Source organism: Indicator indicator, chromosome 2 (assembly GCF_027791375.1).
Source record: "Indicator indicator isolate 239-I01 chromosome 2, UM_Iind_1.1, whole genome shotgun sequence".
Taxonomy (NCBI): Eukaryota; Metazoa; Chordata; class Aves; order Piciformes; family Indicatoridae; genus Indicator; species Indicator indicator.
Window position 1 is genome coordinate 45462627 of NC_072011.1, and position 288358 is coordinate 45750984.

Below are 288358 nucleotides of genomic sequence, written 5' to 3' on the forward strand. Positions count from 1 at the left end.
AAGTGTATTGCAGGAATTGTCTTTTTTGATGGTAGTGAGACTGCTGTTGGAGGAAAGATGACACACAGTCATAGAATGAGGTTGGAGAAGACCCCAGACATCATCGGGTCCAACCATTAACCCTACTCTACAAGTTTGCCACTAAATGTATTGCTAAACCCCACATCTAAATGACCTTTAAACACATCCAGGGATGGTGACTCAACTACCTCCCTGGGCAGCCTGTTCCAATGCTTCACTACTCTTTCAGTGAAAAAATTTTTCCTAATGTCTAGCCTAAACCTACCCTGGTGCACCTTGAGGCAGTTCCCTCTTCTTCTATCACTGTGAGAAGAGACCCAAACCTAACTCTGTAAATTGTCCTTTCAGGTAATAGTAGAGAGCAATAAGGTCCCAGTTCCCACAGCTGCTCTTCGTAAGACTCATTCTCTAGGCCCTTCACCAGCTCCACCCCCTCAATGTCATTCGTGTATTGAGGTGCTCAAAACTCAACACAGTACTCAAGGTGTGGCCTCATCAAGTGTACAGGAAGACAATAATTTCCTTAATCCTGGCCACACTGTTTCTCATACAAGCCAGAATGCCATTGGCTTTCTTTGTCACCTGGGCACACTGCTTGCTTATATTCAGTTGCTTGTCCGTTAGAACCCCTCGATGCCTTTCTGCTGAACAACTTCCCCAGTCCTGTAGCGTTGTACGAGGTTGTTGTGACCCACATGTGCGATCCAGTACTTGGCCTTGTTGAAGCACATTCCATTGACCTTAGCCCATTGATCCAACCTGAGTCTCTCTGTAGAGCCTCCCTACCCTCAAAGAGATCAACACTTCCATCTAACTTGGTGTCATCTGCAAATTTACTAATGATGCACTCTAACTCCTCATCAAGGTCATTGATAAAGATGTTAAACAGAAGTGGTCCTAATACTGAGCCCTGAGGAACACCACTTGTGACTGTCAGCTCATATTTATGGGGCAAAAATGTCTTCAGAATGCAACCAAAACACCTCAGTTTTCTTTTTCTGACTGATCTTGAAGGTTCTTTACGGTGTACACAGTGAAAAGCAATATGTGCTCTTTCTAATGTTACCTATCCTCTAAAAAACCCAACCTTTTTCTTTTTTAGTTCCCTTTTAAGGGTTTGAAAGAAGGAAATGTGTTCTGGCTGCAAATGCACCAAAGTATGACTATTTCTGCAGCTGAAAACAGGCGCAAGTGGATTGGATGCATATCATGTTTATGTAGCTGAACAATTGTTTGTAAAATCCCTTTCTTGCTTAAATTACAATTCTGTAATATTTAAAATGCCTTCAGCCCTTTCAGTGTTGAGGCTGATCTTAATCTCTTCAGCAGTAGCATGATTTCTCTGGCCTCTGTAATACAATTCCTGATTTACTGCAAGAGATCAAGCTCAAGGCCACCACAGCTCCATTTTACTACTTTGCTCAAAATATCCTGTATGTTGTTTATTAAATTGCTGGCTATCCCTGCACAGGCCTTACCAACCTGTGTAACCCTGAGCTAGCTATGCTTCCCAGCTACGAATTCTTTACCCCACTAGACAGCCCTCTAGTTACAGAACTTCCATTAAAAGGAGTTGCTGTATTCTCACTGAAGAGCACTCAAGTTACTTTACCATTGGGTCATTGCAGAAGGGCCAATTGCTTCAAAGAGTCACTCAGATTAAAAAGCTGCTGTCTCAAATTTACCTGACTGAATTTGCTAAACTACAAGTGGAGGTTATTACTGCAGTCTTCTCTTTTTCCAGCAGAGCTGTACAATGGGCCATGGCCAAGCCGCTGGAAACTGGTAAAGTCTGCAGTCTGTACTGTGCTTTGTAAAATTAATTTCTGTCGTAGCCCAGGTTAGACACCTAAGGGAATGTCTACATGATCTTCTGCAGGAAGGCTTAGGCTTTCTCTGCCCACATCCTAAGCAGGTGCAGGCTCAGACTGGAGAGAAGCAAAATGACTAGAGTGTCTAAACTCTAGTTTAGAGTGGGACAGATTGCTCTATTGCTCCAAAAGGGGCAAAAGAATAACGCTCACACAAATGGATTGGATAGTAATGGAAAGTTTAAATGGAAAAGCAATTCATATACTACAAAAACTACAAGGCATAGTGGTGAGCATAGCAAAGCATATAAAGTTCAAAGAAATCCCCAGTCTAATCTTAACACACAAGTTCCTTTGCACCAGATCAAAACCCCAACATTCCCCTTCTCCCCACCTGGGGTTCACCAAAAAAACCCAGGGCTCTTTCTTTACTCCTCCTTTCCTCCCTCTATTGCTAGGCTGGTTTCAGGCTGGCTGGGCCTGAACTGCCCCCCACTTTTTACCCTGGCATTAGGCCTAAACAAGCTAACATTGTGCAGGGGGGAAAAAAAAAAATCACTCAGGCCAAAGAGGCCTGTGATACTCTCCCATGGTTACCAGATAAGAGAGCGCTTCTCTCCCACTGGAGCAGACAGGGATGGAAGAAGTCTCAGCTCTGTGTCTTTTTTTTTTTTTTTTTCAGAAGCACCCAGCCCAAACAGCCACACCAGGTTAGAGTGGCAATGAGCTTGAGTTAATACTCCCAGCAGGATTACCAGTTCAGGTTTGGAACTCTGCTGATGAGGACTACACTCCAAGTTCAGTGGCTCATGTCCAGGAAACACAGCTCAGCAGATCCAATGTGCAATAAAGGCAAAATCTTTGAAACAGGCAACATATTGCCTGACCTAAGCATTTCACCTCCTATGCCCCAGCATGCTGTAGTCTGTAAATCTGACTCCCAGGGGCTTAATTCCCCTCATTCATTTCACAGAGGTGATAGGCACTTAACTCAGCATTTCATTCTACTTTTAGGGACGGCATTTTTAGGTGTTAAAACATCCAAGCACCTCTTTGGTCGTGGCACTAAACACCTGTGTGTTATTTTGGATCTTTCCAGAATTTGGATTTTTTTTTTAATCCTGTTTTATAAGGAAGCATGTGTTTAGGGGTCTATTAATCTCCCTACAGCTGCTACTCAAGCCCGTCTGTTCAGCAATTTGTTACAAGGCCACTAAACCTGGCACTTGAATTATGGGTGGCTAGCTCTTGCTTCTCTGTTGTGAACATAGAGTCATCACTGGTTTCTATTTTAGCATGGAAATGATTCACAATGTAGAATGTACTCTACTACAAAAGGGATGGAAGAAAATAGTTCCATGATACATGTTGGGAGACAGAAGCAGTGGCTTGCTGCTGTGATTCACGCATGTACTGCCCAGGCATTCCAAAAATGGACTTCTTCACAATTAGCCACAAAATATGTAAACCATATAAGGAAACCCATCACTAACAGCAAGTGATTCTGGCTGGCTGCTTGAAATAAAGGAAGGTTATAATTCATGGAGTGGGTGAAATGTCAAAACTTACTGGACATCTTGTGATTAACTTTGTAATCGGGCAGCCCAATCTGGCAGTCTTTGCTTGAAATAGATTTACTGTGCTTCAAAAATAAGTATGGTCCAATGAAAACCAATCACTGATATTTATTAATAGTTTGACTATGTCATCAGAGCACTGTGTGCAGCCACTTGTTGAAGACAGAGGCATAGGGTATGGCTGAACTGCAGCCCAGCTCCTCTGAGGAGCTGAGGGGCTGCTGCCCACGTATTCCTCATGGAACAGGCTTGGCAGAAAGAAGGCAGTGAGTAGGCTGAACCCTGGCAGATTGCTCTTCCCCCAGCACAACTGAAAAGTGAAAACAACACTGCTGAGAGCGCTCAGCTGGCTGTCAGTTTAAACATGAAAATGTAGGTGTTGCTTCCTTCAACACATCTGCATTTTTGGGACCCCATCAAGCTTGGCATAACTAGGTGTGTGTCAAGGACAACATGCTCTTTCCAAGGCCTTATATGAGGTTCAAGGATCTGTTATTTTTGATTAGAAGCTTGCATGGGCTGAAGATGGGGTGAACTCAAACTACAGCTGGTTAACACCCTTCTCACAATTTATAAGAATATTTATTAATGCATGCCTCCTGAAAGCCTTTGACATACACTTGGGAATGACTATGGGGAAATATATAAGAAAATGTTAGTATAGAAGCTCCTACTGGAGATGGCAATTCATAGCAGTTGCTAATTAACTTCTTTAGAATCTGCAGTGATAGTGCTTGTGTACATGTTGTCCTTTTTTCTGTCAGGAATTCATGCCTAACACAGCTATGGTCCTGGCTGGTTTTGTTGCAGCAGAAAGTCCCTTTTCCTTTTTGGTGCTGAATCTATTTGCTGTCTCAAGGTAACAGTAGTTTGATGGAAAATAAGTTATTCTACCCTGTAGAACAAATTACTGATGTTCTGTCTGTCACGTTTACAGTTCTAGAAGGAAAGCTATCTTTAAATAATAAAATAAACAGCAGTACAGTTCCTCAGTGTTTATTTGAAAGTAGAGCAAAGGATTGTATTAATATAAATTGCCATGGGACAGACTTTCTCAGTCAAATAAATGCTAACCTTTTATTTAAAAATCCTTTAGGATCTCATCAACTGTTCCATGCCAGGTGGCCTGTTGTGCTAGGACAGCCATTCTGAGTAAACAGCAACTTCTTAAATGAGTTATAGATACTGCTATTATATAATAATTTGCAGCAAATGATCTGTAATATCCTTTAAAATTGCATTTCCAGCCTTGGAATTTCAGCCCAAATCTGGTGTGTGTAATGGACAGAGTAAATCTACTTGGCTGCTGATTTTGAGCACAGCTTTATATTTCTGTTTATTTTGCAGTGTAACTGTTCTGCTCTAGAAACCTTCTCATCTGACCTCAAGCTAACAGTTAGATATAAATGGCATCCATGCTGAGGTTTTTGGTTGTATACCCTGGGTAATCTCATAAGAAACTGCTCCTCATCTAAATCCCATCATAATAACAATGACACAAACTGATGCACTACTGCAGTGCCCCTATCTGTGGGGGCTAGCTTTTCAATTTCATAAATGCATACCAACATCCCGGGAATGGCTTAAAATACAGTTACAGTCAGGAAAAGGATTTTGTAAAAAGTAATGTCTCTGTGTTCTATATTAATTCTGAATTATAAACATAGCAGAATATACACAAGTCCTACTTTCCAGATGATTTTTTTATCCTGGTATTAACTGTCAGGAGAAAGCACTGTGCTATTAACAGTCTCATGTCTATTGCTAAATGTCATCTTCTCTACATATAAGAATGTATTTTTGTCACTTCCATGTTTTATATTTCCAACATTCACTGAATTTAAAGAAAAGTTAAAAAATCTTTTAATAATCATGACCTGGAGGGTCTGTGACTGTCAGAATTAAAAGCTTTTTTCTTCTGAAGTCCTGACCATGCTAGGAAATGCCTTTTGCATTAGTCACCTTTACTTAACCTGTCACCCCCAAGTCAAATTTGTTGAGCTTGTAAATTAAGGACCCAATCTTTTGTTAGCTGTTACTCAAGGAAGTCCAAGCAATTTTTGGTTTAGTTCAGTGAATCACAGACCTCCAAAACCAGTTTAATTGTACTTTCCCCCTTCCCTGCTGTTAACTGCTCAAAAGTTAACCAGGTTTCTGAAGCTGCCTTTTTAGTTTCAGGACTATCCTGCAGTTGCTGAAGAAGGTCAGAATCAGCAGGGATGCAGGCTGTCACCATCCAGCAAGCCTTGGTGTCCCATGTTCAGTACCCTCTTCCCTTCTCTAGTCCAGTTATGACAGTCATACTTGGGAGGCTTCTGCCTCAAGCACTCTAGTCCGCTTCTGCAAAACCTTGAAGCTTGTTTTTTGTAGTGCTCAATCACTGCAGTGCTTGTTTTACCACTTCAGTGGTATACTGGTTTGCTGTGGATTATGTCCATGGCTGTCTTCCCTCAGTAGCTGTGCTCCTTGCTTTCCTCAGCACACCAAACCTTGCATTTAGCAGGCAATCTTACTCTTCCTTGTTCCAAAAGCAAAAAGTAATTTCTCTTCCCCTTGGCCTTGCCTGACCAATTGGTCTTTTCTTTAATGAAAGAGAAAATATAAATTCCCATGTGGCCTAACGACATCTATCCAAATGGATTTGTTCATATCTACCTCTGAACAGGATTATTTAGATCTGCCCAATGTATGCAGGACTGTTTGCAAGCACAGGAGAACCATAGCAAGCCTTGCCAATTCTCTGTGAGGCTGCTGCAAGCCTGTGACTTGGGAGTGGTGGCTGTTGGGAGTGGTGTTATGGTGCTTGTATTTTATTTCTAATTTATCTTTTGAAGGATGGATAATATGTGTTATTAATCACTACCAATTGAATCCTTGTTCTAGGAAAATAACCTGATAATGTAGTGGTTGTAGAATGAGAACGGCAATATTTGTAATGACAGGGTGCAGCATATGCTGGCTAGCTTGTAGGTTGGCACATACTCTACCTACTGCCAGAGCCATTTGTGGTCAAAATACTGCAAGAACAAAAAGAAATCTATTAAAGTAACTCCAAGTAGTGTGGCTAAGAGCCAGGTAAGGAGTGCCTCAGGAAGGTATCTTTAGAAGTATCGTTCTATATTAGGTCTTGCTGACAATGTGGCACTGAGCTTACTACTCTTTCCAAAATATCAACTTTGATCTACCTGATCTTTCATTCAAGATGATTGATCTGTGAGAAATTGTGACATGAAAACTAGGGAAAATGCTGCTGAAGTTTAAGAAAGAAATCCAGTAGGCTCCCTTCTTTTGAAGTTATTCATTGCATTTTGTATTTATTATTTGTCAGAAGGTTTTGGATATGTAAGTCTAAGCTTCCCATCCCAGATGATAGGAGTATTTGATAGTACAGTCAGATACTCGAGCTGATGAAGGCTAACCATTTGTTAGACTGATAAGAAATTACCTAATGCAATTTTTTTTTTTTTTACTGTGCCTCTTGTGACGTTTTAGATTTAAACAGGACTTATGTGGTTCATGAATTGGCCTTAAATCTTCTACATGCTGTCACTGAGCATTTTCTTAAGTGCTGTTTTTTCCTTCAGTTAATTACTTATCGCATGTCAAGATGTGATGGCTGAATGCAATGTCCCATTACCTGACCAAACCCTAACTTTGCAGTTGTTTTCTGTAGACAAACAAAATGAAATGCTACATGAAAAGTCATAAGATGTGAGGCCAGAACCTGTCATATATCCAAAAGTACTTTAGCTCAACAGGATGAGTTATTTTATACCTATCTGTGAATAAACAGCAAGGCTCAGAGTACCTCAAGAACTAAATATGTTTGTAGCTCTGCTCTCTAAAGTATAGATCTCATTTGTGCATTTGTGCCCAATGGTTAAAAAGCTCTAAAAAAAAAAAAAAGCAGAAGAACCTTGCTGAGCCCTGCAGCAACACTAAGGACAGGGTTGTTGTTCTGTTGTTTGGTTTTGTTTAGGGTTTTTTTTTGGGTTGGTTGGTTGGTTTCCTTAAAAAAACCCACACTTTAGCTGCCTAGAGATGCTAATGATGTTCTCAGGCATTTTTTAAAAATCTTGGCATACAGTAAGCAACTATGATTCTTCAAAACACCCACTTATTCTGAAACCAGTGTTTGTAAGAAGTTTCTTCTTTGTGCAGCGGTTTCTTTAAAAGTGCTTGCATCAATAGAAGTACTATAAGTAGTATGGAAGGCTCAAAAATTAAGATGTGCTGTTAAAGAGCTACTTTGAAATTAGAGATGGCCAAATAGCTTTTGCTGTTGATAGGCAACATAAGGTCTGTAAGTCACCCACACACTCAATCGCTGTAGCTAATAATTGGAGAAAAGGAGCTCCCCATGGAAGGGGTTGTGTAATGTTGATTTCAATAGATCCTTACCCAATCCTACCCTTTTCCTTGATGTGAGGGCTATCTCATAGTATCTCTGCCTTATGAATAACCCTGGTGACTTCATTGTGAATGAAAGATGGAATATTGTGAAAGCCTGACTCCACCAAAGACAGTGGTAAAACAGGTATTGTGTGTGGTGAGGACAAGATTTCACTTGCAAGGTCTTGCTCTGGCCAGCTTTGGCAACTGAGAGTTGATATCGTAAGGCCAGTGTCCTCTTATGTCCTCACTAAGTAAATGAATATGCTTAAGGTGAAATGCTTACCAGCCAAGCTGACACCACTTTCCACCACAGAGGGAGTTCTTTATGTCTTTGAGTCTCAGGTGCTCTGTATTGGCTTGTGCAATCTGTCCTTTTTATACCTCAGGCTAAATCCTACTTTCAACCAAGTATTTCCACAAAGTCAGTGGGAGATAGAATCTCTAATTCAAATCCATCAGGATGGGGTTATGAAAGCAAATCTTGCAACTATTGCACTAAGACATGCAGAAGAATTGCCAGGCTTTGCCTAGCTGAGTGTATAGTAAGTGAGGCTGTGTATGCTAAGGGCTCTGGTGGGGGCTTACATTAGTTTGGTGGAGCAATACCCACCGCAGGGCTCCTGCTTCATCTCACTTGTAAGATAGGCCTCACAGTGTTGGTACTCAGGTGGTTTTATTTGTGGCAGAAATGTAAATGTCTGGGCTACAAGGCAGGAGCTACACAAGAATCTTTGAGTTCATCAGGCTTAGGAAACCCAAGCTGCCACCATGTTTGGGCACTTAAGTCCCTGAGTAAATTTAATTCAGCTTTTACTCCTAGCTGAAGTTGTTCATCTTCTCTGTAAATGAAGCCACCTTATTTGGGCAGCCAATATGGTTTTAGAAGTCTGATATTAGATCCCCAGGTCAAAAAACTTTGACCTCAAGTTTTATTACAGATGCAGGACCCTTATGCAAATGCAGCACAGAATGTGGGGAAAATGCAACATCTGGTCTGTTTTTATAGCTTCTACTCTAATGCATGGTGGCAAATCCATTTAACTAAGCTGCACAAAACCATCATCACTTCTGCTTAATTATAAATCTGTTGCATATCATTTTGGGTTTTGAAAATGAATATGGATAAACAGGCTTAGCTCTAATCTTTATTGATCTCTATCAAGAGATGAGCAGATGATGAACTTAAACCACACAGTTCTATTCCAGTGCATTTCCCATCTGTACAGAAATGGAAAAATGTTTATTGTAATTAAGACGAAATACTTCAACTAAATGATAATGGTAGTAATAATTAAAAAAAAAAAAAGACAGAGCAAAATCATGTGTGAGAAAATGCTGTCCCACACTGCAAAGGTCAGTTGACATCAGAATAGAGAGGGCAGGAAACATGCTCATCAGTTTGAGTTAATGGGTTGTATTCTTCCTCTTGGAAAATTGCATAAAGGTGAGCACATTGCTTAAGGTCTTTGTGCTTCATTTTTATTGCCTCCTAAATGGGGATTACAGCTATCAAAAATGGATCTGGAACACTTTAAAGGCATCTCCTTTGTTTTTATCCTGATGCTGTATTAATTGGAAGAAACAATCACTCATCTTCTAGGTCTATCACTAAATTGGGAGAGACACATGAGAGTGCTGGAGAATTGATAAAATTCAAACATATGGCATGCTATTATGAGACAAAATGGCAAAGGGTACCTATGATAAACTGCAAAGGCAAAGAGGGCATCAACCTCTGTTCCTTGTGAGCAGATCCTCACTAGCTTAGATTTATAAATAACACAACATTTTGGAATGGTACCTTGAAATTTCCATCTGCTAGGAAAGCATTTAGTGGATGAAGAATCCCCCACTAGTATGATGAAATTTCAGTTACAGAGCAGTATGTGACCCAGTTGGCATTTGTGAGTCCTGTAATCTGTCACTCCCATCTGTCTGGATTTAGATAAAAAAGATCTCTATTTATTTCGTCTATTTTCTACTCACTTGTTTTATGTAACTTCTACATAAACTATCTGAACAGCAAACACCATGATTAACATGATAACCACAGGGATGTGCATCCAGAGGTGATAAACCTTGTGACAATGGGCTTAGGTCTACTTAGCCAATTGTGAGAAGGAAACATGAAGAAGGATGGGACTGTTTTCAGTTTACCCAAGTACAAGCATAATGAAGACTTATCGGCTGTGACTTGAATTCCCACAGGTGCCTGGATATTCAAGCTAGACCGGGGGCCAGTTAGCACATGCTGTACTCTGAGTAGCCTTTCATTTGAAGAAGGTTATTTAGGAACCCACAAAATGCAGCACAATGATTCTTTCTCCAGAGACATGAATCATCACTGTACTTTTTTTTTTTTTTTCCTTGGAGAAGGAAATATATACACAGCTCTGGGGTTTTTTTCTCAATTTCTGAAGCTGCAGGAAATGGTTAGCTTATTTCAATGTCCTATTCCAATTACATTCTGCTTTACAATCCTATAAAATTGAAAATAACATGGAAAAAATGTATATACCAACAGAGATATGGAAGTGCTATATATATGACTCTGCACATTTAAAGCCAAACAGTTCAAAAAGAAACCCAGTGTCATTGATTTGTGCTTGCTTACTTACATTACTTTTCAGCTTGGATAATAACAATTAGGTGGTTTATGAGTATTTCAGTTTGAATTTCACTCCAGACTCCCTCTGCACCAGCATAGCTTTTCAGTGGTTGAGTGGTTGCAGATTTTATGGGGAGAAAGTTTATTTCTTTGTCGGAAGATAGAATTTCATTTGGAATTTAAGCTGCCTGCTGCCTGGTGATTGATCCTGGGCTTTACACAGACTCATTAACGTGGAGGCCCTGGAACTCTAATAGGTGTGTTGGCAAACCTCTGGTCAGGCTTGGAAATTCTTACAATGCCAAAGAATTAAATCACATCCCCACTGAGTGCCAGGAGTGGGGAATGGATAAAAGAAAAGAAGTTTAAAAACAAGACTGAAATAAGAGTTTGGCCTTCCAGAGTTAGCCAAGACCCCAGGAATCCCAAGCTGGCAAATGCCTCATGTACAGGGAGTGACTTGCTGTGTACCCTCAGCACACAACGTGGCATGATCTGCTCTGTAGCTCTGCAACAGCGGTGACAGGACCGACTTTCTAAAATTAGTACACTTTCATTCTGTGTCCCATTCTTAGCCATTTCACAGAGACTTGTGTCTGTGCTTCCCTCTAAGTTCATGAGTCAAGGCACTGAAAATTGGATCACATATGTCTGTAAATCAGTAAAATCTCGTGATCTTCCTGGATATTTTTTGAAGACTCTCTATTACTGGGGGAAGCCTGGTTCAGTGGTGCATTAAGCAGGGAGTGAAGAGCTGTAGTGACCCTGTGTTTTGACTTCCCTGCCTAGCTATAGAGATTATGACACTCTCACCCTCTGTAGACTGCTTTGGAGATCTCAGGGTGAAAGTAGCTATTCAAAGGCATACATTTTTGATGAACAGTATGTGGTACAAAAAAGGCTTGGCTCCTGTTTGCAGCTTTCGGACCCTTCTGCAACGTAATATTCCTAAAGGAATTCCTTTTCTAACAGTGATGGGAGCTTACAGCTTCTTCCTGCCTCCTTTATCTGATATTTCTTGTTTTCCATTTGTGTGGGCAATATCAGGGTCACTAGAAGCTTTACACCCAAGAGGTGGTTTCCCAAGCAGCCATGAACTATTGCTGGCTTGGGTTAGTAGCACGGCACCTTCTGCAAATTCCAAACTTAGTGTCAGGACTACAAGGCGGAAAGGCAGACAAGATGTCACACCTGGGAGAAATGGGGAGGTGGTTTGGATGTAACTGCAGAAGAGGGAGTCACAGGCCATGAAGCTCAGGGGAAATATTTGGGGCAATGTGGGGAAGATGATTAAATGTTTTCTAAAAATCCTGAACAGCTCTCTGGGAGGAAGCTTGATAACAAGAAACCATAATTGGGTAACTGTTAATCAAAAAGAAAAGGTTCTAAACATATGAGAATGTCTTTTTATTTTCTAGCCCAATTTTGTACTTAGGTTGATGCATAATTTACAGTATTGACTTCAGTGAGAGTACTTGAGGTCCATGTGGCTTATGTATCTGTCAGCGCCAGGGGCTCTGGTGGCAGCAATGTTCTTTGTCCTGGTTAGGGTTGCTAAAGTGTTTTAAATTCTATTCATACTCCTTCTCCAGCACTTATAATTGCTTATAACTTTCTGAAACTTCATGTACCAAGCAGAACTCATCTAGATGTTTTACTTTTGAATTTGGTTTCATGCATATGGGCTTGAGGGAAACCAGTTCATCCACTTTAAATCAGGAAGGGCCTTTGGTTTTGTGTGCTAGCTTTAAATATTGCAGAAATGCTTTCTAACCCCTGCAGCTGTTTTCAGTTACAGGTCAGCCTTGCAAGGTGCAAGGACCCTCTCTCCTGAGACTTTTAAGACTGAACTCTTCATAGAGATGTAAGTTTTACACTTTTTTGTTTTACCTTTTTTTTTGTTTTAGTAATTTTCTTGAAGTAGTGTAAAGAATATGAATGGCTTGTTTTTAAGATGATAGTGTGTGCCAGCACGAGTGAAATTTCAGGTCTCTACTTCAAGTGAAGTGAGACCTGGACAGGGAAAACTGTAGAATAAGCTTTCTAAACTGGAGTATATAAATTCACAGGGTGTTGAATTAATCACTGTTGCTCTTGCTGAAACTGAAAAATGTTACATTTATGGATTCTTTCTCTGTGCAAGGCTGAGCAAAGTCTTGGAGAACCTTACACTAATAGAAAGGGATTCATAGGACAAAGTAGGTCTTTGCTGATGACAAAACAGCAAGACCCTCCTGGAGGTGTTTTATTCCTGTGTCTCCTAGTGTTTTGCAGGCAGAAAAAGCTTTCCATGGAGTTTTGTGGCTAAGACTCACTTGGGAAACATTGAACTGCTTTTGAAAGACAGAAAAAAACACTCTGAATTTGACGGTCGAATTTCTATGGTGGCTTTAGAGTCCTGTGTGCAACTGTCTCATCTGCTGCCTGCTGTCAGTAATGCATGTCTCTACTGATGTAGTTGTATTGGTGTACTATGCCAGGAAGTCGTCCACCTGCTGAGAGAGGGAAATCCCTTCATTCCTTCTCGTATCAGCAGTTGCTTTACACCTTTCACTGGTGACATAGTTTCCTTAGCAGTGGTGAAAAAGGGCCTGTATCAGGCCTGATATTCTAGGTGAAATGGAAAGAAAAGAAACACAGGGTCTGTGGTGTGCCATGTCCTCAGGCCATCATCTGGAAGGTGGTGAGCTGCAACTAGGAGTAGAAAGGTGAGTGTGGCCATGTGTTGTCACCCTGCCCAGGAAAACACTGTGAACACAGCATAGCATGACAGAAATGCCTTGCTCCCATTTCAGTTGTCTTTCACAGCTTCCCTAAATCTTATTTTCTGAGAAGTTCCTGTTGGCTGGTGTGGTGCTCTCTATACAGCCAGGAGTGGAAGTGGGTCCTCCTGATACACTCAAGGGAAAACATTTGTTATTGTGTGTAATTTCTTTTCCTTATGGAAAGACACAGGAGAGTGAGAGTGGAGCAGATGGGTGTACCTGCCTCAAACAGAGAAACATAGGGGGTGGGAGAGCCACCCTTATCAGATGTCATAAATCTCTCTTTGATTGAGACACATCAAAGCAAAAGCTATAACATCTGGTATTTCTTGCTACAGGAAGACTTCAGGAGAGCTGAGGCAACCCAAAGTGGACTTATCCCCAGTATCAGGTGGGACTAATAAATGTTCCTGACACAGGGATGAATTGTGTCTTTGCAGCCTGGGAAGTACTTATAGTGATGTTATTGGCTCTGATAATCAGTATCTAGATAAGGAACCAAGGTAAAACAGAATGGTTTATTGCACTTAGTACATGGGAGTCATTTTACATGCTGGCAATAGTGTGTTCTAGAACCTATCAACCAGTTCTGCCTGTGCCTGACTTGCCAATTTTGCATCAGTGTTCCTAAAGGGGCAGGGGGGAGTCTGACTGGTTCCTGCCTTGCTCGCAGTTCTGTGTCCATATTAAGGAAACACAACTTAAATTTCAGCCCCACCCCATGCCATGGTGTTTCTCCATGGTCAAACTGCATTCTCATTCTCTGTCAGCAAGCCCAGGCATTATCTGCTTAGGCTGTAAATACTGGGAGAAAGGCCCCTGTGGTTTTACAGTGCCTAGTTCAGAGGGGATTTGATCTCGGATCAGACTTTGGACTTTCTTGAAATTTGAGTAATTCTGAAGGTTGCAGTGCCTGAGAAAGTTGGGAGAAGCTTGCAAGGTAATGAAGGGGAGAGTTTAGGCAGTTCGTAAACTTCTATATTGTGAGTATTCATAACATGCAGATTTCACAAACCACATTTTTTGTCATTCCCTCTAAGTAATAGATTGCTTTGTGCTTGTTCTAAATGACTGAGTCAAACTATAAGTAGAAGAGTCTGATCATACCTACATGGCCTTCAGCACAGATGAACCATATGCTTCTTAGTCTTTGGAAGCACAAAGATTTCTTCACTTGTCTTACTGGACTGTGTCAGATCTGCCAACTGAGCTGTTGATAGGACAGGTCTGTCCAGGAGACATTTTGCTCTTCTGGAATGTAAGGGACCTGAGAGCACTTTTGGAAAGGCTGGTCTGGGAAACAAAATTAAGTCTGAACTCTGTAGCCAGCCTGATCTTTTCCTTGCCTGCAGCAGTGTTACTTGAGTGTGGCTTCACTATGGTCAGCAGAGTGTTATCACTATAGTGTAAGAGTCCCAGGCACGCGCTCCCTGTCTACTGCTTCTTGGGACAGTCAACAGCCCAGTAAGCTGCTGTCCTTCATTCTAAGTGTCCTTGGGCTTCACTTAGTTTTCTAGAAAACTTTGTAAGTAAGATCCCAATTCTGAAGCCCTCCTGCTGCCCCACTTGCCCCAGCGTGGAGAATTCAGTCACTTACATGCTTGTGCCTTAACACCAACACTGGCTATTGTCCACCAATGGCAGCTCTTGACTTGTGCTTGGTTAAGCACTGGCCTTTGCTCTCAGGTTACTTTTAGTGTGAAGGGATCTGTGGTGCCAGGTTTAATGAGTCCCTGTGAGAAGCAGTTACACTGTCCTTTCTTTCCCTGAATGGAAGGAAAAGACTGATAAATAACTCAACCCTGCAACCTGATCTGTAGGAGGGTTTGCCAACAATTGTTTCTGCAGGTGTAACCCTGGGGTTCCCCTTGAAGTAGGTGAGGTGGTTCTGCTGTGCCCTTGTGGCCCTTTGAAAACAAACCTCATGCTCTCTGATACTGGTATTCCCACCATGTAGTGAAAATACATCCTCTGGCAGGTTTAAAATAATCAGGAATCTGTATAAAATAGTAGCCCAGCAGAAATTTATAGAGATCAGCACCTGTGAACTTGGTACATTCAACCTCTTTGTGTTGCTCTTTGTCTGGACATGACTCCCATTGTACTGACGTGGCTGCCTGGTAGGTAGCAGGGGACGCATGGCTGAATTTCCTTTATAGTTGCTTTCAAATATTCATCTGCAGGACAATAATGGGAGAGCTGTGATTCCTCTTCTCATCAGAATTTCAGACAGGACTTTAATTCCCTGTGCTCCCTCTGCTCACAAAGCCCTGACAAAAAATTCTTGATACTGCTGGCACAGAACCAGCTCTCCTTCTTCCCCTCTGCCCCAAGCAAGCATGTACTCAGCCTTCCCAGCCTGAGAGCATAACAGGAAAGCATCTTTTGGAAACTCAGCTGAATCTGCTTTTTTTTGGGCGTTAGGATACAGTCTGTGATATCTAACAGGGGCTCCTGCTCTTTCCCCTCTTTTTCTTTCCTCTGTTGCTCTATTCCCCCTTTTAAATGGTGAGAAAGTGAGTAAAGCTGGAGGATGTATAGAATTCTGACTCAGAAATGTAGGTGTCCAACACATCCCAGAACTGAGCACTGATTTAATTCTTGTCAACATAGCCATTAATATGAACAACTCTTAAGATGACACAGACCTGATTGTAGCTTCTCTTCAAAGTGCTTATAGCTTCTGAAGGGTCTTGAATTAATTGTTTTAAACCTGGATTAAAACCTTAAAAGCTGCTGCAAGTCTGGTATACTCAGTTTTAAGTCAGTGCTGGGATGATGTCATTTAAATAGAGCTGTCCACAAGTACTAACGTAACATGCTGTGCACTCATTATTGTTCAGTGCTTCGCATTTCATTCAGACTGAAAGTCTTCCCTTTGCTGTACCTCTAAACAGGCATTAAGAGTTTTATTGTGTCTTTGGAAGTACCCAACATCAGCGTGCCTGGCTTTTGCATTAATGACAGTGTCACAAGCTATGTGCTAACAAAGATAAGGATTGTGTAGGGTTGCGTCTGCCTCCCCAAGTCCTCCAAGTGACAATGTAAACTCTTATAACATTATAAAGTATAGTTCAAGGGGAGAACCCTACACTGAGTAATCTACCTCTCTGCTTCTTGAACTCTACCCCTTCTGCAAGGTGCACACACTGCTGTGATGCATGGGAGACAGCATACACGAAGACAAGCAGAGCAAAGCTCATATTGTTATGTGCTGATATATCACATGTGCACCCATGTTTTCTTAGAGTATGTGAGAGAGGAGGGGCTGCAGCCTCCTTACCTGCCTCCCTGCACAACAAAACTTTATTCAATCCATCTCTCCCTTGTTCTAGGCAGGAAAGTGGCTCTTCTGCCCTGAGCTCTGAGATGAAGTGAAGATCATTTCCCTGCATCATAAAAGAAACTCTGCAAAGTAAAGGATCCTTTGGCTTCAGAAAGCCACATTAATCTCTCCACAGGACTCTGCTTGCAAAGCACAGTCACCAGATGCTGTGGCTCAAGGGTAACAGGAGGTGAGAAGGGTGTGTGCACTCACCTGTCTTCCCAGGCCCAGTTACCACAGAGATGTGTGTTGCATTTACATTGTGGCTTATTGCAGTAGAGTCCAGCCTGGTGACTGGAAGAAAAAAAATTTCACCTGTAGTGTAACTGAGAAGTATAACCTTGGACTGTCAGCTGCAATCCAGTTCAAGGTACAGTGCTGGTGTTAAGCTTTGCCCTGTTAACTGCTTGATAAAATAGCTGGGTTGATAGACACCAAGATGGTATCTGAAGTCATGTTTAAGACAGTGTGCTGTTTTTTTTTCCAAAACAGAGCTCTTCATTAGTATGCACACACACAGCAGTGTGCCAGGGGAACACCTCATGCTCACCAGATAAACATGTACATCACTTCCCTCCACGCGGGAGGAGCAGCCACGGAACTGCATCACACTGAATCCTGTTGAGTGCTCCTCCCTGTGCAACCTACTTGGTATGCAAAGATACCTTCTCTGCAGTCAAACGGCTTTGATTTGCCAAGCTTGAGACCACCTTATTAACACTGCAAAAATGCTGAGAGCTTATAGGGCTGATAACCTTCTGGTCAGCTTGATGATCTGCTACATATGTGATCCTAGCAGAGATAATTTGGATAGGTGTGTTTATTGCTTTGCACTTAGCAGATATAGATATGCCTGGCAGTTTCACAAACATATCCTTGGTTAAAGTCTGTTGCTAAGCAATAGTTTGAGATAAGAAATATATACAAATCTCCAAATGCTCAATTTTTAGGACTTGAGGCACAGACAGCAGAGAGGTATAGCAACATCCTGCTTAAAACCATCACACCAGAGCACCCCAAAGAAACTTTAATCTTTGTAGACTGGGAACATTATTAAATTACAAGGATCTGCAATATGTTACCCCTTCTGCAGCCAGCTGCAGCACACAGTAGAGTAAGCAGGTCAGAGGAGCAACCAGCTATACTCCTGGTATGAACTGACAAGTTACAGAAAAAGGAAAACTGTGCCTTTATTTATGGCACACTTTTGCACAGGGAGATGATGAGAAGGGAGCCAGACCTTTCACTTTTTATGCCCTTTTCTGCTTCTGCACATGCCATCAATGTGGCCCTTGTAGCTAGAGGACACCTCTGCAGCATGTCTGTCACCTATATTACCATCAGGCAAGTGAGTCACTTCACAAGCAAAGGGGAACCCTCTGACATCAGTTTTTTTGCTACTCTTGTCTCATGGACTGCCTCAAAGACTTGAACTGATTTCATCTAGCATAGAACTACTTCTGCATTCTCCACATGCCCCATAGCTTTAAGTCACCCAGTTTCCACTTGTGCCCCCTCAGCAGCTTTCTCTTCTTTACAGCCTGCTTCTTGTGGATCCAAGAAATGCTGTGGGGGCAGGAGCTGAGCCCCATCGCTGCATCTTAGCAGAGGCCTCATGAAAAACCTTCTTCTCTCCTGCTCTCTGTTTCCTCAGTGCACGTGAGGAAAAGGCCAGTACTGCAGCAGCTTGGCAGCAGCAGTGGACTTGAGCTGAGCTGACACATAGGTTGCAAATAGAGTCATAAAGTATATGTGGTAGCATGATGCATATTAAAGCGATTTGCAGGGTAATGTTTCCCTGACTATATTCTTAGTAACAGAGAGAAGTGATCTTCCCACCTTAGCTGTAGACATGTAACAACACCCACTGAGGAGGCTGTTAGAAGCTGGATGTACTGCTAGCTCCCAAAGACCTCAAAGCCTGGGTTTGCAAGGGCATCATCCCTTCTCTGCGTGGCAAGCCTGAGCTCTGAGACTCAGCTTCGTGGGGAGACCCCACGCTGTGAACCCATGAGTGAGCACATGATGTCTCCTGTTCCTGGCCCTGAGTGAGACATGTGAAAACATGCCCAAGAAATGACTGTGTTCCCCTAGGGATAAGGAAGGACTAGCCTGGCTAAATGAGAGGAGAAAGTTTTATATCTGTGTAGTTACTAATTCTTTATTTGGAAAAACAGAACTGTTTGTCTAGTGCTTCTTGGACCTTTGGCTTAATATTAAAATGACCTTCACACAAACCTTCTCCAGCTTCTTCCCAGAGGAGAAGACAGAAATCACAGTTTTCTTTCCATCAGCTTCAGAGCAGAGGCTTAAAAGCTAGGCTACAGCTGCCCTCTCTAGTGAGGGCTCAGATGTTAACCCCTTAGTCTGCAGGGTAGGTCACTAAAAATGCCAGCTGGCAAGAGGTCTAGTGAGCTTCCTTGCAGTTTATCCTAAAGCTGGTGAGAGGTCTTTTTTCTCAGCTGCTCTTTCCAGGTCCAAGAGCAATGATTCTCTGGCCATGGGATTGCCTTCTCCTCTCCTCCTTCCCTACATGCTGATGTAGATTGTGTGTGTTGGGTTGGGAGGGACGGGAAAGAAGGAAGATACTTTCCTTTCCTTTGCTTTAGCTACATGGTTCCTCCAATGTCTGCCAGACAAACCAGCAATATAATTTTCTGCCTGCGGCCTTGATTTGCAAGCTTCCCTTTCACAGAACTATACCGTGAGGACTGAAGGCATCTCTGGAAACCACCCAGTCCAATCCCATTCTCCCATCAGGGTCAATCAGAGCAGGTTGCTGATCTGATGAGATTGTGCCTGTTTCAAAAGGTGTTTGCCCCACAGTCCCTCCAGGGAACACATTCCTGATTGACCACTCTCACTAAAAGAAGTTTGGTTTTGTGTTCAATGGAATTTCTGGTATTTCACTGCCACCACCACCATACCTTCATCTGAGCTGGACCAGGAGTCCCCTGCCTTGAGGTATCTGCTCAGAGGAGGAAGGATTGCTTTCCTTCCTGTGCTGTTTCTGGGATTCACAGATTGCACTGGGTTTGGAGTGACCCTCAAAGATCATCTAGTCCAAATCTCCTGCAGTGAGCAAAGATACCTTGAACTAGATCAGGCTGCCCAGGGCCACATCAAGACTACTACATCTGATTCCGTGTCAGCTAGCCATTCTCATCTCTTCCAAGCAGAAGGAAGTGGCAATATCTCTTCTTGGTTTCTAATAGATTTAAAAGTCTACTTACATGTTTCTTATAGATGTGTGAAGCTGTATGTGCCAAACCTAAGTTGAAACACAGGCTCATCTAGTTAGTATGTACTTCATGGTCTCTGTTGACAGTGTTCTGGACTACATTTCCACTTTGCTGTCAATGTGAATGAAGGCACCTTGAGATTGTGCCATAGCTTTTCTGCAAGTTACTTCTAACCTGGTAAGCATATTATTGTCAAACAGCCCCCAAGCCCAGGAACACAAATGCCTGGGCTGCTAATAAACATGGCAAGAGTTTTCCTGTGTATTCTCCTGGGAGGGCTTGATCATGGAAGCCACTTTTGTTATACCAAATTCCACTAAATATATTTCTGATTTTCCTGTCTTTACATCAGACTTTGGATGTTAAGGAGCCTAGAGTAACAGCTGCTGCCACTCATGTTAACTGAGAGGAGCACAAGACACTGAAGTGTCTAGTTTCTCATCACTTACGAGATGGATAAAAGTATCTGTTTTACTGACTAGTCCATCAAATATGAATGATGCAGATAGAGTGGCTGTTTACACACAATGATCTATTTTAGTTAAATTGAAAACACTCACAGGGGAGTATTTCAGCTTTGAGGATAGAAAACACTGGAAACATGGGTTGTTGTTTGGGGTTTTGTGGGTTTTGTTTGGGTTTTTTGTTTGTTTGTTGGTTTGGTTTGTTTTTTTTTTTTTTTTTTTTTTTTTTTCTTTTCCATTTGCTGGTGACAATTAGCTCTCAGGGGTGCCCAGTCTGCAGCTGGGAGAGGATGAGCTCCCTTTTTCAAGGACACAGATCCAAATATCATTAGTTATCCAACCAAATCTCATGAAATTGAGGACGAGGTGCTTGCCTCCCTTTATCATTCTAATTTTACCCAAATACTCAACTCCTTTCTACAATGTTAACAGAAGCATTTATAAAGCTGGTCCCTCTGGAGGATGACAGCAATTGTTTTGCTTAATGTTTAATGGCTTCCTCTCCCTCTGGACTCCTTGCCAGTGATATTGTAACGAACAAGCTCTGGAAGATTATTATAGCCTCAGTTCATCTACTAGGACACTACATAGAAATTTATTTTGTACTACCGTGAATTATATAAACACAAATTAAGGATACATACGAAATAACTACTTGCAGAGAGCATTGTGTGCAGCAAACTCATTAGGAAAATGAATTACTCTGTAGAAAATCACTTAACCTTTGTGGATTTCCTGGTACTGTGTTTATTAATGCCCTTGCTTTGTCTCTGTTATCTGACAGTGTGCTCCAGATTTGAAAATTAATGTGCAGTATTAAGATTTCCTCTGAAAAAGGAACTGATCATATAGAAAGCAAAGAGTGAGGTCTTGTTCTGCTCTTGTGCATCTCATGTATAAAAGAGTACAGATGTGTCCCTCCGTGCAAAGACTTTTGAAACCAGAACCGAAAATACAAGGCTAAACTCCTTTGGAGAAGGAAAAGGGAAAAAAAGGGAAAAAAAAAAAAAAAAGAAGGGGCTTTGGTTTCCATGTTTCCATGCTGATTACAGGCAGAAAGCTTCACTGAATAGCCTTTATCAGGATTTCTTCACAGGGCTCAGTGGCTAACACCTTGCTGTGGAAAATATTTCTCCAACAGCAAATGGAGATGAGGGAAAACAGCAGACTAACTGTTTGGCAAAAAGTCTACTTCAGTTAGAAAAACAATGCTCAGCACACACATGTTTCTGTCAGGAAGACTGCTAGCAGGAATACAGTAGCTCTAGTAACTTTGCAAGCAGTAAAAACAGGATGCATCAGGAATAGCATGCTTAGTACAGAGTAACCCACACAGAAATGCACTGCTGCAGGAAGCTCTGTGTGTGTGGAGGCCTGCTCCAGTAGATCTTTTCAGTGGCAAGGCATTGCTGAAGCTTTATATAGTATTTTTGTGATAATAAAAGTTTGTGATTAGTCACTGAACATTTCAAGTGACCTTGGTAACCTAACATCTGACTCATTCTGTGGCAAGACTGTGGCCTATCCTGTTTATTGTGACCTGGGTAACTGAGGAGAAATTGCTGCAAGTGCATATCAGGGTGACTCACTTGCCATCATGCTGCTGGCTGCATGGACATATGGCACTGTGCAATGCAGGCAATGGACAAATTTGGTTCAGTAGGTTTTAAGCCTGTAGCCTTATTTCAGGGACACACTAATAGAAATGAAAGCAGGCAGTGACTCTGATGCATATTGGAGCAGATTGACATTCCTTGAATCCATTGTATTTGGGATTTGTGAGGTTTGATACTGCTTCTGCAGCACAGAGCTGCTTCTGCCTTTGCTGGATAAATGGTCTTCATTGAATGCATGCTACATCATGCTTGTGTCTTACATAGCTGTAGTTATAACTCTTCAGAGTAAGTCAGAGGAGGGCAAAGGTTATTGACTTCCTCTGATATGTTGCAGGAAACATTAACACAGATAGAGTAAAACTTTGGCCTTAGGGGGAAAGCTTCAGATAAAGACTACTTGGAATAATTAAACCTATTGTACAAGCCAGGTCATTCTGAAATGAATAGACAAGCAATATTAACCTGACTGAAACTCTGACATTCTTATAGTTCTGAAGCCCTGGCACTGTTTGAAAAAGCTTGCAACAGGGAGGTGGAGTGGGCAGTGGTGTCATCCTGAGTATGAGCATGCTCTAACTGGCAGCATATCTAAGTCTTGTCATTACTTAACTGTAGAATAAGAAATAAAACAAACAAATAAATAAATAAAGCCATTTGCTGCTGCTTCTGCATATCAACATCATCTACTGCTTTATCTTTTCCCTTTCCATGGTCTGAATTCATTATGGAATATTTGCCAGCAAGGGGAGGAGGTTGGTGTATGGATTATGTTGTAGATAGTACCTGTAAATTAGGTACATGATCTGGAATGGGGCAGGGGGAATGAACACAATGGAGAGAGGAAGATGTGAACTGCAGCCTCTGAGTTCAATTCCACCTTCAAGAGGAGGCAGCTTGTAAGAAACTGCTAATTTAGACAGATTATAGATCATCAGACTTCAGTCTCCTATGAATTATGTGATCAGTCTTATTTATTGCTAGATGTTCTAACAGGTTAACCCTGTGTATCTGAATTGTAAGATTTCTCCAAAGCAACACAAAGTGTTTCACAACTGGACTGAACAGCTGAAATGTCTAGTCTGCAAAAGTGTCTGATTCAAACACTGGAGTTTGCAAAGACAAGTAAAGCAAGGTTGTTTATTTCTGGTGGAGGTTTACAAGAATGTACCTTGTAACTATTTTGATTTTTCTCCTATGTCAGGAAAGGGGAAATAAGGTGATAGTGAAGCAGATTAGTAGTATGTCATCCTTTTCTGTAAGAAGAAATAACAAATTTTAGAACCATTCCTGTGAAACCGAAACATCTCTGATTTTGAAACCAGCTGCGCTGTCCTGGAGCTAGAGTACAAAGGTTTGTAAGTTGAAACTAAGACATAACTTCATATATCTTATCAGCATTATCTGATTTAAAATATTTTCTAACTATAATAGTGGAATTCAACTCTTGAACAAAAAAATGTTTCCTGGATACTGAGCATCTCTTTATATTTCAGGTTTTGCATAATTAAGTTATGGGATCTACTCTATGTGGATGAACATTTCTACTTTTCTAGTCGGTTGGTAGCACCTTTTTTTTGTGTGGGATGATTGGAAGCACAGCTGCTTAGTTAACACTTTGGTTTCCCTAATATAGTTATCAACATGATAACTATGACAGCAGGATCTGGACAGGTTAGACCAATGGGCCAAGCCTAATTGTATGAAGTTTAACAAGGCCAAGTGCCAGGTCCTGTGCTTAGGCCACAATGACCCCATGGTAAGCTACAGAGTTGAGGATGTGTGGTTGGAAAGCTGCAACTTGGAGAAGAACCTGAGGGTACTGGTTGATAGTCAACTGAACACCAGTCAGCAGTGTGCCCAGGTGGCCAAGAAAGCCAATGGCATCCTGGCTTGTATTAGAAACACTGTGGCCAGCAGGAACAGGGAGGTGATCCTCTCCCTGTACTCAGCACTGGTGAGGCCACACGTCAAGTATTGTGTTCAGTTCTGGGCCTCTCTCTACAGGAAGTACATTGAGGTGCTGAAGCATGTTCAGAGAAGGGCAATGAGGCTCACGAATGGCCTGGAGCACACATCCTGTGAGGAGCCTCTGAGGAAGCTGGGGTTGTTCAGTCTGGAGCAAAGGAAGCTGAAAGCAGATGTTGCTCTCTAAAACTATCTGAAGGGAGGTTGGAGTGAGGAGGGGCCCAGCCTCTTTGATGGCAAGCAACAGGACTAGAGCAAACAGTATCAAGCTGTGCCAGGGAAAGTTTAGGATGGGTATTAGGAAATCTTCACCAAAAGGGTTCTGAAACATTGGAATGGTCTGTCTGGGGCAGTGGTGGAGTCACTATTGCTGGGGGTGTTCAAGTGGCATGTGGACCTGGCCTGCAGGGAAAGGATTTAGTGTTGACCCTTCAATGCTGGGTTGAAGACTGGACTGGATGATCTTGGAGGTCTCTTCCAAGCAGATATATTCTGTGATCCTATGAGTGAAAATGTGCATACAGAGATTTGAGAAAGTGGACTGACTCTCAAATCAAATAAATGTTCAGAAGGATAAGAGTTGAAGACATTTTTCAGTTCTGTAAGACAGCTGTTAGTCTCAATTCAATAGTGAGTGGTGAGCCCTACAGGATGCTCTTTTGCAAAACATTCATGCTTCTTGTTTTCACAGATGTTTGGGGTGGGGGCTGATTTTTTCCTTAAAATTCTTCAACATGCACACATTCTCATCTTCCACTCTCCCAGAAGCAATCATCTCTATGCATTACTGACCTAAGTGATCACTGTGGTTTCCAATTCAATTCAGCTCCCCAAAGAGATCTTTTAATTAAGAAGTGATAATAGAATCTTGGAGAAAACTTTTAAGTACCCAGTCTTCAGGCTGTGATCTACAGCTCCCGGGGGTGTCTATGGGCACCTACTATGGGACCCTGAACACACCCATTTTAGAAAGGTCAGAAATTTGTGTAAGTGAATCTTACAGATGTAAACTGAAAATACCTGGTGATCAGAAGAAGTTGAAAAGCCCTTTAAGCAGGCTGCTATTGAGCAGTGGGTAGTGACAAAGAGAGCAGTGATTTGGAAGCAGTGTGCACAGAATTGCCCACATGAAGCTCTAACTATGGTTTGTGTAAGCTACTCAGTCCAGCTCACAGCCAGCTCAATCACTGTTGCAGCACAAGCCAGAGTTCTGCTGGTGGGTGCTGTGACAACAGGACTTAGTGCTTTGCAATATGTAGAAGTGCACCTGTTTTGGTAGCAGAACTCATTTTTACCCAGAGTGTTTTGGAGTGCAGCACAGACTTTAATCATCATCACCTGAATTGCAAATGTGTATGTGAATGGTATTACCATAAGTACTTGGGACTGATGTGTAATTATTTCAGAGGGGACAATCCCACCTTGTGTGTGTGCATGTGTGTGCAGGGCGGTGTATGCTGATATTTACTCAGAAGTTGGTACTATCTCCAGGAAAGAACTTGTGCCTGCTGGAACTGTGGATGTGATGCTTGGTAATGTGCTGAAGCACCTGAGGATGCTCTCACACCAGCAACTCCAACATTAGCCATATACAATGACAAAAAGTGGAACTGGAAAACACTTCTAAATTCTTTCAAGGATGTTTTTTTGCTGAAAAGCAAAGTTCCAGAAAACTGGAGCTACATATAAACTTGAGATACTGGTGGATAGTTCTTGGTTGGGATACGGAAAGGAAAATGTAAATGTTCTGTGTATATTGGGGATTAAATGCCTTGAATTTTTGTTTCAAAATGCTCTCCCTTCTGGCAAGTCTCTCAAAACTTCTAATAACAGAAATCTGAGTTATTGAAGATACTTTTTGAGGATTCCTGTCAGAACAATATTTTTTTTTATTTGGAAGGCTTTGTAACCTCTTAATTTAGTTGAAAAATCTCTTAAGTTTTCTTTGGAATGTAGCTTGGAACAATTTAAATTTTTCTCAGCTTATTACTTCTTGGTTAGCTGGCTGAACAGCAAGCACTTTTACAAGAACCCAAGAGCAGAAAATGGGAAATCAGAAGGAATTAATAAATAAAAGCTTTGGTTGTGATTAAGTCATCACGCCCTTGACACAGCAGCACTCCAAGGCCAGACCTGGACCATTTGTACAGAGATTTTTGTACCTTTTTGTACCTTGTACCTTTTTGTACCTTCAGTTGCACCACACATCTAACGTGGGCCACTCTGCTGATTTGTAGAAGGTGTATATATGGCTGGCATTAATAAAACAGGTGGAAACTTACTTTAGTGACCCCCTCCACAGAAAAGACCTGAAAAGAAAAGGGTGGGGGGGGGGTGTTTGAATGAGGACTATGCCATGCTGTCACTAGGGCATGGTAGTCACAGGTGGGAGGCAGGCTGCAGAAAGGAACAAAACCCGAGTCATAATAATTTAACCAGTTCTGCATGGAATAACACCCTTCTCTCAACTCAAGTCTTGGCAGATTTGCTTTTCCATCCAGTGAAAAATGAGGATGAAACATCTCCCTTGTTAACCTTTGAAAAACACCTCGGTATTCTCCAAGGAGATATAAGAGCAGCATCATTATAACTGGGAAATGAATTGCTCGCTTGCTGGATTTAGCAGCTTCCTGTTTTGGAAACCTGAGATACCATCTCAAATTTCTGTTTGTTGTCAGCCTAGAAGAAGAGACTCCAAGGCTGCAAAGCCTCTGGTGAGGCAGCACTTCATTTGCTAATTGTCTCTGCCAGACAATGCCGTTTACACTGAGCACAAAATCACCTTTAACCCCCACTGACCAGAAAATCGTTATATCTTTGAATTCCCATCCTTCTGAAACAGTACCTGACACTGCAAACTCGGGCTGCCTGTGTCAGCTGCTCTCCCACGGCAACAAAATTACTCCCTGGTGGTTGATTTAAAAACATCCCCATTCCCAGACCTAATTATGATATTGTAAGCAACTGCATTATAAAATGTGATGAATCTTTTGCTTTGAGGATCACACTCTCCTCTGAGAGGCAATGAGAGCTGGACACAGCACTGGCTTCTGCAGCAAGTATGACGTGGAAGGGTCTGGGCTCTGTGCTCTCAGGCTGGATTGGGATCTCTGGCTGTGGCAGAGGGTAGAGGCAGAATTATGTTCAGAGAGCCTGCTGAGGGGCTGCTTTAAACTCTGTTACGCTCACAGACTGGGTTATTTGCATGTTTTTCTCAGAAAACCCAGTGAAATTGGGCGTTGCTTATGTGAGAGCTTTTCAGTAAGGAAAATGTCTCCTATTTTACAGTTTTCATTGCTCTTTTGCTTTTTCATAGGATATGCTACAATGCTTGCCATGTTGCTGTATAAAATTCAGATGTTCTGTCTACCAACTCCTTCATCAGCCAGATGATCACAGCAGCTACATCAGTTCTGAATGAGATCAGATCTGAAAATGGAAGCTCTGCACATTCAGGGGAATAACCTGTCAGGATTTTTTCCTCCATAATTCAACACTTGCTTAACTTGGAGCACTGAGAAAAAAAAACCTTTGGATCCTGCTCTTCAGTTGGTGGATCTGTAGGAATGTTTCTGGCTGTGAGATACTGCTCCTTGTTTTGGAGACAACACAGCAGAGGAAACTGCCTTGACAGCCAAAGCTCAATTATATGCTATAGTGACTGCTAATGTCCACAGAGTAAGCAGATCTGGTTTCTCTAACACTAGTCTTTAAAGATCAGTAGGTTATATGTAAATTTTTCCTTTGTTCCAAAGACTAGTTCAGGTACATCTGAGTGGGATGCGACATCTATGGAGGGATGCGGTTAAACATAGCATGTGTGGTCAATGCTGCTGCTTTGGTGATGCCACAAAAAACCTTACAGTCAGAGACTGTCATGGAAGTGAGTATCTGGGCAGCAGCAACGTTCCTATTCACTTGCTGTTTATAGGACTGCTAAATATCTGCGCTTAACATGGGGCAGGAATATACTATATATGTCTGATTTGCTTTTAGCCATTCTGAAGCAGACAGAAGCAGAGGTAGGGATTAATTATTTTAAAAATATACAACATACATTAAATTATTTTAAAATATTGAATTACAAGTATCATGTCAAAATTACCACTGAAATATAATTTAGTTCTCTGCAAGGGAAGGAGAGATTCTGAATTAAAGGTAGGGAGTACTTAAAGCATGTGGAGTTCCTCTCAACAAAAATGAGGGGTAAATAGTCTTATTTTCTTCCCACTTAAACAGACAGGCAATATTAAACCTCTGTGTGACGCAGATAGGATAACAGGCAACGTTCTGGCCTTAGGATGGAATCAAAGATGAGTAGTCTTCCTGAGAGAGGCTGAACAATGTTGGGGTTCACTTGTATGCTTCTGTTTGGAGAGTCCATGGCAGCCTTCTCTGTCCCTCCATCCCCACAGGAACCCCACACCACCCTTTTGCTTCCTGTCTGTATCATGGGAAAGAGAGATAAAAGGTATTTTGTTCACTTCAACTTCCAGTTTTTAAGACTTTGTACTAACAGCTGAAGGACTTAATTCTGTTACTGCTACAGAGGGACCTCATTCAGCTTGAGTTATACTTAATGCACTTGTAAACCAAAGCAGCCATAGCTATGAAGAAATACTCTTCAAAAACTCTGTCCTTAATCTCATTTGAATATGAAACTTGGGCTGTTTTTTTAAGAAGCCCTTTCTGAAGCTCGGCAGAAGATTAATGTGTAAATGTGAAGAATGCTCTGGAAGCTTTTGAATGGGGACATTTTATTTGCAAAAAAACAGGAGTAACTGTTTGCAGCAAAAAGATGATTAATGGCATTGTGGGCAAAATAAAGTGGGTCCCTAAACCTGACAGCATAGTAGCTGCCTATTACCTCCATATTAGAGTTTCTCACACTACCTTTGTTTATTTTTACTGGAAGGAGCACAAGAAAAGCAAGATGCTTGCTTAAATCTCCATAAATCCAAACATCTGAAGCTACATTACTCCTTTTTCCTGGCTCTGTTCCTCCCTGAAAACACGCTGCTAGCATGCTCACTCTCCTTTTTCCCATGAACTACAGAGTGTAGGCCAAAATACCCTTTGCAATTGGTAACTTGCTAGGCACTCTAGGTTCCAGTTAATACAACAAATGGTTGTTTCGTAATGCTCAAAGTATCTGTGGCATGAATACATGAAAAGATCTGAAATTGGCAGGAAACACGAGGAGCACTTTTTGTTTTCCACAGGGTTGATTTTATTCATCTGGTGAAAATATCTTACAATGACCAAGAAAAAGATGTTACATGGAAACCCAATTCCAACAACTGTTACCTAACAGTAGTCAAGTGGTGAGTAGGAATCACTTGTATGTGTGAAAGCTAAGGACCTGCGTGCACTGGCTCGGGCTGGTTCTTGTCTGTATCATCATCGGCTGCTCTACAACAGTGCAGTGTCACATATCTCTCAGTGACTTTTAGCTACGGACAGGAATGTGTTTCTGTGGGGAAATGAACTGGATCTTTTAGCATCCAGTTACTTGAGAACATGCCTTGGTTTGCTGGAGCTGAAGGTGTGAGCCAGTACCTTAAAGGCAAAGTCAGAGGAATCATCTTGGCAACTGCTGGGTCAGTTTTTTTACTTTCCCTCCTGCCAACATCACTGAACTGAGGTAGTTTTCAGTTTTTCATTTCTAAGAAAATAACTCATTATCTGACCACACTCTGGTATCCCACTGTTCTGAAAACAACCTAACAGTTAGGGAGACCATCACCTGGAGCCAGGTTAAGAGAACTGCCTGAGGGTTGGTTAAACCAGCATAAGTCAGGGGGTGCTGGCCAACAAGACTGTGCACCTTGCAGGTGAGGGCAGGCACCATGGTAGTGATGAGCACCCAGATGGCAACTGCAGTTGTCTCTTTGGGCATGAAGCAAATCTCCTTAGCCAAATGTGCTGGGGAAGGGAGAGATGGTCTGAGTTACACATGTGTGTTGCACAGTTATCAAATATGTCTGTAATACAATTCTGTCAGAGGCAATTATTGCTGTGGCATGGCTGTTCTGGGAAGCCTTCCTCTCCTAGGCCGAATTGCAGCTATCAAGTTCCTGTTGGTTTGGCTGGAAAAATATCATGGCTGTGATGTCTTTTCACTATAAAGGATTGTTTCCCACTCTGCTGTCATTAAAACAAAATAAAATAGCCAAGCCCTCTCTTCACCAAGAATCCAAACACTGAACATTTTTTTGGATACAATAACTCTAATTCAAACTGCAACAGTCAGTGCTATTCCTACTTTGGTACTCAGCCAGTGAATTTTAAAGTAAACACCCTCCAGGACTGTTCTCCATTTGGATTTATTAGTCATGACCAAGAAAAGATAATTAGCACTTCTGAAACATTGTGATAATCAGTAGCATGAACTGTTACCAATAGAAACGAACTGGGGTACTTGAGCAGCACAGGAACATGGCAGCTCTGTTGTACTCCCTGTACAGAACCAGTACAGCAGTGGGCAGATCCTTAGCTGGAGGAAATGCTCAGAACTACCAACAACTCCAGTGGAGCTAATGACAGTTTACACAGGGTAATGCAGGGAGGGGAGTTGTTCCCTGGCCTCTTGGGCCTCTCCCTCTATCTTTGTTACAATATAGAAAGTTTCTGGTTGGTCAAAAGCAACAGAAAATACTACTCCTTTACTGCACAACAGAAAAAATGGGATCTAATTTTTCCTTTGTATGCATCCTGCCAACACAAAGGAAAATCACCTTGTAGTGTAACAAGAGGAACCAGGTATATACCTGGATCCTTTGGGCAATGATACCTTTTTTCCCTTCCTCTTTCTAAACTACCGAGAAAACTCTGTTAGACTCAGGTCAGTGCTAAAACTCAAGAGAACTGATATTCCACTTACTGTTCCCCAAACTTCTATTAATTATTATCACCTGTAAAAATTATATGAGGGAGAGGATGTAAATCTTACATTCTTAGTCTCAAACCCTAAGCATTAAACATGCCAGGCTCCCTGCTATACAAAGAATTAATACTTACTGAGCTCAGGGAAGGAGGTCTCTCAGATTTATCAATGTTGCTATCTAAATACATACTACAATACACAGGCTTCTCTGAAGTAGTTGCCTTTGTTTTTCTGTACCTGGAAGTATGAGCAAAATCCATGATGAAGTACAGAGGTAGAGCCTAAGTGTGGGAAGGCTTCTGTTTTGGGAAGCACTAGTAACAAATGTAGCTAAGAGGATCTACCCCCAAAACACTTGCAAGTCTGCAACAACCCTGCTCTTTCTTGCACTATACAGAGCATTTCAGGTCAATATACCACCCCTCCAGCCAACAGGTGTTTCTTATCCTCTGGGATAAGTCCAGCATGCATTCAAAAGCACTGATGCAGGGCAGTGGTGTGCTGCACTGGTAGGGGGTACCTTACCCATGTAATTCCTATTGATGCTGACGACATTTATTTGTGTATGTCTTTCTTGCCACACCAGGAGCAGAGGCTCTTTGGACCGCAGTTCCAATGCCAGTAACACTCATTTATGCATACAACAAATACAGGACCACCCTGGCAATATTTGACTGGTTGATGCACTCAAAGTACTCCTGCATGTCTGCACCTCTTCTAGGATGACGACTGCTCTGGGAAGTCTGATTATTGCCAAGATGAGGTTTGTCTGATGGTAATAAATGTGATGGGCTGGTGGCTGTTTACAAGCTATGCATGCAGAAGTAAATGGATCTGTAAGTGTTTGCTTTTCAGCTGCTGCTGGGAAACAGGCACCCTCCTGCCAGGTCACAGACCAGCTATGTTACAGACCTCTTACTGCAGTTCCTCAGTGGCCAAGGCGGTTGCGTAGCTTGCAGTCAAATAGCTGTCTGGAACGCAGGAGTAGCTATGGCAGCGCTTTACAGATACAATGTTGCACAAGAAAACACTGATGCTCAGCCACACTGACTCCTTTTTGTGTCTTAAACAGAAGGCTCTTCCCCACCTTGGGAACTGTGGAGCAGAACAAATACTGGAATATTATACATATATATATATATATGTACTTAAGTCTATTGTCAGATTGTATCTGACTGTGGAACTGGATTTAAAACACTTGGGTAAGAATTTACATATTATGTCAATAACATCTCTTCCCCCTTGCCTTCCCCCTTTCCCACCTGCAGTGCAGAGCAAGCTGACTTCATAGCATCCTTCACAATAAAATGGGTCTCTGCTGTGTCTTTTTGTCTTCATGAAACTAATTTAATTCTGGTACTTTAACACCTACTCCTTCCTCTGCTGCTGCTGCTATTGCAAATGAGAAATGTGTCCGGATAACAATGTCTCCTTGGAAACCTGCCTCTGGCCTAAAAAGCCCAATTTGGTGACTCTGTAGCACTGGAAAGCCAGAGACCTCATGGGCTAAGCACCTTTCACGGCTGGGCTCCTTTCACTCCATGTCCTTTGGTGAAGAGATGAATAAGCTAGGCTACTGCACTAGCAAAATTCAAAGGGAGAAAACAGAAATATTGGTTTGGAAGTGCTGAGAGAAACCTGAAGGCAATGTATTTCTCTTGGCACAGGCATCTCAGGGGAGGCTGGGGGTAGGAGCTCTGCAATGGTGTGGTCTGGGGGCCTGCAGATGTCCAAATCATTGTAAACAATGCTGACTTCAAGTCTGCTACCAGATCTTCAGGCTCTTTAAGAAAAAGCCCCTAGTCATTCGTTGCCTGAGGATATTATTATTTCTGGAATGAACTAGTTGCAGATCATGATACTCGGCAGAATTATAGTACAAAGTGTGTCTGAGTGCAAACCTACTTATGAAACAGTCACATATCTTCTCTGGACAGAAATTGACACAGAGCCCCAACCTTTTGTGCAGAAAAGCACCCACAGCTCATCTCTGCATCATCTTCATCTTGGGACTGGTCTGGATGAGGCTAGCTCTTGTGTGTCATGTGATGGCAGGGTACAGCTCTGCCTTACTGCCAGGAGGTCAAGAACAGCTAAGGAGCAGCTTAGCAGGGGACATGCCAGCTGTGTTTCCCTGCCCAGCCATGTTAGCCATAGGGAGGCTGCATGGATTAGGAGCTCTTCATTCTGACATCTGATATGATATGCAAAATGATCCTGCTCCACTGAAGGCTCAACTTGGTACCGCTAATATGAAATCTCTACAGATAATGCCAAGCATTGATTTTAAGAAGTAAGTAATTCATATATACACATACTGCCTTCAGCATACCTTCCCTTAAAAGACTGCTACCACCTTTTATATAATGAAAATATGGATATGAAAATGTTTTGTGCCAGGAATGGTTTCACAGAATCACAGGAACGTTCAGGTTGGAAAAGACTCTCAGGATCACCAAGTCCAACCAATAACCCTACTCTGCACAGTTCACTCCTAAACCATATTCACTCCTAAACCAAGCACCACATCCAAACAACCTTTAAACACATCCAGGGTTGGTGACTCAACCACCTTCCTGGGCAGCCCATTCCAATGCCTGACCACTCTCTGTGAATTTTTTTTTTCCTTATGTCCAGTCTAAAGCTACCCAGATGCAGCCTGATTCTGTTCCCTCTTTACCCTAATTACCTGTGAGAATAGACCAGCACCAGCCTCTCTACAATGTCCTTTCAAGTAGTTGTAGAGAGTGATGGTAATGCAGTAAAGCACAGAGTTCAGCCATTATATACTGGTAATCACTGTATTCTTCACCAGAAGTGATGCAGCAGCTGATTAATAAGAATGAAGCTCGGAGTTTATAAATAGCTACTTCATGTAAGGCCTTTCAATAAATATGTAATTTGAGATACAACTATGTTTTTAATACTAGTCCAAGTGTGAACTGATTTGGTCTTGAGTCTTTCTGCTCTTGTGCATCGTACTATAACAGTGGCTTTAAAATTAAAAAATAAGAAATTCAAATCGGTCTAGGCAAGTGCCAGACTAAATATAATAAGCAAGGATATAAAAGCAAAGCAGGAAGAAGGATTATCCAATTAGCTGAAATAATTTTGTAAATGGCATATACTGCATGTCTATATGGTTTAACTGTCACTCCTATTCTGTCAGGTCTGTGTGGAGGGAGCCACATGCTCAAGTAAAACTTGGTCAAGTTAGATGGGGCATTTACCTCTGTTTAGAGCAAATCTGAACATTAATTCATGGCTTGGGGTTTTTAAGGAAAATTGGAATGTGCAAGTGCTTTGAACAGCTGTGCTCTAGCATGATCTTTCTATAGACAGTCACTTTGAACAACCACTTTGAAATAGCCCTTACTATTAACTAGAACAGGAGGCTAGCCAGGCACCTGTGGAAAAAAAAAGTCATTCTCTCTTTCTGCCTGCTGCAAATTCTTCTACAGTTAGGCTTGTCTCAGGTAAGTGTGTGGACCTGAGCCCCATCCTGGGATTATTTTGTCCAGCTCCAGGTTACAATGGCACTTTTCTATTGGGTTTTTTCTTTGTTTATTTGTCTGGTTTTGGTGTCTGTCCACAGAATGAAGGTGCTTAGCTTCAGAGCAAAGCTTCAGAGCTCCCTGGGTATGACAGTGAATGGGATGACAGGACTGCTGGATTCAAGATCCAGAGCAGTGAGGAAGCATTCAGTGGCTGCTTCGTTTTTCCCCTGAGCTTGCAAGACCTCTCCAAGGCTGTTCCAGGCCCTGTGACTGGTGGTCTGGATCCGGATGGCATCTCTGAGGACTTTCTGGGCCAGGCCCCTCCGTCCAAGTCTGTTCAGCACGAGACCCTGTCAATAAACAAGTGATAAGCAGTTAACAACAGCATAAGACTGAAGAAGAAATGGGGTGCCCTGAGCTCCTGAGCAAGCTGGGCAGATGTGTAAGTGCCAGCTCAGGAATGACAGAATCATAGAAACATTTTTAGGTTGGAAAAGACAATTAAGGTCATCAAGTCCAAGCGTAAACCTAATACTGCCATGTCCGCCACTAAATGATGTCACCAGTCACCACATCCATACACCTTTTAAATACCTCTAGGAAAGGGTAGGGATCTCCACCTCTTCCTGGAGAAGAGAAGCAATCAATCAGCTGTTAAGCTCTGCTTTTTTTGACTGTCATGTGTAATTTAAAAGAACAATTATGAAAACATTTTTTAAAGAAGGGAGTGATCCAGCTCTGCAAATGCTCCTGCTACATGCGACTGGGAGACCACATACTGGTGCTTCATAGAGGAGAGGCTACAGGCCCTTTAAACGTCCCTCTCTCCTTGAGTAGGTTACAGGAAATCCCCAGGAAAATACACATAGTTTTAATAGCACATCTGGAATAGGCTGAAGTAAAGTCTCTCAGTTCCTGCATCCCAATCACATAGAAAGATCTTTCTCCTCAGCAAATGGGGCGAGAGTGAGGTAGCCCCTGCTTCCAGACCTCTAGGAGCAGGCTGTATGTAACAGCTTGGGGCCCTCTGTCCTCCTGCACTCAATGTAGATCCTAAAGCAGTGTGGGGGAGGAGAAGGATGGAGAAACCTTGTTTTAAAAGCTGTCCTTAGGGTAAGAAAAGACACAAGTGGGTGTAACCATCTGGAAGGAACAGGAGGGGGAGGATGAAAGAAGTGGTAGGAAGAATGTGTTTTCCTATAAGGCTTGCATGGATGTGCCTGAACACACAAAGCATCTAATGAGCCAGGCTCCCTTTTAATTACACCTCAGTCAACCACACTGAGACTAGATGGTCACATGGGCTTTGCAGGACACAACATATCAGCGGCATTTTTCTGCTTCCTCCTAAGGGTGCACACACCAGGATGAACTTCCTATCAGTTTCATCTAGGTGTAGCCTGTGGAAGAAGCAACCAGCATTTCGGGTTGCCTGCCTAGCTTTGCATGGCCTCAGCCTGAACTCACCCACAGAAATGCTGGAAAGTGAGATGCTTTATCTGGGACTACACAGTATGTGGATGCATATATATAAAGAAAAGGATTAATCTTTCATGTGTCTCATTTCCTTTGGTTGATATGGAAAGACATAAAAAATTGAAATTGGAATTGGAAAGTAAATTTCTGATGAAAGAATTGTGATGCTTTTGGAAGTAGTGAAGATTTACCTTTGTCTTGTTTTGTTTGCTTTTCCAAAAGTGCCATAAGACACAAGGAACATCAGCATGACTAAGATCCTAGAGCCAGTGACAATACTAATACCCATGGAAACACATCACTTTCCTTGAAAGAAAAATTAAGAAACATCCATTTATTCAAGTATTGAGGGTACTGCAAAAAGTTTCACTGGCTCTTTCTTACCCATAGCATTGACCTGAATAATCAACTTGGTATCGTATCTGATCATTCAGAAATGCAGTAGGGATGTTTTATCTTCAGGTTCCTCTCTCCATTGGAAAAAGACAGGCAATGGGGACTAATCTTACCAGCCTCTTGTGAGCAGGAACAGGTGACACAGAGGTATCCTGATGGGAGAGGCTAGTTCCTCTGGAGGTAGCTGCCTGGAGATGACCACAGGCATGTAGTAACAGACTGGAAGGAATTTGTGCAATTATAATTTGAGTCACTCACTTGACAGGGATAATGAGGCATAGAAAGGGCAAGTAGTGTGACCATAGCAAATCTGCTTCAGAGCCAAGAATAGATGGGACCTACTCAGTTCAAGTTTGTCTTCAACCACAAAACCACTCTTCCTCAAAACTCTTCCTGTTGCACTGACCAAGCAGAGCTGATTGTGTTCTCTGGTGGCTAAGGACCCATTGCTGTCCTCATTCTGATCCTAAGCAGCATCAAGCCTCTTGAAGCTCCGGAGGGCCACTGGCCTGGGAGGCACAAGGGCCAATGAGTCCATGCAGCTGCTGCCTGTCATACCTCTTCAACAAGGAGAAGAATTCTCTCCATGGCTGACATCTCATGCCTCTCAGAAATGCTGCAGTGAAAACCATCTCATTGTAAACCACTTGTGCAGCACAGCTCCCTTTTCTGCCCCGGCACCCCTGTTGGTCAAGCACCAGAGGCTGGCATGACTTCATCCCCTATGACTCTCCAGTGTGGAGCCACTGCATTTATTTTGCCTGTGCTTGAGGTCCCGTGCAGCTGTTTTGCTGCATCAGGAGGAGGCTGTACACAAACTCCAGGTTTCACCTGTGGGCGATACTGAAGGTGATGTCCACCAGTAAGCACAGCATAGATGAACATTTGCTCATTGGTATTCAGTACTTTCAAGCATGCCATTTCAGCTGAATAAACATCTGTGAACCCCCAGAAAGGGTGATTCCCAAATCCAGGGTGAATTCTCCTGTTGATGCTGCAGTACACTGCATGAGTGAAAGACTGTTAGCATGATTTTGGGGAGGAGCACAGGACTAAAGTTTTGCTAAAGGAGGTAAAGATTTTCTGCCTCTTCCTTGCTTACATACACAACTGTTAGTGACAAAGGCTTGCTTGGGTCTGTGGCCCTTCCCAGGTGTGCCTATCTTCCTGCTTCCCTGTTCATAGAATCATAGAATCAACAAGGTTGGAAAAGACCTCAGAGATCATCAAGTCCAACCTATCACCCAGCACCTCATGACTAACTAAACCATTGCTTCAAGTGCCACGTCCAATCTTTTTTTCAACACCTCCAGGGATGGTGACTCCACCACTTCCCTGGGCAGCACATTCCAATGGCAAATTACTCTTTCTGTGAAGAACTTTCTCCTCACCTCGAGTCCGAACTTCCCCTGGTGCAGCTTGAGACTGTGTCCTCTTGTTGTGCCACTGGTTGCCTGGGAGAAGAGACCAACCTGGCTACAACCTCCCTTCAGGTAGTTGTAGACAGCAATGAGGTCACCCCTGAGCCTCCTCTTCTCCAGGCTAAAAAACCCCAGCTCCTTCAGTAGGGTTCGTGTTCGAGGCCTCTCCTCAGCCTCATTGCCCTTCTCTGAACACGTTCAAGTATCTCAATATCCTTCTTAAATTGAGGAGCCCAGAACTGGACACAATACTCAAGGTGTGGCCTAACCAGTGCTGAGTACAGGGGCACAATGACTTCCCTGTTCCTGCTGGCCACACTGTTCCTGATGCAGGCCAGGATGCCATTGGCTCTCTTGGCCACCTGGGCACACTGCTGGCTCATGTTCAGGCAGCTGTCAGCAGTACCCCCAGGTCCCTTTCTGCCTGGCTGCTCTCCAGCCACTCTGACCCCAGCCTGTAGCTCTGCATGGGGTTATTGTGGCCAAAATGCAGCACCTGGCACTTGGACTTGTTAAATGCCATCCTGTTGGACTCTGCCCATCTGTCCAGCCTGTCAAGGTCCCTCTGCAGAGCCCTTCTACCTTCTAACAGATCAACACCTGCTCCCACCTTGGTGTCATCTGCAAACTTACTGATGATGGACTCAATCCCCTCATCCAGACCATCAATAAAGATATTGAACAGGATGGGGTCCAGCACTGACCCCTAGGGGACACCACTAGTGACTGGCCTCCAGCTGGATGTGGCACCATTCACCACCACTCTCTGGGCTCGGCCCTCCAGCCAGTTCCTAACCCAGCACAGAGTGCTCCTGTCCAAGCCACAGGCTGACAGCTTGGCCAGGAGTTTGCTGTGGGGAATGGGGTCAAAGGCCTTGCTGAAGTCCAGGTAGACTACATCAACAACCTTTCCTACGTCCACCAGGCAGATCCCCTGATCATAGAAGGAGATCAGGTTGGTGAGGCAGGACCTGCCCTTCCTAAATCCATGTTGGCTGGGCCTGATCCCTTGATCATCCTGCAGGTGTGCTGTGATTGCCCTCAAGATGATCTGCTCCATAACCTTGCCTGGCACTGAGGTCAGGCTGACAGGTCTGTAGTTTCCAGGATCCTCCATCTGGCCCTTCTTGTGGATGGGCATCACATTGGCCAGCTTCCAGTCCGGGACCTCTCCGGTGAGCCACGACTGGTGGTAAATGATGGGCAGTGGCTTGGCCAGCTCATCTGCCAGCTCTCTCAGTACCCTATGATGGATCCCATCCGGTCCCATGGACTTGTGAGTATCCAAGTGGCTCAGCAAGTCCCTAACTACTTCCTCCTGGATTTCAGGGGGATTATACTGATCCCTGACCCCATCTACCAGTTCAGGAGGCCAGTTATCCTGAAGTCCTCCTGCCTTGCTGTTGAAAATGGAGGCAAAAAAGATATTTAGTACCTCAGCCCTTTCCTCATCTTTAGTTACAGTATTCCCCTCTAAGTCCAATAAAGAGTGAAGGTTCTTCTTGCCCCTCTTTTTGGCATTAATATATTTATAAAAATGGTTTTTATTGTCCTTCACAGAAGTGGACAGTTTAACTTCTAACTGGGCTTTTGCCTCTCTAATTTTTCTCCTACATGATCTAACAACATCCTTAAACGTATCTCGAGTTGCCTCCCCCCCTTTCCAAAGGTGATACATGCTCTTTTTTTCCCTTAATTCCTTCAAGAGATGCTTCCCCACCAGCTTATCTTTTGGCACATTGCACAGCTTGGTCCTGTGCCTTCAAGAGTTTGTTTGAAGTAGGTCCAACTGTCCTGGACCCCTTTGTTCTTAAGGGCTGCTACCCAGGGTACTTTCCAAATTAGTTGCTTAAATAAGGTGAAGTTTGCCCTCCAGTAGTCCAAAGTAAGATTTCTGTTATTGCTCCTCCTTATTTCCCTGCATATTGAAAACTCCACTTGTTGTTCTGACAAGGAACAGCTCTATGTCCCCTTCTTGCCCATAGACTTGGATATCCATGTGGTGTGGGCAAAAGCTGTGGAGCTTCAGGCCTCAGCCCAAGTGGAGGGCAGAATGTGGCCAACCCTCTCTCCACCCGAGGCCCTGTCAACGTTCTCAAACCCCAGTGCAGAGAACTACTCCTTTGCCCAGTGAGCTGTGACAGAAGCTTTCCAGTGAGGCTTAACTGAGCCGGCAGAAATATGCTGCTGGATGTTTAAAGGACAGGTTGAACATCATGAATTCTGTGTGCAGGAGTTTCTTGCTTTAGGTTTCCTCTCTCGCCCCCTCCCCAACCTGCTCCTTGCAAATCACAAGCATTTTCTGACAGTTGGAGGCTGCACAATCTCCAAGCTTCACAAAGACACAGCACTGAGCACTTCAGTTTTCTGCTTCCCTGAGGTATTTGCACTTGAGAGCTTCTCCTTGCTACTGATTTTCTTATTTCCCCATAGAGTCTGGCTTGCTATAAACAATGCCTGCATGTTGTTGCTATGTAGGTCCAGCTGGAATCTGCCTACAGTGCAAAAGAAAAAAAATTATATATAGATTGAGAAAACCACCCACTGACAGGCAATTTGCATTTATATCTGGAAGAATTTTTTTTTTTAAAGATTTTTCTAATGAAAGTTCAGTTCCTGAGTTTCTATGGAAACTCCTCTGCTTGGTGTGCATGCATAATTTCCTAAAGTCAGACCTCAGGAAGATGAGCTATTAGTATAAATACAAGCAGGAATGTGATTAAGGGTTTCATCTTCTTATTCTAGAAGATGGAGGGTGGGGCTGGGTTTTGTTGTCTTTTCTTGGCTTGCATTTGTGTGTTTGTCAAACTGAGGCAGAAACCAGTGTACAAGGTGGCCTCTCTCCTCTGCCACCTCCTGGCTAGCCCTGGCACTTCTGGTTTTGCCTGGTTATTTTCCTCCCAAAGATGGGTGAGTCCCTGTAAGTAACGTCTTTGTCGATGCTGGAACCGAGTCAGACCCCAAGGAGCAATGAGGACAGGCTTCTTTTTAAACTTAAACTTATCATAAATAGTAAAACATCCAAAACCAACCCAAAAGGTGTGTGGGAATCATTTTGCTTTAGAGCTGCTGTGGGCAGCACATCACAAGGGCTCACAGCAGGCCTGTGCTAGCCACGCGCAGGCATTTCATGTGCTGCTTGTGTTAATACAGATGTACAGTGCTTGGATGCTGACTCATTCACTCAGCAAGGTCTGAGGGTAACTTTTGCAGATTAATTTAATTTTCTTCTTTAGGTCTGAAGACATACTTCAGATCATGTAAACAGAGGCAGAGTACTGAAGGCTGTGCTTTCAAGCCAGACTGTGAAAAGACAGTGCTGAAAGCACTGTAAGAAACTCATTCGCAGTGAAGGACTGTGGCACAGCAGAGCTGGTGCATGAGGGGAGATAGCCAGATTGGTTTGCTGATCTAGGGTGCCGGCAGCTGGCCTCTTGAATTTATTGTCTTTAATTTCAGGGAACAGGGGTTGCATATGGGAAGCTTTTTAAAAGGTATTTTTGACCTTCTCCACATACAAAACAAAACCTAAACCACTTCTATGGTAACACTGGGTTAGGCTTCCTTGCCTTCAGTGATGTGATACCTAGTAATTAATACTTGAGTGAGGCTATTTTTGTTTTTAAATGGGAGAGGCACAATTCAATTTAAGTGAGATGAGCAAAAAAAAGTGACTTGTCTTCAATTTCCACTAATAAAGAAAGCGAGCACAAGCCCCACTTGAAGTCCCATTTCAGAAGGTCATGAAATTTCTGATCTGTGCCTTTATTCCCTCAGAGTATTGACAAAACATCCTTAACGGTTGTTAGCTCATAAAACTCCCAGAAAATAGTGCAGAAAATACATTATGGAACACTACAAAATAAACCTCAAATACAAGTTGGAGTCAAAACTTCCTTTACAAATGTTTAGTTCAAACATCTGATGAACCACAGGGAGTTATCCTGAGTCTTGGCATCCTTGCTTCCTTCCACTAAGGTGGCACAGATTTACTTGCTCTTTCCTTTGTCCAGAAAAACCCTTCTATTTCATTCCTGGATGATTGCTTTTTGTTTTGTTTGCATGGTTGTCTCATTCTTGGAGAATCTGTATAAGTGGACTAGACTTTTCATAATTACTTTAAATACAAGTTCTCTCTTTTTTTTTGCATGAGACTCAAATTCCAAAGTGAGGTTGTCTATGATACCTTTATCAACTGAGTAGAGCATTTTCACCCTAAGAAGTTTCCAGAATAAGTAAGACTGCAGATGTTGCTGTTGGGCTTCTGCTAGTGCATTATCTAATTAATCTTAATGTAAATCAGGTATCCTTACTGCCTACTCTAATCTGTAATGTGGACATGTCACTAATAGTAAGAGGGTAATCAGCAGTGGCAAGACCAGGGCATACTGCAGGAAAGTGCTTGTTCAAAAGTGTGCTTATTCAGCAGAACCCTAAGAAAGCCTTTCAAGATGCTTTTGGCACTTGGTGATAATAGTCTCATGTACCAGAAAAATCCACACTGCTACAGGGCAACATGCACTTCTGTAATTATTTAGCAATGAGAATAAGCTGTAAGCAAAATCTGCTGCATGCACCATGAAATATCAGAGTTATTTTGGAAAATGTCAAAGATTAACCCTGCAAATTCTAGGTCTCCTAGAATAAAGACAGACATGTTAACTAGCCAGTTGCTCTGTTTTTTCCCCCTGCATTCATGACCTTTGGAGCCAGGAATTTTTCTTTTAAGCAGTGAGCAGTGAAGTGAGTTTTTGTGCTAGTACTTAGCCACAGAGCAGCTGGCAGTGGGTGGGGTAGCTAATCACCCATTTTGCTGATTCAGTCCAGGTTATGGTGAACAAGAGCTATACCTCTGAGCTCTGTTCTCTGAAAATACATCGTTTATAGGAATACATGGAGCAGCCAAGGTCAGCTCACCAAATAAACTGAATTAGAGACTGTATCCATATTTTCTGCTCTAAATGGGTGGCTGGGATCCAGTTCTGGAGGAAAGATCATCTTTCAGTGTTTCTGCTGCCTCTTTTGTCAGAGCAGCTTTTCCTTCTTTTCCTCCCCCCGTCTCCATCAGCTGAAGCTGCTGCATTCCCTGTCAGTCAGCAACACTGAAATGCTGCATTTGATAAAGCAGAGGAGGGGAAGGAGAGAGGAAGACAGTGAAGACAGGCAGGGCCACTGCAAAATGCAGCATGTGGAAAGGAAAACCAAAATAACAGCACAGGAGGGGGGGAATTGGAAGGTGGCTGAAAAAGCAAAAACCTGAATTTGCATCATGATTTATATCACTTGTACACTGCTTGTGAGTTTCAACTCAGTGTGTTCAACCTGAAGATTTCAGCTCTGGTGCTGCAGGCACCAAAGGCAGCCTGACAGAAGATTGCTGCTTAAACTTCACTGCAGCAGTTTCATGTGCTAGAGATGAATGTGAGGCAAGAAAAGAGATCAGACTGCAAGGAGGTACAAGGAGAGGCAGACTATCTGAGCATGAAGACAGAGATGTCTTAAGTCCACCACAGACCTGAGCACATGGATATGTTTTACCAATCATACTGATGTAGCTTTGGCAGGGAGGGAAGATAAAGCAAAACAAGGAAAAGATTAAAAGTGGTGAAGACCGAAAGAGAGAAATATCCCCCCTCCCACTGCAGAAAGGAGGCACTGTGCCGAGCTGCACACTGCCCTCTGCCCAGACTGGCTGTCCCTATTTGAGTTCATCAAATGTTACCAGGGATGTTTGCACCATGTTGAAGCTTATATGTGATAAAACATTTATTGACATAAAAAGCAAACCCTAAGGCAGCATTTCAAACCCGGAGGCTCTGATCTCTTCACAGAGAGACTGATACAAGCCTAGGGAAAATGAAGAGTTTTTCTGCCTTGTTGGATTGTCGTCACTTAAGCTTCATTCAAAGCAGAATTGTTTGCTGCACTCTGAATATTCTCTAGACAGTTCTTCCTTTGCTGAGACCTATATAGAGAAGAAGCAGCAAGCAAGAAAACCTAACAGGATGCCCTAACCACACGTTTGAGACTAACTAAATGTAGTATTTGTTTTGCACTCTCTTCTCTTAGGGAAGGCAAGATTTCTCCTAGTCCTGACCTTACCAGTTGTCATAGTAATGTTACAGTAGAGTGCACAGTAGCCTTAACTAGGACTCAAGCTCATGGTGTCATCTATAAAACATGCACTATGAGAATATCCCAAGCAAATAATAAATAGTCATTTAAAATACATAATCTATAATTTAAGATCCCAATTCTGTTATGCACTCTACCTGCTTCCCTGGCAGAAAACCTCGTTGAAATTAGTGAGATTCAGCCTATATATAACCAAGTATTGAGAATCGTGCGGAATCAAGACTGATCAGCATCAACAATGAGAGACAAGGCATGCAACACACATGCAGGATGTGGGAAAGCAGCAGGTAACCTGCTGGCTAAATCACTTCACTAGAAAGTGGTTTATGTGCTTCATTGGCTCCTAACACATTTTGCGTTGAATAATCTATTACTCAGGAACAATTCAAAGAGTAGGGCCAGGGGCAAGGGACAAGCTTTGAGAGGCAGAAGTCCTGGGTTTAAGTGTTCTCAAGCTGAGGAAGGTTTAGAACTTGCTTCTCTTGTGCCCACGGGGTGCATGCTGATTTCTATCACATATTTTAAGGAATTTAGGGCAGCAGTTAAGCACTTCCATCACCCCCAGAGGGAGAAACAGTTCTTTGTCTCTTTTGATAGCAAGAGGAGCCTGTGCTCTGCTGTACATAGCCATATGTTGCTGCAAAAAGCTCATGAATTAAGACTTAATGAATTAAGGCTTAAGACTTGGACAACCAATTAATATGACTGCCCTCATGAACAGGGAATTTTTGTCTGCTTAGGTTTCCTTCAGCGCAAATGCTGTACCTTTCCCTAATTTTTAACACACTGCTTTGCAGTAACGGAGGGGCTGATGTGCATATTTCCCATGTGTGTTTTCTTCCATTCGCTGTACAATCTAGTCTGAGTATGAGTCATGTACAGGTTCTCCTACATTCAGCTTTGCCAAGGGTCTCTAGGAACCTCAGTCTCACAAAACTAATCGCTAGAGCAAGCGCCACATTTGGTACGTCTCTGAGGAAGGGCACAGCACAGCAAAGACATGGCTGACAGACACACATAGCATGCCAATGTAGATTACAGCAGATGTCTTCTGAAAGGAGAGCTGAGATATTTGAAAAATCTTAATTTGCTTAGTTTTCCACTACTGGCAGTCTCTGGGAGAGCCTGTTATTAATGACATCCTCTGCACAACTGTAGCTGGAGCCTCAGAGTGCACTATCACAGCTGAGTGCTAAGCTAGCTGAGCTTCTGGGAAGCACAGAGCCAGCTTGGGCAGGAATGCACTGCTGTGGTCCGGCCAGTGCCTCTGGCTTCTGCTTCAGTGCCTCTGATCCCATAAGGAGCATGTTTCCTAACGGTCTCCTAACATAAAATCTCCCATAAATCACGAACCTTCATGCACAAAGAGATTTTGTTGAATTACAGAGAGGATTTTCTCCTATATGCTCAAAAGAGAATGAATGAAGAAACTCACTGAGAAAATTAATTGAAGACTTCTGACAAATACTGCACATAACATTAGTGTAAGTGGAAGCCCCAGTGACACTGGAGAGCTGTGATGTTTTTATGTTTCCATTTGTTTGGCAAGAAGGGACTTCTGCTTCCTTGTTCTGACTGTGGCCAGCTCAGTGTATTGAGACAGCTTGCTGAAAACTTGGAATTCTTACTATCTCTTTCTCCCCTGTTCATTCACTTGTGCCTTATGTACCTGGAGGCAACATATTCTGTTATTGTACTGCATGCTATTTTATATACTCTGTCACTCTGTCTTGTCTTTGGCATGATAGCAGGGAGCCTAAATAGCACAGAATTTAAACTATCTATAACTGGTTTCCTTGATTGTGAAAAACAGCATTTGAAGGTTGAAATATAAAGAGGAGAGTCATGCCACCGCTTCTCCCTTCTGACTGTTCCCTGGGCACGTTCTGAAATACCATTTACGAGTTCAGCTGTAGGCCAATTTGACTCCTACAATTTGTAGGCTTTATTTTGATCTCAGAGCAAAGTGCAGAATGAGGACAATACTGGTTAGTAGAGCTGCAGTGGTATCTTGAGGCCTGTGGATGGGAAACCACAACTAAAGCTAGTAATTGTCTGGAAGATCAGATTGGAGCTCAGTGAGAGGTTGCAGGGAGGGATCAGGCCAAGGACAGTATCTGTAGGCCTGGATGCAAGTTTTATTCTCCAGAGCTGATTGAACCATCCCAGGCGCTTGATTTGTTTAAGAAATGTACCAGGTTCTTCTCTTCACTTTAGAGAAGGAATCAGAGAAGAGATATGGAATTTTGTGTTTCAGGAATTCATTTTGGTTTCTAAAGTTACGTAAACAGAGCCTGAATAATGTGCTAATGAGTACCTCAGGGACATGGAGAATAACTTACCACAAGAGAAGAATGCAAGTGCTTGGCACAGATAAACAGGAGCTGCAGATTCCCTGGAAATCAGGATAATCCACCTCTGAGAAGCAGAGCACCAGCCCTCCTGCTAATGGACTGAAATCTCTGTGCTGCGCAGTGGATCAGATTTGCTCCTTCCAGTGACCTCAAACACCCTAGCAGGTCGGGTCACTGGATGATGAGGGAAATGCACAGTTTCCCCAAGAGAGGAAATGGCCACTCAAAGTGTCTAAGTGATGGCTTCAGTGTCAGAGAATCACTTATCACCTTTTTTTGAGGGCTCCACTGTCTCTGGATGCAGGAAGGAAGACTGGCAACTGGAGAGGAAAAGAGTGAGGAACAAACCTGCAAAACAGCTGTCAGCTCCTAAGATCCTAACTGGTGCTCAGGAGCCATGATCCCATTGCAAAGCCAGAGATTTGCTCCTATGGCTGGGCTACTGAAGCTGCCAGCTACCTAGTGGATTTGCAGGGAAGATGGCAGTAGGGGTTGGGCTATCTGCAGCAGACAGAAATTAGGAGAACAAAGTATTTGCAATTCCTTAGACAGTGAGTGACCTGACACACAAACTTCTTAATGTGAGCATCCAAAATGCTCTTTTCTTCCCGTGGGAGCCAGTGACTAGAGGTAAAGACAAGTTTTTTCCCTCAAGCTCAATTGCTTCAATGCAAAAATTTGAGTTGAGGCTGCTCTAAGGATTGCTTTTCCCCAAGGAGAGCTTAGAGCAGTTATTTTGGGATATCTGAAGCACAGGAACATTCCTGGGATTCTGTAATAAGCCTCAGAGCTGGAAAAACAGAATCTGCTAACCAGCCATGCTGTGGAAGGAGGCTACCAGTCATCTCCAAAAGCCAAGCATTGCTTCACTGTTGTCCTGCTTGGTGGAGCTAGAAAAAGTATGTACAAGACAGGCATAAAATCCATTGAGAGAGCTTTTCTTAAGGTCAGATTAGAATTAGTTTTGATTGCTCTCTCCTCCCCAGCCCAAAATCCACCCATCTGAGACTTGCAGAGTACCACTGCTGTATCAATGGGTAGAAAGCAGCTGTCCTGATTACACTCAGCATGTCTGGGGATGTTTCCTACAACCACAGCCTTACGCACGAGCATGTGATCACTCGACAGGGAATTCCAGTGGAGAGGACTGTCCTGCAGGAGGCTGTGTTGATGGTCCACCAGCAAGTGTTGCGCTGCTGACGTGCCGTTTTGGGGAGGAGGTGTAACCAGCTATGTCACCCTGCAAAGCAGGCTGAAAATAGGCTTGCACTCACTGTGCCATGTGGCTCAGTGGTATGTCAGGACATGTATTTTAGGAAATTCCTCCTTTGGGCAGAAAGGGTGAAGTGCTTGGCCTGGTTTGCAGGCTGCTGGCTTTGCCCAGATCTTTCACATTAATGAGTGTGGGAGCATGTTAGCCAGCAGTCAGTCTGAGGACGTCTGTAGCGCGTGGATATAGTGCTAGTCCTAGTTATCTATTGATCAGAGTGGTTCTGAAAGGGTAAAAGACAAGTGCACTTCTGCTGTGTTCTTCTTTGTTTCAACGCATGCAGGCTTGCCCTCTCACTGTTGGTGCTCTTCGGAGAGGGAAAGGACCTCCAACAGGGGCAGAGATGGAGAATAAAGGATGGAAGATCAATGTCTCAGGAAGAATATGGTCTCTGAGGAGCAGTAATGAAAATGTGCCTTGCAGAATGCATGAGTGAATAGGGAGCTCAGAAAAGATAGCTCATGCAGAGAAGAAAGAGAGAGAGAGAGAAGGAAAAGCAGACAGTTACTAGAGGATTTAAGTATGTTACTGGAGAGGCAAAGAGGAGTCTAATTTGGTGAGGTATTTTTTGGGTGCATCATAATGAAAAATTACAGTTTGTGTCCATGACCAGCCAGTTACTGTTGCACAGACACTGCTGTGACTTGTCTGACCCCAGGAGAAGGATGAGGTTAGGCAGTGCTGGACTTGAAATGAAATTCTTCTGTCAGACACTTGCTGGCTTCCTCTTTTTCCCAGAACATCATTCCTACCAGGCAGCATGTGTTCAGCTCCAGCATCTGGGTTGTGATTTTTGGCAGCTGCACAAAATCTCTGCTGTTAAATCCCACCTGCCAATCTTACGTCTGCTCCCACAGACCTTTGCCTGTTAGCAAAAGTTTCAAAATCACACTGCCAGGCACAGCACAGCATTCCGCAATGGGAACCTCAGGGAACAACCCTCATGTAAGGACTCCTTTTAACTTCAGTGGGCTGTGGAAGAGAAATGCCAGAGGACAGGCCTTTGGATTACAGGCAAAAGTATTTATTTAGGTCATAGTTTGCACTGCATTCTTTTCAGCACTAATGTAAAATATCTATTTTCCCCTGAATTATCTGAATAATACTATTTTGTCTGTGACATTTTGAGAAGCTTTGAGACATATTCCATGCTATAGCTGTACAGTAAGAGAATCCATGAACTTTGTTCACCTGAACGTGTTCATGTGAAGTTGTTCTTCCTTTCTTTACAAATTCTGCATTTCCCTTCTCTTGCTTCTTTAGCAGTCCCAGATGAGCAATGCTACCCTGTGACGTGTACACACTTCATGTTGCTTCATTGTTGAAATAGTTCATTAGTGAACAAAATGCTGAAATACAGCTTGCTTATCTATCCTGGATAGAGTTCCACCCATAGAAATAAGTGTAATTTTTGATTATGTACAGGGAGAAAGAAGCTAAATTTCCACATAAATTATCTGCTGCAACATTTCACAATCTGGCTTTCCCCAGCTTGAACCTAGGCAATGAAGCTGTGCTTCTAGTGCAAAGGACAGTATCTCTTGGAGAGGCCTAAACTGCTTGATTATAGTATCTGTAAAATTGCAAACAAAAGAGACATCAGTACTTTTTGATGTGGACATCTGTCAGCAGAGGAACAATTGCTAATTGCCATGCAATAACCATACCAGACACTTCCATAGCAGTCATCTTTCTGGAAGTCAAGCATGAAAAAACTTGTTACTCATCCAAGTACCAAGCAGTTTTTGTCTAGATCTGGCTGCATGTCTGTAACTGTTTAAGACTTCAAAGTGATATGATGTGCTTCTATAGATGGATACTTGAATTAAAAAAAAAAAATTAAAAACATAGCAGTCAGTAATTGTTTTTGTTGGCATGCAATGAAGGTGCTTTGCTTTATACGCTAATATTTGCATTCTAGTTTTAGAAGCACTGTATGCTGAGAAAAGGTGCTGATACTCTCACTTAAATAAAAGCACAAGGGACTTGCTTCAGCAACAGAACTATCTAATTGCACTTCACCATTCAGAGAAGTCCTTGTTCCTACAGAACCACCACAGAAACTGTCACTTTGGTTTGTACATGCTTCAACATGAGCTCTGAACAATGTTAAAGCAGTTTGTTGCTGTCTAAGACCACGTGCAGGGAGGAATAGCTAATTCTCTTTTTATAAAAGGACTGAGTCTAGACCACCTGCCATCTATAGAAACCATAGACATGATTTCCTAAAGCATCTGCACACCTCTTTTGCAGGCATGGGCTCATCAGCCTGTCACTTCATTTGAGAGCATGGAAGAAGTATTTGCAACCTTTTCGGTGACAACAGGTAAGAGAATGACTTCTAAAGACCAGCAACCTGAACCAGGTTTGAATTGTCTGAAAACTTAGATTATCTCTTGTTCAGATGGCACCAGAACTGCCTGCACTAGATCAGTTATTTTGCTGGTTACATAGTCTGATAGCAGTCTAGTGATGGATACCGTATTTGGAGGAGGGAAAATGAATTTTCTTGAGAACAGTCAGAGGAAAAATATTGTATCATCAGGGGTGAGGGTAAAATCAATCTCAGTGAAAAAAACTCAACTGCCTAAATACAATGATCTGGGTAAGTCCTGCAATCACACAAAAACATACACATAAGATACATATCAGTGCTGTCGACAGACCTAAGCAAAAAAAAAAAAAAAATCACAAATATTGTGAAATCTTCATTAACCCACAGGGAGCAAAGAGGACATTTACAGAATACTACAATCCCTAGCACTATCTATTCATGGAGTCTAGCAAAGCCCTTTCACTTTGAGGAGGTTGGTTTGCCTTTGTGCTACGAAGAACAGGCATGGGCACATTGAATGAACCAGCCTTCATCTCTGAGATGTCCAAGGAGGGAGCAATGTGTAAAAGACTCACTGTGTAGCATTATGACGAGTCCAGTGCTCATGTGTCTGGGGAGCACTGGAGACATCAAGCCAAGGAAGAGCAGCATCTTCAGCCACTGTTGTGTTAAAGCCTCAACAAAACACAAGCTTCAGCAGCAGCCCCTGATGGTATGATGTACTTGTAAAACATTTACATTTTCAGCAGGATGTTTCTAATTAAACTCAATTGGTTTGCACACCCGCTGGGAGAGACTGCTCTGCACCTCCATCCCCCCTCCTGCTTGATCACAAAAAGGATGCAACTGTCTAGGCTACCACATAGCACTGTATTCCTTTTGTGCACTGACAGTAACTGAGAAAATGGATTGCAACAGCCGTGTTTTCAGTTTGATGCTATTCTATGAAGTGCCTTCTCTACTCTTCTCCCTGCCTCCCCACTCCACAGCATAAGACCGCTCAGAGTTTATAGCTATTTTGTGAGGGCTGGGAACTTACAAGGCTTTGTGTAGTTTCCCAACTGTAGGGCATCATGATTGATGCCAGTAACAAACCTCTCAGTACTGAGGAAATCACCCATACAGATCTTGACTATCAGTGGGGAAGGGATGATTTTGAGGAATGCCATGGGTATCAGTGCAAGGCAGAGCAGCCAGCTGTCACTTTTTAGCCTGTCTTACCAGCACAGCCTGACTTGAACATTTTAAGAAAGGGGTTTATTGATATTGTGTTATTTTGTCTGAGGTATTTATGGTTATGTCAACCAAACCTTCAGAGAAAGCTACTGCAATTGTGTGGACAGTCAGCAGGACATCTGGTTTGTGGCTGCTGTCCTAGGCTCCCTTTCTGAATCTTTTGGGAGCCAGCACTTGCCAGTGAGATGTTAAGTTATGCTTCAGAAGAACGCTTAAATTTATTTGCCTTGTAGTGCAGTGTTGCCCTGCTGTGAAATGAGAAAAATGCACTGTGCCATGGCAGCAGGTCAGCATCCCAAATGTTCTCCTCTCCAACAAGCTTACTGGGTCAGAATAATTCTGTTTTGGATTGTACAGGATCGTCTCCTAGGTAACACTCTTCACAGCAATGCCTGGGGGGAACACGCCCTTGAATGCAAGGCAGTCAATGAGATTTATAATCACCGTGTTTTATAACCTCGTTCATTCAGGCAGGGAAGGATACTGCTGAAGAGATCTCAAACAAGAGGAATCAAATATTTGCAGCTGCGTAGATAGTTGTTATTTTTGTGATCTGAAACCTGGATGGCAGAAGGTGCTTTTGTCCTCTGTGCTGTCCAGCACAATACAAAAAATGCACAGACTACTTTTAAACTCAGGCAGCAGCAGGCCATAAAACTCCAACGCCATCTACTCTCTCCCAGAAAAGGGGATGTAGAATCTACTCTGTCTCACTGAAATTTCATTGTTTTAAGCAAGGTCTTGGCTCAAGGCCAGGTTCCAGCTGTCCCTATAGTGATAATGCCTGCCCTCCCTCTGGGTGCTGAGCGCTGGTAGAATCCAGCTGCATTTTCACATGCACACATACAAATTGTCTGAACACGGCGGTGCTAATGCTTCTGGGATGACAAGCTAACTTATAGATGTTTCATCAACAGCAAGCTCTGTACAGAATGCATTTTATTTTTTGAAAAGCCAGGAGATGAAAAAACATTAAAATCTCCTGGTACTGTTCATCTGATGCTTTGTTTTTGAGTGTCCTTGATGCATAACAACATGCTATCATCTCTAAAGATTAAAAACAATACCTTCTTATTGCTCTGCTGGGTATTTTCAAAGAAATTCATGCACAGATGAAAACAAATAAAACCAACGCCCAATGGCTCTTCAGAGATCTTGGGTCTCTAGTTTCAGGTAGTCTGGAGACAATTTTAAACAATGATGGACCTCTTAAATCCTTGGTTACAGCTCCAGTGAGGACATGTTAGCGAAACTTCAGTTGCTTTAATGGCGTGAGGCTAGTTGAGGATTTTCAGCATCATCTCCATTTGGTGGTTTTTAGTGTATAGCTTAACTAGCATCTAGAGCTTATCACGTGCAATACTGGATTTCCATTATTTTCTAAGCTGGAGTTTCAAGATAAATAGTAACAACCTTGTTCAGGCTTGTTTTAAACAAAAATTCATTCCTGCTTCGGTACTAGCTTTGTTCAGACTAAAAAGCACCATGCAAAATTATAACTGAAGATTTGGTTTTTAAAAATTTGACATCCTCATTCACAAGATCACTTGCAAGGCAAAATAACTCCAAACACAGCTAGCAAAAGATGCTTGTGCCAAAACACGATGCAAGTGTTGATTTAGGGGTACTTCTGGTATGGAGCATAATAGGGTGCCCCGTGTCCTATCACTGAGCACCACTGAAAAGAGACTGACCCCATCCTCTCGACACCCACCCTTTTGGTATTTATAAGCATTCATAAGATTCCCTCTCAATCTTTTCCAGGCTAAACAGACCCAGGTGTCTTAGCCTTTCTCATAAGAGAGATGTTCTAGTCTCCTAATTACCTTTGTGGCCTTCCATTGGACTGTCTCCAGTAGTTCCCTCTCCCTACTGAACTGGGGAGCCTAGAACTGGACACAGTACTCCAGATCTGTCCTCAGTAGGACAAAGTAGAGAGGGAGGAGAACCTCCCTTGACCTACTGGTCACACTCTTAATGCACCGCAGGCCAACCACTGGCCTTCTTGGCCAAAAATGCATCATAATTATTTTTTATTTGAAAGGTTTCACCTTTCACCATGAGCTCTGTGATATCTGAGAAAGGAAAGAGTCTTCTAAAGGGAGCTCTCCTCTAGTAAGAGATGCAGAGAAGCAGTCCCTCTGGTTCTTCTCAAACCATGACAGGGTCTATGACCACTGAGACGGAAAAAGTTTGCAAGTCATCTAGTTCAGAGTATACAAAAATAGCAAGGCTGTACTTCCAACAAAGCTGCTCTGCTGTCCCTGTTTAATGCCAGCTTGTGAGAACAAAATAGAGTAGTGCAAGTCTATCAAGATTTACTCCATTTGCAGAATTTCAGTTGTATGAATCTGATTTGAAAGGATCTGCACAACATGTATATATCATGCCTTGTCATAGTTGCCTGAACTGACACTAGATTATGCGAGCATTCTTATTCCAGAGACTAGCTACATTGATAAAATCACTTGGTGTGGTTGATCAAGCTAAAAATAAGTTTATAAAAAATAGGCTGCCTTTTGGCTCAAGGATCTCACATATACACCATTTTTACTTTGTCATGCTGCTATTTTTGATGCTGCTTTTTTATATTTGCTAGTTTGGGAAAGCTGCTTTCAAACAATAGGTTACTCCTAAACCATTTCCTTTGATTGTTCTTCAGTCACTATACAAAGAAAGAGATGAGTTAAAAATGGTATCTGTTTCCAGCCTATCGGATTTGCTGTGTCAGCCAGCAAGTAATATATAACAGAGAACTGATCAGAGAATGCAAAATCTATGAGCTAAGAAAGTCTTCTAACCACTCATGACTATGATGATATTCAAAGAAAAACAATTTACAGCTGCAGTAATGTGAAATGAACACTTACCTCAAATACCTGCACAATCATTTATCTATCATTACATTTCTGAACTTTCAAGGTTGCTTGTTTGACCTATTTGTGGTATTCTAGGAACAGCAAAGAATCCTCAAGTGAAGGTTTCTGCTCCTGAAGCTTGGAAATCTCCAGGGCTTTGGGGTTTTATCAGCCTTTTTCTACATTTATTTACTTCTCTTGCTCTCAAGGCAAGACATTTTTCAGGCAAACAGGACACCAAATGGTACATGAACACAGTGCTGAAAATACTGTAGGCAATTTTGCTCTCAGTGAAGTCACAAGAAGAACTTAAGTCTGCTTGAACCTGCACAAGCCTACACAGTCACTGCAACATGGACTATCCTCACATACATAATCTCAATTCAGCTAAGATTTAAAAGCTGTGGGGTCTGGCTGTATGTTAACAAATCTACAACATCAAGCTTTGAGCCTCACAATGCAATATGGGATTGCACATGACTTTAGAAATGCTTTACTGTAGCATTTATTTAATTTGACCTAGCTTCCTTTGTCAGTATTAATGACTCCTCTGCTCTGCCAAACTGCGAGTGACAGTCTCAAACAGAAAATATCACTGCCTGCCAATCTAGCACAAAATTTACTATAAGTTCAGAAATTCTACAGATTCCATTTAGATGCAAAGGAATAATACTCTTGTGAAAAACCATACAATCCCATTGAAGTGCCAAATGTGCTCACCATTAGCTGCTTTGGGGAACCCTGCCTAGGGGAGTATTTACAGAGGGATAAAGCTAAGGTTTCTGCTTGTTTGAAAAAAAATAATCACAATCTCAGAGCTGCTTGAGAATGTATTTTAAATGCAATTCATAGTTCACCTTCACTACCAATTAGGTTTGTCTGGGTTGGTATGCTATGTGCAAACGCGCTGAACAAGTGCTGTATTTCAGCTGTATGCTACCTCTTTAGTGCTGGTTCATACCATGTGCAAAGCAGGTGTTAAGATCTGCAATACAAAGATTGGTTTGACAGGCTGCAGAGAAGAAGGGGGAGCTGTTGCTTTAATGCAAGGAGACAGGGACTACAAAGATAAGTTTACCGGTGAGCTGCAATGGCATTTGCCATGCTAATAAATGGAGTAGCAGCCTTTCACGACCCCCAGGCTTAACAAACCCAGATAAAACAAGAGCCAAATCACAGCAGTGGTTTCCATGTATGCAGCATTGCCCTCACTCAGACTCCTGCTCTACTCATTTCAGGATCACTAATTGCTTATAAAGAAGGCCTTACTCCTTCAATAAATTAGGCTCCTCCTGCCCTGGCCTGGCTAGTTCTGCAAGGGAAGCCCTACTGAGAATTTGGCTCATCATTTTCTTACTTTGTTCTGTCCTGAGACACAGCCCACTCACCAAATGGCATTGGGGAACTGTCCCCTTTCCAGACTCTAACCAGAAGAGATTGCTTAAGAGACACAGGAGAGGCTCCTTCCATTTAATGTTTCATAACCAAATTTGAGCCTGCTAAACCAGCTGACACTACACTTGTAGCTCTAAGGTACACAAATGCATGTGTATGCACATACATATGCATTTACTTCCCTGCTGTAGGCCACAGAGGATGCCAAGATGAATCCAGCAGCTTACCTGTTTACAAACAAATACTGAAAGGACGAAATCATGCAGTCACACTAGGGTCCCTCCTACCAAAAGTGTCTTACTCCTACAGCTTTCTAATGACAAGCAAGTTCCCAACAGGCTTAACTTTATCGTGTTTCTCCAATTTTGCTCACATTGCCTCGAGCAATACCATTCTTTACAGTTACCAGTTTGATCTGGTTTGAGACAGTTTGATTTGTTTTGGAGTGGTTTGAGTAGATTTGACCAAAATATCAGTGTTAACTCAGAGATGGCTGCTCTGTATTTTATTTATGCATTGACAAAATGAAATCTTTTCCTTATTCAAATGTAAAAACCTTATTTGCTGTAAGTGATCATTACGTGAGATTTGCTTCCAGCCCTTAAGGACACACATCTTGCTTCAGTGCCTCAGTCTTCCTGGAGCTTTAAGTGGAACTGCATTTGATAAACAGTGACATCCTGCACCTAGGATGGAATAATCCCATGCAATTGTTCAGGTTGGATGTCAACCAAGAAGCAGCAGCTCTGCAGAAGAGTACTTGGAGATGATGGACAACTGTGTAGGAGTCAGCAAGTTGTCTGTGCATGGGAAAGGAGAAAGTGGAGGGCCACTGAGATGGCAGGGGGACCATGATAATATGAAGTGTCTGAGACAGAAGCATTTATGCAATATGCAGACTAAGGAATTATCCAATTGCCATCTTCAGCTACCTAATGGGTGACTGAAAAAAAAAATAGGACAAAACTTTTCTCAGCTCAGATGAAACAGATTAAAGTGCAGCAAGGGAAATTCTTGTTGATTAGCTGCTATGGAAAAACACTTCATAAAGGTGGTACAGCATCAGAACATGAGCCCAGGGAAGCGATGAAATATACATCCTTGGAAACATTCAGAGCTCAGCTAAACATGGCCCTGAGGAACCTGCTCTATATTTGAAGTTGCCTCGCTGTGAGTGGGAGATGTGACCAGACAAATCCAGAGGAAAGGTCCTTTCTCACCTAAACTCTTCGATGATTCTAATGTGGCTCATGACATGTGTGCTAAGACATTAGGCATTCTTAATATGTCAACATTGGTGTCAGGTAACATCACCAATTTCATCAGCTGGAACATTGCCAAGCTGACTCAAATACTGTACATCTTGTCTAAATGCAATTAAAAAGGCACATGACAGTTTGTGTATCTCAATTAGCCTCATACCATGCATGTTGACATACAAAATTAGCTGACCTGAAGGCCTGTTCCCCATTCAGTTCAGAATTTATATCAAGCTTGTCTGGTTTGCTGTAAAACTTATTAAGACTCATATAAGAAGGCCCTCCTTCAGAGTCATGTTAACCACAATTTGGCTTTTGGGGGAAGCAAAGCAAAGCTCACACTGTATAAGCCTGATGAACCCTAAAAGATTAGTGTTCCTGGATAAAGCAGCAAACCTCACATAGAGCTCCAGAGAGCTGCCTCTTCTTTTACTGCTTTGCTGTTAGGATGTAAAAGAAACAGTAGGCAGTGATGTCTCTCCCACACTAGCATCTATTATTGAATTGCCAAGTGCTTGTTCATATCACACCTGTAACCCTATTTGGGGAGATCTGCTACAGCATTTACATTCTTTATTTAGTTAATGCTGACAAAGAAAAGCATAAACAAATAATTTCTGTACAGCTTGGCACTACTGAGATGTTGCCGTTCGTATTACATTTTATTTTTATTTGCAGTCTCTTATGCTGGTGATGATCTTGGAAAGGAGATACAGCCTGGTAAGTCAGGCAGCTGTAAAACTGATGTATTTATGATCCTTCTCTTTGTATTAAAATGAATGCTGAACAGGTGAACAGAAGCAATGAGGGACCTAGGCTAAATATGAAAACATCAATGCAGTAATTTCTCTGGAACAAGTAAATGTAATTTCACCTCATTTCCTGCCTTAGGCCATGCATTTGGAGATATTCAATTGCTTCATGTGGCTAATTTAAAGAAGTATGTGATCTATAGATGCAGGCACCCACTTTGACTGCCTGCACAGTCTCCCTGTATTTTCAGAAGAATAGAGGTAGGCTCTTCCACAAGGCAATGTAGAGCAGAAGCCTAAGGAACAGGGCTCTGTACCAGCATTGGAGAAGCCTCTCTCTCTGGGCAATAGGTGGAGAGAGTGACCTAAGCTAAAGGCTAAGAACTAGGCAATGAGAATTTTCACCTATGATTTAAAAGCACTTAAAATGAAATTGCCACCTCAGACTCCCAAAAAGTAAACAGGAAGTACAAAAGCTCATTGTTTTGTTTATTTCTTACAAAACTGATGGCTATTAAGTAAAGCATGACAGAAAAATTACTATCCACCCAGCTTCCAAAAATACTAGTAATGAAAACTGATTTAGGCAAACATTAAATTTGACACCACCAGTGAACTGCATGGCTCCAGAGAGCAACTGCAAGACAGAGATGCTCAAGCCTGTTTCTGATTAAGCAGTTCCCAGCTGGTAGGCTGTGCCCAATGACTATCTAGACTCCAAGTCCTTCCTGATAGAGCAAAGGCTCAGCTATCTACACTGGTCATAAATCTCCCCACTGAAAGGTGAGTAGCTTGAAAATTCCCTGGCTTTCTGTCATACAGGATAGTTGCATATCCATTAAATTACGTGTTGTAGATATGTATCTAAGAAGAATACATGGTGTTTGGTTATTCCTAATTAACATTCTTGCCATCTGATTCTCATTAGACTCAATCAACTGTTCCACTAATCTTGTATTTTTCTTCCCAAGGGATTAACATTGATTTATTTCTATTTTTTTGGTCTTATGAACACAGAGGAAGGTCATACTGCTTCCTCCAGGGTGGATCCATTCAATAAGGAGCTGCACTGTTAAACTTGACGTTATCATCAATAGAGCAGAGCTGCCACAATGCTGCTTATTTTTAAGTGAATTTCAATGCCGTTCTCTTGAGTACAGCAACATGCATCATTCCACTCCACAACACACACAAGCCACTTGACAACTCATTAAAAATATATATAAAAAAATGGAAGTCAGGGCTGTGTTCCAGGGAAGCCCTACCAACAGCCAAACTCCATCCCTAACTTAAAAATAATAAAACACAAAGTAATTACAAAATGCTTTTGGGAATAGAAGGTCTTCCACAGAAAAAGGAGATAGGAAGGCTGGACAGCAAATGGGCCTGCAAGAAATGCTTAGCTGGGCACTCTGGGTTTCAGGTCACATGTAAGGAGGTATGAATTCAGTCACTGGTGGTCTGGGCAGGGCAGCCTACATGCCTGACTGGGGAAGCACTGTTTCAGGTTTAGTTAAGTCGTACTTTCAGGGACCCCTGGGGCTACCCATTCCCTCCCTTGTAAATTGATTGAGCTTCAGTACCACACAGAGCAGATTGTTCTTCCCATATCTCATCCTGGAAGGCTGCTCTGGAAGGCTGCTCCAGAATGTCTGCCAGGAAACCTTTTCAATCTCCAGAAACAATTTATAGCAGGTCAAGCTGCATCCTTTAGTTGATACAGCTTTTCCCTCCCCACAGCATTCACTATTTGGTTCCACAGGTATCTGCAGAGGGCAAATGTATCCTATCCCAGTCATCGTTTTGCTAACCTGAGAAGTCAAGTTTCTCTCTTGCCCATCCCAACCACCAAAGGTAGTTTGGGTCTTTTTACCCTTGCTCTTTTTCCAGTCAGGGCTTCTCCCTCTTCAGCACTTCTGCATAAACATAGGCAAAAGCCTCATTGACAATATTAAACAGCAGCTCACTGATAGACTGAAGCTTTATAGAAGCATGGAGAAAGACAAGAGGAAAGGAGCCACAAAAGTGTTTTCTACATGTAAAAACTGTACAAGTTTAGATGTCACAAAGAACAAACAGGAAACCTATATTAAGTTCCTGCCTCAAGAGCTGAATTTTCCAAAGGGCTGAGAAGTTCCTCCCAATTTCTTGGTCCTGAATTGTTTGTTCTGTTGTTTTCAGACAGTCCTTCAACACTACTGTAATAAGCTTCTGACCTAAGTGTACTTTCAGATTCTTGTAGTGAATTTTATTGGACAAAATAGCAAATAAATAGCATTGAAAGAGCCTTCTGGGGCAAATCAAGGTTGGCTTTATCTCCTGAAGAAATCCACAAGGTGGGACAGAAAAGGAAGCAAGAACCTGTTGAATGAATAATGGAAAAGAAGTAATTTTAACTCTGAATTAATTACGTAAGTATTTTAAAGTAAGCAGTAATCTATGCTTTTTGCTGCCTTTTCTACTTCCTTTCCAATGCTTTTCTCTCCCTTTCTCTCTTACACTTATATATCACCATTTGCCTGTTCTCCAAATGTACTGGAGAAATGCAGTATATTGAGAGAAAAAAAAAGAGTAAGAAAATTTGTGAAAAGCGCATAGGGATTTCCCCACTTTGAGAAAAAACTTATGGAGTGGGCTAAACTGTTTAATGTTTTGTATTATCACACTAGTCCAAAAATATCCTGCGGGAGACTAAGACTTAGCAAATTCACCCTTCCAGTGTTTTCTTGTACTCTTCATATTAGGCAGACCTGAGAGAGTCTCAGACTTTGTAGCTGCCCAAGCTGCATCACAGAAGACGTCACTGGTCTTCCTTTGGGTTACTAGAATCTCCTGTTGACTGTCACTGTTACTTAAAAAAAAAAAAAAAAAAAAAAAAAAAAAAAAAAAAAAAGGAAGGCACCTTGTTCGAGGTTGCTCCAGTTTCGGAAAGGCTTGTAATGACTGTCTACTATAAAGCTTTTCCTACCTTTAGGTCTCTCATCTCTCTCAAAAATTCAACCCCCTTCTCACCAGGGGAAACTGCAGAACTGTACTGGTACAAAGATGTTCTGCTTGCACTGAATTTGCAGAGCAGAAGGATGCATTCACTGTCAGAGAAAGGAAGCATTCTCCCTCCTCCCCTGCAAAAAGCTATTTTTTGCAGGTGGTGTCATATCCTATCCCCAGGAAGAGATGGCTGTGCTTACTCTGTCCTTCACAGCACCACTGTAACAATTTATCAGTACAAAGGAGGGCAAGGCTCAACACATAGGTGAGGCAGACTCCTCTAACAAAAACAAATCTTTGTGAGAGGAATGAATAGTTTGCAGAGCTGCGTCCTAAATCCCACTCCCAATGCAATAATGTTTTCGTCACTACTTACATTTAGGGACATCAGAGTACTCAGAGCTGTAAAGCAACATCATCTGTGCTGAACAGTTGCAGCACCTTGCACAAAATAATTTGTGGTCCAAAAGCCCAAATGAATAAAGCACCATAGAAATCAAGACATATAATTAGAATAAATACAATTTTGTGCTTATAGAGCCCCTGTCACCTAAAAGTATGCACAGATATTAATTAAGCTCCACAAACCCCGAAGAAGTAGATTAGCAGCTTCATCCTTGTTTTACAGAGGTTTAGACTAAAGTGTGACACATAAACACAGCTGAAAGTGCAGCAGAGTTGCCTGTGCCAGAGAGGCTCCACCTCCTCTCCAGCCCTCTGCAGTGAATTGCCTTGAATGGAAAACAACTGAGTTGCAGCTCTTTGCTCTCTGGAACAGGAAGGATCAATCCTGTTCAATATCTTTATTGATGATCTGGATGAGGGGATTGAGTCCATCATTAGTAAGTTTGCAGATGACACTAAGCTGGGAGCAGGTGTTGATCTGTTAGAGGGTAGAAGGGCTCTGCAGAGGGACCTTGACAGGCTGGACAGATGGGCAGAGTCCAACAGGATGGCATTCAACATGTCCGGGTGCCGGGTTCTGCACTTTGGCCACAACAACCCCATGCAGAGCTACAGGCTGGGGTCAGAGTGGCTGGAGAGCAGCCAGACTGAAAGGGATCTGGGGGTACTGGTTGGCAGTAGGCTGAACAGGGTGCCCAGGTGGCCAAGAAGGCCAATGGCATCCTGGCTTGCATCAAGAATAGTGTGGCCAGCAGGAACAGGGAAGTCATTATTCCCCTATATTCAACACTGGTTACACCACACCTTGAGTACTGTGTCTAGTTCTGGGCTCCTCAATTTTAAGAAGGACATTGAGACACTGGAACATGTCCAGAGAAGAGCAATGAGGCTGGTGAGAGTCCTCGAACACAAGCCGTATAGAGGAGAGGCTGAGAGAGCTGGGGTTGTTTAGCCTGGAGAAGAGGAGGCTCAGGGGAGACCTTATTGCTCTCTACAAGTACCTGAAAGGAGGTTGTAGCCAGGTGGGGGTTGTTCTCTTCTCCTAGGCAACGAGCAGTACAACAAGAGGGGACAGTCTCAAGCTGTGCCAGGGGAAGTTCAGACTCGAGGTGAGGAGAAAGTTCTTCACAGAAAGAGTAATTGGCCATTGGAATGTGCTGCCTGGGGAGGTGGTAGAGTCACTGACCCAGCAAGTGTTCAAAAAAGATTGGACGTGGCACTTGAAGCAATGGTTTAGTTAGTCATGAGGTGCCAGGTGATAGGTTGGACTTGATCTCTGAGCTCTTTTCCAACCCGGTTGATTCTATGATTCTGTGACCCACCCTGTTGCGCAGCAGTAGCAAAGCCCTAGGTTTAAAGAGTTTTCATAAATGGCATGGAATGGTGCTCAGTCTGGGAGGAGAAACCAGGAGCTTGCTCAGTCTCATGCATTTGCTTTGGGCGCTCAATGCCAGATCATCACCTCTGTCAGCACTCCCCACAAAACAGCCCTAGTTAATACGGTTCATGGCTTCTCAGGTTTGAAGGACATGGCATACAGAGCATCTTACATTCTTTGTGATACTGGGTTTTATTTTTCTATTTCTATGCATTCCACTATATTATGACTTAGAAGTCACACTGGCCTAGCATCACACATGCATAATGCAATTAAAAACGATAGTCAATAAATAAATCAAACCTTAAAATTACCCTCTCTTGAAGCAGGTTTTACATACAGACATTTTGGATAATAAATATAAACAATAAATACATCTGATAGCATCAAAAACATTTAATGATCTCACTGTATAGATGTATTTAAGAAAAAGCATAGCATTACTAGTAAAGCTGCAATTGTTCTTATGTAAAAGTTAGAAATCTATTTTGCTGTCATCATCTACTGAAATTCAAGTTCTTCTGACAGTAATTTCTCAAAGACTCCCTCTAAGTATTTGTTTAAGCAGTTCCTGCAATAATGAAAAATATTCTCAGTATCACAAAAATACTACAGCTGTTCACTTAATCAAAATTGCTCAGTCCTTAACTCTGCTTATCACCTTTGCCAAAGCAAGAGGAACATCTAATGCAGCTAGGAAGAAACATCTCCAAAACCAATTAAAACAGTTTGCTCATTGTGCTCCAGATACAATTATCCACCTAATTACACTTAGGACAAATGCACAGTTGTCCCAACTAAAGGGAGATGCATTTTAACAGTGACATTCGATTCTCTGTACACAAATACAAATAAAAAAGGAGCAAGAAACGCCACTGGAAAATTGAAACAGACCACAGCAAACTTACCCACAAAACAGCAAACAAATTTGATAAACTAGACAGAAGGTAGCTCCTTAGATGATAAAGAACTCTATTCATGTGAAAACTATGCTCTTTCGTTCTCACATTTAAGCATGCATTAAGAAACATTCTAGCTTCAGCTTTCAAGGTACAAATACTTTTAATTAGGGTCCCAGCTACCTTACAAGACATACAGACTTTGGTATGATGGAGCTATGATATTTACCCATGTTGAGAATCTGCACCATGATTTATATGATTACTTCATGGCAGCACAAAACAAATCCCCAAGGAAGCAATGCATGTCATCCTTGAAAATATTAAGCAATCAAGCCATGATTTTATTAAGTGAATGGATGCCTTTGAAAACAAGGACACATGCACCATACTGTGAGGTAAAATGAAACAAATGAACAGAAATAATTCATTTCCATGTTCTAATCAGTGGAAACTGCCATCTTCAAATTATCCCAATGCTACCAAATGTGAGTCTCGAGCCAATAGGTTGACTCTTCTACTGAAATGAATGTGAAATTGCATCCTAAATACACAATGAAGGCCAAATGAAAGAGCCCAAGACTCTTCTTTATAAAAGCTTTTTCTTTTCATTCAGCCCTTGCATCCATCTGAACAATTAAGAGCAGAAGATTTAAACAAAGGATCGTACAGTTTTAAAATGTTCTAATCTAATCAAGAACAATGTACTGACATTTGTGTTCCACCAGCTAAAAAGATGTCTCTGGCAAGCAGAATGAAAAATATATATCAAAGACTAGGACTGCATGCTTGCTGGCTGTGTAGTATTCGGACTGCAGTGCTGACATCTCTTCAAGGGCCTAAGACCACACCACCACACTGCTCACTGCTGTTACAAATCACCATGCATTCATTAGAGATTCTGAATGTACAGAAATAAAATATAGCCCCTAAAGGTATGAGGAGACAGAAACAGGGCTATGATAATGAGATCAGGTTAATACAAAACATTTTAAATAACATGTTGCATTGGTATGAAAATGTACATAGGTATCAATTATATAAGCAGCTGACTACAGGACAGTGAGGGGTTTTTTAACACTGAGTCTACCATACTGCCTTTGAAGCTAAGTTAATTTTTTCTAAGTGCATTATTTGCTCTAGCCTCATCTTAAAAAGAACAGTAAGAAGGTCAAAGAGAGGCAACAGCAATAATGAAAGGAATGGAACTGGTTTAGTGACAGGTATCTATGAAGTCAGCAATGGGAGGGAGGATGAGTAAGAATCATTTATGCATTATGTCTTTCAAAAGAATAAGATACATCAGTCTGGCTAGGAATAGCTGCATCAAGAACATACAAAATTTGGCACTTCTTTGTAGAGCAGAAAACAGACCTTGAAAAAAGGTAGTGTGAATGCTGAAAGCTAACACAGGCTCATGGAAAGCTGACAAAGGAGAAATCTACAGTGAATTACTAATCTACATCTACTTCAGGATACTCCTGAGAGAAGTCACAACCTTACAAGTACCATATGTTCTTGCCCTGCTCTCACTCTTTCCTAGACACTTTCTTACACTGCTGTTGGAGAGAAGGACTAGTCGAATCCCTGGTCTGACCTGGTACAGTCATGACAGTGTTAAGGTTAGTATCTACTTGAAGAAAAAAAAAAGTCATGGTATTAGCTTCAGATTCACTTCAAGGGGGGGATGACTGAATGAAAAGCAGCTTTGCAGAAAAGGATCTGGTAGACAACAAACTGGCCATAAGCCAGCAACATGCAGCAAAGGCACCTAACAGTATACTGGGCTGCATTAGGAGAGTTGCCTGAAGGACAAGGGAGCTGATCTTTCCCTTCTACTCGATACTGGTGGGACCACACCTGGAGTCCTGTGCCCAGTTCTGGACTCCCCAATAAAAGAAGACATGGACATCCTGGAGACTGTTCAGCAAAGGCCCACTGAGATCATCAAGGCACTGGAGCATCTGGCGTATAAGAAGCTGAGTTGAGACTGTTCAGCCTGCAAAAGAGAAGTCTCAGGCTGGACCGTATCAGTATGGTCTTCACTGGCAAGGGCTCCAGCCACACTATTGGAATAATGGAAGACAATGGCAGGGACTGGAAGAAGGAACTGCTCATTGTGAGTGAAGATCAGGTTTGTGACCATCTGAAGAAGGAGATCTGGTAAGATCATAGAGCAGATCCTCCTGGAGGCACTGATGAGACAGAAGAATAATGAAGAAGTGATTTGGTACAATTTGGCACGGCTTCACCAAGGGCAAATCCTTCCTGACAAACCTGGTGGCCTTCTATGAACAGGTCACAACATCAATAGATGAAGGTCGAGCAACTGACATCATTTACCTGGACCTGAGCAAAGCCTTCAACACTGTCCCGCACCACATCCTGGTCTCCAAGCTGGTAAAGTCTGGGTTTGATGGATGGACCATTCAGTGCATAAAGAATTGGCTGGATGGCTGCACCCAAAGAGTGGCTGCCAATGGCTCCATGTCCCAGTGGAGGCCAGTGACAAGTGGAGTCCCTCAGGGATCAGTACTGGGACCAGTCTTGTTCAACATCTTTGTCGGTGACATGGACAGTGGCATTGAGTGCACCCTCAGCAAGTTTGCTGACGACACCAAGCTGTGTGGTGCAGCAGACATGCTGCAGGGAAGGGATCCATCCAGAGGGACCTTGACAGGCTGGAGAGGTGGGCCCATGACAACCTCATGAGGTTCAACAAGACCAAATGCAAGGTCCTGCTTCTGGGTCGGGGCAATCCCAAGCACCGATATAGGCTGGGCAGGGACCGGCTGGAAAGCAGCCCTGAAGAAAAGGACCTGGGGGTGCTGGTGGATGAGAAGCTTAACATGAGCCAGCAGTGTGCACTTGCAGCCTGGAAAGCCAATCACATCCTGAGCTGCATCAAGAGAAGTGTAGCCAGCAGGTCGAGGGAGGTGATTCTCCCTCTCTACTCTGCTCTGGTGAGACCTTACCTGGAGTAGTGCATCCAGATCTGGAGCCCCTGACATGCTGGATTGTATCCAGAGAAGGGCCACGAGGATGATCAGAGGGCTGAAGCAACTCTCCTACGGAGACAGACTGAGTGAGTTGGGGCTGTTCAGTCTGGAGAAGAGAAGGCTCCAAGAAAACCTTCTTGTGGCCTTCCAGTATCTGAAGGGGGCCTACAAGAAAGTCAGGGAGGGACTTTTTACGATGTCAGGTAGTGATAGGACGGGGGGAATAGAGCAAAACTAGAAGTGGGTAGATTCAGGTTGGATGTTAGGAAGAAGTTTTATACCATGAGGGTGGTGAGACACTGGAACAGGTTGCCTAGGGAGGTGGTAGAAGCCCCATCCCTGGAGGCTTTTAAGGCCAGGCTGGATGTGGCTCTGAGCAACCTGATCTAGTGTGAGGTGTCCCTGCCCATGACAGGGGGGCTGGAACTAGATGATCCTTGAGGTCCCTTCCAACCCTAACAATGCTATGATTCTATGCTATGTGACTGTAAAGCCATTTGGCATGGCTGCTGATTTTATATATTGCAATCCAGAGTCCTGAGGGAATTGACTGATGGAGTTACCAAACCACTTCCCATGTTATCTGAAAAGTCCTGGCAGTCAGATGAAGTCCCCTGGTGGACAGAAGAAGGGAAATACTGCACCCATTTATAAAAAAGGTAGAAAAGAAGACCCTGAGACCTGTCAGTCTCACCTCTGTGCCTGGGAAAATCACAAAACACATTCTCCTAGAAGCTCTGACAAGGCACATGGAGGACAGGGAGGTGAACTGAGACAGCTAGCATGGCTTCACCAAGCACAAATCCTGCCTGACCAACCTAGTGACTTTCTATGATGGAGTGACTATATCAGTGGACAAAGGAAGAGCTGCCATCTGTCTGGATGTCTGTAAAGCTTTTGATACAGTCCCCTACAACATCTTTCTCTCTAAATTGGAGAGATATGGAATCAATGGGTGGACTGTTTGGTGGATAATGAATTGGTTGGATGGTTGCATCCAGAGGGTAGTAGTGGTCAATGGCCTGATGTTCAGATGGAGTGGGTGACAAGTGGTGAGACAGGCTGAGAGAGTTTGGATTGTTCAGCCTGGAGAAAAGTAGGCTGCAGGGGGACTGTACTGTGGATTTTCAGTATTTTAAGGGGGCCTATGAGAAAGATGAGGACAAACATTTTAGCAAGGCCTGTTGCAACAGGACAAGGGATAAAGCAGGTAGATCTAGACTAGATACAAGGAATGATTTTTTCACAATGAGGGTGGTGAAACACTGGAACGGGTTGCCCAGAGAGGCGGAAGGCATCCCATCCATGGATACACTCTACGTGAGCTTGGACTGAGCTCTGTGCAATCCCTGATCACTGTGGTGGGGTTGGACTAGATGACCTTTAAAGATCCTTTCCAACCTAAAGCATGATATGATTCTAATAAATCAAATACATTTTCATTAGATTATGTTTTCCACCTATTTATGTGGTCACAACATAAAAATACATTATGAAGGCTGCTTTCCATTTTAATCTTCACAAAACCTCACCAAACAAAATCCAGTATTGTTTTGCTATCAAGCATAGGGATAATGCAGGGCAGACAACTAGACGGCATTATGATAACATCATTATCAACCTTGCACTAGCCTTCAAGAGAAGTAAGGAATCATTACAATCTTCCACTGCAATCAATAAGAAACAAGTGTGAGTCAAGTGAATTCTTTTATTTATTCTTTTTTTTAAATTGTATTTCTTTGTTGTATTCATTGAATCCGGCACACTGACAGAAATGAGGGTGCTCATTTCCTTCCTGTTAAAATACAGCATTCTCTTTCTTCTGAAAGAGAACTTTTGAACTGAAACTTGTTGAAAACTGCTCTAACTCAACTAAGTGCTATGTGAGGTGCCTGCTGGGCAGGAGTCTTCAAAATTATCTCTGTATATTTTTAGTTTATCTTGCAATATTATGTATATACCTTTAGGACTCAAATCTAACATGTTGGCATTGATTCTCTCCTCTAAATCAAAAGGGAGGAGAATAGTACGGAATGCTCCACGGATGGGAACTAGCAAATTTCAATGTCTTCCTCTAGTAACATAGAGGTAGGTGGATTTCTGCATCACTTTACAAGGAGTTGTCATCTGCCCCAGCTTATGTTATATTTTCTGACTTTGTTGTGCACGTGTCAGTTCTGTTATCACCATCCCAAAGGTATGTATATCATGATGTTATACAACCAACCCAAATGTAGTACATTTAAAAGAAGTAAGCTGTAGTTATTTGGCTTGAAATTGTGCATCTGGTGAGGGTGACTGGTCAGAGTGTAAGACAAGGGATATGGGCTAAGCTCTCGTTTCTGGACCAGTGAAGATACCTCCTCAATGGAAACTCCATCAGCCCCACTGAAATGGATAACTGCTCCATGACTTTTGCAAGCTGGCCCCCAAATGAGTGTGAGGAATGGAAGAAAAGAAGAGGGCTGTTCCAGTAAAAACAGGGAAGGCAGAAAAGTATGAGATAGAACAAGGAGAAATGTGGGGGGAAAAAAAGTAGCAAGTTGTTATTTCCTAGAGAGCTGTGGTCTTACAGTATGTAGAGTTTTTAAGGGCCAAGCCAAGCCTGTCAGAAGACAGCAAACAGTTGTTCAACCAAACAAGTAGCCCCACAATTCAGCAGAGTACTTTGGCACATAAGTATGCTCTCTATTGCCCTAAAACCTGATTCTGTGTGTTTTTTCTAAATGAAAACAGAACTCCTCAGCAAATGTGCTTCCTTAAATTAGGCCAGTAATATTTACTTTGTAAAGGCCATTAGTGATTCTAAACACAGGCTTAAGGATCCCATGGCATCACTTAGAAACGGCAAGTGTTAGGGAGAAACAACATAACTAAGTGGTATTTTCAACATGCCTGTGGTTTCCTAACCAAGTGCCAACAGCCCTTGCAGTGAAGCAGTCTGCTACCCACCTCGTCAGATGCACTCAGCACTGCAGTGCTGCTGTACAGTGCTGCTCTTCCATGCAGCAGTGTGCTTTATACCCAAAGCACATTGATTTGACAGCTATTGTAAACACTCTGTGGTCACGGTATAACACAGCCCATTTCAGCTACACAGAGAAAGAGCCTGTGTTTCTTATGGTGGTGACTTGACCCTGTGTCCATTGACACCCAATGGACTCATTCATTGCTAGATGTGTGCCCTTCATTTAAAGCCAGCAATGCTCTTCAGGTTGGGATTTTCCAATTATAGCTTTGACAACCCAGTTCAGAGAGCCCAGGGGAAGAGACATGACTACTTTGCTAATTGATGCTGATACACCAGGGAGAATTGTCACTGTCTACAGCGGAGTTTTCTCTTAAAGTGGACTAGGTCAGTTGGATGGCAATTGCATTAAGTCAAACAGTAATTCTCATAATCAGGCCCTCTTTCTGTAACTTATTAGATACCCACAACAGTATTGTTACAGGGGAACACTATTTACTCAAAGGTTTGGGGTAATCAGCACTAAAACAGAACGTGTGAATTGAGTTTCAGCTGCTGGTGTATACAAGTTGGAAGACACTAGGAACTAGCTGATAATCTAGTTTGGCCTTTTGCATAATCTAAGACACAGATTTTCCTTTGGTAAGGGACTGAACATACTGTGCTCAAGAACTTGTAATTTCAGTAACAGTACAGCTAGTACTTGGCTAATTCAGAAAGGCATTCAGTCTTCTTACGATGGCCTGGAGGAGAATTTACCATTTTATCCTGTTACATTTTATGTTACATTTTATCCTCAATTGTATAAACCCAGTGGTAAGATTTCCTTGGGGGACACTGTCTCATTCAGTACACAGGACAAAATCACTTAGCTAGCAGCTATTCGATATTTTATTTTTGCCCCTTTTATTTGATGCATAGCCCTAAAAGTTGTGTTTACTGCACATTATTCCATCTCTGTTCTGAAGGCAAAATGATTAATTTCTTTGCAGGCTTTTCCATAGCATTCATCAGATGCTTCTAACTTGTTATGTGCAATTTCCTAGCTTTTGGAAAAGCATACAAAGGAATGCCATTATGAGGCATCTTGCAACTACTGCCATGACTCATAACAGCAGGGATAAACCAGACCTTTGCTATCTTACAGGTGTAAACCACAGGCTGCCAGCATGGCCAAAGGAGATGAGGCACATGCTTCAGCAAGTGATTTTCACTAGATAATTGCTGGTGCCAGGACAGGAGGATGCAGTATTTTAAGGAGACTGAAGGCTATGGAGTAGAGTACAGGATCATGCTCCTTTTTCTCTCTTGTAAGACTGAGCCCTTTTAATTCATTCTTTCCAACATGCCCACCCTCCAACCCACATGTCTCAGCCTGGTTACTTAACCTCATTCTTCTTATTAGTCCAGTCTTATTCAGTGTTACCTATATTATATTTTCTATCTAACCTTATCTCATTCTGTTACTGAGTTTATCTTTCCTCTTTCCTATTTGCTTATAGACTGAGTCTCTGCTCCAAAATTTCCCATCTCAGTCTTTTTCACCTCTCCTAAACTTTACTTCTGTCCCTTGACTAAGAGATGATGGAGTATATTGGGGTTTGAAAGGAATGAGCATTCACAGACTCCTTAGAAGTTTCAGAAATACATATTTACTAAGTGGGTGTAAAATAGGTTTTTAAAGGCAAAACCATTAGAATTTTTTTGAAATGTGTTTTAAAATTTGGATAACCTAGGAAAAATTTTCTGAAGTATGGCTAAAAGCACATTAGTACATTACAAAGATTACCCATTCCTAACAAAACCTAGAAGATACTAAAGGACAGTAAAGAAGATGTCACAGAAGCCTTTAAGGTCACTTCTTTAGCCTCATTTTCAGAAATAGTGAAGCCATGTTGGATGACATTTTCCAACGTAAGCTGGGCCAGAACAGATGTGCATCTCAGATGTGCATAAATTTTGATTCCAAATTACTATAGTTTCATAAAATTGCAAGCAACTGAAATGGGAAGACACAGTATGTGGTTCTGCCCATAAATAAGACAAAAATGAAAGCTACTAGCAGCATGTTGGCATCTAACTTGATGCTGGTTTTGATATCAGTGACTTGTCAGAAATCATAATGCTGAGCAAAGAATGCCATTCCATCTTGCCAGGTATTTACTGACTGATTTTGTAAAGGCTGGATCACAGCAATAAAGTAATATTATTGCTCATATAAATGTGGGATGTGCATAGCAGTTTTGTAACCTTCCTTTGACGCATGTACCAGCTATTCGTTTGCTGGGTTTGTACTAAACATTTATTATTACCAAGTATCTCAGCCCTTGCCTCTAGGTTCTCTCTATGTTCTCTCAATTATAACTTCACTTTACGTTTGTCATCTTGTGCACTGATACCCCACCTTCAGTTTTGGAGTTGTGTGCAAACCTCATCAGGTCCAAATTTATGCTAGGAAATACCCATCTGCTAGCAAAGACACAAAGCAGTCACAAGGATATAGAATTCCTGTAAAAATTATATCAGTCAAGAATCCCAGAGAGATCTAGTAATGGCTACAGTTAACAAGACACCTTATTGATTAACTGTTCTGATTTCACAGAATCACAGAATGCCAGGTTGGAAGGGGCCCCAAGGATCATCTGGCCCAACCTTTCTAGGTGATAGTGCAGTTGAAATGAGTTGGCCCAGCACCCTGTCAAGCTGAGTCTTAAACCTATCCAATGTAGTGGAATCCACTACTTCTGCTGGGAGACAATTCCAATGTTTAACTGTTCTCATGGTGAAAATTTTTCTTCTGGATTCCAATCAGAATCTCCCCAGGAGTAACTTGTACCTATTATCCCTTTCCTTTTCCATGTGACTCCTTGTAAAAAGGAATTCTCCCTTGTCCTGGTAGCCACCCTTTATGTACTGGTACATAACAGAAATAGGGTTTGGTTTTCCACAAAGCTCTCTGTATTACTATTATTGAGCTCTAAGCCCTATGTCTGTAAATAAGTTTGTTTTGAGGATGATGCAACAGAAAAAATACTTGCTGGATAGGAGTGTTACTAAAAAAACCAAACCACAAGTGTGGAGTCACTGTCCCTACTCAAGGTTGGAGCCTAACCGCAGTTTAAGACAGTAACAGATTCATTTTATAGCAACTCACAGTTTACCTTGATTTGAGTAGACACAAGACTCTAGGCCAAGGTTTACAAACCCTGTATTTCACAGTGATTTACTTTGATCTATCAACCACAAATGTAATGCTTAGTTAGTAGAAAAAGCAGAAAAGACAAAGCAGTGAATTGACTTCCAAAACTATCGGCCTTTGTCAATTAAATTATTTAGTCTTGACACAAGTCCTGATTAGTTAAAATCATTCAATCCAATCTTAAAATAGAGGTTCAAGCTACCCAATTTATTCTTGGAACAGTCACTTCCTCTCAGGATTAGGAAGACAATGGCATCCAGAGCAAGCATGACCCCTCTCCCCTCTTATTACAGTTAATCAGGAACATAAATACTATAATGGAGCTGAGCCCCTGCAAACTCACCAGGCTGTGCATAATTTCCACTCCAGCTGGATTCACTGTGAGCGCTTCATCATACAATTGCCTAGCCTCCTCCAAATTGCCTTTCATCTCTGCAAGCCTCCCACGCATGTACAGTACAGCATGAGATGTGGGGAAAAGACTAGCTGCCTCCTGGATACAAAAGCCTGCTTCTTTGAGATGCTGTTGTTCCATGAAGAGTTCAGCTAAAAAATACAAAAACAAAACCCAAATATCACCCTATCATTAACTGAAATAAGTAACAGATCTTTCTTCACATTAATTACATAACATCTTTCTTAAGCGTATTAAAACTTGAGGTGATGATCCTGCACAGTCCTTACTATTATGGTTAGTGCTTACTATCACAAGTGGGTTCACTGAATGGATCTTTTTTCAGCGCTAAGGGCTCTATACAGATGTTCATGAGCATCTTTAGGTGTTGTTCTGACAGAGGGTGGCCTCAGGGATTGCTCAATCAGGAATGTAAACAGTGCTGAACTGAGCCCTCAGGAAGCAGGGCTGGTAGCCACTTGGAACCACCACGTATGTCCAAATAATCTTGGGGAAAAAAGAACAGAATAAGCCATCACCGTCTACTGAGAATTTTAAACATGTCAGAGGAACAGGTTACATCTGACTGCACCAGACATTAGATAACTTATTCAGAAGCGTATTTCCACATTTTAAGATGATTAAAAGTGTTTCTCCGTGCTTGTCTGGTTTATGAGATAGCTGTCTCTTAACTTTTCAGAGACTATTAGAATCAAAAGGCTTTTATCACAGAGACTTATTTATATTGTGTATTTGCACATTTACTTCCTCATATATACTGTACAGAAAACCAAAACAGAGGTCGTGCAATAGACTGCTTAGTCATTAACTTTCTTTAACTATCAGCAACTCTCTTAGTGGTTTTCTCAGAAAAAAAAAATGCAACAGGCATACTAACATCCTTGACTATGAGCTTGTTAGTAAAACAAATTTCATGTTAAACAAATTTCACGATATAGCTCATGGTTAAACTGACCTTTCCCAGGATTTGGACTAGATGTTCATTGTATTGGACTGGATGACTGTTGCAGGTTCCTTCCAACTGAAATAGCCTGTTCTAATTCTAGGTTTATTATGCATTAGATTCATACAAAAGGCTTCAAAAGAGACATTCAATTTTTACTGCCACATGTCACTGAAATGGGAAACTGTCTTTTATATGTACATATATATATATACACACATATATATATGTATGTACACATGCACGCACTTCTGTATATAAAATAACTTTCTCTCTTCATACAGCAGCCGTTGCTCTTTGGTCCATAACAGATTTGTCTTCTACACAATACACTGGGCTCCAGGTTCAGATAAATAATTCTGATGTTAGACACTGCTGAAATTCCCTGACTTTAAAGGCAGTAAATATTCTCAGGAAGTCTCTGTGATGGTGAAAATTCCTCTTAAAATAGCTTTGAAACTTTGCCAGTTTCAGATTGGTGGCAGACCCCGGTAACTGTGGAGATTTGACCTGATGACATGAGAGCTTCACAGCTTCACATCTCAAAGGCAGTCCTGCCTGACACCATGGAAAGGTTCCTCCTTGGCCTATCTGACATGAGACTGGGACCACAACTAGCCCTTCTACTGGCACACTGAAAACAATCATGTACTGAAATGACAGCACGGCCAAACACCCTTTCACTTCTGAAGCATTTCTTCTAGAAGAAGGGTGAGACACTGTCAAGAAAATGCTTGAATATTTCTTAACCATCCCTAGGTTGTGCTACAGATAAATGCCATTCTCCAAGGCTGTCAAAATTAGTTCCTTGGTAAGAGCTATATTTTTTAAGAATGACTCACATACATTTCTCTGGTTAATCATTATACAATCTCAGCATGCATCCTGTCCCTCGGCTCCAAGAGACTGCGGCTATCTATAAGAACAGAAAGCAAGGCCATGTACCTCATCAAGATGAGTATGTGCACAGTCTTATTGAAAGGTTTGTGGGAGGACAGTATTTTACTTGCACTTCCCAAGAAACCAAAATTTTCCTGCCAAGTGCTGCATAGCAGCTGATGCTGTGTATGTGGCAATAATAAGGACAGGGGTGTGCAAAGTGATGTTTCCAAGCTTGAAGATAAACACTTCATTTGCAAAGCACAAACTTTGTGGCACAAAAGAAGGGGTGAAATCTCGCCACTGTTTGAAGTCAGCAGAAGTCCTGGATACTTTTGTATTAAAAGCTCTACTAGCAACTAACAGTATAATGTGGTTTGTTTCATTTCAGAAAAAAACTGGGAGCAAGGGGGTTTAGATGTGAAATCATGCACAGTTGGTGTTTCAATGCATACAAAATGGAAAGCACTTAGTCTTTCTTCCAGTGGTGCCTGTAAATCATCTTCAGTAATAACAATTGTTTAGAGGAAGTGCTGCAACACAGAATCTAAATAAGATTTACAAATTGTATTTTATGGTATGGTAATGTAGCATATTAAAGTTCAGTCCATTTCTTTGCAGGCTCAATAGTCACTAAAAATGATTTAATGGTGTGGGAGGCTTAATTTGCATAATAAAAGAATGAGAGAGAGGTGCCTTTGGGTTACAAAAGGAGTGCACCCACCCAGCTAAAAATAGACAGGACTGCATTAAAATGTGTTTTCTGTAAACTCATTTTTCACTTCTATGACATTCTCATTTTATTTACAGATTAACAAGATATTCTTATGCAACATGGAATACAAACGTAAGTAGAGGCAGAAATCAAACCCCCAAATGAGGAGTTATTAAATTTATCACAGCAATACAGATGCCCCCTCAATAGTACTGAAAGTACTATACCACCTGCCTTTGTTTTACCTGGGTTAGCAGCTTCCTGTCCACTGGGTTATTCAGCATATCTCCTTGTATCACCTGATATGCTAACCAAATCAGCAGCCTTTGTGAGGAAGTTCTGTTTTAGAGACATGGCACCCAGTTACAGTCCAAAGCAGACACTATTTTCTCAGGCTGATACAGGTGCAGAAGATCTGCATTTTTATTGTGTGAAAGGCTCAATACTTCAGGGAAAACATTTACGAGCCTCCAACTGTTGGACTACGTCATTCATGGTACTGACATTCTTCACAACTCTGACTCTAAAACTCTGAGGTTTGCAAGCTTCCTTGTTCGTTTTAACACCATCTTCATAAGAACTTAAACAAATTTATATTCTGTTTAAAACTAAGTACCACCAAATGCTCACTAAACACTACTGAGCAAAGAGAGATGATCATCCTGGATGTATCCCCTCCCCATTGGCCTTTTTGGAGCAATTAGGAAGAATTTCCTCATTTTTACCTATAGGTATGGGCTGATTCAGTGCACTGTATGCAAAGACAGGATGAAATCATGAAGTGTCTCCTTTCATTCACTAACTGAAGCTTGAGCCTGCACCCACTGAGACCATGAGCAGATATCAAGCAGACTCCAAGGTCCAGCCTAGCATGATTAATTTCTTTCTTATATTCATTTTATGCTTCCCTTCTGTGCTCTCTTGCAGTACTATGCAGCTTACTCTACTGTTCTTCCAAACAACTGCAGTCTCCTCTTGTGGCTATGGCCTCCTTTATCTTGACTTGCAACTAGACATCCACTCATACTTAGGTTAGCTCTTTCTGCTAGCATTTAAGATCATCTCCAGTGAAGATCCTTAATCAAGTGAGAATTGCCAGAAGCATATTATCTACTCGCTCTCCAGATCAGTAACAAATGCACACACCAAGAGCCCTTTCCAGGACACTGCCAAAGCCAGCTCTCTTACAGTCAGGCTCCTTTTTCTCACGCCAAAGATAAATCATTTGAGAGAGATCAGTTAGGGAGTCCAGAGAAGTAACAACAGCGTAATCTAGTCATGGCTGCATCACAGTGCTAGTTTGAGGAACAGAGCTGCTTGCCATCACCTTGAACACCAACTCTACTTCCTGTTTCCTAATTGTTTCAAAGCAGTGTCAGGAGTGATTGTGCTTGTCACCACGGAAGCAGCAGCAAATGTAATTCTAGCGAAAAAAAAAAAAAATCAAGCAGATCTGAATTCTATTTATGCAGTGCGAACAACCCAAGAGTTAAAATTTCATTCCTTGCTAATCTTGTTTGCTGTTATCCAAGATCCAGCAAGTAAGTGCCACAAGTAGACTGCTCTATATGACTTGGTTGTGTGTGCCCATCAGGGCTGAATAAAGCACCTGTCTGCTCTTTGTCCACCCCAGAAATGCTACTGCATTGCAAAGCAGCCAGAGCAAAGCAGCCAGATACCCATCAGGATGGCACAGTGGGGAACAGCCCTTTCACACGTTAAGAAGGTGAGAGCACCTGTGAGGATGTGTAGGGAGATGATTTCTGTTCCACATCATCTGCCTCCAGGAGCTATTAACACTTGTTACCGAAACAGCCCTCAGCCAGCAGCCCACTCCCTCTGAGACAGCCCGGCCTTCAGCAATGAATACAGAGCTATTACTGTGACAAATGGTTCCCCCACTGCCTTTCCTTTCTGGCAGGTGATGTTTAGTCATTGTTCCATGTTATGACACCACCCTGCCATGCAGTAGCTTACCAATTCATGGGCAGATTAGATTAAAGATGCCTCAAGGTGTATCTTGACTGCAATAATTTCACTTGATGCAAACCTTTGACACAGAAATCAAGAGCAGAAACTGCTGCTACATGTTCCTACTCACCTAAGCCCAGCCGTTCGCTCTTTTGAATGAGGCAATAGATTTACATACTCAAATCCTGCTGTCTTTGCATTATGTAACTGGTAATAAACTGCAGTCCAGGGACCTGCCTTTAAATTCCCAAGCTTTGGGTCTCACAGGGGCTGAAATGACCACTTAATTTCTGTATTTACAAATGCAGCATTAGAGTGAAAGTTTCTGGAAGTGACACAGAACTACCACAAGCTACCTTATATACTAAATGGCACAGTCAAAACATACTTGAAATACTAGAAGATAGCTGGGTCCTTTATGTGAAGTGGGGCTGGTAAGGACACAGTTCTCTTAGCTGGAAGAAGGAAGTCACCATCTTTTAGGCAGTAAGACTGATAAAGGTGACATAAAAATTGCTTCTGCGGAAAGAGCACCTTTTGGATTTTCTTGTCCCTGCTCTCAAAAGATGTATTACTGGCTATAGTCAAAGAAAGGATTTCTAAGTCTTCATATTACATTCTAGCCAAGTATAATTTCCCAGGTACTTGAAGAACCAACAAGGAGGAGTGCAATGCTGGACCTGGTATTAACAAACAAACAAAGACTAGTTGTAGATGTTAAGATTGGGGGTAATATTTGCTGTAGTGACCATGACAAGTTAGAGTTTAATATCAACAGACAAAGAAGCAGGGTGATAAGTAAAATTTCAATCCTGGACTTTAACAGGGCTAACTTTGCCCTCTTCAAGACTCTACTTAGAAGTATCCAGTGGGCTAGGGCTCCAGAAGGAAGGGGATCCCAAGAGAGCTGGTTAATATTCAACTACTGCCTCCTCCAAGCTCAAGAAAAATGTATTCCCTTGAAAAAAAAAAATCAAGTAAGGGAGTCAGGAGACCTGCACAGACAAGTAAGGAGCTCTTAGAAAAACTCGAAAAAGGAGGTTTACAAAATGTGGAAAAAAGGTCTGGTCAATTGGGAGGATTACAGAAATACTGCCAGAGAATGTAGAGGTGCCACAAGGAAGGCCAAAGCCCTCATGGAACTGAGTCTTGCCAGGGAGGTGAAAGAGGACAAGAAGATTTTTTTCAAATACATCAATGACAAAAGGAAGAGCAGGCAAAAGGTGAGCCTGCTACTGAATGATATGGGAGGTATGGTAACAGAGGATGCAGAGATGGCAGAGTTGCTGAATGCCTTCTTTGCCTCAGTCTTTACTCCTAAGTCCAGCCCTCAGGAACTCCAGTCTCTGGAAGCAAGAGAGCAGAACTGGAGGGAAGAGGTCACTCCACTGGTCAGTCAGGACCAGGTTAGAGATCTTATACCAACTGAAGACACACAAATCCATGGGCCCCAATGGGGTGCATCCATGAGTGCTGAGAGAGCTGGCTGATACTGTCGCTGACCCTCTCTCCATCATGTTTGAAAAAACATGGAAAACAGGAGTGGTGCCTGATAACTGGAAGAAAGCAAATGTCACTCCAGTCTTCAAAAAACGGAAGAAGGAGGACCCAGGCAACTACAGACCAGTCAGCCTCACCTCCATCTCTAACCACATGGAAGACAATAAGGTTATCAGGAGTATCCAACATGATTTACCAAGGGGAGATACTGTCTGACTAATCTGATAGCCTTCTATGAAACCATAACCAAATGGGTAGATAAGGGAAGAGCAGTGGATGTCATATACCTTGACTTCAGTAAGGCTTTTGATACTGTCTCCCATAACATCCTCATAGAAAAGCTCAGGAAATGTGGCACAGACGGTTGTTGCGTGAAGTGGATTGCAAACTGGCTCCACAACAGAGTTCAGAAGGTTGTCATGAGTGACACAGAGTCAACCTGGAGGCCTGTGGCCAGTGGTGTTCCCCAGGGATCAGTACTGGGTCCAGTTTTGTTCAATATCTTTATCAATGACCTGGATGAGGGCATTGAGAGTACCCTCAGCAAGTTTGCTGATGATATAAAATCGGGGGGGGAGAGGGGAGCTGACACCCCATCAGGCTGTACTGCTATCCAATGAGATCTGGACAGGCTGGAGAGCTGGGTGTAGGCAAACCTCATGAAGTTCAATAAGGACAAGTGCAAGGGGAGGGATAACAACAGGCACCAGTACAGGCTAGTGGCTGCCCTACTAGAAAGCAGCTCCATGGAGAAAGACCTTGGAGTCCTAGTGGAGAGCAAGTTCTCCACGGGACAGCAATGTGCCCTTGTGGCCAAGAGAGCCAATGGTATCCTGGGGTGCATTAAGAAGAGTGTGTCCAGCAGGTCTACGGAGGTTCTTCTCCCCCTCTACTCTGCCCTGGTGAGACCACACCTGGAATACTGTGTCCCAGTTCAAGAAAGACAAATTCTGGAGAGAATCCAATAGATAGCCATGAGGATGCTTAGGGGACTTGAGTACCTCCCCTATGAAGAGAGACTGACAGACTTGGGGCTGTTTAGCCTTGAGAAGAGAAGACTGAGAGGGGATCTCATCAATGTGTACAAATATCTGAGGGGTGGGTGTCAAGTGGAGGGGGCCAGGCTCTTTTCAGTGGTGTGCAATAATAAGACAAGGAACAATGGGTTCAAACTTGAACATAGAAGATTTCACCTCAACATGAGGAGAAACTTCTTTACAGTGAGGGTGATGGAGCACTGGAACAGGCTGCCCAGGGAGGTTGTGGAGTCTCCTTCTCTGGAGACTTTCAAAACCTACCTGGATGCATTCCTGTGTGGACTACCCTAAGTGATCCTGCTTTGGCAGGGGCTTTGGACCCGATGGTCTCTGGAGGTCCCTTCCAACCTCTAATGTACTGTGACACTGTGATTTTCTGTCTCTGATATGAAGAATGTCTTGCTTCCTTCTTCATTTGTACATTTGTACATTTGTACATTCATGTGTACACTTAATCACTTGCCCCCAGACTTCCTGAGCAGCTGAGGAAATGCTAATATCTGGCACCCTCTGTTCTCTGGGTACCACAGTGCAACAGCTTTGCCTCCACCTCTTGGAAGAAGATCTACAGACTGCTGAACAAAGAGCTGCTGCCTGTTTCCTTCACAAGCAAGTGTTCAACGCACACATGCCTGTTTGCATGTCCCAGATTTCCAGAAACTGCATGTGCTCTTTGAAGACTGCCCATCCAAATGGATTATCAGTCCAGAAAGTTTCGTGTCCTGCTCCAGCAAAGAGAAATATCCAGAAGCCTCATGAATGGGGGAGGTAATCCAAAATGCCTAGCACCAATATAAGGCCAAGATCTTTTTGACTTTTCAAATTCGCTGTTGAAAGAAAATAAAATAAACCAAGTTGGCAAGTGTAGAATAAAACTTAGTACCCCCCTGAGAACATTTGGTTGAAAAGAAACAGGGTATTTCCTGATCCTTAGCCGCATTAGAAAAGTGTAGGACAGAGACTGCTAAACAGGAGGATTAGCAGAACCACTGCTGGCCTCTTAACCTCATGAGCAACATTTTAAAGGGAACCAAATCGACTCACTTTACTACTGCTATCTCCACTGTGAAGTGTTCCTAAACCCTCCTAGTAAGTAAACACTGCAGGGCAGCCATCTTTGCAGTACATCTTTATTCTCCTCAGCAATAGCTGTGTAATAAAGGACTCCCTCCTGTTCCCCCTCACCAGGCTCCAGCTTTTCATACTGTTTTGCATCACAGTAAAGAGCCACAAAAATCACCAGCACTTAGGGAGCTCAAGAACTCAAGCAGTGAATGTGGAAGCTCTACATTTGAAATTCTAAAATTTCAAGGCAATTTAAAAAAAAAAACATAAAAATACTAGAATTGCTTCAACAACATGGGATGGTATCTGATCCCAGCTTTCTGGCAATGTCAGTCTCCCAGACTTGATAAACACCTTTAATATCAGAGCTACCAATTTGACAGGACTTAGGATCACCAAAGGCTGCAGGAAGGAAGAGCATTTAAGCACCTCTCTGCAACTTGTGCAAACATAAGCTGTGCTGGTCAGCTGAGGGGCAGGGGAGGGCCTTGCTGTACTCTTGGCTCCTGCCAAGGTGCCTGCTGTGCAGCTCTAGGCTAGCCCCCTAGCTGCAACACCACATTCTCGTGGAACAAAGTCTGTCTCCTCTAACACAGCTTTTTCCCAGGAATTGGCCCATACAGAATAAAATAAATAAATCCCAAGCATTTTGTGCAGGGGAAAAAAAAAAGTTCCTGCTGTACATAACTCGAGGGAGCAGATGTTTTTCCATTAGCTCACTGTCCTCTGCTACACTGGCTCTCCGTACATTTCTTGTTTGTGGCATGTTCATTACAATAGTTTTTCCTAGGGTAAACTTCAGGATGTTACAGAGAGACAGCAGACAGCCCGTTCCAGCCCTGCTGTGACTACATGAAATAGTTATCCTAGTAATTTTTCTTTAAATGCTCCTTTAAATTAGCCTCAGGTCTACCTGGTGAGGTTCAGAGACTGTGCTTAGCAGGCATTCAGCCAATCTTAGATCAAATTACCAGACCTACTTTGCTGTGAGTGGCCATATTTGGTAAAGTATTGGGTTAGTCAAGAAGCTAAATTGTCAGATATAAAGTACTAGTAAAGACAAACAAAGTAGACATTGTAGTTTAAAGTAAAGCTTAAAATAATATAGCAATGGGAGCTGGAATATTAGAATCCTTATTAAAACTGCTTGCAGCATTCTAAAATGCTCTGGATAAATAAAGCATATGGTTAGTCCTGCCTGGAAATATAATCACACATACTTCAGATGAAAAAAAAAATCCAGTTACCCAAAGATCTTAAAACTACGAAAACTACTTGTTTTCACTACTGACAGGCTTTGCTCTGTGTCAAAAGTGAGCCTATAAAAACAGTCAAATGGAGATAAATTTTAGCAATAAATTTGAACCTTCCAAGTGCATTTTCCTTAGCCAAACAGCACAATTGTATTTTCTAAACAAAACTCAGGAGTACTGGAATGATTTTCAAAATTAATTAAGGGGTAGAAATAGTTCCTAGGTTAGACATTTCTCTTGGTAACACATGAAGTATTACAACCAGTAGTCTCTATGATTCCTCTTGCAGCTCTTTCTGCAACAAGCATTACTAGTGCCACAAAAGTTTCTTCTCTCAAAGCTGAAGTCAAGGTCTCATTCATGAAGAGCAGAAAAGGGAGAAATGAGTATATGGACCATCTTATTCTGGAGGTGCACCACCACAGCATGTGCACTGCAGCACCCTTCCTGAGTACTGCCTGAAATGAACAGTTTCTCAGAATTGAAGCCAAGAACAAGGTTTAGACTTATTAATGTTGAAGTCTAACGAAATGACTCTCTCCTTTTAAGAAGCCATTAGATTTCAAGAGGACTAAGGCATTGTTAAAAGGGACCAGACAAGCTGTGTTAACAGTCTTTGCTGCAGAACACTTGAAAACAAAGTATGCCTATTACTATTCCAAGCATGCCTGCTGTAGGGAGTGGACAAACTTTCTAGTCTTTGGGGACAGCAGAGCTCGTACTCTTCCAAAGCTAATTGTAACTACCTGTAGAGAAAACAGGAAGATATGGAAGCCCACTGAGGAAATCTGCTAAGTTCCCTGCTGCAGATGACTGTACTCCCAGCAGGTTCTAAAAGAGAAGTCTGGATTTAACATTAACAGTGAGAATTCACAGTTCTATTTTGCTGTGTGAAAGCAAAGAAGAGGACTCTTTCCACAGACCACAGATTCATTTAGTAGCTCTTTGGTTGCTTACATAAAGTTTAAAAAAATTACTTTGTCAAAGTTCACTGAGCATTGTTGCAGTGAAAGACAAGATGCAGCATCCATTACAGTGCAGCACAACTGGATTTAGCAGCTTAATTTCCAGACCTCCTTCTTTATTATCTTCCCCACTCAGTTGTGCTGGTCATAAACCCAGAAAAGTTACAATTAAACCCACTAAGTCTAAGACCTCTTATGTGAAAAATAAGTATCTTTATCACAGCACAAAAGAGATTAACTATTTGCAGAGGGCTCACAGCCTGGCCTTTAGCTGATATTAAAGGTGCCAATTGTGAGGCCCTTCGGGAGCACAACAAGGGCTCTCCAGCAGCTCCAAGCGACTGAGGATGTTTCTCTACAAGACAGAAGCTCCTAGTGCAGCTGCAGTACCATCTGATAGTTACCACCCATTAACAGTCCCTTTTGCAAGTGTATGTTGGCTTTGTAGCCTGGCCTGGCTGCTGGAGGGCTGCAAGAACAGCCTCACATAGCTATGGGATAGATGATTTTGTACACCCCTTTTTAATCTAAGTGCAGAAAGCTCTGACCAAATCAAGTTGGTATCGTTCGTTTCATGCCTTGAGATACAGAGAGGCAGGGGAACTGTAATGGCACTAACAGAACCCAGGCACAGCCTGGTGCTCTAAGTCCACAGCCACACACAGAGACATGGCAAGCTGCATCCTCTTAGTGTCTGAAAAGGACAGATGTTTTGTTATAAATTTACAGTGGTAAGAGGTTAGGAAATTGTAATAATTTTATCTAAAGATTTACGATTCACGCTATAAAGGTTAAAGGGTTAACGACAACAAAAATGACACACGAGTCATTTCCCAAAGGCAGATTAACATTTTTTTCCCTTTAGAGATAGGACACTGAGGTATGAAAGAGTTAGGCAACTTGCCTAGAGTCACAAGATGAGTCACTGAGTGAAAAAGGACAAGTCCAAGCTAAACCTGATAGAAATCTACAGCATACTGATGCACCTCTTTCACGAATATGAAGGGACTCTGGACCAGGTATCAGGAGTGATATGCTAATCACCTGTTGCTTTCCAGAGCTCTTAACTCTGGGGTGAGCTGTAACACAAAAGCCTGGGAGTACCTCAACCGTTCTTAGCCTTTCTGTTTAATTTGTTGTTCATTTAATGCCTCTATTTTGGGAGCTACTTATTATGACTATATCAGATCCTCCTTTCCCCTCCTTCTAGACAGGAAAGTACAGAGGGTCAATGACACCATTTTGGACTACTGCACTCACTAAGGACAGTGTAAGATCTGATTCACTTCCAAGAAGTCCTCTAATTATTCAGGTGTTGTGCTCTTCTCTGCAGAGAGTAAAGACTACCTAAAATACCTGCATCTCTCCTTATCCCTCAGATACCAGAATACAGAGACATCCACATTACTGAGGGAAGAGGATGAGCAGTACCTCACCAGAGCTCATTAAGCTGCATCCATAGCAATAACTGACTTCAGTAATGAAATTACAAAGTAGTCACAGTACATATTTTCAGAATACCAATCCTGATTCATATCCAGTTAAAAGTTAGCATGAAACAAGACAAGGATTAAAAAATATCTGATAGATTTAAACCATAACTGAATAGGACAGAAAAGGTACAGCTTACAAAAATAAACTCTATCTAAAAGAATTAATTAACACCTTTGAGAAAGGCACTCTATTTACACTGAAAAGTAATAACAGCAATTCACAGCTAGGTCACAGCAAGCACTAAGTCTTTATTACTTTTGTCTTTCCACACAGCAGCAGAAATGTAAACTGCATAGAGCTATCTGCAGGATGAGGACAGCAGACACCTGACTTCTCATCAAACTGTTTTTTATGCTCCCTACCAGCCTCCTCTGCAGCCTTAAATCAGAGGTGTAAACTGAATTATGCAAAATATTGTTAATGATTTTGAAGCCAACAACACATCATTGAAATTTACATATACACAAGTCACTAAGAGAATACATAATTAACTTAAAGGATGATGCATTCCATAAGGTAACTTCTTTTGTTCTTTAATTGTCAAAAAGAATGTCACATATATTGTGAAGTCTGATTGGTAGGAAATGGCCCACAAAAACAGCCATAAAAACTCTTTGCTGAGAAGCAGGGTGAGACTGCTAGATTTTATATAATTGTCAATTGTACAGATTAGCTAAACAAGAATTTGAAAGGTTCTTCTGCATACAGAATAGCAAACTATCAGCAAGATTCCAGTGGACTCTGCTTTCTGCCTTTTTTTTTTTAATTGCAATTTTTAATTGCAGAGACATCTAAGAAGCAGTCACAGCACTCAAATGTAATTTCAGGTGCACAACTGTAGACCCTGTTGTGGAAGAAAAGCTGAGTATCTTAAGAGAAAAATGGCAGGGTCAGAACAGTGTCTGTTGGTCCAGAAATATTTGAATGAAAATGGCAGAATGTGCTGGGCAACTCTGTTCCTCACCAAGTATCCTACATAAAACCCTTTCATGATTTTGGAGATCACTTCCAGGCAGGGTTACAGAATCACAGAAACATTCAGGTTGGAAAAGACCCTCAGGATCACCAAGCCCAACCGATAACCCTACTCTAGTAGGTTACTCTAGGGTTCCCTCTCATTGTTCTCTTTTCCTTTTATGTGCTCTCATGTAGCATCTCTGCATGAGTGTCTCAAACTGACTTGCAACTCACAAATACTTGGGAGATTAAAACAGTCAAGGGTAAAATGAGTGGAGGATTTGCTCTTTTTAACAATTTGCACCTAAATCTCAGCAAACACTGGAAAGTTCACAGTCTAAGTAACATTTAATACATGGTTTGTCCAGTCTTACCAGAGGGAAGCATATAGGAAAAGGAGATTGAAAATAATTGTCCCTACCAACTACCTACCCTCTTCTTTTAGAAGCCTACTTTAATAATGACTAGTGTTCTGTGTGCTATGGAAAAATAGAGGCAAGTTGGAAAAAAATCATACTATTCCAGTATTTTTGTTTTGTTATATTGAATCAAGTAAGTACTATTTCAAAAACTGTCTGGGATAGGCAGATTTTCTGCTGGAACAAGGTGATTTGCAACTACTGATTTAAAATACTCTGCTAATACTTGTGTAATTGTATTCACCACTGGACGGAAAAATGTGGAGATTGTCCAGGACTTACCAGCTTGCAGCCAAATTTGTTGAAGAACTGTCCACAGCTGCACAGGTCCCTGTTTCATTGCACTGCTCTGCATAGTTATTTCAGACATGGCCTTTTCCAGTCTTGATGCAGCCAGGGAAGAGGCTCGCTGTGATCCTATGGTCCAAACATAATAATAATAATAATAATAATAATAATAATAATAATAATAATAATAATAATAATAATAATAATAATAAAGTTCTTTGGGATATTACTTTGACTCATTAAGGCAGTTGGTCTGATTCTCTGCTCACTGAATCAGATTTATGTAGTAAGAACTCCCCTGAATTCTGGCATGACTAACTAGAGAACCATGTTTTATAAAAGGTTAATTTGCAGGAAAAAAACACCACTAAATTATCTAAGAGCTGCAGCTCAAACAAGTGAACTAAGAGACAGACAGTAATTTTATAAAGGTCTGCTTAGCATTCATCAAGGAAGTAACTGTATTTTGCTCATTGAAAAGCAGAACTCTACCATCAAATATTTCCCACAAATACTTACTAGTAAACTGTTTCATAAGCACAGTGTCACCACACAATTACAAAATATGGCCCACTAATGTAAAATCTTACTACAGCATTACAAAGTGTCTTGGCACTGTTCACACAGCACACACCTTGCAAGTGACATCAATATTATTCTTCTAGTTTACATGCAACATGTTTTTTCATTTAACCTTGCAGAGCAGAGGGCCCAGTGTATTGACTAAATTAACCTTTATTATCTGCTGTAACATTTATGCAGGAATAAAGCGTTTGGTGCCCACACCTCTGGGAGAAAACATCACATCAAATGTAACTCCCAGGATGAATTCATGGGCAGAAACCACTTCTCTAGTACAGCAAGCAGGATTATACTGGTGAGCTGACCTCCCAGAGAGGTACCAAGAGGATGGTAACAAAATAAGAAGCTACAAAATGAGATTTCAGAGCTGGCTTTGTAAAGCTTTGGGAAATAAATATTATAATATATATATAGGTTTAATGTGACTTCAAGGTTTATAAGCTCTTTCTGTGGAGAGCCACTGTGACTGAAGGACTTGCACTGATTGGCATTATTCTTAATCTACACTCACAGGCTGACCTTGTAGACCACAAGGTTCTGGAGTTTAAATCCCACTTTTTCTTACCACAGCCACCCTGAGGAAGCAGCAAAGCCTAGGAACAGGTACTCAGAGAAGTTGGGACGGCTCTTGGCAAGGGAAAGGACAGAAAGGAAAAATACCTGTCATGGGATATACACATTAAGTGGTCACTTTGAGAAGGTGCTGCTTTTCCAGCTGGAGTGTTCGCAGAGAGGGTTGCCAAACCACTTCTGCTCAAGAACAGACCATTACCCCTTTGGGGCCAGGGAACCAGCAGGCAGAGCTGCATGGTCCCCTGACTAGTGGTCTTCTGAATGTTGAGCAGGGATCTATCCTTCTGCCAGGTTGAGAGAAGACATGTTTCCACTCTGCACTTCTTTGCCAAGACACTGGTGCAGCATAGGACAGGATATGGCCCACAGTTTTTATGTAACCCAAGGCAGTGCTGCCCACCCTGCAGAGTGGCTTGGCTAGGGAGAGGCTGCAAGTGTACCCAAAGCCTAAAACTGCTGTGGGAAATATCTGTCACATTATCTCACAGCTAGCTAATGTCATTCATTTTAAGCAGGAGAACTTCAAAACAGTCCTGCAGCACAGGCACCTCCCACAGCTCCCTTAGAAAATGCAAATGTGCTCTTCCTAGATGCATCTCTTCAAGTGCTACATATTTTCAAAGACATTCCTGATATAATGTTCCAAGAAATGACAATGCAGTAATGCAGCAACTATGGCTTTAATGGCATGGAAAACCCACTCCGCTTTCAATGGAGAATTTATTCTATTTAACAGTTCAGCAGATCCATCTTCAGCCTGTTTCACTGCATGGGATTCCTCCCCCTGCCCTGCCCACTCATACTCCTCTCCCCCATCCCTACCTCCACCTGGGAGAAATTTCACCAATTCAAGTCAGACAAAGACTGTTTAACATAGGGAAAGCTACCAGCACTCACCCTCAGCCATCCAAAACACGGACAGCTTTTTTGCAGTGCAGAAGCAACAAGAAAATGGCCACATGGACAGCTAGTAATTCTGAAGTTAATATAGATCTCTTGCCTGGCAAACTTGGAAAAAGTTACATGGCCTTTGGGGATGTTGAAGTCAGGCTACCCAGATTCTTATATTAGGACTCTTGATTGTGTATGCTTTGAAAGCAACCTTCAGTATTACATTTCTCGGCCAAGACTGCCCTCTTTCAGAGAGGCTTTCTGGATCTGTGTTTCTTGCAAAAACCTGTATGTAATGCTGGTCTGATTGCCTTATATGGGTAGATGAGTTGGTGTTTTATTCAGGGAAATCCTCTTTTCCTTGCAAGTCAGTCCATGAAGACTACATCACTGTAAGGCACCTTTGTGCGTTTTGGAGAGATTCATGCACTGCTGTGAGACAGAACTGCCACTCAGGATCTACTAAAGCATCCTTCCATCAAAAAGCAGGCTTCATGGGAATATCACTAGCTAGTTGCACTCAATGGAACACAAATTAGCTGCTCCTCCTCTTCTTTTCATTAGCTGGGCAGTTGTCAAGAGGGAAAAGTCTGTGATTTGAGACTGATCTTGCCCGGTGCTATGGGAACCCAAGTTACTTAGCAAGTTACAGTGGAGACTCTGCATTTAACAGCTTTTAGCATTCCAGTCCTTTTGATGTGTATATTCTCTTCCATTTCAGCCTTCACAAAGAAGCAAAGCACAGCAGGGAGAGGCCATCTAATCTCTTCCCATCGCTGCCTGGCCTTAGATGCAGATACACTTTTTTCTGGACACACACTTGCCAGACGAAAAGGCTCTCTCCATTCCAGCCCATACCTGAATGTTTGTTACTGCTGTTCTTACCTACTTCTGCTGGACTACTCACAGGAACACTCCTTAAATCTTGTCTGCCCAAATTATCGTTGGAAGAGGTCTTTGCCAGCCTGGCCTTTCTAGACTGAAAGGGACTTAGCCCCAGCTCTGAACCTCAGACAAGCAAAACAGTGACCCTGGAGTGGGGTGAAGGCTACTGGAGCCACAAAAGAGTATACCTCTAACACACACTGCCTCCCAAGACGGGAGGTAGGCATGTATCGCACTAGTATCTCTCTGACCTCGGGGTGGTGGGAGAAGCCAGAAAGACTACCAACATTAAAAAAAAGTCTCTGAATATCTCTTCCTAAATAAATGCAGGTCTTAGTATGATAAAAAAAAAACAACCAACACCCCACAACACAAAACCTGTCTCACAGAATTTTAATGTCATGCCTCAAAATACTTGCAAATGTTGGCATAAGAAGATACTGCATGAATTTGTTATTGTAGTATAGTTTTTTTCTCTTTTTAACAGCTCCATTAGACAGAATATAGACTTTACATTTTACAATAAAGCCCTCCACACACTTTGGAGAGAAATCATGAAAACAACAAAATTTATTTTGTTGTGATGAGCTCTGTGTATAAGCCAAACAAAACATACCTAAATAATTTTTAAGGGCCATTCTAGAGTTGTAATAAGACCAAGAAAAACCAAGTTTAATATTTTGCATCTATGAAGAAACTGCCATCAAAATAGAAATGTACCTCAGTAGATTTACTAGGCTTATAAGAAACACAGAATTCCCTAGCCTAAATCACTTCAGGCAAGAGCATTTTAAAATAAGACTAAATCAGCAAGGCAGCTGACTGGTATCAGTGAATTTAGTTAGGAGCACTGGTTCAGTGAGGAAAAGATGAAGAAAATAGAGGAATTAATCTTCCTGGCAGCAAACCTAAAATTCTGGCACAGCAAATAATCCCATTGCGGTCGAACTGAGGGAGAGGTCAGTGTCAAACCCGGCCACTGTAAGCCCCCCCTTCAGTGCCAAGCCCCGAGCTCACAGAGTGCCTGTGCATTGCAGCGATACTGCTGCACACTCCCAAGGGATTTCAGAATGGAAACCAGAGCCTGTTACAGAATGATGCAGAAATATCAGACCCCCTCCCTCCTTCAAAACAGCCAATCACAACGACAGCTCTGGAAAGGTACAAGGGCAAGAGGCATTAGAGCTGTCCTCTCCAATCTCACCTCCCACTGTGTTCAAAAAGGCTCTCAACTGGGTCCCAGCTGCCTCCATTCTGCAGATGGAGAACAGCAGCACCTACAGCCTGAAGAGCAGCGAGCCACAGATCCTTGCTGAAACCAGCCAGTGCCCGTCCTGGGCTAGGAGGATAGTGTAATTTCATTAGGAGCCCCATCCTTAATGTCTGCTGTGGGTACAACCGTGTTAGCATGGAAGCCTAAATTCTCAAAGTAGAGGAGGAATATGCATCTTGGCTGAAACCAAACTGTATTCAGTGCAAATCATTTTACATGTGTGGAAAGCTGGTTTAAAGCGTGTACTTTACATTCATTTGCTCTTTCTGGCAGGCAGTACTGCTGCATACAGCACTTTCTGCTGAACTGCAGCTCCTCTATTGCATGCTGGTTGCTAGAACTAGGCTAAGAGCAGGCTGGAATAGGTATCCAACCTAGGTGCTTTCTGAGAGGGACACTACACAAAGACCGTATGTGCACCATAATCCACTCAGTTTCAGCAGAATGGTGGGAATTGGATGGATAATAAAAGTACTATGTCAAATGATATTTGTGGGTTTGCATTGTTTTCCTAGTAATGCTTAGTGCTGATGGGTTCTGCAAACAGCGTTTTCCAAAGAAAAAATGGAAGTCTATTTTACTGCCCAGCAGCAGGGATGGTAGGATATATTTCACAAATCTTCACAATTATCTTCAAGTGATGACTATCCAAAATGATTTTGTATCATTAGGATACTTTCATGTCATATCCACTCCCTTTTCTAGATAATTTTTAATATAGCAAACAGCACGTATCCATTTAGTATATCCTTTTCTGCTATCTGTGCTGAATTTGGCCTATTCTCTTTAGTTAAGCCATAGATTATACACATGTCATATAAATAATGAGAAAAAGGACCTATGCAAAATATAGACTTATCTCAGCAAAGCCTAATAAAAGGGAAGTTGAATAAACAGATTAAAAAATACATGAATGTGTGCACAGAATCAGTAAGATTATAATGTCATAAATACAGATCCTAAGGACTTAATGCTACAAACAAAAGAACATACATTCTGAACAATGCTTTACTGTTTGAATGTTTGTATGCTCAAGACCTAATCTTGCAATGCTTTTTAACCATTAGCAGGTATAAAGGGGGGTTGAACACATAATTTACTACCAGTCATGTACTTAACACATAAGAACTTCTCTATCTCAGCCATATATGCTAAGCATATGACTTTAGTTTTACCAATTCCAAATATTCAAGATTAAGACTCAGACGAACTCTAATTCTCTAGCCCCAAAGCATGAGACTTAAGTATTAGTGTTTTTTTTTTTTTTTTTAAATAAGCTTTTATATTCTTCATGTCCAGCTTCTGAATTTGGGGTTTGAGTTTTTGCAAGCATTTCTTACACATCCACAAGAGTAGATAGTTGCTTCACTAAAACCCCCTCAAAGTTAAAAGGCAAGTTTTTCACATGATCATCTGATTCTGAGAGTTAGGGTTTTAAAGGAAGCAGCAAACATCACGAGACATGATAAAATCACAAGTCAGAAACACACTCTGAAAGTCCCTTCCCCTTCCTGCCAAGCTTAGCTTTGATGTCTCAGTTATTTCCACCTGCTAATCTGTTACTGTGAATGCGTACTTCCCATATATTAAAGCATCACAAGTTTTATATACAAATCTCAAAGCAAATCACCCTCTAATAGGAACTGACACTTCCACTCAGCTCTCTAAAACCACAACCAGTGGCTTGAAAATGATTAGACTGTGGAAGTATGGGGCCAGGAGTTAAAAAGGAGGACAGAATTACACAGTTCTTGCAGAAGTATAGCAAACTCCTATCTAATACCTTTCATACTCCCCTTGGAGGGCTTTGAAAAAGAAAGCAGGAACTTGTCTCCTTGTTTTATCCATGGGGAAGCCAAGGTACAAACAAACCAGGGAAATGTTATGTAGCAGAGACGGCCCTGCAAGACAGATCTGGACCTCCTGACCACCTGCCCAGCAATGCACACATGCACAGATCTGCTGCCCACCATGCTTGCTGACAAAAATAAAACATTTCTCTCTCACAAAAGCAGGCTTTTAGGATGGGAAAGCACAAATCTTGTTTCCTCACCACATTCAGTATCATGAACGTCTGGGAGCGTGAGATGCAGTCCGTTATGCTTTTTGATCACTGGTGTTTCAGTCACACTACTTTCTTTCTCAGAGCCACTGTAAAGAAACAAAACTGTGTTACTTGTCCACCTTTCAGTAGAGAAACAATATTCCTCTTCAAGTAGGCAAAAGTCTCATCTAGCTGCCACTGGGACTGAAAACTCAAGCTTTCCAGTTGCATGCAGTCAGCTTCTTGAATGTGTTGTAACATTGCAACTTGCTAATAGGAAGCTCAGAGACACAGTGCCCAGCAACAGCTCCAGGATACATGCTGGCACCTGTTTATTTGGTTGTTGGAGTCTTTGCAAACCACTGGATGAGGAATATGTTGGCAGCTAGAAGACAGCCAGAGGAGGTCAACCAGCAGCCCTGCATGCTGGAAGAACTATGTCCCTTGCAGAAGGATATGTTCACAGGTCTGCTGTGATGATCCTTTTGAAACAAACCAATTACCACCTTCCACCCAGGTGATAACTTCTTCATTTTGAAGGGATTATTTTCTCTTTTTCCACCCTTGTTCTGTTCAAACAGAAGAAGATAAAAGCTACTGTATGGCACTACTTTATGAAAGAAGGGCTATCTGGTCTGCTCTTCTACTACACTTCTGTTCTCACATGAGAGGTCTTCCAAAAGTAAAATTAAAAAAGAAAAAAAATCATGTGCATAATGAAAAAAATCACTTAACACAGAACTCCTGAGCCCTCCTATCACCACATAGTCTGCCATTTCCCCAGGATCAGACAGTGATGATATCTTCTCTCATCGTCCAATAAGGGACAAAATGTCTAAAGGGAAAGTGACTGCCCTAGCTACTTTTTTGGCACACTTCCAAGCGTACAGCTCAGCCTTTGGTCAATATTCCTCCCAGGAAACAAGTTGTCACAGAGTCATGATCACTGTGGATGCCCCATCTTCCAGTCTGATCAGTCCTTTACTAGGGATTGCACAGGATTCCCTTAAATTGACATTAATTTAGTAGAAGAATGAGCTTGGGACTTGCCATTTGGTTTTAAACATTATTGTTCTGATATCACAGAAACCAATAACAAAGGATAAATCAAATCTTGTCCTTCCCAGCTAATAATCTAAGACTGAAAGCCACTTACTGTTGTTTATTATAGTGATAACTGTGATTACAATAGCTAATTAACCTTTTTACTTGATCTTTGGGATCAAACATTACTGTCTGTTAACAGACTGTGAATTGTTGGACCCTTGACTGTTTGCACACATTTCCAGCCTTGACTGGGCCTGCCTGTCTTCCATACTGGTTTCCACACTGATACTTCATTTGAGACTATCATGTGGTAACAGATACAAGGTAAAATTAAATTCTCTTTCCCATGCCTCAGCTTTGCTTAGCCAGAATCAACTCAAGTGCCCTGGCTGGGGGCTGCTGGTGGAATTGCAGGTCTGTTTTTGTCTTATGTGTGAATTGCCTATGCAGGAACATGGCAGATGAGCTTTAAAGTATCACTCCCACAAGGTGAGCACTGCTTTGATGCAGCAGCCGTCAACAGTGTCACAGTTCAGGCTCATGGCTTGTATGCTATACTCCTGTGCAAGGGACAGGTGAGAAGATCGGTGTTTGGTCACAGTACAAACTGACCACAGGAGAGTAGTGTTCAGAGAAGGTTCAATGAGATGGCCTCAGTTAGCAAAATGTCAGCAGCATGGCCTTTTAACTGGGAAGATAGAGTGAAATCCCAGCCTGAAAACCCTGTGGACTGCATTGTGCAAAACAGCCACTCCCAATGGCTTTATTAAATATCCTGAAAATTAACTACTCCTTCAAAGCCACAGTACAAGGCCTTCAGCCAAGAAAGCTTTTCCATGCACCACAGAAGAGGCAGTAGCCAGGTTATTTGCCTTTAGCATACATCACTGGAAAGGCTAACAGTGCGACATACTGCAACTCCACTGCCCTACTACTTCTAAAAGGTAGTTGAAATGGTGGTTAAATGGTGAAAGAAACTGTTGAAGGAAACACTTGGTTGTGAAAGATTGCAAAGGCACTGGTTTGTAAGAGAGAAGACAAGAGAGAATTTTGAGCATGGCATATGAACAGCTGCCCAGGGAGAAAATACTGGGATCCGAAAGATTCTTCCATCTAGCAGAGTCACAGTAAGATTGCAAAGCTGAGAAACTTAAGTCAGACAAATGCAACCAAATATAACTAAAGTGAAATTTAATTGGGTATGCAATTAGCTGCTGCTTGAACTAATAAAGAATACCGGGTGTAACAGTTCTCAGCATTACATAAATATAGGCTTCTCTTTTCTAACAGGCCCCAAAAAGTTTCTGTGTCCAAGTCTCACTGGTAAGAATTCCCCTTAAGTTCCTTTGCAAGCCCAACCCAGAATATTTTACATATTTGTTAGCTGATACTGCTGTGATCTGCTTAATTCAAGGGGCTTCCTGGCTTACTGATTCCAGTCTAAAACTGCAAGTACCTAGCCCATTCTTGTTGCCTTTCAAGTAGTACTTCCCAACAGAAAACATTTTATGACTTATTTTTTGAGAAAGTCAAAAAGTTCCACTGGGAATAGCAGTGAAATACACAGTACGGTTCCCAAAAGTGAAAGCAAAGCAATTTGTTTTGTTTAGGCTTCTACTGTTAAAGATTATCAAAAGCCTCTCAAGCTAATACATCTTGGACTTCAACAGCCAAAGCATAGCTTGGGATTCAAATACAATCCAAATGGCTGAACTATTTGTCTGTTTTCCAATGTACTTCAGTCTCAGGCTTGCAGCCCCTCCTTGCAAGATCAAATCTTAGCCACAATTGTTCAGTCAGTGTGGATTTGATCAGCTTCATGAGGACTACTTATGAGTATAAAGATTATTCATATGAGAGGAACATGACTGAATCCTTAGCTAGAGAGACTAAGGTTTAAGGAAATCAATGATTTGAGCCTCTAAGAGACCATTTCTCTGTTGCTACATAAATATCTAGATTTTGTGTTTGGTCTGCTGCTCATTAGCTAAACCAACAAGGAATTGCTAATAATCCCTCAAGGACAACTTGTATATAGACATGCATCACTCTGTACATATACTTCTGGTGTTTATAAAGCTTATGAAAATGCATACAGAAATTGAGGAACAATGCAAGCTTCATCAGTCTGCTGTCATGACTGTTGCCATCAAGCATGCTGTCCCCCCTATCAGAAACAACCTCTATGGACATTACAGGTGTGGCCTTAGGATAACATTCCCAAGATAGTTGTACGCTGGTATAATGACTAGGGCAGCATGCAAAGGGATACTGTTTCTAAAACTTTTCCTTCCAGAGTGGAAGCAGATGAGAAGGAAGGAACAAACAGGGAAACTAGCTGCTTAATTGTTTAAATGCAGATTTGCTAGGATAAAGGAAAGGAGAAAGAATCTACATCCTTAACACCTTTGTTTGCCCAGTTAGCACCAAGCTATGCAACTGGCATGTAACCATGGCTTATAATAGAATCTTGGCCATGTGCCTTTCTTCAGCTTACTCAGTTCAGGACTGTGTCACCCCCATACATTCCTGGGCAGTGTCAGCCACTGCAGACTGTGAACAGTAACTGATAGAAGCCTAGTACTGGGGAGAAAAATTAATTTACCCTCCATTCTGGACATCTGAACGTGGACAGAGATGTTCAGATGATGAACTCCAGGTTCAAATGGCTTCTTCAGTTCTAAAATCTTGACATTTGTTTTGTTATGTTGTTTTTTTTTTTTTTAATAATGGCTATTAAAATCATTATTTTTAATCACAGTTAGAAATATCTCTTACACTTCTTCTTAAACAGTACTATTACCCTTGTTGCCAAACAGCGTAAGTATCTAGAAAATTAATGAAGATAACTGCATGACCATTATGAAATCTGAACTTATTAAGACAGTAGAAAAAGCCTACCTGTGTTGTAAAACATTATACACCATCTGCCACATCTGCAACATATGCCTGCATGTCACCAGAGCCTCTTCAGGTCCTTTATGTATCCATTCCAGTTTTATTTTGGTGAAGAGTAAGCTGCAAGATAAAAAAGAATAATTTCCATTTTTTTAGCATGCCATACATGTGGAGAATCAGTACTAGTCCAGTGAGACCCTGGCAGCCAGAATTTTTACTTGCTTTGTATGTGCAGCAATAAAAGGAAAACACTGTCGCACGAAACATTTCATTTGGCTCAACTTTGATTCTCCCCACAAGGAGATGAGAGGATTAACAGCATTCCTCAGCTGCAGTCAAATTTGCGTCACAAAGCTAGCAGGACAGTGTTAAAAGTAATGCATTGCAAATCTAACAAGGTGAAACTGTAGGGTGAACCTCATTTTACTTTGGACCATGGCAATAGCATTAAAAACCGAATAAAAAAGGAATTGCCATAGTGCACATGCCAGAATCTTCTTATAGCACTGGCTTATATAAAACAAAATGTCATCACACTTAATATACACAGACAATTATGTAATGCCTCACAGGAAGGAAACACTTTTTCTTAACCCCAGCTGGTGATCATCTCATGCCCCTAGGCTAGACAGCTGGTAGCCCTTGTACATTCTTGTAGGTAGTACAACTGCTGCTACTATTCTTATACCTAGAGAATATGTACTTGCACAGACAAGTGGAATTCAGCACAGGTTAGAAGACAGATCTGGGAATGACACAACTTACCACTTATTGCTAGCTTGCCTTTAACACCATCTTTCACAACATCCATTTATTATTATTTTTTTAATTGCCAAGACAATTGAATTTATTTCTTATTTACTGATGCAAACTTACTTCTGCTTTAACATTTTCAAAAAATCCAAGTTCTACACATTTTGAATTGGTTCAGTATGGCTGGCTGGATTCACTGGATGCACACATATGTATATCCATTCATACCACATCAAGATTTGACAATATCAGGTTTGTGAATTTGACCTGCAGGCTCCTGTGAATCCAAACAACTCCAGAAAGAGACAACAGCTACTGGACAGATGATGTTAGAGTAGACTTGGCAGCTGAATAAGGGATCATTAACTTGCAATAATTAGAAATCTGCAGCCAACCATAGAATCACAGAACGTTAGGGGTTGGAAGAGTCCTCAAAAGATCATCTAGTCCAACACCCCTGCCAGAGCAGGATCACCTAGAGCAGATCACACAGGTGCATACCTACAGTAATGTTTCAAAATGAGAGTCCCTTTCTGACATTAGGGTTCTTCTGGGAAAAAAAGTCACCAAAATGTAGCCCAACTGTTATAACTTTCAGTAGGAAGTCTGCTCATGGCCACTGCTACTGTATGTCCTCACAGGAGAAGCATTCAACTGAATTCCACAGGGAATTTTGGCTTAGTCTTTTATTGTTTCATGTCTCTGCTCTATGCTTGCCTTTGATTTTCACGTTACCAATCTGAGTAAAATGAATACTAATACAAATATCCCCTGCTCTTAGAAATGCTGATCCTCCAACTGAAAGTGCACACCCTTTTTATACTCAGGAAGTTATTTCTAGGCTAGACCCATGGACTGATCAAAATTTTTGCTGAGAGGTTAGTAATGGAAACTGGTCATTAGCAATAATGAGTATTATATAGCTGTTCATCTACACATGCTGCTCTGCATCCCTTAGTTAACAGAGCTCACAAGAACAAAGCTTGTTTTAATACAACAGAATATAAAATCAACCACTTAGGATCAAGGAATATGTATCACACTAGAAAAATGGGAGGTTATACCCTGGAGTGCAATGGTATTATAACAGCTTCATGAATGCAAAGCTGCTGAAAAACAATGTAGTTAAGAGGTCAAGCAACCCTTAACATCCATATACGGAAGCACAAATCAAGTAGGAGCTGGAAGATGTGGTTATTGCAGTTCACAGTATCAGCTAGACACTTACTACAGTTCTGTTTCTAGTTCTTGCTCTTTAAATCCAAAAGACTAAAAATGGGATGAGGTTCAGAAAAAGGTTATGCAAATGATCTGAGGACTATAAAAATATATTTCCTCAAAGGCTTAAGTTGCTCAGTTTATTTGGTTTAACTGAGAAACCGCAAAGAAATTATTTTGCCTCAGCCTGCAAGGACCTGCATGGAGAAGTATCTAATTGTGAGTCTGATCTAAAACGTATCAGAAAATCCAAGGATTTGTCTGATTGTCCTTGTAACAAAAGAGTGGTGGTCAAGGAGCCTGAGGCCTAAAGGTCATATTACATCCCTGAATAATTCTATGCATTCAAATGTTGCATGATACCACTTCTAATGTTAACGAAATAGAAAAATACAGGAAAGAAGAATTTATTAACAGTCAATCTACTATACAGGAGAGTTATATTAGAGAGGCCATTCCTGTTTATTAGTAGAGATATAGACAGTTATCAGCAGGCAATTAAAATCACTACATTGCATATTTAAGTGTTGCAATTTGGCATTACAAAGACAAACACATCAAGTTCCTCTCTCTATCACCCTGCTGTTTACTGCTTGTAGTGAGTATATGTCAATTTCTTTGAAGATGCAACCTTCTGCTCCAGGAGGGAGAGTAACTAGCAGAACAAAGGGGAAAAGCAAAACTCTCACAAATAATGAAATCTCAGCACAATGCTATCACCAATCAAAAGACACAAGCATACAAAGGTTAAAAAAAAAATCATGCAACTTTAGCAACTGTCCTTGCAATGTAGCGCTACCAGATCTCAGAGATACGATGCGCTGTTATCTGCTGTGGTAATTCACCTTTGGAATGGCACTATTCGTGTTATGTCAAAATAACACAAGGAATCAAACCAAAAGGCAAATAGGAAGAATGGATGTGGCAGAAGGAATCAAACCATACTGACAACAGCAGTAAACAATTCAGTTAAAAATGCTAAATAAAAGGTGCAAATCCAATCTGTACATTAGGCTGTATGTGCTACATGCTGTTTATATTTTTCAGCTTCTCATAAGTTTTTTAACAGCAAAACCAAATAAATAAAAACTTAGGGAAACCACCAAAGTAGTACCACTTTTCTCAAGCTTATCATTTTATTACTGAGGTAGCAGTCCTGCTGAAAATAAATCTAATGAATATTGTGTCACATTAGTCTCTGTGCATAACTCATTATATTTGATTATATTTTCTTAATATAATTTTATTGTACCTTTGTATGATGCTTGTAGTATTAAGCAGAGCAGACTCTTAAAGAGATTCAGCATATAAAAATAGTCGCAAGTTTATCAATATAGTCATTGATAATTCTGTTAGCCTCTGAAAATGAAAACATATTTTGGGTAAAGCAAACATATAAATTGCTACCACATAAGCACAGGAAAAGAGAGTAAAACAATTCACAAATCATTCTGGTAATGCGTATACTTTCCATAACAATGGAAAATTACCAGTGCTTATTCTTGGCATCAGACTAAGCTCCCTCTCAGAAGTGGTTTTCTTTTGTCGTTTATATGGATGGTATGCAAAGGCTTCTATTCCCTAATGTAATCAGGTTACTGCCACCTATGTTAATGTATCTATCACAGTAATATTAACTCTAACTTTGCTGAGATATGAAGTTCTGAAAAGTCAAAATTAGGTTTCTCAAGTATCAAAATTTCTTTAGTGTAAACGACATAAATATCACTATGGTATGGCATGCATTGACAAAAAAGCAGGGACTGGAATGCCTACAAAAATTTTCAGCAGCAAGCAAGCTGCTTTAGTTGATTTCAGGAGATATTCCACATTTGTCTTCACAAAGACTGGTTTCAGCTGCTGATAATGTGCCTCAAGGCCTGGTCAAATACACCTATCTAGCCCTCCTGAGACTTAAGGCTGAGGTCTTTAAGTTCTTTAATATTACCTATGAAGAAAAGAGTTCTTTCCTGTCATTGACAATGTAATTATTGAGGTATAATGGTTGATACTTATTATATAAAGGTTTCACATGTGGATATCTTAATACAAACACTTATGAGCACATCTCTGGAAAAAGATGTAAGTTGCTATGTATAATAATAACCTACTGAAAACTGTAGAACTACATAAAGATTTATCAACCAGTTATTTGTACTTCTAAAAGTTCCTTTAAAATGGACTTTTGAGTATCAAATGTAGCCCTTTCACTACACATTTAGATAACATCCCAATGGGATTGCTGTGGCATATCATCTGACAAGCAATAAAAAAATGCTAATACTATAGCAAACAGTAAAACATTCCACTCAGTTTAAGGCTGAGCAACTAAATTAGGAATAATGGGTATTATATAGCTGTTCATCTACATGTTTTGCCACTTACTGATTGCTTGTAAGTCCTTCAGTTTTTCAGTTTGTCAGCAGCAATTCAAAGATCTACATGTCTTCAAGCTTTACCAGATCAGGGCCATTATTCCCCAAATTCTTTCATTTTTCACCTAATTTGCCTACCTACGCACACAGCTGATGGGTTATTTTTGACTTTTAATACAAAATGAAACAAAACAAAACACTGAAAACAGCAGCAGTATGTCCAAATCCACAGAGAAAATTGTGCACATTATCATGAAGATACTGAACATCTGCAAGTACTTTGCTTCTTTCTTCTGTTAAGTGACAGGACGCATGTGCCTGTTTGTTTGTGTGTGTTTACAGACACTTGCCTGGAGAGAGAAACCAGAATCCTTGTCACAGCTCTGAGGACAGCAAATGCACTTTATCCAGTGACTGATTGATGGGGTGTTGGAGCAGCATGCAAGTGCCACTGGACAGCAGAGACCAGCTCATCCTCTTACCTCTCTGAAGCCTAGATAAATATTCCATGCCAGCTCAAATGAAAAACTGGGGAATGTTATGACCTGGATAGGCAGATGAACAAGGGATGCTCTCTGACAAACTGGGAAGCATGGGTTCAAACCCCCAACACTTTCATCACTGAACTCTTGAATTAATTTCTTTCCCTTTAAGGTATCTGATGCAAAAGGAGCATACAGGTGGATTCAGGACATAGACTGATCTAACAGGGCTGGAAAGAGGATAGAGGAGACAAGAAGAATGATCAAAGTTTTGGAATGTTTTTGATATATGGAGATAGTAAACAGACTTCCTAGCCTGGAAAAGAAGATGAAAGAAGAGATGATGGATTTATAAAATGAATAGCATGAAGGAGATTGGGAAAACAAAGTAGCCTGTGTTGCTTCAATGGGAGGTAAGGAATATCCATTAAAGCAATCAAGCAGTGGATTTAAAATGAGCTAATGAAGGGTTTTTTTTCATGCAGTGCAAAAGTAAAGTGCAAAATCCATTGCTACAGGATGTTCTGGAGCATACACATAAATAGGTTAAAAAAGATTAGATAAATTCATGGATGACAGGCCCATCAGGGGCACCACTCATCTGACAAAACCAGGGATGACATGTAAGGGGTAGAACCACCCCTGCTCTCATTTTTCTGCATGCTTTTCCCTGTGCATTCGCCAGATGCCCTGCCGAAGCCAGACAAGCCCTGAGTTTGATCAAGAATGTCCACTCTTACATTTCAATACAGCAGAAATATAATTGCAGCCCATGATCTTTCTATAACACAGATTGTCTGATCTTGTTTTATCTGCTAGTATGAGAGGACAGTGCATCTGGAGCTGTAGTATCTTCATAGCAAATTATCTGCTTAGTTTATCATTTGCTGAGTTTAGCTTCAATGATGAGTCATCTATACAAGCCAATTAACTAATGTATACTTTCACCATCACCACTATGGTTTCACTAACCTTCCTAAAACACCTGCTAAAGACTTACTCATGTTTTCTATAAGAAAAAAAAAAGTTGGCAAAATTGGAAAGATGCTTTTAATCTCCTACTGTTTTGCTGATAAAATCAACATCAAAGTTGCTGTCTTCTCAAATAACTCAGTGCTTCTTGCAGTCTCCTGACATTTAAGGGCACATTCTCTAGTTAAATTAATGCCAGCAACGCTGACTGCAACCTCTGTTTATAACCTGATCCTTTTATAACTTGATCTAGCACTTTCACTACAAAAATAAATTGATCATATACAGACATAGAGGGTTTTTTTGTTTTGTTTTGTTTTGTTTTTTAATTACAGCTCCCTACCCATTTACCCCCCAATAAGAACAAAAAATATAACCAAGAAGCCTGGTAGCATGTCCAAAGAACTGTCAACTTCATCTTCACAGCCCAGGAAATCTACCAGGCTCAGAGCTGACATTTCCTTTAGAACAATGTCTTGCTCAGAGCCCTAGTCTTGGATGACAACTTCTATCTAGTTCATGTTGCTCCAAGAACTGACTACAACAGCACAGGGTGAGAACATCTTTTAGAGAGGTAGAGTTACATGATGAAGACAATTTGCTAGGCTTAGCCTCATGACACAAAGCTACAAGACTCTTGCTCATAGAGTAGGAGGGAAACAGAGGGACACGGGATCAGAAAAGTTAAGATTGTAGCCAAACTGACAGAGACTGCACAGCCAACAACAACAACAACAAAATATGATTGCCCACTGCCATGGCTCAAGCTCTGGGTGTTTCCTCTTGGGACTGCCTTCTCCTGCAATCTGCAGTCTGCGCCTGATGGCAGCAGGGCCTTCTGTCAGTCAGGTGAAGGGCCTCTGCATGGACTCAAATGTCACTTCCCAGGACAAACATGTCTGCAGCCAGTCCAGCAACCTTATGCACTTATTTCAGCATTCAGGTCCACCAGATTCACTTGTGATATAGAGGGTAAACATGAGTTAACATCAATGCAGCACACCCAGAAGCTGTCACTTACAGAGGAAGGAAGTCTTGTAATAAACCCTTTTATCTGCTAAAGTTGGACAGGTTGTCCCTTGAAGAAAAAACAGCAAGTAACTAATAGTCTACCGAAAGAAAAAGAATCCTGTTTTGCTGGGGGAAGGGGGAAGCACTGAAAGTCTTCCTTGCCTTCACCTTCCTTCAGAATCAAGACATAGCTAGTCATACCCAGGAAAAGAAGGCACAAAAAAGGGTGTTCAGAATTATAGTCTCTCTTCCTTTTAATCAGATCATTCATCTCAGTCACATTGTTGTGATATTTTGCTTTTTCTTAAGTATATAGGAATCAAACAAATTGTTACCAAAGCTGATAAAATCCGTTCTCTCACTCTGTGTTATGTAGGTTCCCTTGGGTGATACACCTGGGAGGAATTCCTCTCACCCTGATGAGGAACTGGCAACAATATGATTCTGTGCCATCACAAATCATACATATTTCAGGCCATATCTCACCTGAGTGAAGACAAAAATAATTTTACAGCAAAATCCAAAGAGAAAGTTTCTGGTTTTGCTATGCAGAGCATTTAAATCAATTTTTTGTGTATAATTTCCTTCTGAAGGGATAGTATATTAGATTTTCTCTTGCAACACTTCAGAAGATGTTAAACTGACATTCAATTTGCAAGTGTTCTCCCACATTGCTTTGTGAACTGTTTTTCCTCTGACAGGCTCCAACCACACAGAGTACTCCCTGTTGCACTGCATGCTGCATGAGCACATTTGAAAACCAGAGCCAGGTCTCAAGCATCCAAGATTAGGACCTTAGAGGTCTATCTCCTTTTAAATTTAAATAACAAATTCAGTAGGAGTTCCCCACATAGCTTCTCCAGCAGATCTGAGCACTGCTACTTAAGTTCACGTGACTGTGGTGCAGTATCTCATTTGTGGGTGGAAATCGACCCCTACATGCCAATGGGCAAATGTCAGTGCAATCTCAGAGGTGTACTGGAAACTATGGTTTATTTCACCTGTGGTGGTAGTGTGGCCAATATCCTGTGGCAAGGGCTCCAGACATGGGAGAGCCATGCTCTGTTTTGTTGCTGTTGCACGGCTTCTTGGCCAGTCTTGGTCAAGCCACTTCAGCTCTCTGTGCTTCAGTACTTCTAACTGCAGAGCAGATAACAGGAATGACCTTTGCAAGGCATTCAGAGAACTAGTTTTTTCATCATTGTCTTCCTCATATACTTTATATTTAATCTCTTAATACTGGTGCTTCAACTTCAGTTATTTGCAAACAGAAAGGGAAGCAGGTTGACTTTCTCTGTAACTGACCTCACATTTGAAACATTTCTCATCTGTTCTTCAGAATTTTATCAGATAGGCCCTTGGGCAAATCCAGACAGCCCTATCATATAGGAACTCCTTTGAAAGGGCAGAGCTGAGAAGTATCATGCTGTCACAACCACTGGAATAACTCTTGATTTACAGAAAGGGAAAAGGAAACAGACCTAGAGTCTCTAATTGCTGAGCTGAGATCATGCCAGACAAGAAAAGAGTATTAACAGGACTAAGCTGAAGTACTTCATATGCTGTCAATACTTCCTCTCCCCAAAGACTGCAGAACTAGATGCTTCACTTACACTTCTAAACTGTTGCATTTTGTCAGAAAAGGTTCTATGATGAGCAGTTTAGGCAGCTTTTAGAGAAAAGGATAATAAAGTAACATTCAACATCAACCTTGAAGTCACCTCAATCTACAGTTGAGAATACACCTTCTGATTGGAAAGTTATGTCATAATCCTGACTCATGTATTTAAAACAGAGTGAAATACCTCCTAATTAACTTAGTGTCAAAATATTAAGTGATAGCATATTCATATTCCAGTTGTATAAATCATGCGACAAAACAGAGTAAAGCAGAACCCCACGACAGGATTAATAAAACATTTCTAGCCAACGTGACACATTTATGAAATCTTGTGTGTTACTGATACCTGGAGCCAACAGCCTGAAACTGCATCACACATCCACTATATTAGCAAATTAGAAGCACAACATTTGGCTTTGCTATAAAAGCAACAGGCTTAGTATAAAATAAGCTTTTCTTTCTCAAAATGCATTAAACAAACCTCTCTCTTTCTATCATTTTATTTTGGGGCAATACAATTTATGTCACTTTGGCAGTACTCCAGAAAAGCACTTATAAGAGGTCTTCATCTTTAAGCATATGAAAAATCCTACTGAAGTCAACAAGAAGTCAGTTATTCCCCTCTTTAGAACTAAGTGTGTGCTTAAGAACTTCAGTAGTTCCAGCTCCTTATGAGGAGAAGGATTATGAAAGTATCTCTTACCTGCTTCATTTTGCAGAGGACAAAGTATAAACATGAGTAACACAAAAAGGGTCAGAGTCAGTCAATATTTAACACTCACTGGCTGCATGTCTCAGAAGAGGTGAAAAAGATGGAAATCAATCTGCCAAACACCACTGAATTTCACTACAGTTCTGGGGCACATGTGGGCTACCTTTCAAGCTACATTCTGGCTAAAACAACACACCAGATACTTAAAACAGTTCAGTCAGTGCTTTTTGTAAGATAAGCTTGTTCAGTAAGAAACAGAGGAGCAGGTTTCTATCCCAGCCTGAATATAGATGAAGAAAGGCCTGCTTAAAAGCTAAAAGAAGTGACAGAAGTGAAGACAGAAAGAAGCTCCTTCAGTTCAGAAAAAAAAACCTCAAACAACTCATGATTTAGAACAAACCTGTGTTGTGTTAAGTAGACAGAAAACTGTTGGCTTCACCAAAGAAAATCCTAGCGAAAGAAACGGATATTTTGCTAGCGGCACGAATCAAATTTGTCTAAGTCTACAAAGCAAAGCCATGATGTAATCGCAGTCAATGTTAGCACCAGCTGAACACAACGCAGTAATGGCAGCATGAAGACACAGGATCATGACCTGTCATGCAGAGCAAGCAACGAGCATACAGGCTCAAGTCTGTACTTCAACAGACAGATGTGCTGAAGACTGTGCTACTGCAATTTGACTCAATCCTTCACTGGCATGATTTAAGCTAACTTAAAAATCCCTGTGCTCATCATTTGGCTTGACAAAGTACACTGACTTAGGAAAACTAGATGGACAAAATTCACACTCATGGTAGCGCTGGGTTGGTTTTTCACCACAGTGTTTTTGGAGATGCACTATATTTCTATATAAGCTAACTGCAGGGTGAGGATTTGTAGCCCTTAATCGTTATCGGGTTTGAGACAATGCAGACTGACTCTGGCAACAACAGCACTTTTTATCAGGCTGTATTCCTCCCACACAGTAAGGGTTCACCACAGAACTCAGGCCAGTCAGCTGAGCTGATATTATAATAGCTCTTCTTAACCCGAAGAGAAAATCAAGAAAAATCAAACTCGGTATGTAACAGTGAACAGCTCTGTGTGATTCTTGTCATATTGAACAGGGCCACTGTGATTTGAATATACATTGGAAGCACAGGCCAACTGACCATATTTTTTATTAAATCCAGCTTCTCCATCATAGAGACACTCTTCTCCAAGTTAAAGCAGAAGCGTTTCAGTTTAATCTAAATATTCTGTTTTCTTGGCAAAAATATAATTAAACATATAAATTTCTTTTTATTTTCTTCCTAAAGACTTCTCAACTACACCCATCAACTCAAGGATACAGCCTACTTGCAGAACTTACTGCCACAGCTTGCATCCTTGACTACTACTTCAGCATAAGGTTTTCCTAGCTGAGAGATGTGCCCACTTCAGCTGAACACTAATATAGTTCAGGATCTTGCAGGGTATATTTTAAATGTGAAGCTTAATTTCTTAGCCTTGCTGGAAATTGTAACTTTGCTGTTGTATATGTGAATCCAGCAGGCACACCTTACACTGCACAAACAAGATGAATCACTGCTCCTGAGTAACAAATAAAAATCAGCAGTCTCTCAACCTGTCAGAAGTATCCAAAAGATTTCAATTAGAACTGCCAACAAAACCTAAAAGCCTCAAGAGAAAGGTGAGAAATATATGCATGGTTAAGAAAAACAAAAATAAAAAGACAACTCATGTGTGATTGAGCCTAAAATCAAATTAATGGATTATTTTCTGCAGTACCTATTACAATCCAATGTGACACCTCTTCCAGATCTGCTGAGAAAAGATGACACATTATTACAGATCCCAAGCACTGCATGTATGATTAAAGAAAATCTTTTGGGGTAACACGCACAGTCATTATATGTTAAAAATTTAAAAATAGCAGTATTTGGCCTTTTTTCAACAACAGCCTGAAAATACAACTCAGTTTAAAACTGCAGATACAATTTAAATGCTGGATAGAATAAAACAGGCTTGACTGTTAAAAAACAGATCTCATTTATACAGTACAGTGCACGTGATAAGATTAGTGTCTTTGGCTTTATTTTGGGTTCTTCACCCACAAACTAATGCAAGACTTTTTTTCTGGGTTTTGGTTTGGTATTTTGTTGCTGGGTTTTTCTGTTTGTCTGTTTCCTTTTTGTTTTGCTTGTGTTTTTTTGAGAAGCATTCCAGTATTGACCTTTACATATTTTTGGCACAATAGTGCTTTACAAAACTGAACTTTGTTCCAAAACTTAGAGTTAATAGCTGCAATGGAACAGGTAAAAGGAACAAAACATTCAGGGCCAGAAAGCTGAAGAGAATCACTTCTGTGATCCAATGAACAGATTTTTGTCTTTTAAAACTATCTAGGGATATGTCACTCAAATTTTAAGTTAGAAAAGCTCAAGAAGGCTGTCTTCAACTTTCTAAAAATGAGCATGCATCAGATAAACATAGAAATGAAGTGTTAGGTCAGTGCAGTTTGATCAGCTTGTACCAGCTGACTTCTTACTTTATCCCTTTAAGTAACCCATTCATTTGCACAATTCTAGCCTGCAAGTTTTTTTTTTCTAATGGGAAAAAAAAAGCTGCTTGAAACATTCGCAGTGACTCACAAAAAACCCAACCAAACAAAACCCAAACAACACCCCCCAACAAAACAAAACAAACAACCCCCATCACCCCAAAAAACTAAACAAAACCCTAACCAAACCCAAATAAACACCAAAAAACCCATATTCAGTTCTTCCATAAGGATCCTGCAATTGAAAAAAAAAAGCCATGAACAGAAGTGATGATGAATAGCAAGCCTCAGCTGTTCATACGGAAAAGCTTTATCTGTTGCCTTCTCTGTGGAGAGAAACCCCATGCGGAAACGTCTGGCTCTTGCAGGTCTGCCGGTTGTGTGCGGCTGCCGGTGTGGCTTGGTGGAGCAGCCCTGCAGCACAGCCGCAAGGTGCCTGAGGTCAAACTCTGCATCTCTACATCTCAGCCAAGAAGGACAGAAAAGAGACAGGACTGGGCTCCTTCACACCCACTCCTGCTGACAGAACACAATGAAATCCCTGTGTTTATTCTATTTCACATATCCTGTTAATTCAGTGGAGAGCTCCCTGTGAAGAGATCAGAGCACACTTGGATAAACCAGAAACATGTATTTATGATCTCCCTTCTGATAAGTTAGCAGCACATACCAGTTCCTCCTTGAAATAAGTCTAAAGGACAGGAATAGACATCAACCTGAAGCATAAGAATATTAAAACTACCCTTTGTAGTTATTACTTCGTATTTACATATTTGTCTACTTTCCCTCTTAACAGGAAAATTGTGCAAGCCAGCTGTAATTCAGAGCACAGAATCTAATTTCTATTTCCTATCTTTTCTAAACCAATACAACCCAAACACAGGTACTGCATTCCTCTCCATTCCCACCACACTGAAGGCATCGTATTTGCATTATTATGTTCACACCTTTCCTGGAGTACTTTGCTCAATGGATATCCAAAGTCAATGTGCAGAACTTACTCCAAGACAGCAATTGAAAGTATTCAGGCTCTCTGCTGACCTGATTTGTAGTTTTGCCTCTGGAAGGCTTAGCAGAGCCTGTCATTATGTATGTGATATATCCTACCGTAATTAATTCCCTCAGGGGATGACATCCAGAGGAAGCATGGTTCAAATACAGAGCACACACCTGAAATTTGACATTTTGAATCAGATTCTCAACACTAAGATGCATCCGTGGAAGATCTGACATTTTTATTTTCCTTGACTGTAGATACGTGGCATAAACTAAATCCTGTCACAAAGAGACTGGCTTAAAAATTATTGAAACATACAGATAAAAAACAGTGTTCTTTGTTCTTGAACAGATCTGGTTTAATTCATTAGAAATCCAGAAGGTGTTTAAAACTACCATGTGCCATTTAATGTAAGATGAAGCAATAGCTTCCTTCAGCCTTACTGGAAAAGATTCAGAGCTCTAATCCTTTTTCAAATAATTACCCTGTTCATAAGGCTGAATTCAGCACAAGATGATTCCAAGCAGAAGAGAAATGGAGAGACCAGCTATGAAAGCCTCAGTATATACATATACCAAGCTGAATACTGATGAGAGCACTTTGCAGGTGTTTGTCAAGTCACAGGCCTAAATTACACTAAAATTAGAACTGCAAAGGAAGGGCAAGAGCATGTGAAAGGATCATGACCCTCCACCAAATAATAGGGTCTTTGGAGAAAAAAAAGTAGTGAGGGTGGGGAGGGATGCTGACTAGGTGAGGCAGCTTCTCAAAGCTACAGCAGTGAATTGATATTTTTACACATAACCTGTGAGTTTGACTCAGCTATGAGCTGTGTGACTACCTAGGAAAATGAGCTTGTAGAGAAGGGAAAGTTAGTGGGTGACATAAAGAGAAGGCACAGCCTACCCCTAATCCTATGTGCCACTACCAGGAGGCACATACAAATACTTTGCTTGTGCAATTCCAGGACAGTGCAACTATATCCTTATTCAGGGTAATTACAGTGTTTGCAACTAGTGCTCAAGGAAATCCTGCATGAATGATTCTCCATGAAGGATTCTCTCCAACAGAAATGGCATCATAAAATCCAACATGCTGAGTAAATAGTACTGCAAATTATGTCCTTAAGGTCAATTCCTGTACAGAGTGTTCAGGACAGCAGTCAATAAACTTCTTTGGCATCTTTTTCCTGGAGGCCCTAGAGAAGTTAGTAGAAGCACAGCCATTTGTTGCAGTGCACTTTTAGCATGAATGAGACACAGAATGAACTGATTTGGAGAAATATTAGCTCTGATGGAAGCTGACATGCATCGTAATGCATCAGATTTGTGATTGCTTATGGCATGACTGATTTTCTTCCCCCTGTACCATTCTTCCTTTGTTCTTTATTTATAATGAAATTCTAAAGTAGCTACACTGGAGAGATTTGATACAGATACAGGTCTTTCCACTACATTTTCCCCAACCCTCTTCACCTCCCACTCTATGCCAAGATCACAGCTCCACCTGTCAGGTATCTCCAGGTATAAACTTATTTTTCAGTTAATACCTGCCCTTAAGCCAGTCTCCATGCAGCATTTTTAGTGTGATTCCAGCTACCCAAACTGTTTCACTTCTCCACTGATACTGTAAATAATAATGTGCTTGATTCACTCAAATCTAGTGACATCTGTTTCAGTAAACCCTGCAGATCCACCTATTACAGATTGCTATCTCTTCTGAGCAGTTTCCTGTTTCCAGTGGATACAAATTCTGATATTTATATTGAGGATTACAACTGATGGACAACTGAAGCCTTAAGTACAAAAATATCCCCTCCACAAAGCCACTGCATCACAACAACCGTAGCTCAAAGATTCCCAAATCCATAACAGCTATCATCTATATACTACTGAAGTTGAAGAAGACACCATCTGCTTGGTTTGCTTTCTGACACAGTTCTGTGGGAGCTAACACTGCAAAGACTATCCTGGGAAATGGAATAAACCACTGGAATGTTTCACCTCTCCGTGTAAGCTGCGTGTTCCCTCTTGTCAACCCAGCTGATCGCACTGATGGGGTAGCCTGGCATGGCTCAGCACAGCTCTACACTGCTGTCAACTGCTCGATCCCAAGTTAATATAGCATGCTCCACTGTGGGCAGCATCTGCAGCAGCAGATAGGAGAGGCTCTGCTCGGATACACCAATCCTCTCTGCCTAAGTTGTGCGAGACTCCCTGTGTAACTGAGAAAATGCAGCCAGGACACTGGTTCTCCTCCTCCCTCTCCTCTCCTATGGGCTGTGCCTCAGGACACATCTATGTGACAATTTTTATTTTTTTCTGCCATAAAAATTTAATTGCAACTTACCTTGTCAAACTAATCATTCCACAGTTTGTTGCTAGTCAGGAAGCAGGCCTAAGTTGTGTCTCTAAGCTGTGCTCTAAGTTATGTCTCTGTTTGGGTCCTCAATCAATTTTTCTTTTCAGTTTTAGAGGGCAGACTAGTCCTCAAAGAATGTATGAGCACAGTGAATTGGCAGAAGAAAGAAGGGACAATCTTAGCAGCAGTAATTACAGTTGCATCTCAGGCCCCTGTAGCAGCAGAACTGATCTACACTGGCTCCTGTATTGCAATCTGGTTTGACCACTACCACGATCCTGCAGGGAATCGATCTACATTTTTGGGTTATTTTATTCTAGAGAATCCACCCACAAGCATTAGTTTGTGGACCACAAACGGCAGGCAGAGTTATGCAGGAGACACCATGCAGAAACTGCTGTGCTCTTACAATTGCTATACAAGGACAAAAAGTTTTCTCTTGGGAAAGCAGCATGAACTGACACAATGTAGAATGAAGGCTGAAACTTATTCCCTACATTAACTCATCCAGTTATTGATTTATTAAAACAGAGAGTTGAGTTTTTCAGCAATAATCCTAACTAGAACTGTGCAAAGATGGAAAACCCAGTCAGTTCTACTAATTTTAGAACACTTCTGCTGTGGGATTTAATGTTGAAGCTGACTGGCGGGGGGGGGGTGGGGTGTAAAAAATTATCTTTCCAACTGTCAAATGAAGGAGATTGATTCAATCGTATCTACCCAACTCTCCTTAATACATTGAACTAACATTATTTTATTTGGATCTTTTAATATTGTTTTTGTCCCCTTAAGATTCATCCTTTTTATTATCCATCCCATCCCTTGTTAGGAACATTAATTCATTTTAAATAAAATGTAAAGCCCAAGTTATAATTAAATGAAGATATTAAAGAGCCTAAGTCATATTTTAACATGAACATAGGTGTTAGCTCATATGGTATGGTAAAACTCCAGCTCTGGTCTTGCCAACTTCAACTGGTAGATTATTCTTCCTAACTCCCCAGCCTAATCTGATACATGCTATTGTTATTCCCTGCCAAACAGCTGTTCTGCTCTTTCCCAATCACAGCTGCATTTCACTGGTGTATAAAGTCATTACAACATGTTTGATGTATCAGAGGGCTGCTTAATAGTTCAGAGTATCATTGCAAGAAGTCTGTGTCTGAGATCTAGGAAACATACTCTTGCCAAAGAACATCTTTTTGCTTCCTCTCTGCTAGTGGACAAACAGTATTTTACTAAGCAGAAGAGGTGAATTACTTGATTTTCTAATTTGCAGGAACAGCCCCATAAAACTACATAAAAGCTTCAGATGGATTTTTTTTTTCCCTCAAGTTCTAAGAGCAGATTTTGGTTTTATCTCACTTAGTTTTCCCTTCTGTTTTCCACACCTCCATTTCCTTGTGTGGTGCCACCAGATGGTCAAAGAATTAGTAAGAGCAAGAAGCTGTTGCTTGAAAGAGGAAACAAAGAACAGGAGAATCTGCATTTAGTTTTATTGGATGTCTCATCCATAAAGTTACCAAACTTTAGAAAAGACAATTATTTACAGACAACAGAAAAGAGATCAGAGATGCTTTTTTTAGTTTGTGAAACCAGCATAAAGAAAGTTAATCACAGGCTGTTCAAATACAATCACAGCTTTGGGGCCAGTAGTGTGCTCTCAGCTTGTTTCAGTAAATGCCATGCCTCCTTTAAAAATATCTTCCTGCTTCGCATAAAACATTGGTTTGGCAACAGACAAGTTCTCCACTCAAGTTTCACAAGACCGTTTTATAAATGGAATAAAAATTACTTCTGCTGTTAACCAGACTGTCACTTTTAGGTTAGGATTTCAGTGAAACAAAACTGTAAGTGGTGGAATTCTCTGGCTTCCAAGGGAGGCTGATTCCTGCAGGTTATGCTGAGACCCCAGCCATTCACCCAGCACCTCCAACATGGGTAAATTCAGTTAAACTGTGCTGATTACCACTTGCAGCATCCCTCATTACCTTCCTTACTCATTCTGTTATCATTTGTTATACACGCAAATGAGCATTCAAGACACAGAGAGAAACAGTAGGCATTTATATTCTCCTCACTTAAATGCCACAAACTGTCCCTTGCCAGGTGGTATGCAACTTCCTACGGATCTGCCCTTGTCCCACATTGCAATCTGTTTCCAGCCCTTCTCCCAGAAGCACCACCCTCATGGCAGTGCTGCTGCCATGTCCCCAAGTCTCATACCTGCTGCATGTGTGCTCAGCTTCCTGCTGGTGGCTGCCAAACCTGGCACAGTATGGCTCAGTTCTGCCTGCCCCCTCTGGCCTTGACTCAGCCAGCTGCTTTGAGGAAGCTTGCAGAAACTTAATTATCTCTGGGACTTCTAACAGACTGTCAAAACTCATTTTAAATCAGCCAACATTTTCAAAAGCGTTCAAGGTATAAAAAAACACAACTGCAAAATCTCCATTTCTTTAGGAAAACAAATTTAAAAAGCAGGAATATAATAATTAGAACATTTCCATCTGAAGGCAAAAAGAGCACCCTTCCATAGGTTTTAGGCAAAAAAAAAATCCACCCAACAACAAATAAAAAAACACATTGAAGGCAAAGAAATTAAGATTTCCAAAAAGCTTTGAAAATACAGTAGTAGCTATTAAAATAGCATTGCACACAAAACTGATGAATAAACATATTAGAGGGACTGGCTCAGCAACTAATGCCTTGCTCATTGGAAATCTTCCTTCCCTAGCTAGAAACTTTGTTTTGTTACTATAGTTACTCTCACTACAAGTGGACCTGACTAAGGCATGAGGTATTCCGTTATATAAAACCTCAACACAACTGCAGCCCTAAACTACATCAAGTACCAGCTCTGTGCTCAGTCTCACTTGCAAATTCTATTCCAAGTCTAAACTCAGAATGCTTTCGTGCTGGTCAGGGCATACTCTTGAGCAACAGTTAATGACACTATTTAAGCACTGAAAACAATCAGCATTGTCCCCGATATGCACTAAAACCACCAAGGAATTTAGATAGACTACGAACTAAGCAAGACAAGCAGTGACTTCCTCCCCAGATAATTATGCTGTTAGAAGTAGCTGTCAGGCACAAGACAAACTGGCAATCAAGTTTAATAAAATTTGCAGAGACTGTTGAATGTGATGTAAAAAAATGCTTGTGGCCAATTAGAAGAGCATGAGGTAAAAAACCCCAACATATCCTGCAACGCTGCAGTTTTCTTGTTTTGCTACCTTTGCATCACCTTAGTTTGATTAACATCAGTAAGAAAAAAAATATCCTCTCTTCCTTGGCCTTTAATGTGTTCTGGTTTCACAGAATTTTTTTCTTGTTCTTCTGGGGATATTTTCAGCCAAACAAACCGATATTATGCATAATCTTGAAAAGTGGCTTATGAGATCGATCCCAGTGAAAACAGGGCGATGACATGACCTCACTTTTTAAAGCAGTCATCTGATGCTTATACTCCAGCACTATGTACCAGTGCAGTTCAGGGCATCTGCATGATTCTCAGCTGTATTTTTTCCCCTGCTTAGGTCACGACAGCATGGCTGTTTTTCTCTTGAGCTTGAAATCCAGACACCAAGCTTTTTCTTACCAGGCCAACAGCCCAAACAGAACCTGCTCACAAGCAATAACAAACATCCGTTTGTACATTTGTTTTCCTGCAGTAACTATTGCTCAGGCTGGCGCCAAGCCAATGACTAGGGATTCTTCTACTACAGTACTGATGCCAGGCTGTTTAGTTAACTTCAGAAATGGCAGCTGTAGCCATTTATGCTACATAACTTCAACTTCAAGCAATCTGAATGCTGCAGAGGACTGTTATGGTATCTTTCTCTTTCCTTTCCCTTCCTCCCTTGGTGCTGACACCCTGTACTATTCTTAGCATGCACAAATCAGTGGAGTTAATTTCAGAGTTCACACATCAGAGGAAGCATTTAGAATTTATTAATTCATTTGTGCGAACATGTATATGGCTTTGTCCTTAATGATACAGCAAAACATCTTATTTTTTTTAGCTGTGATATTATTTGCAACCATTCTTACAGCTTATTACAGCCTCTTAAGTGCTGAGGAGCAAATCTACCTTAAGAAACATGTTTTCCTTAAGGTGCTGTTTGGAGACAGAGTAGCATCATTGGTTCTTCCTTGTAATAACAGTGCTTGGAGTGACACCTAAAATCATGATTTCTGTCTCTCCCACATCTTGTAGGTAAACCCAGACTAATGGCCTAGTGTATGTAGGCAAATAATGAGTACCTGCTGGAACATGTAATTTGTGAGTGCTCCTTCTAGGTTGTTGCAGCAGTGAAACTTTGTGTTGTACTGCTGCTTATACTGTGCTAAAGAAAAAAAATTACAAGTTATTGTTCTGCTGTGATATTGCTTACATCCAGAATTTACATATTCAGGGTGCATTTTGCTGTACCTTGTAAAATAAGACACTGACAGGGGCCAACTAGATGAGATCAGAACATAGTTTTTGCATCAGAAGTTTATAAGAGATCTAGGTGAAGAAACAAGTAAAGTCTAAATTAATACCTGATACACATCTCATTAGAAAACAGCAAACAACAACCACAAACATATTGCAAGGATTAGGTATGTTCTGAGCTTGTAAGTTACCTGAAGAAGTTTATTCTTTTAGGGCAAGTATGACCTCTAGAACATCAAAAATCTGTATTAGAACTCTATATGCTTTCCAGTGTTACTACCACAGATAATGATGACTCTTAAGTCAAACTTGCTTTGCTCTCTGCTTTTCTACATATACTGGTCAATCTTTTTTAAAACAATGGAGGATTGATTTAGATGTGTTTTGCCTCTGGGTTTTTTTTTTTTTTTTAATTGTAAAATGTTAATGGAGCTTTGCTCAAAAGCAGCCTTACATGGGTGACAAAATATGACTACCAAAACTAAGAAATACACAGTCTCTGAAGTGGTTCAGAGAGAAGAGGAATAGCACCAAAGGCCTTAGGTTTTGAGATGTAAGTTTTCCTGCCCCACAAAACCTCAGTGCACGCTATACACACTTGGATATCATTACCCTGCAGGATTTTCCCTACAGACATTTTGCACAAGATCACAACCCTGCTATGCAGATGCCCAGGGAAGCAGTAGGCAGTTGCTGGTTACCACTGAGTAAGAAGCAACATAACCCCAGAATTGCTGGTAAAGTAGGTTTCAATCCCTATTATATCTGAAAATCATCTGGTGTGAAGGCTCCAAGGAGTATATATACTGAATTTCTTTTCTTTTCTTTCTTTCCTTTTTCTGAAGTGGACTTGAGAAATAAAACCTTTTTCCATCTGGCATTTTGAAACTGACAATGTGCAGCTTCTTAAGATGCAATATATTTTATACCCCTGGCAAGAAGACTTCAAGCATTTCCATCTGCTTTAACATTAGAGCAATAAACAAAAATGTACCATGAGGCTTAGTTTTGGAAGAATGTTTCTGATGAAAAAATAATTTAGTATATGCATTCTGACTCCTATATGCAATTGTACAAGAAAAAGCATTAATTCACACAAGCATTTTGGATGCAAAAACCCCCCCACCCCTCTGAATAATAAACTCCTAAGACTATCATGCACAGCTATGAACAAGTCTTTCCACAGAACAGCACTACAGTGGCAGCTCAGAGGCAGAGGAAATTTCTGTGCTCTCCCTTTCAGAAGCCATTCCTTCTGCAGGTGTAGGACGAACACAGATTATAGCAATCCCAGGTAGATTAAAAATTCCCCAGGGGTGAGATCAGCACAGCTGGCTGGCAGCAGCATGAACTACATCAAAGGAATACTGGTCCCATGCCTCTTCCTGAGGTGTACATTACTTGTAGCTTTAACCCAGCACATGGAATATCTAAGCCTTGGGGACCGCTCTTGTGCATTAGCACATGCTTCGTTTGTGCAGGTCAAGAAAATCTCTGATTCTTTTGATCTCAGAGTTTGTCTGATCCCTAGTGCCAGTTACCACGAAAGCTTTGCCTGCCTTGCTGGCAGTTATTGCAGTTTGATACACTGAGGCTGGTCAATTCCTAGCTGATGAGCTGCTGTGCAGTTCAAGGCAACCCCTAAGGTTCATGAGGCTCAAGAATTCAAGTGCAAACAGCTAGGCAGTTTTCCCAAATAGATCTGCATCTCTATGGAGACTGTCAGCAGCTGCCCAAGGAGTGGTCCAAACACATCTCTGCAAGGAACAGCCCCAGCAGGGTAGACATACACTTTGCAACTGGTGCTCCCTTGCATGCATCAGCTGTTTCTCACTCCCAGTGAGTTCAATTTAGCAGCTGGTATCTATTGTTTCTACAGCCTTACATGGCAGGGAGTTCTGCCCCTCCTAGTGGGGCCATGGCCACTGGCAGACACACCTGGGGGTGGGCAGGTGCCTCACATTACTCTCAAGTGGCATTTTTGCCACTTAAAAGAACTTTCACTTTGATTCATGTTAAGTTATGTCATTTCTACTTTGCTATATTGCAGACTTGGAAATTTATTCAGCCAAGTGAAAGAATTTTTTCTTTTTCCCCTCAACACAACAAATGCTTAACTTTTGAAGAATCAGACAAAATGACTGGTTGCTGAAACTCATAGGGTGAGAGGCACAACTTCCTCCTTCACTGAGTAGCACAGCTGCTTGCAGCTCCCATGCCCACTGGCCATTTCTCCTTTTCATTACAAAGACTATAATGGCACATTATATTCTCAGCTGGGTTCAGAGCCCCACTGTACTACACACTCAGCAGCAGCAGAAAGTAAGTTATTTTGAATGCAAGACAAACTACAGCATAATCTCAAGTCATCTCAGATAGTAGAAGAAAAATGGACAGATTTCAGGAGTAAAAAAGTAATTAAAAAAATTAAATTAAAACATTCAGGAGTCTTTTCACTATGAATTTCAGTGCATCTGCTTACTAATATGATCTTCATTTAAGGTGCTAGTTATCAGTCTCCTGCCACTTTTCCAGCTGATAGTCATATGGAGTAGAGGTCACTGCATTCATTTCCTAGCCTGCTAGATCTCCAGTTCACATTTCCAGCCACAGCCTTCAGAAACATAATTCTGTGTTATACTTACTTAGTATGTTATACTTAGTTCTAAGTCTAATTTGCTGTTGGTGCATGTGGGAAGAATTCTGCAAATGACTGTGACACTTGATTAGACTATTTAGCTCTCCATCCCCATGTTCACCTTTCCTCCTAAAATAGTCTTATGACAAACTTATTGCTGAACTACACAACAGAAAGCTTCAAGCCAAACTAAAAATGAATAAAGGAAAGAGTAAAATGATTCCTATTACCTGTTTTGTGGTGTAAAAATGTTAGCATATTGAGAAATGTCTGGGCATTTTTAAAGACATATTGGTATAACAAAGAACTAATATGCTCTCGAATATAACATCTCTATTCATCATTGTCTTTACTAACAGAGACTAAAATATTAAGTATCATGAACACTGACTAATATCCAATACTATGGGTGTGACTGGTTACCTACTTGATTCTGCAGACAAATGCAATAGCAAGAGAAACAGACTTACCATCTAAGATGCAATTATTACCAGTGTTTCTGAGATAGCGAAGTGCAAGGGCTTTCCCTGATTTCAGAAGGTAAAACCCACATTTGTTGCTGAAAAATTACCACAGCCTGGTGAGTTCTTCAGAAAGTCTGAATATATTCCCTTTTCTCTTCTTTTTAAAGAAGAAAATAATAAAAATCAAAAACCACTTTGTGGTATTCTCATTAAATAAATACTCCTAGGATCTTAGAGTAGAAATCACTCGTCTGGAATTTCCATCTGGAGATGGAAAAAAGACAACCGCTTCTCTGAGCGATCAGAGCACTATACTCGTCTGAGAGACAATATGGCTTGACTGCACCTCAGGAGGTTCAACAAGAGCAAGTTCAGGGTTCTGCACCTGGGCGGGAACAATCCTCACTATCAATAGACTGGGGGATGAGGTGTTAGAAAGCAGCCCTGAGAAAAAAGACTTGGGGCTGCTGATGGATGAGAAGCTGGACATGAACAGGCAGTGTGTGCTTGCAGCCCAGAAGGCAAATCACATCCTGGGCTGCATCAAAAGATGCATTGCCAGCAGATCCAGAGAGGTGATTCTGCCACTTTGCTTTATTTATTTCTTTATTATGAGGCTAGTGGAGCACTAGAACAGGTTGCCCAGTTGTGGTCGAGGCCCCATCCCTGGAGATTTTCAAGGTGAGGCTCGACAAGGCCCTGGGCAACCTGGTGTAGTTGGGGATGTCCCTGCTGACTGTGGGGAGGTCAGACTGGATGACCTTTGGAGGTCCCTTCTGGCTGGAATGTTCTATGATTCTATCATTCTAAATAAGCCATCAGGAATCAAAAAGTTTCCATTTCTCTATCCAGGTGAAAATGTACTGGAAAGAAGTTAATTGTATACAATAAATGCAAGTAAAGGAATATAAAATTTAAGTTTTACTGTTTAAAAAAGCAGCTGTGCTGAACAGTCAGAGTTTATTCTATTAAGGCCTAAACCATCTAAGAAACACAAATTCTGAAGATGAACAAGTCAGCCAGCTTTTACAACTAAGCAGTTTGCAGGTTTTGTTTTCTGCTGCCTTATCAGCAGTCACTAAGCCTCAAATGTCATGTCAAAAACAAGCCAGCAGTCCCAACAAACAGAGGAGGGATCTACAGGAAAACGTGCAAAATTAGAATTTAAAGTCTCAAACATGAAATTACTAACACTCTCTTATGGAACTTCCTAGTTTTACACAAAATAATTGCTCTGACGTACAGAGCCTATGGGTGGTAACTATCTCATCTTAAACCAGCCACGTTATTCTTGTATTTTGGAATTTGTTCTTATATTTCTGAAGTGCCATTGCAGATCTTGTGTTACCTCTCCAGCTAAACCCAGCATGTAGAAGCACTGCTGCTCATTATAAAGCTCTTAAATGTGTGGAAGCAGTACCCATTCACTAAGGTAGCAGACAGGAAAAAAAAGTAAGAAATAAAAATTATTTTTCATCCAGAGGAAAGACTCAAACCTTGTCACTAAGCCTGAAAAACTTGCCATACCACATAAAGAAAATAAGTCTGCAGTAGGTTTGCTCTCTAAGCTGTTGACTCCTTTTCCTCATATTGCAAACCCTGTGCTATGGAGGAATGGAATTGTCCCCAGTTACCACTGAATCCATCCATACAATTTTTAAGATGTATACACTAACATAAATCTATTCCGGGCACAAACATATGTGAACCAGCTAGGGGGATATTCGTTACTACAACACTAAGATATTGGATAGAAGGCTATCTGTTTTAATTTTTCTCTTAAAATTAAGACTGTGATCCCCAGAGAGGGGTGGATGTATCTGTTTGAACCTGCCAAAACAGGAATACAGCCTTGGATACTGTAACTCAAGAATTTATTTTGTTTCCTTATCATACAGGGGGAAAAGAAAAAAATAAAAAGAGAGAAAAAGAAAAAGAAGCTAAAACCATGAAAATAAATCCAAAGCAGAAAAGTCCCTTAGATTTCTATTTCTGATTTATTTTCTAGCTTTAAGTATCTGTGTTATCATTAGTGAGGGTGAGGAGACAAGCTTAAAGATTTGTATTTGGCATACTAATACTTAACATCATTAACAGTTCCACAGAGTATAGTTCTGATTATTGCAATACATCACCAAGGGTTTTTAGGTTAATTTTATAAAACCAGCAGGGGATCATAACACACCAACAAAGACAAAATTCATGGTTACAATAGCAAAAAACCCAGCTCAACACTTCAGATTCCACATAATAGATCTCTTTTGTTTAAGTGAATCACAGAAGATTGATGTGTTTTGTGTTCTTGTAGCACAGTACTGTTATATTACCCACGTACATACTTCCATGCTTTATTACTTTACATAACTGTCTGGGGCATCAATACAGAGATAAAAACATTTGTGGGTCACTCTCACTAGCCAGAGTGTGAACACACTGCTATAAGAAGTCAATTTACAAAAGTTCCACCTTTAAGAGTTTTGAACAGCCTATTTATAAAGCTGTCTAGCATGATCAAATGCTACAGCCAAAATATTAATTTATCTCTGCTTTGGATCATAGAATCATAAAAAGGTTTGGGTTGGAAGAGACCTCCAAAGGTCATCTAGTCCAAACCCTGCAGTGAGCAGGGACATCCTCCATCAGATCAGGCTGTCCAAGAGCCCCATCGAGCCTGACCTTGAGTATCTCCAAGGACGGGGTCTCAGCTACCTCCCTGGGCAACCTGTTCCAGTCTTCCACTACCCTCATGTTAAAGAACTTGTTCCTAACATCCAATCTAAATCTACTCTTCTCTAGTTTGAAAGCCTTGCCCCTTGTCCTATCAGTATGGGCCTTAGCAAACAGTCCCTTTCCAGCCTTCTTATAGGCCTCCTTCAGGTACTGGAAGGCTGCCATTAGGTCTCCCTGGAGTCTTCTCTTCTCCAGGCTGAACAACCTCAGCTCTCTCAGCTTCTCCTCATAGAAGAAGTGTTCCAGCTCCATAGATCCTCAAATCTTACACCCTTGAGGAATTCAGACAAAACAATATTCAGAGAATTTTAGTAAGCTGTTTTATCATCCTGTCCACTCATAAAATATACCAGGCTTCCTTGCCTTTTGCCTAATGATGAACTAGAATCATAAAAACAGGCTAACCTGATTCTCTGGAGTCATATTTCTAAAGCTGAGTAAGATCACCACCACTTTGGTGAGAAAAGTGCTAAAACCATTCTACAGCACAAACAATCATATTTGCCGGTGAGGTGAGGTGGGTGGGTAGGAGGTACAACAACAATTGTAGTACAGCCTAGGCATAACACAAAGGTTTGAAAACGATCAGTTGAGAGAATACTGATTCCTTATTCCCCATGAAGATTATAGGCAAGGAGACAGTTCTACTTTATGGCTGTCAACAAATATTGCAGTACATCACTAATGCCCATAAAGATATTGCTCAAAGAAGGCATGAGTTATTTATTTTCAACGTACAAGAAATAGCTTGACAAGTGATAGAAAAAGAATTGAAACTGGAAATGCCAGTTCAATCATGCATATAGAGACTGATTATATATTGGGGCTTTTAGTAGAAAGTGGAAGCACCTGGTAAACGGCATTGTTACATACTATAAAATAGCGCTTCCCACCCTACGTCTGCACCAGACTATGAGAAATAAATCTTTCCAGACTATTACTTCACACATCTTTAATGAACTAATGTAGCGGTGATGAAGTCAAGAACATCTGCTGTCAGTAAACCACTTCTAATCTAGGAAAGAACTTTGCATTTTGAGGGGCGGCCATAGTGAGAAAAACCTTCCACTATGCCAACACCAAGACTACACAGACAATTCCCCACACAAAGCTTACTTCCTTTCTCTTGATGGTCTCCAAGATACAAATTTAATCTTTCTTGGTCTTCTGAAATGTTTTTGCACTACATTTACAGGAATTACTCTAGCGATAGCAAATATCTGGAGAGAATAAAAGCGTTTGCATTTTACAGGTAGGTTGCTTCAAAACACCAAACCACCTTCTTCTTTTTGAGAATTTACATGCAGAATAACAGTGGTTCTCAAAAGTTTTCTGTTATTTCTCTTTAAAACTAGTTTTGAGAATCTGAAGGCAAGAGGATAGTGACTTAGAGTTTAGAAAGAGAAGGAACATTAGCAGCTACTCATTTAAGAGACTTTCAACTCTTGGGCCATGTGCAGAATTGCTACAGATACAACGATGTCACCATTGTATTGGGCAGCAGTTAGAAGTTGCTGTATGTTACACCAGAAGGATGTAATGTTCTAACTTAATGGAGAGGCATCCAGAAGACAAAAAACAAGCTGGCAAACAACAAAATAGGTTTTGGTAAGTGGTCTGGGAGCAATTATAAAGCAATGGAGTATCCATAAAATTGATATCCTGTTTCCAACCTCAGGGTGAGCTATAGAAGTTATTTTTTTCCTCCCCCCAATTGATAGGAGATAACCAATTACAGCTAAAAGATGAGCAGAGAGCAAAACAGTCTCTGGAAGAGTGAGTCAGGAGGACAAAGTCAATTTTACACCAGCGAAACAGGAAGGAGGAAATACTACCAGATGAAGATAAAGGACCACGTCAGACAAGATCTGTGGTGGATTCTGATGGCTACCAGACCGATGATACCTTTGCATGGAACATTGTGAGGTGTGCATACAGGCTTTAAAAAGGGAAATAGTTTCTTCCTAAATAAACAATGCATTATTTTAAGAAGATCATGTGGAGGGCAGAAGGATTGCTTACTAACATTATTTCTTGCAGGTGTAAGATTTATCCCTGAGAAAAGCCTGGGGAGGTAATCACAGCTAGTCCCAGGCAGAACACTGACCAAAAGGATGGCATTTAAGTCGGAAAAAAAATTGAAAGGATTAATCTTAAGAAAGGCTTATGATCAGTATCATTGACCTGGAGAGGAGATACTTGATGCTGTCAGGAGTCTTCTCTCCCAAATGTGCTGGAATTAGTGCTTTGAAACAAACAGCAAAACCAACTGTTGGTACTGCATTCATTAACTTCTTTTAAAAGCATACCAACATTGACAGGATGAGTTTATCCTGGGCAGTCTACACTCACAGAAGTCAGCAATTTTTCAGAAGATGCCTCCCAAGTAAAGGTTGTTATTATTTCTATCTTTTCTTATAGTCATGGCAAGACTGTTTATTTATTCTGGTTCATTCCATCTTGCAATACATCCTACACAGCTAGCTCTCCTTCTTTCTCTAGCCAGTTTTTGCTGTCACTGCTTGACAGTATATGCAAGTGCTCAAATTCAGTCACTCACTGACTGTAATATAATTCATTTCACAGAATCACAGAATTAACCAGGTTGGAAAAGACCTTTGAGATCATCAAGTCCAACCTATCACCCAACATCATCTAATCAACTAAACCATGGCACTAAGTTCCTCATCCAGTCTTATTTTAAACACTTCCAGGGACGGTGACTCCACTATCTCCCTGAGCAGCCCATTCCAATGGGCAATCACTCTTTCTGTGAAGAATTTCTTCCTAACATCCAGCCTAAACCTCCCCTGGCACAGCTTGAGACTATGTCCTCTCCTTCTGTCACTGGTTGCCTGGAAGAAGAGACCAACCCCCACCTGGCTACAACCACCCTTCAGGTAGCTGTAGACAGCAATAAGGTCTCCCCTGAGCCTCCTCTTCCCCAGGCTAAACAATCCCAGCTCCTTCAGCCTCTCCTCATAGGGCTTGTGCCCCAGACCCCTCACCAGCTTTGTTACCCTTCTCCGGACATGTTCCAGCATCTCAACACCTTTCTTAAACTGATGGGCCCAGAACTGGAGACAGTATTCAAGGTGTGGCCTAACCAGTGCTGTATGTGTTACCACATACCAACTTTCAGGCATAAGTGATATTCCTAAGTTAATTTTCCCATGTTCTTCAGCATTCTTCTACAGCAGCTCAATCCAAGACATTCCAGTTTGCCTCTCACTGTATTCAGTATCTAGCTTCCTTATCCCTCCCTCCCTATGCACTATAACAACCACTGAAAAGTGAAATAAATGTTTAAGTTTAAACACTCCAACTAGGGTCACTACTAAACACGTTTGTATCAGTATTATGGGCTTCATGCCACAGGATGTTGTCTGTTAGCTGAGCAATACAGTATATTTTTTCCAATTGCTTCAGCCACAAACCAACTATGTAAGATTTACAACTACTTTTTTAAAATACATAATGAAAGAATTAAATATGAAAATGAAAAAGCAGAACCTAACTCAATTACGTACAGTCAGCAACCAACAAAAGAGTATGACGTGCCTGAAATTTGGGCCAGCTAAGAACTTAATATTTTTATATTATTTCTTTTGTTTACGGTGTAAGTCCATGTAATGATTACTTTTTTTGGCCATATACAGAGCCCAGGTTCACTTAAGGCAGGTTTCATCTTCTTTTCTTGATACCTGCAATCAAACTGTGCTTCCAAACAGAGCTGTCATTAGGCAGGGAGGCCCTGAGTACTGCATTTCACTGTTGCTTGGTTCCTATCAATGTGAACTGGGAAAAATAATCAATCACATCAAAATACAGCTTTAAAATCATGCAGCTGAACTTGTATATACTATGTACATGAAGTATTCTGTAGTCATTCCATAGAGCAGTAAAATTTACTGTGGACTTTCTGTAAGGCAATAACAGCATGTATAACTATGTGAAAGACAAGTGTCAGGAGGACAGAGCCAGGCTCTTCTCAGTGAAGTCTATGACAGGACAACGGGCAACCAGTGCAAGCTGGAGCATAGGACGTTCCATGTGAACAGAAGGAAAAGCATTTTCACTGTGACGGTGCCAAAACACTGGAACAGACTGCCCAGAGATGTTGTAGAGTCTCCTTCTCTGGAGACATTCAAAACTCGCCTGGATGCATTCCTGTGTGATCTACTCTAGGTGACCCTGCTGCGGCAGGGGGGTTGGACTAGATGATCTTTCAAGGTCCCTTCCAACCCCTAACATTCTGCAATTCTGTGTGGTTCTGTGATTTTTCCCTTCAAAGAGGTTTTGCAAAGCAGTAAAGCCCTCCTAGCATAAACTGTACTTTAGAAATCTGGAAGAGTTTCATATTTGGTACAAACTATAGATGTATTCTGTTACTCTTCTTGCTTTTGCCCCCACTGAATTCCTGTTCACTTTCCGCAGAAACACTTTTAAAAATGTTGCTATTTGCAACCTGGTTTAGAGAAAGACTTAAACCCAAGACAGGCCAGTCACAGCAGCAGAGGAAAGAAGCCAGTCCCTACGATTCTACATCCATGTATACCTATGAATGAGTCTCACTGACAACTGTGTTACGCACCACAGTGCATGCAGGGAACACAGAGGGGTTCTTCCAAGAGCACACACGCTCTAGCAAGTCTGTGTCTAGGAGCAAGTATGATCCTATGAATTTCAGTACCAATATTAATTATTTCTATCAGAAAAAAACCTATTCTGCTTTTCCTTGCAAGGTATTTTCACTTATGAAGAACAGCACTGATAGACAGACAGGAGAGAATATTCTTTCTTCCTTTGGGGAAATCAGATTGCCAGACAGCACACAGGAACCCATCCAGGAGCTCACCAAGCTACTTTGCTTTGTCCTCCCCTGAAACATAACTTGTCACTGGAGAAAAGATCCAAGACTTGATGGACCAGCTGGTTCATCTGACATGACAAATACTCTGTTCCTTATCCTAACCAGTATCTTCTTTCTCTTTCACTTCTGTCTTATCTACCTTTGCATGTTTGTAGTCCTCAATGAACATTTGACCTTTGACCTTTGTATGACATAATATTTTTTTACTATGCTTAGTATTTTCAAAACAAAAAACACAATTCAGCAGCAACTGGAGTATTTCTTGTTTAGAGCATACCCATGTTCATACTCTGAAGAGATGTTGGCATCATTTTAAATGCATTTCCACCACTAATTTTCACTTGTTCGCAAAGCTGTGGACTGAGTCTTAGCTCTTCACACATAGACTAATCTCAAAAACACAGACAGCAGAGTTGTTTTAAATGGCAACATGCAACTTACAATGAAAACCATTATATGCTGATACAGCACCATAGTTCAAAAAGATCCTAAAGCATTCAAGCTCATAATTAGATAGCCTCAGTCTCATTTGTGACCCTCCTTTGCTCTGGTTCAGACAACATTCCGCTCACTTGTTCGACTCCACGTGTCAGATGCTTGTCCCCCTCTCCACTACAAAAGCAGGCTGTCTAAAGACAGTGCTGCACAGGGTTAAACACCAGTTAAATACAGGCAATTCTGAATGGAAGTTGGTCTTCCAGCAATGCAATGAGATTTTCTGCAGTTTGGGTGAGAAACTCAGCTAGTATGCAATGACCAGAAAGCATTACAGTAGCTTTAATTTTTGCACAGAACAGATAAATTCATTGTCTTGAAAGGTCATGACAGTAAATTGCAAGGAATTAAATTTCTCTGCCTTGGAAAGATGAAGGGTAAGTCAAACACAGAACAGTTGAAATGTCTGGCTCCAAGAAGTCTGCTGGTTCAAACCTGCTCTTGAGCATCAAAACCATCCTTCCAGCTATACGTTATTATATCTTTCAATTGATCTTTTTCCCCAGCTGTGCTATCGCAGCAAAATGTGTCATATATGACTACTAAAAGAATGTCTAGTAGATGAGGAATTTGTTTGCCTTTAACCAGGAAGTTTACCAAATATAAATTTATTTGTGATGCACAGATACCATCATAGTCGTCTCTCTCACTCATTTCTCCATGTGTAAAGTGACAAATAGAAACAGTGCAGGGAGATAATATGGGGGAAAAGCTATCAGCACCACACACAGAAAGGCAAATGCTGGAAAAGCAAAGAAGCACAAGGACTAGTTTTTAAAAAGAAGACAATGGAGACAGAAAATCAAAAGAACACCCTGAGCTTCACAATACATCCAGAAGGAAAGCAACACACAAGTAGCACATCTGATTTAACAGGCTCCTTGTGTATAATTGAGGACAACAGAGGTAATGAGCAGATCACTCCGGACTGTACGGATTGCATCATACTGCAACTCTTACCTAAAGCTTTCTGGATATTCAACAACAGCCATGTTGATAACTTCCAGTGCATGCTGATAGTTCTTCTGAGCTGAGAAGAGGAGGGCCAGTAGGTGAAGTGAATTCATGTCATCTTTGCACAGTTGCAGTGCTTCTTGAAGATGCTCTATAGCATCAGAAATCTGGGAGATAGGGTAGAAAGAATAAGCGAATATATTTCTTCTTCAGTCCTACATTATCTCTCAAAGGTAAGAACAAATACAATTGCTAGAATTTCTACTTTCACACCTGTGAGAAAGATTTCTACTATCTGAAAAGTTTGCCAAAAATAACAGACTGCAGTGCTTGAAAAAAACCCACACGTTCTAGGGAAAGGAGTCTGCAGCATTACTAAACCACTGCTCATAAACAGGAGCAGCAGACCTGATCCAATCAACCCCCCCTTACTCTGTCATGGTACTTCTGCGCTGTGAACAGATCCACTTCAGAGGCCCAATTCTCAACTCCAGTTTCTAGGATGGGTGGCTGGCTCTTTACCTGACGGAGAGTATCACACATCTCTACTGCATTTTTTTTCTTTGATACCTGTACAAGGCCCTTCATGACTTGGATCAAAACCATAAAAATTAGTTGAATGTTTAAGAGAGTCAAGGTTCAAAATGCTGTCAGATAAAGAAATATCTCTGCAAGCAGCAATGTAAAGAGTAGTCCTGACACTCATAGCAGTAGCATGTCATTAGAATCAAGTCTCACTTGGCAGAAAAAGTCTATCATGAATGCAAGTGTATCATATGCTCTGTGTGATCCAACACCCTATTTTAGGCTATCTCTTCAAAAGAAGACTTCTTAGTACTTAAATTATTCCAGACCTGTGTTTGACCCTGGAAGACTGTAGGGAAAGAAGAAAAAAAAAAAAAAGGAAAAAAAAAAAGTACTAATTTCTTTTCCTCATATATATTTTCCCTCTCTTTCCCTAAGGGACAGAGAACATAGTTCCTTCTTTCCCACTGCTAGAACTTCCCACCCAGCAAAGCTCTGCAGACATTCTGGCATACCACGCGTGCCAAGTTCCCACTGCCTCCACAGATCACTCAGGAAAACAGGTCACACGTAAATAAGGAAAGCAACAACTACACTGCCTTCACTTACAACAGAGGTTACTGATTATCTAGATCCCAGGTACACTTCTGGAAGCCCGGTACATAATCTGTTCATGGGACAACTTCAACTTAATGTCCAAGTGACGTTTAACTCTTACTGTGCATTTGCAAGCCGAAGTACTTAACTACTCTGTTATTGGTGACTCCATGCAAGTCTGGAGATCAGTGCAGTAAGTCCACAGACCTAACTCCAAACTGGCATCTGGCCTACAGCTTCAAAACTGCTGAATGTCCTGGCTTAGATTCAGGTTGGGATACATGACTGAGTGCTCAGCTTTAATGAATTTCTTCTTGTTACTGGAGCTACTTTAAACACATGTGTTATTACAGTTTACTGCAAAGCTAAACACATTGGCTTAATTGACCGATGTTCCCATCAGCAGCTTTGTAGGACACATTTTCTTACAATGTAAAAACAGTAGCAATGACAAGGCACCCTTGAAACAATGTAACAGGCATGAACTGAGAGGGGCCCTGATCTGTCCATCCACAAAGTTCTTCAGGTAGCTACACCAGAGCTATATAAATTTGACTTGTTAAAACAAAGCTGCTATCAGGACTCTCCCTGCACTCAGGAGTAAAGACACCTCTTGGGTTTTTTTTAATTCCTCTCCCTCAGAGCTGCATAGTGAGACATAAATTCCAAGTCTGAGGAAAAATACATTCATTAGAAGAAAATCTGTTAACCAACCAAAAATCACAAAATTATTTCAGTTGGAAAAGACCACCAAGATCATTGAATCCAATGGTCAACGCAACACCACCATCTGTGGGACCTGTAAACCTGGGCATAAGACCCACAGGACATTGCAGAATCACAGAATGGTAGGGGTTGGAAGGGACCTCTGAAGATCATCACGTCTAACCTCACTGCTAGAGTAGGATCACCTACAGCAAATCACACAGGAGCACATCCAGGCAGGTCTGGAATAATTTCAGAGACAGAGGCTCCACAGGCTCTCTGGGCAGCCTGATCCAGGGCTCTGCCACCCTCCAAGTGAAGAATTTTTTCCTTATGTTTGTATGGAACTGCCTGTGCTCTAGCTGGTGTCCAGTGCTCCTTGTCCTGTTACTGGGCACCACTAAGAGTATCTGGCTCCATCCTCCTGACTCTCCCTTTAGATATTTATAAGCATTAACGAGATCCCCTCTGGGGCTGCTCTTCTCCAGGCTCAACAGTCCCAGGGCTCTCAGCCTTTCCTCCTTACAGAAATGCTCCAGGCCCCTGAGCATCTTAGTGGCTCTCCTCTGGACTCTCTCCTGTAGTTCTCTGCCTCTTTTGAACTGGGGAACACAAAAATGGATGCAGTACTCCAGATGAGGCTTCACTAGGGCAGAGAAGAGAGGGAGGAGAACCTCCCTTGCCCTGCTGGCCACACTCTGTGCATCCCAGGATGTCACTGGCCATCTTGGCTGCAAGGTCACATTGCTGGCTCATGGTCAGCCTCTTGTCCACCAGCACTCCCAGGTCCTTTTCCAACCAATTGGAGGGGCATTTGAGCAACCTATCCCGGCTGACCCTACTTTGAGCAGGGATTGAACCGAGCAAACTCTAGAGGTCCCTTCCAAATTCAACTATTCCATGATTCTATTCAAGGACTTGGGAGAATGATCCTAGTATGCTAGTATGGATCAGACAAAGAATAATAGTTACAACTAGTGTCCTCAATGAGGGATTTTGAAATTGTAGGAATACTTGACCTTACTTGCACATGAACATGCAAACTAAGTCAGAGACTTTGCTTTATATGTGCAAATATCTGATGATTACATAGCTGCTAATGCATACCCTTAACAGAGGCCAGCTGTTGCAACACACACAAAATGAAAGCAGCACAAAAGTCAGTTGTGGCCACTCCTACAAACCTGTACCCGCTGAGCAGGCAATCATAAATTGCTAAGACACAATCTAAAAGAATTTTCCCCTGTTCCACTGTAGCATAGGGCTTGCAATGGCTACATCTCATTTCAGTGCTTCCCTCTAGTACCATCAAAGGCATAGGCAATGGCTGGTTTTGAATTAACCAAGCTTCCCTGACACCTGATCAATTTGAACCCAAAAGGTTCTTTGTAATTCGTACCATTAGTAGCCTACACAGCACTGCTGCATAATCAAAAACTGTGGACAAAAAAGAGGTAAGACAAAAAATACGCTTTAATAGTATGAAGAGACTCTGTATCTTTATGGGAGGCATTATACAAAACCACCACCTGCAACAGACCAAATGCAATGAAGTACAAACTAAATTACTAGAACGATAAAAGCAAAATATTTGCCATCAGTCAACACAAATTTCATTTGAAAAGCAGAGATCAGCCATCTATTGACAGATGCTACAGTTTATTTATTTAAGTAACTATGTAATATGAGAAAGATGGAAGCTGGCAGCCCAGATGGCACCCTGAAACTTCAAGGCTGTATCAGAGGTAGGCTAGCAGCTTAAATTACCTGCAAGTGCTGTTCTTTAAAATAACCTTATTTCAATTTGACTGCAAGTCTGAGTGGGGCCTGCAATTCAAAGATGCTACCTTTCTCTAATTCACACTTCTGCTAATAAATATACCACACGTGTTCTTTATGGTACACAGGTATATTCAGATCACACTGATCAGAAAGCAAAGATATTACAGTAAGCCAGAAATAGCATCTTGAGGCACTACCAAAATAATACCAAAATATAGATCGTTTAGATTGCCTCTTATATAATAACATTTATTTCAATAATGCTATATACTTCCTTAAAACCAATGCTTAGATGTTACAACTGTAGGTATAAAAATGAAAACAGTAGGAGTGTTAAAAATAATTTCCAATAGTAGAATTCACTGACATATTTATAATGTCAAATAAAATAGGATCTCCTAAGAGGAGTTTTCAGGTCTTATCATATCAGTTGTATATTACAATTAATTAACAACTAAAACTACCCTTTTCATCTCTTTCTATAACATAGGGATTACAGAAAGGAGAAAGCTTTTATGATTGGCAAAAGCTTCCACTGAAAATGAACTTGCTACTGGCCACCAGTTCAGGAGAGCAGGCATGGATATATCTATGAGTTATAATTCTTACTACAAGCTGGTTTTGATCACCAGAAAAATCTAGGCTGGGATCTAGAGAGAAAAAGAGCATGTTGCTGCTCAGCAGAGGAGGCAGTTGCTGGTCTGGGAGAAAACCAGACCAGAACTATGCACATATGCTAAAAGCAGCACCTCTCAATATCTACTAAAACAGAGCTCCCCTTCTGAGGCAAAGACAAATCAGCAGTTACCTTCTTGAAACTAGAATAAAAACTGTAGAGAAGACAGCAGAAATATTTTCTCTGTGTCTTAACTGATGTTTACATTACAATTTCTTACATCCAGACACTCTGGAAGGCAGTAGAACATTTTTGGCTCTTGCCACTTGACTGTTGGCAGCCCACAGATGAAATTGGTAAGTGAGAACTCTAATTCTCAGCTGCTGGCTCCTAGATGTCTTTCCCTTCCTATTTTCATGCGAAGAAAGGTCAAGTCAAATCAGGTATTAAAATGGTACAAACCCCCATATGTCGTTTTTATGTATCTGATACCAGTTTATGTGGCATTCAAGGTCAAAACCAACACCGTCATCCACAACGAGAAGGGAACTGGCACTCGAAATTACCAAGAACGCTGACTCTCTAGAGTCATTTCCATAGAAACTGGCCTGCTAAAACAAGGCAGGGCATTAAAATCAGTGAGCTTTAAAATGTTCACTCTACCCTGGTTTTGCTGATCCAACTGCTGTTACCACAGAAACAGGAGAATTAGCCCAACCAGCTGCTGGGAGCTGGGAGTTACGAGTCTCATTTGTTGACTGGTTCAGCCGGCTGCCAGCCAGGCACTGCAGGTGGAGATAACCACCACAGTAAATACTGAGTCTGCCCTTGTGACACTCCAGTGTTGTGGGGAAAACAGATTAAGACCCTCCTTGCAGAAAAGGGTATTCTACTCTGTATTTTGATGGAAAATCCACCCTAAATTTCTGTGGGGCTGACCAAGCCTTCCAAGAGTCACTGGAGTCCTCCCAGTAACTCCAGTAGTCCTTAAGAAACAAAGACACACATACAAATACAAGTGCAAGACACATCATCATCACGATATTTCTTTTTGGTTGCTGGTGGGTTTTAACTGCCAACTTTGCAAAAGCCTTGTTCATAACCATTCCTCTTCATGTCATGTCCTCATTGTGTGCCAGAGGGAAGCTCACACTTTTCCATTTTCCCTTTTCTTTTCCCAATGCTGGCAAAGGCAAGAGCCACTGGAAATATTTTAAAAGTCTTCCAAGGGAGATGATTCCAACTTTGCTAGGCACCCTACTAGTCATCTGCTTCTTCCTTTGTTCCATGTCAATGTTCTCGTACCTATGCAAGCTGACACCTAGATTTCTAGCGCTGGGTAAAGTTACCTCATTTACTGACCTTGACTATGGAAACAAAAAGGCCTATTTGTTGAGAATAACATTCAGGTATTATATGATAATCTACTGTGCAGAAATGGCCTGGCTTGTTGCTATTGTAGCACCACCTGATGAAAGCCCTAACTGTGACATTCAATAGTTAATGCAATCTGTCAAACAAAGGTATCATTTATCTTTCAGTTAATAAGAAAGAGAATGTATTAGATATTTTAAATAATTAAGAGTATTAAAAATGCATTACCAAATGTTTATCATTAAGTAAACTGGCCAAAGGAGAGCAGGAAGTTTTACAGCAGCCTAAAAATAAAGATGTCTCAGGTATCTCCCCTCTCTCCAAGCATGTGTTATAAAGATTTATATCTCACTAGATGGAGAAGAGCAGGAGCAGCATGGCAAGGGTCAGGCTGACGCTCCATAATACAATTAGGTCACACGTCTGTGATAGCAGGGGCAACTGGTAGAACATTGAGGATGAAAATATAAAGGTGAGGTAGACAAAAGAGAAAGTGAACATAAGGACAAGAGACTAAATGGAAAGAACAGAAGGAAAGGGAGATAACAAAGTGAGATATACGGAACAACACTGTAAAGACAGCCTATACCCAGGAGGCATGGCTGTGAGAGAAAGAAGGTTAGCTGGATACTTTTAAAATGAAAAACCCTGCATCATAAAGCAGCTACTAGGCAGATGAGAAAGTTAAATAAGCCATTTTAATTATCCCTTCTTATTTCAGGCTTCCTCACAATACACTGCCCTAATTATGAAAGGGTTACAAAAGTAATATTATCAAGAGTGTGCTCTCTTGGAACAATTAGTTTAACCTAATGAACACATGACTCTTCTAATTAGCTCAGGAAAGTAAGAAGGATCCAACTGTTTGATTCTGTAATGCAGAGTAAGGAGAGAAAACTGCAGCAAGCAGAAAGCCTGCCAAAGAAGGAAACTATGATGATGAAATTTCCAATCTAGCCAGAGAAGTATCTAAAAAACCAGAGGCTATTCCAATCAAGACTTTGGCTTTTAAATAGAAGGGACAGAAAAATAAAGCACAGCCCAAATGTGTTGGTTTTTTTTTTCTGAAAAACAGCGCAATGTATTTTCCGATCATCTTAATTTTTAGGAGTTAACACCTGCAGCAGCGTTCATATGCCAGCTAATCCCACTTGCTGCAGAGCTCCAGCACCCATCAAAGCTTAACGCCAAACGTGCCCAAGTATGGAATAAACCAATGCTCAGTGCAGAGAGCGTGCAGCCTGGCGTGATACAAAACCAGGCAGCAACGAGAGTCTTTGGAGCAGCCTGAAGTCTGAGACAGCATGACATCCAGGGAACAGGAATAAAAACCTCACTTGCCCCACACAGATAAAGTTGACCCAAGTGAGAATAGCACTGCTCAGGAGTTAGGTCTGAGTGCATGCTCCAGGGTAGATCGTTACATGTGCTGTAGAATTACTATTTAAAAAAATATTAATAAAAACATCTATTACATGAACATTCTGATTGCTTATTATCAATTACAACGTAGGAAGTAAGGGACCAAGTTTAGCAAGTCTGGGTCTTGTTCAATTGGACTGCCACTCTCCCACCCTCTCATGACTCAGTGGTCAATTATTGCACATACCTGTCTTACTAGAGCCAGCTGGAGTGATAGGTAGAGGACAATTTGATGATCTTCTGGGGCCAAGTCACGTGCTCTTTAAGGATGACCACACAATACAAAAAGAAAAGTGATTGTTAGATTGTTCTTTGCAGAACTTCTGTGACATGAGTCACACACAAGCACAGAACAAAACCCAGTCCTCTCCAGCTGAAAACTAGTCCCACAAGGGACTAGACAAACTAGACAAACTAGACAAAAAGCAGATCACAGTATCACACTATATCAGAGGTTGGAAGGGACCTCAAGAGATCATCAGGTCCAACCGCCCTGCCAAAGCAGGATCACTTAGGGTAGTCTGCACAGGAATGCATCCAGGTGGGTTTTGAAAGTCTCTAGAGAAGAAGGCTCCACAACCCCCCTGGGGAGCCTGTTCCAGGGCTCTGTCACCCTCACTGTAAAGAAGTTTCTCCTCATGTTGAGGTGAAATCTTCTATGGTCTAGTTTGAACTCATTGTTCCTTGTCCTATCACTGTGTACCACCAAAAAGAGCCTGGCCCCCTCCTCCTGACACCCACCCCTCACATATTTATAGACATTGATCAGATCCCCTCTCAGTCTTCTCTTCTCAAGACTAAACAGCCCCAGGGATCTCAGTCTCTCTTCATAGGGGAGATGCTCAAGTCCCCTAATCATCCTCGTGGCTCTCCATTGGATTCTTTCCAGCAGGTCTCTGTCTCGAACTGGAGAGCCCAAAACTGGACACAGTATTCCAGGTGTGGCCTCACCAGGGCAGAGTAGAGAGCTAGAAGAACTTCCCTAGACCTGCTGAACACACCTTTCTTGATACACCCCAGGATCCCATTGGCTCTCTTGGCTACAAGAGAGATCAATGCTGGCCTGGCTAAGCCAGGCTCACTGGAACAAGTATAAGAAAAATAACTGCCAGGATGTTATACAACTTACATTTCTTTCATTAAATGCCACTTAATGTTTTGGAACTTGTATAACTGATATAGGAAAAAAACAGCTCTTAACACATGACAAATCCATTAAACTATTATTTTAAGTAATTTAGGTGAGGGAGATAGTTGTCCAACTTGTTTCTATATTGCCACTTTTCAAACAATAGGACAGGGTTAGGTTAGCATTGAAAAAAGCAGCAATTGTTTCTGGTATTATTGTGACTGAGTATATAGAGGACTAAACATTAGGAGCCCATGACATAAGCAGGTGCCCACACAAAACATCCCTCAAGCTGCAGCTTCTAGTCTGATGGTGGTAGACTCCTAATTAGCAAAGGAAAGACACTGAGGGAGGACTGAAGATTAGATGGCAGGAAGTAAGCCTGGACTAAAATGAAAGCCCTTACTTCTCAAGCTTAGACTTTTTAGTCTAAGTCCTTCTAGTCCACAGCAGGCAACAGTGTGCAGTGATCCCTTGGATAGTGAAGGCTTCAACGTCTCCAGATCCCAATGTGGAGGCCCATCACACAGGCCTGTGCAAGGCAGGGAACAAGGCTGGATAACCAGGGCAGAATTAAGCCTCTCAGACTATGCTAAGCATGAAATGGCAGTCTGAGCTTGATAGCCTGTCGAGAAGCCATTAGCCAAGACAACCTGAAGATAGTGTTTTGGAAACCTAACCTAGGGGCAACATTGGGCACACTGGATCATGCTAAACTGGGAGCCTAGCCCAGGGACCAGTGGATTACTCTGCTCCTGACCCACAGAGCTCACTCCTAGCTCTGTGGCACAGGGAAGTGATTTCACATGAGAAGATGGGGAATCGGAAGGTCAGCAATGTCCCTGCCTTCTTTCTGGGCTGCGTTCCAATACACCAGGGAAGTCTGCATCTGCATCACTCTGCCCAAAGCAAGCACATTTAACAGCCTTAGGAGGGGGAAGTAACAGGCTGACAAAGCTGCTGGTTAAAAACTTTGCCAAAACTACTCATTTGCTAATAATAAACAGATAAACAAAAATCAAACTATTACTTCAGGAAATAAACACCACCACTTTAATGGCAGCCACTTGTCAAACACCATCTTGGCCTGTAAGCAGTAAGCTCTTGGAGTTAACTTTTATAACTAATGGGTTTAGAACAAGTTAGTATGGACTGGATGTGTCTGTAACTCTGCAAATCAAGGTGGCACTCAGGGATTCTGAAGTGATGCCGAAGTTATAAAGGTGCAATTTGTACAGGCAACCGACTAATTTCTCCTCCTGCTTTAGTAATAAAAAACCCCAAACAAACAAAAGACCTAACCAGAACCCAGAGACAAAAGCAAAACAAAAACCCTCACATCAAACCAAACAAGAAGACTCAACAAGATGGAAACTAATGTTGCCCTAAACTATTGGAGCAGGATGAGCCACCTCTGTAACAAGTAGTTCTTATGAATCCTGCAATAGTCTCTCCAACAATAAATAAGAGAAATGTTCAGATGGGTGCACAGTGACAGTGCTTTTGGACACAAACAATGGGTTGCTACTTTACTGTTCAGTTTCCTCAAGAGCTATTAAAAATACTTGATCCTATCTTTCAGATGAAAAGGCCACTTACAATGATGGCTGCAGGCCAAACCATGGCCTGAGAAATCATACATGTACTTTAAAAACAGGTGAAAAGCCAAGGAAGAGAAAAGAGAAAACAAAGCCAAACCCAACCAACCAACCAATAACCAAACCCAAAAATCAAAACACATTCTGGCATTTAGGAAGACAATAGTAACCAGATCATTATCACAACACCGCTATTGGCTGAAGTTTGAGCACCTCATGTTTGGCCAGAAGCTTGCCTGCTTCCTAGTTAGAGTTAAGATAAAATGAAAACCAGCCACAGCTAGTGAAAAAGGTCAAAGGATAAAAATCAATGCAGTTTAAAAGCACTGCAGCACCACGATTACATCAAAATTGGGCATTAGTGGAAATATTACACTGTAAATGTATATACCCACAGACCTCAGATGTTTGTGGGTATATACATTTACAATGTTAACTGCTCAAACACCACCTAGTGTATTTTGGGTGGTGTAAACTACTTGTAACAGGGTCAGGAAGCTCACACCTCACCTCACTACCACAACAGAACTGACACAACCAGATTTTAACCCAAGCAGTTTTACTTGAGGTAACAGCAGTTGCAGAGGAGTTTAATTCCCGTATTTTCAGGGCAAAGCCATTGGATCAGACTCCCCCACAAAACACAGTGTTGAAGAATAGGTGAGTGGTGAACACTTTGTACCACTAGCTCTGCAGCCCTGTCTTCACACAACAGCTCATATAAACACCCTTTAGGACAGCTATCATCCCCTCCTCAGTAAGCCAGGTCATTGCATAGCCACCTACACCCTGCTAGTGAAGGTACTTTCCCACCACGAGGGAAACAAACACAGAAGCTGGCTTCACACAGGAATGGAGACAAAACCAGCTTTTCCCATTTGCCTGCTGGCATCATGCAAAGAAGCTGCATCTCTCAGCACTGCAGATTTCACTGCTGTTAACTTGGGGCTAAAGGTGTTCCTATTTAGTGGCAGAATAGGTACTCCAAATCTTGGAGATTCAAGCAAACAATGACTGCATTTAGCCATCACAGGAATGGTTTTGACAGACTATTGCTGAAATCTACTGAACTGTTTTTAAACTTCCAGGCAAGGAACACTTATCAGAAAGACAGTAAAAATGATTACTCTGATTTCATTCAAAATATACAATGCAAGTATCCCCAAGATTCCTACTCACCTTTCTAAAGCATGAAGTGCTTTCTTGTTTAATTCATCCTGAGTATCCTTCAGAGTAGCTGTAGAATAAGAAAAAATGTCATTTAAGAGTTGGTTGAGCGACAGTGGTGAACTTTACTGGCAATCCCTCTCCTCATAGCTCTCATGTTGATGACCCACAAGATGGAGACCAGGGAGACAAAGTCCCTCCCACTGTAAGTGAAGACAAGGTGTGTGACCATCTGAGGAACCTGAAGATACACAACTAGGAGATGCATCCCAGAAAGCGAATTAGCTGATGTAGCTGCCAAGCCACTCTCCATGACATTTGAAAAGTCCTGGCAGGCAGGTGAAGTCCCTGGGGACTGGAAGAAAGGAAACATTACAGCCATTTTTAAAAAGGGTAGAAAGGACGACCCTGGGAACTACCAACCTGCCAGCCTCACCTCCATGCCTGGGAAGATCATGGAACAGATCCTCGTAGATGCCATGCTGAGGCACATGGGAGGACAGGGAGGTGATTCAAGACAGCCAGCATGGCTTTACTAGGGGCAAATTCTGCCTGACCAACCTAGTGGCTTTCTATGACAAAGTGACTATGTCAGTAGATAAGGGATGACCTATGGATGTGATCTATCTGGACTTTTGCAAGGCCTTTGGCACAGTCCCCCACAAAACCCTGCTCGCCAAGTTGGAGAGATATGGATTTGATGGGTGAACTGTTCAGTGGATAAGGAATTAAATGAATGGTTGCATGCAGAGGGTAGTGCTCAGTGGCTTGAAGTCCAGATGGAGATCAGTGACAAGTGGTATCCCTCAGGGGTCCTGTGCTGTTTAATATTTTTATCAGTGATACAGACAGTGGATTGAGTGCACCATCAGCAAGTTTGCAGATGACACCAAGCTGAGTGATGCTGTCAATATGCCACAGGAACCTTGACAAGCTGGAGAGGTGGGCCCAAGTGAACCTCATGAGGTTCAACACAAGCAGGAGCCAGGGTCCTGCATCTGGGCTGGAACAATCCTTACTATCCCTACAGACTGGGAGAAGAGGTGATAGAAAGCAGCCCTGTGAAAAAAAAAAACTTGGGGGTGCTGATGGATGAGAAGCTGGACATGAGCAGACAGTGTGTGCTTGAAGCCCAGAAGGCCAATCATATCCTCGGCTGCATCAAAAAATGCATTGCCAGCAGATCCAGAGAGGTGATTCTGCCACTTTGCTTTAATAAGACCTCACCTGGAGTACTGTGTACAGGTCTGGAGCACCCCAATACAGGAAAGACATGGACCTGATGGAGCAGGTCCAGAGAAGGGCCACAAAAATGATCAGGGGGTTGGAACATGACAGTTCAATGAGGGAGCTGGGGTTGCTCAGCCTGGAGGAGTGAAGGATCTGGCGAAACCCCTAATAACTACCTCCCAGTACCTGCAGGGGGCTGTTTACAAAGGCCTGTAGTGATAGGATGAGGGGCAATAGTTTTCAAACCAGAGATGAGTAGGTTTAGATTGGATGTTAAGAACAAATTCTTTACCACGAGGGTGATAGAACACTGAAACAGGTTGCCCAGGGAGGTACTTGAGGCCCCATCCTTGAAGATATTCAAGATGAGGCTCAACAGGGCTCTGGGCAACCTGATCTAGTTAAGGATGCCCCTGCTTCCTGCAGAGGGGGTTGGACTGGATGACCTTTGGAGGTCCCTTCCAACCAGACCATTCTGTGGTTCTATTAATTCAATGTTTCAGAATAAATAATTAGTTACACACACAAAGAGTATTTGCACCTGGGCATAAATTCTGTGGAAATCTAGTGGTGCCTGTGTCCATGGCTGGCAAACATCATGTTTTGGTTTTGAAGAACAGCACAACCCCAGTATTTTAAACTGCATTCTCAATTTCATTTTTATTACAGACTTTTCCAACTCCCTTGTCTGAAACGCTAAAGCATTTTTTATTTATTTATGCCACTGAAGGGGTCTGGGAGGAGAAGGGGACACATGCTAACTGAATACAAAGAGCGTAACAAGCCCTCTGCCAGGTTGGTGCATATGCTAAAAGCAGTAACTAGCAGCTTATTCTGATTCACATACAGACCATCTCCACCACCATCTTCATGTAGGAAGGTGTTGCAGGTTGCACCTGAAGCCAAATTTACAGATCTAAGACAAAACCCTTGACAACATACCACCTCCCTTAAGACCAAAACTGACTTCTGGGTTACTTCAGGTGTGATATCACCATTAATGTCCTCCCTGGTGCCTCTAACTGCTTGACTAAAGGATCTTGCTCACTATGTTTATTTCTCAATATATGAATTAATTCCTAGCCAAAACCACAAAAGGAGAAGGACCAGGCTTGTTATGCCAGGAGTATCATAAGGTATCATGATCATCAAGTGGAAGGTGAATGAAGGAAGAGTTTATAGAAACATGACTTTCTCAGAATGGAATTATCTTGAAAGCTAGTGGTAGTTTTTAGAAGTACATTCACTGTCTTGTCTGGTTCTTGGCTTTCAGGTTTTGTGTAGTAGCTGTTTCTTGTTCTGCCTATCTCAAATTTGAGTTACTGATCAGCAGCACAAAGTAGGGATGAGTAATTAATCCATCAGCAAACATCTATCTATAAATGTACTTGACTTCATACATCCAGTAAGCTCCAGAAGAGGAAGTTAGTTAGTAGTATATACTTAAGCAACAAAACCAGATAAAATTCAAGTATTCTTAAAAGTTATTAAGAGGAAAGAGTTGTGCTCTTCTACAAGACGTAATCTGGTAGATTAAAGGTAATCATTTTCTTTGGATTCTGCAACACACTAGTTAGTGAAACTTAGTAATTTATCTTGCTGAAGTAGTTACGGTGATCAGACTTCTCTTATTCCTGTATCTTCCAACACCAAAACAGCAAGTTCATTTGGGAAGAGCAGCAATCTTCAGGATTTCCCCAATCATGAAGATTAAAAATTGCATACACCACAAAATCTACTTTAAGGTTCTGCTTCTCATGGAAACTACATAATTCCTTATGTTAGTTACAAAGTAGTTTTAGAGATGTCACAGAACAAGGAAACAAATTTTATTATTTGTCCCCCAAAATAAACATCAGCTGGAAAAGCTTGGACAACTTTTAGGTTCCACCTGGTAAGACATTTCACTGCTGTTAAGCCTGAGTCAGAAAGAGCCCCAAATACATCATGGAAACAAAGTGATTGAAGTTAGTCAGCTTTGCCTCTGCACTGCTGGGAAAGAGCATGTGAGTTCCACCTCCCACAATATAGGCTGCATCTTCAAAATACGTTGGAAATCTAATTGCCCATCTCTAAATTTGTGTCTTACATAAATATGTTGAAATTTGTGTTTGACAATATTGAGGACTGATGCTGATGAGGACCTTTTACAGAGACTTACAGCTAATGGAGATAAATTATATTTAAAAAAAAAAAAGGCAATGAAAAGTGATTTGGGGTGGGATGCATAAAAAGAAGCTTGGCCAGCAGGTTAAGAGAGACAATTTTCCTCCTACACTGTGCTCTCATGAGACTCTGCTTGAAGTACTATGTTCAGCTCTAGGGCCCCCAGTACACAACAGACATGGACCTGTTGGATCAGATCCTGAGGAGGGCTGTGAAAATTTTTAGAGGGATGGAACATCTTTCCTACAGAGATAGGCTGAGAGGTCATGGTTTGGATGGGTAGATACTTTTCTGCGTAAAAAAATGGCTGGATGGCTGAGCCCAAAGTATGGTGGTGAATGGAATTAAATCCAGCTGGTCAGTCGCAAGGGCCTCAGTTTTCAGGCCAGTCTTGCTTAGTATCTTTATCAATTACCTGGATGAAAGGATTGACTGCATCTTCAGTAAGATTAGAGATGACCCCAAATTGCATGGGAGTGTTGATCTACTCAAAGGTGGGAAAGTTTTGCAGAGAGACCTGGACAGGCTGGATCAATGGGCTGAGATCAACTGTATGATGTTCAACCAGGCCAAGTGCCATATCCTGCACATGGGTCATAACAATCCCAAGCAATGTCATGGGCTTGGGGCATAGTGGCTGGAAAGCTGCCCAGCTGAAAAGGACCCAGGAGTGCTGGTTGACAGAAGGCTGAACATAAGGCAGTAGTGTGTTCAGGTGGCCAAGAAGGTCAACAGCATCCTGGCCTGTGTCACAAAGAGTGTGGTGAGTAGGACCAGGGAAGCACTCACGCTCCCGTACTCTGCACTGGTGAGGAGAAAAAATGTTCTGAAATTGTGCCAGGGGAGTTTTAGATTGGATATTAGGAAAAATTTCTTTATTGAAAGAGTGGTCAGGCATTGGAACAGGCTGCCCAGGGTAGTGGTAGAGTCACTGTCCCTGGAGGCATTAAAAAAAACTTCTAGACACAGCACTTTGGGACATGGTTTAATGGCCATGGTGGTGTCAACAGTTGGACTTGGTGGTCTTTGAGGTTCTTTCCATATGAAACAATTTTTGTTCAGCCTGGAGAAGAGAAGGCTCCAGGAAGATCTTAGTGCAGCATTTCAGTACTTAAAGGGGGCTTATAAAAAATATGGAGAAGGCTTCTTTCACCAGGGCAAAGGGGTAAGGGTTTTAAACTAAAACAGGGTAGATTTAGACTAGATATATGGAAGACATTCTTTACTATGAAGGTGGCAAGACACTGGACAAGATACCCAAAGATGCTGTGGATGCCCCACCCCTGGAATTGTTCAAAGGAGTCATCATCACTGCAACCCACTTGTACCACTTCAGACAAAGAAAATTTTACACCAAGGAGACAGAATTAGGTGGGTCTGACTAAACTTTTTAAAGTTGTGCTCCATTTTCCACAGTTGACAGCACTGTCAAATTCTCCAGCCTCTACATAACTTCACCCAGTGTGAGAATGGCCGTTGCAGTTCTACCAATTAAAATGCAGTGTGACTTACTACTTAAATTAAAATAACTTCCAAAGCAGTCTGACCACAGTAAGGCACAAAGCAGAGGGGACTTTAGCAGTTATCTCCTGTACAACAGGGTATTTTTGCAAATGCCACCTTAAGAGCCCAAGATGTACTTTCTAAAGCACTCTGGGTTCTTTTTAAGGAGCTTAAGCCTTAGGAAAAGTCACCAGGATCTTCATCAACATTTTGGTACCTAAATACAAAGCTCTGAAGTCACATCTGAAAATAAGAGAGGACAAGTTCTGTATTAGTGAACAGGTGAAGCACTGGTAAGTGTTTCACTCCATGCCTTCACACCCAATGCTGAGATCAGCATCAGCACTACAAACACAGGAACAAGGGTCTAGTTCTACGTCTTGTTCCACAGACTGAACACCCATTAGCCACTGCAGCATAATCAAGTCTATTTATGTAGTGTATTAGTTTTATGGGAAAGAAATCAGTTTGCATTGTGCAAAACTTTTATTATAAGAATCACAACATAATAACTGACCATGACCAAGGGATGGTCTTTGAAAATAAATTTCTCATCCAAACTAAAACACCAATGTGCATGCATCCTCTTGCACACATCAATGTATTTCACACACTGTTCTGTCAAGACATCTAATATGGCAATTAGCACCCAGAATTGTAATTAAAGATTGCATGTGTTCCCTGTCACCTCCAGAAGCAAAAATTATGGGTTTGTTCATTAATAAGAAATGTTTAAATTTAATTTTAATTTTCTTGGTATCATCAACGGGTGCTGTCAATATACTCATTATTTATAAAATCCACAAGGACCAACAGAAAAAGTTTTCAATTCAGCCCCTGATCTGTGGCCTTAAACCAAAATTCTAAACTAAAAGAGAGATATGGCAGACTCTCATCTCTTTGAGAGTCTGTTAAGTCTACAAAGATTTTTCACAAGATGTGAGGTAGTGATGTTAGATAAGAAAAACACTTATATTTCACAATGCATTCTCAATCTGCTATTTCCTTTTTAACCTTTGTTAAATTCATCTCACCTTCCCCTGTCTCCAGACCTGAGAGAGGAAAAGTTGGCATATAGCCCATGTGAAAACTGGGGCTACAAGAAGATGAGAAAGGCTTGCTCACTGGGAACAGATCTGCAGAAAATTTGGCATAGCAATAGGTGGACATTCCATATGAACGAGAGATTTGTGCTTCTCAGAGTGAAGCAAAAATGGCGATGACTTCCTCTAAGGACATATCTTCCAACTACTTCAATGAAATTTAGTTCAAGAAACATGTAAGACACTGAGAACAAGGAAACTACACATACTGCAACCCAGCATAAGTTTCAGGAAGTCTTATTTCATCCAGGAGTAAATCTAATAGTCATAAGGTGACTTTTTAATCAAATGCTCCCCGTCAAGTTCTTTGAATTGTCATTCATGAGGATTCTCTCTTCTGAGTCCACTTTTTAGCAAGTGTTTTTTTCAGGTCACAAACAAAAGGCTTTAATACAACTCCTCAGTGCCTTTGTTGCATAGGAGAATAAATACTTACTAAAAGAATATATTGAACAAGAAAGCCTAAACTTGGATGGAAGGCATCTTGATATAACGCCACAAGCTTTATGAAGCAATTGGTCAAATATCTCTGACATTTACTTAGCTACCATTGAAAATGCTGACTCACTGAAAGTCATTTCAAGTGGAAAGTTATAGAAATCATATAGAGATGTTTGACTATGTATCTGCATAGTTCACTATGAACTGGTATAAACACAATGACAAACAAGACTGACAGTATGAGACTGCATTTAACACAGAGGAGTCTCTATTGTCCTTTCAGCACGTTCTACTCTTGCTTCCTCACTGTGATAAACTATTTGCTAATGAAATTTGTCTCATTAGTCCAAATCTGACATTTTCAAATACAGTGCTCTTCCATATTCATGACCATGATCATCACAAGTATGCTTTTGAAGGACTTAATTCATTTTATTAAAACATAACCTGAAAGGAGGAAGTACCCTTCTCATATTTCCTTCAAATAAATGAGTTACCAGTCTTCAGGATAGAGAGATTCAAGGAGAAGGCAGATATTCCACTGTTTCACAACATAAATCCGATGTTACTCTGAAAAAAACTCTAAGGCAGTTGTCGTGAGAACTGTTTCTTTTCCATTAAAAAGGACACTTACTACAACATCTGAAGTCTCTTGAAAAATCAAAGAGAGATTTCTGTTCCAGAAGAAAAGCTTCTAACTCACATAGTTATAGAGATGGTTTGGAAAAAAAAAATGCCCTAAAAGATAGGCTGTTAAGCAGAACTCAGTGCTTAATGAGCTTAATGAACACACACACACACACACATATATATATGTGTGTGGGCGTGTGTGGGTGTATACACATATATATACGTATACACACACATAAAAAAGAAAGTTAAGACTAGGAAGGACATATGTTTGTTGACACAAACTTTCTAGGGGAACTACTCTGAGGCAGAGAAATGGAGAACTGAAGAGAGCGACAGTGTCTGTTAGCCTCCATGTTGGAAAGCCGTTCTCTGAACAGCTGATCAGACACAGCTGGCTGAAAAAGATACATTAAGTGCTCTGCAGAAGAGTATAAGTCACTTCCTCACACACAAGCTTTGCAAAATTCTGGTGTAACTTTCAAGGTCAGAATGCTCCCATGATACCATCCAGTCATTATGCTCCCATGATACCATACAGTCATTTTACCTTTGTTACAGGCTCATTTGCTGGAAGAAGTTGGTTTGCTTCTGTGTGACCTGTCTAACAGAAAAGTCATTGGGCAGGACTGCCAAACTGATTAGGAAACAAACTAGCTCAGTCATTATTAAAAGAAGATATATTAGAAGGCCTTCTATCAATGTTAGAAAATGCATAAGAAAGTACCATTCCCACCTGTGAGCTTGAGGAAGGTCAAAGTTAGAACTCTCCTAAACACTGGGACTTCAAGCCCTTCTGGCTACTAAGCACCAAATCTGCAGGAACCCATTTGACCAGTCATTAAAGACCCAAACAAGCAGCATTAAAACAAAATACTTCTTACATTCAGTGGTCTCTATCTAGTCAACATCCACAATTACTACTGAGGTAGATATTTTTATCTTGTTTACTTCTCAGGAGAGAAAGAAGCAACATCACAGAGAGGCTGAATCTCTGCAGGGAATCAGTATCATGCCAGGAACAGAAGACAGGCATTTCTGACTCCAGTTCTTGGACTGTATTTCTTCTTGTGATTTACAAGCAGGTGACAAAACCATGAAAATAGATGGAAAGTTTGACTTTTTATTGTGCAAATAAGTTAAAGAAATGTATTACAAATACTCAAGTAAAGCACACCAAGAAGCTGGCTACAGTCAGATTATCACCACCTAAGTAACAATTTGCGTTTTTTTCCTTTACCTAAGAACTTCACTTTTATTACTGTGGAAGACAGTTCTCTGAGCAAGTGAACAGTCTCCATTTGTCTTGCAATCTGATTGGTTTTCATGGCAATTCAGCACTAAAAGCAGTTTCTCATAAATTTCCATTGCTTATATTGAAGACTTTGAAGAGATGCTCTCCATACAAGACATGTGACAAACATGGTAACTCACCATCAGTAGCTTGAAGACTGTATGTCAGGCCCAGTGCCAGGTAACCCTTTGCTAAGGACTCTCCAGCATCCTCACCCATGTCTATCACTGTTTTAGCAAAGTATTCTCCTTCTTCCAGCTGCAAAAGAGGTAGGTTGAGACTTACTGGGATTTCCTCTGTGATTATTTCAATAAGATTACCCCATAAAACTCACCTGTAAGTGATCCTGAGAGTCATTCACACAAGGGCCTCCAGTGATGACAGTAAACACTCATAGAAAGGAGGGGACAGAAGGTGGGCTTAGCAGACCTTGGTGCACATGCGTGGTTTTGAGAAAAGTTTGGGGCATGTTTTAAGCATCCACTCCAAACTTAAACATCTGTTTAAGGTTAATGATGGACACTACCTTATTTTAATTTTTTGCCTTCAGGTATGCTTCAATCACGTAACCTTAAACACAAATGTTGGCCCAACTGACTACTTATATGTTATCCCAGCTGTACAATAAAAGTTCTAACAAGTTTCTTCCTTCAAAAGAAGAGCATCCTGGTTTGCTGTACAATGTTTTTTAAACATTAGCAAATTTCACTTCCTTTTAAAGTATTAACAAGAGTAAAATAAGAAAGCACTTCACTACAAGGTGAGTTTAGCTGCTGTTTGCAGTTCTGAAAATTCAGGACACAAATTGTGATCTTTGTATCTTTTGCGAAGATATATTTTCCTTGAAAATGTATTACTGGTTATAATAGGAAGAGAAAGCAGCCATGACTTCTCTGGATCAGCCTCCAAAATGGCAAAATTCATAAGCTGTTCTACTACAGTGCAGATAGCTCCCCTCAAACTTCCTTTCCAGCTGACCATGCACATAAGTCTAATGAAAACATAAAGCTTTAATACCTCTAAAATCTGAGTTAATTATAATGCTAAACAACAACAACAAATAATAACTATTTTATTACAACATAGATTTTCCTTTGTTTTTAATATAATTTATTAAACATCTCGTTGTCATTAACATCACATTTTAAGTAGAAAAATTAAGACCTGTATACTGTACACACCTGAAACGGTGTAGGTTGGAGAGGTACAGACAAAAGCCGTAAGCAATGCTTGAAAGACACAGTACTTACAGGAAGACCTCATTTCTGTACAAGACAGTCTGCATATACTGTCAACCAGAATCAGCCACCCCTAATCAAGAACCAGGCAGCAGTACACTATCTAAAATATACTCCTTTTGGAAACTTTTATTATGTGACAAATGACTTTCTGGGGTGAGGTTGTTGAGTTTTGAAGAAATACATTTTTCTTTCAAATCCAACTAGTTTAGACTCAAATACTGCAGAAATAACTGCAACGAACTTTCCTAATACTCAATTTTGTCAGACTTGAGCACCTCATAGTTCCTTAACATCTAAAAAGGAGACAACTGCAATGAACTGGAATCAAAACATAACATCTGCAGTGACCTTTTAATATGCTAACTAGGAAGAGAATCTACTTGACTTGATGTAATATCCTGTCAATGGGCCTCCTAGTTACTTCACTTGGAGACATTCAGGTGACAACATTAACTAACAGGTTCATAAACAAAGGAGCTAGTATTTATTAGATTATATCAAAAGTAAGGAAAAAATTACTGCTAATGTAATCATGAAGAAAGGCTGAAAAGTGCGAGCAAAGAAACAATCTCCACTGCTTAGGGTCTTTCACTTGTACAGCTCCCTGAGGCCTTGCAATTCAAACTACACATAGAATAACAGTTCCCCAATATCTGAAACCTCAAATCAGCCCAATGACCAACATACATTTTATCAACAAACTCTTCCCAAAAGGCACTACTGAAAGCTTTTCAGTCTTGCTGATTGAGAAGCCAAATATGAATCTGGAAACTACACACTGAAACAGGAACACCCTCTTGGAGGATACTTGGACCTATCAAATAAGTTGCAAGGACTGTCTTTAATGGCAGAATTCAAAGTCTACCAAAATGCTGGAAATAATCCTACTGACTTGAATGATGCTCAGATAAAACTCTTTGAACTCTGGTCACATCAGGAAGATTGAGACTTGTTCCAGAAGATTTCTTAATCTTGTCAGTATCCCTACTGACTTCCCTGCTACACATTGAAGTGTGTTCTGGGTTAGATCCTAGGACAATGGAAGAAATGTCCCATGACTTGCCACACAGAAAAAAAAAACCCAAACACAACAAAACCAAAAAAATCCCAACCAACCAACCAACTGAAAAAAAAATTAGGAAAAAGCAACATCCCCTTCCAAAAAAAGAACACAAACCAAACAAACCGACAAGCCAAGAGAAACAAAACACAACCCCCACAAAAAAACCCAAACACACAAAAAAACCTCTTTGCCATCATAAAGCTACATTTCCATTCCTTCTTTATTGTTTCTCTTGTTCTCTCCAGACACAGTTTCGCCCATGAAGTCATCCATTAGATGAAGAAAAGAGCTATGCAAGGAATTCTAATGACTAGCAAACAAGGGTAGGGGTGGGTAGAGTATAGGAATAAAAGCAATTAAATGAAGGGTTTGGAGCTGAAATGGAGACATTTAAAATTGGAGAGATTTTGCTCCATTGTTTCTCTGAATGGTCACCTGATGGTGTTTCAAGGCTCTGACTGATGGCCTACGCTGCATAAATCAGCAGCTCACCATTCAGCCTTCTTGCCTGCCAGTTATCCAGGGCCACCTGTGAGTGTCAGATTAATCTATTGTATGAATAATAAAACACACAACTTTTCAGAATGGTTGAAAGAGCTCTTCTAGCACATTCTTATACACATTTATTCATACTAAACACTAATGGCACTTTGACCAGCCACAAGGATTCTCACGAATGCAAACTTGGGTCAGCTGAAGGCTGCTTTGAAAATAAGTGGCCTTGAAAACTTCAACACAGCTGGTTCTGTTCATGAGAGCATCAACTTCTTAAAGCACACAGCCACTTTTCCTGCCATCCCTGATGCAGCTGCCGTTTGTCCCCTTTTCTCTCATTCTCCAACTCTTCAATCATTCTGGGAAAGTCTGAAAAGTGAAACCTTTCACTCGTATTACCCACTAAAACGTCTGCTCTACAGTGCATCAGTTGTGCTGATTGCATAGTCAACTACAAATATAGAAACTACTAAGTGAAAAAGGAATACCCACCTTGAGGCATGCTTGAGGCTACCAACTAAATTGCAGGGGCTAACAGATTGCAGTCTGGATGAAAACATCCTCTTATACACCTGAGTAAGAGATGATCACAGTTTGAGCTGTGATCTGCCATTAAAGCTGTGTCCATAGGAGTGTTAAGCAGATTTCATGTCTGTAGTACTTTGCTGTAGTGATGAGAAAGAGAAGGGGGAGGAAGGCCTCCAAATGAGGCATCAAGCCCTCTGCACCAGATAAAATCATTCCCAGCTGCAGGTTCTGCATGCTGCCATAGGACCTGAAGCAGTAGGAGCTGCTCCCTCTTTTCTCCTCTCCACATGTGCTGCCAGGTATGTAAAGTCCTTGTGGGACTCCCAGAAGTTGCGAGCTTGAGGTACACAGAAATGAGCAAAGTGGTAGACAGCTTATCAAGAGACTCAAGATGTACATTCCCACTCCTACTGCACAGCCTCAATATGAAAGGAACTTAAATGGTTAATTCACTTCAGAAGAGGACTCCAGTCTTTCAGGTGACACAACTGGAAGGGTAAGGAACATGGCTCAAAACTTCTTGTTGCAACTTATAGGCCCTTGCTAGTAAGCTCTAAGCCACAGGATGCCACATGTCCTCCTCAACAACATCACTTTGTGATTTGGAAATGCACACTGTGTTGCTGTTACCAGCTCTAAGAGTAGCTCACAACACCATGGGAAAGATATTTCCTTGGGCATCAAGAGTGGCAACATACCCTTAGTTTAAGTTTTCTGAATTTCTCAGAAGAAAGCAAAAATCAAAGTCTCAAAGCCATACAGATATACATCAAATTTGGCCCTTACTATCGTTATATTCTTCTGCTTGCTTTGGACTTAATAGATGGTGAAGGGCAGCACCACAGACGTGCATGAAAGAAAGCCATGAATCAGGTGTGGAAAAGCAACCTAAAAGGAAGTTTCTGAATTTTGAACTCAAGATGTATAAACTGCCAGCAGGCACCTAGAAGCACTAGTAATCAACCTCTGCACCATTCACAAGCACATACCTGGAACCTGGAGAGAGATGAGCTGCCAAACTGTGACCTGACGCTGGAAAGACTAATTCTGTGGGCTTGTTAAGTTTTATTTTCCCCTTCCACCCCCTCCATCATCTTTGACAGAAAACAAACAGTTGTTAGCTGTGGAACCCTGAGGGATATTTTCCCTGAAACAGAGAATGGCTGTTCCAAACACTCTTGTTATTTGACCATAGCTTTTAGTGTGTGCTCAAGCCAAGCCTGGGGGCATGCAGGGGAACAGCAGGTGCTGTCCTCTGGCCTGTTGCTACCCAGCAGGTTTCCAACTGCCACCCAGATTGTTTTTAGAAAAGATCAAGCACTACCCTACTGAATCAACACCCTGCAGGACTGTGAGAGCTGTAGCTCTCACCAGCATAGATTTAAGACAGCTGGGGAGAAGCAAACTGATGATGTACATCAGCACAGAAATGCACCAAAAAGAAGAGCGCAGAGAGGCAGGAAATATGTGAAGTAATATAGGACTTAGGCCAGCAGACATGGTCAGTGAAGCAGGGGAGTCTGGACATCAGTGAGACTGCCTGATACCCAAGCATGTAAGAGACACAAATCATCCAGAAAGGGTAGCTACACAAAATCATGCATAATTGTCATTATATTGGGTTGTAAGCGTAGGGACTAATTCAAATGAGTGAAAGTTAAATATTGGCAAAAGAGGAAAAACGTATAGGAAGAAAGTGGTTAATAAGGCATAGTACAATGGAAAGGTTTTGTCCCACAGCAGCTTACAGCATACAAAGCAAATCATGTTCCATGTGTCAGAAAAAAAAAACAATCCCATGCTTCCTGTTTTTGGTCTAGTAAGCATTTTCTCCATGTCACCAGTGCCAAGCCCACCAACTTCCTCTGCATGGAAACTCAACCCTCAGCACTTAGGAATACTTGGGCCCTTCCTACACCACAACAGGAGTGGTTTGTTCACAGTGGAGATGTATATGAGGCAAAATTCTGTCTCCTTTTAGACACTGCTCCTGTCTAAACTCCTTGGGATTGTCCCAACAACAGTAGCTATGATGTAAGCAAGAATGTTTTTTAAAACATGGAAAAAATCTCTAGCAGCTCCTTACCATTCACTGTTTTCTCAGTAACATCCTGCCCTAGCAATGTTTGTTTCCTAGAGTGTCTTTTCAGTAGGCAAAGTAACTCCAATAATGGGACTAGATGTTGTCTTTCAGTATTATTCTTGCTGAGCATTTCCATGCAACTCCAGGGCTCCCAGGCAACTGAGTGCAAGCACATGCACAGCATTTGTTATCTATACTGACAGGGTTAACAACAGACAGAAGGAAAGAGAAGCACTCTGGGATTAAGTGGTCTGTGAAAGTACAGAATGATAAACTGTTACCTCAGAACTATGCAGCTCTAAATCTCCATGCTGCCAACCTCCACACACATATCCCATGATGTATTTGACCTCATGGTATGTCTTACACTTTTTATGACTCCATCCATGGCCCAGCCTGGCCTGACTCTATTCTCTTCTCCTTTTTCCTGACAGACAGCATGATCTCTATCTTCTGAGCTAAGTACTGTAACTGAGTATCACTGTGCACACTAGGACCAGTGAGTTAAAAAGAATGCTGCAGCTTTTGCCATGGGGCAAAGTGTCTCCAAAAGCTCGCAACAGCTGATAATACTGGCACCGTTTGGTGCTACATGAGTTTAGCACAATAACACTATTTCTGCTGTATCAACTGTAGGGCAATGAAAATACTAAGAACATGCCTAACGCCTTCCCACTTTCTGTCAGACCACGATCCTAGAAGACTCAAGTCAATCCTATAGCCCACTTTGAAATCAGTGGAGTAAAAGGATCAAAAAAGCATCATAGTAACCCTAAGGTTGCCTTTAAAAAAGGCTCCCAAAATGGAAAAATGGAGAAATTCAGTATTTAACATTTGCCCATAAGCAGTTCGGGTTTCAGTATTTTCACAATGCCTGCTGCAACAGGGTCCTGGAGAACTTAAGATTAATTGTACTATTGAAATGGTTTTTTAATAAAAACAAATAATTATGCTCCATCTCAAAGTCACTGCCAAAACAGGCAAGTGAGAATTCAGCTGAGGCCATGCCAGGGAAGACTGAGTGAAAGAGGAAATGGCAGCAAACCTTTGAGTAAGTGGAATTTATTTATAGAGAATCAAGGCAGAACAACCTCCGTATAGATATATTACATTGTAAGCTACATTGATTCTCCCATGAAAATTTAAAACAATACTCTGAACTTCAATAATCAAAAACTTCCTAGTACATTCTGGAAAGCTACAAGACAGTGAGCTGAAGACAAATGAGCTTTGTGTTCACATGTGAGTTCACCAAACTTGTGCTGAAACCCTTGTGAACTGGAAAGATAGGCAGTGATTCTAAGCCCACTAGAAAGGCATTTAAAACATTTGTGTAATGGGCTAGATACAGCATAAAACTTCCAATGTTGCTGAAAACTTTTCTAACTCATGAGCTTTATAAAGTACAGGTCCAATCACATTCTGGCAAGGCAAGTGTGATGTATATAGATGCAGTAGTTTTGGAATGTTTCTTGTCTTCCAAGTCAACTGGCAAAAGCTTTAGAATTAATGAAATATTGATATACTGCTTATTCTGCCTTTTTGAAAAAAATTATTAATGTGCAAAAAATTCTAAAAAAGATCATCAAAACAGTGCTTATATCATTCAGCTGTTTACTGCAGGCCCAATCATGAAAGCTAGCAGTTGATGGGGCAGATCATCTGATGATGTAAGTCAGCATGGTGCCAGTTGTCACTAATGCTAGTGGAACAGTGCCAATTTACATCAGCTAATAATCTGGTCATACTGTCACAACAGAAGCTGGGGGCGTTTAGTTCTTTTCCACATCAGGCTCTGTTATATGCTGATTTGCATGTCAGAATATGAGTGTATGTATGTTTTACTTTGATTTGTTCTGCATTGAGAGTTATTTCATAGATGGGATCCCAGCATCCTCAATGATTTAAATCATTATAGCACATTTCTATTAATTTTTTGTTTTCTCTGGTTCTTAAAGCATTCTGAGACACTGTGATTGTTTGAAACTGTCTTTTAAATTTTTCTTCTCAAAGTTCAAGTAGAGAAAGTGAAAGAGTGTAAATAAGTCACTACCAGGTGTAAGAAAGCAAAATACTGATTGTTCTAAACACTTCCATTGGATAGATAAAAATGTCTAAGAACTACTGCTCAAACCAGAGTTTGGGCAGTTGGGGCAACTTGCTGGGCTGTCTGGCTGCTGCTGCTTCTTCTCTTCTGGCTGGAGATAACACACTGACCTTGGCGAGCTAAGTTAACAGCTTCTCTGTGTCTATCTCTCTGCCTTCTGCCAGGGGGGTATGGGGGGGAGGCCCCTTGGGAGGTCCCCTTTGGGGGGAAGCAAAGGGAGGTTGGTTGTGCTTTTCTGTTGATTGTATATATTTGTAAATGTTGTGAATTGTGTATATTTGTACATATTCATTGCATTTCATCATAGATTGCAGATCTGCTTGTAAATACAGCTCTCATTTGCTTCCAGACTTAGCTAGCCTGGTTATTGTCGGTGGGGGGGATTTCAGCTCACACTGATACAGACACCATGTACAAAGCCAACAAAACAAGTTAAGTAGCCACTAGATTAACCAGGAAAGAAACGGTTCTGTGCTCCTTATGACATTCTGTAATCATCCAGATACATCAATGTTTTGAGGATTTTTTTATTGCTTGTAACTGAAATAAGATGAAGTACTGCTTGCTCACGGACAATAAACAAACTGAGTACAATACTGTGCCAAAGGCCCGTAAGTTGATGGGCGCAGGACATACAAATTAGTTGTTTCATTTGGTTAAATGGTGAACTGATTTCACCCCTTTCTTTCCTAGCCAGCAACTGAGGACATAGATATATTTCCTAATTGAGAAATTAATCATAATTTACATGTTCCGAAAAGCAAGATATACTTGAGTACTTTTAACTGTTAGTATTTGTCCATTAGATAGGTCCCATACCCTGTCTATCCTCCTTTCTATTTATAGTGGCATTGATCATCTTGTTCACTTTCAGTTTAAATGATTCGATTCTGATTTGATTGCCATGTAATTTAAATGCAAATAATTACTGTAAAGATGACATTTAGAAAAACAGGCCTGCTAAGCAGGAAGGTCTTTATTAGGCACAGGAGTTTGCCAGTAATATCAGAAGCATCCCTTCGAATATGAGATGAAGGAACTTAGCACTTCAGTTCTTTTAAAAGATGCTCACTCTGATTTCCCTCTAACTCCCCTTAATTAAAGCTCTTCAATAGCATCATCAAGTTTGGTATCAGGGTAAAGCACAGGACACTGAGTGAAAGGAAGAGGTGAGAGAAATACTTTAAATTTGGTTTTAGTTTATAAAGTTGCGCTCTAGATAACTGCAGTAAAATTAGCCTTTTGTGAATTCACGTTTGGATTTCATACTGCACCCCATTTCTGAGCCATGCTCTAATGGCATTCCACACAGTGAAAAAACAGTACATAGAGGAAAAAACCTTTTACGTTGCAATAAATCAAACCCAGTTCATTTCTCCTTTCTTTCTCCTATATTTTAGGGTTAGACTGTTGCTTTATCAGCTGCACGATGTATGAGAAGCCTGGAGATACTGGATTGCCTGAGGACAGAGTTAGAAGTGAATTACAGTCTCGTCATCTTTCCTCTCTATAACAAGGTTTTTTTATATGCTATCTGTGCTAGTGGATCCAAAGAGATTTTAGGGAGAAGCACCAATAAGAAGGACAAATCTTGACTCTGACCACTTCCTGGCATAGCAGTATCTTCAATTTGGGTTCATAATCTCACATTCAACCTCTCATCCATCACAGACAGCAGACTTTAATGTCATAGTTTGAAATTTAGTCCTTAATGGTGTGAGTCACATAAATACCACAGTAACACGTAAAAGTGAAGGGATTCTATGCCATTTCTTTTCTCACAGTATAGAAACATTGTCCTGTCACCTTTCAACATACATCAATAACTCACTGTTTGGTAGAATGCCTCTGTTAAAACTTCATTGTTCCTGTTAAACATAAGAACATCCAACGAAGCTTGATTTTAGCATGGAATAACACAAGACATGTTTCGTTCAAAGGCTAGTTATGGCAGAGGTTACATCTTTAGCAAGTAGGAAGAGACCACAGCCTTCTTGAAATTACTATTTATGTTTAAAAGCAGTCAGTCAGTCAAAGCACATCTGAAAGGACTGTCTTGGTCTTTGCCTTGTTGCCTTCTCAGGATCCTGAACTTTACCAACTCATAGTCCCTGCAGTCAAAGCTACCCCCACACTTCACATTCCCAACCCCTCTTCCTTGTTTGGAAATATCAGGTCCAACAGAGTGTCTTCCTTCTTTGGCTTCATGGCTCCAGTGTCTTCCCCTGGTTGAATTCATATTTACAGAACAGGAAGGCAGAAGAATAGAAAATTTATTTGTAATACAAGATCCCAAGTTTGTCTCCCATACTACAATACAGGCTCATAGGTGAAAACTAGCCTGATCTCAGAAGAAGATTTTCCTCACATTCAGCATGACTGTTCTAGTTGGGATTCTTTTTCTGGTCGTTTTTTCGGTTGTTTCATAGTTGTTGTTTGGGGTTGGTTGTTTCGGGTTTTGTTTTTTTTTTTTTTGTGGTTGTTTCGGTTGGTTGGTGTTTGTTTGGGTTTTTGGTTTTGTTTTGCTTCCTGGAAATCACTGAGACAGTAGAATTGCCAGGGGAAGCTATCAGGGTCTTACAGTCCCTCACTATGGATCCAAGTGAATGCAGGAATTTAGCCTGTGAAGTTCCTCTAGCTTCAGAGCCTGCAGAGTCAAAGTTATCAATATACTTGCTGATGTTTTAGATTAATGACAAGGTGATCTTGCTTTGAAAAATTCATCAGAGATGCTAATAATTGTGTACAACACAGCTGTAATGTCTAGCTTTCCTATTTTTTACTATCTTTAAGAAACAGGAAAAAAAATTGCTTTATTAAAAAAACAACACTCACTGTGAATGTTGTATCACTAAATGACTTTCAGCCCTCAAAATTTAGATACCGAGCTGTGGCAGTTTAGGCTGGGTGCCTCCTGTTACTGCCACATAAGCTATACCTCCAGTGTTCCAAGTGTCCAACCCAATAAGGTGAACACCGGAAACGGCGTATTTCTACCCATCAATCCTGCACCCTATAAACCCATCTGCAAAGTCATTCTCTTCCTCTTTCTTCCCTCTCTGCTCCTGTGGGAGATGCTCTCTATTGAGTAATGATGGAGGAGTATCTCAAGGCCTCTTAGGACTATCTAGGCCTAATGCCAGGAGGAGAAGGGGGAGCAGTCTCAGACCTGGCCAGCTTGAGACTAGCCTAGAAGTGGGAGGGGAAAGAAAGAACACTGGGTGTTTGGGTATACCCTCAGGTGGGGGGAAGGGAAGAGTTGGGAAGCCTTTGGGTGTTATGTAAGGGGCTCTGTACGCTTTGGGATATTCTTGTCACTATGCTTTGTAGCTTTTTTGTAGTTTCACCAATTGCTTTTCCATTTAAACTTTCCATCACTCTCCAATCCATTTGTGTGAGTGTCATTCTTTTGTTCCTCTCGGGGTAAGAGAGGATCTGTCTGGCCCCAAACCAGCACATGAGCTAAAGGTATAAAAGAGTTAAATTGGTCTATATAGAGAACAGACTGTTAGGTAGTTCAGCAAGGATTCCCTCAAGGCCCACAGGCACAAAAGATTTTTCCTAGAACAAGGGACTTCCCAGTTTATGCTGACTCACACGTAAGTTTAACCATTATAGTCTGAACAGTGTAGTTCATTCAAAACCACATGTAACCAGATTTCCTTGCTGATGTTGGTGTAAACTGATTCAACTCAACCAAGTTTAGCCAAATACCAACTTTCACCAGAGAGCAAGGTAGAGAATGGAAGGAGAGGGCTGGGGGGGTGGATGAGGGTTACCAGGGCACAACAACAGCAAATCTAGCCTCTACAACTTTTCACCAAAATCTGGGCAGATTCTTCTAGTATTTTCTTTCATGCTTTCTTGCATCTTGGCTTTACTTACACTAGCAATTATAATCCTTTACTGACTGCAGGGACACCTCGTGGTGAGGACAGGTGAAAACAGCAGGCTGCCACTCAATTAATTAAACGAAGCAGCAAAAGACTGACAGATATTTCTGATTCTTGCTATAATCAGAATTTCACAGGCAAAGGCTTCCACTCCCACTCTGCTTCTAGAGCACACATTAACACATCCAGATCACAAAACCCTGATGTAGCAGCTTCAAGAATAAAGGACCAAGCTATCCAGTAGAGCTGAACCATCTAACAGTCCACTTATAATTAACTATTGTCTTCCATGGGCTACAAAAGCAGCCAATTCAACTCGATACTCAATTGAAGAAGCAGTCTCCAGAATGGCTGTTATGGCTTTCCTCCCCTCCTCCACTGTCTAATATGCCAGCAAAACATATTTTGGTGACTCACTGCAAAATGTATTGCTAAGATTTTAAATCATATTAAGGCATGCATGTATATATGAATTTTCAACAGGGATTCCCTTTCTCCACACTGCAACTACACTGTGACACTGTCACTGCAGCACCTGATCCATTACATAACAAGAATTGCATCAGCTTGCTTACCCAATGCAGGGAACCAATGCAGACTTTGGCAGCCAGAAGAGGAACGGTGGGATCTGTAGGTCGCAGTTTAGCACACTCTCTAAGCACTGACACAGCATATGCTGACTGGAGGCAGTGGGAGAGAGAAGGAGGAGGAAATAAAAAAAAGGGCTGATTAGACAATGCTGTTTCAGAGTCCAAACAAGGTATTTCAACGAAATACACAAAGAAGTGCTACAAAGTAAAGAATCACATCAGCAACAAGTTAGCAACTTCATTCCCACCTCCACAGGCACAGACACATGTGTGTACACATGAACACACGCTCCACCCACGTCTCTGAGGAAACGTGCCAAGGACCAGCTCTGGCGATGCACTTCACAAGAAACAGTTTTCCTCTGCTGTTAGTTAGCACACTGGTTATTTTGATTCAGCCCTCCCAATTCACCGGAATTGTGCTATAGTTTCCCTTGCACACAACTACCTTCCAGAAAAGATAATAAAGAGCTTATCCTCCAGTAATTTAACATAATCGCAAAGGGTGAGGCAGCCTCATCGGACAGGAGACCTCTCCGAGCTCTGTGGCCATGCGGCTTTTTCTTATTAGAGGAAATCAGGGGGTTCCCAGACACAGGAAACCCCAAAGAGAAAGGGGAAACCTGCCACTAGCTGGCACCTCTCACGTGTGTACTCGAGAGGGTGAGGTGGCTAGGCGCGTTGCCAGGAAAACCGCACGAGATTCAAAAGCGGCAAAACAGGAAGCAGTGAGGCTGCAGCTATCTCGCCGCAACACAGCGAGCAGCGCGTGTGGGGTCAGGCTGCAGAATGTAGCAGTCTCAACGGCAGCCCGACAAAAATATTGGCAGTAGTCAGGCAGGCCAGATGCTGAGAAAAATTAATTTAAAAAAATAAAAATCACCATCTCAAAGTACAACGGTCTCCACCCAGCAGATGATGACCATGTTCCTGACACCATCCAAAATGGAGGTGAGAACCCAGACAGAGCTCTCACAGAAGGATGTGATGGTGCAGGTCACAGGCTGCCGGGAATGCTACAGCCTCTCCCTGGTAGCAGCGGGTTGTGTGCGGTGCGAGCAGATAGGTGATCTTCTCAGCTGAGCGGCACATCTGCAAGCTGAAGTTGAAAAGCTGCAAAATGAAGTGGAAAGGCTTAGGAGCATTAGGGAGGTTGAAACAGAGATAGGCTGGTGGAGCCAGGCTCTGCCCTGCCTGCAACAGAAATGGGAGTACCTGCCACATAGCACCCAGGAACGAGGGGCCCCTGTGCCATCCCTGAGGCAGGTACATTGGGTGACACATGTAGAGAGTCCCCTGCCCTCCTGCCACCAGGCTAGCAAATAACAAAAAAGAAGATGAGAGAAGGCGGAAGCAGGTTCCTGCTTGGAGTCGCAGGCATCCCCCTTCCCTTCCTACACCCCCCCTCAGATACATTTACATAATAGGTGTGAGGCTCTGGAGGTAAAGAGGAATGAAGATGGAGGCATGGATCCATCCAGTGAGTCACCAGGAGATTGTCACTCACCCCCACACCTTAGGACTTCTTCGAAGAGGAAGAAAGGGAGGATAATTGTAGAAGGTGAGTCTCTGGCCTTGCGGAACAGGTATGAGGCTCTGTGGGAGGAATTGGTTGTGAGCAAGGAAGAGGGAAGGCCAGAAGTGCCAACAAGGCCAACTTGCCCCAGGCTGGCCGTAAAAACTGACCCTCAAATGAAAAACTGACAAGCCATTTTAATAGGAGACTCTCTGCTGAGGGGAACAGAAAGGCCGACATGCAGACCAAACCAGCACCATAGAGAGGTCTGCTGTTTCCCTGGTGCCCAGGTAAAGGATGTCATAGGAAAACTTCCCCCCCTTGTGAGGCCTTCAGATTATCACCCAGTTTTGATCTTTTAGGTGGGTAGTGATGATGCAGCAACAAGAGGCTCGCAATCAATTAAAAGAGATTTCAGGGCCTTGGGGCAACTGGTCAAGGGATCAGGAACTCAGGTTGTATTCTCCCCCATCCCCTTGACATCAATGATGGACAAGGGAATGTATATAAAAAGCCAAGAAGTCAGTTCATGGCTCCAGGACTGGTGCTATCAACAGGGCTTTGGGGTTTACAATCACAGGTTGGTATACAGAGCTGCGAGTAACAAATGGGTTGCATTTGTCCCAGAGGAGGACAAGAAATCTGGTGCAGGGTTAATAATAGCATGCCTGCCTGTGACACACAGTGAGGCAGCACAGCAGGGGTAGAGGGATGGAGTACTAGTGAGGACTCTCAACTTGCCATGAAGCAAGCCAAGGAAAATGTACTAAGACACCCCAAGGGAATCAAAGGATTCGTCTAAGAGGGTGACATGACCAGCCCAGCTGAAGTGCCTCTATGCAAATGCACACAGCTTGGGCAATAAACAGGATGAATTAAGGGCCACTGTGCTACTGGAAAACCAAAACATCATGGCTATTACTGAAACTTGATGGGATGATTCCCTTGACTGGAATGTAGGGACAGGTGGGTAAGAGGGGAGGAGGTGTTGCTCTCTACATCAGTGACCAGCTGGAATCAGTGGAGCTCTACCTGGGGAAGGATGATGAGCTGGCTGAGAGCATATGGGTGAAGACTAAAGGGAAGACAGGGGAGGTGATGTTATAGTAGGGGACAGTTAAAAGGCCATCTGACCAGCAGAACCAAACAGATGAGGCCTTACATAAGCAGATAGAAGTGACTTCACGTTCACAGGCCCTGGTCCTCATGAGGGATTTCAGTCATCCTGACATCTGCTGGAAAGACAGCACAGCAAGGCACCAGCAATCCAGGATGTTCCTGAAATGCATAGATGACAACTTTCTCCTCCAAATGGTGGAGGAACCAACAAGAAAAGGTGTTATGTTGGACCTTGTGCTCACCAACAGGGCAGGGCTGGTGACCAATATGGGGCTCAACCAGAACACACTAGGATTTAAGAGCCTCTGGGAATCTAGGATGACATATCCCAAGCTTATGACACTGGACTTTGGCATGCAGACTTTGATTGCTTCAGGGATCTGCTGGCCAAAGTATTGTGAGAGAAAGCCCTAGAGAGAAGGGGGGCCCAGGACAGCTGGTCAGTGTTCAAGGGTCACCTTCTCTGTACCCAGGAGCAAAGTATACTGACAAAGAGGAAGGCAGGAAAGAATGTTGGGAGACCTGCCTGGATAAGCAAGGAGCTCCTAGACACACTGTCACAGAAAAAGAAACTGTACAAGGGAGTGGAAGATACGACAGCTAGAATGGGGGCATATAAGGAAGCTGTCCAAGTAGCGAGAGCCCTGGTTAGAAAGGCTAAAGCTCAGATAGAATTAAATCTATCCAGGGAGATCAAGTGGAATAGCAAAAGTTTCACAGATACATTAGTGGCCAAAGGAAGACTAAGGAAGGTGTAGGCCCCCTCTTCTGAGGGGGAAACAGGAGAACTGGTGACAAGTGATGTACAGAAGGTCAATGTTCTCAATAATTTCTTTACCTCAGTCTTGACTGCCAAGGGCTCCAGCCACAGTCCCGAAATCACAGAAGATAATGGCAGGGGCCAGAAGAAAGAACTGCCCATTGTAAGTGAAGATCAGGTTCATGGCCATCTGAAGAACCTGAAAGTGTACAAGTCCTTGGGACCCAATGGGATATACCCACAGGTGCTGAGGGGACTGGCAGATGAGGTCACTAAACCATTCTCCATTACATTCCAAAAGCTATGGCAGTCCTGGGAAGTCCCCACTGACTGGAAAAGGGGAAAACATAACTCCCATTTCCAAAAAGGGAAAGAAGGATGATCCAAGGAACTATAGACCAGTCTGTCTCACCTCTCACCAGTCCCACCAGTAAGATCTTGGAGAAGATTCTCCTGGAGGCACTGCTGAGGCAGAAGAGTAACAAAGAGGTGATTGGTTACAATCAACATAGCTTCACCAAAGGACAAATTCTGATTTGGTGGCCTTCTATGACAAGGTCACAACATCAATAGACAAGGAGAGAGCAACCGATATCATTTATCTGTATCTGAGCAAAGCCTTTGACACTGTCCCACACAACATCCTGGTCTCCAAGCTGGTGAAATATGGGTTTGATGGGTGGATAAAGAACTGGCCTGATGGCTGCACCCAAAGAGCGGCTGTCAATGGTCCATGTCCAAGTGGAGGCCAGTGACAAGTGGCGTGCCTCAGGGATCAGTACTGGGACAAGTCTTGTTTAACATCTTTGTTGGTGATATGGACAGTGGCAGTTCCTCATGAATTCCCCTCTCTCTCCATCTGCAGCCTAAACATTGAGTAAGGATGTTCATCAGGACAAGCCAGCCCTGCATCCTCCAACAGTCACAATCCACAGAGCACTTCTCATGTCTGTCCTGAGTCTGTTCAGGAGGCAACTGCAAAACAGCGACCACTAGATGCTGCAAAGCAGGAAGTCCCCTCTGCCTACACCTAAACACCTCAGGTGTGGAGCCACATATCACATGCTCTTAGGAGCTTCTGAATGTGGTTTGACAGAGTGAAAACCATAGTCTCCACACTGCTTCTACAACATTTACAATATCACTTTAAAGAAGTTTATAATATTTGCAATGGAGCAGAAGGGGTTTTAGAAACAGGGTGACATGAAGCCTTTCTTCTCCAGCCACATATTAAAACTCAAGAGATCTATATAATTTTTCAGCAGAAATTATATATAGATATAGCTATATGGTGAAAATGTTAGCCAAGGAATGACAGGAGAAAGACTATCTCACGCTCACAGTGACCTACTTCGGGGGACTGGTATGTCATATAATATTAAGGTGTTTTAAAGATATTAATTACAGATATTAACATGCCAGGAACAAGTATCATCCACTTAGAATTGAATACAGATGTCTTCGGTTTGTAAAAATATTTAATATGAAACAGTGTTTGTGTAACATTGAAAGAATGTGATAATTAAAATGTACATATTCTCTCAGTGTGGGTGGACCGGGCAGCCAAGCGTATTGTTTGTGAGATTCACTGTAAGGCAATAATAGTTAAATTTATTAGCGAGGCATGCTGTGAGAAGAGAAGTTGAACTCCAAGTAAGTGCATGCTTCCTACTCATAATTCTAAGCTTCAGAGGAGCCCACATCAAAATTCAAGCCAGGGTTTAAGTTCTTTCTGTTTAGCTTTCTAATTGCTGGATTATAACAACTTCACTGGAAACAGTTCCCAAAAATCTTGCCTCTGAGGCTCATTTGTCCTCTTTCTAGGTAAGAGGCTTTGAAGTCTCACCAAACAAACCTTTTAAACAGATATGGTTTAAAGAAATGGCAAGCTTGCTATCAGCTGCCTAATGGGGGGTTATGCTTTGTTTATGGGAGGTCTAATGTAGGAGTTCTCAGCCTTGGGATCTTCATCAGGTTTAAGGAGATTCACAGCCATCCCCCCTTTGTTATGACCAACAAAGCACAAAGCTTGAATCAGATTATGGAGAGAAAACAATGCTTTAACGTTCAGCCATCAAAAAAGCGTGAGCTTTGTAAGAGACTTAGGAACTTCAATTACCTGAGTTGGGCACTTTCATCCTTCACATACGAACAACTTTGTTGTTTTTGCAGTGGAGATGGCGAAGGATATGGCCCTACAGTTCCATATTTAAATCCATTATCTATAGGAAGAAGTTTTTCTTTATGAATTTCTTCCTCACCTGTTTAATTGCATACAAGACATTTGAGTTGCTGGAACACGTCCAGAGAAGGGCAACAAAGCTGGGGAAAGGTCTAGAGAACAAGTCTCATGAGGAGCTGGTGAGGGAACTGGCTTGTTTAGTCTGGAGAAAAGAAGGCTAGGGGGAGACCTCATTTCTCTCTACAACTATCTGAAAGGAGGTTGTAGTGAGGTGGGCATCAGTCTTTTTCTAGTATCAGGTAACAGAATGAGAGAAAAAGGCCTGAAATTGTCCAAGGGAAGGTTTAGGTTGGATATTAGGAAAAAGTTCTTTACTGAAAGAATAGTCAGGCATTGGAATAGGTTGCCCAGGAAGGTGGTGGGATCATCATCCCTGGAGGTGTTCAAGAAATGTGTAGACATGGCACTTTGGGACTTGTTTTAATGGCTGTGATGCTCTTAGGTTGACAGTTGGACTTGACGAGGTCTTCTCCAACTGAAACAATTCTATAATTCAACAATATTTTTCTTCTGCAGAGATCACAAACATGTTCCACGTAATTTATGAGAAGGAAATTGTGAAAGGCAGTTTCTGGGAAGCAGCAAGCAATACTGACAATTGGCTGCTTTCAATACAGACTTCTGAAAGAGGTACCACATCCAATATGGTGGGGTGAACACTTCCTGATCCACAGTGAAAATTACACGGCAGGTATGGGAAAGGAGAAGGACAGAGAGGACACCTCTCCTACAAGGGAATAAGAAAAGGAAAAAAATTCTATTCTAATACAAAACACAACTCCCATTCCCCGCTTTATTATGTAACAAAGCATGCAAGCATACTCCTCAAAGACGCTTGCGCATGAGCACTACAGAATGAAGAGCAATTTACAGTTAATTATCTTCCTTACTTTTCCAAAAGGCTCAAGAAATCTTGCCATCAACTACAGTAAACACACAGATGCTGTCCAAATGCTGGTTTTCCTAGCCCACTCCAACATAATTTCCATTCTTTCCCCTGCTCTTCTCCCCCACCATACCAAAGCAACAGAAGAACAAAGATTCTTTTCAAATTTGTAAGATAAAGAAAACACAAATGTAAGTAAACAGAAGAACTTCCAGACAGTAAATCATGCCAGGCAGACTTGATACACCATAAACAGTTGCTCTTCTCTTGCAAAGGTTCCAAAAAGCTTTTTACTTTTTTACTTCTTTGATAATACTTTTTCAGACAGAATGGAATGTGCTCCTCAAGGTGGTGGTTTTGGTAGACAGCCTCATTCTCAATTCACCTGGCAGTTTAGTACAGAGATGATCTCCACAACTAGTACTGCTTTATATCTAGCATCAACCTGTCTGACTTTAAAAACCACACTCTCTCGAAGGGATTGTGGGGGACTGAGGGAAATCTTTCATCATTATGCAAGAATTTTAGTATTCCTTGTATCCTGCGAGTCACAGTCATGTAACTATAAATGACCTTGAATCACCAAAAGAAGATGACACAGAGTTGGTTTGGCATCAGCTTTCCACTGAATTTCTAGATTTCTATGAACACTTCAGCATGAACATTACTCCCCTAAGACACTTCTCTCAACACAAGCACCAATTCTCCCCTTTTTCTTTTACTTTATGTTTAGCAAATAAGAGCACTGGAATTAAGCAGCTTCAAATACCTGTTTTTTTAAAGTACCTCTTAAATTCTAAGATCAACAAGCATAAAATTGTTCCTGCTAATGTGACAAACATCCCACTTCACACTTTGTCAAAAAAGGAGAATTGAGCTTAAAGGCAATTATAGAGCCCATCTAGGTATTCTGCTCAACAGTCAGGCATCTTTGGAAATTTCCATTTTTTGTACTAATCTACAGCACACAGGCAAACTCCTTAGTAATCTTTCTTTTGCACCAAAGGAAGCAAACTATTGAATATTCCCTAGATAGCTGACCTTTGTAACAGGATCTTTAACCAATGAACGTTCAGTATTTTAACTTTCATTCCTCAGCAATGCTATTTAAGGAAGCATTCGAGCCCTCTGCTGCTCCCAAGGTTCCTGCCTTCCAATGCAAAGTGAAATGTACTCTTTTTTGCTGGTTGCCTAGCAACCAGCCTAAGCTTTTGCAAGGAAACCAACAGAAGGAACAGCCTAAATCATAAAATCCGTCTGCTGTTGCTGCAGAATTATGTATCAAATATATTTATAACTTTCCTTCTAACCTTCTGGAAAGCTGTATGTTGGCAGTGCAGGCCTGGCTGAGTCAAACTTGAAGCTCCTTGAAGCTGTTACAGACTTCTGCTTTTGCTGCACTGTTTAAATAAGGGAAAGTATTCCTTTCTTTGGGTGCAACACAGACATATGAGCAGTGCAGGCATTAGCTTGTCATTACTTGGCAATGGCCGGTATGTATCAGCAGCTTGCAAAGGGCTCCAAAATCAGAGTTCATGTCGGTATAAGACTGGTTTCAAAACTCTAAAAATGCTGCCAACACAAGCCCTGAGCAGGGCTGTTGCATCTCCGTTGCTGAGCAGCCAAGGAGAGCACAATGAATGACACTGCAAGACTGGCTCTGGGAAGAGGTGGAGCCCACTCCCTCAGAAAAACAGCTGAATGACAGATGCCAGGATGGATGTGATTATTTCCCTTTGTGTAACACTGCAAGCTTCTTGAAGCGTTGTTATTAAGAAAGCCATTCAGGTAGACAAGCATGACTCTTTCCTTATTTGCCTTAAAGGTGAACAAATGTAAGGGATACAAGCATAGAGGAGCATTTTGTGTAGCTGAAAACTGTTTTACCTGCCAGGTTTTGCAGGGTCCCATGCCTTGGTCTTAAATTGCCCTACTGCCAGCCTATCTTATCTACACAGTAATTGCCTCTATGGTGTCCTCAATAGGGGTTAGCAGGAGCTGTGGAGGATCTACAAGGGTGCAGTTTCTGAAGTCATGGAATTGCTGTGCTAAAGCCTGGTGGTGTTCTGTCAATTCTGGATGAGAGGAGCTGGATACCTATATGCCAGGCACTCTGAAATTCACAATGACTATCCATCAATCCCAGCACCTGGCCTCCGGAGCACAACCATTGCCCCCAGGTAACTGCTTGCAGCTCCACTGAGCTTTCACAGAGGATCTTCCCCACTGCTACTTCAATCACTGCTGAGCCCCTTCTTTACTCACTTTTTGTTGCAATTCATCACCTAAAGGGTGATTGGTAAGAGCAGACTATCCTCTCCTAGCAGATGCTTCAGACTGCCCTCAGATGGCCTGAGACTGTATCACTCTCCATCTCTACCCTCAAGAAAAACACTAAAGGTTTTAATTCACTATGATGTGTTGTGAGGGGTCTTATTGGGCAGAAACATTAAATATAAGCAGGAAAACAGTTTTGTGCACTGCACACACAAATCATAATAAACATCCACTGGATAAGAAAGATGAGTGTAAGACTGCTGTGAGTTCAATGGCTCAATTAGGGTACTCAGCACTTTCAGACTAAGTAGAATCAGTGTTCACAGAATAATTTCACAGCTATCCTTGAAGAATCCCTCCCCTCACCACCCTTCGGAAAATGGTACATCATTGTCTCTAAATACAAATCTTGTCTCTTTGGTTGATAGGTAGAAAAGAGGCACCAGCATTGCTTTGTGTTGTTCAAGTCACCTATTTTACAGGTCTACCTTTCTTTTAAACAGTATGACAAGCGAAAGAAGACATGATGTAGATTTACAAAACTTTCTGAAGCATTGTCAATTTAAGCTAGTGCCCAATCCCACAATACACTCTGAGTGTCCACCCCCATAGAGCTCCAGTAACACTTTGGGATACCCATGCTGAGACCTGTGTGAGGCCTTTAGGTGTGGAAGGGGACAGAAAACTGAATTTAAAAAAATTACATAACTGCTCCAACTGTTCCAAGGCCAGGGGAATGCCTGCAAGTGCTCAGGGACCCTATTTCAAATCCTTTGTGCTCGAAAGACATCATCTAACCTCAGATACACTGGTAGAGCGACCCTAGTCTGCAGCAGTGCAGTGTGCTGCTCATCTCTCAATTTCCAGTGGAAACTGCTTAGCTGAAAAGCAGCAGTAGACAACAAGTCTACCCCAAACAGCTGTCTCTCTCAGCACTATTGTGAAGACTACCAAGTCCTCTCTACTCTGTAAATAAGAGTTTGGTCCTTATTTTCCCCATTTGGCTGTATACAGGCCATGTTACTTCTGCAAAACCTCCTCACAAGCAGATGCAATCTACTGTGCTCGTTTTACTCTGGCAGCAAGACAGCAGCTCATCTCAACGCCTGAGGACTCTGCCAGATGGCACCCAGCTATCACACCACTCACCACTCAGACTCCAGCTTGTCTATGCATGGCAGCAGAGCCAGGAAGCTGCTATGTCCACTCAGCCTCTGGCTGTTGTAGTACCACATGGCAAAGGTTATTATCAGCACAAACAACTTAAAGCAGCTGTGAAGAGTTGAACATTCCAGAAGAACAGGGGTGCTGTATTAGACTTAAACCTTTCCCTTGCCTATCCAGATCTGCACATGGTGACACAGGACACCTCTCCCAATGTCCTTGCCATTGTCTATGCTTTCACAGCATTTCATCTAAAATTGCCTATTTGAATGTCACGGAGAACTGTAATAGTTTAAACAAACAATGTTCTTTTTGTTCAGAAAGTCTATAGCTCAGTATACACGCATTTCCAAGAATAGATGAAAAAAAACCAACCAGACCACACCATCTTTTTCATGATACAAGTAGAGAAGCACAGGAAAGTGAAATTGGAGTCACTCCATTATTTTCACCACTGAAGAGGATAAAAAACAGCCAGGAAAGTTATGCTTCTCTGAGCTTTTTCTTCACTGTTTCAGGAGGCCCTAAGGCCTTGCTTCCTCTGCAAGAACTCCCTAAAGTTACATACTTGTTTTTGTAAAGACAATGTTTTTTAGAATGTGTAAACTCAAGCCTACCTACAGTAATGAGCCTAAGTGGTGGACTTGATATTCAGACTGATTACTTGTGAAAAATGCAGTTACCATTTGGCAATGTTTTGCCAAACGCCAGGAAAGAGAATAGTTTGAAATTTAACTTGAGTCAATCTGAGGATGAATATGCAAAAGTAACACTAGTCAAATGGTGTGAAGAATAGAGAGCAAGATAGGATTTTACAGCACTTTTAAGAAGGCCAGAGTTTGCAAATCCTAAAAATACCTTTTATTTTGGTTTCAAAAAAAGAGAGTGACTCCAAAGTTCCCAGTATTTACACATTGATAAAAGTGTTCCTGTCATACTCAGGATTTACGAGCATGATTTTCTGCACAGCAGAACAAGTAACACTGCAGGATGTGACATTTGATTACCAAGAAATGAGATCAGGAATTGACTGTGACTGAGACAGGTGAAAACAGTTCTTTTACATGTAAGAGCTCAAGTGTATTTTGCATTCTGCAGTCTTGACAGACCACACTGTTCTCTCGTCAGTTCTTTCTGCTATACTGGAGCACTTACTTTTAAACGAACTCTGTCAAGCTGTGAAGCAGTATAACAATGTACGCCGCATCTCCCATTAACACGATGACGCATTGCAGAGTATACGACAGGAATCCTCAGGGAATACTTTGGGATTAGAAGTGAAATACTGCACAGATGGGGCTGTTGGGTAAGGGAATTCCCTCTGTCCCATAAAAGGCATTTAGAGCTTTTACATCAACAGGCAAGATTGAGCCATTTTGCCTTATAAATATTTAAAGCAGAGACAAAAAGACATGACATACTTGAAAATATGAAAAGATAGGACAGTTATAAAGACACAGATACTTGTGTTGCTTTTTTTTTTCCCCTCTTAGGTATCAAAAATTCAGTATCTTCTAGGGAAGGTGAAGAGGTATGTAAACACATAAGGACAAAGACAAAGTTCTCATATAAATTGTTAGGAGAATTTCCCCTCCGCCCCATACTAACCTAAGACTGACCCACAGCCACTCTTTGGATACATTCACTCTCTCAACCGTCAGCAGTTAAAAACTAGATTTGCTTTCCAGCGGGTTACTGGAGCTACAGCATTGTCTGCTGCTGAGAAGTAAGTTACACAACCCCTAGGTCCCAGACAAGTCTTGTGTCTATGGGAAGACACTGTGCCTTTCCATCATAGCCTATCTAGTCATTGTTGCTCTTAGTATCAAGAGATCAAGTGTCTGGAGGATTTGCAAATGCAGAGGGCAGCAATGTGCTAACTCCAGCTGAATGCCAAGGGAAGCTGCACCAGACCTGCAAACTCCCCCACCTGATATAGGCCAGTACAAGGTATTAGCACTATGGCAACAAGCTCATTGTTTAAGGCTTCCAACAGGAGCTTCGGATTTCCCTGTATGACTGAGACTACCCATGATTTTTATACTTACAATTGGATTTTTAAATGAAATTTTGAACTCTTATAGGAATCTGTGAGACTCTCTCTAAACATCTCCCTTCATCTCCCTGATGACCTAACGTGCTTTCTAAAAAATTCTGACATCTCCTTTTGATTATAACAGATCTAGCTGACTTAAGAGAGAACTGTGGAATCCCAGAACAGGGTCAGAGTTTTCAAGGTTCAACAACATATACCCTTGGTCCCTCACAGTGATCACTACTGACCAATATTTACTTAGAGTGCTCCACAGATTCCCAGTGATGCAGATTTCACACAACCTCCACAAGCAATCTTTTGCAGTGCACCACTATTCTTATTTTTTAGTGTCTTAATAGGAAAGACGAACTTACACTGCTGTAACTGGAAGGCATTACCTCTTGTCCTACTCCCCATAGACAAGATTACCCCCTTTAAAGAGCTCTTGAAGACTTGTTTCTCTCTTGGATTTTTTCTTCCTTTTAAGTAAAAAAAACAACTCAATTCTTTCAATCTTTCCACAGTCCTCCTTAGCCATCCTCAATTCTCTTGGTTAGACTTTCTCTTGTTTTGCCTTCTGCCATCTTCTTGAACTATAATGCATGACAACAGCCTTCCCAGGTAAGGCTTTGCCTATAGTCACAGATGTGAAGGAATGCCTTTCAGGCCTCTTCCAAGCTTTGCTGCCACTTATACATCATAATATGACAACTTCTTTGTAAAAGCATGCCAGTGTATATTTATCTTCCACTTCCACATCAAAACCACTGTTTCCAACTCAGCTCATAGCCATAACAGGACAGTAGTAATTATTGTTTCGGCAGATGACTGCTATTTGGTGGCCTCTGTCCAGTTCCACGTGGATTCCCCAACACTTTTTGGGCCTACAGCATTGGACTTTATTAAATGGCTGTTTTCATACAGCATTAATTTGCTCATGACTCCTGAAAGTTTACGTGTGGACCACCATAATGAACAGCTAGATTTTGTACCAACCATAGTTCCTGCAGTAAATCTACTATTTTAAGACTAATGAAAAAATAAATAGCTCCTGCTGCCTCTGCCTACCTTTTGCAATCAGACTTCAGCCACCTCAGTGGTTAACTGGCAACAGTTTTTGACAAGTACTACGCTAATTAAAAAAAAAAAAAAAAAGCTATGGCATAATCCCATGCAAACATTTACATATAATTTCTTCTTCTACAGCATCTTTTGCACCAAGCACTCAAAAAATATTAATCCTTGTAGGCTCTCTGTGAAAAAGCATTAACATTCCCTTCATCAGATGGAGAAACCACAGCTTAAAGAGAGTTTAAGTCAACCGCCCAAAGGCACAGCGAGTTGATGACAGTTTTAGACATCAGCATCTTTCTTAAACTTAATGTTGAACCCGCAGAGAACGGATAGCTGCATGATGCTTTTTACTTCACAGCTATGCACAAAATCAGTTTTCTCTTTGACAATGAGAAGGAAACACCAGATGGAAAGAACAGTTACTCAATACCAAATGCACACACTTGATCACAGAGTCTATAAGGAGAGCACTGTCCTTCCACACAGCTGTCTGATGACACCTACCTCCACAAAATACGACTGTGCACATTCAAACAAGTAAGCTAGGTACGCTCTAACAGACACAAATGTGCCCTTTCCCAGTCCTTTGGTGTGAACCTTACCTTTCCACAAGCCACCATGGACAGGGCAAGCTGGTACCAAAGATGAAATTCATCAAACGCAAACTTCATAGCTCTCTCCAAGCACTGAGAAAAAATGTTGGGATAAATATTAGACTTTTTTTTTTTATATATATATTTTTTATCAACGCTGCTGCTTGGCTCAGCAATCAAATCAGAGGAAACAATCTGTTGTGGCCCAGGCCCCCCAGGTGATTTTTTTTGTTGTTGTTTTTGTTAATGCGAGCATTTTCCTTTTCTTAATTAACAGGGCTTGCTAGCATACACCATCACTTCAAGTGACAGCCACTTTGTTGCACCTACACATAAATTACTTTAATATCTCAAATAGTTGGTGTACATTTCTGCCCTCTGCTGCAACAGGTCTGTAGCTGTTTCTGCTGTGTTTCATTTTCAGCTTCCCCAAAATGTTTGCCTGGAAGTTTCAAGTGGAAGCTTCCGCAGAAGTCGGGAGAAGGTACCTCAGAAAGCATGACATACTGCCCTCTTCTGCCCAGCGTGATACTGAGGAGGTCATAGACTGCAGAAGCATCCCGGAGGCTGACAGCTCGATCATCCTGCTGGTCTGGAGCTCGGCTGATGACTGCATCCCGGTTTGCCTGGGCACAGACACAAATGAAGCATCAGACCCCAAAAGACCAAGAGAACGGATTCCTCCCCATAGGAATTTCCACCCATGAAGCATAGCAGATTTATTTTAACTCACCCCAACATGAGGGAGGTGTTTCCATTGAGCTACTTTTTATCCACATGAAACAAATTTGAGAAGATAGCTGTATGCACACAGAGGAATTGCTAGGAATATCTCACTTGAACTTGTTTCACAGAATTAGGAAACAGATCCACTTCCCCAATATTTAGAAATTCAAGGCCATCCTTGAAACACAGTCCCTCATTACTTCAATTTCCTAGAACTATAAGAATTGCTTCCATGGTTGATACTTCATGTTCTGGCTCAGCACTTCATTTCTTCCTAATAGCACGTGGTTTTGTTCTTCTTTTCTGATACTTTTCTTTTTCTTTGAGCAAGTTGCCTTAGTGATCAGATTTGCCTGTCATCAATTTAATGCAATTAGAGGTCTGAGTCACACACCACCAAGTAATTTTTTTCTTTTTTAAAAAGGTGATAATTTTGCACCATCCAGCAGTGCATTGTTCAGGTTAAATCAAAATGAAGCATTACTTTTGAAAGAAAACAAGCAGTCCAGCAGTTTGCAAGTATGTCCCAAAATACCATATGCCATAGACTCAGATTTACCTCAAGAATCCAGCCTGTTTTCTGAGCACAAAGAGGGAGATTTCAATCCCAGAGTAAACAGAAAAATCCCTCTGATTTCTGAGTACAGAGGATTTCACCCAGGCTGCCTAACCTCTGCGAAAAACAGTGTTGGATCTCACAAAGCACTAGCACTGACTGATAGCACAGGTACACTGCCCTGGGCCCCTCAGCTGAAAGGGGTGCAACATCTGACATTCAAGTCTAGAGATCTAAAAGATCAGAAATTAAGATTACCAGCAGTTTCACCTGGGGCAAAGACAAACAAAACATTCCCTCCCTGAAGCAGGAAGGTTAGGAGATTTGTTTTATAATACTTACTACTATAACCTTTCATCTATTTTTTTTCTAATTGCAGGAAGATTTCTTTTTCTAAAAAGGTTAAACATAGGAATTAAGTGTAATAAAAATTTCCAGAATATACAGATCTTAATGCCCACACATATTTCATTATGATTAAGCTGCAGCTGTTTCATTATAATATTATCTGTGTAATGCCCCAGTTCCAAGCACTCTTCATCACAGCTTCCAGCTGAGACAGCAAACACAATTACTGACAACTAACACAATCACAACCAAGAGCTAAACGGTGACTGCAATTAAAGGTGAACTGACAGGTCAGACTTATTCTAGTGTTTGCACAAATATACTTTCACTAATTCTTGTAGCTACAAAAGTATTTTTCTTTTTCATGTTACTGCAAAAGACGTAATTTGTGATATAAAAAAACCTGTTCAGAAGAGTAGATTGCATGAGAAAAGGGAGCCAATTTTGAAAAGAGAATTTGCAACCAGAAGCATAGATGTCTACCTCTGTTAATACAATTAAACAAATAAGAATTTTTAAAAAATAATTAAAGTTTAGCTCTGTTTGCCTTTAACCAAGACTGCTACTTTAAAAGGAAAAAAGGAGTTAAAGGAACGTGTAGAACAACTCCGAGATGGCTACTTTAAGAGAGTTAAAGCATATACAGAGTGATCCTTATTTCCAAGGGAACCCTCCTATGTATATATACAACATGAACAACTTTTTCTGCACCCAGTACATTGTTATGATAATTGTTTGTAGCTACTGAGAGTGCTCCCATTCTCTGTAATCTCATCATCAACCTACTATTAGAGTAACCTTTTTTTGGGTTATCGATCTAGGGCCAAGCTGCCATTTTTAAGTTGATGTGTTAGTGCAGATAGAAAGTTAATCAGAGCCTAGGTCCCAGTAATGTCTGCTACCAGATACTGGTACTAGAGGGAAGACCATGTCCAAATCCTGCAATAAGCAAGAATGTGGGACATATTACAAGGATGCAACATTCTAAAATTGTATTCATACTGTACATACTTTACCTAAGCAGACAGCAGTTAAAAACAACATAGGCATGACTAATATTCTTTCCAACAAGATCATAAACCTGCTTATTTTGTTCAAGCTTTCAAATTTCAAAGCCATAGAAGGTCTGCAATCTATTACGCTCTATACTCGCACACATGAAAGTTGCCACTGAGCAGTCAGCTCTATCCCAACATTTTTAACACTGAAAATATTTCCAGTTGCTAATTTGAGCTGCTAAAACAAACCAAACAAAACCAAAACCCAAAACAAAATAAACAACCTCCCCCCAAAATCAAGAAGCTCTCATACTATCATAGATATGTAAAAAAAAAAAAAAAAACCAAAACCAAACAAACCAAAAAGCCAACAAACTCAAAACCAAAAGGTGCAAATCTCACAACTGACTGAAGAGTAGCAAGAACATGGAGTGTTCCTAACACAGTAACACAAAACATCGTCCCAAGGCTCCAAGCATCACTTACTGCTGCAGTGTTCAATATCAGAGGACAGAGAAGGGAATATGAATCACTATTTCTTGAAACTCAGTCAGGGAAAGAGGCATGTTTCTGTGGTCTGCCTCTTGTGGAAGGAAGGGTGCTGTGATCCAGATTACCATCAGTCTTTTTTTTTTTTTTTGTCTTTACCTTTGTTTATGTTTTTGTAAACCTCAGTTTGGCAGTGAGAAATCCTGACAGCTGCCGGAAAACAGTTGTGGAGTAACTGCAACATGGCATACACTGACTCTTTAGGATCGAGAATTTTACTTACTGAAACGTACATGAGGAGAAACTTCTTTACATTGAGGGTGGTGGAGCACTGGAACAGGCTGGCCACAGAGGTGGTGGAATCTCCACCTCTGGAGATATTCAAAGCCTACCTTAACACTATCCTGTGCAACCTGCTCTAGCTGGACCTGCTCTGGCAAGGGGGAGTCAGACTAGATGATCTTCAAAGGTGCCTTCAAACCCTTATCATTCTGTGATATTTAGTTTTGTATTTTAGATCGTATAAATTCTAATACATTTGCAACAACACTTTTTCAACATCTTTCTCAGTTGTTTCAGATCATTAATTTTCCTGAACATAAAAGGGTTATTTGTAGACCACTAAGCTCCAAACGGTGTATAAGCAGCAATTGCTAAACTGCTCTTACTGCATTACTTCCCCATCCTCCACTATAAGCAGCAATAAACCCTAGCTACAAATACACTTTCCACACCCCCAGCATGACTCTTCCCTTTAACCTGTTCCCACTGTCACAAAGACATGCCTTACAGCACACAAGCAGGATGGAGAGAGATGGTGAGTCATACCACTAAAAGAAGAGAACCTCTGTTCAAGCTGTTTTGTGGGATGGAGAAGGTCACTAGTGCTACCAAGAGGAGTGTCACCATCAGCAATCAGTGTAACTTGTGCTACACAGAGCAAAAATATACAATACCCCTTTATTTGGGGTATTCCTTAGGTAATGGAGAAACACAGAGATGCACCACATTTGCATATTTTGGGATGCATTAGACAATCAGACGTGCATGCAGATGGTACACACAACATCCAGCTTACTTGGGGAGGTAAGACACATCCTGTAGTCAGCCCAGACTGAGCAGCACACAGGATAGCAAGCACCCTCAGCCCTCCCCTTTCTGCAGTCCAGCGACACAGCCCCCCTGTAGGCCATATGCATCCAGCACAGACTGGTACCATTGATTATTGCAGTTTATTTATGGAATGTTTATTACATGTAGAAAAGAGCCATAGCAAATCTGAACAGCCGTTACCTCAGGAGTCATTACACATGCAGTTACAGTGCAGAAAATTAATTTTATCCCAGTACAAAGATGTGCTTCTTAGTAAAACATCAAGCAATCACATGAATTACAAAGAGCATATTCCATGTGGCAGCCCCTTCTCACAGCAATTAGCTATGAAGTATCCTTTAATTGCTCACTTTGAAACATGGTTCTCCCTGCTTTTTTTTTTTTCAAAGAAGAAAAATAATGCAAATAAAATCTTTAATGAGTGCCTGCTGCCTGCCTCCTAATTCATGGCCATTCTAATGTTCAACTTGTGTCTTTTCATAATAGACATAATTGCCAGATCCACTGCAACCCATCTATACAGAACAGCAGCATGTTTTACACAGTGTACTGTAATAATGTAATTGCTGTGATTCAATACTAGCATTAAGAGAGAGAAACAAATGCTATGTGTGTAAGATTGACAAAAAGCCTTTGAAATCATGCAGTGGTTTGATGCGTCTACTGCAAAGAAACAGGAAATATTTAGCCTCTAAACTCTGCATCTCCATTCTAGCTGTTTTGCCTGTACTGCCAACAAAACGAATGAATTCTGCACAACAGCAAGGACCCATTCACATGGAAAAGGCTTTTCACCTAAGTTACTGATGATCTCTACACATAACTTGACGGTTCCTCTCGCTAACACATACAGAGAAAACATTCAGGGTTGACTGCAAGTCTGCTGTGAAAATGGGAAGCAAGTGGGAACTGGAGGAAATACCGTAGCCTAGCTACTCCCAAAACTCTTCTTACAGACATACCACAACTTGCTCTACTTCAGACGAGAAGCACAGCAAATGAAAACTTAGTGCTTTGTGAACTGTGTGGCATCTGTCTCATTTCTAGTAAGCAACAGATCACAAGTTACTGGTAACCCATTCAGACATCTCAGCAAAATAGTACACTATGAACAGTTATCAAATATGACCTTATAGGTATATTTTATATCTCACCAGGTATATTTTAACATAATACTGTAGCTGAACTAATTCTGAAAACATCACCGAAAACCAGACAGACTTGTCCCCCCCAGCAAAACAGTCCAACAACCCTATACAAGAATGGGAAAAAGTACTGAAGTTTGTTTATGGATACTGTCTTGGGTAACAAAGTTAAACGTTTCTTGTCAATAATCTGCATTTATGATCTTCCCAAAATTTGGATCCTCCTTGAATGTTTGGAAACAAGACTTGGTATTGCAAAGCAGAAGTCAAGTTCTCTACCCTGCCTCCAGCAACTGACATTGTAACTATTTATTCAAGAAGCAATTAACAAAGGTGGTCTATTTCCCACTAGAAACATCCTGTAGTGCATCTTTGCAGGTCCCAAACACATAGCTTTGCCTTGGAGAGCAGTTTAAGAGACAGTCAGGTTTGCTATTTTAAGTGCATGATCATGATTTGGCAGGAACCAATGGAGCAGGTAATCCTGCCCCCAGTTGTCTCTCAGCTGTCATAGTTCAATAGCCCTTAAGGAAATATTCACAATGGTTATTCAGCTGTTGTATCACCACTGGGCTTGGTATCATTAAATACACCAAAAAAAAAAAAATCCAACCAAAAAAAACCAACCCAAAACCTAGCAACCACAAAACAAACTCTACAAAAACAAACAAAAAAATCCCTTCTCCTTTGCCAAGCCATTCATTAGACAACATTATTTTAAAGTTAGGAACCATAGGACTAAAAGGTTTTAATCACATTTATGCTTAAAAATACGTAAGTCTAATTTTATTCTGTTAAAAAGCACATTTACAACCATGAATTTGCTCTCATCAGTAAAAAGAACAGCACAAATCCCTGTATCTTCCACCCTCACCATCTGCTCTGTACCCTCAGGCTCTCCAAGGTCAAACTGCCTTTAGGGATTCCAATTGCAGGTGAGATGGGGGGTAACATTTCTAAGCTTTGCTACATAGGCATAGAATGTAATCGTTTTAGATACAAAGAGCTTCATTTCCAGTATGAATGAAGTGAACACAGAGCCAGAAAAAAAAAGAAAAGTCCATGCTACCTGGTATATTTGGTGGACCAAATCAGTCAGAATCCCCAGCTATAAGAAGCAGCATTGCCAGGGATGAATAAAGGGATTTTTGACTGTATGCTGGACTTCAGATTCAAGAAGGGAAGATTTATATGTGTAAATTGTTATGTAGGGCCCTGGCATGGCCCAGTACAAATCCAGACAGGCCTTAAGCTGTCTAGACAGGGTCCCTTTCTCTCCTCTCCTTCCTGCAGGTAAAAGGGCAACGCAGGGAAGAACAACAAAGGGGACAGGACTCCTGTCTGTCTGGTAAACAAGATGTTTATCTGGATGAGAGCACGTAAGCTGACCACTGCTCCCACAGATTCAAGGGCCTCGCTTCTGCCTTTTATTGTTATAGCCTGGCAGAACACCTTTCCATTGGGCAGCTACACGTTAGCTTCAGTGCCCCATTGGGCCAACTGACCTCTGGCAATTTGTATATATACAAGTGACCACGTAGTCACCCTTGCCTTGCCTTGCTTCAAGCCTTGCCGCCTCGAGTTGCCCTGCCCTGCCTCGAGTGCCTGGTCCAGAGCCTGGGATAAAGCCACAAGCCATACACGTGCAAGCCAGAGAAGCCACGAGCCTAGAAGCCAGAGCCACCTTAGCCTGCTTCCCCTTGCCACCACAATCGTGCCATGCCTCAGTTTATCCAGGAACCAAGCAAGCGCCTGTCGCCAAGAGTGTCGTTAACTGCCTGCCGTCCACTGAAGCCAGACCAGCCTGGGACCATGTGGTAAACCTTTCCTGCTGGCAATCCACCATGCTGCACCTTACGAGAGCACCCCAAAGCTAACACAGCAGCAGCAGCGTCCTCCCATATGGGAGAAACTAGCTGTGAGTAACTAATTCATTGCCCTTTGGGTTTAAAGGTTCTTACCGAGTCTCTCCCTGCTGTAACTGAGCGCTACCTGCTCTCGGGGACCTTCTCTTTTCCAGGTTACTGTTTCCTAGTTTGCATAGAATTATTGTATTTGCCCCGAGATTGCATATTTCCAATTGTAAATATATCTTCCAACCGTACAACGATCCTTGTTACGAGTTTTGGCATATTTCAATAATAAACGGTTACTATTTTTATTAATACCCATTTGCCATATCGTTTATTATTTATTGTTGTGAGGGTAATTTAAAAATATTCCTCCCCTTGACCATAACATAAATAAAGAGCACCATTTTTTTTCTGCTTTTTCAAAAGTAAGCACAAAAAGTAATAGAAAGTGTTCCATTTCTGGCTCTGAGAAACTTCCAGCTAACATTAAGAGACAGTGGAGTCAACTCAGAACACCTCTGAGAATAGTTATTAAAGTAAACAAAACTGTATCTAACCTCCCTTGCAGAATTCCTGATGGCAGAACCAGTGCCATTGCCACTGGTAGCGCAATGCAGAGAAACTGCACTGCAACAGATCACAATATACCCTCAGTATCCCCCACCCAAACACACTGACACCAATTTTGATGGGATAAACACAGTTAGAAAGAAGACTACTGGTTAAGAATAGGCAAGACCAATTTTTTCCAACATGTGATAGGAGCAGATCATTCTACCACAGCCTGAGCTTTGTAAAGGCTGTCACCAGCTGGCCTTCCCCTTGGACAGAAACAGAGCATTTTCCTCCTCTCACAAACTCAGCCCATCCATGCCATAACTCAGGCTATACCTAAAGAATGAGAATTTAGCCAGGAGGCCACAAACCCCTCTAAAAGTCCTGACTGTGGTAATCCTCAGGCTGCCTGATTTGTTTCACTAGATTCCTTCATGAGAACTCTAGAGCCAATCACCCCGACAAAGTAACAGCTGGGTTGAAGGAGAAACACTTGCCAAACTCAACAACTGAGATGCTTTTCATTGTTTATGGAGATGCCTTAGCTTATGAAAATAGGTTCACATTTTCAATAGGACAGAAAGAACACAGGAGGCAAAATCAGGAGAGTGCCAGGAAGAAACAGGCCCTGAACTTTCATTGCGTTAATATACCAAACAGAAGCATCTTCAAAGCTGTGAAAGAGGCTACCATGTTATTTGGTCATCTGGAAAACTTTTACATACTTAGGCTTAGAGGCAGGGTGAGTGAAATAATGAAAGGACCCTTAACTACCCTTCAAAAGATATTCTCATTTCATTAGAACATGCAAAGCGGCTCCCTTCCAGTAAAGGGATAAGAGGAAAAGCTGGAGCAGCATCATAAGCCAAAACCCAGCATCAGTAAGAAACAGAGAAGGCTTTCTACAACGTAGAATCTGATTCACAACACTTAGAGGAGATTGCTTTCCTCTCTCTCCTCCTTACAGGAACAGTTCTTGTAAGGCCTATAGGATCATCTAGGGAGTCACACAGATCCTGGTGTGAAAATGGGAAGCAAGTGGGATAGGGAGGAACTACTATAGCCTAGCCACTCCCAAAACTCTTCTCACAGACATACCATAAATTGCTGGTTAGCTTCAACTTAGTAAGACAAGCAAACAGAAAAATAGATTTAATTTTATCATCAAACTACCTAGCAATGACCTACACCCTACCTGTGGTTGGCTCAGAGTAGGGAAAGATGTTCCAGATCTATAATTCTTGAAAAAGTTACCATGCCTCCTTTTCATTAAACTTATGACATGTTTACTTTGAGGATCTCTGATGATTTATGCTACTCTGCAGTACATCTTTGCTCTGTGTCCCCTCCATACGTTGATAATTCTTCCATTCCTTCTCCCCCGATTTTGTCCCCCTTGAGCTCACTTTGGAGCAGCAAAAGTAGAACAGGCATGTGGAGCAGCTGTTAAGCTTTAATGTCCTGCAAAAGAGTTATAATGACATAGTCACTCTTTTGTCTCTTTAAAAATCAGATAGAAAAAGTACCTTTCTGGCAAGCTTTGCTCTGACAGGGCAATCAAAGTGTCAGAGAAGCAGGAGAGCTCCCAGCAAGCCATCCTAATTGTACACTTCTCTTTCATTTTAAGGGGTTCATAATTATGAATACCGAAAGAAAGCACAATCCAAGAGCACTAACTACACTGCTTACTGGCCTACAGAAATATATCATTATCGCTTGCCACTGACATGCTCTCCAGGAAGAAAAATGTTTTATTCAGTTGTTATATTATCAGGGAGACCTCAACTGGAAATCTGCTCCTGGTTAACCTGTTTTCTACAAGTTTTGGCAAGTTTAAAACAAAACAAAACAAAACAAAATATTTCAAATAAACAACAAACCTGCATCTGACAAAACTCACTAGCCTACAAAGCCATCATGGAAAAGATGTCTCATGTCATAAATCAAATAAAATTTCCCCTTCTTAATACTATTACAGTAAAACTAGAGGAAAGTATTTATGGATAGCAAACACATGTAAGAATCAGATTGCTCCCTATGTTCTTTCACTTCACATTCCTGTGGTTCCTAAACGTTCTATACACAGCTATATTTCTGCATTTTTGTTAAAACAATAAAATCCTGCAAGCAAATCAAAGTGCCTTGCATCTACTTCCAGAAAAATTCTATATATAGAAGACAGCACTTAAGCAAACAAACTTATTTATTCAACCTTGAGGTCAACACAGCAGCCTAGTTCCTATCAATGGCATTTTCACACTGTTTCATCCATAACTGTTAGATGACCAGTTTGCCATTTAATACACTATTGGATAAACCAGGTATAACCCTCACCAGAACAAGACTAGAGTTCAAGGTTCTGAAAGGCCTTTCTGACTGAAGCTCAGTCCCAGGAGAGGCTGGAGCAGCCCACTCCTGCTTGGCTTGGCCCTAATAAGCCCCACTGACATGAGTTCTGATTTTAATACAAGTGCATGCAGTGTTCTACAAACCCTCACTCCTGGAGTCTCCACTTCCAATGACAAGAACTTGTAACTGCAGAAAAGCCCTTGAAAACACAAAGCACATGTGCTGCATAGGCTTTTTCAGAAAGCACTGAAAAGTACAAACCATACTAATGCTCACAAGTATGTGGGGTTTATGTCAATTTAATATTTTTTAGAGGGGGGCTGTCTAGACTCTTCAATTTTCCCCAAAATTTTAAAAGCAAAAAACATTACATTACCACATTCTGAAGAAGATTGTAGGAGAAAGGAAAGGCTTGTGCCAGAAGAACCAGAAATAAAAGAACTGAACTAAAACAAGTTTCCACAATATCTCTTTTCAAGCTGTCTGAAAACTCTGTAAAAGTTATTAAGAGGGTCATTGATGCTTCAAGGCTTTCAAATCTCACTTTGAGCTGTAAGAAACTACTTAGTATTTAAAGAAAAGCAACTTCCTTTACACATTTTCAGAAAACATACCTTACAAATTTTTTCTGTTCACATCATCCCAAAACATGAAAAAGATCAACTATTACCATGCAGTTTTCCATGCAGTTGTCTTTAACCATCTTTTTCCTTTCCTCTTACAGTTTTTTTTAAAGCAACTGATGTTATAAATAGAAGACTTATTTCACTGTAGTTCATTATAGATGTTTCTGCATGTGACAAAACTCCCTGTATCATCAGCATCAGAAACTGCTAAGGATCACTTGGGACTAAAGCAGCTAAAATATTAACCCTGCAGACTACGGAATGCAAGCAGAATCCTGCAAATGCCAAACAGCAGATACCACCATCATTCCTGGCTTTAGGCAAGGCTACCTTCCTCTCGTTCTTGATCTCTAAATCCACACAGATGTTTTGAATGGAAACATCTGTCTACTGATAATATATCTGGATATCAGAACTTGCATGCTACTATGGTGAACACAGTCACTTCCTTCTTGACTATCACCAAAACTTTACACTGATGTTCTAGTTAATAAATGTGGTGTCGTTAATAAAGGAATAATAGCATTTCCTGCTCAGCAGCTGAATCCTTGCTTCTGTTTATCTAGAAAAGATTCTGTAAACAAAACCAACCAGAAAACCTGACATGGAAACACTAGATATTCCTTTGTGCTATTAGTATTAGAAACTAATTTTTGGCTTACCATGGATTCACTGATTAAGAGGAGAAGAAGAGACTCTTCTACGTTGTCTTGAGGGCAGTATGCACTGGAAGAGAGAACATTTTTCTGAGGAAGGTCAAGAGTTATCCCATCAGCCTCTTTCTCGTTTCACAAGAGGAGCAGTAACTTGAAACATCTCTTGCATAATTCATTTGCTAGGCAACACCTTCTTTTGCAGGTTCACACAATTAAAAGCTCAGCAATACCTTCTAGTTGAGCTACACTGAAGCATAAATAGGTTATTTCCATTTCATAGAAAAGACAGCTATTTGGTTGGATTTTCTTACTTTTGGAAAAAAAATAAAGATCACTCATGTTTTAATGCTTTATTTTTCCATCAAGCTTTCTGCTGGGAAGTTAGGAACACAAAAAACTATTACATGAATCAGTGACATAATTAGCAGTACGAAGGAGTATTCAGACACTCTCCTCCCTCTTGACAATAAACTGAAATAAAAAAATAGAACACTTACTTCTCGTCTGTGTAGAGCTCAGGCCTCCGACAAAGAACATTGCTAACGTAAGACTGATCTTCCTTGTTCATGAACTCAGGAAGCGGATCAGATAAAGGGCTCCAGTAACAGTCTTCACTGAGGGAATGGAGAAGTACTTGGGCTAGTTGTTTGGCTGCAGTCTAGAGATTAGCAAACAGCACAGAAAGAGATGCATCAGTGAAGCCTTCTCTGACACAAAAGATTCAACCCTTCCCATGTTCTACCTTGGGAAGGAGATGCACCAACAACATGACAATACCACTTTTCAGAAAGTTAGAATAGCTGAAATAGCTATTAAAAAGTCTGCAGTGGCAGTCCTCCCTCCTCTGAAATAGCCAACCTTCTGTATTTACATAGTCTTGCTGCAAAGCTGTAAGAAAAAAAGTATCAAAAAGGTGTAACAGCGAAGGACACTTTGGTGAACAACGACAACTGATTGCCACAGGGACAGCAGAGACAATCTCACAAACATTACTATTTTTGAGTATGATGGCACTCCACTGTGTTCTCCATCTCAGATTTTTGTGTGCAGGTCTCAGCCCAGAGGCTACTTTTATATTAGGTTTAAAAGATCAACCTTTTATATGTTACTATCACTCTTTCTGCAGCCTTTTATACCTTAGTCTTAGTACTACTTCTCTCTTTTTGTTGCAGTAATGGAGGGAGGAGAGAAGACAGTTAGAAACTTTATATTGGGACAGCAACATCCCAGTCACTTTTTCAGTCATCAAGTGACCAAGAACTCCAGTTCATAGACAGCTGGGCCTAAAGCGGGCTTGTGGCAGTTCCAAAACTACCTTTGGCATTTTTTCCTGTCCCCCAACCAACAAATCTCTCATTTTTTTTGCGCTGTAAATAGAGGAACATGCAAACAAGCACAGAGACATGAAAAATAGGTGACATCTTCTATGAATTCTATGCAGCACAGCCCTCTAAGCTGTAAAGCATATACTGTACAGAGCCAAGGCCAGGGGAAACTTCAGCTCTCCTGTCCTAATGCTTCTAAATATTATTTTGGAACTTCTCCAACCACTGCATATGTATTTTATATGCAATTTATGTTTTGAGATGTATTGTAAGGCCACTGAGAGTTATTTTCTTTTAAATACCAGGATAGGTACAACTGATAAACTGAAGCATTATTCCACTTAATATATGACATCTCCGGCACCAAATAAATCATACTGAGGTTAAAGTTCCTGTTACCAGATTCAGAAAAATAACTTATTTGGGTGCAAGGTTCTTTAGTTCCATCCACCTCACCACAAATGCAATCATTGAATTAATCTAAAATGTAGCCACAGTAGCATGTGCTCTTTCTTAAACACCAGAAAGGGAGGTTTCATAGGTGTACCTAGCAAACGGCAAAACAATCTAAATGTACGACAGTGCCTCAGAGAAATACTGTCTGTCACACACAACTCTCTTGAAACCCCAAGACATGCATGCCTACTGACAAGTTACAGAAAGTCATCTAAGTGGGTTTTTCTATGCTTTTTATAGCAAGTAACTATGAGCAAAATGGCCTAGGGCTCTGCAACATTACCCAGTATCATTTTATCATCTCAGTATGCAATTATTTAGTCAGTCCTACCCTGAGGAGCCAACTCTCCTATATGGTTTTCCTACAGTCTAATAAGGGAGGGAAAAATAATATGCCAGCCACAGAAAGATTTCTACTGGTTCATGCAGAAGTAGGAGTACAATTTTTGCTAAGCCTTTCAAAAAGGCAAGCACCAAATACTTTTAGTGTCTTTGATTTTAACATAGAGTACAGCAGCTCTGTAAATTAACTTCACTCTTGTTTTGAATAAGACAAAACAAACCAGAAAAAGCCAAGACTCTGATTTATATTTTTGCTGCCTTAGGCTAAAAAAAGCATCATTATGCTTGAAGAACACTGTGATCTCATAAATTAGGGGGGAGAATTTTTTTAAATTATGTGCTTCACTTTCATGCTTGAAAAACTTGTTTAATTAGGCACTTTCCTTACTTTGCCCTCTTTGACAGCTCTTTAAAAATAAGTATGAAAATAAAAATTCTAGTAAAATGGAATTCCCAAGAAGAAGTATTGGATGAATGAATACTTTTAGATTTCCTCTTAAGGGATAAATTCCTCAGGGGTGTTATACAGCTCTCCCCAGTTGCATAGGGACAGGAGCATTTGAGTGCCATGTTCTGAAGTGGTATAGGAATAGCAGATGGTTAGACTTATTTCAGCAAAATGCTGCAACAGGCAAGCAACCAAAATCCCCTGAACTCTGATTTCAATTTGGAAAAGATTGCAACTGTTGGGAGTGTGACAATTGTTTAAGTCACCTCTTCTAATTCCCTGCACAAACTTCTGTATGCGTCTGTATTCTCGATTAGGTATGTACAGTGATCACCAAAGCAACAAGAAGATTCATTGGAACAGAAGTTCCAAAACATGCAGATGGGCAAAAAAGCACCCAGTATAGTCTTGCACTTTCTTTTTCGCTCTGCATTTGTGTGGCAGCTAGATACATGTTGGTCTATCCACTGGAACCCAGTACTCTGCATCTCCAAAACCCATGCAAACCTATGCAAGCCCATGCCTACCTTCCTTGCCAAAATTCTCAGGAATTACACAAAACAAAGCTGAACTAAGCACAAAACAGGTTCTGTTGTATCAAAATTAATGCTTTTAGGGCTGCAAAGTTTCCAAGACTGCTATTCTGCATGTTGTTGACCTTGTCACCTCCTGAGTACTTCAGGATAAGATCTTTTAAAGGAGAGACAAGGAATAACCAGTTAAAGGTCTAATGAAGTTAAACAGGCACATAAATAACATCTTCCATGTTTTCTTTACCAGAGACACCTAGGATAACAGGATGCAGAATGCCAACATTAAAAAAATACGTATATATAGAAAAAGAATTTTAAACTAATAAAAATTACAATCACTCTGTACTGTACTGAAGGGAGCTTTACAGGAAGAACAATGAAGCACTTGAATCTAAAAAGGCACTGCTTGTTGCAAGAGCCAGAAGAACTGAATGCTTCTACAGGCAAATGTAAAAAGGAATGCATGTATACACACTGAAAAGCAGGAACAAAACCAAGACATTATCACCTAAGGACAGAACTATCAAACTAAACACATCCACATTTCTACCAGGGCTGGTAAATGCTCTATAAAACCCAACCCAAACCCAGATGGCCAGGTCTGAGGCTTGTAATTTTGAAGCAGGCAGGTCTTTGAATTAAGTGCATCACTTGATAACATCATTTTCAAAAATTCAAGCAGGAGGTGAGGCAGCAACCAGTCAAGTGAGGACAAATACATTTTTGTCCTACTGCACTGGTTAATAAAGAGAATTCCTGCAGAGCAGATTATCCCATCTTCCCATCTCCCATTTCCCTTACCATTTTGAAGGTCTGAGTAGCTTTTGTTTCCACAGTTCGTAGTATTTCTCGCAGACTCCTCATTCCTTTCACAATATTTCTATGGGGAAAGCAGAAAATATAAAAATAAGATTAAAAAAAATCCTAACCCCCATCAAAAAACAGCACATTGATACACAATATATTTTTGTAATGTGCCAAAGCTTGGCCACAAATCTGACATTCAAACAAACCAATGAAACAATCACTAATACCAAACAGCAGCGAGACAAGTCACTCTGAGGCACAGACAGGACAATGACACGGAGCAAGGCAGTGCCTGCAGCATGCCTGCTCCAGATGGCTTCTGAGGAGAAGATTCACATTTAACAAACAGGGAATGCTTGGAAGCCTTTCTTAGCTCATATTTACAAAGCAGATGCTTCTTCCTAAAAGCATCCAAATCTCCTCCGTACACAGATTGCACTTGTTTGAATTATACTGAGCTTACATGATGTTATTCAATGACGATTCGTTTTAGGTGGTGCTTAAATGCCTTGTGTCTGATGGCCCAGACACATGGTGAAATTACAGTGGTTTAAACAGTTTCTTGTGAGGCAGCTAAGTTGCAGTAACTGTAAGCACAGCTTAACCTGCAATAAAACAGGGCTAGGCTGGGGGTGGGGGGGGGGAAATAATCACATTACTTTGCACACACCATAAGCAATTAAAGCAGACTAGTTACCAAATGGTATCTTAATTGTGTGTCTTGAGCACTAAATGAGATGTGGAGAGGGAAGATTAAAACACTGGATGTACTAGTTAACACATTTGCATCCCATAAGCTCTCCAAGGCTAAGGAGATGGCCCTACCACCACAGTTAACTACGAAATGGTTCATCTCACTTTCAAGGCAGGGTGGAAGCTACCCAAAGAAATACAAACTATTTGAAAAGGAGCAATGATGTACTGAAATAAAGACAATTAGATATGCAATGCACTGGTGTATTAACTGCCAGCTTAGCTTATTCTGGAAGAATTTTCTGCACATAAAGCAAGTTCTCCAACTACAGGGCCAAGACATCAGGTCCTTTTCTGTGGGTCTGAGAAAGAACACACCCAACAAGGATGCAGTTCTGGACCTTAAACTGAGGGAAGCAAAAGAAGCGCATGGTGGTATTTATGCAGATGGAGTTCTCACACCAAATCCAACAGAGCTGTTTACATGCTGTTTACTATCAGATACTATCATAGAATCAGGGTTGGAAGGGACCACAAGGATCATCTGGTTCCAACCCCCCTGCCATGGGCAGGGACACACCACACTAGATCAGGCTGGCCAGAGCCAAAAACTGAAACTAAGACCTGAGAAATTTCCCCATCTAAATAAAATGCACCTGCACAACTGCTCTCCTCAGTTCCTGCAAAGCACTGGGATTTCCTGTACTTCCTTGGGCTCCTTAAGAGGGTAGAGAGAAGAGTTATGGTCTATGACATTTCTACAACATTCTCAAAAACACATATTTAGATTTCTTCTTAAGATTATGGTATTTGTCTTAATAAAAAGTCAAAGAATTCTGTTAAGTAGCATCAAAAGGAAGATTAGTGACCACTTGTAAAGCAAATTAATTCTACACTTAGCACATAATCTCTTAAGGGATGAAAAACCCTCAGAATGTGCTCAGAAGAGACAGTTTTGGTCCCAGAGGACTGGAGCACTATTTCAGTTCCAGATAAGGCCATAAACCAAGTTAAACTTCATGGCAGAAATACCTTGGTCTGGCATGAATGCAAGAGGAAAATGAAGGAATTTTGACATATTAAAGGAAATGAAAAAAAAGAAATGGCAAATTGCTGCCTATCTGCCAAGTAGTCATTGTTGAAACCAAAAACTGCATGATAAATGCCTGGGAACACCTTCAACGGGAGGCAGGAGTGCAAAATGGGTAGCATGGGAGGCGCACCAAGAGCTCACCACTTCCCAGAGAGGTGTTTGTGTGATTAGGTTCTCTGACAGAGCCATCTGCTTCATACTCTGAACTCTCAACTCAGAAAGCATCTGACAACGATACCATTTCTACGGGACTGAGGATCTGGTTTAGCAGCTTTAGTATTTTGAACTCTATCAAACATTATTGAGCCATGACAGGAGACACCTGTCAGCAGTCTGCAAACATATCTCACTATAAGAGTTTGTCTTTCTGCTCTATTGTTCCCAGCCAGGAGGCCATCCAAGCACACGTTTCATTTTAAGTGTACAAATTGCTCTATTTGTAATTATAAGGAACTTAATTTCTATTAATAGATGTCCTTCCTATACTAAATTTGAATAATTTTTTTCAGTTAGACCTCAAAAATTTAACAAAAGCAGAAGTATATATTTGAACAGAAATAAATGTGTGTAGGTAAGGGATGCAAACATAAAGCCTCTGGCAATCCATGGTGAATCTATTTGATCTTGTCTAGATCAGAAACTAAGAAATCTTGAGCCTCTGCAGGACTTGAAAATCATCTGGAAATCCCAGATACTCTTGCCTCAAGCCACAGCATAAGTGAACATCACATCATGGAAATTAAATGAACTGGAAGAGTCCATGAACAGCTACTGCACTAGTAGGATGCCAGAAAATAAAATGGGGAGAACAGGAAGGGAAAAGCATGTGGTCATTAAACTGCCTTGGTTTTAGCCACAAAAGCAGCAAGAGAGGCATTTAAAAAAACATGATGAAATGTAGTTTAGTATTCAATTATAGCTAATGTAATAAAGAGTACACAGAAAATCACAGGCACAAACTGTGATAAAGTGCATGTTGAGTCCAGTCAGTCCAGCTTGGCATGAAAAGCTGTTTTGTTTGTTCATGTATCCTGCTAATAACACAAGATAACTAATTACTGTCCATGAACCCAACTAGTCACATCACATTTATGTCATACTGATTGGTTAACACTACACAAAATTTTAAAACAGACAACAATAAACACCTCGTTTTCTACGCAAATTGCTGAGGAAAAATATTGATAATGAACCAGAGGGGACTGCCTGCAATGACAGTTCCCCAAAAACAGGGGCACCAGAAGACCATGTTCTTATCCCCACTCATTAACTGTTAAAACAGTTAGCTGCTAACAGATGGTAGAGACTAATCTCAAGATAAGCACATGGCAGTTCGCAGAGGCACCTCCCCAGGGAAGGTGGTACTTGAAGCAAACAACAGCATCAACATTGCCTTTGCCAGCTCCTTTTACATATTTCCATCTCTAAACATTCATACTCTCTCCTTAAGTGGCCATTCATGCACCTGAAGAAGAAAGCTTTAGATTCCTATGAATGAAGACAAGTAACTACAACAAATCACATTAGAGTTTCCTAATGCCAGCCTGTCTCACAAAAGTGGGGAGCTAAAAACCCCACAATATAAAACAAAAGCTTAACGCTTATCTGGATCTATCTAGTAGGCAGTAAGGATAACTGCCAAATTAACAGCTGCAATGTCCTGGTGTCATGGATAAGGTGCTAGATTGTGAGGACTGAAGAGAAGATAAATGACAAGAGAGCCATTAGGGTTCCTCGGAAGAGATTATCAGTCTGTTGGAGATTGTCATGTCTACCTTTGTTCATCAGATTTTACTGTAAAACAGTTACTCTTGAAGTTCCCATGCAACAGAAGTCTATAAATATTTCAAAAAGGAACTAAGCACTAGAAAGAATTGTGTAAGTCTCCCTCTTTCTGTCATTAAGAGAGTAGCATACATATAACCATTCCTTCACTCAAACTAAGGCTGCTTGCCCTAAGAAAATACTAAGAGCATCTTGACCAAAGACCCCGTAACAGTACAAAATAGTAATAGTTGTTCAACACACTGAAAGGCAGTTAAGAAATGAGCCTAATCTTCACACACCCACATCAGACAAAAACCAAACCAAAACAAAAAATACCAAACCCCAAACCAAACAAACCCACACTCCACAAAATTAACCGAACAAAAATAACCAAAACCCAGTGCAGATGCTAACAGGAAAGACAACTGACTACCTCCTACAGTACAATAGCAACTGACTGCCTATATTCTGCACTCACAGCATCAACATTGCTCACTGGAAGAATAAAAGAAACCTTTCTTGGGATTCAGCAGGGCAAACAACTGCAAGAATCATGTCTTCAGCAGTACAATGTTTTTAACTAAACACCTTATTTAAAAGCATCTGATCCTCCCACAGCTGCAAAGATTGCTGGTCATTACATCCAGCAGCTCAAGATCAGAAAGGGAGACAGGACCATTGTTTTGTGCTTTCCACTACACACTGCAAGAGAAAAGGGCATCCCTGACCATGCTTCAATAGGGGCATGGCTGTTGCTGTCAGAAGGAACAAAAGCATGACAACACCAGTGATATATTTCTGCACTTCCACCTGGCAAGACAAGAATAAAGCACTCATTCTCCCTTTTGTAAACATGTGCTACTGGGGAAGTACATCCCCTCCGATAGGAGCTACCCCTCTGCCAGCTTGAGCATTCATCATCCAGGGCTTATTTCCTACCTGAAAGCACTGGAAGCAATAAGGATAACAAAAACATTTATTTGAGCTGTTCAGTATTGAGTAGAGAAATTTATGATACACATGAAGCACCCTGAAAAGCTTCTTCCCACTTCCCTTTTCTTTAATATATCCCAATGCTGTTTACGCCCTCTGCTGGCAGAAACCACACATTAACAGTGGCTGGGGGTACAGAGAATCTGCAGAGTCCTGACGGTCTCATTCCACCCCACCATGTTTCATTTCCTTGGCAGTGTTTCTCACTTGCACTGTTAAGAGGTAAGGAGTGCACGGGGCTCTGTTTCTGTTTCAGCCATGGCATTGAGATAGATACAGAGAACATTTTGCTATTATTGCAGCAATTCAGCATATAATCAAAGTGTGTGTATTTTATTCCAAATTGTTCTACGTTAGGCTTTTTGTGGGTTGGTTTTGGTTGTGTTTTTTTTTTTTGTTTTGTTTGTTAAGGCTGTCATTAAAATAACACGAGAAAGGAGCAAGCAGGGTCCACAGTAACTGCTAAAAGCCCCCAGTGGAAATACTGAACTGATGAAGACTGAATTTAAAACATTGCTGAATAAAATTAACATAAGTGAGTTTGATATCCAAAAGGTGCCTAGAGGACATCAGAGCCGTATGTTCTAAACGAGATTTTATTTTATTACATAGTTAATGAGCTCTTGATGGCAAGAGCTGAGCTTTTTGATTGCGATGAGAATGGCAAAAGTCTAGGAAAGCATATGCTGTGCCACAGCTGGTCAAACACCAACTCATCCAGGAAAACCATATACTTATCATCTAACACCAAGGTGATACTAAGTCCACACCTTATACTTGTAAGTCCACACTTTCTTTACACGCAAACTTGTACTGACCTGACTAAAGTGGTAATTTTACAACTTTTGGGCTTTGTGCATTTGTAAGCCATTGGTTAAACAAGGCTTACCTGAAGGCACCTTTCTTGGATATTCTTATGAATATAGCCTCACTGTACACACAGGCCAGGCTTTTAATGAAAGAATGGGAAACACAGAGGCTATTCAGAGTTGCATTTAGAGTCATTCTTGGAGGATAAAATACTAGCAAAAACCCCTTAACAATAAGCAATGCCTCCTCCAAATAAGGAAGAAGGAAAAAAAAAAGTATTACTTTTCTACAGAAGAATTTAAACTGATTTTTTGCCTGCACACAGGCTTCTTGTCAATTTTTCCTCATTGTTTGCTTTCCTCATTTTAGTCCGTTTTAGCAGGAAAAGGAAGAGGAATGAAGAAAGTGAGACAAAATATCTTTGACTGGAAGTGAAGGTAAAAAAACAGCCAAAATGAAACACGTTCAAAGATGGTTTGCTTAAAAATGTTTGTAAATCTTTGACCAACAATATAAAACAGAGCAGTGAGAAATTCAGTATCTGATTCCTTGAGAATAAATGGGAAAATATAGTGCAAGAACAGGACCAGGGAAGGATGAATTCCTTCAAGTATTGTTTACTTATGTTGAAGAGACTCTTCCTACATGACAACTCTCCATTAGCTAGAGTTGATTATGTTTTGAAGACATGGTCTGGTTTAGGGAACAGCATGCCTTCAACAACAGCCTTTGGAAGTGGGTATTTACAATGTCTCTTTGTACTGTTCTTGAAAAGGTTTTCTTCAGGTGAAATTCACTGTAGGCTTGCAGCTTGCAGATACCAGATCCTCTGGGCCTAACAAGGTTCACTGGGAGCTGTATTTCAGAGGCATAATAAATACCCTGGAATAGCACTGTTCCCATATGCATTCTCTCTAGTAAAATGACATAGATTTGGAGCATTGATCAGGATATTCAAGACCTTAAATAAACAAACAAGCAAGTAGATAAATGAAAAAAAATACCCATAAGATATCACTGAGCTTTAAACCAGGCCCTGTGGCTAAACACATTAAAAGCAAACAGCAGCATAAATCCCACTCTCTCTTTACAGTCAAACTCTCCTCGTCTCCACAGGGAACAGAGCTGACTCAAGACAAAAATTGCTCTATACTCCACCCTATTTGTGGATGTGCAAAACCAAGGCTTACGACTCTTCAGAGAAATATAAATACAAATAGGAGGGAGGGGACAACACTGAGGGGACTTGAAGCGAGCCAGCAGCAATAGAGTCATAACAGAACACAAAGTAAGCCTTCATCCGTTTTGAAACAAAACATGCTACTTTATTTTTACTAATATCTCCATCCACCTACCCCTTCTTTAGATGAGTCACATAGGCACTCTGTAGTGCTGCTTCCAGGAAGTAGGAAAGTTCAAACTCAGAGTAAGTCACATTGCTGCTTTTGATACTCCTTGAATGTGTGTTGTTTAAAGTCTGTGAGGAGAGGAAAGAAATATCTGGGATTACCCATAACTGTTCAAATTAGCCAGCTCCTCATGAGCCAGAGATTAAAAAAAAAACAACAACAAAAAAAAAAGCTTCTGTGATCAGATTCCTCCTCAGACTACTTGAAAACATTCCTTCATTATCTATTAAAAAACATTCCAAAGTCAATTTTAAAATAAACTATATACTGATGTTCATTCAGCGTGCAATATGAGTTTTGAAACATCATCTCTTATTACTCTCTAACTTTTAATAAAGTAAGCCCAGGGCTTACCACATAGATCCAGCATCTTGCACAGAAATATTAATGCAATATTTCAGTAGTTAGATCTATCTTACCAAATATTTTGTAAGAGTTAGTAAGATATCAGGAGTACTGATGGAAGAATTAAGATTCTTCTGAGTAGCGTTCCCTCTGTTTCTCCTATCAAACCCTTCTCGCTTTTGCTTCCTTACCGGTAGCTGCTCTCATTACTGAAAGTTACCATTTGTGGACTCTTCAAGTTTTATATTCAGGAAAGGAGAAGGCCTATGGATTTTTAGTACATCTCTCAGTAATCCTACACCCTTATCCCTGCATCCAGAAGATGAATGCATTACAGTTTAAACTATTTTCATTCTTCACAGACACAAGCTGTCAGTAAAAACATTTACAGTGCCTAGTACTGGCAGGAACTCATCCTTCTGCAAGGGAAGGACGATATATCATTTTAAAAAAAAAAAGACCAGGTAACTTGCTAGCTGGCTATCTTAACGATTTTTGTACATGTACTAAGCTCATTTTTTTTCTTGTTGTAATGCAATGAAAATAAAACCTGGAACAGACACACACCTTTGTTGCTGAGAAGAGCAGAACTACCTGGTCAAAAGGTCAAAGGTCACAGTACTCATTTTATACTCCAGTCACCCACTGACTAAGCAGCTAATTCACAGAATTAACAGAATTGTCAGGGTTGGAAAGGACCTCAAGGATCATCTAGTTCCAACCCCTCTCCCATGAGAAGGGACACCCTCCACTAGATCACATTGCCCAGAGCCACATCCAGCCTGGCCTTAAAAAACATCCAGGGATGGGACTTCCACACTGGGCAACCTGTTCCAGTGTCTCACTACCCTTATGGTGAAGAACCTCTTCCTGACATCTAATCTAAATCTACCCTCCTCTAGCTTGGATCCATTCCCCCTAGACCTAAGACCCTAAAAAGTCCCTCCCCAGCTTTCTTGTAGGCCCCCTTCAGATACTGAAAGACCACAATAAGGTCTCGTTGGAGCCTTCTCTTCTCCAAACTGAACAACCCCAACTCTCTTAGCCTGTCCTCACAGAAGAGGTGCTCCAGCCCTTGAATCATCTTTGTGGCCCTTCTCTGGACACATTCCAACACATCCGTATCTTTCTTGTAATAGGGGCTCCAGAACTTGACACAGTACTTCAGGTCTGCTCTCCCACCAGTCACTGCCCAGCCTATACCGGTGCTTGGGACAGCCCCATCCCAGAAGCAGGACCTTGCACTTGGTCTTGTTGAACCTCATGAGGTTGTCAAGGTCTCCAGCCTGTCAAGGTCCCACTGGATGGATCCCTTCCCTCCAGCATGTCTGCTGCACCACACAGCTTGGTGTCGTAGGTGAACTTGCTGAGGGTGCACTCAATGCCACTGTCCACGTCACCAACAAAGACATTAAACAAGACTGGTCCCAGTACTGATCCCTGAGAGACTCGTCACTAGCTTCCACTTTCGCATGGACCCATTGACAGCCACTCTTTGGGTGAGGCTGTCAAGCCAGTTCTTTATCCACCGAGTGGTCCATCCCTCAAACCCATATTTTACCAGCTTGGAGATCAGGATGTCATGTGGGACAGTAACAAAGGCTTTCCTCAGGTCCAGATAAATGACATCAGTCATAAAACGAAGAGTGGTTTAGTGACCTCATCCCCCAATTCCCTCAGCACCTGTGCGTGTAACCTGTCAGGTGCCATGGACTTATACACTCTCAAGTTCTTCAGATGGTCATGAACCTGATCTTCACTTACAATGGGCAGTTCCTTCCTCCAGCCCCTGCCATTATTGTCTATGATTTCGGGACTGTGGCTGGAGCCCTTGGCAGTCAAGACTGAGGTAAAGAATTAATTGAAAACCTTGACCTTCTCCACATCACTTGTCACCAGTTCTCCTGTTTTCCCCTCAGAAGAGGGGGCCTACACCTTCCTTAGTCTTCCTTTGGCCACTAATGTATCTGTGAAACTTTTGCTATTCCACTTGATCTCCCTGGATAGATTTAATTCTATCTGAGCTTTAGCCTTTCTAACCAGGGCTCTCACTACTTGGACAGCTTCCTTATATGCCCCCATTCTAGCTGTTGTATCTTCCACTCCCTTGTACAGTTTCTTTTTCTGTGACAGTGTGTCTAGGAGCTCCTTGCTCATCCAGGCAGGTCTCCCAACATTCTTTCCTGCCTTCCTCTTTGTCAGTATACTTTGCTCCTGGGTACAGAGAAGGTGACCCTTGAACACTGACCAGCTGTCCTGGGCCCCCCTTCTCTCTAGGGCTTTCTCCCACAATACTTTGGCCAGCAGATCCCTGAAGCAATCAAAGTCTGCATGCCAAAGTCCAGTGTCATAAGCTTGGGATATGTCATCCTAGATTCCCAGAGGCTCTTAAATCCTAGCGTGTTCTGGTTGAGCCCCATATTGGTCACCAGCCCTGCCCTGTTGGTGAGCACAAGGTCCAACATAACACCTTTTCTTGTTGGTTCCTCCACCATTTGGAGGAGAAAGTTGTCATCTATGCATTCCAGGAACATCCTGGATTGCTGGTGCCTTGCTGTGCTGTCTTTCCAGCAGATGTCAGGATGACTGAAATCCCTCATGAGGACCAGGGCCTGTGAACGTGAAGTCACTTCTATCTGCTTATGTAAGGCCTCATCTGTTTGGTTCTGCTGGTCAGATGGCCTTTTAACTGTCCCCTACTATAACATCACATCCCCTGTCTTCCCTTTAGTCTTCACCCATATGCTCTCAGCCAGCTCATCATCCTTCCCCAGGGTGGAGCTCCACTGATTCCAGCTGGTCACTGATGTAGAGAGCAACACCTCCTCCCCTCCTACCCTGCCTGTCTTTCCTAAAGAGCTTGTCCCCATCTATCCCTACACTCCAATCACGGGAATCATCCCACCAAGTTTCAGTAATAGCAATGATGTCGTGGTTTTCCAGCAGCACAGTGGCCCTTAATTCATCCTGTTTATTCCCCCAGCTGCAGTGCGTTCATTCCCTCTGCCCCTGCTGTACTGCCCCACTGTGTGTCACAGGCAGGCATGAGATTATTAACCCCTTCTCCCTTCACACCTAGTTTAAAGCCCTATCAATGAGCCCTGCCAACTCCTGCCCCAGATACCTTGTCCACCTCTGAGATAGTGGGGGATAAGGAATCTTGCTACTTGCTACTAATGCTTTAGGTGCCTCCAGTTTCACATGGGGAAGGTGAAACACTGCCTGTTCAATTTTATGGATGACCCAAAAAAGGTAGTTTCAGCTCATTGGAGATCTCAGTATCCACTACTGTGTATCATTTAGACAGCAGATACATAAAATGTCTTGGAGTTCCTTCAAGATGCCACTTGTTATGCAAAGTTTGAGTTCCTCTCTAGTAAGTGTTAAACCTGAGACACAACCTGAGCATATTTGAAGCTTTCTGAGCTTTACCACAGGCAAAACTGTTTTCCAGGTATCATTCTTAGAGGAGAGAGGCAGAAAACAGATAAGCTGCTATTTTGGAACTGCTTACATCTCACTCCTTACAACTTATTCTCACACTTCATAGTCTATGATCTCTTGTTATTTCCCCCATCATTTTTGCTGTCAAAACCCTGGAAATCCCACCAAGGCCACCAGGTAACACCCTGAGTAAATTCAGTCTTACCTTTTCAAGCTCCTGCAAGTATACCTGAGTAATGACACACGCTGTTTCAAAACAAGCCATGAATTCCTCCTCCCTCTCACACAGTCGAGCACGTGAGGCAACTGAGTTGGCTGAGTGCTCCAGTGACAGACCTGCAAAATGGCAACACTTGCTTTAACTGAAGCCCACCAATAGCAGCATGGCTGTGTTATTCCTTCATTTACCAGCTGACAGGAAAGTCTATCCATATGTGGGTTTCCCCTAGACATGCAAGGTATTTTTGTCATGCTGCTCTAACACACACTGCACTGCATGCTTTCTCAGCGCCATTCAAACACCTTATGAAGAAAGCACATACAACCCCTCTGGTAGGGGCTGTACAGAGAAATTATGGCCTCTGTTTCCAAAGATGGCTATAGATTTTGGATGCTTTGACACAGAAGCACCCTAGCACAGGATTTGACTATTTCTAAGCATCCACTGTTCCAGGTGAAGTTTTCAAAAAGCAGCAGTTTTGAGGGAAGGGAAAAACGCTGGAAAATTATACACAACAAAGTTGAAAGGCTTCTCTTGGAAAATCTGATCACCCTCTTTTCTAAAGAAACAAAATATCTGGGTTTTGTCGTTCTGTAATCATCCATTCCCATTTACAAACAAAGAGCATGTTAATTGAAGACTCACGGCTATTGTCCCTACCTGAAAACCTTTTATTGACAGATCCTTGTCTAGCATCACACTATGGCATCCTTTAAATCTCTGCATCTATTCAGAAAGGCTACACATGCACATACTGATTTTAGTCTGACCAGTGTAGCAGGTTTTTGCCACAGTGGATCTTTACAATTCACCACTTCGAAACTCATCTCTTCTACACCAAACACAACTGCACTGATGCCCAGTAGCCCATCACAGGTTATAGTAAGTTCAGCACATGCTTCCCAATAAATGTTATATAAAACAACATTCTTTAATACCAATGAGAAATGTGTAAGATTTAACTCAAAATTCTCACTTTCCTAACACAGATACACAGAAGTGAGAAAAGAAGAAAGAGTTCAGCTGTTTGGACAGCCTCTTCAAGGAAGCAATTTAGACTGCTGCAGCATATGGCAAAGGATTCTGCTCCATGTGAGAAGCCACCACGCATACCAGAAGCCACACTACCCTGTGAACCCACAATCCTGAGAGGCACAGCACCTCAGCACAGCTCATTTCAGGAGCTTGGCAACAAACTGCTGTGAGGCAGCAATGAGAAACCAGGTTTCCTCATGATGAACAATGCTACACAAGGGCTTATGCTGGTGAAACCAAAGGTTCCTAGGCAGTCTTGGATATGTTTACTTCTTATGCTCAACATCTCTGTTTTGTCCCCTTGGTTACTCTGCTAGCAGTTTCCCTCTCTCAAGTCTTACACTTGAGCCAGCCACAAGCAGTTAGTTCAGTGGGTGGAGAAGAGAACACACCCCATTGCTGGAAGCTCAGAAGCTGGCTCCCTACTCCATCATCTGCCCTCTCTCAACTGAAAAGTGCCTGGCACATTTTCTCAAGGACTACACTTTGGAGGAACCCAGTAGTACCTTTGATGACCTTTGAAAATCCTGACCAGAGTAGAGGGGAATGGATTTAATTCAAACTGACAGTGTTGGGGGCAGAGACGACAGTAATTTTGTTGCTTTTAACTAATGTCCATTCTGCGTTCTCTCCTTTCTACTTACATACAGCTTGTATAGTATTCAACATAAAATAGAATTTGTCGTAAAGCCCATCTGTGAAGTCTCTGTTTCTATATTATGAGTTGTTCTATTATTTCAAAGCTTCCTAATCCTATTGCTTTGTAATGAGGGGTAAAAGAGGGTGTTAATTCTGCACAGGAAAATAAACCATTTGGTGCTGAAGACAGAACAATCAGTCTACAAATATTCTTAGAACTACTTCAGTTTTATCAGCCTCTGAATTTCTAGCAATTCCTCTTAATTGAAAATAAATTTGAAGAAGTATTTCAGAGTTACCATCTCCTTAAGTGCAAAGTGAGGCTGAGGGCCCTGAAAGAAGTTCAGCACAATCCACTGACATTCATACACATCCAGCATTTAATCAAATTGTAAAAGCCCTCCTAGAACAGTCTGTTTGGGGGTGGTTATCGTGGGAGATGTCACATAGAGAGAACAGGGTGATAAAAAGCCAGTTACATACGTTGCAAGGAGCTACTATCTCTAAGCTTTGATGTGGGGGAGGAAAGCAAGCAGCCTTCACCAGCACCAAGTACTGATAACAAACATGACCATCCAGGTGGTCAGAAAAACAGAGACAGGGAAACAAACACCTCCAGAAGCATTTCTTACCTAAGTGCAGAGTGTACAGAGTGTATTAAAACGTGAACTATGCTACATTGCACATTTTTTCTACTTGTAAAGGGTAAGGACAAAAAGTGACCCACGTGATATGGGATTAGTCATGGTTCCTTCTGCTAATACTATATGCACTGACTTGATGGTATTGTAGTATAAAATCTTCTACAGAATCCCAAAAGGGCCAGACTTCCCTACCACAGCCATGCAATGAAAAGAAAAATTAGAGCAAGTAGACTGCAAACCTAGTAGACAAAGTGAAGAACAAGTCTCCTATTCTTGCAGACACCAGTTCAGTTGTCACAGTACAAAGCCTCAACAATTACAGATTTCCTCAAGGTGCTGTTGGATAGACTGTATATAAGCCCTCCAGCCCTGAGAGCACAAATTCCACTAACTCTTCACCATTCCCCAATTAACAGCACAGAAAAAAAATTTGCAGCCCAACATGCATTTGAAATTCAGTTCAGTTCCCAGAAAGTGTCAGAAAGCCATGAAAGTGCATGCTACTTCCACACTGGATTTAGGAAGAAAAGTATCTCCATTCCTAAGACAGAATTACCTTCCAAGTAAAACATACAGTCATACGCTTTCTTGGTAGCTCCTTAAGGTAAAGGGCACTTGGGTATTTTATACAACCAGTTATAGTAAGATAAAACCAACTTAAAACTTACCTATACTTTTTCTCATATGAATCAAGTGCACAAATTTAAATATATATATGATAAGAATGTTTTATATATAGTGAAGATACAGATTTCTAATACAGTATGGCCCAAGCTCAAGATTTAAAGAGAGACATGTTTTCAGGTTCTCCTTTGTAAACAAACAAAATCTTTCTACCCACTTAAGAGACATTAACTTTCTATGTATAGAAACACCACTTTTCTTTCCTGCATAAAAATAAGGCTTTCATTCACTTCTCCTAGTTCTCCTAAATCTCTCCATCTCTCTTAAAATCTTTGCCTCTTCTCCCCTTCTAAAGCTAACCTGCATTTTTTTTCAGAAAAAAATAAAAATCATAAGGTTTATAAGAGGTGTCACTTAACTAATTTCTTCCTAGAGCTGAAATGCACTGCTCTTACTTATAGAATCTCCCTGAATGGGGAGATTTTATTAATGCTTACTTCCACTTTCATCCCTAAGTCCTCGCCAAGGCACGACTTGTAACTTGAATGCTCCAAGGTGATGCTATTACCAGAATTGGAACATACATGTATACATGCACATGCAGTATCAGATTTTCAGCCACATAAATGAGATGAAAATTCATGCTGGCAGGGATCACAGGAGGTCCATGGTCCAACTTTCTGCTCAAAGCTGGGCCAGCTCAGGATATTTTCAAGCCTAGTTTTGAAAACCTAAGTGCATAGGTGGAAACTGTACAACTGCTAAGGAGGAGGCTAAGGCAGCTTTCTTTCTTCCCTCCAGTTTATAAACTAGTTCACCAAATAGCAGCATTCATCCTTCTGAATAGGAGGAACATACCAATCCACTCACAGGTTCTTTGAATTTTCCTCTTGACACAGACTTCTAGCTTCCTATACTTGGATTGATTTACACAACTGGGGAATGGTGGGTTCACTAACACAAGAATTCAGGGCAGCAGCAGCAGACTACTTCCACCAATGGTGTTAGTCTGAGGCTGCTAAAACCCTACTGCCTAGAAAAGAGATACCTGGCCACCTAAAGAAGGAATCAAAGGAAACACACAGAGCTTGAAGCCTACCTTATGTGTTGTGTCCTGGTGGTACACTCCTGTTGAACACAGCTACAGCAACTTGAAGCAGAAGACTGCTTAGAGTGGAAATTACAACCCAGCTCACAGCACCAGTCCCACTGTGCAGAGCAAGGTTACAGCACCTATGCTCCTATGGCACACGTCCCAGCCATAAGCTAGTGTGTTCCTACACTAAGAGCACACAGTACTTTTCCTCTAGCTGCAGGGAGAGAAGTAAATTGTCTTGAGGTCACCTGGGTGTGAATATATTGCATGGTAATTGCTGCAAGGGAACTGGCTGTATGCATGTTCTCACTCTATGGCAAATGCCAGGTGATTTTGGACAGCCATCCCTAAGGGAAGAGCGCACTTCATTTCTAGCATGTGGCCTTCAGCCTAGTTCATAAGTATGGCTCCAGCAAAATCAATTTGCATTGAAACAAGACTATTTTTAACACTAGCTATTTAAATATATACACAGGCACATCAACTACTCAAAGTTCAGCAGAATACTAAACATTTTTCAAAAAACAAAATTCAAAGACACAACTAAATCATTTTACAGATGGAATTAAAATCAGCCTGCCCCTCCAACTATGGTTTGGACTTAGAAGCACAGCCCTCAATCAAAACTATTACATCCTGGAAAGCAAAATAGCTTGCACCTCAATAAATCAAAGCAGCAGCTGAAATTAGGTTAATATAGGCAAGACCCAGCAGTATGCATTATTTCTGCTACAATTCTTGGCAGTTAAAAAATTTCACATCATGGGTCGTGATACTCATGTCCACAACAATTAAGGTATTCTTTTTCATTAGGATTTATTTTCAATAAAAATAGAAGAGGAATAATAAAGGCCTAGAAGCCCTTCATTCTTAACACCTTCATTCATACTGCAAATTATGAAAGGTGAGTTAGGAGAACAGGTTTTGTTTTTCAAGAAAGCTGCATATATTGCTTCCTATTATATGGGATTACTGTATATTCACAGCAATTCATTATAATCTTGAGGAATTTTCATGTAAAAGTCTCAAAGGTAGAAAGGCAGAAAATTCTAGTAACCCTATATAAAATTATCTGAAGACCCTTTTGTGCATAAACTGGGAATGAAGGACGAAAATTTAGGTAATCTGTGCAAAGCTGATTTGCTGCATCAAAGCAGAACTCAAGACCCCTACTCTTAACCCTCCCACTAGATGCAATAAACCAATTTTAATATTACTATTTAATATTAGTTATTTTGATATTTAAAAACTCCATCTGGTTATATTTTTAATTACAGTTAGAATTGACTGTTAAAGCTTTTTGACTGAGTGGCTATAAAGCCAGAAGATGGCAAACATTCCCGAGATGGAACCTCAGTCACCTTTCCCGAATCAATAATTAATGTGTTAGACTCTGTGTCACACTGCATATCTGACTGCAGAAATCTGAAACCTTTAAACCAAAGATGTTCATTTTAATGAGCACATCAAGATCTATTGCCTATTGGCTGGCTGCTGCTAAGCTTCATGGCAGATCTTTGAACCTTAGCTTTAACTTGCAATAAAGTAGTCTCCAAACTTTTTTGATCATACAATCCCCTATGAATAAAAATTTATTATTGAACATGGACACTCAACATATGTACAGTTACATACACATTGCTTTACAATGTAGTTATTATATATTATTATTATTATCTTTATTTTAAAACAAGACCTGCTAGGTGCCATGCTACTGCAGCCACCTGTCATCACAGAAAACACCTGCAAATTCAGACCACTTGACTTCTTGTAAAAGCAAAAAAGTATAATTCAACTTTAACATCTCTTTTAAGCATTTTGCCATGAGGCAAGCAGTGAGTTTTAGTGTAATATAGAAGATTTACACGGTCTCCCCCCATCTCACTACAAAGTATTGTAAAGATTCTATTTATAAGTTTTGTGTTTATGAAGTTAGCCCTATTGAAGACATCCTACAGCACTCTTGCACTTCAGAGTCCCACTGTGCTGATAAGTAGTTTCTAGCACATTTTGTTAGTGAACCATAATCTACCAAACTCTTTGAGAGTTGTTAGAAACATACGTACTTTCGTGCAACTGCATAGCTAAGCCTTCGCACCACAGATTGTGTTCTAGTGCTCCTTTCTTCAAGTCTTTGGCAATGTTTTCTACATGTCTTTCAAAAGGAATGTATTTTAGTTTGTTGTCACCTTGTTTCTGTGTATTATTTCAGCCACTTTGACACGGCAGGAAGAACATGTTTTTCCACATACCACACGAAAGTGTTTGTATGTAATTTTTTGTCTTTTGCTGTCATGTAAGAAATCTGAAAAGGGGCTTCTGTAAAAGTTTAATTAAGTATTGAATTGAGTGTCACTGGATTTCAAACATCACTGATTGGATCTGATTAAACTGTCACTGCTCTTTCCTGATGAACTTACTCATGCTAGAAGTAGTGTCAGCTCTGCCACCTTCTTTCAGCTCACTTGTGCTTACGCTATTTGTATTATCTACAATACATAGTTTATTTGAGGGAATCTTTAAACCACTTGTCTATGTCATGAGGGTTAATGTAGTTAAAACTAGGTAACATAACACATAAATCCATTTAACCAGGCACATGTGATCTGCGATACACTGGAGCTGAAGGAACAAGTGAAGGCACCCCTGTGAAACATTCTTTCAGGAGACACTTGAGGGCTATGTGTGTATGCTATGTGTGTGACATAGGATTCCTGCCACAGAGACTAAGAGGGCCACTGTCAATCCAGTACATTAATACTGCTTAATTTTTTGTAATTATTATTTTTATTTAAGAAAAAGATAAATATAAACATGTTCTAGTATTTTCCTCCTGCACCCTAGCGGATTACCTTGCATACCTCCTGAGGCACACACCCCGCTCTTTAGAGGTCACTGCTATAATGTATTCATTGTCCTGATACAAGAGGCCATCTCCATCCCATGACATATCTGATAGCAGTTAAGGACATACCTCTGCTGGAGTGATGCTCTGGGGCACAACAAACATGAGCAAGAACAGCAGTCTCTTACAGCCCCACATCTAAATGACTCTGTCAATACTATCCATAAACTCACAGCATGCTGCAAGAACGACATTTTTTCCCTAGCCTAAATACAACAGGCAGAAGCAGAAGAGAAAAAATGAAAAGTGGATAGGGCACAAAGAAAAGAGATGGTGCTGATGATCAATATTGGAATTTATTCAGCTTGAGCATTTCTGCTTGCAGCCAGGCATCATCACTACTGAGAGAGTTCGCTTCCAGATACATTCAGAGTCACTGAATCACACTCTCTCATCTTCATGTGCACTTTGGGAGCAGGAAGAAGAAAAAGGGAAGGTAATCCAGATTTTACTATGCTGATTCATATCAAGCATTCAAGCCAATTTACTTAAAATTTGTTAGAATAGACATAGCCTGTGAGGACTAACAGGCTTTGTAGGCCTGCTATTTCAAAGATGGTCAAAGACATTCAGAGCTTACTCCAGGGTGCGCCAGCATATGGAAGTATTCCCACAGCCACTGGACACATCACACTATACAACACAGTCCCAGCACAGGGACAGCATCATAGCCACCTAAAAGCTACCTCTAGCTTAGGCCATCTGAGAGTATATTTGTATTTGTTTTCTTGTGATGAAAGTAAGTGTAGCATGTTATCTCATGTTACTGCACAAACATTGTGTATTGCTTGTTCTGCTTCCTCAGAAAAGCAACTGCAAATAGTCTTATATCTCCTGCAGCTGCTGACATCACAGCTTTAGAGAACCAAATCACTGTGCAGAAGGTGGAGATGGTTTTGTGCATGTATGCAACCAGCCTCTAAAATTGTGTGTGGAGAATGGAGTAGATGATTAACTAAGCTTTACCATCATGTAAACCAAATCATACCAACAAAAAGAGCAAGCAGTTCTTTTCTTTTTCCACTTTCCAAATTTCAGTTATTTACATTTAGTGGCCTGCAAGCTAATTCTCCTTAGAATTCTAAATCCACACCCATGCTGCATTCGTGCATAGCAGAGTGTGATAAAAGCACTACTTCTAAAATGCAAACAGAAAAGCAAACTATCCAATGGCAGAGCAGAAATTATGGAGTGCACCAGTAAAGCCTAACTGCACCAAAAATGCCAAAGCTGGGCTTGACAACTCTTTCACATCCATGATGGAAGGCATTGGCACCACAGCACACAACTCACCAACACGCAACAGCTTCAAAGTCATAAGAGCAACTTCAAACTTAAATTTCTATTCTGAAAACCAAAAAAAGACATATTAATACTAGGATCTTTTACCAAGACACAACCATCTACAGTCTGCAGCTTTTGCCTATCAGACAGCTACTCTGATACCAACACGAACAAACAGCATGCTTCCTGTCTAGCTGTCAGAATTGTGAAAACTAGCACTTTGAAATATATACTACATATAGAAAAAAGCCTCTCCTCTCTGATGTGGATTAACATTTAGCAGATGCAGCTTTTGTCAAGCAAAAGAGAAACCAAGTTCTGCCAATAAAATGCCTTATCCTCAGTTTCTCAGTTTTTAATGTTATATTGCATCACACATCCTTGCCCAGCCAGCATGGATTTAGGCGGGGCAGGTCCTGCCTGACCGACCTGATCTCCTTCTATGATCAGGGGATCTGCCTGGTGGACGTGGGGAAGGCTGTGGATGTAGTCTACCTGGACTTCAGCAAGACCTTTGATACCATCCCCCGTAGCAAACTCTTGGCAAAGCTAGCAGCTCATGGCCTAGACAGGTGCATTCTGCACTGGGTTAAGAACTGGCTAGAGGGCCATGCCCAGAGAGTGGTGGTGAATGGTGACCCTTCCAGCTGGCAGCCTGTCACTGGTGGTGACCCCCAGGGATCAGTGTTGGGAGCGATCCTGTTCAATATCTTTATTGATGATCTGGATGAGGGGATAGAGTCCATCATTAGTAAGTTTGCAGATGACACCAAGCTGGGGTCAGATGTCGATCTGTTAGAGGGTAGGAGGGCTCTGCAGAGGGACCTTGACAGGCTGGACAGATGGGCAGAGTCCAATGGAATGACATTTCACACATCCGAGTGCCAGGTTCTACACATTGGCCACAACAACCCCATGGAGCGCTACAGGCTGGGGACAGAGTGGCTGGAGAGCAGCCACGTGGAAAGGGACCTGGGGGTACTGATTGACAGTAGGCTGAACGTGAGCCAGCAGTGTGCCCAGGTGGCCAAGAAGGCCAATGGCATCCTGGCCTGCATTAGGAATAGTGTAGCCAGCAGGAGCAGGGAAGTCATTCTGTCCCTGTACTCAGCACTGGTTAGGCCACACCTTGAGTACTGTGTATAGTTCTGGGCTCCTCAATTTAAAAAAGATATTGAGACACTTGAACGTGTCCAGAGAAGGGCAACAAGGCTGGTGAGGGGTCTGGAGCACAAGTCCTATGAGGAGCGGCTGAGGGAGCTGGGGTTGTTTAGACTGGAGAAGAGGAGGCTCAAGGGAGACCTTATTGCCATCTACAACTACCTGAACAGAGGCTGTAGCCAGGTGGGGGTTGGTCTCTTCTTCCAGGCAACCAGTGATGGAAGGAGAGGACACAGTCTCAAGCTGCAAGGTGAGGTTTAGGAAGAAATTCTTCACAGAAAGAGTGATTGGCCATTGGAATGGGCTGCCCAGGGAGGTGGTGGAGTCACCATCCCTGAAAGTGTTTAACATAAAACTGGATGAGGAACTTAGTGCCATGGTTTAGTTGATTAGATGGTGTTGGGTAACAGATTGGACTTGATGATCTCAAAGGTCTTTTCCAACCTGGCTAATTCTGTGATTCTGTGAACTCTTTTTTGCTTGCTTGTTTCAAATGGACAATACAAGGTTACAAAGCCACAACATGCCCCAAGTGAACTAAAACCAAATCAAAACCAGGTTTGCTTACTCGATTTGCTTTATGCAACAAACAGAACTGCTTATATCAGAGCTTACCTGCAGTACTGTGAACTGAGCAAAGGGTTTAAGGAGGAATTACCTTTCCAGAGGATGAGGAGAAAGGAGGCAAGTACATACCAACCACTTATTAAGTAACCACAGATGCTGAGATTAGTTGTAGTGAAAAGTCAAACTGTTGTCAGAGCTCCACTCACAATGTCCACAGAATTTCTTGTCTCCTTACACGAGGATTTATAATCAGAACAAGCACATGCAGTCATCTGAGAAACTAGAAAAATCTTGTCCTTTCTGCTAGTTCTCTTGTAATCTGTCAATCACTCAAGTCCTATCATTTATAAAGAACTTCAACCTTTACTGCTTCATAATTTACTTGGGTGGAAATTTACTAAAGCAAGCAGGAAACTTTTCCCTTTCAACTTCTGCAGTCCAATCAGAAGGGTGTAAATCCATATTGCTTCTTAGCGAAGTATGAACCTACTACAAGCTATGGATCTCCAGACAAAGGCCCCAGAGATGTCAAACCTTCAGTGCTGCAGAGCTCAAAAGGTGCCCTGAAAAAAACAAACTTGTGCTAGTTCATATTTCATTTCTACCACTGATTTCAACTACACAGCTCTTTCCAGTATATCCCTTATCTTTCTCACTCCATTTTTGTTTCCTATGTTAAAAGGCTGTTAGTATGTTTGATTTGACTTTTCTTTCTTCCACAATCTTTTCCAGCATAATCCTGAGTGCTCCTGTCATTCCACATATACACACAACCCAGCACTACTAGCTATTCAAAGCCAAGGTGGTTTCAGCTTCATACTAAGAAGTGATACAAAGTTCTGGTGTTTAACTGATGCTGGATGACCAGGGACATTCAATTAAACCGACTGCTTTCTCCCATTACTGAAAACCTGAATAAGAAATTCATCAGGAAACCCAAGCTGTGCCCCGAAATAAAGACAAGACTTTGGCTTTTCTGGATTGTTGCCTATATGGTCCCTGCAAAAATTTTACTACTAATGATTTTCAAGAGTATCTGAGGTAGTCAATACAATAGAAGTAGCATTACAGGAACAGTGTTATTCTGTCAGTGTTCATGCACACCTTAGCATTACACCTCATGAAGGGCCTTACCCAGTTCCCAGGACAGCGCATCTACTTCAGACTGGAGCACACCAAGTGTTGCTCACAAATACACTGCTATGTGAATGCAGTAGTAGTTACTCACTCCTCTGTGCCATGCAAGTGTTAGTGCAAGTTACAAGCAAATTAGTCCTCATTAATGAAGCAGATTCAACCAGTGCTACAGAAAACAAAATCAAAGCAAGCCAAGCAGCACACACAGGTTTTCCAGGAAAAGATGAATGACTGTGTGAGGTCACGAAACAACCAAATTATTATCAGTAATGCTAGAAGGCCAGTCAAACGGTATTTTGAGTTGATTTAGTTTCACTCTTTTACATACCAGTTGAAGGTATCTGATCATCAGAGCTCTCATTCACCTAATTAGCTGGTGGACATGCTGAAAAGAGTAGAAAGCAGTAGATAGGTAGCAGTACTTGAGCAACATTTATAAAGGAACTGAAAGCAAATGAAGGAAAAGATTACTGATTTTTTTCCCCTCCCAAGTAAAAAAAAAATGACTAGGGTCTTCCTTTGCCCCACTCAAAAAGGAAATGCAACTTCACTACCCACAGAGGCAGCTGTTATTAGAATCTCTCAGTCTAAAGAATGACAAGGGGAAAGAGAGATTCCTGCTTGTACATAAGGTCTGATACTGTGTGATATGTATTGCAAAAACATAGTACCTGCTTTGAAAGCACATATTCTGTTAGTCCAGAGATCAAAATTTGGAAATATCGTCCTTTCTTAACTCAAACAAAACACTAAAAATTACTAATAGATGTAATGGAAAGTATAGACCCCAAAAACTCAGATGAATGCTCGATTTAGATTTTCCCAAAATGGATACACAAGCCTCAAGTGTACTGCTGACTTGCAGCACAGGATTTCCAGTTCAGGGTTTTATTTACAAGCCAGCCAAGTTTAAAAACCATGGACTAAGACTCCATAATGCCTTTAAGTTTAAACTACACAGACCATACCCAGTAGGAGTTTCTCAAGCATACAACATTGTCTTAACTCTGCTGCAATCAATCACTTGGAGACTTCCACCTAAACAAATCATACTTTGAATATGCATCCGTAGTCCTTTACCTTTGATAGCGAAGGCTTCAGCTACCATACGCAGCATGTACAGAGGTTCACCTTTTGTTGAGAGGTCATCGATTCCTGCTTTTGCATACATGCTGATGGCATCTCTGTATGATCCCTCCACATAATGAAGCTTTCCTAGGATCAGCATAGCTTCTATCATATACTTAGGCTGAAAAGGAGGAGAGGAAAAGAATGTTCATATGATAAAACATCAGGCAGCAAGAATGAGGTGCTTTAGAACAAATTAAGCAGATTCATAATGCTTTCCTCTCAACACTGCTAGCTCCACAGGTCAGAGTAGGAAGAACTCAAGTGCCTAGAGATCTTGGGGCTACGCTCATGAAAGCAGCAAGCAACAAAGGTCAGGCAATCACTCTGTTTGGAAACACACGGCCTACAAGTTGCCTCTTTGGTTTCAGCTGACCTACTTTATTGATATACCAGCCACAGATAGCATATAAAAGTTTAGCACTGTCAAAACTACTTACACACACATCAAGAAAATCCCTTGCTCTTAAACTAGGCAGAAAACATCACTTAGTCATGAGCACCTCTCTCCCCTGTACCTTTAATTAAAAAGCGGGAAAGCTCCTATATTTTCTGAAGTTATCAAAGAAACAGCAGACAACAGCAGAAAAAAAACTGAGAAGACACACCTGCTATTTCTAAGATGTGTTTAGATCCTTAAGGATCTGCAGCCAAGTCAATAGGCAGCTACCAACCATTCCCTCAGATCACAAAACAAAGTAAAACTGTAATTTTGCATAACTTTTCTGGCAGAGACTGAAAGCAATTCCTGGTAATCTTGGTCTTGAGTGTCTGATAGCAGCTTGTGGCACATTTTCTCTCTCATCTGGAGCTGACCAGGTACACACAATTCCTAAATATTTACCCTCCTTTATTCTAATTAAAACAAACAAACAAACAAAACAGCAACAAACAAGATGTATCTTTGTAGCCCATAATTCCATTGCATATAAAAGTCTCCCAACAGAAGACATTGCAAAGGGGTATTGAATGACCAGCTCATTAGTAGTACCTACAATATAGCACTGAACACATAAGGGACGTGAACAGGCAAAACCAGTATCTTCTATCAGACTAATCATCATATTAAAAAAAGCATCCAGTTAGCAGGAATTATGGCACAGCTCACTTACTCGCAGTTCTCCTCTGCTTAAGATATTAGTCAGATACTGTTTGGCATCACTCAGTTTTGGTTCATTCTTCTCTGTCAGTGGAATGGAGTCCTTCAGTTTGGCAAAGTTTTCCTTCAAACATTCTTCCAGCAGAGCCTCAGCAAGCAGCATACTCCTGTAGTCCTCTGAAAGCACATACCAACCAACAAGAAACATTGCTTAGTGCCACACTGATAACCAACAGCATTACAAAACAGCACATCTTTGACACACACAGAATAACTCAAATGAGGGAATAAGGAAGAACCAGCAGACAGAAAAAGGTTCCACTAAGGTCTAGTTATTGGAAGCAGCACATTTTCTATGAAAAAAATGAAGCAACACTTCATTTTAACTTAAAGATTTTCCCTAAGGAATCCTTTAATTTTGACAGCACAGTTAATTCTTCTGTTGCTCCTAATATATAAAAATTTCACCACAAAACTCACACTCAAAAGTATAAGACCAATCTTTGCAAGTATTTAAGTGCATCCAAATATAGAAGCATGAAATGCATACTTCAGGCTACAGATAAGCTATAAATTTCACTGCAGACAGTAATCACATGACAAACTTCAAAGATTTTCCTGAAAGTTCACAGCAAAAACCCCAAAGAATTTAGACACATTCTCTACATCCATTACTGAAGACACAGGATCACAGGATGTTAGGGGTTGGAAAGGACCTCCGAAGGTCATCGAGTACAAACCCCCTGTCAGAGAAGGACCATAGAATCTAGCACAGGTCACACACAAACACATCCAGACGGGTCTTGAAAGTCTCCAGAGGAAACTACTCCAAAACCTCTTTGGGCAGCCTGTTCCAGTGCTCTGTGACCCTCATACTGAAGAAGTCCATCCTCATGTTGAGATGGAACCTCCTGTGCTGTAGTTTATATCCATTACCCCTTGTCCTGTCATAGGGTGCAATGGAGAAAAGCCTGTCCCCTCCTTCTTGACACTCAGCCCTCAGATATTTATAAACATTTATCAAATCCCCTCTCAGTCTTCTTCAGACTAAAAAGCCCCAGGTCTCTCAGGTTCTCCCCATAGAGCACATTCTCCAGTCCCTTAATCATCCTGGTAGCTCTCTGTTGGACTCTCCCCAGCAGATCCCTGTCCCTCTTGAACTGGGAAGCCCAAAACTGGACACAATACTCCAGGTGAGGTCTCACCAGGGCAGAGTAGAGGGGGAGGAGAATGTCCCTCAATCTGCTGGACACACTTCTCCTAACGCACCCCAGGATCCCATTGACCTTCTTGGCCACAAGGGTACATTACTGTCCCATGGATAATTTGTTATCTACCAGGACTCTTAGGTCCTTATCCACAGGGTTGCTCTCCAGCAGATCACCTCCTAAACTCTACTGGTGCAGTTTATTATTCCTTCCCAGATGCAAGACTCTGCACTTACCCTTGTTGAACCTCATTAGGTTCCTCTCTGCCCAGTTCGCTGGTCTGTCCAAGTCTCCTGAATGGCCACACAGCCTTCAGACGTATCAGCCAAGCCTCCCAGTTTGATATCATCAACAAACTTGCTGAGCAGACACTCCGTCCCCTCATTAGTGTCACTGATGAAGATGTTGAACAGGACCAGACCCAGCACTGATCCCTGGGGGACTCCACTAGTTACAGCTCTCCAGCTGGACTTGGCACCATTGACCACCACTCACAAGGCTTGATCCAGTGACATAACTAACATACCACATGACATTCTTTCTACATCAAAATCCATCCCCGTTCACAGTTCCACAGAAGAGGAATTCAAAGCTAGACAGCAGCACTGAATACAGCATGAAACATCACAAGATTTTGCAACCATGTGCTGAAAAAAGATGTTTCATCTGCCAGAGTACTTGGAGTTCTTGCATGACAGGTCTAGTTCTGCTGTTCATTTGTCCATACAAGTAGTAGTACCTCAATCAGATGACTAGTGGGTCAAGCAGAATAAGAAAATCTTTGTAAATCAAAGGCTACATTTCATATATACTCCAGATTTCAAAGACTGAAATTCTAGAATACAGGAAACATAATACTGTATCTTTTCTATATTTTCAGTCCATAGGACAACTTTTCCTTACTTACTACTGATACAATTTCATACAACATTAATAATCAACTTGCGAGTTGTTTGGGAGTTTTGTTTGGGTTAGATTGTTTTTGTTGCTGTGACTTAACTGGTCAGCTGCATATCAAATAACAACTGTAGCTCATTCTGCTCAAATGCAGGTATACAACTAACTTGCATTTAAAAAAATGTAGTACAGAAAACGTACCCAACTTTCCATGGAGGCGTTTCTGCATAACGCTGAAGAGCTTTCAGGTAGTCACTAATCACTTAACCAAAGGAAACCCATAAGTCCATATACAATTAAGAAACTAATATACACAACCTCTCAAAACAAACCCTACTATTAGAAAAATCCCATTTGGATACACTATGGTTCTAGAAACAAAATTGTAGCTAGTCCCTTGCTAGAAGAAAAGTTCTGTGGCAGTAACAAAGCATTATTCTTTCACAACTAGCAAGTGATGATGACATAGCAGCAAATTAACACATCATGTTTTTACAGCAATTATACTGTTGTTATGCCTTCTAATTACAAGGGAACAAACTAATATGAACTCTTCAACTATGAATGCCCCAAAACTGCATGATGATCTCTGTGTGATGATCTGTGCACGTGGATAGTACTGCTGAAGCCTGACTAAAGTTCAAAGGTTGGCCATGCAGTTCTCAACACAGGGTCCAATCTACATGACGTACACACTTAGAAAGCCTTGTATATAAACATATACAAAGCTACTAACGTCTCCCTTCACTGCAGTTTACCACTGTGAAGCTTACTGCACCTCAGCAACTCTTAAGGCCACATCCTGGAAACATTCCTCTAGAGAAGTGGGTTTCTTCATAAAAACAGCTCCTCTGACTTTCAACAGCAGAATTTCTTGCACCACTGTGGGGGCTAAGATAAGGTCCTCTTCACAGCTTACCGCTGTTCACTACATACAGAAATGTATACTTCTAAGTTAGGCTGCCTCATTTCTTACAAGTGATTTCATTTAAAAGGAAGCGCAGCTTATTATAACAATAAAAAAAGAATACATTTGCTATTTATGAAACTTATCTTACATGTGCAAAGATACTTGGATACTCAAGCCTTCAAATAAATCAATCTACAGAAACGGAGGGAACCAATACAAAGGCATCCAGAAGAGAGTGGGGAGCAGACAAAAAGGAATAAGCATCACCGGAGAAGCTGGGAAGAGACATTCCTAAACACATTAGATTTCGGTCCGTAGCCTGGCCGCGGCCCATCCCAGTTTATTCAATTAAACAGACACCGAGCTCAGCAACCACCACCTGCGTTCCGCGGCTTATCGAGGTGACAGCAACATCCCAAACGCACAGAAGCCAGCGAGCAGGCGCTGCTGCCTCTTGCTCCCACTGACAGCCCCAAGCAGTGCATTTCCCCTCGTAGCCCGACGAGCTCGGAAGCGCTGTCAAGAAGGGGAAGCACAGTAATCTCTCCGAACGCCGTTTTCTGGGCTCCTGCCGCCTCTCCCTTACGCCACGGGGCCGAAGCGCCTTAGAGGGGACACTAGGAGACACCTCGCTTTCTCCACCAGCACCCTGGCGCTCCTCAACCCTCTTTGCAACCCTGGGAGATGGGTCAGCCGCAAATACTGCCCACGTCAGCCCACAGGGTCTGGGGCTGTCGAGCCCCGGGAGGCAGCACGGAGGAACAACCTGGCCCTACTGCCGGAGGCTGCCCCGCCGCTCTACCACACCCTGCCCGCCTCCCCGCTGCCGCTTACCCGTGTCCTGCGCGCCCGCCGCCCCCTTGCGCCGGGGCCGTGCTGGCTGCAGCAGCTGCTGGGCTAGGTGTTGGAGTTGCTCCCAGTGCCCCTCCGCCCGGCACCGCTCTATCTCCCCTTCCAGCTTCATGTGCGAGTGCAAGCCCTTGGCCGCCATCTTAGCGCCGGGCCGGGCCCGCCCCGTCCGCCCGGCTAGGAGTGCCCGGCGGCAGCGCCCGAGAAGTGCCCAAAGCGTGTGTGGGACCGCGGTTCCACGCGGGCGGCCCCGGTCCCGCCCACCACTAGGTGGGCGTACGCGGGCGGGGTAAGTCCCTGCCCAAGCGCTGTGGACGGGGAGAGCAGCTCCTTGGCTGCCGCTTCTGTTGACGCCCGGGCGACAAATCCGTGCCCCGGCCACGGCGGGCCGCTGTCCATCGAAGTGCACTGCACCCACCTGACTGCCCTCGGCCCGCTACACACGGCAGGCCTGCAGGACCTGAGGAACGCTGGCATCTCTGCTGTGGCGCTACTACTGAAGACCCTGGGCTAGGTGAGCTAGGTGAGATTTGGGACAAGCTACTAGACAGGTGTAAAAACAAGAGGACACAGTCTCAAGCTGCACCAGGGGAAGTTTAGGCTTGAAGTGAGGAGAAACTTCTTCACAGAAAGAGTAATTGGTCAGTGGAATGGGCTGCCCAGGGAGGTGGTAGAGTCACTATCCCTGGAAGTGTTCAGAAAAAGATTGGATGTGGCACTTGGAGCCATGGTTTAATTGTCAGTGGTGTTAGGTGATAGGTTGGACTTGATGATCTCTGAGATCTTTTCCAACCCGGTTGATTCTGTGATTCTGTGAATAACGAGACCCGCAACATTTGGTGAGATGAGTAAGCAAACAGTTCAGGAACTACAAAGGTGACAGAGTGCTGTGGTTCCCAAACAAGCAGCAGGGCAGGGAAAGCACAGCTAGTCTTCTGTGGAAGGCTCTTTCAAGGCAACGACGAAAATGAACGGGGCAGAGGCAACTGGGAATACCCCGATTCCCTTCCCGTTCTCCATGCCCCACTGTCCTCCTTCCTGCCGGCTCCGCGGAAGGCACTTGCCCTCCGCCCAGGGCATCGCAATTTGGATCTTCACGATACGTCTTCTGGAAGGGAGAGTCATCTCACTAGAGGACAGTGAAGGGTTCCCGCCCCCTGCAGGGGCAAGGCCGGCCGAAGCCGCCCGGATCAGGAGGTGACCGGCGCTGAAGAAAACTTCCCCGCACCTGTCCCTCCGTGCGAGCTCCACGTGTAGCTCGAGACGCGATGACGTAGGCCGCGGAACGCTACAGCCAATGGGCGGGAGGAGGGGGCGGGGCGGGAGCGCGGCGCGTGCGCCGGGTCGGAGGTGACGCCGGGAATGGTGACAGGCCTGCTCCGGGCTCCGCTCCGTCTGCGCCAGGCTCGCAGTTTGCCGGAGGGACGGTAGCCATCCACCTGAGGGTGCGTACCCTGGCGGCGGTGGGGACCTCTTCGCCCTGCCAGCCAGGGGTGAAACGGGCTGTGCTGCCCCCTGGGGTGGAGGGGCGGCGGACCTAGCCCTCTCCCGCCGGGATGGGGCTTTCCTCGGCGACCCTGCTGGCCGAGGAGCCGCGGGTGGGAGGCGGGCGGCGGGCAACCAACGCGGTGCTAGCTGTCAGGGCGTCCGGCACCTCTCCGTGCTGAACTGGCTGCATATCGGGAGTTGTTTAAGCGGGTGCTGCTAGAAGTAGGAGAAAAACAGAGAAGTCGAACCCAGCTGACGCTTTTCTCACCCTGCTGAAGGGCTTCAGCGGTTCGCTTGCTTGTGTATTGAGTGCTGCGTTTTTAAAGTTTTAAAGACTGCTATTTAGAGCAGTCTGAATTGGATGCAGCCCGTTTGGTACCGTAAGCGACCTTTGCTTCCATCGCCGTGGGGCAGGTCTGCGTGAAGCACGCCTGGTTGGTTGCCTAGAAGCTCTATGAAAACCCAAGCATGGCTGAAGAGTGCACATTTGCTGCATGAAAAAAAGTTATTCTCTGAAAGTTACTTCCATGAAATTGGGACCCTCATAGGAATTCTTAATCGGAACTCTCTTTTTTCTGCTTGCTAAGTTCTTGAAATGAAGCAAATTCTTGTATTTTACAACTTATTGGTGTTATTTATAAGCACTCTGTAAATCTGCTGAACATAGTTTGTGGTTTTGATTTGTTTTGATTTTTTTATTTCTGGGGTGGGGGGGAATGTTTTCATTCTTATAGGAGATCATAATGGCCCAAAGGATTTTTAGAATATGTTTCCTGTTTTGCTTTCTGGCTGCATTCTTCATCTCTGCCCTAACTGAAGAACACGTAGGAGAGAGTCAACATACAAATATTCGTCTTGATAAGAACTTGGTACAAGATAAAGAGTATGTGTTCCATGTTCTGAAATTGCAAACTTTACTTTCTAATGATTTGCTTATCTCTTAAGTCTTGTTACGTGAGTTGGACTTAAGCCTAGGGGCGCCCTCTTTTCTCAGGATATTGTATGATTAGCTGGAGTCAGATATGAGACATGATTGTTCAGTAAGTTTGCAGGCATACTAGACCTAGAAGGGTCTTTCTGGAGGCTTTAGCCATGCACTACTGTAAAGAATTTCTTACAGGAATCCTTACTTTAGATGAAATCATAGTCTGAACAGGTAGACTGAGGTTTTTTTTTTTCCTCATTTGCTTCTTCATACAGACAAAACAGTGATAACAGCAAATAAAACTCCCTAGAATTCTGAAATGTTTATCTGGGAAAGATCTTCCTGTAGTTCCTGTGCTTTGGAAAACAGAAAACAGCCATAAGGAGATTTTTGGACACTGCTTTAGTTGTTTTGTTAACCTGCTAAGTAGGCCTGAAGAAATAGAAATAGCTACCTAAGGTATTAGAGGCCATTACAGCACCCGTGACAAATGACCTTTATGTCACCTTCATCTTGGTAAAAACTGTAGCTTTCAGTTATCCTGTTCGTTCAGGGTGCTTTTAAAGAAATAATATTTCTGGTGTACTTAACTGTCTGATCAAAGACTAAATTTGATGTAAACAGAGCATTAAATATTAACTGACAGATACGTTGTTTGTGGGGGGTTTTGTTTTGTTTTTGGTTTGTTTGTTTTTTTTCTTAGCCACATCATGGAACATTTGGAAGGTGTTATTGAGAAACCAGAATCTGAGATGTCTCCACATGAGTTGCAGCTTCATTACTTCAAAATGCATGATTATGATGGCAATAATTTGTTAGATGGGTTAGAGCTTGCTACTGCTATATCACATGTCCACAAAGAGGTAGGTGGAATTTTGTGACTGTGTGTTTGGAAACAGTTCTTACTCTCTAAAAGCATTTTACAATAGAACAGAACAGTTACTACATATCTTCAGTGCAGATACTGTTTTGCCTGAAAATTACATTATTTTGCCCCCTGATAGTTTTGGTCTGATTTATAAATGTGATGGCTTTACCACAGCTTTTCATGTCACTGCAGTTTTCAAGAAGTCTCTATCGAGTTTAAAGTTAGTCATGAGGAAGGACTATAGAGTGAAAATTACTTGACAGAGAGGATGCTTCGATAGGCAGGGATGGGAAGAAAAGAATACTTCGATAGGCAGGGATGGGAAGAAAAGAATGTTTATAGAAATAGCAGTGTGATACAATGCTGTTCAAGGTTCTAAGGCTACTGTTTTCAACTCCAGACTCTGCTGCTGTGGATACACAAACTCTAAGAAACCTTTTGCACAAAACTATTCACAAGTCATGGTCTGCCTTCTTCTGAACACAGGTTCTCTTTCCATTTAGGAATGTTTAAGGACAAAGTAGGAAGATAGAATCATGAAGAAGACAATACTAACACTTGGGCTGACTTTTGGAACTTAAAATTGAGAATAGCATAATTTCTGCATATACCTGTGGCAAAAAAATAACTGGCCAAGAAGAGAATAGTGACTTGCTGTTCCTTGTGCAGAGGCACTGCTTTATATTCCTCTTTGCTTGTAAGGGGTGTTGCTAAAATTTTACTGACTTTAAGCAACAGTGCTTTTTTCACTATTCTGTTACTGTCAAGCTCTGCGTTTTTCAAGTCCTGACACAGGAAGATGTTTCTACAATGTATAGAAAATACAGTGTCTATACTACACAAGATCCAATTTAAGAATATATCTGTTAGATTATTATCCGTCTTTAATATACTCTACTACTCATCTTTTAGAACTTTTGGCTAATAATATTAGCTGGATGCATTGTGCCTGTTTTGAAGGCCAAAGAACTTGCACCTGATAAAATTTGCTTATATTGGTGTAAGTGATTACATGAAACTTACTGCCAAATTAGACGATAAACAAATAGCTTACTGAAGAATTAGTTGTCAGTAATCTGTCATATGTGCCACTAGATGGGAAACACTGCTAAACTGTTCAATGTGGTTTTGTTTTCGTAGGAAGGTGGTGAACATACCCAGGCAATGAAAGAAGAAGAGTTGATTAGTCTCATAGATGATGTCTTAAGAGATGATGATAAGAACAATGATGGATATATTGACTATGCAGAATTTGCAAAATCACTGGAATAAAGTTTTGCAAGGGGCCTGTTTCTCCTTCTGGCTACAGGGAAATGTGAACCAATGTAATGTGATTCATTACCATCTCATGACAACCCCTGTGCTGTGAGAAGGAGAGGTGTACCAGTTCCATCTGAATTTATTTGAAAGTTGTATGTGTTAAGAGATTGGCTAACTTTGAGCAAGAGCCACATTTCACTATATGCAGCTACATATTTCTTTCTTGAAGCATTGAAGTACATAGAGTACTCTTTCAGTACCTGTGTATGAATACTTCAATAGTTTATACACAACCTAAATTTCAAGGGGTTTCTGTCATTGGGTTATATACTATTTGTTTGCTTACATCTTCTATTTAAAAATACTTGGAAAGCAAGAAAATATTACTGCATATAGTTGTATTTCAAGGATAAATGTCCTTACCTTACTTAATTCAAAGGAAATTTGTATATAAGTACAGGTGCTTGAAACAGCAATTGTACAGGAAAAACTTTTGAATGTGGTTTGTTTGAGGTCCACATGATACCATGTGGGCTTTAACACAGTCTTTGAAGAAATGGAGTATTTTTAAATATGTGTACTTCCTAGCATAGCGTTTTTCAATTTCTTCATGTTTCTCACAGATTTACTTTTTATATCTTAATTCACGAATTTTTTTGTCTCGACCTTCTGTGGTATTTTCTTAAGAAAATGAAAATATTTTTATTCCCTCTAAATGTTGTACTAAAGCTGCATTTACTAGAGTACCTTCTGCTTATCTCATTTTGAAGGTCACATTAACAGTAAACCAGTTTAATATGAAAGATTTAGTTCAATGTGGGTTGGATAATCTAAGTGAGCAAGTAATGCTGCCTTGTTAAGGTTTAAGTTCATATTCCTTGACATTTAAATTACAGTATTACTTTCAGGAAGTGTTTCATAACAGTTTCAAGATACTTGAGTGTTTGCAGAATAACATGGTTCTTGGAATGTTTTCAGTGTCTTGACTCAATTCTTAAGTCCAGCAGTTTAAATATATTAGAGAAGTGATGTTTTGTTGTGTTATTGATACTTGGTGACTCAAAAACATAACTGCATTAAATCATTATCCATTAATCAAGAATCTAAATGTTAGCATATTTCTGTGAAATGTATGAAGAGCTATTTTCTGTACAAAATTATTCTTATACAAGAGAAACACATTTGTAAAAGAAACTATTTCTTCTGTTTAAATATTTGTGCAATGAATCCTGAGTGTCAGAACTTTTTCTTATAATAGTTACTTATTTTGTGGCCAGGATTGTGCTGGTTAGCAATAAACATAAGTAGGGGTTCATGAACTCTGGAGCTGGAAACACAAGGCTTGAAGTCCTAATGAGAAGTATACCTGAATTTTTTGTGTATTTTTTAAGCTCATATTTGTTACTGGCGGTCGTCTTGGAAAAAAGTTCTTCTTTCAGTTAAAAGCATTCTGTAAATCTCTCTTTTGAGGGTAACTAACCTGGAGTGAATGCTGAGTCAGAAGAAAGTATAGAAAATACTTGCACATAGGGAAGAAGAGGTTAAGCTCCCGAGCTTTCTGCACTTAATTAACATTGTGGACCCTCGAGCTCTTACATGCATATTGCATAACCTTCTGAGTTTTGGATTTATTTGGTATGAAAAAGCAGAGGAAGGAACTGATTTCTATTCACTGCTCTTAAAAGTCATGGTTTTCTTATCAAGTGCCACATCTAAACGTAGTCCAGCTGCCTGTGGGCCATGTTTATGTGCGTATGTTGTATTTATATAGATACTTGCTAATTGCTATTGCATGTGGCAAAAAGTGCACACTGTAGAAGCCTTAGATCAGAAATAATTGTGATAAATGCAAGTAACATGAACATTGTTTATGATTTCAGACTTGTTTTAAAGGGTTCAGAAGTATACAAAAATAGAAGACTTTTTTTAGCAAAAATGGAGAACAAAATTGGCACCTTTGACTTCATGATGAACAAAGAAAGACAAACCAAAATTTCTGCTCTCCTAGAAAGAAAAGTTCAAGAAATTCTGCCTAAACTGAAATCTACATCATCATGTCTCTTTTCAGCCTCCTGAAACAAATACATGTACTTAATTAAGTGCACTTAGAGATGAATGGCTTAACAGCTGTCTAGGGAACTCTCACAGCTATTAAGTAGCAAAGTGCAGAACTGAGAGCAAGGGAGAGTCAGATTTTTATTTTTTAAAAATATAACTAATTGTTCTACTAGTTGTAGTTCATGTGGTACCCTAACTATCCTGGTGCAGGTCATGGCATACACAGAGTATTTTCTGTTTCTGTGTAATGTAGAAAACACAGCCTTTACAGCTGAAGTACTCATCAACTATAAATCCAATTTAGCTCACGTAGAACAGTACTATATCCATTTCACAGACAAATAATATAGCAGAAGGGGTGTAGGATTTACTGACTGTCAGCACCATCCCTGGCAGAAATAAAAGCAGGAGAATGCTCTTGTGCTTGATCTTCACTTCTTCCTACTCTGTGGTCTCAGGGATAGGGATTAGTTTTCCCCAGTAGAAGAGAATCCATCTGGCCTTGCGTTACTGTTTTCTATGCACCCAGTTTTATTTAGATTATCTGCTTTTACCTCACAAAAGACTGCGTATACTAGCAGATAAAGAAAACACTTGTTCTTGAAGCACTTCTACATGAAGCAGTTTTTATTAGTTGGTCTAGAATATTGTATATGGAGACAGATCTTAACGGGTTGTCCAGTGCTTGTCGGAATGCTGTTAGTTACAGTAACAACTGCCTAGAACTTTCCAGCAAATTTTGTCTGCATAGTCACAGACAACTTTACTACCTTCTTTTCCTTTTTTTTTTTTTTTTAAATTAATAATCTATAACCTCAAAATATTTTAGACACATTAAGGGATGGTTACAGACTTAAAAGTCCCAATTCCATCTGAAGTATTTTACACTGAATTCACCAGTGGAACAGTAATTCAGGATAATGTCATAATCGATGCAGCCACTAGGTAGCATATCGACACTACATTCATTCCCTGCAGTATGTAACTCGGAGTGATTAAACATCCTGGATTTCTCTAGATCATCACCACTACTCTGATGATAGGCAAGGCTTGCTCTTGCTCCTCTGTCTCCTGAAATCACATTGCTAGTATGATGCTTGCATTTATTAGTTTACACCTGTCAAAAATTGATCATAGCTGGAACTGGTTACTGGTAATTAAGTTTCATTGTTTAGGGAATCCAAATCAACTTGAAATGAAAGTAAAGAAACTTGAAACATTGTCAGTAAAAATAATTATGTAGTAGGAAGGCTTTTTGTATAAGCACCAAGCTTGTCCTGACTTCTTGACCATCTCTGGTTGACCTATGAGAGGGTCTTTGAGGTGTCTACAGTGGTGTCAACCAGCATTAGAGAACATTAGAGGATTTTAATAGTACCTGAAGATTTACTGGGTTTGCATTAGATGTCAATAAGAGCTTCTGTCCTGTTCTTACAAGGCACAAGTCCATTGTGGTCTGATCAGCTGTTTTTGCCCAAGATGAAGCTTGCTGCTTTTTTTTCTTTTTCTCCCAATTAGGATCTCACTGCACCATGAAGCAGCTGCATAATGTTCTAAGTTTTTAGTAAACAAATTAGGGCAAGGATCATTGCATCATTAATCTGGATTATTGATTATCACAAGGAATTTGTGTTCTAAACATTTCATCAGCACAGATCTTTTGTCCGCACTGAATGGGATCCAATGTAAGGACAGCTATTAATGCCTTGCAGAAGGTTTCTCTGAAGTTACATTTTTCTTCTCATTCTTCATGCCAAATTCTAAACAGCAGCCTAAACAGTAAAGGCTAATACATACTTCAGTTGTCACTACTTTCTTCAGCTGAACAACATTTTTACGCATAGGTAGAGGGCAGTGGGAAACATGACTCAAAGTCTACCACCAGATAAGACATTTTACGTGAAATCAGTCCTGCAGCAAACATCCTTGAGGTCCCTTCCAAATCTATGATTCTGTGGTCTATGATACATGTCAATTTCTACCACTTGATCCAACCAAGTGACTGACAGTACTAGTTTCAAGAAGGCAGATGTCAATAAACTCAGTTAATGGGTAGGGAAGAGTTCAAAAGAGGCAAATCTAAGGGAAAAAAAAAACCAACAAATTATGGAGAGCTGTCAGTTTCTTCAAGAAATGCTAATAAAAAATTGAACACAACCTATGCCATTTTAGAGGAAAGTAAGGAAATTCAGCAGGTCAGTTCATCCACAACCTTTTAATTGACCACAAGCATAAGAGAAACTAAGTCAGCTGATTGAGAACCCAACACAATGTTCCATTCATGGTGGAGTTTAGGGCTGTATACAGTTAGCAAAGACAGCATGTACAAGGTACAACTAGCAAAATTTACCAAAAGTAAAAGAAATTTTACTTTCCTTACGTTGCTTGGTAAGGCTGTAAGAGAAAGGGAAGTCTGTACCATTACTCAAAGATGGTGAGTGCTATCAGGACGTTAAGGAAGCAGAAGAGCTTAATATCCTTTTTTTTCCTCTCCCTTTTTCATCAATCTTAATTAAAAGGGTCAAGAGCAAGCAGTGAAATTATTGCCAGGAAAAAGGGGTAAAATTTCATCCTAAAATATGCAAACCTTTTTAAAGTAATTAGGTAAGTTAGATGGTTTCTAGTTGTCTGAGCTGGATCAACTTCATTCTAGAAGTCTTAAAGGGAGGGTAAAGTAGTGGCTGCAGATGTCATACAGCTAGAATTTATTTATTCATTTAACTTTTTGCAAGGCCTTTAGCAGTACTTCCTATAATATCCTCATGAACTAGCCAGTGAACTGTGATGTACATGAAACTGTTGTGGGAAGGGGCAGGAGGTCAAGTCTGACTAAGTATTTGTATCCACAAGTTAATTCTATATAACCTATCAAAATAGACATGTTTTGCAAGGAATTATGTGGGCTTTGGTCCCATATTAAATTTTATTTGATGTTTTTATTGAAGACATAGAAGATGGAATACAAAGTATGATTATTAAACTTTCAGACAGAACAAGGAAGGACTGCAGATGCTATAGATGCTAGAATATGAGAATTTAAAATTATGTTGATGTATTTAGAGAAATTGTCTAAAGTGGATGGAATACAACAGTGCTGTACTGACAGAAAAATGTGTACTCACATAACTGTCTAGGTACTACTTCACAAGAGAAAAATCCAAGGACTGTGGTGGAACAAGCTGAACATGAATGGCAGAGACCTCACACTGGGATGTCTAAAGGGTTTTAAAGATTACTGAAAGAGTCAGTGCAGCTTGATCCCCACCATTAAAGATTCATTTGGAAGACCATGTCCTGTTTCAGGCACTGCACTTCAAGAAAAATATGAACTAGCTGTCAAGAGGTCCAGGGAGATCAGCAAAAATGGCCAGAGGTCCAGAAAACATGAGGAAAGACTGCAAGAAATGGGGGTGAGGGGGTGGAGGGAGGGTGGTTGCTGTAGAACTGAGAAGAAGGGTCTTCTTTAGTCTTCAAGTAAAAAAAATGTTGGAAAGAATAAGGAATTAGTAAGTTCTTGGTGGAACGATCAGGAAGAACAAAACATAAAGAAGCATAAACCAAACAGCTTGGTAGATTTAGATTAGACATTGGGCAAATCTTCAACAATAATATACTGTAGCTTGGGGTAATGTTATCATAATTTGGTCTTTGAATAGAAAGATGGAGATCCCCTCCAGTGAAGGCCTGTCTCTCAGTGATTCTATGACTTTCGTGATAGGTTGAGGGCTGTGTCCTAACCGTAGAGATGATTCCTCCAGAGGGTACAAAGAGCTGAACAGTCCAGCCCAGTGGGTGGACACAGGAAATTATGTCATTCCATTCCCACAATGCCTGCATCTCCCCTTTATAAGGGAACAGCCCAAGGTGTTCATCCCTCTTCTCCTCTCTCTGCTCCCTTCCCAGCACAGGCTCCCTTATCTCTGGTGATGTGGGGGAGGGGACCTTGAGCAGCCTGGAGCTGGCAAGCTGCATTTTCAGCTGCATCACTTGGGTTTGGTATGGAGAGGTAGAGAGGCATGGCAGGTGGGGGGGCAGGTGGCATTTGAGGCCTGGGATTTTGGCCTGATTTGGAGGGAAGTTGTGGAAAGCTTTGACCTAAGGAGGTTTTTTGGAGAACCGTGGCCGAGATGGACTATGAAGCTTTGTGTATTTTATATGCTTTCGTACTGTTGTATGTAGTTATGAATAGTACTTCCATTTAAACTTCTAATTCTTTCCAATCTGGTGTGGAGCGTTTTCTTTACTCCTTTGGGAAGGGGTGAAGAGCATCTGTCTCACTCCTTAAAACAGAGACACCATTAACATCTATGTGAACTTGTACTGGGAGAAGTGCCTTACAGTGGATTCCACAGCTGAGAGCCAAGCCCAGGAACTGAATGTAGGAAGGCTGTGCTCAGTTCCATGTCTCAGAGAATTCTTCTCCAAGATCACTAACCATCCTCCTCTCCCTCTGCTATAAGCCTTTCCTCATCTTCTTATGATATATATAGACCCTTACTGAGCCAGCAATATTCAGTTTTCTCTTAATTAATCTAATTGCCAGTTTTACATCTCATCTTCTTACCATGATCACCCATTTTACCTTTTGAAAGCCCCTGAAAACTTGTTTGCCACTTCTGCAGTTCATCAGAACACAACTGCTGTTTGGTGAGTCCTGCTACACTCAGTTCCTGTGCTGTGTGGCAGAACAGTCTCCACCCAGTAATGTCCTGCTCAGTCCTGTCAGGGTATGCTCACTATCAATGTCATCAAAGTGCAAAATCCTACGAGGTTTCTACTGGGGACCTTCAAAATGTGGTTGTCAAACGCCAAAACGAACACTTTGAACCAGAATGGGGAAAAAAGCATGTCTCTGCCTCCAAGATAAGGTTTTGTTTGGGATTCAAGTCCTAGCTCTGGAGAACAGCTTCTTCACGCAAAGAACAGCAAAAATACTGAAGAGTCTTTAAAACGACAAAGTGAATTCTTAGCCCTGTTTTCAGCAAATACTCAATTTTTGTTGACACTGAGAATATAGTGTAAAAGCATCCACACTGAGTCAAAACAAAGGCCCATCAAGCCCAAAAGCTTGTTTCCAGTAGTTGCCAAGAACAGGTGCTGATGGAATAATAAATAGAGAAAATATAGTGTCATACACACAGTCTCCAGCAATTTGCAGGTCAGGGGCTTGACTTCAACAACAAAACTGTCATCAGGAGCTCAGAGAGATCAAGGATAAAATACTAATGTCTGGCAACATTACTAACTAAACCCAAAATCCCATGGGAAATAGGCAAAGCCTCATGGTGAATGCTGGGTTACTGTTGATATTGGTATGCTATAACCTTCAGCACAAGCTAAGAGGATGATGCAGTGGGTAAGTAGCAATCGCAAGGAGACTGCATGAATGCAGTTATATAGCACAACTATAATGTTTCCAGATGTCTTGTACTTCTTACTTAAAATGAGAAACACTGAAAATTGTCTAATGAATCTCTTTGTCTCTGGTTTTGGTCACACTTCAAGAACCATCTTTAAAAATGACCCAATTATGAGAAAGCCCTAAGCAGATATTTTGAAATAAATCCTCTCTAAGAATTAGAGAACATTATGCCTCAGAACTTGTTTTTTGCCATAAAACCAGAAATAAGCCGCAAAACATATGCTGAAAAAAAAACAACTATTGACTTAAGTCTCATCCCCGGTGGCTAGCAGCCATCAGAGACTGGCATGTTGGCACAAATCATGGCAGGTATGATTTTTTTGACCCTGGAGAGAGCACTAGAGTGAGAAGAATGAGATCTGAATGCTGTTCTCCAGGGACTATACAGAAGGGACCTGTAAAGCCATGCTGCCAGCTTCAGCATGGAGCACAGTGGGAGTCAGGAGCCGTACAGGTGGAGGTATTAGCAGTAAATGCAGATAGGACTAGTCTCAGGGAAAATACATTTCTGCTTAGGATGCATGGAGTTGTTTGGAAACCTTACGTATGCCACCATAGATCTGTGAGCACAGAGGTACTGTCTAGTGGAGCTAAGATCTCCAGAGAACACACAACACATACATACACACACTGAGGCAGGAACCGCTTTCAGTAACCAAATAATATTGTCACCAGACAGCCTAAAACTATTCTAAAGTACAATTTCTAGCCAAGACCAATAGATTTGAAATATTTTTTGAATCTCTAGGTAAATGAGTTTGCAAGATATGACAAGCCAAAAAGTGTGCGGAAAACTCTCCAAGCAGATGATCTCATTACTTTTAGACATCATGTCTCTTAAACACCTTGACCAGTTTCCTTCAACTCTTCCAAAAAAAATCTTTTCCAGAATAAGTTTATGCCTGTGAAGTTGTAGGTGTATAGGACTAATTTTAGCAAAACAAGGAATAGGAATAAAATTAAGCTTATAATGGAAACTTAAGGACATCTGCAGTTTACTGAATACTGTTCAGTATGATCTATATAATGCATGATCTTTCCATGGCAGAAAATACATAAACTGCTTTTATTATCACAAAGGGAAAAGACCACTTCCTCTTTATGAAGTCCCACCTATGAGACAAAAAGACCTGGCAGGTCATGCAAGTATTTTTGCTTCCTTTCACTAAAATGTTTATAGGACCCAGATGCATTTCCTAAGACCTGGCTGGAGGATTTGTGCAGAGTATTACAGCATGTTCACAGTACAAAATGTTGACAGTTTCTGACTGCAGATGTGTCTCTACCACAGACCTTATAAAAAATGCAGCATGGCTTTAACATACCCAAATAGCTTTAAATTAGCCAGCTAAGGTACTGCTAACACCATGGAAATGCCATTTCAGAATATAGAACAACTACAGACCCCATGATAAAAGAGAGTACTGTAGATGGTCAGATATTTTTTGCAGGCCATCCTGGACTAATGTTACTAATTGGAACCAAGATATCTAATTTAATGGGAATTCAGGTTTGCCAGAGCTCTAAATCATCTGATGGCCCAGTAGTGTGGGTGGTTAAACAAAAACATTCTGGGTGGCTATAAAGTCTGCCTCTGGATAGTTCCTAGCCAATAGGCCCTACAATTTACACCAATGCCCAGTTGGGGAAAATATAGCACATACTGAGTTTTTACTGGGATCTGGAAATTTTCTGGGTTGCACAACAGTTGAAGAAAAACTCTAGGGACCTTGCACAAGCCTTTTCAGATTCCTATGGCAGTTAGTCCAGTTTCTGGGGTCTTGTAAATCTCACTCTAATAAAAATATCTGTAGAGAAAGGGTTAAAAAGGCTGCAGATTAGAGAGTACATTTCCACACAAAGTGCAATTGAGCTATCATCTGTGGATGCTATTCCCAGAAAGAGCATATCACCCTCAGTTACTTCAAGACCATTAAACCACATCCCGTTCCCAACCCGCACCCATGCCACTTAATTCTGGTTACCAAATGGCCTCCCAATACAAACACCTCACCTGGGGACAACACACACAACTCTTCCTATTGACTTCTCCAGTATTGTCTGGAAACATGGAGAATAAAGAATTAGTCAGTGGACCAAATTAAAATTATTCTAAAAGCTGTCAAACTAATTCATCTCCAGGAATGAGCAACTTCAGGCTGGTGTCCAGACCAGCAAGATCTGGAAAACTGGGCCTGATCCTATGTGACAGGGAATGCCAGTCAAAAACACAACTGGAGAGCAGTGGAGAAAACAAAGGGTGAACAGAGGAGAGTTGTGAGGCCATCACACATACCAAAACCTGGGTTGTGCTCATGCTTAAATCACTAGATGACATCTTCCTGAATTATACTCCCTGGTAATGTAATCTCAATCTGCTGTAAACCACTTCTGTCAGCAAAATGAGCTACAATATGGGACTAAGAATGTCAGTGGACCAAAGTACAGCCTCAAAAGACATTGATCATTTTGGACAAGATTAAAACTATCAAGAACATCTACCAAGCTCAGAGCCTTGGACATGGAACATCTTGCACTTAGGCTATTTAGCTGCAGCTCCCAACTTCAGCCTTGAGCACTGACTACTGAGCAGCATTTAACTTCAGACTCATGAAGGAGACTCGTACAGTTCTCTAAAAATTTGTGTCCCAGTGACTTTTCCACGATATATAGGAACTTGGAAGTGCCATGACTCTTCATCTAAGCTGTTCCACATGCAAAACTTCAGTTTCTGGTGACACACAGCATGGGAAATTCCATCTCAAGCATCTGAAGCCTGGCAAAATTATAAACAATCGGGGAAAAAAGGTCTTTTAATGGAAACTTAGACAGCATTAGCTATTGGGCCACTGTCGTCTTCATAGCCAGAGAGTCAGTTTAATCTGTCAGTTATGTGAGCACTAGCAGTGATGAATATGTCTTTGTATTCAGTCACAGAAAGTGCATACCCAGAATGACATACAGTGTGGGGGTTTTATCTGATACTCCAGTGGATCTCTAAAGAGCCACGAGTCTGCAAAACACAGCTACCCAAAGCAGTGCCACAAAAGATACCATCCACATTCAAAAAGAGGGATTCCCAAGGTGGGTGACTAGTGTCTTTCCTCCCCAACTTAACTCATCCATTGTTACCTACACAACTGAAAAGCTTCATGCCAATGAAGTTGCCCCATTTGTCTCTCAGTTTTAGCCATCTCTGATGGCCACACTTGTAATCAGGGTGGCACAGGGGCACAAATGCAGTTTGTCCATGGTTGTCAGCACAAGAGAGTGCAACCATGCCACTTAGAGCCGTGCTGCTTAGACATGCCAGAACTGTGCTAGCAGCCCAGAGGTTTTGGTGACCACTTCCAGACACAGTCAGCTGTGCTGGCAGCATGGATGGCAGAGCAGAGGCACAGGGCTGCCCAAGCTAAATGACTCCTTTGTAGAATGACTTCTCCAAGCTTTATCAGTGAGTACAGTTTTCTGACTGCTTTTGTTCGTGCAGCAGCAGAAAAGGAATGAACAGGGCCAGAAACTCCTATCTTGATTTTACCTTGTATCACTGAGAACAGAATATTCTCTATCACGTGTTTAACAAAAAAAAAAAAAAAAAAAAAAAAGCACCTTTAAATAAAGCTCTTTACAGATCTGCCTCATCAAGCTCTGGTGGGCATAGTGGTCCACTCTTCCCCAGCAGCTGCCTGTCATGGAAGAAGGCTGGATATAATCTCCTGTGGAATAGACCTTCAGGAGGACAAGAGTGAGGTTTGCCATCTGGTCAAGGTCATTTATTAGCTTGGCTTTTCTAATCCTTACAAAGCCAGTGGCAACTAGTCCTAAGCCAAATTCTTTCTTCATTGCCATAGATAGAAACTCTAATGAACACCAATTTGAGCAAACTGACATGATTGTAAACCTTCCAAGGACATTTCTCAATGCCAGATAAAGAAACTCTGAAAAGTCTCGGTCTGAGATAGATTACAACATTGTTCCTTACAACCTCTCCTTCCAGGACAGGTACAGTTTCTGAAGTCTTAGTTGTTGTATGTAGCTGGTGTGAAAAACTGGAGTCTGTCACTGGCCACACTTCAACACATCCTATTTAATTTTGGCACTATTCCTAAGGTGGATTGTACTGTTCAAATTAATGTGGCCTATTTATTTTTGTCTTGTGATCAGTTATTTCTCACCACATAATCCCAGTGTACTCAGACTTTTTCGCCTCAGTCAGACCCTAGACAATACAAATGATGTTTTTCCTCTTGATCTTTGCTTCCTGAGCTGCCTTTAAACATACATACCCTTGACTCTTATGGGTGAGCTGATCTTGAGAGGAGACACAGCAGAGAAGACATCTGTGTGGGTGCCTGGGGATGGTGGTAGAGGATTTGGAAGGGATTTGGCACAGCTGAATCCACCAGATCTGTGCTGGGGAATTGAGATACCATAGACTCAACAAGAAGACTTGACTCTCTGCTATGCTGTTGGGGTACCCTGTACCAGCAGATCATGGTGCTACCAGCTGGCCACAATCAGAGAAAGTGGGAGAATCTCTCTCTCCTAATTTTCTGCAGGTCAGACCTAGGTTTCTGGAGAGCACCTTTCTTCCATCCCCAGTGAGCAGCTGGACTTATGGACTCATCAATCTCTACTACAGAGTATCATGAAAAGGTTTGAATGATGTTGTCCATCACTACCAGAAAGCAAACCATATCCCCAGATACAGGACTGGCTCCTAATTTTTATCTTATTCCATCATTGCAAAAGAAACTGTCGAAGTGCTGGTAAGCCATGAACTACAAGTAGGCACTTAAATCCAACCTTATTCAAAGAAATTACATGAATGAAGTGCTGAGAGCTAAATGTGTGTTTAAGTCCTTCACTGAAAGGCATAAACCTTGAACTGATGCAGTTGTTAGAGGACTGGGAATGAGGACAGAAGGGAACATTCACCTGTAGGCATTACTTATGGGAGGGGTCTACTGTCCAATGTGAGTGAAGCCAGATGCATTTGGGACCCATCAGATCAGAGGTGAAGTAAGACTGGGACACTACACAGGGATAGCATTTGCCATTTAAACATTGCAGAGAAAGATCATGTGGTGCTGTACCCGTGAAGATGCCAGTACCTTCAGGCAGTTAATAGGTCCATTGAGCAGCCATCAACCTGGATAATTAGAGAGAAGGTACCAGCTTCTCAGTGTGTTCTCTCCTTTTGATAGATAGCTTCCAGAAGTCTTGCATGATTTTCATAAGGTGAGATAATAAGCTGTCAGTTTTAGGAAGCCCAGAGTGAACCACACAAAAAATCCTCACAGTCTGAAAACAAGAAGCACAGCAAACTGCAAAAACAGTTTCTTTCCTTAAAAATAAAACAAGGGAGCAATTTGAACATGCAGGCTTTGACTTAAAAGTAGTATTTCAGCCATGAGCAAAACAGTGGTATCTATTTGTGTGATTGCTGAATTATTTGATAGGAAACATGGTGAAGTTAGCCCTTAATATTGATTTGTACAGTGTCAGCCCTTGCTTAACAGGCTGCATGACTTCATCCTCAGCTCCTCTTCTTCCATGTAGATATCATGTTAGAGAGAATAAGGAAAAGAATAAGGCAGCTGACTTAGGTTCCTGGGCCTTAGGCAGGATAAGCAGGGGCGTGGGCAGGGACATTAGAGCCCCTTAGTGCCTCCAAGACCCTGGCAACCATGACCTAAACGTTAAAGATATCCTAGGCCTGTGTGAAGACACATTAGTTAGAATCTTAGAATCACAGAATTCTTCGAGCTGGAAGGGACCTTTAAGGGTCATCTAGTCCAATACGCCTGCAGTGAGCAGGGACATTTAACTAGATCAGGTTGCTCAGAACCCTGTCCAACCTAACCTTGTATCTTTCCAGGGATGGGGCATGGAATTCACTACCTCTCTGGGCAACCTGTGCTGGTGTTTCACCACCCTCATTATAAAAGATTTCTTCCTTATATCTAGTCTAAATCTCCGTTCTTTTAGTTTAAATCCATGAATCCTTGCCCTGCCACAACAGACCCAGCTAGAAAGACTGTCCCTCTTTCCTGTGTACCCTTTTAACTACTGAAAGGTTGCAACAAGGTCTCCCTTGAGCCATCTCCAGGCTGAAAAAAACCCAACTGTCTCAGCCTTTCTTCAAAAAAGAGATGCATTAGCCCCTTGATCATTTTTGTAGCCCTCCTCTGGACCCACTCAACAGGTTCATGTCCTTCTTGTGCTGAGGACATGAGGAGCTAGAGGCAGGTTGTGCAGATATAGTGACCTCCATCTGTTCTGGGACAAACCCAACAGTGTTAGTAAAGGGAGGATGTAAACTTCATTATTGTAGACTTGCCCCAGGCGGGGCAGATGCTGTTAGCCACAAATAGCCCCAGCGCCTCCTTTCCTAATGATGGGGAAGAACAGGTTTTTCATGGCTGAGAGCCTCAGCAGAAGAAAGGACCATCTTGAGTCAAGCACTGTCACCCTTCCCTGCTCCACTCTCATCCCATTCTGGGACTGCCTGTAACAGTGCTTCCTAAGAAGGAAAGGGAGAAGGTTGGAAAAATGAAGCTTATGGCTGCCTTCTCAGCATGTTTTTTGCCTTGAGGATGACTACACACTTGGGTTTACTCAGGTGGAATACTCTGCATGAAGCCTTCATTTACTATTTTTGGTTTTTTTCAGCATAGAGTAAATAATTTGTCAGCAAGTGACGGTTTTGGTTGCTGGGCTTTAGTGGTTTTTATTTTTCTGCCCTTAGTACTTTGTGCCAACTGTTACTTCATGCACATGAAATGCACAACTTCCAGCCTCTCCTCACTGGTGTGAAGTAAGAGTTTGGCACGTGTTGAAAACAGCAAGTGGAAATTGCCTTGCTGTCTCTCATATTTAATGTCAATACTCACTAGTAATTATTTGGAGAATTAAACACATAGTGTTCTTGACATTACCTTAATTCTCCATATTAAAAAGGGATTATGTGACAAATTGCCCTTAGTCTATCTTCCAGGGACTCACACAGCAATTCATTCTTTTTTATTAATTTAACAGTCAAAGAGGCTTTTGGCTTTCAGACATGGTGTGAAATCCTTCCCAAGTTGAGATCACCAATGCTAGAAATTGTTGAAGTGCTCTGGAACCCTCTGCCTGGTATTTGCAGAGCTTGAACTCCATCTGACCCACTACACAATGAAAACGTGCAGGTAGACACTTGCAATCTGAGCTTCTGATATTCACCTTCCAGTTTAGAAAAAAACGATCCTCCAATTCACTGGGGTCATAGAGTCTTCAGGCTCTTTCCTGTGCTCATGTAAATGCATCTCAGGGTTCAGATTTGGGGTATGTGACAATGCAGTCTCTGCTAATTCTCCCTCTAGTGATGGCTTAGTGAGAAGCAGCAGCTGAAAAGCACAGCTAGATGCCTTTCCACCAGTTGTGCAAGAACCTGTCCATTGCCTTCAGTGACAGGGATGTCTGCTGACCAGAACTTGAAAAGACACAGAGCATCTCATTCCTCCTCAGCTGACTTATGGACTAATGTTCCTTTCATGCAGAATTACACAGACTGAAGTCTGCTGATTGCTAGTCATCTGAAGACCCAATGCAATGTTGACTGAAGCCACAAGGCTGTTTTTCTTCTGCCTTTATAGGCTTTGGATCATCACCTTACTCAAAACACTAAACCTTTGAGCACTTCAAGCTTTAGGGTCAAACCCCCTTACTTTCTGCATTCTTTGCTTTTATCTGCACCATAATGATATATTTGGTAGCAAACAAAGCTGTGCATCAGTACAGAACCAATCATGTACTCCTGTTTTTACCCTTTCTTTACTTCAGCTCTCCAGATAGGCCTTTCACATACTCATTGGAACTGCAGCTTCATGTTCTACTGTGCTATAATTAGGTAAATGTATTAACAGGGTCAACAGATAACTTCTACTGAAACTTAAAATTATTAGATACTATTGCTTGAGTTTAAGCAATAATTCCCAGGTTTCTTAAAGAAAAAAAGGTTTCTTTCCTATTTTAAAGAAAAATGTGGTGAAAACACACAACAAGAACAATAAAACACACAAAATCCACCAAACAAGAGAACAAACCAAAACCAACACACCAACAAAAACGTGCTTTTCTTCAGGGCTGCCCTCAAGCCAGTCACTGCCCAGCCTGTATCAGTGCTTGGGGTTGTCCTGACCCAGAAGCAGGACCTTGCACCTGGTGTTGTTGAACCTCATGAGTTGGCTTGTGCCCACCTCTCCAGCCTGTCCAGGTCCCTCTGGATGGATCCCTTCCCTCCAGCATATCTGCTGCACCACACAGCTTGGTGTCATCAGCAAACTTGCTGAGGGTGCACTCAATGCCACTGTCCATGTCACTGACAAAGATGTTGAACAAGACTGGTCCCAGGACTGATCCCTGAGGGACTCCACTTGTCACTGGCCTCCACTTGGACGTGGACCCATTGACAGTCACTCTTTGGGTGCAGCCATCCAGCCACTTCTTTATCCACTGCATGGTCCATCCATCAAACCCAGACTTTAGCAGCTTGGAGACCAGGATGTCGTGCAGGACAGTGTTGAAGGCTTTGCTCAGGTCCAGGTAAATGATGTCAGTTGCTCGACCTTCATATATTAATGTTGTGACCTGTTCATAGAAGGCCACCAGGTTTGTCAGGCAGGATTTGCCCTTGGTGAAGCCATGCAGATTGTACCCAATCACCTCTTCATTATTCTTCTGTCTCATCAGTGCCTCCAGGAGGATCTGCTCCATGATCTCACCAGGCACAGAAGTGAGACTGACTGGTCTGTAGTTCCTGGGTCATTCTTCTTTCCCTTTTTGAAAATGGGAGTTATGTTTCCCCTTTTCCAGTCAGTGGAGACCTCCCTGGACTGCCATGACTTTTGGAATGTAATAGAGAGTGGTTTAGTGACCTCATTTGCCAGTTCCCTCAGCACCTGTGGGTGTATGTCATCAGGTCCCATGAACTTAAACACTTTCAGGTTCTTCAAATGGTCATGAACCTGATCTTCACTCACTATGGGCAGTTCCTTCTTCCAGCCCCTGCCATTATCTTCTGTGATTCTGGGAGTGCAGCTGGAGCCCTTGCCAGTGAAGACTGAGATAAAGAAGTCATTCAGAAACTCAGCCTTCTCCATGTCACTTGTCACCATTTCACCTGTTTCCTTTCTGAGGGGGCCCACACCTTCCCTAGTCTTCTTTTTACCATTGATATACCTATAGAAAATTTTACTGTTCCCCTTGATCTCCCTGGCTAGATTTAATTCTAACTGAGCTTTAGCTCTTCTAACCAGGTCTCTTGCTGCTCGGGCAGCTTCCTTATATGCCCTCTGTTCTAGCTGTCCTTTCTTCCACTCTTTGTGGAGTTTCTTTTTGTGTGACAGTGACCTCAGTGCTAGGCAAGACTATGGAGCAAGGATCAGTGTTGGGACCGATCCTGTTCAATATCTTTATTGACAATCTGGGCAAGGGGATTGAGTCCATCATCAGTAAGTTTGCAGATGACACCAAGCTGGGGGCAGATGTCGATCTGTTGGAGGGTAGGAGGGCTCTGCAGAGGGACCTTGACAGGCTGGACAGATGGGCAGAGTCCAATGGAATGAGATTTCACACATCCAAGTGCTGGGTTCTACACATTGGCCACAACAACCCCATGGAGCGCTACAGGCTGGGGACAGAGTGGCTGGAGAGTGGCCAGGCAGAAAGGGACTTGGGGGTACTGGTTGACAGCTGGCTGAACATGAACCAGCAGTGTGCCCAGGTGGCCAAGAAGGCCAATGGCATCCTGGCCTGTATCAGGAATAGTGTAGCCAGCAGGAGCAGGGAAGTCATTCTGTCCCTGTACTCAGCACTGGTTAGGCCACACCTTGAGTACTGTGTATAGTTCTGGGCTCCTCAATTTAAAAAAGATATTGAGACACTTGAACATGTCCAGAGAAGGGCAACAAGGCTGGTGAGGGGTCTGGAGCACAAAACCTATGAGGAGCAGCTGAGGGAGCTGGGGTTGTTTAGACTGGAGAAGAGGAGGCTCAGGGGATACCTTATTGCCGTCTACAACTGCCCGAATGGAGGCTGTAGATGGAGGTTGGTCTCTTCTCCCAGGCAACCAGTGACGGAAGGAGAGGACACAGTCTCAAGCTGCAAGGTGAGGTTTAGGAAGAAATTCTTCGCAGAAAGAGTGATTGGCCATTGGAATGGGCTGCCCAGGGAGGTGGTGGAGTCACCGTCCCTGGAAGTGTTTAAAATAAGGCTGGATGAGAAACTTAGTGCCATGGATTAGTTGATTAGATGGTGTTGGGTAACAGATTGGACTTGATGATCTCAAAGGTCTTTTCCAACTTGGTTAATTCTGTGATTCTGTGTCCAAGAGCTCCTTGCTCATGCAGGCAGGGCTCCTAGCATTCTTCCCTGCTTTCCTCATTGTGGGTATACTTTGCTCCTGGGCACAGAGGAGGTGATCCTTGAACAGTGACCAGCTGTCCTGGGCCCCTCTTCCCTCTAGGGCTTTGTCCCATGGTACTTTGGCCAGCAGATCCCTGAAGTGATCAAAGTCTGCATGCCTAAAGTCCATGGCTGTGAGTTTGGGATATGTTCTCCTAGTTGCCCTCAGGATCTTAAATTCTATTGCTTCATAGTCACTGCAGCCAAGGTTATCCCTGAGCCTCACTTTGGTCACCAGCTCTTCCCTGTTGGTGAGAACAAGGTCCAGCATAGCACCTTTTCTTGTTGGTTCCTCTACCATTTGGAGGAGGAAGTTTTCATCTGTGCATATCCTGGAATGCTGGTACCTAGCTGTGTTGTCCCTCCAGCAGATGTCAGGGTGGTTGAAATCCCCTATGAGGACCAGGGCTTGTGCACATGAAGCCACTTCTATTTGCCTGTGGAGGGCCTCATCTGCTTGGTTCTGCTGATCAGGTGGCCTGGAGCAGACCCCTACAGTAACATCTCCTTCCCCTGTCTTGCCTTTAATCTTCACCCATATGCTCTCAACCAGCTCATCATCCTTCTCTAGGTGGAGCTCCACTGATTCCAGCTGGTTGCTGATACAGCGAGCAACATCTCCTCCCCTTCTACCCTGCCTGTCCTTCCCAAAAAGCTTGTACCTGTCTCTCCCTACATTCCAGTCATGGGAATCATCCCACCAAGTTTCAGTAATAGCCACTATGTCATGGCATCCCAGCAGCACAGTTGCCCTTAATTCATCCTGTTTGTTGCCCAAGCTGTGTGCATTAGCATAGAGGCACTTCAGCTGGGCTGGCTCTGTCACCCTCTTAGGTGACTCTCCCTTGATTCCCTTGGGGTGTCCTAGTGCTTCATCCTTGGCTTGCCTCAGGGCAACAAGTTGAGAGCCCTTGCTAGCACTCCACCCCTCTGCCTCTGCTGGCTGCCCCAACATTTGTCACAGGCAAGCATGAGATTAACAACCCCTTCGCTCTTCGAATCTAGTTTAAAGCCCTATTAATGAGCTCTGCTAACTTCTGCCCTAGAATCCATTTCCCCCTCTGGGACAGGTGCATCCCATTGGTTGCTTGCAGCTCTGGTGCCCTGTAAACTGAGCTGTGATCATAAAATCCAAACCCCTGTCGATGACACCAGTCCCAAAGCCATGAATTGATCTGTTGGCACTTCCTAAATGTTCCCATGTCCATTACCAATATCAGAGGGAGGGAGGAGAACACAACTTGAGCTCCTGAGTAGTTGCCCCAAGGTCCTGAAGTCTCTTAATTGATTGCTCAGTGGGAGATGCATTCAGAGAGGTTTCATGGAAGTTCTTCATGTTAATCCTGTTGGTAGCAAGCAAAATTAGAGTTGCAGTGCTTCTGGGTCTGGATCCACAGGATTGCTACAAAATACCAGAGCAATGCCTATATCAAGAACAGAAAAGCACATCTAGAGTATATATAGGAACTAAAGTAGGAGACCCCTTAAAATACTGAAAGATTCATTCAGAAATACCTGCTCCAAAGTAAAATATTCCTATTACTTCACTTCATTGACAATACCATTTCCATTGGTCTGGAATCTGATCTAGTACAACTAATTTATGAAAGGTTATGAAATTTATTTACTATAACAGCACATGGACAATTATGTACTATGGATTTTTCTACAGAAGTCAATAAAGTTATGCAAGCAGAAAACTGGGCTTTACATTCATATAATATATTTTATCCTGAATTCATGGAAACAGACTACGTTGAAAATAAAAACTCTAATCAAACTGCATCTCTTTATATTGTTACAAACTGCAATTAATCTGTTCACACTGAGAAGCCATACTAGTCTTGAACTGAAAGGCATGTCATTAAGTTTCTGAGTTGTTTAAATGTAATGAAATATGACGGGAATTTGTGGAGATGAGAGAAAATGAGCTATTAGTAATATGCTGTATGGAATCCTGTCTATGGCTGTTTGCAGTCTGCAGTGGATTGGCAGGGCTCATTACATGGATGTGTAGGAGAATTTCTCCTATCAAGTTGTGCCTTAAGTAATGCTTGGTGAAAATTCGTCATGCCTTTGGGTATTCAGGTCTGAGGAGCAAGAAAGGTTGTATTAATATCCTCAGGTTTTAGCAAGAGTAAATAATACATCTAAACAATGGAAATATGTGGATTGTATTAAGCAGGAGAGGCAAAAATCAATGTGATTCATACCTTGTATGTGAAGCTTGGTAGTCCTTTCACCATGGGATGCCAAGACAGACAACAGAGTCCTGCAGAATGACTGGGCAAAAAACAACAGCTGGGCACCACAGGGTCTCACATGTTGTCACAGGAGACACTGTGCAGAAGGACAGGGAGAAGACTTGCATACAGAAGATCTGCTACAGTGCCTGTACAGTGACTAGTTGGCTTGGATGTAGAGAGTCAAGGTGAGTACAGGATCTAAGCTCTGTGCCCAGGCCTGGGCTGTAGGCAGATACATCCTATTTAGGAAAGTTCCTTCACTTGTTCGATTTTTTTTTTTTTTTGGTAACTCCTTAGCCTAGATATTTAGAGACCAAGGCAAGAAGGAAATCTCTCTCCAAAAGCCAGAAAGAATTTGATTGAAAATATGAACCATGACTTCATGATCTCAAAGGTTTCTTCCAGCCTCAGCAGTTCTATGATTCTATCTAAGTTCAGAAAACAGGAAGCAACAAAAAAGATCCAAGTATTGATTTATTTGTTTTAAACTTCATATTCTGCAACTTTCAGCCAACCTCTTGATCTGGGGCTGAAGTAGAAGTTTGGGAATGAGATTTTTGTATGTCTGAGATATATTTGGGCCAAAAATGAATCATCTTGTATGCCAGTTTAGGATACCTCAAATAAGTAACATTATGGATCAGAGGGCCTGTACCCAGTATTTGCTGTCACTTTACAATGTCTCAAACTTAGTACTTTAAATATTAGGAACCTCTACATGACCAGGCACTTTAAAAATCCTTATTTAAAACCTTTTCTGCATCAGAGAAGAATCTTTTTCTTTCAGAGAAGAGCCTTCTCGTCATCTGGGAAAGGGTATTTAGTGATGGGAAGAGAAGGAGGAAAATTCATTAGACTAATCAAGAAGATGACTGGAAAAACTGAGTTAATTCTCAGAAAAAAATTAATGTGCTCATGGAAAACCAGCTGAAAAGGCTTCAAATTAATCTATTTTGGAAGAGGAACAAATTATATTGCCAGTGTTAAAAAGACAAGTCTTAAAACAGATGTCATCATTTCTCCCACTGGCAAAGAGCTGGTGTTAAGCAGTGATGACAGTGTTCGCCCTTGGTGAGTTCCATTCTCCCGGCAAGTTTTGTGACTGCTGCCAGATGCAGAAGGATGCTGCAGTGTCTTTCCCTGCCCCAGCATCCCACCTACCTTTGATGAAGATGCCATTCTGACCTCCAAGTTGCTGGTGGTCTGTGCCCAGTTATTTTGCTGTGAGACTGGACCAGCCATCAGTATGCTCAGGGACTTGCTCAAGACAAATGTTGTTACCTGCCTTCACCTGAGAACCATCCTGGTGCAGAGGCTGAAGGGTGACATGCTTTGCCTTATTTACTTCCATCAGTTGTTTTTTGAGAACTAGATTAGCTACTGGATTTTTCTTATGGGTTTGCTTTTATTTACAACTATTGACAAAGCAGCTATTGCTTATCATCCTTAGCAAATGCACTCTAAAGCACACAGGTGCCTTTCACTGGAGATGGATTTCCCCATATAGAAAAAGTAAAGAAATATGAGAAGGAATCACAGAAAGAAATACAACACATAACTCCTGTTCATCTCTAAATTAGCTGTTAGGTAATGAGAGCTCTAAGAGACTGAAAATGCTTCTACAAAGACAGTGAGATAACTCTCTTCACCATGCCTCAGAAAGACAGGTTCAGGAAAGTCAGTGGAAAATTTAAAAAAGAAGTGCTTTATTTGCTCCTCTTGTTTTTCCTTCTAGCTTGCTGTATGACTGATCTGAGTTACAACAGCTAGATCTGTAAGTATAAATATTGCATTTCTGGCTTTCATCCTTGCTTTGAAGCTTGAGTCCAGTAAGTGAAGACCAGTGAATTTATAAGGTGTATTCAAGCCAGTCCATAGGGACAACTTTTTGAGACTCTGAATCTTTGGCAAGCATCTGCATCTGTTCTGTTTACTCAGCTAACACAAGAGAGGTCACACTGCTAAAACACAGCTACTAAATTAGGTCATTCAGTCCCAGATTGTATATTGGTTTATTTTATTAACATAGGCAGTTACCTATCTAATGGGACTCAGATGAGGATGTTCCTGCTGGTAATAGGAAGAATAATCTTTTTTAGTCCTTACTGTCTCCTTCCTTCTTACTGTGTATCCGAAATGGCTAAAATCCAATGGCTTCTGAAAATACAACCTCTAAAATAATGATTTCTTAAAAAGAAATAAAAACATTTAAAAATCCCCTGACCAGCTTTAAAAAACAACAAACAAACAAACAAACCAACCCCCCCAAAACCCCAAACCCAAACAAACAAAAAAACTTGGACAATACAAAGTACTGTGAAAAGCCTTCTCTTTAAATAGTTCCTCTGACAAATACAATAATGGAAGGAAACAGAATACACTGAACAACATCTATCCCATGTTAATTATGTTGGCTTTTTCCCCTCAGGAGAGAGTGTTGGGTATATGGCAGAACACAAACTGATGAAAATTAAAATGTGCTGCAGAACTGGAAACTTGTTAGTTCTGCTTAATGTTAAGCCTCTCACTCGCAAGCTGGGAAGAGATGGCAGTTCATGTAGGAAACACCATGTCTGCCAGGCTATGAATGGCAGGAGTGATCAAATGGTCTGCAGGCACTGCACACACATGCACTTGATCATGCCAAGATGAGAGAATGGTTTTGAGGCACATGCATACAAACAGCTGCTGCAGCAATCTGAGGTCTCATTTTGAGTGCCTGCAACCTCCGTGCTGTGCTATGGAAATGCAAAGGAAAATACATCTCCATGAAATTCTGCATTTTGAACACAACTGAAATAGGGGGGTTTGTCCAAATTAAAGTACATCTGCTCCTTTGTTAGTAGCATTTGTCCAGCCAGAGAAGCCAAATCCCTATTCTTCATCTATGAAAAGCTGTTATAGGTATATCTTACGGTTAACAAAACATATCCACAGCTAAGCTTAATGCTTGAGGTTGTCCCTCTCAATTCTGAAATGCTATGTGACATTCCAGTGTCACTGTCATACCATTGTATGAATTATTTGCATTGGTGACCATGTTTCCACACAAAGCACATAAATCACCAGAGGTGTTCCTTGAATGTTGCTTTCCTGCATGGAATACTGATGTAAATAGAAATCCATCAACTTAGTTGCTGCATTGCTGTTGCAATGAGGGACCAAGAGACAGCTTTATTCCCAGAGCATCTCTCAAGAGCAGGGTGCAGCCCAGATCATGTGCTTTGATCCATCCAGCTGCCATTTGCTTGAAGCTTTTTCCCTGAAGACTAAGTTTCAGCTGGGGAACTGGAGGCTTTGAAAGTTTGGGTCTGACCATGCATGGAAAAGCTATTTTCAAAGGAATTAATCTGCTACCCTGGTCCAAAGCATCATGAAAAGTTTAAAGAGATCAGCTATCAGTGCTGGCAAGGATAAATATCAACATTTATTAGCATAAAATTTGACAAATGGTTGTGGAACACCAGTGACTCCAGCCTAGTCATGAGTCAGAGACCCACACTGCCTCATCCTCAAGCATGATAGCCAAAGTTCTTTCATTGCCATCTGCAGGATCTGACTCAGAATCAAGGCATAATGCAGGCTGGAAGGGGCCTCTGTAGATTATTTGAGACAACCACTGGCTCAGAGCAGGGTTTGCTGAGGTCATGTTTGTTCAGGGCCTCATAGGTCTGGGTCTGGATATCTCTGAGGTTGGAGATCCCACAGACTCTCTGGGCATGATTTCAGTGCTGCACTACCCTCCCAGTGAGAAAAAATTCTTAATAATGTATGAAAGTTTCTCACATTACAACCTGTGATTGATGGCATTTGTCCTGTCACTGTGTTCCTCTCAGAAGAATCTGTATTCAACTCCATACACAGACTAGTTTCTCTTAGTACCTCCAAGTCTCCTCACATTCTCCATCCTCAGACAAACTACTATCTCTCAAAAAAAATTAGTGAAGATGACCGAGTTCCTTCTTGCTACCATCCCCATTCATGATTGGCAGCTTTCCTTCAACCCTCATTGGAGCCACACTTACTTCACTACCTTGACCACTGAATGAGTTCAATGCTGAAGTGGAGCCTTTGTCTTTTTTTCAAAGAAGCCAGGCAATCAGCAGTGCTCTACAACTAGGCAAAAGACCAGTTATTTGGGTAGCAGGACCCAAAGTTCCTCAAGCCAGAAGGATCAGGCCAAACTTGATTAAGCCTTCAGCAGAAGAAGGTGTATTGTTTTGTTAATATTTTTTCCTCCAGGCATGTAAAATTCACACATTTCTCTCTTGCTCTCTCTGTAAACATTTCCTCAGCCTGTTTCCTTGGCAGCTCATGCTGGTGGGAATAATTTCTGCAATGCCAATATTCCTTTGTTGAGTTTTCCTTGGCTTTAGGCAAAAAAGTATGGTCCTATTCAAGACTAAAAAGGTTATTCTGCACCACATTAAATTTAAAAGTGCAAATATTCTCATGTCTTCTTGATTTTCAACATAGTACAAGACTATTGCCTACTTCCTCCCCTAATAAAAAGTATGTATAAATGTGGGAAAACAAAAGTATGCCCAGCAGTGTGAAAGAACTGCAAAACATGGTCATATTCTGCATATTGACACTCCAGTCATAGAATCAGAGAATCAGAGAATCAGTCAGGGTTGGAAGGGACCACAAGGATCATTTAGTTCCAACCCCCTGCCATGGGCAGGGACACCTCACACTAGATCAGGCTGGCCAGAGCCTCATCCAGCCTGGCCTTAAACACCTCCGGGGATGGGGCCTCAACCACCTCCCTGGACAACCCATTCCAGGCTCTCACCACTCTCATGGTGAAGAACTTCCTCACGTTCAGTCTGAATCTCCCCACTTCCAGCTTTATTCCATTCCCCCTAGTCCTATCACTACCTGATATCCTAAAAAGTCCCTCCCCAGATTTCTTGTAGGCCCCCTTCAGATACTGGAAAGCCACAATAAGGTCACCTCAGAGCCTTCTCTTCTCCAGACTGAACAGCCCCAACTCTTTCAGTCTGTCCTCATAGGAGAGCTGCTCCAGCCCTCTGATCATCCTCATGGCCCTTCTCTGGACACGTTCCAGCATGTCCATATCCCTCTTGTAACAGGGGCTCCAGAACTGGATACAGTACTCCCGGTGGGGTCTCACCAGAGCTGAGCAGAGAGGGAGAATCACCTCCCTTGACCTGCTGGCCACACTTCTCTTGATGCAGCCCAGGATCTGGTTGGCTTTCTGAGCTGCAAGTGCACACTGCTGGCTCATCTTGAGCTTCTCATCCACCATCACCCCCAAGTCCCTCTCCTCAGGGCTGCTTTCCAGCCAGTCACTGCCCAGCCTGGATTTGTGCTTGGTATTGCCTTGACCCAGATGCAGGACCCTGCACTTGGTTTTTTGATGTACAGGGGTTTTTTTTTTGATCAGGTTTTTTGATGTACACAATAGAGAATTCATGTGTATCATGAAAATTTATCTGAAGTGAAGTTAGTAGAATGGAGTTTGCATGACTTGATGTTAAAAGCTACTGTGGTAATCTGCTCTGAGATTCAAGTGTCACATCTACCAAGTTCACACTTAGTAGAGACATGCTACTAGTCACTATATTGCAGGTTTGTTCTGTATCTCTGAGCCCCTAAAATTATGTTCAGTTACTCTATTAAATTTTACACAGTGACATCATATTTTTTAAGTAACTTTTCAGAATCTCAAAGTAGAATTTTCCACTCTCTAGTTTTCAGGACCAGCCTAACTGATATTTTGTTCCTGGAATGGCAGGGCTTATTTATTTTCTATCCTGTTATTAGAAAAATAATTGAAATATTTTTCTTCATCATGTCTAGCAGCCAAGAATGGATGGTAGTAATCAATCAGCTCATTATTATTGGAAGTAAAAATTTTGGCTATATGCCAAAGCCTTCATTACAGCATTAAGGATGCTTCTGTGCAGCAAAAGCTCTGGAAAGCATTTGGGTGGCTTAGCAAGATTTCCACATGGCTCTATGGAGTAGACATTAAGGAAACTCTGCAACCTTTTGGAAGAATATTGCATGTTCTCCTTCTTTCTTCTCAAAGTTCCAGTCTGTGAAGTTTCATGATCAAAGCCTCAGCTCACCCCACAACATTATGGAATCACCTGCCACTCTGCATTGACATCAAGATCCTGTTTCCCACAGAGTTGCTGGCTAGTGGCCGAATGGAGGCACAGGGGTAAGGCAACACTCATGCAATATTGCAGAAATTTACTTTAAAGGGTTTTGCACTTCTGCACAGCCCAAGGCTGTCTATGTGCATTGCTGAGTAATTAATTCAGTCTTTAAACTGGAAAGTATATGGAGACCAGCACAACTCAAAACATCAGATCACCATAATTAACCACTGTAAATGAACTGAGGGTAACAGGCTCTGTCTGTGCTCTGCCTCCTAGAGTGCTTCCAAGGGTACTTTGAAGTTGAGTATCTCCAGCATCTGACATCCAGATTTTCTCAGCCTCATCTTGGGATGACTATAAATTCAGTGTCCTCTTGATGAGGGCTTGTCAGAGCCCTTTAGAATAATCCCAAAATCCTTAAAAGGTAGGATCTGTGTAATCCTTTCTGCCAGACATTGTCATCACAGGAGCAAGCAGGATGGTGGAAAAGTGACATCAACATCAACATGCTGCAGGGGAGCCTTCATGTAGCAGTTTGAGCAAGTGTTGAGTCCAGATTATGAGAGACACAGCATTCAGAAAGATTTGAGATTATCTGTTTCAGCTCCACTTTAAAACCAGGTAGCTTTCTTCCTCCCATTTCTCTTACTGGCTGTAGGTTGTCGCTGTTTTCACAATTAGAAGTTGCCAGTGTGAATATATTCCATTTGTTTGTATGCCCTTTGCTCAAATAGGTCTTTTTCCTCCCTGCAGATTATGCCTTTAATGTTATTTTAGGGACCATCTGACCTTGACTTGGGCAGCTAATCCCAGCCTTCTCAACTCTGCTGTAGGTGGGCTAGAAAGACCCCTTTTCCTGTGTTTTCCTTCATTCCTTGATATTGATTCTGACTGCTGCCATCCCCAGTGGAGGAATCTCTCCAGGAAAAAAAAAAGAATTGTATTTGAGGGAGGAGGATACACAGTGTTAGCAAAGGCCAAGGTCTTCCTGTCCCCTTGCACCCCTAGGCTGAAATACACATTGCAGTGCTACGAGGTTGCACTGGTGATATTTCTCACCACCCCTGGGGAGCATTGTTCCTTCTTGAATTCTTCCTTCTTGCCTAAATAGAAGCCACATCACCAAGTGTTATTGCTTATTCAGTGAAAATTGCTATTTTTTCTTTTATATGAAACAGATCAGTATATCACAGACAGACTTGGAGCAAGTGGATTAGAAATTAATAGAAAAAAACTTAGGAAGATGAAGAGGAATAATCCCCAAATCACAAATGAAACAACCCCTGCCCCCAGTCTTACATTTAAGTCAGCAAATATATTATAACTTGTTCTTAACTATTGGCAAGCAAAGACAATCCTAGAGTAATCACAGAGTAATAAAACAGCAGCAATGAAAAACAGATTTGGGTACTGTGAGATAAACTCCTGCATGTCAATTTACACGATTAATAACTGCCAAAACAACTGCAAATCATTTAGAAGGTGGAATCAAATCATAAATCAGTCCTCAGCAATCTATTAAACAACAAATACCAATTTTAATACAGAATTGCTGAGTGTGGCATTAGTAAGGAATATTGTAAATACAGTTACTTATTCCTTAGGGTTGCTCACAATATTATGTACATATTTTGCACCAACATTTTGGTCCCAGTGGTGTCACATACCATGGTATTTAGTCCCAGGATTGTGTATTCCTACTGTTGATTTCCATGTACCTACTTGGCCTGTTATCAATGGACTTCTGCCATGTCATTTGCCAAGTGATCGTGTACAAGATTAGCAGCCCTTCTTTGAGTCTTACTGAAAAGAGAAGGTTTTCCAGGCCACAGCAGTGAGTTTCTGTGATGGTAGAACAACTCCTGAGTACCACTGATGACAGAGCACAACACATGATTCCTGTTTGTTACTACGGGGCCTTAGTATGTATAGTTGAAATGCTCCAACTTCATTAAAGGTTTTACTTACTTTGTAAGACTTTATGCTCACAGTTTATTCCAAAAGAGAAATGTGTTGTGTCCATGGCAGACATGCAGTTTGCTGACTGCCTGTGATGGTTTGCTTCTCCTGAGCAATGTGGTTAGGATAAGGCAAGGAGTCATGCCCATTCCCCTCTATTCTTTCTCTGCTTGTTCATGGCAAATGTAGCATACTTGGCTCCTTATCTTCTTGATCTCTTGCAGGTGAACCTAGAGAGCATTACTGACTTCTTTGTCCACTTGGATATGATTCTGAGGAATGATCCAGAAATAAAATTAATCATCATATTCACATTGTGAGCAAAAGCAGCTCCTTCCTCCTTCTTATCCATCATAACCCTCATGGAAAAAAAGACTGAGGTTTAGTGGAATTCTTGTCTCTGCATTTTAGATAATTGTTCTTCCAAAAAAAGGCAGTCCCATAACACATGCAATATTCATGCATCATGGGGGATTCTCTTCAGCTTCACTGAGCTTTGGACCAAGCTTCATATCACTTGAAACTTCTCATGGTCTGAGACCTCACTGTTACTGGCCTCTCCACAAGCCTGCAAGAGAGCCAGCAGCACCCCTCCAAAGAGGATTTCAATTAGCTCTGTCTCTATCTTAATTCACCAGTTGATCTAATGATGTTTTGAGTGAGGCCCATTCCACATTTGCTCATCAACACTACATCTCCAATCTCAGCCCTAGAGATTTCTATATTTATCTTCCTGGGATTACAAGGAGGGCAGAAGGAGACTGTAAATAGTTTGCACCATTCTTCTTGATTTATCAAGAGCTTCTGGTATGGAAGAGTGCTGAATGTTTTTAAACCAGACTGCAAAACAAGCATACTTACAGACAGCCACACCAAGTTTTCAATACTGTATATAACATCATACAGTTGAAAAACGTTTTGCTTACATTTGTTTACATGTTACCTAATTGTAAGATTCCTGTCCATGGTAAAGCAGGAAGTGCATTTCTACAGTATTTTCCTCATGAAAATTGGTTGGGTACATCTTCAGTGCACATCTGCTATGAGTAACACTTCATGCATGCCATGTATTTCAGGTGAAATCTATATGGCACAGATGAGGGATTGAAACACTTATTCCACCTCTATCTACTTTGAGATCATTCTAGATTATGTTATTTTGTTAATTTGCCTTTTTATTATACAACTTTTAAGCACTTATTTGGACAGATGTCAAGTATCCTTTAAGACTTCCACAGATGGAGAAGCAGATGCGCTGCAACCATCTGTGGCCAGAGCTATGATTAACTTACAAGTCAATGTGCCTGTAAGAATGGACTGCATGTTAAAAATTTTTATTCCCCTTCGAACAGAAAAAAACAAGACAAGGTGTAAAAGAGGCCTCTGAAATCGGGTGCCCAAGCATGAGGTTTTTTTTCTATTAGACATTTGAAAATCAGTAACACTTCCAAAACTTTGGAGACTGGTAGTCTCCTGTCTCTAAACCAACAGAGATTTTTCCCTCGCCTACACTGATGACTGAGTTGCATTCACAGCTCTTGCAGAAAAGCCTCTTGGTTGCCAAATAGAGTTTGTGTCAAAAATTGCCTTTTGTAATGCTAGGACCTACCTTTCCAGCAGGGAGAGAACGGCTATTTCTGGTACCATTAATGTGCAGGTTTGGGGTTCATTTCCTTTATCAGCTCTTTCAACCTCAGCCAGTTGAATAGATTGGGATGAGTAATTGCTTTTCATCTGCTTAGGAACTTCTCCTGCTGTTTCTGCCACACTGTATGAATGTCTGCAGACCTATAAGATGATGATCTACGTCTGCAAGTTTTCTTGATCTCATAAGGCAACAGCTCCCTGACTCCAATAGAACAGAATTACTTCATTACTGGACAGAGAGTGTCTCCTAAAGCTTGTGTGTTTTTACCACTTGCTCACAGTGCTCTGCGCCTCCTGGTACACTGATTACTCTCAGCATCAGCAACCATATCCATTTTATCTTTCTACAACACACCAGAGGAATCTCCTTCCCTTACTTCCCCCTGCCCAATTATCACATTTGGTTACCTTTTAGTTTCCCGAATCATTCAGAGGAACATAAGCTTCATAGGTGGTTGGTGAATGAGAACAGGTTGGGCAAAGACCAAGTGATGACTATGTTGCAACATCGTCCAAAAGCAATCCTTCCTAAGTGTCTTCATGTACAGTTAGTTGTTCCTAGTTTACGAATAGTCTCAGTGTTTTAAGAAATGTGAGAGAGCTTGTTTCTGACACTTCTGAAATATCTCTTTTTAGCCCCCAAACTCTTTTTTTTCTCCCTCAAGCTCCATTTCAGTTAGAAATTACTTGTGTGCCAGCTTGGACTCGATGCAGCAGGAGGTCAGAAGGGGCCATATGGAAACTGTACAGGATAGGCTAGATGAGGTATGTGTGTGCAGATGTTCCCTGGTTTCCAGCACCTAAATCTGCCTGCATCTTGGTGGAAATGGTGGGACTGAGGACACAGTGCTGCTATTTCAGATTGTGTCGAAGGACAAAGAGATGCAAGGGCATATTATACCTTTGTCTCAAGAGCCCATGTAAACATTTGGAAGGAATTTGGCTCAGCACTTTCCAAGTCCATACGCTATGGAAATGGTAGCAGGTGTCTACAAACTGAAAATAACCTGGCATTTTGCAGTTGCCTACTCTGGTGTGCCCAAAGCACCAACAAGATGCAAATCTACTATGTGGATGAAAGGATTTCCTTTACCCATGACAGTGTAATGCAGACGGTGGGGTAGCAGGGCAGTGGAGTGGCTGTGTAACTGTGCAGCTCCCTCAACTGCTGTAGCGAGCTGCAGAGCCAGCCTTCTACAGATGCCCTTGGTAGGCATCAAGAGCACAGTGTCCTGTGGCAAACTTCCCAAAATTTCAAAGATGCCCAAGTTGAGAGAGAGGGGAACAGTCATATTTTGGGCTGTCTCTGGCATGAATTGGGATGAATTTCAGTTAACACCAAGCACTCCAGCTTGTACCTGCATAGTTTTTGTTGCAGACTCTTGCAAAATGATCAAAGGGTGTAAAGTATCATTATTGCTATACTTAAGAGATAGGATTTCAGCTGGCAATGTCAGAGTGCTTTGTAATCTTTAACTGAGCTATTTCTGTGAAATAGGCCACATGGACATGGATCACTTCATCCCAGCCTTGAAATGTAGTCCTCACTGGAGTAGAAAGCATTAGTTGCATAGTAACACATAGTGATAACTTTTCCAGTTTAAAAGGAAATGAAGACTACCACCTCTAGTTCAATTTCATGAGGCATTTGGGAGGTCAGGAAGCTGTGTGTAAACACTCAGACTGGACCTGGTGATTCTAAGATTTGCTTTGCAAAGCAGCTGCCTCCCTGTCACAATAATACTGCTTGGGACTGATAATGATCAGGGCGGCAAGGAAGGTCAGAGTCCACATACACACTGCAAAAGCTTTGGTTTCTCTGTCAACTGATGGATCATCCTGGAAATAAATCTTAATGAAAAATCCTCAACACCCTGCCAGGCTGCTGGCAGCCCACATGGGGCCAAGCAGTGCTTGTTTGAACTGTGCTCCCTCACCACCAGGACATTTATGCACACGCTCAGGACATGAGTGATCTCTGTTCAGTCTTCTGTTTAGGACAGTATTTAAGAATGTGCTTACCTAAAAGCCAGTTCCAATGCTTGTTCCAATGCTTCCCATCTTGGGTCAATAGTTTCTGTACCAACGGATGAAGACACACAAAGAGAGTGATGAAATCAGCATTCCTTGATGTGACTAATAGTGATTCCTGCTCAACAGTCAGGAGGTGAAGAAACCCAGCAGTAAATTTCTTCTGCGCATAAGGATCCAGGATATCACAACTCCTGCCTCGAGAAGAGAGCACAAATATTGAATCCGCTAATTTCAGTGACAGAAAAGGCAGAAGGGAAAGTGTTAATTATTCTTTGTGGAATGAATGAAATGCACTGTACAATTAGCACTTTCTGTGCTCCCGCCTAATGACAGGGTTAGGTTAAGAGAATTCTCTGTACTCTCCTGTGTAACACCTTTCTGTTAACATTATCTTCCTTCCCTGGCTCCCTACAGAGAATTTTAATGAGGTCTTACTTGTTTTTCCATCAGCTGCAAGGATTTAAAACCCAAGTCATATGTTGGTTGTCATTCTGCAGAAGGTGGTACAGGGAGCTGTAGAGATGTTCTCTTGCTAAAACAGAGCATGAGGCAGCCCCCACACCTCCCACTGCATCCCCTGTAAGGGCTGTCTCTGTATTTCCAGTACAGGCCTAGAGACTACAGCTTGGTATTTCAGCAGTTACACAATGGGGACTGGAAAAATCAGTCATGCAAATAATCATCACCACTTCCCTATGGCTATGATTGCAAGGAGGTTTGAGGTGCTGGTTTCTGTGCCTCCTTTGCTGGAGTTTGTAAGAATTAATGAGCAGTACAGCTCTTTGTTCAACATAGACAGAAGACTCACAAGTGCTGAATGAGCTGTGCATCAGCCTCCTATTTTTTGTCCTTTGCCATCTACTAGTCATGGGCACACTCTTGTATTTTGCTTCATCGTTCAAGTCATTTTCAGTAACACAGCCTATTTAAAGCATAGATTTACTTACTTCACTTGAATCTTTTCAAGGACACTATTGAAGCATCACAGGAAAAATAGGATGTTGCGAGAGCAACACTGCAGTGGTCACTGTACCTACTGACCACAGGGAGCACCAAGGGTGCTGTGCTATTACAGAAGGAGATGCTACACGTTAGGATTACTCTTTATTGATATCAGACTGCATGAAGATTAATTTATTACAGAGTGGCTGTCCTAGGATTCATTACTAAGCCATTTCAACAGCTGACACTGCCTGCAGGAGCCTGGCACTAGGTGTGAATGCACAGGCAGAAGCACTTGCCTGGGAGCAGTGGAGTAACAGCCAGGGTGGCACTGCAGCAGATAGAGCACCTGGGCTTGCCTGAGCCTGGTGGAGGAGTCCCAGGCACAGAAATGGAAGTCTGGTCTCTATACAGGGATCTTACAGGGCTGCAAAGTCTGCCATCATACAGCCCAGAGCCCATAGCCTAAAAACAATGTTTATATCTCAGATTTCCATGTCTATTCACTCTAGGGTCCCAATAAAATTTGTAATAAATATCTGACAATGGTATGGGGATTATGTTAATAAACAACAGCATTTCTGAGATGAGGAAACTAAGGCCCATGTTTCTGGTTCAAAGAATATAGAATCAGTGGAAATTTAACTTGCTGAGGTTTTAGAGAAAACTACTTTCAGGTTCAGAAGGGAAACTGAGGATTCACACACTGAACCCTGTGTTCCTCAAACAGGCAATGTTGTACATGTTTAACGGATGCTTACATATTTTTGTTATTCATCCATGAACTTAGTATTTATTAAAATATTTCTAGCAATCTTGTTCCTGCACACTACTCCATTGCAGTGCATGGAGCATTCAATGACAACTTCCATGTAGCTGTCTCCCATAATCACATCTTCTTCCTTCCCAAAATATCTCTCTCTTTTATGGGAAACAGTATGGGAGGAATAGCATCTTTTATGTCATAGCTGCTGTGTGATAACTGTGGTTTCCATCCACATCTTCTGCTCATTATAGACATTCACTTTTTGACAGCTAGATTCTTCCCTTTTGGGCCTTGGTGTCAATCCAAATCCCAGTAAGTATAGGAAAACAAATTAATTAGCAGGCACTGGAGAGTCTGAATATTGCCTGAAGGTATATGTTGTAAACTAAGTAAGAGGAGCCTACAAGGCTTACTTTGTGATTTGAGCTTGCCTGGGTTTTATTCACAACAACACAGCTCCTGCACCAGAGAGCAGTGGGCAGTTTTGCAGCTGGAAGCATGGCTGGAGCTCTTCCCTGCATCTTTCTGTATGCTGGGCATGTCTTCCACTTAAGGATAACATCAGGAAACTGCCTCAGCACAGAATCACTGCTTTCAAGGTAGGTGCTTTACATTTGATCAGTTGCTGTAAGCATGTGTGCCTGTTTGAGGCCAGACAGGTCCTCTCTTGCTCTGAGAGGAACAAAAGAATGACACTCACACAGATGGATTGAAGAGTGATGAAAAGTTTAAATGGAAAAGCAAGTGGTGAAACTACAAAAAAGCTACAAGCATAGTGGCAAAGATATCCCAAAGCATACAGAGCCCCTTACATAACACACAAAGACCTCCCAACTCTTCCCTTCTCCCCACCTGAGGGTATACCCAAACCCCCAGGGCTCTTTCTCCCTCCCCCTCCCCCTGCTAGGCTAGTCTCAGGCTGGCCAGGTCTGAGACTGCCCCATCTCCTTTCTCCTCCTGGCATTAGGTCTAGACAGGCCTAAGAGGCCTTGAGATACTCCCCCACCATTACTCAATAGAGAGCATCTCCCACAGGAGTAGAGAGGGAAGAAAGAGGAAGAGAATGACTTTGCAGATGGGTTTATAGGGTGCAGGATTGATGGGTAGAAATACGCCATGTCCTGTGTCCACCTTATTGGGTTGGACACTCAGGACACTAGAGGTGTAACTTCTGTGGCAGTAACAGGAGGCACCCAGCCTAAACTGCCACATTAAGATAGCATAGTTTCCAGATTATCATCCAAGGCTGCTTGACAACAGCATGAAGTGAAATCCCCTCAGCGATGGACTGCTACCCACTTTGCCATTCGTGGAGCATCACAGCCATTCATACAGGGCTGTATTTTTGACTACAAGTAGGAAAAAGACTATTAAATTGATGGGACCTGGGAAACTCATTTTGCTCCCTCTTTCACAGGATATCTTTCATTAACCATGGTAAATACTTAAGTTAAAGAAAACACTGGAGATGTGAGGGAATTTTTAATCCACTGGCAAGAAATGTTGCCTTCAGGACCTCTTTCATGTCCATTATAAATAGAAAACCATAGCATTACAAAACTAAAATCAGTACTGACAGTCCAGCTCCTGCCTTCTTTAAATAAGTTGCCAGAATGTGCAAAAATTTAAACATTCAGAGATAACACACTGCTTGCTCAGTACACCTCATATGTAATTTACAGATTGTTATTGCTGCCATCAGTCAAACACTCCATGCTTTCTTAAAAAATGTGTCCCTTGCCTAAGGCTTTAGACAAATCATCTCATTTTCTAATGAGCCTGTAACAGTGCTGCTACTGGAGCAGAACAAAATGTGTTCCTGTTGTACGATAAATGGGGGCTGCTGAGTCCAGAACGGAAACTTAAAGGTACAATGCATTTGTCATTCCTTACATTTCTGGGTGAACACCTCTTTCAAAGTATAACTGTAGTTCTGAGCATAGGAGATATGAAAAAGCAAGCAAAGAGATAGCTACATCAGCTCTGGCGTACACCAGATACATTCCTCCCCCTTTCGGCTAGGGAGAATGTGATACTTCATATAAAAAGCAAAATCTACAAGATTTCAATTTGGAAATTCAACTGGATCTCCTCTGACAATGGCGGTTTAGGCTGCTTATGCTCCTTGATCTCCTCTGCACATCTTACTCCCTCACATTGTTACATTTTCTGGTGCTATGTACCTTTTAAAAGCAGAAAAAAGTCTTCAACTATTTCTACACCAAAAAAATTCTCAGCAACCTTCTGAAAGCAGACACCTTTCACAAACAACCCAAAATTAAACTGGAAAATAGTTCCACTTAAAAAGCAAGCAAGCAAACACAAATCTGTAAAAGTCCCTGAACAAGCCCAATCTTGAGAGAGAATGACCCGGCACTGGGTTGAGGGTATGATTAAGCAGTGATATCCCTGTGGATTGGAAAGCTTCCCAAGGGATTAAAAGATGTTTAAACATATCTCCCTCTGCAACCAAATTGAAAATTCTAACATATTTCTTTGGAAGGGAAACTCAAGTCTATTCAGCCTGTTAACCTCACATTAAGGCACCATGTGAAATGTCTGGCTTTCCAGGCTAAGGCTTTCTACATCTCTTAATGAAAGCTGCAACATGGACAGTGCCCATGCAGAGGAGCTGGAAGATCTCTGAAGGACACAATTAGAAGCAAGCTGATGCCTGCTGATACCTGCACAGTGTGTGAGGGTAAAAATGCTTGTAACATGAACAGAGTAGGAGCCTATGCACATGGGAAGGGCTGCAGGCTAAGGAAGCACAGACAGCTATGGAAACATCCTCTGTCAGGCCCAGCAGCCTTCTTGCAGATACCACTACACCAAGCACCCACTGCAGATGAGAGGGCTTTGGGTCCCTAGAAGTATCCCTTCCCAGGAAATATATAGATAGCTGATGAAATGTTTGATCACAGGAATATAACTGGCTGTATGGAGTCCCCTGAGAAGGGAGGGAGGCAGCATGTATAAATCTCATCATAAACACACGTGGTTCATGTGCTTTCCTCCACACGACATGCAGGGCCCATGGTCTGTGTGTCTGCCTTACCTGGCTTCATGAGGGGCTGCACAGATCAGTTTGGCAAAGGGCTTGGGATCCTCAGCTTCAAAGGAAGGAAGGGAGAAAATTTCTAACAGATCTGAGATTTTGGAAAGGTGCTAGGCCAACCTAAAGCAAAGCACAGAAAGCACACCATGAAACACTGAAATGGTACTTTTTCCCCACTATTTCTGAAAAGAGTAATTAACGTCTTTGTGTTGCAGAAAACTCTGATACAAATAAATCCTTCAGGTCACAGGAAGCAGTAACATATGAGGGGAAGGTGGGGGGGTGGAAGTCAGCTTTCATTCAGTTCACATCTGTGGTGTGGTTCCTGCTGCTAGAGTCAAGATTATTTTTTCCCTTTAATTTTAATCATGCCTGCAGAAAATGAAGACTGTGTAGCACTCCAAGTCAGAATGACAGACACCCGTCTCCTCTTCCCTACCAACCGCCTTTTGGGGCCACATCATCCCTGACTGTTCAAGAACCCAGCTTTTATGACAGTGCACACAACTAGACAATTAACAAGAATGAAATGGTGAAGGAGTTTTCTTCTCTCTCTCTTTTTTTTTTTTTTTAATGGTACTGAATCTATATAAACAAATGCCATTACTGACTGCCAGTAGATGAGCTTTTCCATCTGGGAATAATACTTCAATTAAAATAAGAGATTGGTAGCCGTTTGCAAGAGACAGGTAAAACTAGCACAAGTGCATCATTCTCAGAAGTGCTAACAAACAAAACAAATCAAAAAAGATAGTGAGAGAGGGAGACTGACTAAGAAACCTACAAGGGCTTTTCTATTTCTATCTGCTATGGGCTGTCTTGGAGAAAAAACTGTTGTTTGTCCCGGAAGTGATGGAAACCCTGGCTTTGCCTATAGAAACTACATGGGTGAAATAACTTAAAAGCAGTGCTGATTCTTCTCCCCTCTTATCTCAAGTGAGATGCTCCCCCAGCTGCCTCGAAGGCCCACTCTTTTGCTGCCCAGCAGCCAGGGCCAAAAGGGGAGAGCAGTGAGGGGAGCAGAGGAGGAGTGGGTTGGGCAGTGTTTTGTTCCTACCAGGGGTCCTGCAGTGGCTGCACCTGCTGCTGGGGAGAAGAAAAGCTGCACATTACCTCCCTTGTTTCTCTTGCCAAGAGTACAGTGGCCAAATGGGCAGCCTGTCCCACACAAGGGAGGGATGCTCCCTTATTCCAACATGGCAGGAGGCAGTGCTCTTCTGGGCTCTACAGGAGGATGGGGACCGTGTGCCCCTAGCCCTTCTCAGAAAGTAGTGATGTAATAATGGAACTTTCCACTCAGGGAGAATATAATAAAGCCTTTCAGCTGCTCTCAAAAGTTCTTCCTCTGATTTGTTGCTGCAGAACAGCACCACAAACTACCAGCAAACCCACAGTTTTTTTTATTGGTGCTGGGGAAGCCCTTACCTCAGTGCCTTCCCACTGGAGCTTTAGAAACCCTCTAAAAATCATTCAGTATTGTTTTTTCCTATTGATGGCACGAAGCCAAGGCATAACTCAATTGGTAACTAATTACACTTATCAAGCTTCAAAAAGTACTAGCTTGTATGATTTCTGACAAGTTTCCACAAACATTTTCTTTAACTACATCTGTGTAGATGCAGCAGTCCCCAGGGGAATCTGTGGGATACCACAAGGTCCCCAAGACAGATGTAGTCCATCCAGCTCTGAGCATGGAAAGGAGAAAATAAAAGAAGGTTACAAGGTCATCTAAAAATCAATAGCATTGATTGTTTGTTTTCTAAGATACACTGACTAAATAGCCTCATTGTGTTGGAATTGCCTCGATACAGACATCTATCACAAAATTTTCTGTTGAGATAAACTTCTAGAAAAGTTCAGCAAAATATTCCATGTGAATTCAATCAATGCCCTGTGAAGTCAGAGGGAAAGGGGCATTCATTTTTTCTCACCAGTACTTCACATAAATTCAGCAAAACAACTGCACTTTCAGTCAATGTACAAGCTCTTTATATGTTTTTGTTTGTGGGGTGTGGCAGTTTTAGGCTGATGCCTAGGAAAGTTTCCACAGATCTTGAATAGAAGGTGGTAGAATGTAAATAAATTACCGTTGTATGTAAAGGGAAAATAATGATAAGATCTAAATGATCCCTCTTTCTTGACTTCTTCACTCTAGCTGATACTAGCTGGTAGCTTTTGCTTGGCTGTTGCTGACCTTGGCTGTGTTCTTGTTGTTGCTAAGTACTAACAAGCTACTCTCTGCTTTTCTTTTCTCATTTCCCTTTTTCCTTGTACAGGGGGGAGGGGGTAGAGAGGTTGAAGCTATCGGGAACCCCCTGGTTTCATCCAGGGGTGTTCTTGTGTTGTTTATAAATTGTAAATACATGTAAATGTTGTATATTTTGTACATATTCATTGCATTTCATATTTCTAGATTGTAGCCTTGTGTGTAAATACAGCTTCATTTGCTTCCATCCCACTGAGCTAGTCTGGCAATTTTATTTTGGGGGGTAATTCTCTCAAATTAGTTGGGGGGTAATTTCAACACACCACATGGGGGGAAGGAAACTGAAATTGCCTAATCTCACTGACTGAATCCATTTTCTGCCAGTCAACAAAAGCTTTCAGCCCAGACAAAGACTAAAATAAAGCATACCAAATAAAAAACATGGACATATAATTGTAATTTCCCAAAAGCCTCTTTCAGTTCCAGCTCCTCAGAAAACTACCCAAGCATTAAAGCTGCTAAGCTGCTGCCGCCTCTCAGGGAAACTAATTATAACTCAAAAAAAAAAAAAAAAGAGGAAAAAACCCCAACCCACATGCCTTACTGAATATATAAAGGATAATTATGTCATTAAAACTAACAACATTTCAGATGGCAAAAGAATCACAAGGCAAGAATGAATGTGTTGGACAACCATCTGAACATGAGCCAGCAGTGTGCCCAGGTGGCCAAGAAGGCCAATGGCATCCTGGCCTGTATCAGAAATAGTGTAGCCAGCAGGAGCAGGGAAGTCATTCTACTCAGCACTGATTAGACTGCACCTTGAGTACTGTGTCAAGTTCTGGGCTACTCAATTTAAGAAGGACATTGAGATACTTGAACGTGTCCAGAGAAGGGCAACGAGGCTGATGAGAGGTCTTGAGCACAATCCCTATGAGGAGAGGTTGAGAGAGCTGGGGTTGTTTAGCCTGGAGAAGAGGAGGCTCAGGGGTGACCTCATTGCTGTCTACAACTACCTGAAAAGAGGTTGTAGCCAGGTGGGGGTTGGTCTCTTCTCCCAGGCAACCAGCACCAGAACAAGAGGACACAGTCTTAAGCTGTGCCAGGGGAAGTTTAGGCTCGAGGTGAGGAGAAAGTTCTTCACTGAAAGAGTAATTTGCCATTGGAACGGGCTGCCCGGGGAGGTGGTGGAGTCACTGTCCCTGGAGGTGTTCAAAAAAAGATTGGATGTGGCACTTGGAGCCATGATTTAGTTGTCATGAGGTGTTAGGTATTAGGTAATAGGTTGGACTTGATAATCTCTGAGGTCTTTTCCAACCTGGCTGATTCTGTGATTCTGTGTGATCATCAGGTTCTCATCAGACTATTCACAATAAAAATGCAGCCACCACCCAAAGAACCTAATCCTTGTGCGTTTCCAGTGATATGGCTCAGATGTGTGTGCTGGTATTTTCGAGCCCTAGCAGAGCTGAAAGTGTCAGCAATTCATTGTTTACTGTCTGGACTGAATTGATTCTTCAAGCTCCTTAACGATACACAGACGGCCAATGCCTCATCTACTAAGGCATGTTGATTGCCATCCAAGTAAGTATAAGCTTTCACATAGCTGTAAAGAAGGATCTTCCTCACATAGTCCAAGGAAATAATCACAAAGGTTCTATTTAATCAGCACAGCTCCGTGTCAGTGGCATGGGCACAGCAAAACAATCATTCTTTTAAGAAAATCTAAATCCTGGCATTGAGGAAACCCAGTGGGTGCTGTGAGGAATGCAGGCAGCAGAGGTTAGATATGCTTTCTGTCCATAATTTATGGTGAAAAGGAGTTGCTATCTCTATCAGTACAATTGTACAGCCTCAAATAAACCATGAGAACATGGTTTCTGAATAATTTCGGTTATTCCATAGTCTAACTTTGACAACAAAAAGGTTGATAAAAAAAGTTCTTCTGCGAGCAGATGAGCTAACAAAATTCAGTTTTCTATGGATTTCTGTTAGGTACCCCTACACTGCCATTGAAATTAGCCTGCTATAGCCCAGTATTTCCTCCCTAATACACCTTTGAATTTACTTTGCACCCCTTAGCCCTTCTCCCATACCACAATATTCTCAGGTTTTCTGACCTTTGCTCATTCTTCTAAAATAGTCATATTCCTGAAAAACTGCTGTTGCAGGGTGCCTTACAGATATCCCTCCCTCACTGCCATCACCTGTTCATCACTGCAGTGTCACTTATTTCTGTTTCTCAGCTGATGTCCCTACATTTCTCTTGCAACTCTCCAGTGACATCTCTGTGTCACACAAACCCTTTAGTTTTCCATTGCTTTGGGGTGAGCATGAAAGAGCCTGGCTTGTTGCTGATTTAAAGCCATTCACATGACAATATGGCAGATGGTGTCCTACGTCAGGGCAATGGTCAGGAGACATTAATCAAGCCTTTAGGAAAATTTCCACCAATCTTCATGAAATTCATTAAAATGGTAATGTCTTTGAGATGCTCTCCTTTCTTTCCAGATTGGCTGGAATTTGCTGGCAGTTTGAAAGTTATGGGGAGGAGAAGGCGGGGGAACCAACAAATGGACAAACAGCCACTGTGACTGTATAACCCTCATTTCCTTAGAAAACCAGACTAAAAATAGATGAAAATACAGTGGCTGACATAATTAATTAACATAACCATACAAGGGGTTTAGTCCATTAACTATTTCCTGGTCTAACTGTTGCATGAGAGGTTTGGTTACCTTTATAGGTAATAGATAGAAAATAACTTGGTAATAGATAGAAAATAACTTGGCAGTGTAACATTCCAGCTGTAAAGAGTCCCACAGACTCTGAATTCCCAGGCAAAATACATCCTTTCCCACTGCTTCTTGGCATCAATCAAGAGTTGCCTATAACAGACATCCAGAAATCTCTTGAACTTGTCTTGTGGGCTTTTTTTCTTCTCTCTGTATGTTCCTATTCAACTTGGAAGAGCTGCAGACTGGATAAGGACATTAAGACTCATTTTGAAACAATGCATTATGCATTAAGGATATAAATCAAAGCCACGATGTCAGTGCAAAGACTCTCAGTAAATTCAATCAGTTTGGAGGGTCAGTTAACAAAGATTCAAAACTTTTGGTGAGAAAGTGTCCAAGCATCTCATGTGATTGAGGTCCTCCAGACAGCTGAGTATGGGCAGCCTTTATGTGTTGGTGCCAGGCAGAGTAAGATCCACACAGCACAATGCATTACTTGCAGAAATACTAACCTGAAGAAAGTCTTCCAGTAATATAGCTGTTAGTACTGTGTATACAGTGTGTATACAGTACTAACAGCTATATTAGTGCAGACTGTGATACATCTACTTTCAAGGGACACAGTTTAAAAAAGGTGTATGCCCTGGTACCACAAAGATTGCTAAAAATCCTCCTTTGCCCACTTTCTGCTTTTGGGTTTAAATTTCCTGGGTTTATCTATTCAGCCTTGGTGGCAGCCAGGAAGTTTGTGTGAATGCCGCCTTGAATTTCTAACTACCTGACTACAGGTCAAGTTAATTTTTCTTCAGTAATTCAGTGCAGCCTTTAAGACAATATCTTGTCCATTAGATGACTCACTAGAGGAACCTATCCAAGTGAAGTGGAATTTACCCAAAGGAAAAAACAGGTACACGTTCCATCTAAAATTCACCTTGAAATATCCTTGATAAGTGATAACCAGATCTTACTTGGGTAGAGTTATAAAATTAATTCCATCTAAATATCAGAGGTGCTAATTTTATGGGATGCTGACATATCACACATATACACAGTTATAGCAATTTTTGGTTGACCTGTTCTTGACCTTTTCAGCTCTGTGATGACAGAAGGGCAACTGTGAGACTGCACTGATAATTGCAGCAATATGCAAGGACAGAAACTAAAATGACTATAATTCATTTAAAAGTGCTTAATATTTTGCCCAAATAAATGAATGGCATAGAAAAAGATTATCTGAGATAGGATATTCCTGGAGATCTCCATTTTTTTTTCATCTGCTGCTCTGCTCCAGGTAGGCTGTTTTTTTGCAACCACACTGAGGAGTTCTTGAACTTTCGTGACCCTAAATTTTGCCCCATTATTTGGCTATGCAGATGCAATCACCTTAAAAGGCTGTAGCCTTCCCCAGGGTTCAAGGCAGACCCCACAACCCTACAGAGACTGTGAGATTCACTTTTGCAGCCTCACTGGTTTTGGTTAGTGCCCTGCCTAATGCTCCAGAAGCAAACAGTCAACTCGTGCTCTTGTGCACCAGCAGCTCCATTGATTCCCAAAGTGCCCTTTCTGTCTTCAAAGCAGTGTTCTTCAAAGCTTTCTCTCTGCTGGTTCTCCTGCAAAATATTGCCTTTGGGGAAGGAATGGATGCCAGCCCATGTCTGACAGTCAACATCTTTAATTTCTCCTCTCTCTTGCTCTGTTACCATCAGTACAGCTTTTCTATAGCTGTTAATTTCATGACAGCTACACATTTTCATATATTTTGGACTGTGTAATTTTGAAGGCAATCCTGTCTTTTTATTGGCTCCTTGTTACTCGTAAAGGGTGACAAGGTGAGAAATTAATAAAAACATAAATTATTTATTAATTTGGCTTTGCTTCCCATGTAACTATATACAAAAGTTACTAAAGATTATAAAGGTTTGGTATTAAGTTGAGAATATCTCCACAACATAGGAATGGTTTGAGAAGCAGTATCTGGAAAAAGATAGATCCCAAAGTAGTAGACTAGCCCTACCAACAAAAGGTAGAAAGTTCCTGGAGACTTTAGGAATATATCAGTTACAATGCTGTGTGCCAATTATGGGAATTCCTCTTCTGTCTCTTTTTATCAAAAATCTTTCTGAACTGCTTTGCTGCTTATAATCCTTGTGTGTGGTGGGCAAAAACCTGAGAGAGAAGAGCCTCATGCTCTTCAGCTCACCTGTTTTATCCAGCCAGGTAATTTTTGTCAGAATTGTCACCAGACAAGGGCTAGAAGCGATAACCATCAGCTCTCTGCTTAAACATGCCAAAACATGCCCAGACTTGACCCTGCATGGGGTCTGTGCCTGGCAGGACACATGGCTTGCAGGGAAGAGCCCATGTGAAATCCACTGATCCACAGGCCTGGGAGGAGAAGGTGTCTCTCCTCCGGCTCCTTTCATCTTAACCTCTCTGTTTCCCCACCATCCCATCTTCTCAGTGGAGGGAGGGGTTTTGGGTGCACTGCCACACTCCTTGCAGATCTTCAGTGCACATAGACATTACCGTGACATGAATACAGGTCAGCAGCATAGTCCCATGACATAAATACAGGACAGCAGCATAGTCCCATGACATAAATACAGGTCAGCGTCATGAGACTGGTTGGGAATGAAATTCACGTGAGATATGTGAGAAATTCAAGTTCTGACAGAGATGGTGAAAAAAATCAACCTCAGCAAAACCACCATCTGGAATATTTCAGTGGCATGATAGCTTCAGAAAGGAATTTCAGTTTTCTCTTGTTTTTTGATATTTTTCCCTACCAATCTTATCTAAAAACTTTCATTTTGTTTCTACAAAGTTCTTGATGCAGCCAGGAAGAAAACAAAACCAGTTTAACTACTTGTAAGATCTGTCTGGAGGATGAGACTGAGGAAAAACAAGAGCCAAACTTAGCTATGGAAAATGAAACAGGGTATAAAAACTGTCGTCATGTGCAGAGAAACCTTTTGGGAGTTGCAAGGGTTTGGTCTTTCTAAAAGGGCAAATGCAAGCAAATAGAAAAAGATCTATAGAGCTATGTTATTATGTTTAGGAAAATGGATGAATCCTTAGTTTTCCATGTTAAAGAGAGTTGGGAATGAGACAGCTGTATGTTTTCAGAGCGTGTGTTTAGGTAGTTATGCACCAGAAAAAGTGGTGTGTTTTTTTTTCTGGCACTGTTAGTATACCACAGTCATTTTCCAGAGGCCTCAGTTACAAGTAAGAATCTTCCACCTTCCTCTTTTGCAGCACATTACCTGGGTTGTAAATAGTGAGGACAAATATTCAGGAAGGGCATGGAGCTGGCAGACAAATTTGTGTAGTAGCAGCTGGAAATTTTCTGGTTGTTTGGAAGGGACCTAGAAGGCACCTGGATGCTGAAAGCAAGAGGCATCAAGTGGACTAGAGAGGAGACTGGTGTGCCCAGGGGTGCACCATCCCAAAAGCACCCCAGCAAATCTAGTAGGTAGACACAAAATGCTAAAGCTAACTGAGAAGCTGTGCGAGAAGGCAACACAGTGGGAGGGAGACGTTTGCACCATATGCAAATGGACAGCATTTCACACAAAGATAGCCCTTTCTCCTTGATGAATGCTCAGACCAGCTCTACAGGAAATACTGTAAGATGAGGCAGCCTCTAACTTTAAATGGCTTTTACATCAAAATCCCAGGTAATGCTGGCAGCACTACAAAGCCCCTTTGAGAGCCCTCCCTGAGGCAGAACTTTTCATCTCACAGGAGAGCTGGGAGTGGGAGTTTCTGAAAAAAAAACAGGCCAGAAGCAGTTTCCTTGTAAATAGCAGTAATATCAGAAAGCCTCCTGGACCTCAAAGAGAAACTAGTGGGCCAAGGACCTTGTTGTTGGGCTGCACTGGTCCAGGGGATGCTACTCAGGATATGAATCATGGAAGCAGGGAAGTCATATCCTGTTATGAGAATGCTGTTTATTTTTCCTGCTCTTTCAGCCCTGGACCTGTCTGCATGCCTGCCACCAATGCTGCCAGCTGCGGAGGTTGTAAGGTGGGTGCCTGTCAACAGGAACTGAATTATAATCACCAATTCATTTCGCAGTGGCTCCTGAAGCAGCCATCAGCTGGAAATCATTTTAGAGAGCAGCCAGAAACCTGCAAGGGTTTCTCGCTGCTCTCTAAAATGATTTCCAGCTGATGGCTGCTTCAGGCACGTTTCTGATACTGAGTTGTTGCAGTTCTGAAACTGCAAGGCAGGTTTCTGATACTGAGTTGTGTGGTTTTTTTCTGTCAATAGGAGTACAAAGCATAGAAAGGTACTATTATGAATTGGCAACCTCTCCATTGCTACTGGACTTACCTAGAGGTAAATAGTTAGCCAAAAACCTCAGCTGAGGAAAACCAGGCTCCCTACCTGGTACACAACAGCTGTGAGGCAGTTTAGGTATGTGAAATCAGTTAAATAGAGAAGACCACCTCTGCCTCCATATCAATGTTTAAGACTGTATGATAGACCCTAGAGAAACAAGTATTTTAGATTTATGTCCAGGAACTTTGTAGGTGATTTTCTGGTCAAAGGCAACAGGAGAGTAACAAGCACAGGACTTGAATTGCAAGATGCAAAGGAAGAACTGTTGCCCCAACTTGTGCTGTCAATCTCATGTTTCTCAGCCAAAGACTAAGCAAGAAAGTTCTGGCCAATTTAAGCACAGTAGGGTCTTCACCAGTATGTTCCATGAGAACAGAATTTCATTGCTGAGCTACACTAACACCTTCCCAACAACTGCAGTTTTGTAGGATGCCAGCAAATCTAATATGGAAGATACTATTTTTCCAGTAAGTGCCCTTATGAACAGTGACACCATGGCTTGTCCAGACAACACAATTATGCAAAGGTCGCCTTGATTAAGTGCCTTTCTCAACTAGAAGATGCAATTAAAAGTGTATTACTTTAAATAACTCCCAAGGTTGTGTCCTCATTGCTGCAGAATGCTGGGAAAGCAGATATTTAAGTGACTCCTCTTTCTTTATCAAGAACTTCTTTAAAAATGCTATTAATGCTTTAAAAGTTCTCCATTGTGAAATTAGCCATTTAGAGCAGAAATGCAGTGGGACTGGTACAAGGAAGTATGCTCCAACAAAAACAGCCTTAGTTTAATTGGCAAGCACAGCAGAGTGCTGAATAAGGCCAGAGTTTCCACAGGGAAATAATTGTACAAGATACCCCCTCTAAAACACATTAAGATCCAAGTCTTCTTGCCACTTCCACTGATCTCAGTAAGACTGAGCCCAGAGGGTGCACACCTTGCAAAACACTTCAGCAGAGCAGGATCAGCCCCAGGTCTAGGTTTTCAGGGATCTCCTGTGACAGCTGTGGCTTCCTGAGGGATCTGGGAAGCCAGCAGGCAGAGAAGCAGCATAGCAATTACAAATTACATTTGTATCAAGCCAGAATCACATTGTTCCCACCAGACAATTTCACAGACATTTTTATAGTCTTTTGTCTGTCACTCCCATTATTAAAGCATCACTCTGATGTTTTCTACTTGAAGGCTAGTTCAGCACAAACCACATAAGGCGGTCCTTTACCTGAAAATTAGTACCTGAAGATCTTTTCATGAAGGAGAGCCTAAGAGGCTGGACAGTGTGCTGCCATTACTTGCCCAAAATTGCTCATCAGGAAGTAGAAATGTCAGTCCTCTGAGGATACTTTGCCTTTCCTGGGGAGAGATCATTACACAAGCATAGCTGGGAAAATGGTGAAATTCAGAAAAGTCTTGCTTGGTTTACCTGACCACAAGTAGGGATTGAGCAGCAGGTTCTAAATTTGAAGGGCTGTTGGAATCAGGAACAGCACCTTCATCCATGCTGCCTGCTTTCTCAGGCCAGTTAAGGTTTGTAGTAAGGCAAGCAGAGCAGTAGAAGTTTTCTAGCCCTGCCCATATCACAACAAAAAACTACAGTGACTTTTGTTGGGTCATCTTCAAGTCACTGGAAAGGCTGGCCAAGGATGGGGTGAGACACTTCCATTCTCCAGGCATTGGTCCAGCCATTCCCAAATCCAAAGTCATCACCCCATGCAGACTGCAGGAACTACAACAGTATTTACAAGGCTGACTAAAGTTCACTTTCATCCAATATCTTTGCTAGTTCTACAGACCCTAGCAGAAAGGGACCTGGGGGTTCTAATCAACAAGCAACTGAATATGAGCAAGCAGTGTGCCCAGGTGGCCAAGAAAGCCAATGGCATCCTGGCTTGTATTAGAAGTGCTTTGCCCAGCAGCAGTAGGGAGGTGATTGTCCCCTTGTACTCAGCACAGGTGAGGCCACACCTCAAGGATTGTGTCCAGTGTTGGGCAGCTCAACACAAGAGAGATGTGGAGGTGCTGGAGTGAGTGCAGAGGAGGGCAATGAAGCTGTGAAGGGCCTGGAGATGAAATTTTATGAGGAGCAACTGAAGGAGCTGAGGCTGTTCAGTTTGGAAAAGAGGAGGCTGAGGGGAGACCTCATTGCTCTCTACAACTACCTGAATGGATGTTGTGGAGAGGCTGGTCTCTTCTCACAGGTAATTAGTGATAGAGCAAGAGAGAACAGCTTCAAGCTGTGACTGGGTCGGTTCAGACTGGACATTAGGAAAAAAATTTTCACAGAAAGAGTGGTCAGGCATTGGAATGTGCTGTCCAGGGAGGTGGTTGAGTCACCAACCCTGGATGTGTTTAAAGGTTGTTTGGATGTGGTGCCTGAGAATATGGTTTAGGGGTGAACCTTGTTGTAACAGTGTGAGAGCTGAAATCCCTGTCCCACGCTGACAATAACCAGGCTAGCTCAGTCTGGAAGCAAATGAAAGCTGTATTTACAAGCAGAATCTACAATCTATGATGAAATGCAATGAATATGTACAAATATACACAATTCACAACATTTACAAATATGTACAATCAACAGAAAAGCACAACCAATTCCTCTTTGATTCCCCCAAGGGGCCTCCCCCCCATACCAGAAGGAATGCCCCCAGGCTCCCCTGGCAGAAGGCAGAGAGACAAGAAATAGAGAGGCTGTTAGACTTAACTCATCAATGTCAGTGTGTTATCTTCACCCAGAAAAGAAGAAGAAGCCACCAGACAGACAGAAGCCCAGCAAGCAAGCCAAGTCAGACTCAGACTGCCTCAACTCTGTTTTGAGTAGAGATTCTTAAACATTTCTACCTCTCCAATGGAAGTGTTTAGAACAATCATTATTTTGCTTTCTTACACCCAATAGTGACTCATTTACACTCTTTTGCTTTCTCTGCTTGAACTTTGTGAAGAAAAATTAAAAAAGACAGTTTTAAACCATCACACTTGTAGAGCAGGGTTATTGGTTGGACTTGGTGATCCCAAGGGTCTTTTCCAACCTGAATGTTTCTGTGTGATTCTGTGATTCTGTGACCCAGAGTTATCCACTCCTACAGGAAAATATCTGCTGCTCACCACACTGGAAGCAGTGTTCTCCTCTCTCACAGTCCTCTTACTGATTTTTAAGCAAGGGAAAGAAGCAGGCAGTGGATTTGCAGTACCCATTTCTCAAAAATTGTGTCACTAAGAGAAACACCCCCATTTGTTCCAGGTTCACATCAGTATTTCCTTGACGTCAGGAAGTGCTTTACCTAAACGAAGAGGGTGAATATGTGAGCATTTGGCCTCCTTCATACTATTGATATAGTTGAAGAATTTGGTAGGTGAAAGAGCCACCTGTAAGTGTAAGATTGTTTTACCTGTAAGTGGCTTTACAGGTAAAACAATCTGTCTCAAATGAATTACAAGGAGTATAGATGTATAGAAAGTATAGAAACAAATACAATTTCCCTATCAAGCTGCTGTAGAACTCCTCTATGAAGCAACTATCTGGGCCATATGACAGCAATCTACTTACATACCAGCAATATGCTCTGGTAGGAAGCAGATAAAACAAACATTAGATAAAGGATCAACATCTCCCTGCAGGAATTTACAGCTTCAGCCAGAAATTCTTTATGTACCCGGCCTGTTAAGAAAACACCATTTTAGTAAAAGCATATCTTGATAACATCTCCATGCTAAGCAATCCCACAGCCTGGAGAGCTGCCTTTCACTCTGGTTTGCCTTGGTAAATTCTCATTACTTAATTTGCAGGGTAGATGGATGGAATAGTGAAATGAGGAAATGGGGAAAAAAATAGAAAGAAACAGATGAGAGGGGTATTTATGCCAGCTGGCTCTGTCACTCCCTAGGAATAAGGAAGGAGCAGCACTCTGGGAACAGCAACAACAAGACCTCAAATCCTTCTTGCTTTTGCTATGCACTTCGAGAAGTTGTCATTGTCTTTAACAAACACAGCTCCAAAATGTTCAAACAAAATCTGCCCCAAAAGTATTCCCCCACTTTTCTGCATCAGCTATGTAAGTATATACTATAACTGTGCTACAATTAGTTCTTTTCACATGAGGATCTCTTTGGAAATGGGCAAGTGCGATTACCCTTGTTTTATGGGTGCCTGAAACCAGCAGGATAGTCCTGCTAAAAAGGATTTCTGCTGTGCTCCTTGGAGGGGAAGCAATAAGGGATCCTTAGTGCAGCACAGGATTTTGTCTTTATGAAGGGATTCATCCATGAAATTCACACAGACATATGGAGACCATGCTGATACTACAGCTAGGAGTCTTCATTCTTCACTTTCGCCTCTAATTTGACAAAAATTCACAGTAAATCATATACCCTAGACAGTTTCCACTGTGCTGCTGTTTAAAATCATTTCAAGCATGTAAATAATTGAAACAGATTCAGAAAGGAGATGAATGCTATAGTGAAAGAAAGGCTCATGTTACTCAGGCGAGAACCGTCCTCACCAGTACCACCAACTCAAAGTGACACAAATGCAGTGCCTCATCTGATAAAAATGCAGATTCAACAGAAGTTTAGGAAGAGTGCATGAGGCTCAACATGTTACTTCTCATAGAAACACAATGTTGGGACACAAGGCCCAGGTACAACCCTAATTTCCTTCTAGGTTTTAACACTCACTCATAACAGGGCAAGACAGAAGCAGGGCTGTGGTCTCTTCTAGATGATGTAGGACAAACGATACTGGAATTACCCTGGAGATAGGCTGCTGCATACTGAGCCAAGGCAGGCAAGAGCTTTATGGTACTAACCAGTCCAAAAAGGAAAATACAAATTATATAAAGCAAAGACCAGTGACAGCTTGGATATCAGCTAGGCCATTGCATCCTGCCAGCTTGAAAACCCGTATTTCCTCAAATCCAGAGGAATTGTCAAAGTCATTGTTGAATAATTAAGGAGAACAAAATATTAACTTCAAGTCATTTTTGCTCATAATTTACAGATTTATTTCCCAAACTGCGAGTTTCCCTGCTCATGTGAATCATAGAATTGTTAGGGTTGGAAGGGACCTCAAGGATCATCAAGTTCCAGCCCCCCTGCCATGGGCAGGGACACCTCACACTAGATCAGGTTGCTCAGAGCCACATCCAGCCTGGCCTTAAAAACCTCCAGGCGTGGGTCTTCTACCACCTCCCTGGTTCCAGTGTCTCACCACCCTCATGGTGAAGAACTTCTTCCTAACATCCAATCTGAATCTACCCATTTCTATTTTTGTTCCATTCCCCCTAGTCCTATCACTACCTGACACCCTAAAAAAATCCCTCCCCAGCTTTCTTGTAGGCCCCCTTCAGATACTGGAAGGCCACAAGAAGGTCTCCTCGGAGCCTCCTCTTCTCCAGACTGAATAGCCCAAACTCTCTCAGTCTGTCTCCATAGGAGAGGTGCTCCAGCCCTCTGATCATCCTCATGGTCCTTCTGGACATGTTCCAGCATGTCCAGATCCTTCTTGTAATAGGGTGTCTAGAACTGGATGCAGTTCTTCAGATAGGGTCTCACCAGAGCAGAGTAGAGAGGGAGAATCACCTCCCTTGACCTGCTGGCTATGCTTCCCTTGATGCAACCCAGGATGTGATTGGCTTTCCAGGCTGCAAGTGCACACTGCTGGCTCATGTTAAGCTTCTCATCCACCAGCACCCCCAGGTCCTTTTCTTCAGGGCTGCTCTGAAGCCAGTCACTGCCCAACCTATATCGCTGCTTGGGATTGCCCTGACCCAGAAGCAGGACCTTGCATTTGGTCTTGTTGAACCTCATGAGGTTTTCATGGGCCCACCTCTTCAGCCTGTCTAGGTCCCTCCGGATGCATCCCTTCCCTCCAGCGTGTCTGCTGCACCACACAGCTTGGTGTCATCAGCAAACTTGCTGAGGGTTCACTCAGTGCCACTGTCTGTGTCACCAACAAAGATGTTGAACAAGACTGGTCCCAGGACGGATCCCTGAGGGACTTCACTTATCACTGGCCTCCACTTGGACATGGAGCCATTGGCAGCCACTCTTTGGGTGCAGCCATCCAGCCAGTTTTTTATGCACTGAATGGTCCATCCATCAAAACCAGACTTTAGCAGCTTGGAGACCAGGATGTCGTGCAGGACAGTGTTGAAGGCTTTGCTCAGGTCCCATTAAATGATGTTAGTTGCTGGACCTTCAACTATTAACGTTGTGACCTTGTCATAGAAGGCCACCAGGTTTGTCAAGATTTGCTCTTGGTGAAGCTTGACCCACTTCAAAGGGAGGTCTGCTGTCTACCAGGGACCCAGGTTAAGGATGTGATAAGAAGGCTTCCCTCCCCGGTATGGCCCACAGATTACTACCCATTAGTAACCTTCTAGGTAGGTAATGATGACCTTGAAAAAATAACACTGAAGGCTATCAAGAGAGACTTCAGGGTCTTGAGTCAACTGGTCAAGGGAATGGGAGCACAGGTAGTATTCTCTTCTATCCTCCCTATTGAAGGGACTAACCCAGAAAGAATGAGGAGGACTCACCTGCTCAACTCTTGTCTTCAAGACTGGTGCCTCCAGCAGGACTTTGGATTTTTGACCACGGGTCACCCCACAGGATGCCAGGTCTGCTGGCAGCAGATGGGGTGCATCTCGAGTGGAAGAAGGTTTATATCACAGGGGTTGGCTGGGCTCATTAATTGTGCTTTAAACTGAGTTGGAAGGGGAGGAGGAAAAAAGCCAGACTTACTGTAAGCAAGTCTGAGACAATTGTGGGGTGATGTGTCAGTTCCACTGCCATCTCAGGGGAGGTAGATAACAATGAGTTGTGTGTTGGAGAAGATGCAAGGGCTATCAATGAGTACAAGACAAGGGACGGCACACCAGGGTGGGAGGGTAATAAGAGCCTTCAGCCTGTTACCTTGCAGCATGCTGGGGACACACAAGAACTCTTAAAGTCTTACAGAGCTGTACCACGGGCATCAAGTAATGAGGAATCAGCACACACAGAGTTCACTGCTAGGTTAGTGGCCATGGAAGTGGCTGGGGATAGTCAGACTGCAAGAGTGAAAGCCAACAGATTAAATCCCTCCTTGAAATGCTTATATACCAATGCACGGAGCATGGGGAATAAGCAGGAGGAGCTGGAGATCTGCATTAGGCTGAATGACTACAATATAATTGCCATCACTGAAACACGGTGGGACAGCTCCCACAACTGGAATGTTGTCATGGATGGCTGTGTACTGTTCAGGAAGGATAGACCAGCAAGGAGAGGTGGGGGAGTTGCTCTCTATGTGTGAGAGCAACTGAAATGTACTGAGTTCTATCCAAGGGGGAAGGCAGAAGATGTTGAAAGCTTGTGGGTAAGAATTAAGGGATGTGGGAAAGGAGGTGAAATTGTTGTAGGTGTCTACTATAGACCACCACTATAAACCAAGAGGAAGATGTTGATAGGCCTTCTACAGTCAACTGGAGGTAGCCTCTAGAGTAAACTCCTTGGTACTCATGGATGACTTCAATCACCCTGATTATTTGCTGAGAGGCTCACGCAGCCAGGCACAGTCAGTCCAAAAGGCTCTTGCAGTGTATCAATGATAATGTCTTGATGAAGGTAGTGGAGGAACCAACAAGGAGAGGTGCACTGCTGGACCTTATATCAACTAACAAAGAAGGACTGGTTGAAGACATTAAGGTCGGGAATAGCCTTGGTGACAGTGATCACGATGTGATGGAGTTTAGTATTATGCAGGGTAGAAGCAGACCAACAAGTAGAATTACAACCTGGACTTGTGCAGAGCTAACTTTGTACTCTTCAGAGACATACTTGCAGAAATCCCATGGGTTAGGATCCTGGAGGGTAAAGGAACCCAAGAAAGTTGGTTAATTTTTAAAGACCACTTCCTCCAAGCCCAAGATAGGTGTGTTCCCTTGAGTAGAAAATCAGGTAGATGTGCCGTGAGACCTGCATGGCTGAGCAAGGAGCTCCTGAAGGAAATCTCAGGGAAGAAAGAAACTTACAATTCATAGAAGAAGGGATTTGTCACTTGGGAGACCTATAGAGAGGTTGTGAGGGCATGTAGGAATGCAACAAGGAAGGCCAAAGCCCTCTTTGAACTGAAACTGGTAAAGGAAGTAGAAGAGAACAAGAAAGGCTTCTTCAAATATATCAGTAGGAAAAGGAATAGGGAAGGTGTGGGGCCACTGCCAAATGAGGAGGCAGCCCTGATAACTGAGGATGCAGAGAAGGCAGAGTTGCTGAATGCCTTCTTTGCTTCAGTCTTTACACCTAAGACTGAACTCCCCTATGTACTCCAGACCCTGGATGAAGGAGAGCAAGCTTGGAGGAGGGAATCCTCCCCATTGGTCAGTGGAGACTAAAGGTTAAGGATCAGTTACACAAATTGAATACTTACAAGTCCATGGGCCCTGATGAGATGCACCTAAGAGTGCTGAGAGAACTGGCTGATGTTATCACACTGCCACTCTCCATCATCTCTGCCAAATCCTGGCAGACAGGAGAGGTGCCTGAGGACTGAATGTCACTCCAGTCTTCAAAAAGGGCAAGAAAGAGGTTCCAGGGAACTATCAACCAGTCAGCCCCACTTCCATCCCTGAGAAAATGATGGAGTGGCTTCTTCTGGGGGTCATCTCTAGGCACTTGGAAGAGAAGGTGGTTATCAGGAGAAATCATGCTTGACTAATCTGATAGCATTCTATGATGCCATAACTGAATGGGTAGAATCAGGGAGACCAGTGGATGTAGTCTACCTTGACCTTAGCAAGGCCTTTGACACCATCTCCCATGGCATCCTAGAGAGCAAGCTCAGGAAGTGTGGGATGGAAAATCAGACAGTGAGGTGGATTAGGAACTGATTACAAGATAGAGTTCAAAGAGTGATGATCAATGGTGCCAGGTCCAGCTGGAGAGATGTAACTAGTGGAGTCCCCCAGGGATCAGTGCTGGGTCTGGTCCTGTTCAACGTCTTCATCAATGACATTGATGAGGAGACAGAGAGTCTGCTCAGCAAGTTTGCTGATGACACCAAACTGGGAGGCTTTGCTGATACAGCTGAAGGCTGTGTGGCCATCCAGTGAGATTTGGACAGACTGGAGAGCTGGGTACAGATGAACAACGAGGTTCAACAAGGACAAGTGCAGAGTCTTGCATCTGGGGAGGAATAATAAATTGCACCACTACACACTGGGAGGCGATCTGCTGGAGAGCAGCCCTGTGGAGAGGGACCTAGGAGTCCTGGTGGACAACAAGTTATCCATGGGACAGCAATGTGCCCTTGTGGTCAAGAAGGCCAATAGGATCTTGGGGTGTATTAAGAAGAGTGTGTCCAGAAGATCGAGGGAGGTTCTCCTCGCCTTCTACTCTGCCCTAGTGAGTCCTCATCTTGAGTACTGTGTTCAGTTTTGGGCTCCCCATCTTAAGAAGGTCAGGGATCTGCTGGAGAAGGTCCAGCAGAGGGCTATGAGGATGATTTTGGGACTGGAGCGCATGCCTTATGAGGAGAGGCTGAGGGACCTGGGGCTTTTTAGTCTGGAAAAGAGAAGACTTAGAGGGGATTTAATAAATGTTTATAAATATCTGAGGCATGAGTGTCAGGAGGGAGGGGACAGGCTCTTCTCACTTGCTCCCTGTGATAGGACAAGGAGCAATGGATGTAAGCTGTAGCACAGGAGGTTCCACCTCAACACAAGGGGGAACTTCTTTACTGTAAGGGTCACAGATCACTGGAACAGGCTCCCCAGAGAGGTTGTGGAGTCTCCTTCTCTGGAGACTTTCAAGGCCTGTCTGGATGCGTCCTGCTGTGACCTGAGCTAGATTCATATGGTTCTGCTTTGGCAGGGGGATTGGACTCGATGATCTTTTGGGTCCCTTCCAACCCCTGACATCCTGTGATCCTGTGATTACAGCCAATCACCTCATTATTCTTCTGTCTCAGCAGTGCCTCCAGGAGGATCTGCTCCATGATCTTACCAGGCACAGAGGTGAGACTGACTGGCCTATATTTCCCTGGGTCATCCTTCTTTCCCTTTTTGAAAATGGGAGTTATGTTTCCCCTTTTCCAGTCAGTGGGGACCTCCCCAGACTGCCAGGACTTTTGGAATATAGTAGAGAATGGTTTAGCAACCTCATCTGCCAGTTCCTTCAGTACCCATGGGTGTATCTCATCAGGTCCCATGGACTTGAACACTTTCAGGTTCTTCAGATGGTCATGAACCTGATCTTCACTCACAATGAGCAGTTCCTTCTTCCAGCCCCTGCCATTATCTTCCATTACTCCAGGAGTGCTGCTAGAGCCCTTGCCACTGAAAACTGAGATAAAGAAGTCATTCAGAACCTCAGCCTTCTGCATGTCACTTGTCACCAGTGCTACGGTTTATGGATTTTTTTATAAATTAATATGGCAAATATTGCATTAATAAAAATATTGATAAAATTTTATTAATACGGAAAACTGCCGAAACTTATCAGTTATGTTTGGTGTAGGGCTAGAATATATATTTACAATGGGAATGTGCAGTATTTGGGCAATATTTAACAATTTAAACAATTGTTAATTGACAAATATCTGGGAAAGAGAATCGCCAGCGCAATATGGCGCTAGACCACAGGGGGAGACTCGACAAGAACCATTAAACAGAGGAGGCAATAAACTTGTTACTCGCAAATGAGTTCCACCCAAGGGGGGGTGCCGCTGCTGCACGCTAGCCGGTGAGGCTCTCGTTGGATGCCAGGTCTGGCTCCGGCAGGACGGCAGGCTTTACCACTCGTTTCCATGAAGGGTGCTTGTGTCTGCCTGGGTACACTGAGGCACGGCATGAATTCCAAGGCAAGCGAGGTGTGGATTGTCAGGCTTGCAGAATACGGCTCGTGGCTTCTCTCCCAGATCTTGGACAAGACAAGGCAAATCAAGGCAAGGCAAGGCAAGGCACATACAATCTGGCCTATATTTATCACTTGCCCGAGATCCAATTTGGGGCAATAGGGCAACTGAAGCCAGCAAAGACCAATGAAATGGAATTCTGCCAAGCCATGGCCATAAAAGGCAAAGGCATAGGCCTGGTCTAGGAGAAGCATGGCCAGTGCACCTGCTCTTACCCTAAAGGGAGACTTTGTCTACCAGACTCTTTGGCACCTGCTCTTTTGTCCTTTTCCCATGTCTCCCCAGACTCCTGCAGACGGGAGGGGGGAGAAGGGGACCATGTCTAGACATACCAGGACCAGTCTGGGTTTGTGTTGGGCCCATTTGGCCCTATCACCCAACCATTTCACCTATTTCCTTTCTGAGGGGGAACCACACCTTCCCTAGTCTTCTTTTTACCATTAATATACCTATAGAAATTTTTACTGTTCCCCTTGATCTCCCTGGATAGATTTAATACTAACTGAGCTTTAGCTTTTCTAACCAGGTCTCTTGCTGCTCAGGCAGCTTCCTTATATGCCTCCCATTTCAGCTGTCCTTTCTTCCACTCCTTGTAGAGTTTCTTTTTGTGTGACAGTGTGTCCAGGAGCTCCTTGCCCATGCAGGCAGGTCTCCTAAAATTCTTTCCTGCTTTCTTCATTTTGGGTATACTTTGCTCCTGGGCACAGAGAAGGTGATTCTTGAACACTGACCAGCTTCCCTCTAGGGCTTTGTCCCACAATACTTTGGCCAGCAGATCCCTGAAGCAATTAAAGTCTGCATGCCTAAAGTCCAGGGTTGTAAGTTCAGGATATGTCCTCCTAGTTGCCCTCAGGATCTTAAATTCTATTGCTTCATGGTCACTGCAGCCAAGGTTATCCCTGAGCCTCACACTGGTCACCAGCCCTCCTCTATTGGTGAGAACAAGGTCCAGCATAGCACCTTTTCTTGTTGGAGGAGGAAGTTTTCATCCTAAAAGCATTACCTTAGAAAGTCTTTCCCCACCAGTTTGTTCATAGCAGTAGTCATTCTGGTGGCCATACAAAGTACTCCTTTGCTTAAAAAAATAATGAAAATAAAATTCTATACCACTGTGCCCATCCTTTAAAAGAATCAACCCCAAAGTTATCTTCCATTCGTTTTGTTCATTCTGGTCTTCGACACATTTCTGGCGTAAACACACAATAAAGAGATGATAACAAGCCACTTATAATGCAAGATCACATGAACATGTGCAAATCTCGGGCCCAAAGGCTGAAGTACTGACCCAGCAAAACCCTCCTGGGCTTCTATTGCTAGTTTGATCCACTTCCTGCAGCAGGAAGATAACAACATTAGGAGTGGAGACTTGGAGAAAATTTTGTCTACGAGGAAGCACAGATACAATCTTGCTAATGCAAACTAATCTTCTTGGATTGATGGTAAATTTAATGCATGGTAATGGTTTCATTCCCCTCGGAGGTCCAGATAACCATCTGGAATAAATCAGTCTGATTCCTTTGACTTCAGGAATATTATAACACTCAAAGTCAGTTAAAGATCTCACTCAGTGACTAAGGAATATTTACTAATTTTCACTTGAAGCTGGCAAAGACAGAGGGAACTGAACAAAAAATGCTTTTTCTAGACAATGTAAAAAGGAAAACAAGACAGCATTTCAGCTCAGCTTGAAACAATTAGCTCAAATTAAAATTAAAAACGTTAGACTTACAAGTGCGCCAGGGGAGGTTTAGGCTGGAGGTGAGGAGAAAGTTCTTCACAGAGAGAGTGGTTGGCCATTGGAATGGGCTGCCCAGGGAGGTGGTGGAGTCACCATCCCTGGAGGTGTTCAAGAGGGGATTGGACGTGGCACTTGGTGCCATGGTTTAGATAGGCATGAGGTTTAGGGTGACAGGTTGGACTCGATGATCTTTGAGGTCTCTTCCAAACTTCTTGATTCTTGATTCTTGATTCTTGAAGTGCTTTTAACTTTTGTTCAAAAACCCTCGACTATCAGGGGGTAGGTGGGGACAGTTGAGACAAATCTCTGTGCTTAATAGTACTGTGTCAAATGGAAAGGTAAAGTTTTATTTTTAAAACACTGAAATTATTTCATTTAGCGAACAACAAAGAAGAAACAAAGAAGTTGGTTTTAAACAACAACAGGGCAAATTCTACTCTGCTCGCTCTTTTCAGCCTCAGTATGACCTGACCAGGGGGACAGACATGTATCCTTTCAAGCAGTAGCTAGTTTGTACTTTTTGTGACAACAGCAGCAGTAGCAAGGGAATCCTACAACCTCATCAATCTCAGCTGCTCTGCTTTCAAGAGTCTGTCCCATACCTTTGAACCCTTTATATCACAAAATAGCAACCTAACATTAGCAAATCTGGGAACTGAGTGCTTTCTCTGGAGATACTCAAAACCCATCTGGATGTGATCTCACACAACCTACTCTAGATGAACCTGCATTAGCAGAGGAGTTGGTCCAGATGATCCCCAGAGGTCCCTTCCAACCCCCACCGTTCTGTTGTTCTGTGAAAACACAGACTCCTTATGGTTCAGCAGCCTCAGGAATAGAGTGTTATGTCCACTGTGAGATATAGGCTATCCAAAACCTTTTATTAGCTAAAAGGGACCTGAATGCTGGTTCTTTCATCTGTTCCTGACAGCCAGAGCTAAGGTGCTGTTTTGAGCAACAAGGCCTTTAAAAAGTTCATCTGTTGAAATCACAGCCATTCCCAGTCCAGCCTACCTGTGTGTGGTGTGCTCTCAGCTTCTGCTGTTTCCTCTTCCCTGTGCCATAGCTGTGTGGTGGTAGGCCATGACACATGGCCCAGTACAAATCCAGACAGGTCTCAAGATGTCTAGACAGGTCCTTTCTCCCCCCTCCTTCCTGCCACAACAACAGGCCAACGTGGGAAAAGGAGCAAAGGGGACAGGACCTTGCCTGTCTGGTAAACAAGATGCCCATCTGGGGTCAGAGCACATAACCTCCACCGGATACGAGGTCCTGGCCTCTGCCTTTTATGGTCATAGCCTGGCAGAAGGCTTTCCATTGGGTGGCTACCTGTTAGCTTTAGTGCCCCATTGGACCAAGTGACCTCTGGCGTTTTGTATATATGCAAGTGGCTGGGGAGCCTAGGGGCTGCTGCTCAGATCGGCCTTGCTCAAGCCTTGCTCAGGCCTTGCTCAAGCCTTACATCTGCTGAAGCCTCGCCTCACTTCAAGCCTTGTCGTCTCGAGTGTCCTGCCTTGCTTCGAGTGCCTGGTCCAGAGCCCTGGGATGAAGCCTGAGCCTCGAACTGGATTACAAACCGACAGTTTCTGGAGCCTGTCAGCAGAGAGAGTGAGCTAGGGACCATCTCCAAATTCCCACTCTAATCCTCATGAGTAAATCCTGGCCTGATCATATCTTCCTAAGCGTTATTGGTTGGCCTTTGCTTTATAAGTGGGTGAAGCTATTTGTGTCATAGCTTTTTCCAGTCTCTGAACTCTCTAAATTGTGTCCAAATTGCCATTAAGCATCCTGGCAGAATTCACGACCGAATAAAACCTGTAAATAATTCTATCAGTTTTGTACATAGTTTTGGGGTGGGGTTTTTGGGAAAATAAAAATAACCATATTTTATAATTCCCACCTTGTTAATTTAACCCAAACTAATACAAACTGACATGATTCTCTATACCCATCTTCCCTCCCACCCCATTCTCCTCCTTGGACTGTAGATAGCTGCTTCTGCAGAAACAGCTTCTACCTGCTCTTCGGTCCCTGCCTCTCCTGCCCCTTGCCCCCATCAACTAACATCGAAAATACAGGATGTCCCTATACATTATGGTCAATGCATTTTCAATATATATTAAAAAAAAAGCAACTGCAGTTGTTTAAAATGAGGTGAAATTTGGATAAAACAGTTTCTCACCTTGTAGAGACCATCATGGATTCTCTCAAAGTGTTGTGAACTCTTGCTTCCAGGAAAAACACACATCCAGTGCCCCAATGACTTTTGGCTGCTCCTCAGTATTGTTTGATGAATGTTTCACTCCTACCAAAATAACATTTCTTTCGCTACATACTGCATAGTCTGATGGCAGTCCAAAAGAGGACACTCATACCAAAGACTGTGCAGACCCTACATATGTGTGGCCCTTAAAACCACCTGAATTCAGCAGACATAAACCCTTCAAGAGCAGCAATAGGCACTTGGCGCTGCCTATTTCTTCTCAAAAATAGAGTTTACTACCTCCTCACAGCTGGCACCTGGGTGGTTTTAGACATCTGGAATTTCATTCTCTTTCCAGGAACTTAATTTTACCAGTTACATAATCATTTGCTCTTCAGAGTTAGAAAGCAAGTGAAAACCAAGAGTGAAATCTTATCCAGATCCTCCAAATGACACTTCCCATTTGACTCCTACCCTCTCCTTTCTAATTTTGTTAGGTGTTTATCTTTATAACAGATGGATTTGATATTGCCTTTCCAGAGCTGTTTTCTGACAAGGAATTTTAATTTGTTGTGACCAGTGCAAAGCCCAGCAGGACTGATCCTGAGAAGTGTTCAGCAGGGGTGCAGTTGGCTCTCCTGGAAGAACAAGACCATCATTTTTAATAAGTGAGGCAGGCAAAGACAAAGGCACCAGCCATTTGGCTACAGGAGACCAATTTTCAGTAGAAAACAAGTAAAACTTGGTGTCAGCTTTGATACGTAAAAGTAACATCTATTCATGCACTAAATATATTTCATGTTAAACTAAGTAGAAATTGCTTGATTTGTACTAGCTAGACAGTGAGGAGGTACCCCAAAGGATTTTCCTTTTTTTTTTTTTTTTTAAGGGGGCAATGTCTGTGTTTTTTTTTGTGTTGGTTGGGGGTTTTTTTGTTTGTTTGTTTGTTTGTTTTACTTTACCAGCAAGCTTTAGAAAATGGCTCAGGTGTGGCCCAAGCCACTTTATGACTGTTTTCTAACATAAAGAGATGTTCGAAGTCCCAAATGTGGGGCTTGAAAAGGAAAGGAAAAGAGACAGATCATCAAAACAAAAGAAACCAGAAAGTTGTCATCTTCCAAAGCTTTAAGACAGATAAACACACTTCAAGAGCAGTATAAATTCAGTGTCTGTACTTGCTCCATAAAATACACCTGGACTGGGAACATTAATTTTACTACCCAGCTTTCAGACATGAGTGTCTGTTTCAGCAGAGTGTGCAAAGGTTACCCAGCAAACATTAGCCAAACATGCCTGGTCTCATCATACACTAAAAAGCTGCAGAATCAGTCATTTTCCAAAAGGCTGAAGCAATGAAACTCCCTGTTTAGGTGTCATATCTGCACAAATATCACTTCTATAGTATTTATGGCTTTTTTCTTTTTACCATAGTCTTACACTTTACTTCTCCTGTGCAGACTGCCTTGTGTGTGCTCTCACCATGTGTTTAAAGCAATGGGAGACAAATGACATTTCCTAGCAGTTGTGTAATCTCATCTGTATTTATAGCTATATGAATTTTCATGCAAGTCTTTTCCCATCCCTCTCCTTTTCCCAATACAAAGATGTTGTAAAGAAGTCCCAAGGAAAATCTGAAAATTTGTTACAGTAACTCACATGCCCCTCCAGAATTTTTTCATGTAAGACTGAGTCACTCATTAGATGAACCTTTGCAAAGAAGAAAGTAAGGGTTACTTTTCTCAACAAACATTCAGGTCTCATTTTTATTCTGTTATAGTAACATGGGTTATGACTTCATCAGTATTTTTATTTAATTCCCTGTGAGTTCTCTATCTTTTCATCACTTCCTTTATACAGCAACAACATTTTCAGGTGAAATTGGTTCTCCTGTAATATCTTTTTTCCATTTTACACGCTCTAGGTTTTTCATATATATTCTCCAAAGCCCCAACAACACACCAAGGTGTTCTGTGCATATAAGTTCTGTTGTTTGAGAGATTGTTGCTAGTTTAGACCTCTGACTTTCATTGCCTTACACACAGACATCACCCCAATAGCTGCCCAGCCTGTCTGGTCTGGGGACCAGAGCAGATGTGTGCATTTGCTAATTTGCAGTGAAGCTGCTCAAACTTCCCAGGGGCTGTGATTCCTGCCAAGCTCCTCCCTACATCTTTCCTGTGAATCCAGTATATTTGAAGCAAAATGCTAGGGCACCTCTGTTTTGGATCAAACCTTTTCGTGGTCAATCCTCTTATGCAGAATTAGATTAAATTGTCATCTTCACACTACTCTTAATTTTCTTTTTTAATCTTTCAGGTTTAAAGCACTCATATTTTCACAGAAAAAAAAACGAAATTGTGTTCCACAACAAAGTTCCCTAGGCTTCACTGGTAAATCTTGATGATGTTAGTGGGTATAGTGTAGCTAGCAAAAGGTAAAATAGTTTTTTTTGTCAAGAACAGTATTTAGGAACCCATGTGACTTTAGCTACCCATGTAAAGATGGTCTAGAAAAATAACCTGCCTTGATCTTTTGTAATTACATAGTTAAAACCAGTGCAGTGTTTTTGTTCAGTAGGAAAACCAAGTGAGCACTTAAAAGATGTGCTAGTTAGTGACTGAGAATTAAATTAGACATGGTGAAGTGCAATTTGTATCTTGCAAGGACTTGATGCTTGCAGTCGTACATGTGCTGATCACTAGACAGCAGTACAACTGTGCGACCTTTTGTGTGGCAGCTGCCAGTGAGCTTCACATTTACTTGGAGAGGAAGGTCTCTGGGGTTAGGCAGACAGTTCAAGTGCCATATTTAGTTTGAACCTCAACCTGCAGCTGGCTCTCACACCTCTGAGATTTCCATCTATCATACCATATCCATCTTTCTCTGAATAAGAAGCTGTCCCAGACTGGCTAATCACTTGCACATCCACTCTTGGTCAAGAGCCAGTCAAAGATTACGCACACCTAACTTACTTAGACAATTGCATCAAGTATCTCTGTTGATAAATGGCCCCCAAATATGTGGTGCCAAAGACGTGCTTCAGACAGAAATACTCACAATGAGGCCACCATTTCAGAGAGACCTTGTAGCAGTGGCCCCCTCCCCAGCCCCTCACCTGTCCTTTGTCTGATGTTGCCTCAAAAATTCCTGCAGTCTCACACCACACAGGGTGAAAGAGTTGATCCAGTGAAAGGTAACCTGACAATAATAAAAAATAAATGTAATTCTCATCATGGACAGGTGGTCTAATCCCTACCCCTGCATGACTGCACCAGCATGTCCAAGGCCACCACAGAGGAGTTGCCAAGGCAGGACTCTGTGGGTAGGTGCAAGAAGGTACTAGGATTGCTCCTTGTGGTGCTGGAGCAAGTGCAGAGGAGGGCAATGAAGCTGGTGAAGGGCCTTGAGAATAAATCTTATGAGGAGTGACTGAGGGAGCTGGGCTGTTTATTTTGGAAAAGAGGCTGAGGGTAGACCTCATTGCTCTCTACAACTACCTGAAAGGATGTTGTGGAGAGGCTGGTGCTGATAGAACAAGAGGGAATGGCCTCAAGCTGTGACTGGGTAGATTTAGACTGGACATTAGGAAACATTTTTTCATGGAAAGAGTGGTAAGGCATTGCAATGGGCTGCCCAGGGAGGTGGTTGAGTCACCAACCCTGGATGTGTTTAAAGGTCATTTGCATGAGGTGCTTGGGGATATAGTTTAGGGGTGAACCTTGTAGAGTAGGGTTATTGGTTGGACTTGGTGATCCCGAGGGTCTTTTCCAATCGGAATGTTTCTATATGATTCTGTGATAACTAATGCCAGGGCAAATTGTTGGAGAGCTATGGCCACAGATGGGGAAGGCAGGCAAAGACCCAGTGAAGAATGAGTCAGAAGAGCATTAGTGAGGCAGTATGCTGAAATAAATTCTCAAAGGTCCAAGCATGTGTGTAGGTTTTTTCCATTTTATGTCTCACTTGAATGTCTGTAACTGTTTTGCCCACTGTGAATGTGGTAAATAAATACTGCTTCTAGCATTTTACCTCAGCCTTACTAAAATAAAATTTATTTTACAGTAACTTACAGGCATTTCTTGTCCGAAAGGTGTAGCAAAGTGTATTGAATCTTCAAGCTGGAGGTCTAGATCACCTTCAGAAGTGTCCAAGCTCTGCACGGTGTTTTCCAGAATATCCAAAGTGTACAGGAACGTGCCCCAAAGAAATTGCATGAGACAGTTTGAGATATGGTATCAGGGGTCAGAAGAAATATGCATGGTGTCTATCTGGTCCCTGAGAAACCCAGAGAATCTGACAAGTCAACATCTTACACAGAGGCAAACTGCAGCAGGGGGGATTTCAACCTCTCAGCGTCAACATGTCAAGTTGAGCTGAAAGCAGACAAACTACATCAAATCTTTGTTTTGAAAATGAAATTTGACCTGCCCACAGTCAGTTTTCAACTTGCTTTTCTGTTTGCACAAGAGGGTCAATATTTGCTATTCGCTGGTTCCTATGGACTTGCCACAAATGCATATTTGTATGGTGCTCCAAACTATGAAGATTACTTGATGGAAAACCAGAAGAGCAAAAATGTACTCAGAGATTTTATAAATGAGTGGGAAGCCTCTCCCTAGACTACTGATTCTGGTGGACAATTGTTTTGAGGTACTTGCATCACTTAAGTATTCTGTAAATATGACTTCTGAAGAAGGCTCTAGATCAGCCTGAGCCACATCACAGCTCAAGTGTAGGAATGAACTTCTGAAGAGATCTCTGAACACCATTTTGCCAAGCAGTATTGGTACTGCAAGCCAGGATCAGCAGAAGAAATGTGGATTACATCTGCCTCATTGAATGCTATTATTATCGTTATTACTTCACAGTTCATTTTTCCTTCCCAGTGCAAGGCTCCCCAGCACAGGAACTTGTCCAGCTCCTGGTAACTTGCCACACACACAGACAAAGCTGGCATTTATCACAGCTGGTCAGAGCAACATTACAGCCACTGTGTTCCTGGTCCCTGTTCCTATGTGAAAAGCCCCAGGACCCACAGGTGGGCATGGTGAAGCCACACATTGAATACTGCACATTGCCACATTGCTCATTTCCCCTTTACCCAAAACCTTGCCCTCATGCTTGGTGAGACATGCCTGCTTACAATAACCTTCTCCTCAGCAAAGGCTGGCAGTCTGCTCTCTACTCCTGCTGCCCATTTTCCATGGGCACAGCTCTGTTTCTTTGGCTGTGCTTTTCCACCTGTTCCCACACTCTGCAGTGGCAAGTAATGATGCCTTGACTATTGGCATCAGGGCTGAACCCAAAGGAATGTAATACCATAAATCCCAATTTTGGTGAGCACCAGACAGATCTATTCATTGCATCCTACAGCAGGCACTCCCCCCAGCTAACCAGATTTTGTGAAGATTTATATAAAAAGTAAAACATGGAGCCAGTCAGTTCTGCCTTCTGGCTTGGCTGGCAAAGTTTGTGCAACATTAATGTATAAATGAGCAGTTCAGCTTCTTGAAACCTTCACTAGCAGCTTCTTTATTTCATTTTTCCATTTGTGAAATGTGTTTTTTAAAGGTCATATTATCACAGGCTCTTGGTGTTTGCAGCACGTCTGATTCCACACAGGTGACATTTAGTTTAGCTGTTGACTGTCCATCACAGAGTTAGCTAATTCTTTTATTTTGTCTTGGCAGTATTAATGACTTCATGGGTCACCTTTGTATTTCTGGTGCTTTTGGATTAGTGTACTTTGGAAGGAACTACACAGCTCCTAAAATGTGGTAGAGAGAACTAAACTAGTCATGAAAGAGATTGCCTACTCAAAATCAACTTATTCTTTCTTTACCTCCTTAAGAGCTTCTTTGATGACACTTAAAGACAAGGTAACTGCTTCCACTAACCTGCAACATGTGGAGTTTCCTTTTTAGGCATCAAGTGTTGGGGAACACTCAAAAGTACCATGTCCTGTTTTCCACACTTCACTCTTCTGTTGAGATGAAGAGTGAAGTGTGGGGAAAGACAAGAACTATGATCTGCCACCTATCACAAAAATAAATCCTGACTCCAAAGAGTAACTACTCCCAATCTTCTCTTTGCATACACCAAGTGAGGAATTGGAGGTCTTCTCTTTTTCCCCCCTAATTGTGACCCTAATTGAAGCATAGTTGTTGAAGTTGCTTGAAGACATTCTCATCCTCATCAACTCTCTCATTCCCACAGCTGCACACAGGCTGTGGTGTTGGTGTGAAAATGGAGATACCAGCCCAAATAACACATGAACAAATCACAAAATCACAGAATGTTAGGGGTTGGAAGGGACCTCAAAAGATCATCTAGTCCAACCCCCCTGCCAGAGCAGGATCACCTAGACCAGATCACACTGGAACACATTCAGGTGGGTTTTGAATATCTCCAGAGAGGGAGACTCCACAACCTCCGTGGGCAGCCTGTTCCAGTGTTCTGTCACCCTCACAGTGAAAAAAATCTTCCTCATGTTTCCATGGCACTTTCTATGCCTCAACTTCCACCCATTGCCCCTTGTTCTGCCATTGGACATCACCAAGAAGAGCCTGATTCCATCCTCTTGGCACTCACCCTTTACATATTTATAAACATTAATGAGGTCACCCTTCAGTCTCCTCCTCTCCAAGCTAAAGAGCCCCAGCTCCCTCAGTCTCTCCTCATACAGGAGATGTTCCACTCCCCTAATCATTTTTGTGGCTCTGCACTGGACTCTTTCAAGCAGTTCCCTGAGGTCCTTCTTGAATGGAGGGCCTCAGAACTGGACACAATATTCCAAATGCAGCCTCACCAGGGCAGAGCAGAGGGGGTAGGAGAACCTTTCTCAACCTACTAACCACACCCCTTCTAATACACCCCAGAATGGCATTGGCCTTCTTGGCCACAAGAGCACATTGCTGGCTCATGGTCAACCTTCCATCCATTAGGACCCCCAGGTCCTTTTCCCCTTCACTGCAGGTGAGTCCCCAGCCTACACTGGTACATGGGGTTGTTCTTTCCCAGGTGCAAGGCTCTACACCTGCCCTTGTTGAATTTCATTCAGTTTCTCCCTGCCCAACTCTCCAGCCTGTCCAAGTCTCACTGAATGGCAGCACAACCCTCTGGCGTG

At 41.8% G+C, this 288358-nt stretch overlaps 2 protein-coding genes across 2 annotated transcripts; one reads left to right on the forward strand and one right to left on the reverse strand.

The window, feature by feature from the left end:
- Window positions 1-34300: 34300 nt before the first annotated feature.
- TTC7A (tetratricopeptide repeat domain 7A) lies at window positions 34301-216003 on the reverse strand. Its single transcript, XM_054399317.1, has 20 exons — window positions 215847-216003; window positions 212011-212174; window positions 210851-211019; window positions 198664-198794; window positions 194616-194737; window positions 187899-187977; window positions 184491-184651; window positions 184000-184063; window positions 173068-173205; window positions 172589-172672; window positions 158899-159003; window positions 147054-147171; window positions 138559-138616; window positions 134840-134912; window positions 127638-127798; window positions 95993-96109; window positions 92054-92151; window positions 85791-85925; window positions 72239-72441; window positions 34301-34522 (listed from the first exon to the last, which is right to left on the reverse strand). The coding sequence occupies exons 1-20, from the start codon at window positions 216001-216003 to the stop codon at window positions 34301-34303; spliced, it is 2559 nt and encodes an 852-aa protein (XP_054255292.1).
- Window positions 216004-217232: 1229 nt separating this feature from the next.
- Window positions 217233-221570, forward strand: MCFD2 (multiple coagulation factor deficiency 2, ER cargo receptor complex subunit). The gene is made up of 4 exons (XM_054399318.1): window positions 217233-217306; window positions 218084-218232; window positions 218978-219137; window positions 220283-221570. The coding sequence occupies exons 2-4, from the start codon at window positions 218093-218095 to the stop codon at window positions 220412-220414; spliced, it is 432 nt and encodes a 143-aa protein (XP_054255293.1). The 5' UTR covers window positions 217233-217306; window positions 218084-218092; the 3' UTR covers window positions 220415-221570.
- The last annotated feature ends 66788 nt before the right edge of the window (window positions 221571-288358 follow it).

What these genes read in the sequence shown, in the direction of transcription:
- TTC7A (XM_054399317.1), bottom strand. Translation starts at nt 216,003, where the DNA reads ATGGCGGCCAAGGGCTTGCACTCGCACATGAAGCTGGAAGGGGAGATA. An exon ending in AGCTGGCTCTAGTAAGACAG is followed by an intron (nt 127,799 to 134,839) that starts GTATGTGCAATA and finishes CCTATCTCCCAG; the next exon opens with ATTTCTGATGCTATAGAGCA. An exon ending in TGGAAATTATGCACAGCCTG is followed by an intron (nt 34,523 to 72,238) that starts GTGAGTTTGCAG and finishes GTTTATTGACAG; the next exon opens with GGTCTCGTGCTGAACAGACT.
- MCFD2 (XM_054399318.1), top strand. Translation starts at nt 218,093, where the DNA reads ATGGCCCAAAGGATTTTTAGAATATGTTTCCTGTTTTGCTTTCTGGCT. An exon ending in AACTTGGTACAAGATAAAGA is followed by an intron (nt 218,233 to 218,977) that starts GTATGTGTTCCA and finishes TTTTTTTCTTAG; the next exon opens with CCACATCATGGAACATTTGG. An exon ending in TATCACATGTCCACAAAGAG is followed by an intron (nt 219,138 to 220,282) that starts GTAGGTGGAATT and finishes TTGTTTTCGTAG; the next exon opens with GAAGGTGGTGAACATACCCA.